The 279469-nt window shown below is 39.7% G+C and overlaps 2 protein-coding genes across 4 annotated transcripts in view; one reads left to right on the plus strand and one right to left on the minus strand.

Moving 5' to 3' along the window:
• Positions 1–71320, minus strand: part of STK11IP (serine/threonine kinase 11 interacting protein) — a 338389-nt gene extending 267069 nt beyond the window's left edge. Inside the window, exons 1-6 of one of the 3 annotated variants that reach the window (XM_053698220.1) lie at positions 71258–71320; positions 17543–17607; positions 15840–16039; positions 14194–14268; positions 13955–14050; positions 2702–2809 (exon numbers count right to left, since the gene is read on the minus strand). In XM_053698220.1, the coding sequence (XP_053554195.1) occupies positions 2702–2809; positions 13955–14050; positions 14194–14268; positions 15840–16039; positions 17543–17603 (540 nt within the window). In that variant the 5' untranslated portion in view covers positions 17604–17607; positions 71258–71320. Of the gene's footprint in view, positions 1–2701; positions 2810–13954; positions 14051–14193; positions 14269–15839; positions 16040–17542; positions 17608–64775; positions 64874–71237 lie in introns of those variants that run through there. The other 2 variants (XM_053698219.1, XM_053698221.1) reach the window with 2 other exon arrangements.
• An 18142-nt stretch (positions 71321–89462) lies between these two features.
• SLC4A3 (solute carrier family 4 member 3) lies at positions 89463–243379 on the plus strand. Its single transcript, XM_053689813.1, has 18 exons — positions 89463–89661; positions 90589–90716; positions 123542–123722; positions 125496–125631; positions 127711–127837; positions 128590–128683; positions 144386–144570; positions 148732–148960; positions 169145–169372; positions 177642–177790; positions 177898–178092; positions 185976–186161; positions 186325–186414; positions 189570–189736; positions 197094–197344; positions 198532–198701; positions 232482–232655; positions 243302–243379. Exons 1-18 carry the CDS (start codon positions 89463–89465, stop codon positions 243377–243379), a joined length of 2967 nt encoding a protein of 988 aa, XP_053545788.1.
• The last annotated feature ends 36090 nt before the right edge of the window (positions 243380–279469 follow it).

The raw sequence follows: 279469 nt of genomic DNA on the forward strand, positions 1-279469 counted from the left end.
GTCAGATTTCTGATCTATCCTTTTGCACAAACGTCTGGCAGAGTTGCCAGATGTTCAAGCTTTTGTTCAGGCTCTGGTCAGAATCAGGCCTGTGTTTAAACCTGTTGCTCCTCCTTGGAGTCTTAACTTAGTTCTTAGAGTTTTGCAGCAGGCTCCGTTTGAGCCAATGCATGTTGTTGATACAAAGTTGTTATCTTGGAAGGTTTTGTTTCGCCTTGCTATTTCTTCTGCTCGCAGAGTTTCTGAACTTTCAGCTCTGCAGTGTGATTCCCTGTACCTTATCTTTTATGCAGATAAGGCGGTCCTTCGTACTAAATTGGGTTTTCTCCCTAAAGTGGTGTCAGATAGAAACATTAATCAGGAAATTGTAGTACCTTCTTTTTGTCCTAATCCTTCTCAAAAGGAACGTCTTTAGCATAACTTCGATGTTATGCATGCTCTAAAGTTTTACCTTCAAGCTACTAAAGATTTTAGGCAATCTTCTGCCCTTTTTGTTGTTTTCTCTGGAAAGTGTAAAGGTCAGAAGGCAACTTCTACTACTCTTTCCTTCTGGTTAAGAAGTATGATTCATTTGGCTTATGAGACTGCTGGAGAGCAGGTTCCTGGGAGAATTACGTCCCATTCCACTAGGGCTCTCTCCTCTTGGGCTTTCAAAAATTAAGCTTCTGTGGAACAGATTTGCAAGGCGGCAACATGGTCCTCTTTGCACACTTTTTCCAAATTCTACAAATTTGATACTTTTGCCTCGGCCGAGACTTCTTTTGAGAGAAAGGTTTTCCAAGCGGTTGTGACTTCTGTTTAGGTCCTCCTGCCTTTTTCTCCCTCCCTGTTCATTCTGTGTCCTCTAGCTTGGGTATTGATTCCCACTAGTAATTAGAATGACGTTGTGGACTCTCCATGTCTTAGGAATGAAAAAAAATTTTATGCTTACACAATACATTTCTTTCAATACGGACATGGAGACCCCGCCCTCTTTTTAATTATAATTCGGCAGTTTTTTTTAGTAAACCTCAGGCACCTTTTCACCCTTGTGTTTCTTCTTCATTTTCCTTTGGCTGAATGACTGGGGATTATGGGTAAGGGAAGTTACACTTAACAGCTTTGCTGGGGTGCTCTTTGCCTCTTCCTGCTGGCCAGGAGTTGACTATCCCACTAGTAATTGGAATGACGTTGTGGACTCTCCATGTGTGGAAATACATTTTTTTTTAATCAGGTAAGCATAAATTTTGTTTTTAGACAACTTTCCAATTTACTTCTATTATCTAATTTGCGCAGTTCTCATGGTATCCTTTATTGAAAAGCATACCAAGGTAGGTTCAGGTGCTGGGAGATAGCTGCTTATTGGTGACTACACATGTATATGCCTCTTTTTATTGGCTTACCAATGTGTTCATCTAGCTCCCAATAGTGCATTGCTGCTCCATCAATAAAGGATACAAAGAAATTAAGCAAAATTCATAATAGGCGTAAATTGAAAAGTTGTTTAAAAATGTATGCTCTATCTAATTCAGAGAAGAAAAAATGTGCTTGTCATGTCGCTTTAAGTATATATTGTTTTTTTTCTTCATTGTCACCAGCGACACAAAAAAGACAAACTCTCCTTATTACACAATGCTCAGGAACTATAAAATAACTAATAACAAAGCACAATATTGTTACAGCTGACAACTAGACACTAAAGCTAAACACTAAAGCTTTTGTTTCATATAGGTAGAATTTAAAACATTTGTGTGTAAGGGCATCAATTTCTCTCTGTCTGCCTGGGCGCAGTATTCTATAAGACATGGTTGGATGCAGCTGTGAATTAACATTGTTATATTTGTGCACATATTAAATATGTATTTGTATTCCTGCCTATGGGGTTTCTAAATAAGGTGTTCACAAGAAGAAAAAAAACACAACATTTCCTATAAGTCCGGTGGGGTAATGCTGATTTCTGTTTTAGACAGAATTATCTTGAATTCATATCACTAATGCAAAATGTTGATACTGTTCTCTTCTACAAGCATAAAATATTCCCAGCCGATGGGTAAAAGTCACAAAGACAAAAGGCACATTATTTAAATCTTGGAAAGCTTTCTAGGAATAAAAATTTTAAATGTATGCCTTCTTAGGACACACACAACCTTTTGTTAAAAATATAGCAGAATATTGAAATCAAGATAAAAAAAATAATATATAAGTACTACATAAAAGAAAAAAAACAAAAACACACCACTTTAGCGTCCCTTTAAAATGGTTTACAGCTACATTTTCTCTAGCTGCTATTTAAAAGGAAAGACGACAGTTAAAATAAAGCATAGAACGTATTCTATAAAAAAAAAAAAAAAAAAAAAAAACAATAGTTCAAATATCAGTGTTTGTTTTTATTTTTATGTTTTGCTCATATCTTGTATGTTATAGTACAATCTGGTTCCTCATTTGTATTTATTTAAAACACACACAAACACCTGATATTCAAATGGAAAAAAAAAATATATCTGGCAGTTCCGTGACCTTTCTAAAATCCCATAACACCTGCATGACTATTAACATCCCTACATAAGCCATCAGTGACTACCTCTTCTATATATAGTTACCAAAACATGAGAATATTAAACACATTAACTAATCCTGACAACACCAAAACATTGCAACTGATCAGGGATAATAACAGAAAGATGAATATACACAGGCTTATATCCCTGACTCATAAGCTTACCAGGGACTTGTCCAAATTGCTAATCATGTTGTAACTGAAGTTAAGAGTGTGTAACTCCAACCATGGGAGGGCAGAGCTCAGATCTCCTCCGCACAGAGAAATCACTTCCTGCAGAAATAGATCAGGAATTTAAAATTACAAATACGTAATGATTGAATTTACACATGCGTAATGATTGAATTTCGCATTACACATAATGATTGAATTTCGCATTGCACATAGGTAATGATTGAATTTCGCATAACACATACGCGATTAAATTTTGCATTACACATATGTACTAAGTATTGATTTGTAAACGTACATCAGTGGCATTAAGGTACATAACATTAGTATGCATGGGTTTTATATGCAGAGATGTATTACATGTTGTGCAAAATAGTTCAAAAGTTCATTAACATCTGATATCAAACACGCCTTAACACAGTCTGTTTTATTGTTGTAATAAAAAGACACTCAGTGGATTATATTCATTTTGCAAGTAAACTTTTTTTACACAATCTATTTCTTTTTAGGTTTAGTTTGATTTAGCATACATTTTTACTAAAGGAACTGTTTCATATCTCTTTAAATGATTAAAGGGACAGTTCTAGGCCAAAATAAACTTTCATGATTCAGATAGAGCATGTCATTTTAAACAAATTTCCAATTGACTTTTATCACCAATTTTGCTTTGTTCTCTTGGTATTCTTAGTTGAAAGCTTAACCTAGGAGGTTCATATGCTAATTTCTTAGACCTTGAAGGCCACCTCTTTTCAGAATGCATTTTAACAGTTTTTCACCACTAGAGGGTGTTAGTTCACGTGTTTCATATAGATAACACTGTGCTCGTGCACGTGAAGTTATCTGGGAGCAGGCACTGATTGGCTAAACTGCAAGTCTCTCAAAAGAACTGAAATAAAGGGGCAGTTTGCAGAGGCTTAGATACCAGATAATCACAGAGGTTAAAAGTATATTAATATAACTGTGTTGGTTATGCAAAACTGGGGAATGGGTAATAAAGGGATTATCTATCTTTTAAAACAATAAAAATTCTGGTGTAGACTGTCCCTTTAAGTCAATGAAATGTATAAGTGAGATTTACTTGTATATGCAGTACAGACAGTTGTAATTACCCTGTGCCAGAACGTTTTCTTACACAAACACCTCAAAGCTATAAATGTATTGCAAAATATTCATGTGCAAAGCTTAGTTACACATTTGTTTTTAACCTGTGTCATATTATCAGTACTTTCAGTAGAAATGCATGGAGAATATCAGAATATTGTAATCTACAAGTCAATACTTGGTTAAAGGTATATACATAAGGTTAAAGGGATACTAAAGTCAAAAACAAAATTTATGCTTACCTGATAAATTATGTTCTTTCCTGGCACGGATCCATTCCAATTACTAGTGGGAATTCAACTCTTGGCCACCAGGAGGAGGCAAAGAACACCCCAGCAGAGCTGTTAAGTACCACTCCCACTTCCCATAAACCCCAAGTCATTCAGCCGAATGAATAAGGAAAGAGAAGATGATACAAGGGTATAGAGGTGCCGGAGGTTTGAAAATAGACAAAAAGCCGTCTTAAAAGTAAATTAAGGGCGGGTCGTGGACTCTCCATGCCAAGAAAGAAAATAATTTATCAGGTAAGCATAAATTTTGTTTTCTTTCCAATGGCATTCTAATTACTAGTGGGAACCAATACCCAAGCTAGAGGACACAGAATGGAAGAGAGAACAAGACAGGCAGACCTAAACAGAAGGCACCACCGCTTGAAGAACTTTCCTTCCAAAATAAGCCTCAGCTTAGGCAAAAGTAATGAATTTGGAAAATGTGGAAAAAGTATGCAACGTGGACCAGGTAGCAGCCTTGCAAATTTGTTCCACTGAAGCCTCATTTTTGAAGGCCCAGGAAGAAGAGACAGCCCTAGTGGAATGAGCGGCAATTCTCTCAGGAGGCTGTTGTCCAGCTGTCTCATAGGCCAACCGAAAAACACTTCTCACCCAGAAAGAAAGAGTAGAAGCAGTGGCCTTCTGGCCCTTACGCTTGCCAGAGAAAACAATGAACAGAGCAATAGATTGCCGAAAATCCCTAGTTACTTGCAGAAAGAATTTCAGAGCATGCACAACATCCAGTTTATGCAACAGACGTTCCTTCTGAGAAGGATTAGGACAGAACGAAGAAACACCAATTTCCTGAATGATATTGCGGTCCGACACTACCTTAGGAAGAAATCCTAACTTAGTACGAAGGACTGCCTTATCCGTATGAAAAATAAGGTAAGGGGAATCACACTGCAGAGCTGAAAGCTTAGAAACTCTGAGAGCAGAAGAAATAGCGAGGAGAAACAAAACCTTCCAAGATAATAATTTGATATCAACAGAGTGCATAGACTCAAATGGAAACCTGCTGCAGAACTGTCAGGATTTTTACCTGTTTTGTTTGCCATGTGCTGCTGGCAGCCGTTTTACTCACCTCTATTGCAGACTATGGTGCATTGTGGGGGATGCTGCTCATTTCCTGCACTTCCTTTTTTGGCCAGACTGGTGTGCATCATCCATGTGAGACAGGATGCAGTCTCAGAATTGTGATGTCATCACTTATTATTTAAAGGGCCTCTGCTCAGTATGCTTTGCCTTTGCGTTGTCTCAGACCTGTTTGTGAGAGCTCCTGTATATTACCTGGCTATCTGACGTCCCTCCTGGTTCCTGATCCCTGGCTTGTACCCGACTCTGCTGTTTTCCTTTTTCCTGATTCCGGCTTGTCTGACTACTTGCTTTGACTCCTGACTCGGCTCGTCTGACTATTCGCTTTGGCTCCTGACTCGGCTCGTCTGACTATTCGCTTTGGCTCCTGACTCGGCTCGTCTGACTATTCGCTTTGGCTCCTGACTCGGCTCGTCTGACTATTCGCTTTGGCTCCTGACTCGGCTCGTCTGACTATTCGCTTTGGCTCCTGACTCGGCTCGTCTGACTATTCGCTTTGGCTCCTGACTCGGCTCGTCTGACTATTCGCTTTGGCTCCTGACTCGGCTCGTCTGACTATTCGCTTTGGCTCCTGACTCGGCTCGTCTGACTACCAGCTCTGGTTTTTGATTCCTGGCTTGTTATTTGACTTATGGACTTTTTATTATTTTTTGCTTTTAATAAAAGGTGTGATTATTTTTGCACTTCTCGTCTCAGTCTGATTCCTGGCACCCTGACAAGAACCAAGATTAAGACTCCATGGTGGAGCAACATGTTTGAACACAGGCCTGATTCTGACCAGGGCCTGAACAAAGGATTGAGCATCTGGAAAATCTGCCAGACGTTTATGCAAAAGAATCAACAAGGCAGATATCTGACCCTTCAGGGAACCGACTGACAAGCCTTTTTCCAGGCCCTCCTGAAGAAAGGACAGGATGCAGGGAACCCTTCCCCAATTCCAAGAAAAGCCCCTAGATTTGCACCAATAAAAAGGTATTTACACCACACCTTATGGTAAATCTTGCGAGTTACCGGCTTACGAGCCTGAAGCATGGTATCAATAACATTTTCTGAAAACCCACGTCTAGCCAAGACAAGGTGTTCTATCTCCAAGCAGTCAGCTTCAGAGAATCTAGGTTTGGATGTAGGAATGGACCCTGAAGTAGAAGGTCCTTCCTCAGAGGTATTTTCCAAGGGGGAAAGGACGACATCTTTACAAGGTTCGTAAACCAAAGTCTGTGGGGCCAAGCTGGAGCAATGAGAATCACAGAAGCCTGCTCCTGCTTGATCCGGGCTATCACCCGAGGAAGGAGGGCAATCGGAGGAAACAGATAAATTAGACTGAAGTCCCAAGGAACCGCCAAAGTGTCGGCCAGAACTGCTTGCAGGTCCCTTGCTCTTGATCCGTATTGTGGAAGCTTGGCATTTACAAGAGATGCCATCAGATAAAATTCCGGGAAACCCCCCACCTGCGAGGTATCATTGAGAATACTTCCGGATGGAGGGCCCACTCCCCTGGATGAAAAGTCTGCCTGCTCAGATAATCCGCTTCCCAGTTGTCCTCCCCTGGGATGTGGATGGCAGATAAGTGCAAATTGTGAGCCTCCGCCCACTGAAGAATGCAAGCCACTTCCTTCATGGCTAAGGAACTTCAAGTACCTCCCCGGTGGTTAATATACGCCACCAAAGTTATGTTGTCCAATTGAAATCTGATCAACCGGACCAAACTCAATTGAGGCCAAGCCATCAGAGTGTTGTAGATGGCTCTCAACTCTAGGAAGTTTATAGGGATGACAGACTCCTCCAGAGACCATAGTCCCTGAGCCTTTAAAAATCCTCAAACTGCTCCCCAGCCTGTAAGGCTGGCATCCGTGGTCACAATCTCCCAAGATGGTCACAGGAACCATGTGCCCTGGGACAGATGTTCCTGAGAGATCCACCAGGATAGAGTCTCTCGTCTGGGTGTCGAGAACTATCCTCTGAGAAAGGTCAGAGTGGTCTCCGTTCCATTGTCTGAGCGTGCATAACTGTAGAGGTCTCAGATGGAAACAAGCAAAAGGAATAATGTCCATGGAAGCCACCATTAGATCAATTACTTCCATACACAGAGCCACTGATGGACGAACAGAGGACTGAAGTGAAAGACAAGTAGACAGAAATTTGGATCTTCTGACCTCCATCGAGAAAATCTTCATGGAGATCAAGTTTATGACCTCCAAAATCCCAAGCCGCTACAGATGCGGAAGTGGCTGCCGAGTCCGGGGGAGAACAGAGCATACCAAATGTTTAGGCTGCAGGGGTGCAAGCTGCCAGTTAGGCGGCCGGTGTGACCGCAAATGCCAACAGAAAAAAAAAAAAAAAAAAATACCTCACATGTTGAGTTGAGTGACAATGCACACTGTTTGTACACAGAGGTAGATCAGGCATTGAGTTTTGTAGATAATATCATGTTAGAGGGACTTAGGGACATGGAAGGTGAATATGGCCCTGAAAATTGTGATATTCCTGTTCCTGTAAAACAATCTTCAAAATTTTATCCAGTCCAGTTTAGGGGTCCAGCGTTGAATCTTTATCAGAAGAGGGTAGAGAGGGAAATTTTGGCCTTAGAGGACACTATGAAACAACAAAAGAAGATGGTTAGAACCAATTTAACTAGGAAAGAAAAAGCTGCCTTGGCCTTATTGGAGAATAATACAAATTTGGTTATCCGGAATTCGGATAAAGGTGGCAATGTAGTCATTCTTAACAAGAGTGACTATTTGCAAGAAAGTAGCAGACAATTGAATGACCACTCCACCTATAGAAAATTGGATTCTAATCCTACATTTGTATTTAAAACCAAGTTGGTTAGATTGTTAGAACAGATTGTTTCTGTTGGACTCCTCACCAGGGAACAGCTGGAGGCTTTGATCCCTGAGAATCCACGGATTCCGATTTTCCATTACTTACCCAAAACGCACAAAAGTCTGACCCAACCCCCGGGGCGACCTATTGTCTCGGGGATTGGGTCATTGCTTGAACCCACCTCAGAGTGGATTGATTCTATTTTGCAGCCCCTGGTGAGGGGTCTCAAGAGTTACTTGAGAGATTCGACACATCTTTTACAGATGCTTAAGAATCTTAAGTGGGAAAAGGAGTATAAGTGGGTAGTGGTGGACGCCACTGCACTTTACTCAAGCATACCCCACCATACAGGGATACGAGCAATCAGGTACTTTTTTGACAAGCACACCAGATTTACGGAGGATGTAAGACTTATACTATGTGAAGTAATTGAGTTTCTATTGAAACATAATTTTTTTATGTTCAATGGAGAATTCCACATACAGGTTTGCGGAACTGCCATGGGGGCTAAATTTGCCCCCTCATTCGCGAACCTGTATGTGGGATTATGGGAGGATCTTTACTTATACACTGAGAGTAATCCATTTAAAGAAAACATAGTTTTCTACATGCGTTTCATTGACAATTTGATTTTCATAGTCAAGGAACCTTTTGTGTATGAGGATTTCCTAGGTTACCTGTGTTTAAATGAGTTTAACTTAAAATTTGTGGGAGATTTGTACGAGAATGTGGTGAATTTTTTGGATCTTACTCTATATGGTGACTTTGAAACAGGTTTAGTGATCAGTGATACTTATCGTAAGTTAACAGCTGGGAATACCATTCTACATGCTGAATCATGTCATCCACCACACTTGGTACGGTCAATTCCCAGGGGTCAACTTATGAGACTTCGAAGAAACACAAACTCAGATAGTCATTTTGATGCACAAGCTAAAACCCTCATTGAGCGCCTTAAAGCAAGGGGTTATGCCGAAAACCTCTTGAATGAGGTTCTCAATGAGGTGAGACAAAAATCACAGCAAGAACTAATGAGAGGGACGAGGAAACAAAACATCATAAAACCTGATACTGTAGTATTCTCAACCGAGTACTCTAAAGAATACTATCAGGTTTGTTCCATACTAAAGAGAAATCTTCATTTGTTAGAAAATGATGATGTTTTAAGACCCATAATTGGTTCATTAAAATTTGTACCGAGAAGAGCGCCTACATTAGCATCTAAATTGTCCCCAAGTTTAATCCGTTCCAATAACCCAGATAGGAGCAATTGGATCAGGAGAAGAGGAACTTATAAATGTGGCCATGGTTCATGCATAACTTGTGGTTTTGTACATGTGGGTGATGGTTTCAGGAGCAGCAAGACAGGAGAAGAATTCAAACACAAATTCTACGCTAACTGTAGAACAACTTTTGTGGTCTATCTCCTAGAGTGCAAACTTTGCAACCTGCAATACACAGGTCAAACAAGTAGGGAACTTAGGTCAAGAATTAGAGAACATGTTAGGGACACTAAAGAATATGTTAAAGAATCAGCGATAGCCAGACATTTCAATTTGGTACATATGACTAACATTTTTGATATGAAGGTTCAGGTTATAGACCGTGTTATGTTTCCACCCAGAGGGGGTGATAGGGGTAGTTTGTTGCTTAAGCAAGAATTGTATTGGATATACAAATTAAGAACTATAACCCCCCTGGGTCTAAACAGAGAATGGGACATGAGTTATTTTGTTGAGAAATGAAATGTGAATTTGGTTAGTTGAATTTATTTCTTTATTCCCACATTATGATGCCAAACACTATGTCTATCCCCTTTATGGGTTATTATAATTGTCTATCCCCTATATGGGCATTTAGGTTTATCTATTTGACATGTTATTTCACTTATCCCCTAGAAGGGGTTTTCTTGTATTTATCCCCTTTATGGGCATTTTCTAGTTTTTTGGTTTTAGCTTTAAACTTTGTTTCTGTCTTGGTTGGTTAGTATGGGTACCTCTTATTGGAATTTTTTGTCCTTTAAGTGGTATTCATATTGACAATGTTATTCAATTTTTGCTATTCATCCTTTTGTCCCAATATAGGTATTATAAATAGCTTCAATATGAAGCATATCTCTAATTCAGTCTAAGTAAATATAGATGAAGTACTTTTCTTTTTTTCATTTCCACACCCATAGTGTTTGCAATTAGGTATGTTGTCATTGTTTTATCATTGTTTTTGTTTTTAATGCACAATTTCTTTCAGGTGTTCTGTGCCTTTAAATAGGCTATGAACACTAATGCAAACTCACCCTATGATTAAGTGCTCAATGGAGCACGAAACTAGTCAGGGAGTTTGTGTGCCCTGTACTGCCTAAGCATTTTTAATGGTTCAATAAAGGTTATTTGTTTTTACCTTGTTTTGCCAGCCCTCACATTTGTTCACTCTTTTGATCAAGTTTATGACCGTCTCCCAAAAAACATACCCTGGTATTTGGTACCAGGGAAGTCTTCTCCAGATTTACCATCCACCCGTGGGAACAAAGAGTGGACAACAGAGAATCCACATGAAATCTTGCTAAATTAAAAGATGGTGTCTGAACTAAGATATTGTCCTGGTACGGAAAATGGGTCGAAAAGTTCCCTCTTTCTTGGGAACCACAAATAGGTTAAAATAAAATCCTTGACCCTGTTCCGCCAGAAGAACTGGATCACTCCTAGAGAAGCGAGATCCTTTACACAGGTTAAGAAAGAGTCTCTCTAACTTGTTTATGATAATCTTGATAGGAGAAATCTGCCTCTGGGAGGACAAGATTTGAATCCTATTCTGTATCCCTGGAAGACTACTTCCACTGCCCAAGTATCTGGGATATCACAAATCCAAGCCTGTTGAAAGAAGAAAATCCTGCCCCCTACGTGAACCGAGACTGGATTGGGGCGGACCCTTCATACTGATTTAGACTCAGCGGAAGGCTTCTTAGATTGCTTTCCCTTGTTCCAAGGCTGGTTAGCTCTCCATGAGGTCTTGGCTTGCTAAGGTTTAGAGGATGAGGAGGATTTCTGTCCTTTGAAGTTGTGAAAGAAACGAAAATTAGAATTTGGGTGACCCTTGGGTCTATCCTTCTTGCCCTGTTGCAAGAAGGTTCCCTTTCAGCCAGTAACCATGGAGAAGATTTCTGCCAGACCAGGAGCAAATAAAGTCTTGCCCTTAAAAGGCAAAGACAGGAGTTAAGACTTAGAAGTCACACCAGCAGACCAAGCCTTTAGCCACAGGGCTCTGCGAGAAAGTACGGCAAAGCTAGGTATCTTTGCCCCAAACAAACTACTTGCATGCTGGCATCACAAATAAATGTATTAGCCAGCTTCAAAGCCTTGATCCTATCCTGAATCTCCTCTAAAGTAGTCTCCTCCAAAATCAACTCAGACAAGGAGTCAAATCAATAAGAGGCCGCACGCACAAACGTTGCAAAACTAGCAACCGGTTGCCATTGTAAACCCTGGTGAAGGAACATTGGGTCCTTAAAGGAGGAACTATCCTCAAGAGGAATAGTGGTTCTCTTGGCTAAAGTGGATATGGCGCCCAATACTTTAGGAACAGTGCGCAAAAGATCCAGCACAGAGTCAGCAACAGGAAACATCTTCTGAAAAAAAACCAGAGACAGGGAAAAAGGAACCCCCGGCTTATACCATTCCTGCACTAGAATGTCAGACATTCAATCTGGAATTGGAAATACTTCCACAGATGTAGGTTATTAACACTTTTAATTTGCATACAAAGAGAGAAGCTCTCTACCAGGAACAAACAACAGCTCATTAGCTAGTTCTATGGGGATTTACCACCTGGAAGCAGCCTCTTTTAGACCAGTGTGCTTTTCACAAAGGAAAACTTTCCTTAAGTATATCAGTCTGATCCCGCCAAGTAAGGTTAGTCCAGCCCCGAAATACCAGGCAATTCTCCTCTGAACAAGGAACATGACAACCCCAGACGATCGTTTTGGCCTCCTATGGGCCTTGTCAGTGAGGTGCAGCCACATTCCTCTAAGCACACTGGGCAAGGAGTCCACGTCTGGTTTCCCCCATCACCCATAGGGAGACTTCCCCAGGGTCATATTAATTTGCATACAAAGAGAGAAGCGCTCTACCAGGCTACCAGGAACGAACAACAGCTCATTAGCTAGTTCTATGGCGATTTACCACCCGGAAGCAGCCTCTTTTAGACAAGTGTGCTTTTCACAAAGGAAAACTTTCCTTAAGTATATCTGTCTGATCCCGCCAAGTAAGGTCAGTCCAGCTCCTTTTAGGAGTCTCAGCGACTGTAGTTTCGGAGTCCTCCAGGGTAGCTAGAACCTCTTTCAAAAGTAAACAGAGGTGTTCAAGCTGAAATCTAAAATTAACCTCCTCTGAGTCCGCTGTACTGGCAACTGCAGATTCAGAATCCGAGATCTCAGCCTTAGAAGCCATTGAGGAATCCTCTGATAACAGAGACAGACTGACTAACGCAGCATTGGCGGAGTCAGAACTCTTAGGTATAAATATGTGTTTGGATTTCCTCTCTCTCTCTCTCTTACCTGCAATAGGTAAGGCACTCAAAGCTGCAGAGACTGCAGAATTCAGTTGTGCAGCAAAATCACCCGGCAAGTTTACGCCCCCAAGAGCTGATTAAAAGGAACCACAGGGCACTGCTTGTGAAACTGCTAAAGCTTGGGACGTTCAAGGGAAAATCTGAGGCATGGTCCAGACAACATTATCCTGAGAGACAGATGGCTCTGAGATTGTGTCTTTATCTCTAGACAATAAAGTCTTGTTTAAACATGTGGAGCAAAACTGCATAGGAGGAATAATCTAAGCCTCCAAGCAATATAAACATTTATCAAATAAGCATATAGCATTTTTTTTATTAAAATATACTCTGTTTTAAATTGGTTCCCCTTTTAAAAACAGTCACAGGAGAAAATCTTAAAATCAATCTTAAAAAAAAAGGCACTGCTATACCTCAGCCCTGTGTACTGCTGCCCTTAAAGTATCACAAAGAATGAATGGGGGTTAATGGGAAGTGGTACTTAACAGCTCTGCTGGGGTGTTCTTTGCCTCCTCCTGGTGGTCAGGAGTTGAATTCCCACAAGTAATTAGAATGGATTTGTGGACTCTCCATGCCATTGCAAAGAAATAAAAATTTTATGATCCAGATAGAGCATACAATTTAAAAAAATTACATCCATTATCAAAATAAACACACTCATTTTATATGTACAATTTTAGGCACAAGCTCCTGCTGAGCCTGTGCAAGTGTTTGCTATATATATATATATATATATATATATATATATATATATATATGTGTATGTATGTGTATATATACATATATATATATATATACACATACACACACACACATATATATATACACATACACACACATATATATACAGTATACATATACACACACACACACATATATATATATATATATATATATATATATATATATATATATATATATATATATATATACACATACACATACACACACATATATATACAGTATACATATACACACACACACACACATTTTGTGATTGGCTGATGGCTCTTACACGATACAGGGAACATACACGCCCATGGAATGCCTATGTTTAGCCAGGAGTTTATATGTGTTTTTTGTACATCTAGTGTACATAAATTACGATTTACGCTGTGCATCACATTTTCATATAACTGCATGTAATAGACTCTGCTATAAACAAGAATATGCACAGATACTGATCTAAAAATGCTGGACTACCCATCGAAAGAGGTTTGAGAAAGCAGGAAGATTACTTGATATTTAAATATAAAAAATGCTGCTAATAACCTAAAAAATGTACATAATAATATATGTACAAGCCTCAAGAGATGCAGAATATTTGTAATGTGTCCTGCTAACAAAGCTCATGAATGACTCCCATCACCCATAATATAGCTGTTACCCTTCCGCTCACCTCTAAGCTGGTTATGCATTTGGAGCAAGTTAAAATTTCTAGCTGTGAATAAACTGACCGCAATCCACGGAGGCAGTGTGGAGGGAGAGAGCGCAACTGCAAGGAAGAAAACAAAGAGAAAAAAAAAAACAAAGAAGGGATTGACAAGTGAGCACATATATTAATTGCAAAGAGCACAAAGAAAATTCATGTACTTTTCTCTAAAAGATCAATAAATCAAGTATCAAAATTAATCTTACCTCAAGACGTCGTAATGACTTAAATGGGAAAATATTTACATCAAACTGGCGAGGACATTCAGGTGGGTGAATTAGCTGGAGAGAGACAAAAAAAAAATATCTTAAAGGGGCAGTAAACCTAGCAAATATTGTTATATAATTCTGCACATAGTGCAGAATTAATTAACATTAGCTTAGCGCCAGCTTTGTAAAGCAAAGGGTTAGATAGATATTTTACAACCAAAACAGAATGTCGCTCCTGGCTCTACTGAGAGGGTCTGTTTTCTTCTCCTAAGCGCATCGCGGGCACGCTGTCTAGTCACAGAGGCGCTTGATCACGCTATTAAACTCAATGTAGCTCACTCCCGCTCAAGTCTGGTAACATTGAGTTTAATATCCCAATCGGGCCGGATGTGATTAGACTGTGTGCGGCGATGCGCTTAGGAGAAGAAAACAGACCGCTCAGTAGAGCCAGGAGCAGCGTTCTGTATTCGTTGTAAAATATCTATCTAACCCTTTGCTTTACAAAGCTGGCGCTAAGCTAATGTTATACAATTCTATAACATTATTTTCAAGGTTTACTGCCCCTTTAACTAAAAAATATAAGAAGCATGAAGGGCAACCTTGTGTAATTAAACCCCATAATATGTAATTTACCCTTGTACGTCGCTGGTCGTTAAGTATTTGTCTACTTATAATAGCGTGGGTCTCGCGGCCAGCGGCAAGACTGTGCTATTATGACCTCCCTCCATCCTGTAGGTTATCATAAAATCAAGCCCCATTAAAAGACCAGTGACGTACAGGGTAAGTGGCTGGTCATTAAGGGGTTAAAACTTCTGTACCTTGCCTATAAAAAAATAATATTCAGCGATAAACTACTATAACCAAAGGTCCTTTCTACAAGAACAGTCTGACAATATCTATGTTAAAGGGACACAAAACTAATTTTTGTTTTCTTTTGTGATTCATTTATTGATGCATCACAAATATTTAAAGCTGTTAACAAACCTTTATCTAAAGATTCCAAGAACTAAATCTTAAAATATTTACAAAGATGGTATTTAACGCCTGCCAGGAGTTAAAAAAAAAAAAAAAAAAAAGTATAAACTATCAACGGAACAGTGCTGCAGATGTAATGGACCAATAGGACTTGACCCATATATAGTGCCCAAAAATTCTACTAATTTGGTCCAAAGTCTCAAAAGAAATGACCAAACTAATGGGATGTCCTATCCCCTTAGATCCTTGTCTGCGGCTGTTTAATAAAATACAGAAAAAATCACCACAGCTCAGAAAAAGCTATTTAATATAGTAAGTAATAGTTTAAAAATTCTTACAGCAAGAAACTGGAAAAATACCTCTATTCCACCATTGGCACAGTGGATGCAGGAAAGTAATCATTTGTTACAATTAGAAGAGTATTATTTTATGAAGTCTAGATGTACCAATACGTATATACAGAAGTGGGAAGAGTGTGTTGTGAAGAAACAAAGAAAAAAAAAAAAAAAAAGTGTATGCGTTATTTTGAAATTGTAACATATGCTTTAATTTGTCTATTGAAACGTCATATTGGATATTGGTTTCTATTAAAAAAAAAAAAATAATAATAATATTAAGGAGAAGAGAACTATCCATGTCGCATAACTTTAGTTTAATTATAAATGTACCTTAAGTGTAGGTGTTTTTTGCAACATATCGAGAAGGAACTGTGCTCGTAGAATTGAAACATTATCTGCAGGGTAAGCTGGCAGCGCCTGGAACCCAATTCCTGGCCCACGAGGAAACAGTTGTTCAAACAGGCGTGTGACAACCTGCAGGCATGGGGTGAATAGTGACAGGACACGGGTACCGTCCAGCACTGCATCTCCTGAAAAATAAAACAGCAATCAGCATAGACAGTAGGAGATAGCTATATACATGCAATTCTATAATAAATAAAAGGTGATGTTGGCAACCAGATGTAGACCTGTGTGCAAGACTGATATGTAATTTGTCAGCACCAAACTGTCCTCTCTTGGGGTGGTGACAGAATAGCTGTAATGCTTGTTCCCCGGTTGTGAGCTTATTCCTTGTGTTATGTAACTCATAATACTAACTTTTTTTTTATTTATTTTTTTTAAACACAACACAGGAGCTTTGTCAGTTTCATGTTAGAAAAATGTTTTTTTATTTCTTATGTTAGGAAGCAGTGCCTACAAGAATGCTTTATTAAAGTGACATCAAACACTAAATAAATGCTAGATAGAACGATGCATTCAAATAAAAGATTAGTCTGAGAATAACATATATATGTATTTTTTTTAAAGTTTAATTAGGTGATTAAATATTGACAAAATAAGTGTAAAGTTTTAGGGTCTATAAAACAATGGAAGCTGCCATGTTGTCACTTAGGTTACCTTCTCTGTTGTGGCCAATTAGGGACAGTTATAAATAGGTCACTAGAGTGTGCCGCCAATGACTGTGTGGAATATACAGGTAGCCCTCAGTTTACGCCGGGGTTAGGTTCCAGAAGGAATGGTTGTAAATCGAAACCGTTGTAAATTGAAACCCAGTTTATAATGTAAGTCAATGGTAAGTGAGGGAGTTAGGTTCCAGGCCCCTCTCAAAATTGTCATAAGTAACACCTAATACATTATTTTTAAAGCTTTGAAATGAATACTTTAGACACATAATATATAATTAAACTAAGTTAAATGAACAAAAACATTTGCTAAAACAGCATTATAAACTTAATAAAAAAAAAATCACACAACACAGACTTTACTTGCATTTTTTTGCAAACAGTTCTTTCTATGCATTCCAATCTGGACGGATTTATAGACAGGAAGATCTTGTTCCTTTGAAAGCTGCTCGATAGCTCAGGTCTAGCTAGCTACACTGATTAATTTCAGCCTGCTTGTGTGCTTGGCTTGCATATCTTTGCTGCAAAACAAGCAGATAGCTCCACCTACTGGCTATTTTAATTAATGCACTGCTTCTCAATGCTTTGCAACAACAGTCACATGACTGAAAAAAAGGTTGTTATTCTGAAACGGTGCAAATTGAACCGTTGTAAACCGAGGGCCACCTGTAATAGTATTCTGCACTTCCATTTTTAACAGGAACTGAAAAGCTCAGAATTTCAAAATGGAATTACAAGAAAAGGGGACAAAATATATAATGAAAGTATATTGCAGTGCTTTTTTATCATTTATCATTTTATATTATAATTTCAGTCTTTAATGTCCCTTAAATATATATCACAAACACAGTTATTGGGTGAGAAAGATGAGCAGGTCTTTAAACTTCTTCCTGTTACACAATTGCATGAAATCTATACATCCAAATATTTATTTTCAGAGCATGCATAAAAGTTAAGTTGGGTACATACCATGGTCCCGTAAAAGCTGAGATAATGCCTGAACCAGTGAGTCTGGAGCTTCAGTCGGCATTTACCTACAACCAGTTAACAAACAACAGTTATGAAACAGCAAACAGATGATTTGTTTAAATTCCATCAATATTAAAGTTAAACATTGACAGACTTAGCCTTTTGCTCTTAGAAACAAGACCTGAGACCAAGACGCTTTAATCTAATCTTTACCATAACACCGTTTTATGACAATACATGTCTAGAATCAAATAGCTTTCAATTCAAAGTTGAAAAAGAAGCAGGGCAATGTTGTTTCCTAAATAGTCAAAAACAGACCACTTCACAAATTGTCAAGCATTTTAATTTCAGGTTCAATAAGTAGGACAGACAATAACTAGCTTGGCAGAGCAGAGAGAATAGAATTGCAGTAATAAAACAAGAAGAAAAGCAGGGGAAGAGAAGCTCAACTGATCAGATGTCCAGAAGAAGATACTGGACATACAGCAAGAGGCACAAACAAAGAATACAATGGTCTGGTGCAGAGAGGTAGATTTGGGTACTGAAGCCCCAGAGAATTATGCGTAGACTGGAGGGCAATGCTGCTTCTCACAAGTTAAAAACAGCAGCCTACTTCACATATTACCGTTAAACATTTTAATTTCGGGTTTAATAAATTTGTTCAAAATACCAGACCCATATCTAGCTCTTAATACTTTAGATATATCTACTCCACTGTACCATTGTATGGTTGTTAAAACATGTAGCTGGCTCCTAAGTTTGATTTAAATTTCTTGACCCCATGTGATGTTTGGGGTCTCTTTCCTGTCCAATTGCTATATACTATGGACAATGGAGAATATTTATCATTGTTATTATCCTATATTTGAGTCTAAAAATGCGCACACAAATAAATGCCCCTATTTATAAATTAAAAATGCACCTAAAATATGTGCATTAAAGTTCTCCAGAACTACTGTGGAGAACAGCTGTAGAAATCTATTCTCTACCAGTTGTAGAAGCAATGTTAGAAAAAATAAAAAAGGCTCAACAGGCACAATATATATATATATATATATATATATATATATATATATATATATATATAAATAAATAAATAAAACAATGTGCAATAATAATGTATATTGGAGCACAAAAAATATATATATATATATCTATTGGGGCACAAAAATAAAATATAAAAAATCCTGTAAAATAATGAGAACAGATCTATTTTCTTCCATGGCAGTTTTTTTAAAAGGGATGTTAACGCTACTAGTGGGGCAGTATAAATATTGCTATTGGTTCATATACCACTTACATGAAGAATAGTTGCTTATTTACATTGATAAATAAGGCGCAGATACTATTCTGACTGGAGAAATTTATCTTGATATCTCCTTAGCTCGCCCATGGAGAAGCGCAAAAATAAAAAACAATTTTTGATAAATTTGAGCGCCAGATGCACTTCTCTAAAGACGAACTGAGGAGAACCCATAGGAGCATTAACTTGAGAATTCTGCTTGTGCTTGATAAACCTTGCTCTATAAAAAAAATATTGTATATATACACCAACTTGACAAATTGGTTCAAAAACAAACAACAAAAAAACAGACAAAACAAAGTTAAAAGGCAAACATTTTTGGGCAGCCACATATGTGTAATTCATTTATATACACAGAAAGATATCATGCACAGAACAATGTTTTAACTCCTTGGTTACCTAGAAAACATAAACATGAGTAATCATGGTTTTAACTGCTACAGTGACCAACACTAGTCACTTAATAGGGGTCAAATAATTTCTGAACAACATTCTTAAATCAGTTTTTACACACTTTGAATGCCCATAACGTCACAGCGGCAGCTGTAACCCTTACTTGGCTGGAATGTAATTGGGTATGCAAGAGTTTAAAAGGAAACAACATGTTCACAATGACTTCTTATACAGGTTGAACAGAAATAAATAGATTAAAAATCTACCTTCATTACAGAGCATACTCAACAAGGCTCAGGAGCAGCAATGTGAGCTAGCTGGCGATTTGTGACTACACACTCAAATCGCCAACTATATATATCTTGTCATTGGCTCACCAGATGTGTTCAGCTAGCTCCCAGTGGTGCACTGATGCTTCTGAGCCTACTCTACCAACAAAGGATAACAGGAGAGCAAAGCAAATTTGATACTAGAGCATGCAAATCTACACAACTTTCCTACTTCTATCCGAATTATGGAAATTTAATTTTGACTTTAGTATCCCTTTAAACATGAGCCTTTGTGTACACAGACAGATAACATAAGGTCTGCTCTTCTTGCAGATGCAGACCATTTTAATGGGAATAAACATAATTTATGTAAGAATTTACCTGATAAATTCATTTCTTTCATATTGGCAAGAGTCCATGAGCTAGTGACGTATGGGATATACAATCCTACCAGGAGGGGCAAAGTTTACCAAACCTCAAAATGCCTATAAAAAAGTAAATTTATGCTTACCTGATAAATGAATTTCTTCTATGGTACGATGAGTCCACGGATTCATCTTTTACTTGTGGGATATTATCCTCCTGCTAACAGGAAGTGGCAAAGAGCACCACAGCAGAGCTGTCTATATAGCTCCTCCCTTAGCTCCACCCCCCAGTCATTCGACCGAAGGTACAGGAAGAAAAAGGAGAAACTAAAAAGTGCAGAGGTGACTGAAGTTTAAAATAAAAAAATATAATCGGTCTTAAAATGACAGGGCGGGCCGTGGACTCGTCGTACCATAAAAGAAATTAATTTATCAGGTAAGCATAAATTTACTTTTCTTCTATAAGGTACCTCGAGTCCACAGATTCATCCTTTACTTGTGGGATACAATACCAAAGCTACAGGACACGGATGAACAGGAGGGACAAGACAGATGGTTAAACAGAAGGCACCACTGCTTGAAGAACTTTTCTCCCAAAAATAGCCTCCGAAGAAGCAAAGGTATAAAATTTGTAAAATTTGGAAAAGGTATGAAGCGAAGACCAAGTCGCAGCCTTACAAATCTGTTCAACAGAAGCATAATTTTTAAAAGCCCATGCGGAAGCCACCACTCTAGTAGAGTGAGCTGTAATCCTTTCAGGAGGCTGCTGTCCAGCAGTCTCGTATGCCAAACGGATGATGCTTTTCAGCCAAAAAGAAAGAGAGGTAGCCGTAGCTTTATGACCTCTACATTTTCCAGAATAGACAACAAACAAAGAAGATGTTTGACGGAAATCCTTGGTTGCTTGCAAGTAAAACTTCAAAGCACGAACCACGTCCAAGTTGTGCAACAGACGCTCCTTCTTAGAGGAAGGATTAGGACACAGAGAAGGAACAACAATTTCCTGATTGATATTCCTATTAGTAACAACCTTAGGAAGGAATCCAGGTTTGGTACGCAAAACCACCTTATCAGCATGGAAAACAAGATAAGGCGAGTCGCATTGCAATGCAGATAGTTCAGAAACTGAAGAGATAGCCACTAAAAACAGAACTTTCCAAGATAGAAGCTTAATATCTATGGAATGAATATGTTCAAACGGAACCCCTTGACCCCTTGAAGAACTTTAAGAACTAAATTCAAACTCCATGGCGGAGCAACAGGTTTAAACACAGGCTTGATTCTAACTAAAGCCTGACAGAACGACTGAACGTCTGGAACATCTGCCAGACGCTTGTGCAGTAGAATTGATAAAGCAGAAATCTGTCCCTTTAAGGAACTAGCTGATAGCCCCTTCTCCAATCCTTCTTGGAGAAAGGACAAAATCCTAGGAATCCTGATCTTACTCCATGAGTAGCCTTTGGATTCGCACCAATAAAGATATCTACGCCATATCTTATGATAAATTTTCCTAGTGACAGGCTTTCGAGCCTGACTCAAGGTATCTATGACCGACTCAGAGAAACGCTGCTTGGATAAAATCAAGCGTTCAATCTCCAAGCAGTCAGCCACAGAGAAACTAGATTTGGATGCTGGAATGGACCTTGAATCAGAAGGTCCTGCCTCAATGGCAGAGTCCATGGTGGAAGAGATGACATGTCCACCAGGTCTGCATACCAAGTCCTGCGTGGCCACGCAGGTGCCATCAAAATCACTGAAGCTCTCTCCTGTTTGATTCTGGCAATCAAACGAGGAAGGACAGGAAATGGTGGAAACACATAAGCCAGGTTGAACGACCAGGGTACTGCTAGAGCATCTATCAGTACTGCCTGAGGATCCCTTGACCTGGACCCGTAACAAGGAAGTTTGGCGTTCTGATGAGACACCATCAGATCCAATTCTGGTGTGCCCCATTGCTGAATCAATTGTGCAAACACCTCCGGATGGAGTTCCCACTCCCCCGGATGAAAAGTCTTCCCAGTTTTCCACTCCTGGGATATAGATTGCTGATAGATGGCAAGAGTGAGTCTCTGCCCATCGAATTATTTTGGTAACCTTTATCATCGCTAGAGAACTCTTTGTTCCCCCCTGATGTTTGATATATGCTACAGCCGTGATATTGTCCGACTGGAATCTTATGAATCTGGCCGAAGCCAGCTGAGGCCACGCCTAAAGCGTGTTGAATATCGCTCTCAGTTCTAGAATATTTATCGGGAGGAGAGCCTCCTCCTGAGTCCACAAACCCTGTGCTTTAAGGGAATTCCAAACTGCACCCCAGCCCAATAGGCTGGCGTCCGTCGTCACTATGACCCACGCTGGCCTGCGGAAACATATTCCCTGGGACAGATTATCCTGAGACAACCACCAAAGAAGAGAGTCTCTGGTCTCTTGATCCAGATTTATCTGAGGAGATAAATCTGCATAATCCCCATTCCACTGTTTGAGCATGCATAGTTGCAGTGGTCTGAGATGCAAGCGAGCAAACGGAACTATGTCCATTGCCACTACCATTAGTCCGATTACCTCCATACACTGAGCCACTGACGGCCGAGGAATGGAATGAAGAGCTCTGCAGGTGGTTAAAATCTTTGATTTCCTGACCTCCGTCAGAAAAATTTTCATGTCCGCCGAATCTATCAGAGTTCCCAGGAATGGAACTCTTGTGAGAGGGATAAGTGAACTATTTTTTAAATTCACCTTACACCCGTGAGATCTTAGGAAAGCCAACACGATGTCCGTGTGAGACTTGGCTAGTTGGTAAGTCGACGCCTGAATTAAGATATCGTCCAGATAAGGCGCCACTGCTATGCCCCGCGGCCTTAGAACCGCCAGAAGGGACCCTAGCACCTTTGTGAAAATTCTGGGAGCTGTGGCCAACCCGAAGGGAAGAGCCACAAACTGGTAATGCTTGTCCAGAAAGGCGAACCTGAGGAACTGGTGATGATCTTTGTGGATAGGAATGTGTAGATACGCATCCTTTAAGTCCACAGTGGTCATATATTGACCCTCCTGGATCATTGGTAAAATAGTCCGAATGGTCTCCATCTTGAAAGATGGTAATCTGAGGATCTTGAGATCTAAAATTGGTCTGAAGGTTCCCTCTTGTTTGGGAACCACAAACAGATTGGAGAAAAACCCTTGCCCCTGTTCTTCTTTCGGAACTGGGCGGATCACTCCCATGGTATATAGGTCCTCTACACAGCGTAAAAACGCCTCCCTTTTTGTCTGGTTTGCAGACAATTGAGAAAGATGGAATCTCCCCTTGAAGGAGAATCTTTGAAATCTAGAAGATACCCCTGGGTTACGATTTCTAAAGCCCAGGAATCCTGAACGTCTCTTGCCCAAGCCTGAGCAAAGAGAGAAAGGCTGCCCCCTACTAGATCCGGTCCCGGATCGGGGGCTACCCCTTCATGCTGTCTTGGTGGCAGCAGCAGACTTCTTGGCCTGTTTACCTTTGTTCCAAGTCTGGTTAGGTCTCCAGACTGACTTGGATTGTGCAAAATTCCCCTCTGGTTTTGCAGCAGGGGAAAAGGTAGAGGGGTCACCTTTGAAGTTTCGAAAGGAACGAAAATGATTTTGTTTGGTCCTCATCTTATTTGTCTTATCCTGAGGAAGGGCATGGCCTTTCCCTCCAGTGATGTCTGAAATGATCTCTTTCAGTTCAGGCCCGAATAGGGTCTTACCTTTGAAAGGGATGGCTAAAAGCTTAGATTTTGATGACACATCAGCAGACCAGGACTTAAGCCATAACGCTCTACGCGCTAAAATGGCAAAACCTGAATTCTTTGTCGCCAAATTAACCAGTTGAAAAGCGGCATCTGCAATGAAAGAATTAGCTAGCTTGAGAGCCTATCCAGAATATCATCTAATGGGGTCTCAACCTGAAGAGCCTCCTCCAGAGCCTCAAACCAAAAAGCAGCTGCAGTAGTTACAGGAACAATGCACGCTATAGGTTGGAGAAGAAAACCCTGATTAACAAATATTTTCTTAAGGAGACCCTCTAATTTTTTTTCCATAGGATCTCTGAAAGCACAACTGTCCTCAATAGGTATAGTTGTACGCTTAGCCAGGGTAGAAAAAGCTCCCTCCACCTTAGGGACCATCTGCCACAAGTCCCGCATGGTGTCTGATATGGGAAACATTTTCTTAAAAGTAGGAGGGGGAGCAAACGGAATACCTGGTATATCCCACTCCTTAGTAACAATGTCCGAAATCCTCTTAGGGACCATAAAAACATCAGTGTAGACAGGAACCTCTAGAAATCTGTCCATTTTACACAATTTCTCTGGAACTACAATAGGGTCACAATCATCCAGAGTCACTAAAACCTCCCTGAGCAACAAGCGGAGGTGTTCTAGTTTAAATTTAAAAGCCGTCATATCTGAGTCTGTCTAAGGGAACATCTTTCCTGAATCAGAAATCTCTCCCTCAGACAGCAAATCCCTCACCCCCAACTCAGAACATTGTGAGGGTACATCAGATATGGCTAATAAAACGTCAGAGGGCTCAGCATTTGTTCTCACACCAGACCTACTGCGCTTCCCCTGCAACCCAGGCAGCTTAGATAAAACCTTTGTGAGGGTAGCATTCATAACTGCGGCCATATCTTGCAGGGTGAAAGAATTAGACGAACTAGAAGTACTTGGCATCGCTTGTGCGGGCGTTAATGGTTGACACTTAGAGAATTAGATGGCATAACCTGATTCCCTTCTGACTGAGAATCATCCTGCGACATACTTTTAGTAGCTAAAATATGTTCTTTGCAATTTATTGACCTTTCAGTGCATGAGGGACACATTCTAAGTTGGGGTTCCACAATGGCTTCTAAACATATTGAACAATGACTTTCCTCAATGTCAGACATGTTGAACAGGCTAGTAATGACTACAAACAAGCTTGAAAAACACTTTATTTAGTGAAAAAACAACAATCTTAAAAAACGGTACTGCACCTTTAAGAGGAAAAAAAGCATACACGTTCTGCAAAACTGCTTTAAAATACACCCAATTTTCCAAATTTTTGATAGCAGACTCAATTTAAGTAGTTAACTTTGCCCCACAAGAAAATAAAACATTTAACCCTTTAATGTGCAAACCGGATTGAAATAAGGCCTAAATCCGGAAAAAAAAACCAGCACCTCTCCATAGCCCTGCTGTGGCGCCTACCTGCCCTCAGGGATTGTAAATATGGGGTTAAAGCTTCGATATGGCCCAAAACATCCACAAGGGCCCTCAGGAGTTGGAGCTTGCTGAGTGAAAACAACGGCGCATCTGAGGCGCGAAAATAGGCCCCGCCCATCTCACTCGAAGCCTCAAAGAACCGCACCAGAGCGGTTTTAAACTAGCCATGCGGGTTCTGAGACCCAAAAAATAAGCCAAGTGTACCATCAATAAAATTGCCCAAAAAACGTTATTGCCCACAAAACGTTAAAGCACTCCCAGTTACAAAACGTTTGCACCACAAACATTCAAAAACTCAGTGTCAACCATTTTTTTAATTAGCCCCTTATTGCAAGCTTAGTAATGCCCTTCTATAGCTCTTAGGATTACTGCTTACCCTTACCCTCATGGGGATGACTGAACATACCTCACTGCTATATAGCATGAAAACGTTCCTCACACTGAAGTTTCTTGTACCCCTCAGCCTCTGTGGGAACTGTACTGGATATTAGTGACAAATGCTAAAATCATCACCGGTACCATTTAAACCAAAAAACTCTTGCTTGAAGAAATTAAAAACTAATATTTTATCACCTCTTTCCCTTTACCCTTCCTAGTACTTAGAGTAGGCAAAGAGAATGATTGGGGGTGGAGCTAAGGGAGGAGCTATATAGACAGCTCTGCTGTGGTGCTCTTTGCCACTTCCTGTTAGCAGGAGGATAATATCCCACAAGGATGAATCCGTGGACTAGTCGTACCTTATAGAAGAAATACACCCCTCACCACACCCACAATTCAGTTTAATGAATAGCCAAGAAGTGGTGTGATAAAGAAAGGAGTAAAAAGCATCAACAAAGGAATTTGGAAATAATTGTGCTTTATACAAAAAAAAAATCATAACCACCATAAAAAGGGTGGGCCTCATGGACTGCCAATATGAAAGAAATTAATTTATCAGGTAAATTCTTACATAAATTATGTTTTCTTTCATGTAATTGGCAAGAGTCCATGAGCTAGTGATGTATGGGATATCAATACCCAAGATGTGGAACTCCATTCAAGAGTCACTAGAGGGAGGGATAAAAATAAACAACAGCCATTTCTCGCTGAAAAAATAATCCACAACCCAAAATATAAGTTATTCTGATAATGAAAAGAAAAACTTAAAACATCAGCAGAAGAATCAAACTGAAACAGCTGCCTGAAGAACTTTTCTACCAAAAACTGCTTCTGAAGAATCAAATACATCAAAATGGTAGAATTTAGTAAATGTATGCAAAGAAGACCAAGTTGCTGCTTTGCAAATCTGATCAACTGAAGCTTCATTCTTAAAAGCCCACAAAGTGGAGACTGATCTAGTAGAATGAGCTGTAATTCTCTGAGGCGGGGCCTGACCCGACTCCAAATAAGCTTGATGAATCAAAAGCTTTAACCAAGAAGCCAGGAAATAGCAGAGGCCTTCTGACCTTTCCTAGGACCAGAAAATATAACAAATAGACTAGAAGTCTTCCTGAATTTTTTAGTAGCTTCAACATAATATTTCAAAGCTCTTACCACATACAAAGAATTCTTAGGATTAGGACACAAGGAAGGGACAACAATTTCTCTACTAATGTTGTTAGAATTGACAACTTTAGGCAAAAATTTAAATGAAGTCCGCAAAACCGCCTTATCCTGATGAAAAATCAGAAAAGGAGATTCACAAGAAAGAGCAAATAGCTCAGAAACTCTTCTAGCAGAAGAGATGGCCAAAAGGAACAACACTTTCCAAGAAAGTAGTATAATGTCCAAAGAATGCATAGGCTCACACGGAGGGGCCTGTAACGCCTTCAAAACCAAATTAAGACTCCAAGGAGGAGAAATTGATTTTATGACTGGCTTAATACGAACTAAAGCCTGTACAAAACAGAAATAAAACAGAAAGGGCAGAGAGTTGTCCCTTCAAGGAACTTGCAGACAAACCCTTATCCAGACCATCCTGAATAAACTGAAGAATTCTAGGAATTCTAAAAGACTGCCAAGAGAATTTATGAGAAGAACACCAGGAAATGTAGGTCTTCCAAACTTGATAATAAATCTTTCTAGAGACAGATTTACGAGCTTGTAACATAGTATTAATCACCGAGTCAGAGAAACCTCTATGACTTAGTACTAAGCGTTCAATTTCCATACCATCAAATTTAATGATTTGATATCCTGATGGAAAAACGGACCTTGAGACATAGAAGGTCCAGCCTTAACGGAAGTGGCCGAGGTTGGCAACCGGACATCCGAACAAGATCCGCATACCAAAACCTGTGTGGCCATGCTGGAGCCACCAGCAACACAAACAATTGTTCTGTGATGATTTTGGATATCACACTTGGAAGAAGAACTAGAGGCGGGAAAATGTAAGCAGGATGATAACAACAAGGAAGTGTCAGCGCATCCACCGCCTGAACATCCCTGGACAGGTATCTGGGAAGTTTCTTGTTTAGATGAGAGGCCATGTGATCTATCTCTGGAAGACCCCACATCTGAACAATCTGAGAAAACACATCTGGATGGAGAGACCACTCCCCTGGATGTATCCGAGTATCCAAGATACTTCTCTCATTGCTTGGGGACTGCGAGTCCCACCCTGATGATTGACATATGCCACAGTTGTGATATTGTCTGTCTGAAAGCAAATGAACGGTTCTCTCTTCAACAGAGGCCAAAACTGAAGAGCTCTGAGAATTGCACAGAGTTCTAAAATATTGATTGGTAATCTCGCCTCTTGAGATTTCCAAACCCCTTGTGCTGTCAGAGATCCCCAAACAGCTCCCCAACCTGAAAGACTTGCGTTTGTAGTGATCACAGTCCAGGTTGGCCGAACAAAGGAAGCCCCTTGAACTAAACGCTGGTGATTTAACCACCACGTCAGAGTGTCGAACATTGGGATTTAAGGATATTAACTGTAATATCTTTGTATAATCCCTGCACCATTGATTCAGCATACAAAGCTGGAGAGGTCTCATGTGAAAACAAGCAAAAGGAATCACGTCCGATGTTGCAGTCATGAGGCCTAAAACTTCCATGCACATAGCCACTGAAGGGAATGACTGAGACTGAAGATGCCGACAGGCTGCAACCAATTTCAAATGTCTCTTGTCTGTTAGAGACATGGACACTGAATCTATCTGGAAACCTAAAAAGGTGACCTTTATCTGAGGAATCAAGAAACTTTTTGGTAAATTGATCCTCCAACCATGTTTTTGAAGAAACAACACTAGTTGATTTGTGTGAGATTCTGCAGAACATAAAGACTGAGCTAGTACCAAGATATCGTCCAAATAAGGAAACACCACAATACCCTGCTCTCTGATTACAGAGAGTAGGGCACCTAAATCTTTGAAAAGATTCTTGGAGCTGTTGCTAGGCCAAATGGAAGAGCAACAAATTGGTAATGCTTGTCTAGAAAAGAGAATCTCAGGAACTGATAATGTTCTGGATGAATCGGAATATGAAGGTATGCATCCTGCAAGTCTATTGTAGACATATAATGTCCTTGCTGAACAAAAAAACAGAATAGTCCTTATAGTCACCATCTTGAAAGTTGGTACTCTTACATAACGATTCAAAATTTTCAGATCCAGAACTGGTCTGAATGAATTTTCCTTCTTTGGGACAATGAATAGATTTGAATAAAACCCCAGACCTTGTTCCTGAAAAGGAACCGGCATGATTACCCCTGAAGACTCCAGGTCTGAAACACACTTCAGGAAAGCCTGAGCTTTTACTGTATTTGCTGGGATACGTGAGAGAAAAAAAATCTTCTCACAGGAGGTCTTACTCTGAATCCTATTCGATACCCTTGAGAGACAATGCTCTGAATCCATTGATTTTGGACAGAATTTATACAAAAATCCTTGAAAAACCTTAATATGTCCCTTACCAGCTGAGCTGGAATGAGGGCCGCACCTTCATGCGGACTTAGGGGCTGACTTTGGTTTTTTAAAAGGCTTGGATTTATTCCAATTTGAGGAAGGCTTCCATTTGGAAACAGATTCCTTGGAGGAAGGATTTGATCTTTGTTCCTTATTTTGACGAAAGGAACGAAAACGGTTAGAAGCCTTAGATTTACCCTTAGGCTTTTTATCCTGAGGCAGAAAAACCCCCTTTCCTCCAGTAACAGTTGAAATAGAATCCAACTGAGAACCAAATAAATTATTACCTTGTAAAGAAAGAGATAATAATCTAGACTTAGATGTCATATCAGCATTCCAAGATTTAAGCCACAAAGCTCTTCTAGCTAAAATAGTTAAAGACATGGATCTAACATCAGTTTTGATAATATCAAAAATGGCATCACAAATAAAATTATTAGCATGTTGCAGTAAACTAACAATGCTAGATGTGTCAGAATCCAATTCTTGTTGCGCTAAATTCTCCAACCAAAAAGTTGATGCAGCCGCAACATCAGCCTAAGAAATTGCAGGCCTGAGAAGATGACCTGAATATAAATAGGCTTTCCTTAGATAGGATTCAAGTTTTCTATCTAAAGGATCTTTAAAAGAAGTACTGTCTTCCATAGGAATAGTGGTACGTTTAGCAAGAGTAGAAATAGCCCCATCAACTTTGGGGATCTTTTCCCAAAACTCTATAGAAATTGCTGGTAAACGATACAATTTTTTAAACCTTGAAGAAGGAATAAAAGGAGTACCTGTGGCTTATTCCATTCCTTAGAAATCATATCAGAAATAGCATCAGGAATAGGAAAAACCTCTGGAGTAACCACAGGAGGTTTAAAAAACAGCATTTAAACGCGTACTAGTCTTAATGTTAAGAGGACTAGCTTCCTCTATATCCAAAGTAATTAACACTTCTTTTGACAAAGAACGCATATACTCTATTTTAAACAAATAAGTAGATTTGTCAGTGTCAATATCTGAGGAGGGATCTTCTGAATCAGATAGATCCTCATCAGAGGAGGATAAATCATTATGTTGTCGGTCATTTGAAATTTCATCAACTTTATGAGAAGTTTTAAAAGACCTTTTACGTTTATTAGAAGGCGGAAATGCAGACAAATTCTTCTGAATAGAATCAGTAACAAATTCTTTAAAATGCATAGGTATATCATGTACATTAGAAGTTGAAGGAACTGCAACTGGAAATGTACTATTACTGATGGATACATTCTCTGCATGTAAAAGTTTATCATGACAACTATTACAAATGACATTCGGAGATATAATTTCCACAATCTTACAACAAATGCACTTAGCTTTGGTAGAACCGATGTCAGGCAGCAACGTTCCAAGAGATACTTCTGAGGCAGGATCAGATTGAGACATCTTGCAAAATGTAAAAGAAAAAACAACATATAAAGCAAAATTATCAATTTCCTTATATAACAGTTTCAGGAATGGGAAAAAATGCAAACAGCATAGCCCTCTGACATAGAGAAAGGCAAAAGGCAAACAGCAATGGGGTATAAAACTAATGAAAAATTTGGCACCAAGTATGACGCACAACTTAAGAAAAAAACTTTCGGCGCCAACAATATCCGGAAATGACACACTTGAGTCACTAACGACGCAACCGTGTGTAAGACTTCCGCGTCAACTACGACGCCGGAAGTGACTAACTTGCGTCAATGGACGTACTTTTTGCTCCAAAAAAATCTTGCGCCTAGAATGACGCAATAAAGTCTAGCATTCGGCGCACCCGCGGGCCTAATGCTGCCCGCAATTTGAAAGAGTAAAAAGTAGTCAATTTGAAAAAAGACTAAACCCCAGGTAAGAAAAAAATATTTCTTAATATGTTTTAAATTCCCAAATATGAAACTGACAGTCTGCACAAGGAAATACATGAACCTGACTCATGGCAAATATAAGTACAATACATATATTTAGAACTTTATATAAATGCATAAAGTGCCAGACCATGGCTGGGGTGTCTTAAGTAATAAAATACATACTTACCAGGGCCTATGAATACCCAAAAACTTCCCTCGCCCATCGGGCAAGTAAATCACAAAACTTACCAGCCCACAAGAAAATTTAGTCGCCCGTGTATATCTGCATGTAGTATATATATATATATATTTTTTATTTAAAAAGGCAATATAAATAGTGTTATTGTAATCTCACATACATTGCAGACAGAGGTCCCAATTTGAATGCTTTGTGAGCTGCTTACTACTTGGGACTTGAGTATTAATAAAAAGGCTTTAACGTTAGAAAATATTTTTCTATCACCAGCTAGAAAAAAAACAGGGATACTATCTTTGTAATACTGTATGTACCGTCTTGACTTATTTTCCACTAAGGGTAAAAAAAAAAAAAAAGATATAATTGAGCTGTTTTTTTTTTACTTCAGCAAATGTGGGGTTATGATTGACTAAGTATATTTAATGCTGCCACCCTTCAACCAATATCACTTTGACATAACGAGCATGTTAAAAACACATTTTTCCCCCCCTTTCTGCCCGGCTGCCTTTCAACTACTAGTGCGACTGTCAGTGCTGTGCTAGCAGATTTGACTGGGTGCATGGAGATGGTATGTTCTCTATAAATTGTTAAAGTCAGTTTTTGAAGAATCAGTAGTGTCCAGAAAAATTGTGCAGTGCTCTATATTGTTATAGTAGGCAGCTTGCTCGTGTACATTGTGCTGAAGAACTGCAGAGAACCCTGGAGTACGTCAGCATAATGTACGTGAGCAAGCTGCCTACCATAACTATATAGTCACTTTGACCCATACTTCATTCATACACACACAGAGAAGAAACACTCACGCTCTAGCAGGATGTCTTCCCGCGCAGACAACCTTAGGGGTGGGAAGTAGCAACTGACAAGGAAGAGATCAAGAGCCATGGAGATAAGGGGAGGTCTTTGAATGCATTTAACAGAAATAACCTCCCCTTTCTACCATCCTTTCTTGTGTGTGTGCATATTTGAAAGGCAATTTGACATTTTTTTATTATTGATTCTTATATCCCACTTAAAATGTCAGGTCGCCGCTCAGGCTGGTAACTTAAAAATTTTACTTGCCCGCAAGAAATTTAGGTTGCCATTGGTGACCGGATCGGTCTATTCATATGCCCTGCTTACCAAAAAAGACACCCATCCACATATAGCAGATAGCCAAACCAGTACTGAAACAGTTATCAGTAGAGGTAATGGTATATGAGAGTATATCGTCGATCTGAAAAGGGAGGTAGGAGATGAATCTCTACGACCGATAACAGAGAACCTATGAAATAGACCCCCGTTAGGGAAAACATTGCATTCAATAGGTGATACTCCCTTCACATCCCTTTGACATTCATTGTACTCTGAGAGGAATCGGGCTTCAAAATGCTGAGAAGCGCATGTCAACGTAGAAATCTTAGCACAAACTTGCTTCACCATCTCCATAGGAGGCAAAGTTTGTAAAACTGAATTGCGGGTGTGGTGAGGGGTGTATTTATAGGCATTTTGAGGTTTGGGAAACTTTGCCCCTCCTGGTAGGATTGTATATCCCATATGTCACTAGCTCATGGACGCTTGCCAATTACATGAAAGAAATGGGTAGTGGTTTCAGTAAGCAAAACCAACTATTTAAAATAAAAAAACAAAAAATTTTAAGCAAAAAACAAATTATGCTTACCTGATAATTTCATTTCCATCGTTACGAGGAGAGTCCATGGCTTCATTCATTACTTGTGGGAAATACAGAACCTGGCCACCAGGAGGAAGCAAAGACACCCCAGCCAAATGCTTAAATACCTCCTCCACTCCCCTCATCCCCCAGTCATTCTGCCGAGGGAACAAGGAACGGTAGTAGAAATATCAGGGTATAAATGAAAAAGAAAAACAAAAGAAAATGTAGCTCCGCCCAACGGAGAACCAGGTAGGAGCCTCGTAATGATGGAAATGAAATTATCAGGTGAGCATAATTTATGTTTTCCATGTAATACAAAGAGAGTCCACGGCTTCATTCATTACTTGTGGGAAACAAATACCCAAGCTCTAGAGGACACTGAATGAAAACGGGAGGGTAAAAAGGAGCCTGCAAAACCTCTCTCCCAAAAGCTGCTTTAGCCGAAGCAAACACGTCAAATCTGTAAAACTTTGAAAAAGTATGTAAGGAGGACCAGGTAGCCGCCTTACAAATCTGCTCCATTGAAGCCTCATTCTTGAAGGCCCAAGAAGAAGCCACAGCTCAAGTTGAGTGAGCCGTAATCCTCTGAGGAGGCTTATGTCCCGCTGTCTCATAAGCAAAGTGAATCATGCTCCTCAGCCAAAAGGATAGGGAAGTGGAAGAAGACTTCTGCCCTTTGCGCTTCCCTGAATAGACAACAAACAAAGCTGAAGTTTGTCTGAAATCCTTTGTAGCTTGAAGATAGAATTTCAAAGCTTGAACCACATCCAAGTTATTAAATAACCGTTCCTTAGAGGAAGAAGGGTTAGGACACAAGAAAGGAAGTTTTCTAAAAGATAGAAGAGAGGAGCGCGGACTCAAATGCAGAGTATAGACAGTTTAATATATAATACACACAACAAATGTCATTTGTCGTGTGTATTATATATCAAACTGTCTATACTCTGCATTTGAGTCCGCGCTCCTCTCTTCTATCTTTTAGAAAACTTGCTTGCAATCAAGGTCTGTGGAATCACCTGTCTTAGAGGAGCTGCTTGAGCCTTTTGCACTATCTGACTTTATACCAGATTGGATCAAGTATAAGGAAGCTCCCTTGTACTTTTATTACTGGACTTGGTGTTATTTACATTTGTCATTTTATACTCTTATATTCAATATTTTTAGGTGTTTATATTATTTATAGTAGTTTAATTTTTGTCACTTATCAGGTTATTTGCACTACTTTGGTGTGTGTTACACACCACATTTTGTGTTATACACAAGGAAGGAACCACACTTTCCTGATTAATGTTGCGATCAGACAAAACCTTAGGGAGAAAACCCAGTCCAGTACGAAGCACAGCCTTATCTGCATGGAAAACCAGGTAAGGAGGCCAACATTGCAAGGCCGCTATTTCAGAGACTCTGCGAGCCGAAGCAATAGCCAGTAGAAAAAGAACTTTCCAAGACAGAGTCTTAATGTCAAGAGAATGCATAGGCTCAAACGGAGCCCCCTGCAAAACCTTAAGAACCAGATTCAAAATCCAAGGAGGAGCAGAATGTCTAAGCACAGGCCTGGTCCTGGACAGAGCCTGAACAAAAAAGACTGAATATCAGGAAAATCAGCAAGCTTCTTGTGTAACACCACCGATAGAGCCGAAATATGTTCCCTTAAGGGACAGACGGCAAGTCCCTTCTCCAAACCATCCTGGAGGAAGGAAAGAATTCTGGATACCCTGACCTTATGCCAGAAATATTGACGAGTTTCACACCAAAGTAGGTCCTCTACACCTTATGATAGATGCGACGGGTGACCGGCTTTCTGGCTTGAATGAGAGTATCAATCACCCTCTCAGAAAATCCTCTTCTGGCTAAGACTAAGCGTTTAATCCCTATGACAAAAGGCAAAGAATGACTGGGGGATGAGGGGAGTGGGGGAGGTGTTTAAGCCTTTGGCTGGGGTGTCTTTGCCTCCTCCTGGTAGCCAGGTTCTGTATTTCCCACAAATAATGAAGCCGTGGACTCTCCTTGTATTAGATGGAAACAAGATTTACAGTACCATGTCCTAAAGGCCTAAAGATACATATTTATGAAAAATTACATCACTAGTCATTTAAACCCAATGTAGAAAAACATACATACATAGGAACTTAAACATATATATTTGCATAAAATTGTGTAGCAAGTTAAAGTGAAGGTAAAATTTAAACAAATTAGTGCCTGGTTTTTAAAAATCCTATTAAAAACAAGGGGCACTTTAATTCCTCAAAATTGACATTTCAAGCGTTTTCTTCAAAAAACGTATCTTTTAATCCTGAGAGCTGCAGCGCTTCCTCCACCTGTCGCAAGCCCTGTCCGGCTTCATCCAATCACGGTGTTCCCTCAGGCCATGATCCCCCCGCCGTGATTAGAGGAAGCCGGATTTGTCATTTCTGACATAAGCAGAGGCTTCGGACGGCCGGGGAATAGATGGAGCAGCTTTCAGAATTAAAAAGGTAAGTTTTTGAAGAAAACGCTTGAAATGTCAATTTTGATGAATTAAAGTGCCCCTTGTTTTTAATAGGATTATTAAAAATTGGTCACTAATTTGTCAAAATTGACCTTCACTTTAACATTTGAAAAATGATAGTGAATTTTAAAGAAAGCATGCACATATGCTAATTAGAAGTACAAAAACTACCCCACTATAACATTGCCAAAAAATTACAGGTGCACGTGTATATGTAGTACCCGAGATGCATGGATCTGGCATGGGACCGCTATAAGAAGATAAGAAAGGAGGACTTGGGGTGCTAACAAGAAGGGGGCAGGAAGAACAAGAGAGACTTTTGGCCTCTGCACTCACCACACCATATCATAAGTGCCCTCTCCAATATAGTGCTGGTCAGTGGATCAGGCTCCACTTTGAAAGTGTTGCAGCACACCAGGCATTTGCTCTCCCCTGAACAGACGAGGGAATGGGGATCACTGAGACTACTTTTTTTTTTTTTTTTAAGCTCAGTGGGGATCAGCTTGTCAGTGCTGCAGGTCTAATTTTTAGGCTGCTGCAGAGAAGAAGTAATGCATAGCTGTAGCGGAAGTGAATTAGAGCAGAGCAAAGGTAAGAGTGTGCCTGCGCCTTAAATTCTAGACACCAATCAAGCCCTGTACTAAAATATGGATACAGCATAAGCATAAATATTTATTTTAAATGCACAACCATATCACACCGTACTAGGACAATAGGTGCAAGCTAAAAGAGTAACTTTTACAATAAGACAAACAAATAATAAAGGAATAGAGTGTGTTCTTTCAGAATAGCAAACTTATCAAAAAATAAATTTTGCTGATCTGATGTTTGCTATTCTGACAGAACAGCAGCCAACACGAGTCTAGCGCATGTGTCCTTTGTTGTGATGCACGCTCAATGAATTTTTTAGTTTCAGCTGCTTTTAAATAAAATATTTATTGATATATATTTGCGCGCACACGGAAGCGCAAACTTAAATTCGTAATTTTATTTCCGATCATAACATATAAAATTATGCATTGATTTTGAGAAATTAGCTTAGAAAACCCCCCAAAACAATGAAAAATTCACTAGAGTAAAACTATACATGGTATTTGGAAGATTTGTGCATTATTCAGCATTATTGGTTAGTGTTCTGTGTTAGACTCGTGTTGGCGCTGTTGCAGTGTTCTGTCAGGATAGCAAACATCAGATCAGCAAACTGAGGAGAGCATGTACTGTGCATATTTTTTACCAAAAAGCTGACGGAACGTCACTTCCATTTGCTGTTCTGATAAGTTTGCTATTCTGACAGAACAAGGGCCCTTACAATGAGTTATCACCTTCTCACGTTTACCAGCTCTACAAAAAGTTATCTACAGATGGGCCCATGAGATTACATGCTAAAGCGAGAACAAATACTTGTGGGAGGGCAGCTAAGAGAAAAGATGATGGGTGTGAAAGCAGAGAAATAAGTAAATCTAGTTTCAAACTTTCCCTAAACACACCTGTTTAGGGATGTATACAAACTCTGAAAGCTGGGAGAAGAAATTTCATAGATCTGGTGAAGATCTAGGAACAGACTGCATGCATGAATGTGAGGAGTTAATGAGGGAAGCAGGTCCTGGTCAGAGAGAAGAGGATCCTAAAGTGATTGTAAGTTTTAATACTATGTAAAATATTTACCATTTAGTGATGTTAAATATCATGCTGTTCCTCAGCCGCATCTCATATTGGTTTTCTGTCTTAGATGACAAATCCAGCTTCATCCCATGGTTGCATGCCCGACATGGCGACAAGCTCGTGGGGCACGCAACCATTGAATGAAGCCGTAATATGCGATGCGGGCGGAAGAGCACAATATTTACCATCGCTAAATGGTAAATATTTTAAAAAGGAAACGTCTTTAAATATTTTAGTGAATTAAAGTGCCCCTGGTTTATAAATAATGTTATATTCTGTGAATTAAAGTTTACAATCACTTTAAGGATAAATTATACAAGGAGTGAGAGAGATACAACAGACAAGAAATATTGTGTTAATAATAGGATTCTGGCAGATACATTCATGATGACAGTAAGTAGCTTTGGCAGACGAGTGAGGGCAGACTTACCCTAATCAAGACATAATTTGATAAGGAAGTGGAAGAAAGTTAAAGTGGCATGTGTAGGGCACTACGTAACTTTGGCAAAGTAAGAGGAACAAAGGAAAGTTCTGAATGACATGTGAACTCAAGTGTCAGATAAAAGTGATGACAGTGTTGTCACCATTAAAGGACCAGTAAATACAGTAAATTTGCGTAATCAACTAACGCTTGATAACAACACAATGCAATAGCACTTATTCTAAACATTAAAGGTGCAGTAGATTTTGTTCTCACAAATTTTAAAGATATGTCTATTTCCAATCCTGTATGATGCGACAACCATCAGCCAATCATAAATGCATATATGTACATTCTGTGAATTTTTGCACATGCTAAATAGGAGCTGGTGACTCAAAAAGTGTAAATATAACAAGGCTGTGCAAATTTTGTTAATGGAAGTAAAATGGAAAGTTGTTTAAACTTGCATGCTCTATCTGAATCATTTAATTTTGACTTAGGTGTCCCTTTAATAAAAATGTCAGGGGTGGTGACAGTTGGTGAAACAGGGAAGCTCAGCAGATATCCAAAATAAGATCCTGTACATTCCGGCCCTGATATTTACAACCTCTCCGCTCAGGTGAGATATTCTAAAATGATCCTTCAGCAATTCGCCAAGAGGCATTCCCTGCATTTCTGTATGTGAAGGAGAGACAAGCCAAGTGCAATATAGCACTGCATGACATGACAGTTCTGCTTCATTTAGACTTTGTGCTTTCTATTTTATTACATTTAAACTTTGAACTTTCTATTTTGTATTTTATTTTGTATATATATCTAATCTAATCAATCTAATAGAGCACATTTGGGATGTGGTGGAACTGGAGATTCACATCATGGATGTTCAGCTGACAAATTTGCAACTGCGTGATGCTATCATGTCAACATGGACCAAAATCTCTGAGGAATGTTTCCAACACCTTGTTGAATCTATGCCACAAAGTATTAAAGCAGTTCTGAAGGCAAAAGGGGGTCCAACCCAGTACTAGCAAGGTGTACCTAATAAAGTGGCTGGTGAGTGTATGTATATATATATATATATATATATATATATATATATATATATATATATATATATATATATATATATATATATATATATATATATATATACATACATACATACATATACACATATACACATATACAACATACAACAAAGGGTTTTTTTGGTTAAGCACACCACAAAAAGACTAATTGCAACCTAGCACACACATTGTGGAAGTGCTACCAAGGTGACCAGCACTAGAGTCCACATAGTTATAGCATATTTAAATATATACTTCAATTTGCTAAATATACTTGCACTGTTCAAATAAGATTGGGGATAGACATCTCACACAATAATATCGACATATATTTAAATTGCAAAGAATATTATCAGAAAAATATGCTTTTAAATAAAAATGGGATCTTAGTCACACAATATGATCATATTCTGCTAAGCCAGTCTACCACTTACAATGTGTCCCAAATCAGACTGGTCCTATGCTAATCAGTATATATATATATATATATATGTGTGTGTGTGTGTCTGTACCGTTTATAAATTAGATTGCATTTTGCATGTCTTTTATTTAAAAAATGTCAGCTTCAGTGTCCCAGAGAGCGCCATTACTTTCTAAGGGCCAGATAATCAAACACTCTCTAATTTGGAGAGAGAATATAGTGCTGACTTCACAGGGGTAGAACTCACTGAATTTTTTAAGAAAAACAGAATTTATGCTTACCTGATAAATTACTTTCTCCAACGGTGTGTCCGGTCCACGGCGTCATCCTTACTTGTGGGAATATCTCTTCCCCAACAGGAAATGGCAAAGAGTCCCAGCAAAGCTGGCCATATAGTCCCTCCTAGGCTCCGCCCACCCCAGTCATTCGACCGACGGACAGGAGGAAAAATATAGGAGAAACCATATGGTACCGTGGTGACTGTAGTTAGAGAAAATAATTCATCAGACCTGATTAAAAAACCAGGGCGGGCCGTGGACCGGACACACCGTTGGAGAAAGTAATTTATCAGGTAAGCATAAATTCTGTTTTCTCCAACATTGGTGGGTCCGGTCCACGGCGTCATCCTTACTTGTGGAAACCAAGACCAAAGCTTTAGGACACGGATGAAGGGAGGGAGCAAATCAGGTTACCTAAACGGAAGGCACCACGGCTTGCAAAACCTTTTTCCCAAAAATAGCCTCCGAAGAAGCAAAAGTATCAAATTTGTAAAATTTGGCAAAAGTGTGCAGTGAAGACCAAGTCGCTGCCTTACATATCTGATCAACAGAAGCCTCGTTCTTGAAGGCCCATGTGGAAGCCACAGCCCTAGTGGAGTGAGCTGTGATTCTTTCAGGAGGCTGCCGTCCGGCAGTCTCATAAGCCAATCGGATGATGCTTTTAAGCCAAAAGGAAAGAGAGGTAGAAGTTGCTTTTTGACCTCTCCTTTTACCAGAATAGACGACAAACAGAGAAGATGTTTGTCTGAACTCTTTTGTAGCTTCTAAGTAGAATTTTAGAGCACGGACTACATCTAAATTGTGTAGCAAACGTTCCTTCTTTGAAACTGGTTTCGGACACAAAGAAGGTACAACTATCTCCTGGTTAATATTCTTGTTGGAAACAACCTTAGGAAGAAAACCAGGCTTAGTACGCAAAACAACCTTATCTGAATGGAACACCAGATAGGGCGGAGTACACTGCAGAGCAGATAACTCTGAAACTCTTCTAGCAGAAGAGATAGCAACCAAAAACAAAACTTTCCAAGATAATAACTTAATATCTATGGAATGTAGAGGTTCAAACGGAACCCCTTGAAGAACTGAAAGAACTAGATTTAGACTCCAGGGAGGAGTCAAAGGTCTGTAAACAGGCTTGATCCTAACCAGAGCCTGAACAAATGCTTGAACATCTGGCACAGCTGCCAGTCGTTTGTGTAGTAAGACAGATAAAACAGAAATCTGTCCCTTGAGAGAACTCGCAGATAATCCTTTATCCAAACCTTCTTGCAGAAAGGAAAGAATCTTAGGAATTTTTATCTTATTCCATGGGAATCCCTTGGATTCACACCAACAGATATATCTTTTCCATATTTTATGGTAAATCTTTCTAGTTACCGGTTTTCTGGCCTGAACCAGAGTATCTATCACAGAATCTGAAAACCCACGCTTTGATAGAATCAAGCGTTCAATCTCCAAGCCGTCAGCTGGAGGGAGACCAGATTTGGATGTTCGAATGGACCCTGAACAAGAAGGTCCTGTCTCAAAGGTAGCTTCCATGGTGGAACCGATGACATATTCACCAGGTCTGCATACCAAGTCCTGCATGGCCACGCAGGAGCTATCAAGATCACTGAGGCCCTCTCCTGTTTGATCCTGGCTACCAGCCTGGGAATGAGAGGAAACGGTGGAAACACATAAGCTAGGTTGAAGGTCCAAGGCGCTACTAGTGCATCCACTAGAGTCGCCTTGGGATCCCTGGATCTGGACCCGTAGCAAGGAACCTTGAAGTTCTGACGAGACGCCATCAGATCCATGTCTGGAGTGCCCCATAATTGAGTCAACTGGGCAAAGATCTCCGGGTGGAGTTCCCACTCCCCCGGATGGAATGTCTGACGACTCAGATAATCCGCTTCCCAGTTTTCCACACCTGGGATGTGGATCGCAGATAGATGGCAGGAGTGATCCTCCGCCCATTGAATTATTTTGGTCACTTCTTTCATCGCTAGGGAACTCCTTGTTCCCCCCTGATGATTGATATACGCAACAGTCGTCATGTTGTCTGATTGGAATCTTATGAATCTGGCCTTTGCAAGCTGAGGCCAAGCCCTGAGAGCATTGAATATCGCTCTTAGTTCCAGAATGTTTATCGGGAGAAGAGACTCTTCCCGAGACCAAAGTCCCTGAGCTTTCAGGGATTCCCAGACCGCGCCCCAGCCCACTAGACTGGCGTCGGTCGTGACAATGACCCACTCTGGTCTGCGGAAGCTCATTCCCTGGGATAGATGGTCCAGGGTCAGCCACCAACGGAGTGAATCTCTGGTCTTCTGATCTACTTGAATCACTGGAGACAAGTCTGTATAGTCCCCATTCCACTGTTTGAGCATGCACAGTTGTAATGGTCTTAGATGAATTCGTGCAAAAGGAACTATGTCCATTGCTGCAACCATCAACCCTACTACTTCCATGCACTGAGCTATGGAAGGACGTGGAACAGAGTGAAGAACTTGACAAGTGCTTAGAAGTTTTGACTTTCTGACATCTGTCAGAAAAATCCTCATTTCTAAGGAATCTATTATTGTTCCCAAGAAGGGAACTCTTGTTGACGGAGACAGAGAACTTTTTTCTATGTTCACCTTCCATCCATGAGATCTGAGAAAGTCCAGAACGATGTCTGTATGAGCCTTTGCTCTTGAAAGGGACGACGCTTGTATTAGAATGTCGTCCAAGTATGGTACTACTGCAATGCCCCTTGGTCTTAGAACCGCTAGAAGGGACCTGAGTACCTTTGTGAAAATCCTTGGAGCAGTGGCTAACCCGAATGGGAGGGCCACAAACTGGTAATGTTTGTCCAGAAAGGCGAACCTTAGGAACTGATGATGTTCTTTGTGGATAGGAATATGTAGGTACGCATCCTTTAGATCTACGGTAGTCATAAATTGACCTTCCTGGATAGTGGGTAGAATCGTACGAATGGTTTCCATTTTGAACGATGGTACCCTGAGAAATTTGTTTAGGATTTTTAAATCTAGAATTGGTCTGAAGGTTCCCTCTTTTTTGGGAACTACGAACAGATTTGAGTAAAATCCCATTCCTTGTTCCGTCATTGGAACAGGGTGTATCACTCCCATCATTAACAGGTCTTCTACACAATGTAAGAACGCCTGTCTCTTTATTTGGTTTAAGGATAAGTGAGACATGTGGAACCTTCCCCTTGGGGGTAGTTCCCTGAATTCCATAAGATAACCCTGAGAAACAGAATTTATGTTTACCTGATAAATTACTTTCTCCAACGGTGTGTCCGGTCCACGGCGTCATCCTTACTTGTGGGATATTCTCTTCCCCAACAGGAAATGGCAAAGAGCCCAGCAAAGCTGGTCACATGATCCCTCCTAGGCTCCGCCTTCCCCAGTCATTCGACCGACGTAAAGGAGGAATATTTGCATAGGAGAAATCATATGATACCGTGGTGACTGTAGTTAGAGAAATTAAATCATCAGACCTGATTAAAAAACCAGGGCGGGCCGTGGACCGGACACACCGTTGGAGAAAGTAATTTATCAGGTAAACATAAATTCTGTTTTCTCCAACATAGGTGTGTCCGGTCCACGGCGTCATCCTTACTTGTGGGAACCAATACCAAAGCTTTAGGACACGGATGATGGGAGGGAGCAAATCAGGTCACCTAGATGGAAGGCACCACGGTTTGCAAAACCTTTCTCCCAAAAATAGCCTCAGAAGAAGCAAAAGTATCAAATTTGTAAAATTTGGTAAAAGTGTGCAGTGAAGACCAAGTCGCTGCCTTACATATCTGATCAACAGAAGCCTCGTTCTTGAAGGCCCATGTGGAAGCCACAGCCCTAGTGGAATGAGCTGTGATTCTTTCAGGAGGCTGCCGTCCGGCAGTCTCATAAGCCAATCTGATGATGCTTTTAAGCCAAAAAGAGAGAGAGGTAGAAGTTGCTTTTTGACCTCTCCTTTTACCAGAATAAACAACAAACAGGGAAGATGTTTGTCTGAAATCCTTTGTAGCCTCTAAATAGAATTTTAGAGCACGAACTACATCCAAATTGTGCAACAAACGTTCCTTCTTTGAAACTGGATTCGGACACAAAGAAGGCACAACTATCTCCTGGTTAATATTTTTGTTAGAAACAACTTTCGGAAGAAAACAAGGTTTAGTACGCAAAACCACCTTATCTGCATGGAACACCAGATAAGGAGGAGAACACTGCAGAGCAGATAACTCTGAAACTCTTCTAGCAGAAGAGATTGCAACCAAAAACAAAACATTCCAAGATAATAACTTAATATCTACGGAATGTAAGGGTTCAAACGGAACCCCTTGAAGAACTGAAAGAACTAAATTGAGACTCCAAGGAGGAGTCAAAGGTTTGTAAACAGGCTTGATTCTAACCAGAGCCTGAACAAAAGCCTGAACATCTGGCACAGCCGCCAGCTTCTTGTGAAGTAAAACAGATAAAGCAGAAATCTGTCCCTTCAAAGAACTTGCAGATAATCCTTTCTCCAAACCCTCTTGTAGAAAGGATAGAATCTTAGGAATTTTTACCCTGTTCCATGGGAATCCTTTCGATTCGCACCAACAGATATATTTCTTCCATACTTTATGGTAAATTTTTCTAGTTACAGGCTTTCTAGCCTGAATAAGAGTATCAATGACAGAATCTGAGAACCCACGCTTTGATAAAATCAAGCGTTCAATCTCCAAGCAGTCAGTTGGAGTGAGGCCAGATTCGGATGTTCGAACGGACCTTGAACAAGAAGGTCCCGTCTCAAAGGTAGCTTCCATGGTGGAGCCGATGACATATTCACCAGGTCTGCATACCAAGTTCTGCGTGGCCACGCAGGAGCTATCAAGATCACCGAAGCCCTCTCCTGATTGATCCTGGCTACCAGCCTGGGAATGAGAGGAAACGGTGGGAACACATAAGCTAGGTTGAAGGTCCAGGGCGCTACTAGTGCATCTACTAGAGTCGCCTTGGGATCCCTGGATCTGGACCCGTAGCAAGGAACCTTGAAGTTCTGACGAGACGCCATCAGATCCATGTCTGGAATGCCCCATAAGTGAGTTATTTGGGCAAAGATTTCCGGATGGAGTTCCCACTCCCCCGGATGAAATGTCTGACGACTCAGAAAATCCGCTTCCCAATTTTCCACTCCTGGGATGTGGATTGCAGACAAGTGGCAGGAGTGAATCTCCGCCCATTGAATTACTTTGGTCACTTCTTCCATCGCCAGGGAACTCCTTGTTCCCCCCTGATGGTTGATATATGCAACAGTCGTCATGTTGTCTGATTGAAACCTTATGAATTTGGCCATTGCTAGTTGAGGCCAAGCCTTGAGAGCATTGAATATCGCTCTCAGTTCCAGAATGTTTATCGGGAGAAGAGATTCTTCCCGAGACCATAGACCCTGAGCTTTCAGGTGTTTCCAGACCGCGCCCCAGCCCACCAGACTGGCGTCGGTCGTTACAATGACCCACTCTGGTCTTCTGAAGCTCATCCCTTGGGACAGGTTGTCCAGGGTCAGCCACCAACGGAGTGAATCTCTGGTCCTCTGATCTACTTGGATCGTCGGGGACAAATCTGTATAATCCCCATTCCACTGTCTGAGCATGCACAGTTGTAATGGTCTTAGATGAATTCGCGCAAAAGGAACTATGTCCATTGCCGCAACCATCAAACCTATTACTTCCATGCACTGCGCTATGGAAGGAAGAAGAACAGAATGAAGTACTTGACAAGAGCTTAGAAGTTTTGATTTTCTGGCTTCTGTCAGAAAAATCTTCATTTCTAAGGAGTCTATTATTGTTCCCAAGAAGGGAACTCTTGTTGACGGGAATAGAGAACTTTTTTCTACGTTCACTTTCCACCCGTGAGATCTGAGAAAGGCTAGGACAATGTCCGTATGAGCCTTTGCTTGTGGCAGAGACGACGCTTGAATCAGTATGTCGTCCAAGTAAGGTACTACTGCAATGCCCCTTGGCCTTAGCACCGCTAGAAGGGACCCTAGTACCTTTGTGAAAATTCTTGGAGCTGTGGCTAATCCGAATGGAAGTGCCACAAACTGGTAATGCTTGTCCAGAAAGGCGAATCTTAGGAACCGATGATGTTCCTTGTGGATAGGAATATGTAGATACGCATCCTTTAAATCCACCGTGGTCATGAATTGACCTTCCTGGATGGTAGGAAGAATTGTCCGAATGGTTTCCATTTTGAACGATGGAACCTTGAGAAATTTGTTTAGGATCTGGAGATCCAAAATTGGCCTGAATGTTCCCTCTTTTTTGGGAACTATGAACAGATTGGAGTAAAACCCCATCCCTTGTTCTCCTAATGGAACAGGATGAATCACTCCCATCTTTAACAGGTCTTCTACACAATGTAAGAATGCCTGTCTTTTTATTTGGTCTGAAGACAATTGAGACCTGTGGAACCTTCCCCTTGGGGGTAGTTCCTTGAATTCCAGGAGATAACCTTGAGAAACTATTTCTAGCGCCCAAGGATCCTGAACATCTCTTGCCCAAGCCTGAGCGAAGAGAGAGAGTCTGCCCCCCACCAGATCCGGTCCCGGATCGGGGGCCAGCATCTCATGCTGTCTTGGTAGCGGTAGCGGGCTTCTTGGCCTGCTTACCTTTGTTCCAGCCTTGCATCGGTCTCCAGGCTGGCTTGGTTTGAGAAGAATTACCCTCTTGCTTAGAGGATGTAGAATTTGAGGCTGGTCCGTTTCTGCGAAAGGGACGAAAATTTGTTTTATTTTTAGCCTTAAAAGACCTATCCTGAGGAAGGGCGTGGCCCTTTCCCCCAGTGATGTCTGAAATAATCTCTTTCAAGTCAGGGCCAAACAGCGTTTTCCCCTTGAAAGGGATGTTAAGCAATCTGTTCTTGGAGGACACATCCGATGACCAAGACTTCAGCCAAAGCGCTCTGCGCGCCACAATAGCAAAACCTGAATTTTTCGCCGCTAATCTAGCTAATTGCAAAGTGGCGTCTAAGGTAAAAGAGTTAGCCAACTTAAGTGCTTGAACTCTGTCCATAACCTCCTCATAAGAAGATGCTTTATTGAGCGACTTTTCTAGTTCCTCGAACCAGAAACACGCTGCTGTAGTGACAGGAACAATGCATGAAATTGGTTGTAGAAGGTAACCTTGCTGAACAAACAACTTTTTAAGCAAACCCTCTAATTTTTTATCCATAGGATCTTTGAAAGCACAACTATCTTCTATAGGGATAGTGGTGCGTTTGTTTAGAGTAGAAACCGCCCCCTCGACCTTGGGGACTGTCTGCCATAAGTCCTTCCTGGGGTCGACCATAGGAAATAATTTCTTAAATATAGGGGGAGGGACAAAAGGTATGCCGGGCCTTTCCCATTCTTTATTTACAATGTCCGCCACCCGCTTGGGTATAGGAAAAGCTTCGGGGGGCACCGGGACCTCTAGGAACCTGTCCATCTACATAATTTCTCTGGAATGACCAAATTGTCACAATCATCCAGAGTAGATAACACCTCCTTAAGCAGAGCGCGGAGATGTTCCAATTTAAATTTGAATGTAATAACGTCAGGTTCAGCTTGTTGAGAACTTTTTCCTGAATCTGAAATTTCTCCCTCAGACAAAACCTCCCTAGCCCCCTCAGACTGGTGTAAGGGCATGTCAGAACCATTATCATCAGCGTCCTCATGCTCTTCAGTATCTAAAACAGAGCAGTCGCGCTTTCGCTGATAAGTGGGCATTTTGGCTAAAATGTTTTTAATAGAATTATCCATTACAGCCGTTAATTGTTGCATAGTAAGGAGGATTGGCGCACTAGATGCACTAGGGACCTCCTGAGTGGGCAAGACTGGTGTAGACATAGAAGGAGATGATGCAGTACCATGCTTACTCCCCTCACTTAAGGAATCATTTTGGGCAACATTATCAGTGGCATCATTGTCCCTACTTTGTTTGTCACATTCATCACATATATTTAAATGGAGAGGAACCTTGGCTTCCGAACATACAGAACATCGTCTATCTGATAGTTCAGACATGTTAATAGGCATAAACTTGATAACAAAGCACAAAAAACGTTTTAAAATAAAACCGTTACTGTCTCTTTAAATTTTAAACTGAACACACTTTTTTACTGAATATACGCAAAAGTATGAAGGAATTGTTCAAAATTCACCAAAATTTCACCACAGTGTCATAAAGCCTTAAAAGTATTGCACACCAAATTTGAAAGCTTTAACTCTTAAAATAACGGAACCGGAGCCGTTTTTACATTTAACCCCTATACAGTCCCTGGTATCTGCTTTGCTGAGACCCAACCAAGCCCAGAGGGGAATACGATACCAAATGACGCCTTCAATAAGCTTTTTCAGTGGATCTGAGCTCCTCACACATGCATCTGCATGCCTTGCTTCTCAAAAACAACTGCGCATTAGTGGCGCGAAAATGAGGCTCTGCCTATGACTAGAAAAGGCCCCCAGTGAAAAAGGTGTCCAATACAGTGCCTGCCGTTTTTTTAACAGAATTCCCAAGATTAAAATAACTCTCCAAAGTTATAAACCATTAAATATGCTTATAAAGTAATCGTTTTGGCCCAGAAAAATGTCTACCAGTCTTTAAAGCCCTTGTGAGGCCCTTTATTCTTATATTGAAAATTAAGAAAATGGCTTACCGGATCCCATAGGGAAAATGACAGCTTCCAGCATTACCAAGTCTTGTTAGAAATGTGTCATACCTCAAGCAGCCAAAGTCTGCTCACTGTTTCCCCCAACTGAAGTTAATTCCTCTCAACAGTCCTGTGTGGAAACAGCCATCGATTTTAGTAACGGTTGCTAAAATCATTTTCCTCTTACAAACAGAAATCTTCATCTCCTTTCTGTTTCAGAGTAAATAGTACATACCAGCACTATTTTAAAATAACAAACTCTTGATTGAAGAATAAAAACTACATTTAAACACCAAAAAACTCTGAGCCATCTCCGTGGAGATGTTGCCTGTGCAACGGCAAAGAGAATGACTGGGGAAGGCGGAGCCTAGGAGGGATCATGTGACCAGCTTTGCTGGGCTCTTTGCCATTTCCTGTTGGGGAAGAGAATATCCCACAAGTAAGGATGACGCCGTGGACCGGACACACCTATGTTGGAGAAAACTATTTCTAGTGCCCAGGGATCCTGAACATCTCTTGCCCAAGCCTGAGCAAAGAGAGAGAGTCTGCCCCCCACTAGATCCGGTCCCGGATCGGGGGCTACTCCTTCATGCTGTTTTGTTAGCAGCAGCAGGCTTCTTGGCCTGCTTACCCTTGTTCCAGCCTTGCATAGGTTTCCAGGCTGGTTTGGGCTGTGAGGCATTACCCTCTTGCTTAGAGGATGCAGAATTAGAGGCCGGTCCGTTCCTGAAATTGCGAAAGGAACGAAAATTAGACTTATTCTTGGCCTTGAAAGGCCTATCTTGTGGAAGGGCGTGGCCCTTTCCCCCAGTGATGTCTGAGATAATCTCTTTCAATTCTGGCCCAAAGAGAGTTTTACCTTTGAAAGGGATGTTAAGCAATTTTGTCTTGGATGATACATCCGCTGACCAAGACTTTAGCCAAAGCGCTCTGCGCGCCACAATTGCAAACCCTGAATTTTTTGCCGCTAATCTAGCTAATTGCAAAGCGGCATCTAAAATAAAAGAGAGTTAGCCAACTTAAGTGCGTGAACTCTGTCCATAACCTCCTCATATGGAGTCTCTCTACTGAGCGACTTTTCTAGTTCCTCGAACCAGAACCACGCTGCTGTAGTGACAGGAACAATGCACGAAATGGGTTGTAGAAGGTAACCTTGCTGTACAAAAATCTTTTTAAGCAAACCTTCCAATTTTTTATCCATAGGATCTTTGAAAGCACAACTATCCTCGATAGGAATAGTAGTTCGCTTGTTTAGAGTAGAAACTGCCCCCTCGACCTTAGGAACTGTCTGCCATAAGTCCTTTCTGGGGTCGACCATAGGAAATAATTTCTTAAATATAGGGGGGGGGGACAAAAGGTATGCCGGGCTTCTCCCACTCCTTATTCACTATGTCCGCCACCCGCTTGGGTATAGGAAAAGCGTTGGGGTGCACCGGAACCTCTAGAAACTTGTCCATCTTGCATAATTTCTCTGGAATGACCAAGTTGTCACAATCATCCAGAGTAGATAACACCTCCTTAAGTAGTGCGCGGAGATGTTCTAATTTAAATTTAAATGTCACAACATCAGGTTCAGCTTGTTGAGAAATTTTTCCTGAATCTGAAATTTCCCCATCTGACAAAACCTCCCTCATGGCCACTTCAGATTGGTGTGAGGGTATGACAGAACAATTATCATCAGCGCCCTCCTGCTCTTCAGTGTTTAAGACAGAGCAATCGCGCTTTCTCTGATATGCAGGCATTTTGGATAAAATATTTGCTATGGAGTTATCCATTACAGCCGTCAATTGTTGCATGGTAATAAGCATTGGCGCGCTAGATGTACTAGGGGCCTCCTGCGTGGGCAAAACTGGTGTAGACACAGTAGGAGATGATGTAGTATCAGGTCTACTCCCCTCATCTGAGGAATCATCTTGGGCAATTTCATTATCTGTGGCAGTACTGTCCTTACTTTGTTTGGACGCTATGGCACAATTATCACACAATTTTGAATGGGGAGACACATTGGCTTTCATACATATAGAACATAGCTTATCCGAAGGCACAGACATGTTAAACAGGCTTAAACTTGTCAATAAAGCACAAAAACCGTTTTAAAACAAAACCGTTACTGTCTCTTTAAATTTTAAACAGAGCACACTTTATTACTGAATATGTGAAAAAGTATGAAGGAATTGTTCAAAATTTACCAAAAATACTGTTAAAGCATTAACAGTATTGCATACCAATTTTCAGAGCTTTAACCCTTAAAATAACGGAACCGGAGCCGTTTACAAATTTAACCCCTATACAGTCCCAGCTACAGCCTTTGCTGTGACCTAACCAAGCCCAGAGGGGAATACGATACCAAATGACGCCTTCTAGAAACTTTTCCAACTACTTTCAGGTCCTCACACATGCATCTGCATGTCTTGCTCTCAAAACAACTGCGCAGTAATGGCGTGAAAATGAGGCTCAGTCTACAACTGGGAAGGCCCTCCCCGAGTGGAAAAGGTGTCTAACATAGTGCCTGACGTTAAAAAACGTTCCCCAAGTTTATAAGTGTGAATTATCAGCATAAATATGTATAAAATGTCCAAATAAAGCAATCGATTTAGCCCATAAAAGTGTCTACCAGTTTTATAGCCCATATTAAGCCCTTTATTCTGTTTGAAACTAATAAAATGGCTTACCGGTCCCCATGAGGGGAAATGACAGCCTTCCAGCATTACACAGTCTTGTTAGAAATATGGCTAGTCATACCTTAAGCAGAAAAGTCTGCTAACTGTTTCCCCCAACTGAAGTTACTTCATCTCAACAGTCCTATGTGGAAACAGCAATCGATTTTAGTTACTGTCTGCTAAAATCATCTTCCTCTCACAAACAGAAATCTTCATCCTTTTCTGTTTCAGAGTAAATAGTACATACCAGCACTATTTTAAAAAAACAAACTCTTGATAGTAGAATAAAAAAAAAACTACATTTAAACACCACATACTCTTAACCATCTCCGTGGAGATGTTGCCTGTGCAACGGCAAAGAGAATGACTGGGGTGGGCGGAGCCTAGGAGGGACTATATGGCCAGCTTTGCTGGGACTCTTTGCCATTTCCTGTTGGGGAAGAGATATTCCCACAAGTAAGGATGACGCCGTGGACCGGACACACCAATGTTGGAGAAAGTGGAGATGCCATCCATAGAAAGCAATGAAGCTCTCTGGGATACAACATTTCAAATGGGAGAGAGAAGGTAACTGGAGAATCCTTGCGGCTTATATAAAGGCTGCGTTTGCATCAATTCCAAATTAAACTGAAACGTTTTCACTATAATTTAACTTGCCTTTGTCTATATTTAATATATATTACATTTATGTTAGTTAAAATAAGTGTATTGTGAATTTTTAGCAAATATCACCCGCATACAGCTAACAAAACAAATCAGTGACACCAGCTTGTTTAAAATGCTTAGAAAATTTCACAAGACTTGTGAGAGAGCTTCAGATATACCCTGGGAACTCACCTGTTCAGTCAAGGGAACTGGCCTGTCCCCCCCCCACACACACACACTTTCTTAAACTGTCAGTTTACAATGGAGAAAATACAAAGCATACCCCACCGAAACTGTCCCAATTTTCATAGAACAGTCCCGATTTTAGGTTAGATTAGATACATCCGCTGACCAAGACTTTAGCCAAAGCGCTCTGCGCGCCACAATTGCAAACCCTGAATTTTTTCGCTGCTAATCTAGCTAATTGCAAAGCGGCATCTAAAATAAAAGAATTAGCCAACTTGAGTGCGTGAACTCTGTCCATAACCTCCTCATACGGAGTCTCTCTACCGAGCGACTTCTCTAGTTCCTCGAACCAGAACCACGCTGCTGTAGTGACAGGAACAATGCACGAAATGGGTTGCAGGAGGTAACCTTGCTGTACAAAAATCTTTTTAAGCAAACCCTCCAATTTTTTTATCCATAGGATCTTTGAAAGCACAATTATCCTCGATAGGAATAGTAGTGCGCTTGTTTAGAGTAGAAACTGCCCCCTCGACCTTAGGGACTGTCTGCCATAAGTCCTTTCTGGGGTCGACCATAGGAAATAATTTCTTAAATATGGGAGGGGGGACAAAAGGTATGCCGGGCTTCTCCCACTCCTTATTCACTATATCCGCCACCCGCTTGGGTATAGGAAAAGCGTCGGGGTGCACCTGAACCTCTAGGAACTTGTCCATCTTGCATAATTTTTCTGGAATGACCAGGTTGTCACTATCATCCAGAGTAGATAACACCTCCTTAAGCAGTGCGCGGAGATGCTCTAATTTAAATGTCACAACATCAGGTTCTGCCTGTTGAGAAATATATATATTAGGGTTGGGCGATATGGGCAAAAAAAAATCGTGATTTTTTTGGAAAAAAAAACGAGATTGCGATTTAATTGCTATTTTCTAATAAATGACTATAACATCTTCATTTTGCATTAAAAAGTTTATTTAACACTACAGAATCTTAATGTACATGTTTCTCAATGCCCAATACACTCTTGGAGCATAAAAATACAAAACAAAAAATAGTTAAAATAAAATTTGCTGCCTGTGATGTGATTAAATAGTATCCACTAGCCAGTTATTAGGTCTTATGACACACAACATTGTCAAGTTTTCTTGGACAGTCATTCTAACTGGGGACAGTGGTATGATTAACATATGAGGCAGTGTAAGCCACATACACACACAAATAAATAATATATATACACACACACATATATATAATATACAATCACATACACAGTTACACATACGCGTGTGTGTGTGTGTGTATATATATATATATATATATATATATATATATATATATATATAGATAGATAGATAGATAGATAGATAGATAGATATTTATTTATTTATTTTTTTGTGCAGGAATCCAAAACAGGCATATAGCAGTAGGGGTGGGGGGCTGCTCCTTTCAGAAATGCTGTGCCTTACTGATATCAAATACATTGTAGATGCAGTTAAGTTAACCCAGCAGCAGAGGGGAATGCAGTTTTAGCCTTTTTGGCAGCCGTAAGGTTAACTGCATCTGCTATGTATTTGAGCCATTTCTCAGAGAGCAGGAGATTGTGTGGGAGGTTCCATAATGATTATATACCCTAAGTTTCAGACTGCAGACTTTCCTAGGGGAAAATATAAGTAAGTGGATTTCCCTCCTCTTCAGTCTTCTGCATGGTTCCATAATGATTACATACCCTAAGTTTCAGACTGCAGAGGTCCCTAGGGGGAAATATAAGTACCTCTTCACATCTCCTGCATGGGCTCTGCTTTTAGATTTCAATAGCTTGATCGGATGTTGAGATCACAAACAGAAAGTGAAACAGACATTTTACAAATGTGTCCTAAAAACAACCACTAGATGGAGCTGGTTTGTAAGAAATCACATGCAAATAATGCAGTACAGCCACTTCTGAGGGTTTTTTTTTAGCAAAAAATCGCGACCTCTTGCGGTTTTTAAATCGCGGCAATTAATTGCGGTTTAAAACCGAACCCACGAAAAATCGTGCAGCCCTAATATATACATACATACACATACATATATTTTTACCCCTGCATTGAAAACTCCTCTATTGAATATAATATATATTTTACTGGGAAAAATCCTGATTTCCATGCAGGGGTTAACATTCATGAATACAAGACTAGAAGGGACTGATTTACAGCTTGTCTCTGCCATTTAATGAAAATAGTATCAGTAAAGCTATGACTAAAACCAAAACTCCTCTGAAAATACAGGGCAACAGTCACTATTTTTTTTTTTAATACAAATTATTAGAACACATCTAAATATTTGCTTTGCAGTTGGTGCTCTATATCAAACTCCTGAGCCTTACAGCATCAAATGTTTTATGTAGGAAGGGTTAACTGTTGAACAAAATAACGGCTGCCTGTCTGAGGGACACAGAGGTCACAGAAAATAAATTTTAAACAAAACAGAACTCTCAATGCTCTTGCTGAAATCAGCGTTAAAGACCATACCCCAATCCACCCCCCCTCCTCCTCCCGCTACACTTCACTGACATGCTGGGGAGATAAAAGCACACGGCAAGGGAGATAGTGGGCAGAAACAACTTTCAGAAGTGGGGCTATAACTCACACCTCTCCCACTTGCAGGACATTAATCCATTCTGCTTTTCCCTGCATCGATGCAGCATCGTTAAAGGGATACTAACCCCTCATTTTTTCTTTCATGATTCAGATAGAGCATGCAATTTTAAGCAACTTTCTAATTTACTCCTATTATCAATTTTTCTTTGTTCTCATGTTATCTTGATTTGAAAAAGCAATAATAAAAGGTTAGGTGCCAGCCCATTTTTTAGTTCATCTCCTTGGTAGAGTTGCCGATTGGTTTGCTACATTTAGCCACAAATCAGCAAGTGCTACCCATGTGCTGAACAAAAAATGGTCTGGCTCTAAAGCTTACAGTACTGCTTTTTCAAATCAAGATAGCATGAGAACAAAGAAATTTATAATAGGAGTAAATTAGAAAGGTGCTTAAAATCTCATGCTCTATCTGAATCATGAAATAAAAAAAATTGGGTTTAGTATCCCTTTAAAGGAATGGAAGGGCAACGACAATAACTAACTGACATACTAATTAGTGCACTGCTCACCACCACCTCCTCCTGCACACAATAAGACAACAGCAATCCATGGAAGGGACTCAATGAGTTTTAAACAGCACAGGCAGTGATAAAAAGCTTGCAGTACACTTTCTCACCTCAGATCACAGACAGAGCTAGTGTGAAAGCAACTCCTCCCCCGTTCTGGCGGTTCAAAGTCACAAAAATAGCGCATCAATCAATTTCAGCAGCAGCCAATAATTGCACTGCACAAAAAATGTTTTAAGTACGTGTCAGTTGTCGCTAGGTATACACTGCTCAAGAGAATGGCCAATCGGAAAATAAAAAAATGGCTGAATAAATTGGAGTTGAGGAAAATTCTCTGCACAACGGACCTGCCTATTCTTTCTGCGGGCATGCTGCAGTTTCTGAGATAAGATCGCAGATCGCACTGTGTTCTGCCATGGGGCGATGGATAAATGGGATAAATATAAGATCTCATTTATAGGAAGAAAAGTGGTAATTAAATTGTCTATTATCCCAAAACTCTTGTACCTTTTCAGGTCTCTTCCCATATCACTTCCCCTACAAGACTTAAATAAATTACAGAAAGATACACTCCATTTTGTATGGCACAACAAAAAGAGCTAGAATAAGCAAACACAACTAGGCATAGAAATGGAGGCGGTTTAGGACTACCAAATTTAACATCATATTATAAAGCTGGGATGGCCCAGACGACTCTTTGGTATGACAAAACAAGCAATATTCAATGGGTTCACCTTGAAGCTAGAATTATAAACCTCAAGAATATATTTCAACTTCTGTGGACACCCAAATGAGAGAGACCCCCCCCCCCAAGAAAAAGAATATATAGCTATTTCTCACACAATTTTGTTTTGGGAAAAGACCACGACTAAATATTCATTACTCGATCCCAGGTCCATAATCAAACCATTAATAGCCCACCAATCCTCTATAGATAAAGTAGTTGAGGAGAAATGGATTAATAAGTGTCTCTACAGAATTGACGATACTCTTATAAATGGAAAATGTATGACCATACAACAGTATAACGATTTAGATCCTACAGAGTTACACACCTGGTATCACTACCTACAACTTAGATCCAGAGTAACGGAAGTACTAGGATCTAAACTTGCTGTAATTACCAACACAACGCCTTTAGAATCACTCCTTACAAAGACTAGGAGAAAAGGACTAATAGGGTTACTATACCCAACATTTAATCTAGTACAGGTTGACAAGAAAACATTACAAATGTGTAAGAGGGAAACAGAATTAGGGGAAATCTGGACTCTACAAGAATGGATTGAAAACTTAAAACGGGACCCCAAATTCACCTGTAATACCAACATCCAAGAGAATTACATAAAAACTGCTTTTCGTTGGTACCAGCACCCATCTAGGATACACACATCTGGAATAGCCACACAATATTTGCTAAAGAAATTGTGGTGAAGAAGGCACATACATACACACTTTGTGGCATTGCAATAAGATACACCATATCTGGGAAGAAACAATTAAATTTATAAGGAAAATCCTGGAAATGGAAATCACTATAGATCCAGAACATGCACTACTACACTTCCCAATAGAAGGAACCCCCCCCCCCCCAATATAACAAGCTCATAGACTCAATATGCGCGGCAACGAGAATCTGCATTGCCAAATATTGGAAAACGGAGCCCCCTAGTTTTAAAATTATTGAGCGAAAAATTGACCATATTTATAAAATAAGTAGTGCTGCAGCTGATACTCTCGACTAAATATCAATTCCTGAGGATATGGGAACCGTGGGTTATGTACACAGGAACTAGACAGAAAGAACTCTCCAGTACACAAGTGTTTAGTGAGACATAAACAAGAATAAAATACTCATAGTACATATTATATGGCATGCTGTTGTCTAGGACAGTGTTTTTCAACCAGTGTGCCGTGGCACACTAGTGTGCCGTGAGAGATCCTCAGGTGTGCCACGGCAGACTGACAACAGTGAGGGGGTGTCCCTCTTTCAAATTTTGAAATATTGGGAGGTATGTGACAGGCTCATCAGGCATCATTTACAACCATGACATTGACATTCATTCACAGACAATCATTATGATTGTTTGTGAATGAATGTCAATATGTCATGTATAGTTTGTAGGAGGCATGGCAGCACAGTACAGTGTGTGTGTGTATATATATATATATATATATATATATATATATATATATATATATATATATATATATACACAGGGGCGAAACTACAGGGGGTGCAGAGGTCGCAGGTGTGACTGGGCCCCTGACGGTGGGGGCCCAACTTAAAAATTTTTTATTTTTTTTTTTATAATTTATTTTTTATTTTTATAAAAAACGTTAACCTACCACTGCCTGCACTGATATCATGTGAGTGTGACATGACTACAGGGGTTAGTGTTTATGTTTTACCCATTGGTGTTTATGTGTGTGTGTATGGTGTGTGTGTATGTATGTGGAACCAGCAAATTGCAGACCTTGTTACTACAGCATGGGGGGGCAGGGGGTAAACAGTGTCACTATACAGTACCACTATATACAGTATGGGGGTGGACCATGTCACTGACTACTGTGGTCACTTTATAAAGTACTGGGCGGGTAGGGTCAGTCCAGCCATCTCACTGGCAGATTACAGACTGTTTCACTAACTTACTATATACAGTACTGGGGGGTTAAATAGTGTCACTATATATATATATATATATATATATATATATATATATATATATATATATATATATATATATATATATATATAGTAAATAGGGGGTCAGACCATTTCGCAGACTGTGGGCACAGGGTACCTCCTTTTGCAGACATGTAATCTGATTCACATTTTTTTCTGTGTTAAATGTAAAATAAAAAATTATATATGTATTAAATTCACCTTTTTTGGAGGGGGGAGGGGTGGTGGGGGGCCCTTCTTAGATTCTTGCACCTGGGCCCTGTGGTTTCTAGTTACGCCTCTGTATATATATATATCCTGTATTAGGCTACAATGTGTGATTTTGTAAAATTTTGGGATGGTGGTGTGCCGCAGGATTTTTTTAATGTAAAAAAGTGTGCCATGGCAAGAAAAAGGTTGCAAATCACTGGTCTAGGACAGTGTTTTTCAACCAGTGTGCCGTGAGAGATCCTCAGGTGTGCCACGGCAGACTGACAACAGTGTGACATATTTTTTAAACTTTGCTTGTTTTTTACTTCTAGTGCAGGGGTAGTTTGTAGGAGGCATGGCATAACAGCACAATACATACAGTATGTGTGTGTTTGTGTGTATGTGTATATATATATATATGCTGTATTAGGCTACAATGTGTGATTTTTTTTTAATTTTGGGATGGTGGTGTGCCACAGGATTTTTTAATGTAAAAAAGTGTGCCACGGCAAAAAAAAAGTTAAAAATCACTGGTCTAGGATACTACACTAATGTTAGCATTGTCCAGTTGATAACTGTTCAGTAACCTCAACTACCAACAGATGCACAGTCTGCTTTGTTATCTACTGAATGTTATCTTATGTTTTTTGTTTTCTTTTTTTTCCCCTTTCTTTTCCTTTGTTACATCTTGATGTAAAAATGTAACAAAATTCAATAAAATGTTTTCATTAAAAGAAAAAAAACATAATTTATGCTTACCTGATAAATTCCTTTCTCCTGTAGTGTGATCAGTCCACGGGTCATCATTACTTCTGGGATATTACTCCTCCCCAACAGGAAGTGCAAGAGGATTCACCCAGCAGAGCTGCCATATAGCTCCTCCCCTCTACGTCACCTCCAGTCATTCGACCAAGGACCAACGAGAAAGGAGAAGCCAAAGGGTGTAGTGGTGACTGGAGTATAATTTAAAAAATATTTACCTGCCGTAAAAAACAGGGCGGGCCGTGGACTGATCACACTACAGGAGAAAGGAATTTATCAGGTAAGCATAAATTATGTTTTCTCCTGTTAAGTGTGATCAGTCCACGGGTCATCATTACTTCTGGGATACCAATACCAAAGCAAAAGTACACGGATGACGGGAGGGACAGGCAGGATCTTTATACAGAAGGAACCACTGCCTGAAGAACCTTTCTCCCAAAAATAGCCTACGAAGAAGCAAAAGTGTCAAATTTGTAAAAAGTATGAAGCGAAGACCAAGTTGCAGCCTTGCAAATCTGTTCAACAGAGGCCTCATTCTTAAAGGCCCAAGTGGAAGCCACAGCTCTAGTGGAAAGAGCTGTAATTCTTTCAGGAGGCTGCTGTCCAGCAGTCTCATAAGCTAAACGTATTATGCTACAAAGCCAAAAAGAGAGAGAGGTAGCAGAAGCTTTTTGACCTCTCCTCTGACCAGAGTAAACGACAAACAGGGAAGACGATTGTCGAAAATCTTTAGTTGCCTGTAAATAAAATTTTAGGGCACAAACTACATCCAGATTGTGCAGAAGTCGTTCCTTTCTTGAAGAAGGATTTGGACACAAGGATGGAACAACAATCTCTTGATTGATATTCCTGTTAGTGACTACCTTAGGTAAGAACCCAGGTTTAGTACGCAGAACTACCTTATCCGAGTGAAAAATCAAATAAGGAGAATCACAATGTAAGGCTGATAACTCAGAGACTCTTCGAGCCGAGGAAATAGCCATTAAAAATAGAACTTTCCAAGATAACAACTTTATATCAATGGAATGAAGGGGTTCAAACGGAACGCCCTGTAAAACATTAAGAACAAGGTTTAAACTCCATGGCGGAGCAACAGTTTTAAACACAGGCTTAATCCTGGCCAAAGCCTGACAAAAAGCCTGAACGTCTGGAACTTCTGACAGACGTTTGTGCAACAGAATGGACAGAGCTGAGATCTGTCCCTTTAAGGAACTAGCGGATAAACCCTTTTCTAAACCTTCTTGTAGAAAAGACAATATCCTAGGAATCCTAACCTTACTCCAGGAGTAACCTTTGGATTCGCACCAATATAGGTATTTACGCCATATTTTATGGTAAATCTTTCTGGTAACAGGCTTCCTAGCCTGTATTAAGGTATCAATAACTGACTCAGAAAAACCACGTTTTGATAAAATCAAGCGTTCAATTTCCAAGCAGTCAGCTTCAGAGAAGTTAGATTTTGATGTTTGAAAGGACCCTGTATCAGAAGATCCTGTTTCAGAGGTAGAGACCAAGGTGGACAGGATGACATGTCCACCAGATCTGCATACCAAGTCCTGCGTGGCCATGCAGGCGCTATTAGAATCACTGATGCTCTCTCCTGTTTGATTCTGGCAATCAATCGAGGAAGCATCGGGAAGGGTGGAAACACATAAGCCATCCTGAAGGTCCAAGGTGCTGTCAAGGCATCTATCAGGACCGCTCCCGGATCCCTGGATCTGGACCCGTAACGAGGAAGCTTGGCGTTCTGTCGAGACGCCATGAGATCTATCTCTGGTTTGCCCCAATGTCGAAGTATTTGGGCAAAGACCTCCGGATGAAGTTCCCACTCCCCCGGATGAAAAGTCTGACGACTTAAAAAATTCGCCTCCCAGTTCTCCACTCCCGGGATGTGGATTGCTGACAGGTGGCAAGAGTGAGACTCTGCCCAGCGAATTATCTTTGATACTTCCATCATTGCTAGGGAGCTTCTTGTCCCTCCCTGATGGTTGATGTAGGCTACAGTCGTGATGTTGTCCGACTGAAACCTGATGAACCCCCGAGTTGTCAACTGGGGCCAAGCCAGAAGGGCATTGAGAACTGCTCTCAATTCCAGAATGTTTATTGGTAGGAGACTCTCCTCCTGATTCCATTGTCCCTGAGTCTTCAGAGAATTCCAGACAGCGCCCCAACCTAGTAGGCTGGCATCTGTTGTTACAATTGTCCAGTCTGGCCTGCTGAATGGCATCCCCCTGGACAGATGTGGCCGAGAAAGCCACCATAGAAGAGAATTTCTGGTCTCTTGATCCAGATTCAGAGAAGGGGACAAGTCTGAGTAATCCCCATTCCACTGACTTAGCATGCACAATTGCAGCGGTCTGAGGTGTAGGCGTGCAAAGGGTACTATGTCCATTGCCGCTACCATTAAGCCGATTACCTCCATGCATTGAGCCACTGACGGGTGTTGAATGGAATGAAGGACACGGCATGCACTTTGAAGTTTTGTTAACCTGTCTTCTGTCAGGTAAATTTTCATTTCTACAGAATCTATAAGAGTCCCCAGGAAGGGAACTCTTGTGAGTGGAAAGAGAGAACTCTTCTTTTCGTTCACCTTCCATCCATGCGACCTTAGAAATGCCAGTACTAACTCTGTATGAGACTTGGCAGTTTGAAAGCTTGAAGCTTGTATCAGAATGTCGTCTAGGTACGGAGCTACCGAAATTCCTCGCGGTCTTAGTACCGCCAGAAGAGCACCCAGAACCTTTGTGAAGATTCTTGGAGCCGTAGCCAATCCGAATGGAAGAGCTACAAACTGGTAATGCCTGTCTAGAAAGGCAAACCTTAGATACCGGTAATGATCTTTGTGGATCGGTATGTGAAGGTAAGCATCTTTTAAATCCACTGTGGTCATGTACTGACCCTTTTGGATCATGGGTAAAATTGTCCGAATAGTCTCCATTTTGAACGATGGAACTCTTAGGAATTTGTTTAGGATCTTTAAATCCAGAATTGGCCTGAAAGTTCCCTCTTTTTTGGGAACCACAAACAGATTTGAGTAAAACCCTTGTCCCTGTTCCGACCGTGGAACTGGATGGATTACTCCCATTAATAAAAGCTCTTGTACGCAGCGCAGAAACGCCTCTTTCTTTATTTGGTTTGTTGACAACCTTGACAGATGAAATCTCTCTCTTGGGGGAGAGTATTTGAAGTCCAGAAGGTATCCCTGAGATATTATCTCTAGCGCCCAGGGATCCTGGACATCTCTTGCCCAAGCCTGGGCGAAGAGAGAAAGTCTGCCCCCCACTAGATCCGTTCCCGGATCGGGGGCCCTCAATTCATGCTGTTTTAGGGGCAGCAGCAGGTTTCCTGGCCTGCTTGCCCTTGTTCCAGGACTGGTTAGGTCTCCAGCCTTGTCTGTAGCGAGCAACAGATCCTTCTTGTTTTGGAGCAGAGGAAGTTGATGCTGCTCCTGCTTTGAAATTCCGAAAGGAACGAAAATTAGACTGTCTAGCCTTAGGTTTGGCTCTGTCTTGAGGCAGGGCATGGCCTTTACCTCCTGTAATGTCAGCGATAATTTCTTTCAATCCGGGCCCGAATAAGGTCTGCCCTTTGAAAGGTATATTAAGTAATTTAGACTTAGAAGTAACGTCAGCTGACCAGGATTTTAGCCACAGTGCTCTGCGCGCCTGAATGGCGAATCCGGAATTCTTAGCCGTAAGCTTAGTTAAATGTACTACGGCATCTGAAATAAATGAGTTAGCTAACTTAAGAGCTTTAAGCTTGTGTGTAATCTCATCTAATGGAGCTGATTCAAGTGTCTCTTCCAGAGACTCAAACCAAAATGCTGCTGCAGCCGTGACAGGCGCAATGCATGCAAGGGGTTGCAATATAAAACCTTGTTGAACAAACATTTTCTTAAGGTAACCCTCTAACTTTTTATCCATTGGATCTGAAAAGGCACAGCTATCCTCCACCGGGATAGTGGTACGCTTAGCTAAAGTAGAAACTGCTCCCTCCACCTTAGGGACTGTTTGCCATAAGTCCCGTGTGGTGGTGTCTATTGGAAACATCTTTCTAAATATCGGAGGGGGTGAGAACGGCACACCGGGTCTATCCCACTCCTTAGTAACAATTTCAGTAAGTCTCTTAGGTATAGGAAAAACGTCAGTTCTCGACGGTACCGCAAAATATTTATCCAACCTACACATTTTCTCTGGTATTGCAACTGTGTTACAATCATTCAGAGCCGCTAACACCTCCCCTAGTAATACACGGAGGTTTTCCAGCTTAAATTTAAAATTTGAAATATCTGAATCCAATCTGTTTGGATCAGAACCGTCAGCCGCAGAATGAAGCTCTCCGTCCTCATGTTCTGCAAGTTGTGACGCAGTATCTGACATGGCCCTAACATTATCAGCGCACTCTGTTCTCACCCCAGAGTGATCACGCTTACCTCTTAGTTCTGGTAATTTAGCCAAAACTTCAGTCATAACAGTAGCCATATCCTGTAATGTGATTTGTAATGGCCGCCCAGATGTACTCGGCGCCACAATATCACGCACCTCCCGAGCGGGAGATGCAGGTACTGACACGTGAGGCGAGTTAGTCGGCATAACTCTCCCCTCGTTGTTTGGTGAAATGTGTTCAATTTGTACAGATTGACTTTTATTTAAAGTAGCATCAATGCAGTTAGTACATAAATTTCTATTGGGCTCCACTTTGGCATTAGCACATATAGCACAGATGTCTTCCTCTGAATCAGACATGTTTAACACACTAGCAAATAAACTAGCAACTTGGAAATACTTTTCAAGTAATTTACTATAATATGAAAACGTACTGTGCCTATAAGAAGCACAGAAAGAGTTATGACAGTTGAAAGTTAATAAACTGAAAGGTTATAGCATCAAATCTTTGTAAAAAACACAATTTTAGCAAAGGCTTGTTCCCATTAGCAAAGGATAACTAACCCTGATAGCAGAAAAAAAGTTACATAAATAAACGTTTTTTATCACAGTCAACTACAATCTCACAGCTCTGCTGTGAGTGATTACCTCCCTCAAAACAAGTTTTGAAGACCCCTGAGTTCTGTAGAGATGAACCGGATCATGCAGGAAATACAATGAGCTTCTGACTGAATTTTTTGATGCGTAGCAAAAGCGCCAAAAAAGGCCCCTCCCCCTCACACACAACAGTGAGAGAGATCAGTAAACTGTCATAAATTAAATAAAACAACTGCCAAGTGGAAAAAAATAGTGCCCAAAATATTTTATTCACCCAGTACCTCAGAAAATGAAACGATTTTACATGCCAGCAAAAAACGTTTAACATAAATTAAGTGTTATTAAAAAGCCTGTTGCTAGTCCCTGCAAATTAGGCTAAAGTCTTATGCACACAGTATAATTCCAGTGAAGTGCCATTCCCCAGAATACTGAAGTGTAAAATATACATACATGACAGCCTGATACCAGTTGCTGCTACTGCATTTAAGGCTGAGTTTACATTATATCGGTATGGCAGAATTTTCTCATCAATTCCATTGTCAGAAAATAATAAGCTGCTACATACCTCTTTGCAGATTAATCTGCCGCTGTCCCCTGATCTGAAGTTTACCTCTGCTCAGATGGCCGAGAAACAGCAATATGATCTTAACTACTCCGGCTAAAATCATAGTAAAAATTCAGGTAGATTCTTCTTCAAATTCTACCAGAGAAGGAATAACACACTCCGGTGCTATTATAAAATAACAAACTTTTGATTGAAGGTATAAAACTAAGTATAATCACCATAGTCCTCTCACACATCCTATCTATTCGTTGGGTGCAAGAGAATGACTGGAGGTGACGTAGAGGGGAGGAGCTATATGGCAGCTCTGCTGGGTGAATCCTCTTGCACTTCCTGTTGGGGAGGAGTAATATCCCAGAAGTAATGATGACCCGTGGACTGATCACACTTAACAGGAGAAAATCAAGTATTTTCATAATTATAGTTAACTAGTTTTCCTATTTCTCTATTTCATATATCCCCAAATGTTATAGAACAGGTTTCAGGAAAACAAAAAAGTAAGAAGCTTTCAAAGTATTGATTTAGTCAAAAGTCATTTGTGTACAAAAAAACAAAGTTTAAAAAAAAAAAAAGTTTAAAAAAAAAATGATCTCAGTAAATCCCCCAACATTCTAAATATCTACAATGTATACACACACACATACATCAAAAGAAATGTGTATTTAAATCTAGTAGTGTGCCCTGATGGACTGAGTAGAATTAACAGGGAGAAATGGACTTCAGACTTGCCTGTAAGCAGGTGATTAATCACTTGCCTCTATGGAGATGGGGATTTGTAGAATCAAGAAAAGGATCTGAAGGATGTTTAATAAACATTAGTTAAAAACATTTCAACAGGTTCTGGCGCAAGAGAGAATAAAGAAATGGGGTGGTGATTTGAGTAGGTAACTGCATCAAGCAAAGCGAAATTAATCATCAGTCATCAGAAAGAGCAGCACGTAAACCTGATTTGTTTTCTTTGCCTGAAAAATGTGAGCTAAAAGTCGTTTAAATTAAAACTAATGAAGCTTTATCAATTGTGTAATTCTGTTGGGCTCATTATCCGATACTTGCTACTAATGATCCCTGACCATGATCATTAATATCTATAATGTAATGAGCCTTAGCAAGAAGTACAAATGTATAATAAAAAACCACTGCAGAATGATAAACATATAATCATATCAACTGTACTAGTATATACTGTGGTGTGTGTGTGTCATATATATATATATATATATATATATATACATACACACACACACACACATACATACACATATACAGTACATACATACACATATATAGATACATACCTCCTATGTGTATCTGCACTCACAGTTCAAAAGTGTCTTCCTCCAGGGTGCAAATTAAGTCAAATTATTGTAGAAGATCCAAGCAGGGACTGCACTCACTGGATTTAGAAAATAAATTCATATTTATTAAATGGTCCATTTAATAAATATTTATTTTCTAAATCCTGTATATATACACATATACATACATACACACACACACACACACACCATGGAAGATCCGCACTCAATGGACTTTTCAAAATAGTTTATTCAAGTAGCGACGTTTCAACTCGGGGAAGACACTCCCCTTTATCACTATTTGAATAAGCTATTTTGAAAACTCCAGTGAGTGCGGACCTTCCATGGTGTATTTAACGTTTATGCTCCTGTTACCCTGGCAAGCTGTAGTAAAGGGAAGAGTGCTTTTTCTCATGTATTTGTGTGTGTGATTAGTTTAGCATTGGAACAAATAAAGGGGACTTTCAGTCATGAAGTATAAAATACTTCATGCTGAAAGTTCCTTTATATGTTTAAAGCTCCTCAGGTATGGCAGAACACTATTTTGGTGTGAGGTGACGTTTCCACCTTTTAGCAAATAGCCATGCGGTAGGGCTGGGAGATATACCGCGATTAACCGCCGCGATTTAAAAACCGTGAGAGTCCGCCTTTTAATAAAAAAAAAAAAAATCGGCATTCCCAGAGTCTGTGCAGGGCCATTGAGGGCAGCGCATCTGGAATATATGATCGCAGCTATAATAATTTAGGTCTATAATATAGCCTGAATGTATTGTGTTTTGTTAGTTTCTTTATTACAAATACTTTATTTATAAGCGGTCATAGTTTTTGTTACTTATTATTATTGCTAACGATATATTCCTTATTTAGAAGCGGGTTCTCGCTAGGGTAGGCGTGACCGGGCTCCAGCTAACGCCCCTTTTCCTGCGCTCGCACGCACTTTGTTATCTGCTGCTCTCCGTCCCCACGTGGCGGGGCTCTGGGATAGCCGGACATCAAGAATTGTTGAAACCGGGGGTTGCGGAATCGTCTGGGGTGCAAATAACGCTGGATCTCCTGAGGAGCCATAAAGGAAGATCACTGTTGGGTTTCCTCGTGTGTTAGGGGCACACATTTGTATTATGGCTATCGGTCCGGCCGGTACTTATTAAACCTTTGTAGTGTAGAATAGATGGCTAAAAAAGGGGATCCATACCTTGGCTATGCCCAGACGACCGTTTGTGGCCGGTTAACGAGTATGATAGGCTGTGGCCCCCAGGATCGGCATAGTAGGGCTGCAGTCCCCATAAAGTGTGAGACTGACCGATGCCCTCATGGATTATTGTGACCCTCCCGGACCTTGTATTTCTGGCACGGTGTGTCTGTTTCACTAACGTGTTACAGGTATTAACCGGCTGGAGGTCCAGTGTGACACAGCTAGACATGGCAGGAAGAGGTTTGGCTACTGCTGGGTGAGGCACCGATCACACTTCATTCCAGGTGTGACCCGCAGTGTCTACATGTCCTTTGTTTTTTTGCCTAGTTTTGAGCAATACCAATATTAAACCTTCCATAAGTCAACCTTTAATTAATTCACTCTCTGATAGTCTCTCTAAAAATGATCAGAAACGTCTAACCAATAAATAAATATGGTTCTTTTAAATACTGTTTGAAATGTGGATAGATATATATATATATATATATATATATATATATATATACACACACACACACACATATATATACATACACACATGTGGTTTGTATTTTTATGCTCCCAGAGTGTATTGGACATTGAGAAACATGAACATTAAGATTTTGTAGTTCTAAATAAGGGTGTTATAGTCATTTATAAGAAAATCGCAAATAAATTGTAATTGCACGGCTATTTGCTAAGAGGTAGAAACGTCACCTAACACCAAAAGTCCCCTTTATTTGTTCCACAAGTAAATTCTAGCGTTTCCCAAACACTAGGATTTACCATCACTTTAACTACTAATATTAATAAATAAATAAAATCAGTGATTTAAATTGCCAGTAACAAATATGATAGTGATTTAACCCATTGACTGCAAAAATTGCACAAAGATCAATTATTTTACCTCAGTGCTGTCAGTAACACGAAGAAGTCGGATTTAAAGGGCCATTATAAAAAATAAAATACTTTTATCCGTTAGAGAATGTCATTTTAAAACTATCTACACTAGACTGCTGTGTGTTTAACCCATGCAAAGGGGTTAAGCGCACAGTAGAAATATCGCTATAGGATCTATAGTCTAGGGTCCAACGTCTTAAAATGACATGCTGTAATAGAATATAGTGGCCCTTTAAAATGGACATAAAAGTGCAAAAAGAAAATGCTCCTATTTTAGACCATATAATTATTGCACTATTGCTTGTATATTGCTAGTGTTTAACCACTGTACATGTGGTTTACCCTGTGGTTCTACCCCAAGCATTTGACGTGTGGGGAAAATGATTGAAAAGCGATGACAGTGTATAGTCTGACACCACGAGAGACGAGGCAGCAGCAGTAAGACACTACTATACTGCCTGCACCCCGCTGCTCATTCTGTCCAGCAATAAAGGACCATTTCTAGCAGGTCACACAACCAGCATTACTGTACTGTGGCTGTGTGGCATGCTGGGAAAAGTCACTGCCAGGAGCTGTGTATAATGGATGTAATCAGCAGCCATGCATGAAAGTAGGATGCAGCCAGCAGGGAGTTTGTTTGCGCAATTCCTGGTGCCAGATACAGATTTTTTCCCTTTCACTTTTTAGATAGAGCTTACAATAATAAAAAAAAAAAGTTTCCTTTGTATTTCAATTATCAAATTAATGTTATTCTCATGGTATTCTTTGATGAAGAACATACCTAGGTAGGCAGTGTGTCTAGAGCACTATATGAAAGCAGTTTTGCAATAATGTATTTGTGCATTAGATGGCAGTGGTGTTTGCACAATGTATATATACATAAAAGCACTCTTGGAGAACTGCTGCCATATAGTGCTTCAGACATGTGTATGGTCCTGAGCCTACCTACCTGCTTCATAACACAGAATAACAAGAGAATGAAGTGAATTTGATACTAGAAGTAAAATGGGTGTACAATTAAAAAAAACAAAAAAACAAAACACTTTCCTATCTGAATCATGAAAGAATAATGTGGGGTTTGATGTCCCCTAAGTAATTGTTGCAATCTGCCTGATAAATACTTTCATTATGAATTGGTTAGTAAACATGCATTGAACCAAACTGCAATTTAAATCTAAACATCTTTTAAAGGGACATGAAACCCCAAATCATGATTCAGATAGAGCATGCAATTTTAAACAACTTAGCAATGTACTTCTATTATAAATGTTCTTCATTCTTTAGATATCTTTTGTTGAAAAGCAGGGAGGTAAGTTTAGGAGCCTGCACATTTCGGCAGCGCTGTATGGCAGCAGTTTTGAACAAATGTTATACAATTGCAAGACACTAGATGGTAGCATTTTCCTACCATGAAGTGCTCTAGACGTGCACGATACCTATCTAGATATCTCTTAAACAGAATAACATGAGAGGGATGGAAATTTCATAAGACGTAAACTGGAAATTTTATAAAAATTGTATGGTCTGTCTGAATCATGAAAAAAAACATTTTGTTTCACATCCCTTTAAGTTTTTTTCATGCAAAATATATTTTAGCATATCTAATGTGTTGTTTGTATATATGTATTATATATTTTGTTATTGCAATATCTCTTAAAAAAATAATGTATAACCAAAAAATGTAGGGACTGCTGTTGGACTTTTAGGGCTCAATTTATCAAACACGGGCAGACAGGGCCATGTTATTTTTAGAGCATGTAATTTTTTCCCCGTATACTGGCCCTTTAAACTGAAAAATAATGCAGCATAACAAGTTCAGGTCTGGAAATGTCCACTAGTCCAAATAAAGAAAGAAAAAGTGCACAATATTATTCCCAATACTGTATGTACTATTCGGTGGACTGGAGGCTTTGGGCCTTATTCTATAAAGCTCTCTGGTCTGGTGAGATTCTAAAAGAAGCTTTATAAATACTGCAAGGCCCTTCAGAATACTCTAAAGGCAATTTTTACCTTGAGAACTTTGCATCTCATTAAAGAGAGTCCTCTGTTTATGTGAAGGGGAAAGACTTACATTACAATATAGGGCTCAACAAAATAAGATGATGATTCTCTCAATGCTGGTGAGCTTGAGAACTGGGTCCTTTATACCTCAGACTCTTTTTCACCACTGTATATATATATACATACACATATACACACAAAATTATTTTCCCAGGCCTTCAGCACTTGACGCCCTTAGGATGTTCCATGATGTCCTAACAGTGCTGGGCTTTACGCCCTTAGGAAGGCATGGAACGTCCTAACATTGAGGCGTCCTGCTTCAAGATCCGGAAGACCCGACTGGGGCAAGTACCTAAAAATGCAGGGAGCCCCCCACATGATTTTCTTTTCCCCTGTTTATGTTCGGAACTTGGTTCCACACTTGCATAGATGCCACAGTCCTGAAGGGTTTAATGAACAGTGTACTGTATTTTTTCTCCCTTTTATTGTTTTCCCAATTATCCATTTTAACTGCTGGAGTTTTTTAAATTGTAACTGCTGGAGTTTATTAAATTATTTACAATTAGCTACTTTGTTTTCTCATTGAAAATAGCTACTTTCCCTTGTTGTATCCACACACCTATCCTGAAAACTTGAATACTTGAGTAATGTCTATAGAAAACCTATGTACACAAGAAGGTTTAGAAGTAATCATGCTCCCAATGGGAAATGGGACACTGAGATCATAAAATGTTAATTTTTCAATTGTTCTAAGTATTGGTCTCACTATGATAAATAAGATAGGGGATTTTGTGTAAATGTAGAGAGATAAGCCAATTAAATCTGCATGGCCTGCAAGCTCTGTCCATTTTATTGGGTTGTGGTTTCTCAATTAGCTATTTCAAATCCAAAAATGTATCTAATGGAGATATTTACAAAAGATTTTCCACTGCAGCTAGTATAACAAGTCATTGGAAGAAGTTTTACAATACAGAGACCCTACATGGTCTAAATAAATGCAGCTTCCTCTCCTATGTGTTTATTCTATTATTACCTTTAAATGGGACATTCTAGAGCAAAAATAAAATGCTCTTAACAAAATAGCACATTTTTGTACCTGAATGTGCCTTTAAAGTGAAAGTCAACCAAATCGTTTTTGAAACGCTAGGGTTGACTGTTGAAACAAATAAAGGGCACTTTCATTCATGAAGTATAAGATACTTCATGCAGAAAGTGCCTTTATTTGTTTCAACCGCTCACCGTTCTTAGCTGCTACAGCAGCCCACGGCAAAAAAACATTTTGCTAAGAGGTGACGTTTTCACCTCTTAGCAAATAGCTGTGCGGTAAATTCGGCTCCCATGGGCGCCAGACCGGATTTACCGCACAGCTATTGGCTAAGAGGTGAAAACGTCACCTCTTAGCAAAAAAAAAAAATTTGTCCGTGGGCTGCTGTAGCAGCTAACAACGGCGAACAGTTGAAACAAATAAAGGCACTTTCTGCATGAATGAAAGAGCCCTTTATTTGTTTCAACAGTCAACCCTAGCGTTTCAAAAACGCTATGATTGACTTTCACTTTAAATGGACATTCCAGTCAAAATTTAAATGAACATAGATTAATTATATCTTTGAATAGAAATATATTTGCAATATACATGCGTTGGCTAAAATGCCTCTATTAAAAATTATCACTTTTAGTATTAACATTTTTCTCTGCATGTGCATGTGAAGCATAGCTACTAATTCTCAATGCACCAGCATTTTAATTACTGCAGTTGCTGAAAGCATGGTGCATACTTAAATACACTTTTGAAACAACTATAACATTTATTAGAAGCATGTTTGCTAATTAATGTATATTGCAAAAATGCTTCTATTCAAAACTGAAATGCACCCATGTGAATTCCCATTTGGGCTGGAATGTCCCTTTAACTCTCCTTTCACCACCTGACCTCTATTACTGTATTAGGTCACATGAGCTCTCATTCTATTTCCATCCTCTGCCATCCCCTCACAGATTATCTCTCTATTGCATGATATGTAAATATCTTTGTTTGCATTACAAAGTCCATGTATACAGCTCTTTACGTATCTGACAACACAATTACACGAGATCAAATTCAGTTCCAGTTTTCATTGAAGCTTATTTTACCTCAAAACACAAATGACTCTTATTATCGCTGTATTATCTGCATTGTATTCCCTACTCTGCGCCCGGTTGCTCTGTACGGAGCCACAAGATCTACTAATATTTCTCAGGTCTTTGTCATCACTTTCCTATAAGTGTCTTGCCCGCCCTCCATCTCTCTAAAAGCAAGCCCCGTGTCCTTCAGTATTCTTTATTCAGACTTGGATACACCCGCTAGCACCCCCCCAATCCCGCTAGCAACCCCCACTACCGTACAAACTCACGATCTCCATGCAAGTCTTACTTCCTGGTTATCACCAACATGAAACATCCAAGTCCGCGCAACTCCGCCCCTACTCAAATCACCATAGAGATGGCGAAGGGAAGAACGGCAGCCTCACGTGACCTCTATTTATCAAAGAGATGACAGAAATTATGTTATAGTCTGTGTGTGGTTGACTGTTATCTTATCTTATCTGGTCTGCAGTTCACGTGATTACCATTCAAAGATATGGTGATTATTTTATGACAAGTGAAACTGAAACTAAGTTATGATATATTCCTTATTGTGTACATTGATATTTAACGTGGCTAGAAAATATTTAAGGTGTCACAACGTGTATTTTGGCTTTTAATACCAAAATGTGCAGGATGTTAAAGGGATATGAAACCCCAAAATGTACTTTTGTGATTCAGACAGAGCAAACCAGTTTTAAAAAGCTTCAAATTTACTTCTATAATCAAATTTGCTTTGTTGCAATGATATTTTGTGTTGAAGAGATACCTAGGTAGGCATCTGGAGCACTACATGGCAGGAAATAGTGCTCCATCTAGTGCTCTTGCAAATGGATAACATTCTTGCAAAACTGCTGCCATATAGTGCTCCAGAAATGGGCCAGCTCCTAAGCTTACATCCCTGCTTTTCAACAAAAGATACCAAGAATAACAAAGAAAATTTGATAATAGAAGTAAATTAGAACTTTTTTTAAAAAAATTGCATACTCTATCTGAATCATGAAATAATCATTTTGGGTTTTATATCCCTTTAAATTACAGTATAGAATGTTTTGGGGTACTAGGTTACATTTAGAGTGGATTTTACATAAATGCTTTATCACCTGAAACTGATGCTTTTTTTTGTAAATGGCCGACTAGAAAATATATGAACATCTCAATGTGAAAAAAGAAGATATTTTACCTTAAAAAAATTCCTCAAGTGATTCAACTTTTGGGTATTATCTCCCTTTAATGGATATGTTTGAGTTGTTGAGCCTTTTACTGCTAAGCCATTTACACCCCTATGCTGAAGTGTGTTGCGGAAATTGGGTAATTCTAGCATTACCCAGGTAGTCCTAGGATTACACAAGCAGCTCTGGGTAAAGCCCGAAGTAACGTAAATCTACTCAGAGTGCTGTGGGGAAAGCCCGAAGTAACATCATAAATCTACTCATAGTGCATCAACTCACTTCATCAAACATATTCACATCTTCTATATATTTGATTTATAAAAAAAATAAAATTGCTGCTTTTTAGTACATCTCAGTAACAAATACATTTATGAAACATATATACGATGCACTGTAATTCCCACATCTTCACTATCTATTTTTGCCTCCGTCTAGAGTGGTTCCAGGTGGGTGAAGCCCCCCTTGTAAACCTCATTCCTCAATTTAGTTAACGTTTTCAAGGTCTCACCCCCGTCATCAGACCATAAGAAAAATAAAGAAGTGTAAAATTGACTTACCACCCTCCACCATATATAGACACGATCGACACTATATATATATACAGGGAGTGCAGAATTATTAGGCAAATGAGTATTTTGACCACATCATCCTCTTTATGCATGTTGTCTTACTCCAAGCTGTATAGGCTCGAAAGCCTACTACCAATTAAGCATATTAGGTGATGTGCATCTCTGTAATGAGAAGGGGTGTGGTCTAATGACATCAACACCCTATATCAGGTGTGCATAATTATTAGGCAACTTCCTTTCCTTTGGCAAAATGGGTCAAAAGAAGGACTTGACAGGCTCAGAAAAGTCAAAAATAGTGAGATATCTTGCAGAGGGATGCAGCACTCTTAAAATTGCAAAGCTTCTGAAGCGTGATCATCGAACAATCAAGCGTTTCATTCAAAATAGTCAACAGGGTCGCAAGAAGCGTGTGGAAAAACCAAGGCGCAAAATAACTGCCCATGAACTGAGAAAAGTCAAGCGTGCAGCGGCCAAGATGCCACTTGCCACCAGTTTGGCCATATTTCAGAGTTGCAACATCACTGGAGTGCCCAAAAGCACAAGGTGTGCAATACTCAGAAACATGGCCAAGGTAAGAAAGGCTGAAAGACGACCACCACTGAACAAGACACACAAGCTGAAACGTCAAGACTGGGCCAAGAAATATCTCAAGACTGATTTTTCTAAGGTTTTATGGACTGATGAAATGAGAGTGAGTCTTGATGGGCCCGTGGCTGGATTGGTAAAGGACAGAGAGCTCCAGTCCGACTCAGACGCCAGCAAGGTGGAGGTGGAGTACTGGTTTGGGCTGGTATCATCAAAGATGAGCTTGTGGGGCCTTTTCGGGTTGAGGATGGAGTCAAGCTCAACTCCCAGTCCTACTGCCAGTTTCTGGAAGACACCTTCTTCAAGCAGTGGTACAGGAAGAAGTCTGCATCCTTCAAGAAAAACATGATTTTCATGCAGGACAATGCGCCATCACACACGTCCAAGTACTCCACAGCATGGCTGGCAAGAAAGAGTGTAAAAGAAGAAAATCTAATGACATGGCCTCCTTGTTCACCTGATCTGAACCCCATTGAGAACCTGTGGTCCATCATCAAATGTGAGTTTTACAAGGAGGGAAAACAGTACACCTCTCTGAACAGTGTCTGGGAGGCTGTGGTTGCTGCTGCACGCAATGTTGATGGTGAACAGATCAAAACACTGACAGAATCCATGGATGGCAGGCTTTTGAGTGTCCTTGCAAAGAAAGGTGGCTATATTGGTCACTGATTTGTTTTTGTTTTGTTTTTGAATGTCAGAAATGTATATTTGTGAATGTTGAGATGTTATATTGGTTTCACTGGTAAAAATAAATAATTGAAATGGGTATATATTTGTTTTTTGTTAAGTTGCCTAATAATTATGCACAGTAATAGTCACCTGCACACACAGATATCCCCCTAAAATAGCTATAACTAAAAACAAACTAAAAACAATTTCCAAAACTATTCAGCTTTGATATTAATGAGTTTTTTGGGTTCATTGAGAACATGGTTGTTGTTCAATAATAAAATTAATCCTCAAAAATACAACTTGCCTAATAATTCTGCACTCCCTGTATATATATATATATATATATATATATATATATATAAATATTGTATATATATCATGACGTGCAAGAAACCTGCAACAAAAAGTGTGGACAAAATATATTATATATAATTGTGTGTTTTTTTCTAATCATAAACAATAGTTTGTGTGTGTTTTTCTCTAATTATAAACAGTAGTTTCTATTTTCCCCCTAAACTCTATAGTAAAAATAAGGGGTTACCCTCCTTTAAATAAGGGGCTTTTGGCATAGTTATATAACTTTGAGATGCACATAGGGTTCCCATGAGCCTCTATGCAAATAAATGTAATTTATTCAAGCAAGACAATTCAGATTATTATAGCCTATGGTGAATAAATAATCTTGATTTTATTAAAGACAGGAGGCAAATATTTTGCATCAAATCTTTACTGAATCCAAACAGCAGCAAAGAAAACATACAGAGAAAAAAATAATAATAATAGCATAGTAACAAGACTGCACCAATCAGCACACAGCAGCCTAATTAACTGTAATGAACAAGTCCAGCATTTCCTCTTTTCTTTGATCATAAGACAGCGGAACCAATCATGAAGAAAACAAACTCTAAAATATCCATCCTAGACCAAAATGGAACAGCGATTCCCAGGAACGGAGAAACAACAGATGACCTGGTCCGTAGATAAGGGAGAACATAAAATCCACAGAATCACTGAAAAGAGAAAAAAACGCAAAGTAACAACAATCCCAGTAATGGAAAATCAACAGCAATAACATAATTTAGATAAAATTTCCACAAAACAAAATCATTAACATCATTTAGATAAAATTTCCACAAAACAAATTAATTAATATATATTGGGAGGGAAAAGAGGGGTGGGAAAATATTTGCCTCCTGTCTTTAATAAAATCAAGATTATTTATTTACCATAGGCTATAATAATCTGAATTTTATGGCAAGACAGGAGGCTTCATATTTTGCATTTTTAAAGCACTTACATAAAAAAATTCAAAACAAAATGAACAATTTCAAAAAACTTTCAGAGTCGAAGCTCTGATGTCCCTCTTGAAAACCCTGGGGAAGGAGAGTTCTTTAAACCCCATTTTACCTCTGGGGAGGAGGTTCTATCACCCCTATGTGAAATGCCCGGGGAAGGGGCTAACAGCCTTCAAGCTGGAGTTATGCCTCTATGTGAGACTGGGAGATATAGGGTCTTCCCAAACCAATTGCAAGGATACAAGAGACTCTGATATTGAGCTACAGAGTTTAGAACAAGTATCATAGGAATTAAGGGGTACCTATGAAAAGGGCTTAAGGATGATTTAATACGTTGGCCATGGCTGATACAAACTTTCAAAGGCAAAAAACTACTTAGAAGAAGGAAGAGGATAGAAAAGTGTTTTTTGTTTGTTTTGTTTTTTGTTTTTATTTTTTTTTGAGAAATACACAAGGAAAAGACATTTTCAAAGGAAGAATAAAACAAGGAAAGTAAAGTAAATAAAACCACAATGAGAAACCAGTGTCGCGCTGAGCAGTGGCTCGCATGACCGACCGGAGCTAGTCACTGGTCAGGCACGCGTCCGCATGGACTCTCAGCACAGCACCGAAGGAGATAGACAAAATACATTAAAGAGATAGTATAGCCAAAACCAATCCAATATTCACCTTCGACTAGACTATCCCTCCAAGGGAAAGAATAGGTAAAAGGATTAGAGGAGTACTAATAAAGAAGCTGGTTAGTACAGAACAGATTAAACAATACTCCTAAGTGAGATGCCCAGGAGAGGGGCGTGAGGCCTTCCCAAGCCGCTTGAGGGCGAAAATGATATCGATAATGGGCTGAAAGAGACTGAAATATGGGAGACAGTTCTGGAGTGTGTTGAGAGGGTTTATGATCCACCTCAAAAGAGGGGGAAAGGATTTACTTATGGGGCAACAGCAAAGGTCAAAAAATGTAAGCAAAAAAGACCTCTTTGGAAGAAGGAAAAGTTTAACAGGCTAAAATTTGAATTTCGAATGGCCTAAACGCAGGCTAAATAAGGTTATATTTAATAGAGCCATAATACAGGCTTTAAATAGTTACAGAATATAACCTTAATAGATTAATTAATAAAGCCTTATTTTTATTATTATTATCGGATATTTAAATAGCGTCAACAGATACGGCCGCACAAATTAATACAGGCTTAATATAGCTAGATTTAAAATAGCCTAAAACAGGCTTAAAATATAGTTATATAGAAAAGCCTAAGAAGGGATAATATATATATTTGAAAAACCTAAAACAGACTATTATATCATATAGCTTAAAGGGACATTAAACACTACATAAATGCTAAAATGAATGCATTTATGCTAAATAAAATGATGCCTTCATAGAAAATATTAGTCTGCATTAGTCTGATAATAACATGTAGATGTATTTTTAAAAGTTTAAACATTGACAAAATAAGTGTAATGTTTTAGTGCCTATAAAACAATGGAAGCTGTCATGTTGTAACTTAGGTTACCTTCTCTGCTGTGCCCAATCAGGGACAGTTTTAAATAGGTCACTAGAGTGTGCAGTCAATGGAATATAACAGTGTAATGCACTTCCAATTCTAACAGGGACTGAAAACTCAGAATTTCAGAATGGAATTACAGGAAAGGGGGACAAAATAAACAATGAAAGTATATAGCAGACTTTATTTTTTTTTTATAAATGATTTATCATTTTATATTATTATCTCAAAGTGTTCAATGTCCCTTTAAAGGGACACTGAACTTAAAAAACAAAACAAATAGATAAAAATGTTTAAAATTAAGACACTTATTAATGTCACATACTTTGTAATAACTTACTGTTTGCAATTGATTCACAAAGTAATCCTGATTTCCAAACCCACTATGTGGGTACCTGATCACCTAGCCCTATCTTGCATGAGAACCCAGGTACCAATATGCAGACATTATCCACTAGGCGCCTGCGCAAGGTTTTGACACGCCGGAGAATACGTCACCTTGTGTTTCTCTGTATTGAAATTGCAGAGCGGGTGACGGAGCTGCGCTAATGTGAGTGCTGTTCGCATATAGAATCTCCCTAGCATTAATGAGCAACTTATTATTGTGTGGGCATAAGAAAGAAATAATTTTTTTATAGCTTGGATCAGATTGCACATGCGCGAGATGCTGGCTAAACATTTTAATTTGATTCATAAAAGCTGAATATTATTGGTTGAATCTACGGACGATTGTACAGCCCATAGCCTACGTCATTAGAAGATTTTAAAACAAAAATTTTATATATATTAGAAGGATCGTTTGAAACTGCAAGTAGGTGCAAATTATTTCTTTGAACATTATAACCCAATTTATATAATTGTTATATATGCCAAGAATAAAACTACAGTAATCCTTTAATACAGGCCAAAATACTAAAAAAACTAAATAACCTTAGTTAGACAGTACTAGTTCATGTGTGTAATATAGATAGCCTTGTGCTCACTCCCGTGGAGTTATTTAGGAGTCTGCACTGATTGGCTAAACTGCATGTCAGTCAAAAGCACTGAGATAAGGGGGCAGTCTGCAGTGGTCCAGATACAAGGTAATCACAGAGGTAAAACATATATTAACAACTGTGTTGGATATGCAAAACTGGGGAATGGGTAGTAAAGGGATTATCTATCTTTTTAAACAATAAAAATTCTGGTGGAATGTCCCTTTAATAAGGGTTCATTTATATAATATAGCCTAATATACTTATATTCAAAGTATCCTAATACAAGCTTATTATACAATGAAGCCTCAATTAGGCAGATCTACTATATTCAGAAAAACCTTATATACCGGCTTATATCAAATATAGCCATAATACCGGCTAAAATTACTATATAAATATAGCTAGGCTTACCATAATTTTTAGAGGTGAAACTGGGACCACCTGGTGCGGTGCAAGTGGGGGTGTGGTCAGGAGCGTGGTCAAGGAGGCGTGGCAATTACCGGTCCTTTTAAAGTAGTAGCTTTTATGTGTGTAATGTTTCGTGGATACTCTACCTTTCCTCAGTCGCACAAGTGAATCACACAGTTTGAATAGACCATAACACCACCCCCTAGTGAAAAAGGCACCATTACATTGTCATAGCAAATAAATCATTAATCTAAATCTCAGATTCTAAATAATGCCAAACATCAAGCATAATTATCACTTTCATAATTATCAATTTCACAATTTAATATCTGCAGTGTAATATGTGTTTTGTGTGTCTAATTAAGGAACAGAGCCAAATACTGATAAGGCATAAATACAATATTGAATGAAAGTAAAAACGAAACACGTACCTGCTAAAGCTGTTTAAGAGGCTACTCTATACCATAATGCAGGAAGATTATAGCCAAAATGCTATCCTGCATGAAGTAAAGCAAGATCCAGGCCAAAAATCCTTCCTGTCTGTACTTCCTAGTCATACCCATATGATTCCCCTAAAGGTGTATTACCGGCAATGTCACCAGGGGTCGGGGGGGGGGTGTTAAATTCTTAGAAAAATAAACCAAGTAGTACTACAAAATTAAAAAAACTCTATGCTGCTCACTCAGCCTGTATTACTTAATGTAAACTTTGAAGATCACGAACGTTAAGCTAAGCAGGGCTGTATGTAACAAAGTACCAACATCCAACTGTGCTGGAGAGCCACAGTCCAGTCATTTTGAATAATGTGTCCGGGTTTCAGGTGGTCTGAAATACGGACGCATGATTTGAAACCAAACCAGGACAATCCCAGTAAAAGTGGGACTTCTGGTAAGCCTAAATATAGCCTAAAATATATAGCCTGAAAACAGGCCAAAGAACTTATAATATAGGCTCATATAGGCTAAAAACCTAAAATAAAGCCCTAATATAGGTTTAAATACATAGTCTAATACAGGATAATCTCCTTATATTCAATAAACCTGAAGCAGCTGAATGTGTATATATATATATATATATTATGGAAAATTTGAATGGAATTTATAACTGCGCTCTGATAGAGATGTATTAAGAGCAATTTAGACTGAATAGCCTGTGCAATACAAGCTTCCAAAATGAAGCCGTATATATGTGCATAAAAAACAATGACAAGTGGCATTAACTTCTGGAAGTATATTACTATTTAAGTGAAACAAGCTCCTATATACTCCAAACCAAGCCATAAGAGACAAAATACACACGTATATATACATACATATGTATACATAAAAACATGTACATGTATACACATAGACGTGTATATATATATATATATATATATATATATATATATATATATACACACACACGCATATATTCACCTACACATGCATACATAAAAACATGTATAGGAACACACATATCAAAGAAGGAATACTGGATGCTCCGGTAAAACGTAACAAAATTTTATTAATTCATCATAAAAAACGATAACATGGAGAGACTGATAGACACGAGTGCAGGCGCAGCACCAGGGCTTACGGCTATAGAGCCTTAATCATAGCATACAGGTGCTGAGCCTGACAGGTGCATTTAACACCTTAGGTTGATTCTGATTGGTTAAAAGGAAATTTAAAAGAAAAACAACCCACCCGCTTGGAAGTGTCATGATAGATACATGTTAGAAAGCTAATACTAAAACAGAGAAGTACATTGTAATTAGAAAGGAGAATCATGTTATACGGAGGTACAAATTTAACTAAATGATGTTAAATGCTGGGAAAAAAAATGATAAAACTATACATTAGTTACATAGAAAACCAGAGATAATAAAATGAAAGAAAAACAAATGAATGACAAAAATAGATATGAAGTGCCAATACTTATACTTACGAATGCAATTCATGTCAAAACTTTGTGTATACAATATTGCAAGCAATTAGTAATTCAATATCATGATGCCAAGACAAGACACAAATCAAACTGTATATATAAAGTGCCAGCACTGTAGTGTGTACAATGAAACAAACGTATGTAAACAGTATTCATGTTAATTGCAATGACTGTAGGACAGAAAGGGACAAAAGAGTGTAATGATAATAATTTTAATTATTAGAAAAACCTATTTTAATATTTTTGTAAATTATTAACTTTATTCACAAAATAGATCAGGGGATATTGGGGAACTGACATTCCGTATAGACTATATAGAGAGTCTACATCTAACTGATTAGTGTGTATCTGTGTATGATGGTAAATGCCCAGCAGACTGAAAGGGCCTCAAAAAAAGAGAAAAAGAGTAAATAAATTCGGTCCAGGGGAGATAACAAAGGACTGGTGTTTATTCCCAGTAATTTATTAGATCATACCTGGAATTGAGTCCTTTGGGTATTCTGGTGTCAAGTTTAAACATCCAGAATGCCTCTCTCTTAGCTAGTAATTGACTGAGATTGCCACCTCTGCTGGGCAAAACTACTTTTTCAATGATACACCATCTGAATGAACTGAGGTCATTGCCATGTTTACCATTGAAATGAAGTACCAACGGTGTGGTTGCCTTGCCTATATTGAAGGATGACAAGTGTTCTCTAAGTCTTGAATTCATACTTAATAAATGTTCATTGGACATTATAGTTCTAACTGTTGAATACTTACAAAAAGCCATAGATGATCAGAAGGCTGAAATCAAAAGGATCGAGGATGTCCTAAAAGTTGATCTCTTGACAACAGATATAGAGACAAAGATAGCCGAGATTGATAAAGAAGTCAATGAAATGAAAAAAGAACTACAGATAAAGAAGCGTGAGAAATTTTACAGAGATGAGCAGGATTACCTACACGGAACAGTTTACCGGTGGACGAGGGACAATACCGGAAGGGACCGCTACCTCACTTCCGGTTGGGCCAGACGCGGTAATCGCTATCAGAGACGGGAAGCAAGTACCATGGACTCACAGACGGGCAGCTCTCCGGGGGAGTCCGATGCAGGAAGCGACGTGGCGGTAAAAGACACAACCGCAAAAGGCTTGCAAGGGAAAGTGCTGCAGAAGGAGCGGCAGCACCAGCAGCGTTCAACGAGGAGGAAGAACAAGACCTAGTGGTAAATATATCCGGAACCCCATTGACTGCCATTGAAGGAAAAGTTCTTAATAAGGGACTCTCCTTTTACCCAAGCAGCAATTGTGATTTTTTTAATCTGCAGCAGGACTTGAATAGACTGTTCAGGAATATTAAGCTGAAATCTTTTTTTGCCAATAATGAATTTTGTGGAAATGCTAAGATATATACAGATTTAAGTGTTCGTAAATTTGGTTTTAAAAAATAAGAGCAGCTTTGTCCCTAACAGCTATAACCACTGTATTGATACATACATTGATTTAGTCAATAATGATATCAATAGGCTTAAAGATGGTATGTCTGGTGGGAAAGGTACTGTTTGCAAGAATTATAACAGGAGTACCAATGTTAATAATCTTGGTAAAGCTGAAAGGGATGCCCTGAAAGTATTGAAAAATAATAAAAATGTTATTTATAAACAGGCAGACAAGGGCGGTGCCTTGGTGGTACTGGATAAAGGATATTATGTAAATGAAATTAAAATGCAATTGAGTGACACAAGTGTGTATAAATTACTAAATTTCAATCCAACATTGATAATACAAAAAGAAATAGCATTCTGTTTAGATAAAGCTTTGCAAAATGGTATAATTGATTATGAGACTAGGAAATTCCTTTTTATTGAAAATGGGATAATACCTGTTTTCTATACCTTACCCAAGGTGCATAAGCAAATTGAAAGACCACCAGGGAGGCCAATTGTGGCTAGCACAGAATCTATCTTTTCAAACATTTCTATCTATTTAGACAAAATTTTAAGGGGTTATGTTGAACAGTCAACCTCATACATAAAAGATACTGGTGATTTTCTTGATAAAATTAAGACCATAGAAACACCAGAAAGATGCATTCTCTACAGCCTTGATGTGATCAGTTTATACACTTCAATTGAGCACGAAAGTGGGATTGGTGCAATTAAAAATCTATTAATTACAAGTGGTGTATACACTGACTCACAACAAGATTTTTTATTGAATTTATTGACCATAATCCTATATTGTAACTATTTTTTGTTTGAGGACAATTATTATATGCAGGTGAAGGGTACAGCGATGGGATCCAATGTCGCCCCTACCTATGCAAACTTATTTATGTCTGCATTTGAAGAAAAATTTGTTTATCAAAATGAGATGTTTCATCTGTATGGCGCCACTTGGTGGCGCTATATAGATGACATCTTTGGTATTTGGTGGGGCGACATTGGATCCCTTCTTAAGTTTGTGGATGATCTAAATAGTGCCACTAGACATATTAAGTTTACCCTCACTTGGGATGAACAATCCTTACATTTTCTTGACACTTTGGTCTATAAAGAAGGTGGAATGTTAAAATCAGATATATATAAGAAAAGTACAGATAAAAATAGTCTGTTGCACTTTACAAGTGCTCATCCTCCAGCTTTGATTAGATCTCTACCTAGGAGCCAAATGACAAGAGTCAAGAGGATAGTGTCTGACAAAGAACTTGTTACTAAAAGGCTTAAAGAAATGGGTCAGAAATTCAGTGCTAGGGGTTATCCAACTGACCTTTTGCATGAGGAAGTGAAAAGGGCTAGTGAGGATACGTGTACCAATATTATTAAGGAACAAGACAAGAAGGATAGAATTATTTTTGTTTCTGAATATAATAATCAAAGTTCAAAGATAAAAAGGATTATTAATAAATATTGGTTCATGTTGAGAGAATGCCATCCAGGTGTACAATCATTTTCTAATAGTCCAATGTCTGCTTACAGGAAAAGCTCTAGTATTAAAGATAGACTGGTGAGGGCTGATATATGCAGTAAAAAATTGAAGAAGAGCTATATCACCGAAAAAAATCTGGGTTGTTACCCTTGTTTAGGCTGTGCGAATTGTAACAACATGTTAAAAGGTTCTACCTTTGTACATCCACACACAGGCAAAGTATATAAAATTAATCCTTTTCTTACATGCAATTCTTGCTATGTGATTTATCTTATCAAATGCCCATGTGGGTGGATCTACATTGGCGAGACTACCCAGAGGGTAAGGGATAGGATTATCCAACATAAATCAAATATAAGATGTAAAGATCTAAATGCCCCAGTCTCTAGTCATTTTCTATCAAAAGGTCACTCAATTGCTCAATTAAAGTTTCAAATAATAGATCATGTTCCTATCCCTCGTAGAGGTGGTAATAGAGAATTAATCTTAAAGAAAAGAGAATCTATGTGGATCTACAGGTTAGACTGTATGCTCCCAAAGGGCATGAATCGTGAAATGGATCTTAACATTTTTCTCTAGACTTTTTTGTAGATTTTTCTCTAAATTGCTTTTTGAATTTTTCTAGATTCTACTTTTCCAAATATGATTATTGAGAAGAAGAAATCCCTTCCTCCGGATTTGTAACTACTCTATAAGAGGTTTTTTTGTAAAAATTGTTTTTCTGTAAAAAATTGTGTAAAAAAGTGTTCTTGTATACTATATTGCATGTATGTAGCACTGTTAGACTTGTTTTAAAGTATATTTATGTTATTCTTTATACTGACCACTAGGTGGCATTTACACTTAAGAGTTAAAATTCTCTGACACTGAATGTTATAATGAGTAACACCTGTGGTAGAGGGTACTCTTATGCTCATGTGTAATGAGAAAGTCTCTAGTATAATAGTAGCAGTATAGTGCTTTTGGTTCTAACTACACTTTATCCCATACTACACAACCTTGATTCGTTCTATCACACACAGCACTAGTATCTACTAGAGCACATTGCCCTTATTTTTAACTTTGGTTTTATTTTTTAGTTGGATCATTCATAATGACCAGAATATAGAAACACATGGTGATAACCTGTTTATTAAGTGTGATCCAATTTAAGTGAATTGTCTGTCTTTGCATAAATGTTTAATAAAGTGTTAATTTTAACCTACTCTATCTAATTACAATAGTGCCTAATTCAGCACTTGGCTTCAATGTCACAAACCCTTTGAATTTTCCCTAACCTACTGAACCCTTATAACTAATTGTTATTAGATAGTGTTATTCTGAGTGTAGCTGTATGTTTAATTTTAATGTGTTTTGTGCAACTTTTTTGTCTCGCGAACATTTAATCAAAACCAGTAGCCCCCAACAAAGTTAACTCAGTAGTAAGCAATAGTAATAAAATACATGATTTTGAGGATATATAGATAAATAGATAGATAGACCGGCAATTTGCAATAATAAAAGTCTGCATTAGGATTCCATACATTCTGCACACACCTATGTATAGGATGGCTGTTATGGGCCCCCACAGCACTTGGGCCCTGGTGCCACTGCGCCTGTTGCAGCAATGGTAGTTCTGCCCCTGACCAGAGCTCTGACGTCTCTCTACCCCAACTTCTGTTAAATTCAATTGCGCTCAAGGGAAAAGATTTACTTTTAACTTGTAATACACACGCTACTTCTGACGCTCGCAATGAACCGTAATAAAGTATAAACAACACAATAAACAATGGCACTATATTAGGCAGTCCCCACTATATTGCAGTAGTTATAATGTATCTTTGCTCAAAAATATTGAGATTTGTATCAATATATTGCAGAGGGGTGGTGCTTTGCACTGAGTAATTTGCTGAAAGAAGTTGTGGAACAAGAGAGTTCCACTGGAAGTGTGCAAACCCAGCACTCTGTGCCCAGACTATTGGCGAGATGATACAGTTTGAATTAAAATGTAACTTTTATTAAATTTTCTTAAAATGGTAAACATAAACACATTCAACATTAAAAATCGCTATGTGAGATCTATTCCAATGTGTACAAAAAGTGGTGACTATATTTTAGGATATAATACTACCCAAATATATATAGTCAGAATAATCACCACTAGTAGGTAAACAGGTATATAAACTAATACCCAGGGATTGCAAATTATCGGAGCTCACTGGGTCTGTTTGAATCAATTACAGACTATTGTAATTTAGTTCTGCTTCAAGGTTTAGAAAGAGTGGGCAACCACTACACACTGGTGATTGTAGAGAAGTTCTATTACTATTCAACACAGTGGCTCAACTTGGTACTTGGAGCTCCTTAAAGTGTATATTGTGTTCGTGTTATGCTTATACACGTGTTTATGTAACTTTCATTAAATTGACCACTGATAAATAATGCATTCAACGTGGATCTCTCCGTGGAGGATAAATATTATATGTTCCAGTGTGATTGAACCACTCACTGAATTTTGACTGAGTGGAGCATCGTTACATATGTATATATATCATTCAATTTCTAATATACATTCCATAGTTCATATTGCTTGTAGTAGCAAGTATAGATTTTGTAATAGTAATATAGTTGCCGCCTTGTGGCTGGAGTATCTTATGCTAGTGGAAATGTTAATATAATCCTGAGTATATTTCCTTCATTAAAATTCAATAACACAATATAATAGAGTGCACCTAGGTTATATACTGTCAGATGGTAAAGTTATATTGGGGATATGGTTACTGTGAATTGAGAATTCAGGACAGCTATATATATTTCTCTGTAATGCACAGTGGCTCAGCTCATATCTTACAATAATGGCCTGAATATATAATCAGGGACTTGACACAATTCGGTTCAATGGTAAATTGTTATACAAGCATTCAGTTTGTATCCAAATAAACCAGTACTCTCATTCCCCTCTATACATGTAAGGGAGTTTGTGTGCTCTCTGTGTATCTGACTCAGGTATTGTATCGTTCAAGTACAAGCTTTTCTTGTTAGCAATACTTGCTAACAAGCTGGATTATGTACTTTGTATATTATGATAAATCGTTAATAATTATCACTTGTTGCTCTTTGGAGCTAAAATATTCGTTATAACCACCTATGTTAGATATATCCTTAGTGGAAATACCCGTCGTCTCTTATACCCTTGCCATCTCGGTTTATAATTTTAAATGTTGCAATGTTGCTAAAGTATAAGCGGCTAGTGCTCCTCGGAACTTGATATCTCTGCTATTAGCACTAAGTTAGGTAATAGTCGGTTGCATTGCTCTTCTCTAAATAATACTTTTACTTGGTGAAATTACTTAGTCAGTTTGCTGCAGATCCAATCCCCTATGAGAGCGAGATCATCGCTATTTGCCATATATAATTACTGTCAATGTATCTAAATAGTTAGGGTAAAGTTATTTGAATAAATCTCAACATAGCATGTTAAAAAAAGAGCATCCTCTGGTGTTGCGCTTTCTAAACCTTGAAGCAGAACTAAATTACAATAGTTGATTCAAACAGACCCAGTGAACTCCGATAATTTGCAATCCCTGGGTATTAGTTAATGTACCTGTTTACCTACTAGTGGTGATTATTCTGACTATATATATTTGGGCAGTATTATATCCTAACTTTTAACGTTGTATGTGTTTACGTTTACCATTTTAAGAAAAATGAATACAAGTTACATTTTAATTCAAACTGGATCTTCTCGCCAATAGTCTGGGCACAGAGTGCTGGGTTTGCACACTTCCAGTGGAACTCTCTTGTTCCACAACTTCTTTCAGCGAGCCGTAATAAACCCCTTATCGCTCGCACACAATAATTTGCTCATTATCTAGCTAATAGGAAGCACAATGGTAAAATGTCAACATTTTAAATCGTCACTTGCCTTAAATCGTCACTTGCCTGACTGTTTGTATTTAGCCCCTGCAGCACATTCATATTGTCAACATTTTTATGTATGCTATGTGAAACTGATTCAAAGGGATCCGGCTCAAAGATAATGGGGCCCATTTATCAAGCTCCAAACGGAGCTTGTGGGCCCTTGTTTCTGGCGAGTCTTCAGACTCGCCAGAAACAGCAGTTATGAAGCAGCGGTCTAAAGAATGGTGCTCCATAACCCTGTCCGCCTGCTCTGATGAGGCGGACAGGAATCGCCGGAATTCAACCCGATCGAGTACGATCGTGTTGATTGACACCTCCCTGCTGGCGGCTCATTGGCCGCGAGTTTGCAGGGGGCGACGTTGCACTAGCAGCTCTTGTGAGCTGCTGGTGCAATGCTGAATACGGAGAGCATATCGCTCTCCGCATTCAGTGAGGTTTCGCGGACCTGATCCGCACTGTCGGATCAGGTCCACAAGACCTTTGATAAATAGGCCCCAATGTCTTGAACTTTTCAGAGAAATTTTGCACACAGCTTTACATTTTTAATGAGTAATTACTATTTGTGTTGTTATTTTTGTTTCAAACACTAATATGTTCATGGAAGTACAAGGCCCCTTATTTTTTAACAGCTAATCTATAAAACATTTTTAGGAACAAATCCCTTTGTAGAATGTATATCATTTATGCATTCTACTTCATCAGTAGCGGGCAAACTGTATTGCTGGCTATTAAATCTTCTTTCCTCCAGACTTAAATTGTGGCTAGCTCTCAAGAGCCTTTTGTTCTAGGGAAAACACACCCAGTTTGGCTAACCTCTCCTCATAGTTTAAATTCTCCATTCCCCTTATTAGTTTTGTGGCCCTTCGCTGAACTTTTTCTAACTCTACAATGTCTTTTTTTTTTTGATTGGTCACCAGGACTGCACTACATACTCAAGGTGACATCTTACCAGGGATTTATATAGACAGAATGATCCTTTCCTCCCTTGCATCAGTGCCTCTTTTAAAACATTCTAGTATCTTATTAGCCTTAGAAGCCACTGCCCTGAATTGTGCAGCCATTATTAGCTTATTATCTATAAGTACACCCTCAAATCCCTTTCTGCCTCTGTTTTGCTAAATCTAGTCCCATTTAAATAATAGGTTGCTTGTAAATTTTTACTTCCAAAATGTGGAATCTTACATTTTCTAGTATTAAATCTCATTTTCCATTTAACAGCCCATTCTTGTAATTGTTATAAATCCCTTTGCAAAGCAATTTCATACTGCACTGACCTAATGACCTTACACAACTTTGTATCATCTGCAAAAATAGAGACGTTACTATTCAATCCTTTCTACAAGTCATTAATAAAAATATTAAAAAGAACAGGGCCCAGTATTTTAATTACCTTTGTCCAATCTGAGTATAATCTGTTTACTGCTACTTGTTGCTTCCGGTCTTTTATCCAGTTATTTTTCCATGAGCTAACATTTTTAGCTATTCACAGTCCGTTCATTTTGTACAATAATCTCTCATCTGGCACTATATCAAAAGCTTTTGCAAAATCCAAGTATATCACATTAACTGATTCTTGTCAAATCTGAAATACTCTATAGTGCATTTCAATTTTAACTGTAAAAAACATGCATGGATTGCTTTCTATTTCAGATGTACTCATGCTACTAACAATTTTTGTAGACTCCTCATCCATTCATTCCAACATCCCAACTGCGCTCTGACATTGAATGAAGTGCAGAAACTGCTGGAGGCTTTAGAGGAAAATCAATCTGTTGTTGATCAATAAATACACGAAGGGAGACATTGATCTGTTGTAGTTGAGCCACAGTTATCCCAGTTTGATGTCAAAAATATCCTCTGCACAAAGCTGTTCTTACATTTATTAAAAACATAGAAATTGACCACTAATGGTTAGGGACCCAAAAAATGTATTCATCCTCGTATCTATTTTAAGGTATTTGGTGATGTCAATTATGAGTGTGATATTGAGTATGTAAGAACTATTGCATGTGTTAACCTACATTTAAAAAATAGTTTGAGACAGTGACTGCCATCAGTTTGTTCTGATGTGAAGCGTCATGGAAATATGTCACCATGTCCCCAGGATATGTAAAACTCAATAGGAGAGTGGTAGCCAGTGAGCTTCAGAGTGAGTAAAGGCAACAGGAGAAGTGACTGGTAAATATAGAATGAGCATGTCAGTAATTAGGCTGATAAAATAGATGGACAAAAATAAGTTTCATATAGGTTATAACAAATATGGGAAGATGCAGATATTAGAGTAGTTAGTAACTTTTACAAGGGTGTCTATTCAGAGTTTTCGGGTCACTCTAATCATTCCCACTTCTGCGGGGAAAAATAGAGAAGGGATTGGCTAACTCCATAATCAACTTTACAATATGCATTACAAATTTCTATGTCCTCGTTATCATATCCTCATGACACAGTATAGCTGACCCCTACTAGTCATTTTCTTTTTACTCAAATCTATTATCTAGACTGTGTTGTTGCCAAACTATTCAGAGTTTATTCTTGTCAGCTAAACCTCAGAGGACAGAGTTTAGAGTAGAAAAATGAGAACCATTCAAGAAGGAGATGAGAACGAAGGAGATGTAGTGGCAGCAGAACTCTTAAGAAAGGAAACACTAAAGAATAATATGAGAGACTCCGTTGGATATGAAGACTTTGAAGAATTTGTCTTAGATTTTGAGGATTATGATCTATGGGAATCCATCAAAGATCATCTCACCCATCCTGTTGCTGAAAACAGTTGTAAGTACTGTCATTCTATAGTAAGCCCGAAAGTCATATTTTGGTTAATAGATGGACTAGTTAACCAATAATGTTTAGACTGTATACATATCCTTTTACTTTAATTTTGCTCTGTCTCTTAATAAATGCAATGTATATTTTAAAAAGCACTATGTAAGTCAAACTGAGCTATATTTTACATCTAATGTGTTTCACCCATTTTTCATAAACCTGTTTTTTATTAGTTTTTACATAATCTTCCTAGAAAGTCAATAAACAAATATCTGAATTTTATCCATTTGAATCCTTAAAGTAGGAATACAAGTTGAGTTTAAATATTTAGTGGGAGTTTTTTAATGACAGATTTCTTGGTCTCCATTTAAAAATGTTGTATTATTCTGAGTAATATTAGTCAAATGTATTTCATCTTGACAAAAGGAAGATCTAATTTAAATTAATATGAAGTTAATGAAACACCTATATGGTTTAATTCTCAACAAGTAATAAGCTACTATCAGACTGAATGAAAACATATTTAGAACTTACTGGATAAAAAATATATTAAACTATATCCAACTTTATATTAGATGTTTATTTTGAAGTTTTTAAACTTTTACCCAACACTTTTTTTTCTTAATTGACTGATCTTTTTGATCCACTTTAGAGAGACACTCTAACATAATTTAAAGAAATTGTAAGTTTAAACACAGTCCTATATCAAAGTAAAATATGGAAGGGGAGTAATCTTCAAAACAGCATATAGGATAAAGTGCTGTAAACTACATTCTGGATGTTATTTAATACTTTCAGATTCTTTTTATAAAGATATGGAAATATTATTTTTTTATTTTAATTGTTAGCTTTAATCACAGAGTGTTAAATGTCTTTGTTATTATTATGTTATTTGTAGATAGCTAACAGAGTGATAAATATCCTTGTCCTTTGCAGGTCACAGCAAAGACGAGCAGCCGGCATTACGCAGGCAGTTGGCAACAAAGTCTTGTGGTGGCAAAATGGAGGCCATTGCCTTTGCCTTTAATTATACCAGGAAGAGGCAAGACAGAGGAACACATGAGGTGAGAGTTTAAATAAATGATAGTCCGATAACAGATCTTTCTGTCTACTCTGTGTTGCAGTAACTGTCAGAATTATGGTGAAGGCACCCAAAGGCACAATTTTCTGTTCTTTCCTCCACCCAGTACTGAATACAGTAAGAGAGTATTTATGGTTTATGCACATATAATATGATAGGCTTAGACACTAAGTTTCGTCTGGTATTTAGCCCCTTAATGACCACAGCACTTTTCCATTTTCTGTCCGTTTGGGACCAAGGCTATGTTTACATTTTTGCGGTGTTTGTGTTTAGCTGTAATTTTCCTCTTACTCATTTACTATACCCACACATATTATATACCGATTTTCTCACCATTAAATGGACTTTCTAAAGATACCATTATTTTCACCATATCTTATAATTTACTATAATGTTTTTTAATAAAATATGAGGAAAAAATGGAAGAACACATTTTCTAACTTTGACCCCCAAAATCTGTTACACATCTACAACCACCAAGAAACACACATGCTAAATAGTTTCATAGTTTTTTGTCCTGAGTTTAGAAATAACTAATGTTTACATGTTCTTTGCTTTTTTTGCAAGTTATAGGGCAATAAATACAAGTAGCACTTTGCTATTTCCAAACCACTTTTTTTCAAAATTAGCGCTAGTTACATTGGGACACTGATATCTTCCAGGAATCCCTTGACATGTATATATTTTTTTTAGAAGACATCCCAAAGTATTGAGCTAGGCCCATTTTGGTATATTTCATGCCACCATTTCACCGCCAAATGCGATCAAATAAAAAAAAAAGTTCACTTTTTTACAATTTTTTTCACAAACTTTTTGGTTTCTCACAGAAATTATTTGCAAACAACTTGTGCAATTATGGCATAAATGGTTGTAAATGCTTCTCTGGGATCCCCTTTGTTCAGACATATATGGCTTTGGCGTTGCTTTTTGGTAATTAGAAGGCCGCTAAATGCCACTGCGTACCACATATGTATTATGCCCAGCAGTGAAGGGGTTAATTATGGAGCATATAGCTTTTTGGGGTAATTTTAGCTTTAGTGTAGTGTAGTAGACAACCAAAAGTATTGATCTAGGCCCAATTTGGTATATTTCATGCCACCATTTCACCGCCAAATGCGATCAAATAAAAAAGAAGTTAAATTTTTCACAATTTTAGGTTTCTCACTGAAATTATTTTCAAACAGCTTGTGCAATTATGGCACAAATGGTTGTAAATGCTTCTCTGGGATCCCCTTTGTTCAGAAATAGCAGACATATATGGCTTTGGCGTTCCTTTTTGGTAATTGGAAGGCAACCCAAAGTATTGATCTAGGCCCATTTTGGTATATTTCATGCCACGATTTCACCTCCAAATGCGATCATCTAAAAAAAAAAGTCAACTTTTTCACAAACTATTTCACAAACTTGCTTTTTTGGTAATTAGAAGGCCGCTAAATGCTGCTGCGCATCACACGTGTATTATGGATAGCAGTGAAGGGGTTAATTAGGGAGCTTGTAGGGAGCTTGCAGGGTTAATTTTAACTTTAGTGTAGAGATCAGCCTCCCACCTGACACATCACACCCCTGATCCCTCCCAAACAGCTCTCTTCCCTCCCCCACCCCACAATTGTCCCCGCCATCTTAAGTACTGGCAGAAAGTCTGCCAGTACTAAAATAAAAGGTATATATATTATTTTATTTTTTTACATATGCTGCTGTGTAGGATCCCCCCTTAGTCCCCAACCCCCCTGATCCCCCCAAAAAAGCTCTCTAACCCTCCCCCTCTACCTTATTGGGAGCCATCTTGGGTACTGGCAGCTGATTGTCAGTACCCAGTTTACAAAAAAAAGCCAGAAGCCATCAATGGCCGCCCACCCGTCTCCCAAATCGGCTCCCACCCACCAACAATTGCGGCCATCGATGTCCGCTGCAGAGAGGGCCACAGAGTGGCTCTCTCTGCATCCGATGGCCAAGGATGGTTATTACAGGATGCCTCGATATCGAGGCATCACTTCAATAACCAGAAAGCGGCTCGAAGCCACCAGGATCGCTTCCACCACTTTCCAAGTCCGACGACGTGCAGGGTACGTCTTCGGTCGTTAACTGTATTTTTTTGGAGGACGTACCCTGCACGTCGTCGGTCGTTAAGGGGTTAACAAACAACTTTCCAATTTACTTATATCACCAATTTTATTTTGTTCTCTTGGTATTCTTAGTTGAAAGCTAAACCTAGGAGGTTCATATGCTAATTTCTTAGACCTTGAAGGCCGCCTCTTATCTCAGGGCATTTTGACAGTTTTTTACCACTAGAGCATGTTAGTTCATGTGTGTCACATAGATAGCACTGTGCTCATTCACGTGGAGTTACCTAGGAGTCATCACTGATTGGCTAAAATGCAAGTCTGTCAAAAGAACTGAAAAAAGGGGTCAGTTTGCAGAGACTTAGATACAAGGTAATCACTGAGGTAAAAAGTTTATTAATGTCACTGTTCGGTGTTCTCTTATGACAGGGGTACCTCTTGACACTTAGCAGTATTTTACACTTTCACCTGCAGCTGAATGGGTTACCTGGTGAGATATCTCGGGGGAACAGAAATCAGACAAGCAGCAAGTAAAGTCTAATTACTGTTCTGTTTATTTTAAGGCATAAGATGCTTTTATAGAAAATGATTACAGTATATGGGGTTAAACAGTGACGTATCAAAGTCAGACCATTTTACACAGGGTAGCTTAGAACAAAGAACCATAGTAAAAATATAGGAGTAAGAAGGAGTATACCGATGAACAAAGAGTTTTAGATAAACGTGCATCCGGGCGCACTGCCAAAGACATAACAAGGCCACCGTACAAATTATTGAGATAAAGTTGTTGCACATGAAAACTAACATACTAACATCAGCATATTTTTCTCACAGCATAATAAACCACATTATAATGAACTAATCTTAAAATGGTGTTTAAACAAAATGGATTACTAGAGACAAAATAGTGTCAAGTAATATGGTTATATATATTCTTACAGTACCTGTGTTGGTTATAAAAAAAACTAGGGAATGGATAATAATTATTGTTTTTTTATCATTTGTATATACTGGCTTTGATTCATATGTACCAGATTAATCAAGTGCGAAACCTATTTGCTTCAAATTCAGTATGTTTAATTCTCAGTGCTCTTTTTTATTTTTGAATGGGTTAGTGCTGGCTATATTTTACTACTCTATCTCTGTATTTTTTGTTTCTGGGTGTCTATCTACTCCATTGTTCATGAGGATATATATATTCAGGGGATGAAAAATATCACTATAGTTTAATAGTCAGGGGTTAAAAGTAACTAGCCAGGAGGATAAAAAGTTACTAGTCCACTCAATATATGAAAAGCCAAATTTTTTACTCAGGCAATCACTGCAATTTCTTACTTGTCCGTAACTAGTAGAAATGTCGAGCCTTTTATATATATAAATACACAGCAAATGTTTAACTCTTTTGTTTTTTGTTTTTTTATTGATGCTTAATATGAATACATTTGAAAATACCAAACGATTACATAATGACATATCACAAACATCATCTACGCTTTTTCACATAAATGAAAAAAAAAAAAAAATCGAGAAAGGCAAAAACATAATACAATGGTTATCAATAGACTCCACTTGGTCATTTAGAACAGTGAAAATAAAGTCGGTTCTTAACTCCTAAAAAGGAGAACCATATAAAGTGACACTTGCTATGTAACAACATTTAAGACCATTGTAAAGCACAAATAGACGAGTTGTATTCAATACAGAATATGCGAATAGTAGCACTAAACTTACATGCATTACCCACCAAACAGAGAGAGAGAAGAGAAAAAAAAGGGAGGAGGGAAGGGGGGGGGGGAAATGGGTTTTAACTCCTTTGCCAGTCGCCTGGGAAAAAAGCTCTAATTATCTTTTGGCTAAACCAATCTGGTTTCTTAAAAGAGGAACAATTATGATAGTTGCTCTTAAAAGATATACCCTAGATACTGGTGTGAACTTTTAAAGGCAAAAAAGCACTAAAACTGTGGTTTTACCTCAGATAAAAACTACCTGTAACTAAAAAGATAGTTATTAGAACATGGGGATATATAATTAGTTTTCAGTGCGACTGGAGTAGCTCTGGATTAGAGAAACTCAGTCTAAATCTTGCCTAGTAATACAATATCTACGTGAAACTATGTTATAACTGTCAGTTACTAGAAGTGTAATATTTTCATTGAATTGTATAAAAGACAAATATCTGATTGAATAAATAATATAAAGATTTTATTTAGAGTAATTCTATATAGAAATAGGCATACATTCAATAAGACAATTAAAAAGATGAGCGGATATATAAAGGATATTATTATCCTGTTTGAACCGGATCCGGTGTTAAAAAATAGATTAAAAAAAAACAAAAACTGTAATGAATATATTTATTCTAAAATAATTGGTTTGGAATGATACCGCGTTCCTAGAAATATATATGTTGTATATTATAACTTAATGTATTTTACATATAGATCGTGGAGACTAGAGCGCATAGAGACTATTATTTGATATGAGAAATCAATTCATGCATATATATATATATACTTAGTCCATTAGTTTAAACAATTAAAAATAGAATAGCAATGTATGCAAAAGCACAATTGCCCGGGGCTTTTTGCTTAAAATTAAACGGTACCTTTAAAATTGGAGAATAGATCAAGTCTGTGTACTATACCGGTATAGTTTTTCTGTGAGCCGTGCCTGTTGAGGCAAACTTGTTGATCTTTGAAACCCACCAGGGGGTCTTCTGAGATAGTATTCAAAGTGAAAGTGAAGCAACAATTTGTTACTTTAGTTGTAATCCTTTGTGTTGGAATGTAAAGGTTACGATGTTGTGTATCCTTTGTTGGAGGTCCCACCAGGGGGTCTCGCACGGTCCTTCAGGTGTATTTTATTGTTCAAAATACAATTTGGTCCTTTTTCTTGCTAATTTTCTAGCTAGATGTTGTCCGACTTTGTTCTCTTTTCACCTTTGTTGAGCGGTTAGTCAGAAAAGTTTTAGCAAGTGTCAAACGGTGGAGTATCTTGAACTCATAGTTTTTTGGATCCCTTTTTTGTATATGTCAGTTAGAGGAAAGAAGGGGTTATCGGAGGATTCACACTCTAACAGAGTTCTGACTTGTTTTCAGCTGTCTCCTTGTTAGCGGTCCTCTTTTGTTGTTTTACCTTTGGTGTTTATTCCGGGTGTAGTACATTGAAAAAGGCTGCAGGTGACAGCCGAAACACGTCCAAACGTATTGCTCCAGAGACTCAGGATCCTATTTACAGCTGCTTTTTTCTGAACAAGAATACATCCAGCAGCCCTGCACTAAGGATAAGATCATAGAACTACACCCGGAATAAACACCAAAGGTAAAACAACAAAAGAGGACCGCTAACAAGGAGACAGCTGAAAACAAGTCAGAACTCTGTTAGAGTGTGAATCCTCCGATAACCCCTTCTTTCCTCTAACTGACATATACAAAAAAGGGATCCAAAAAACTATGAGTTCAAGATACTCCACCGTTTGGCACTTGCTAAAACTTTTCTGACTAACCGCTCAACAAAGGTGAAAAGAGAACAAAGTCGGACAACATCTAGCTAGAAAATTAGCAAGAAAAAGGACCAAATTGTATTTTGAACAATAAAATACACCTGAAGGACCGTGCGACACCCCCTGGTGGGACCTCCAACAAAGGATACACAACATCGTAACCTTCACATTCCAACACAAAAGATTACAACTAAAGTAACAAATTGTTGCTTCACTTTCACTTTGAATACTATCTCAGAAGACCCCCTGGTGGGTTTCAAAGATCAACAAGTTTGCCTCAACAGGCACGGCTCACAGAAAAACTATACCGGTATAGTACACAGACTTGATCTATTCTCCAATTTTAAAGGTACCGTTTAATTTTAAGCAAAAAGCCCCGGGTAATTGTGCTTTTGCATACATTGCTATTCTATTTTTAATTGTTTAAACTAATGGACTAAGTATATATATATATATGCATGAATTGATTTCTCATATCAAATAATAGTCTCTATGCGCTCTAGTCTCCACGATCTATATGTAAAATACATTAAGTTATAATATACAACATATATATTTCTAGGAACGCGGTATCATTCCAAACCAATTATTTTAGAATAAATATATTCATTACAGTTTTTTTTTTTTTTTTATCCATTTTTTAACACCGGATCCGGTTCAAACAGGATAATAATATCCTTTATATATCCGCTCATCTTTTTAATTGTCTTATTGAATGTATGCCTATTTCTATATAGAATTACTCTAAATAAAATCTTTATATTATTTATTCAATCAGATATTTGTCTTTTATACAATTCAATGAAAATATTACACTTCTAGTAACTGACAGTTATAACATAGTTTCACGTAGATATTGTATTACTAGGCAAGATTTAGACACTGGCCTAGATTTGGAGTTTTGTCGGTAACGACCCGCGTAGCTAACACCGGCTTTTTTCTGGCCGCACCATAAAAATAACTCTGGTATTGAGAGTCCACATAAAGGCTGCGTTAGGCTCCAAAAAAGGAGCGTAGAGCATATTTAACGCAGCTTCAACTCTCGATACCAGAGTTGCTTACGCAAGCGGCCAGCCTCAAAAACGTGCTCGTGCACGATTCCCCCATAGGAAACAATGGAGCTGTTTGAGCTGAAAAAAAACCTAACACCTGCAAAAAAGCCGCGTTCAGCTCCTAACGCAGCCCCATTGTTTGCTATGCGGAAACACTTCCTACGTCTGCACCTAACACTCTAACATGTACCCCGAGTCTAAACACCCCTAACCTTACACTTATTAACCCCTATTCTGCTGCCCCCGCTATCGCTGACCCCTGCATATTATTATTAACCCCTAATCTGCCGCTCCGTAAACCGCCGCTACTTACATTATCCCTATGTACACCTAATCTGCTGCCCTAACATCGCCGACCCCTATATTATATTTATTAACCCCTAATCTGCCCCCCACAACGTCGCCTCCACCTGCCTACACTTATTAACACCTAATCTGCCGACCGGACCGCACCGCTATTATTATAAAGTTATTAACCCCTAATCCACCTCACTAACCCTATAATAAATAGTATTAACCCCTAATATGCCCTCCCTAACATCGCCGACACCTAACTTCAAACATTAACCCCTAATCTGCCGACTGGAGCTCACCGCTATTCTAATAAATGTATTAACCCATAAAGCTAAGTCTAACCCTAACACTAACACCCCCCTAAGTTAAATATAATTTAAATCTAATGAAATAAATTAACTCTTATTAAATAAATTATTCCTATTTAAAGCTAAATACTTACCTGTAAAATAAATCCTAATATAGCTACAATATAAATTATAATTATATTATTGCTATTTTAGGATTAATATTTATTTTACAGGTAACTTTGTATTTATTTTAACCAGGTACAATAGCTATTAAATAGTTAAGAACTATTTAATAGCTAAAATAGTTAAAATAATTACAAAATTACCTGTAAAATAAATCCTAACCTAAGTTACAATTAAACCTAACACTACACTATCAATAAATTAATTAAATAAACTACCTACAATTACCTACAATTAACCTAACACTACACTATCAATAAATTAATTAAATACAATTCCTACAAATAAATACAATTAAATAAACTAGCTAAAGTACAAAAAATAAAAAAGAACTAAGTTACAAAAAATAAAAAAATATTTACAAACATAAGAAAAATATTACAACAATTTTAAACTAATTACACCTACTCTAAGCCCCCTAATAAAATAACAAAGCCCCCCAAAATAAAAAAATGCCCTACCCTATTCTAAATTACTAAAGTTCAAAGCTCTTTTACCTTACCAGCCCTGAACAGGGCCCTTTGCGGGGCATGCCCCAAGAAGTTCAGCTCTTTTGCCTGTAAAAAAAACCATACAATACCCAAGCCCCCCAACATTACAACCCACCACCCACATACCCCTAATCTAACCCAAACCCCCCTTAAATAAACCTAACACTAAGCCCCTGAAGATCTTCCTACCTTGTCTTCACCTCACCGGGTTCACCGATCTGTCCAGAAGAGCTCCTCCGATGTCCTGATCCAAGCCCAAGCGGGGGGCTGAAGAGGTCCATGATCCGGCTGAAGTCTTCATCCAAGCGGGGCAGAAGAGGTCTTCCATCCGATTGAAGTCTTCATCCAAGCGGGATCTTCTATGGTCATCCATCCGGAGCGGAGCAGCAGGATCCTGAAGACCTCCGACACGGAACATCCATCCTGGCCGACGACTGAACGACGAATGACGGTTCCTTTAAATGACGTCATCCAAGATGGCGTCCCTCGAATTCCGATTGGCTGATAGGATTCTATCAGCCAATCGGAATTAAGGTAGGAATATTCTGATTGGCTGATGGAATCAGCCAATCAGAATCAAGTTCAATCAGATTGGCTGAATCCTATCAGCCAATCGGAATTCGAGGGACGCCATCTTGGATGACGTCATTTAAAGGAACCGTCATTCGTCATTCAGTCGTCGGCCAGGATGGATGTTCCGCGTCAGAGGTCTTCAGGATCCTGCCGCTCCGCTCCGGATGGATGACCATAGAAGATCCCGCTTGGATGAAGACTTCAATCGGATGGAAGACCTCTTCTGCCCCGCTTGGATGAAGACTTCAGCCGGATCATGGACCTCTTCAGCCCCCCGCTTGGGCTTGGATCAGGACATCGGAGGAGCTCTTCTGGACAGATCGGTGAACCCGGTGAGGTGAAGACAAGGTAGGAAGATCTTCAGGGGCTTAGTGTTAGGTTTATTTAAGGGGGGTTTGGGTTAGATTAGGGGTATGTGGGTGGTGGGTTGTAATGTTGGGGGGCTTGGGTATTGTATGGTTTTTTTTACAGGCAAAAGAGCTGAACTTCTTGGGGCATGCCCCGCAAAGGGCCCTGTTCAGGGCTGGTAAGGTAAAAGAGCTTTGAACTTTAGTAATTTAGAATAGGGTAGGGCATTTTTTTATTTTGGGGGGCTTTGTTATTTTATTAGGGGGCTTAGAGTAGGTGTAATTAGTTTAAAATTGTTGTAATATTTTTCTTATGTTTGTAAATATTTTTTTATTTTTTGTAACTTAGTTCTTTTTTATTTTTTGTACTTTAGCTAGTTTATTTAATTGTATTTATTTGTAGGAATTGTATTTAATTAATTTATTGATAGTGTAGTGTTAGGTTAATTGTAGGTAATTGTAGGTAGTTTATTTAATTAATTTATTGATAGTGTAGTGTTAGGTTTAATTGTAACTTAGGTTAGGATTTATTTTACAGGTAATTTTGTAATTATTTTAACTATTTTAGCTATTAAATAGTTCTTAACTATTTAATAGCTATTGTACCTGGTTAAAATAAATACAAAGTTACCTGTAAAATAAATATTAATCCTAAAATAGCTATAATATAATTATAATTTATATTGTAGCTATATTAGGATTTATTTTACAGGTAAGTATTTAGCTTTAAATAGGAATAATTTATTTAATAAGAGTTAATTTATTTCGTTAGATTTAAATTATATTTAACTTAGGGGGGTGTTAGTGTTAGGGTTAGACTTAGCTTTATGGGTTAATACATTTATTAGAATAGCGGTGAGCTCCAGTCGGCAGATTAGGGGTTAATGTTTGAAGTTAGGTGTCGGCGATGTTAGGGAGGGCAGATTAGGGGTTAATACTATTTATTATAGGGTTAGTGAGGCGGATTAGGGGTTAATAACTTTATAATAATAGCGGTGCGGTCCGCTCGGCAGATTAGGGGTTAATAAGTGTAGGCAGGTGGAGGCGACGTTGAGGGGGGCAGATTAGGGGTTAATAAATATAATATAGGGGTCGGCTGTGTTAGGGGCAGCAGATTAGGGGTACATAAGTATAACGTAGGTGGCGGCGCTTTGCGGTCGGCAGATTAGGGGTTAATTATTGTAGGTAGCTGGCTGCGACGTTGTGGGGGACAGGTTAGGGGTTAATAAATATAATATAGGGGTCGGCGGTGTTAGGGGCAGCAGATTAGGGGTACATAAGTATAACGTAGGTGGCGGTCGGCAGATTAGGGGTTAAAAAAATTTAATCGAGTGTCGGCGATGTGGGGGGACATCGGTTTAGGGGTACATAGGTAGTTTATGGGTGTTAGTGTACTTTAGAGTACAGTAGTTAAGAGCTTTATAAACCGGCGTTAGCCCAGAAAGCTCTTAACTACTGACTTTTTTCCTGCGGCTGGAGTTTTGTCGTTAGAGTTCTAACGCTCACTTCAGACACGACTCTAAATACCGGAGTTAGAAAAATCCCATTGAAAAGATAGGATACGCAATTTACGTAAGGGGATCTGCGGTATGGAAAAGTCGCGGCTGAAAAGTGAGCGTTAGACCCTATTTTGAGTGACTCCAAATACCGGAGGTAGCCTAAAACCAGGGTTAGGAGCCTCTAACGCTGGTTTTCACGGCTAACGCCAAACTCCAAATCTAGGCCACTGTTTCTCTAATCCAGAGCTACTCCAGTCGCACTGAAAACTAATTATATATCCCCATGTTCTTAAAAGAGGAAACCACCTGGATTTGAACTTCTAGAGGAAGAGATAAAATCAGTTTCTCCCATTCTAGAAAGAGACGTTTTATCTCTTTTTCATTATAGATCTTCAGGCCAAATTGTTCCAGAGTCATTTGATTTTGCAGCATATTCAAAAATTCTGAAAATTTGAGCCCAGATCTACTTTTCCATTTTTTAAGAATTAAATTCTGCGTTATCATAATACAGGTATACCCGGCTCATACAGCGGGTTAGGGACCGGAGCCCCGCTGTAAAGTGAAAACCGTCTTAAAGTGAAACAAGGCAGTTTTAGCTTTCTTTTCACTTGCCAGTGTGTTTAAAAACTTAAAAACATGTTTTAATTAACTTATATTAGGTGTGCAATAGTGCTAAGTTTAGTTTAACACTCGCACAGCACAGTATTCAATAAATTCTGTACCTGTAAAATAGTGACAATTACTGTAGTACAATTTGCCAGAGTATAGCACTGAGACACAGATTACACTGTAATGCAGTAAACAGAGTGAACTAAGCATAACAAAATGGTGCCAGTCACTTTTCTCGCAATCTCACAAAGATTACAGCAATGTTTTAAAATCCTTGGAGGTTGAACTTCAGCTCCACAAAGCGCTGTATTAGCGAAGCGCTGTAAAGTGAGGTATACCTGCAACTGTATTTACAAGTCTATAGGCTGGGTTTAGAGGTGAATATTTAGAGAGAAAGAAGACGTGTAGTGGCTGTAGCTCTTGTGAACTGCTGGTGCAACGCCGCCCCCTGCAGATTTGCAGCCAATCATCTGCTAGCAGGGGGTGTCAATCAACCCAATCGTATTTGATCGGTTTGATATCCCGCAATGTCTGTCCACCTCCTCAAAGCAGACAGACAGGTTATGGAGCAGCGGTCTTTAGACCGCTGCTTCATAACTGGTGTTTCTGGTGAGCCCACGGGGCTTCAAGCTCCATACGGAGCTTGATAGATAGGCCGCCTTTGGGAGATATTATATGTGGATAATTCAGGGAGCAGTCTGATCCATTTTGCAAGCAAAGCTTCAATATGAGTTTTACCCTGAATATCATTCAGAGTATTATATATATTGGAAATGCATCGATTGGCTTATCTAATTCTCCAAGAGACAAGTCGGCACCAGTTCCCAATCTTAATATTTCAATCCAGTGGCGAGTCTGTAAATAAGCAAAGAACGAAGACCGATGAATACCGAAATCTAAAAAGAGTTCAGAAAACGATCTCGCCCTTAAAACCCCCCGACTCACAGAAGTTTCCAACTGTGGTATACCTTTAAGGTATATCCCCTCCCATTATTTGCACCATCCTATTTAAGGAACTCATTTGGACTCAAGCCTTGCCTGAAAATTGAAGCTTATGCAGATTGTTGCTAAGTATTTTTTGTTTTCTTTCTATGTAATTCAGGTCAAGCTGTGTTTATGCTTAAAATAGTTTATTGCTATAAACTGAAGATCTCTTTGTTGATTTAGCTTAGTCTCCGCCTAAACTAACTTGTGTTCTTGCTGAATCATTTTGTGCTACATTCTTCTTGAGCCATTTTGGCTACTCTCTTGATCACTCCACCGACCTCAACCCAGGACGGATCTACTTTCCCCGGCGTTCCGGATGTCAGTCACACTCACACCGGACTTCCATGCACACGGAGCTGACTGTTTACGAGGTGAACTCTGAGTAAAGGTATCGTTCCAATTTATTCTTAAGCTGGAATTAGCTTCTATATTAGCATAAAGTACCTCCGGTTTTATTTCAGCATATGATCTTGTGTTTGTACCGGAAGATTGAACCGCAATTCCTTTGCTTAAACCCGCAATAGTTTATTAACCTCTGCATATTCTAAAAAGCTAATTCAACTTGCCTGCTATTTATCTAAGACATCTCTTACTGAAACGTTCATAAGAAAGTCTACCTACACTTGTAAATTTGTCAACACTTGTATAAATGAATATGTATGAAGGAGTGACTGGATTATGTACATATTTTAGAGTGATCGTTTGTGTGAGTGTGTGAAGAACTACTTCAGTCATTTATTGGATATCTTCATCTAATCTACTAACTGAGCATCATTTGCCAGAATTAAATATAAGGACTCTGAATCTACCTAAACTACTTAAACCTGGACTGAAAGAAATAATCTTTATGATCTTATTTCACTTTATGAAAATTCTGATATCTACTTATAACTATTTTGGATATAAACTTATACAATCTTATTGAGGTTATTTATAGAAATTAACCCTCACATAAGTGAATTCTTCTTTAAGCAAACCTTCTCCTTGTATACTCCCCAGGTAATATAGTCATTGTTACTTGGTGGGTACTAATTAAGAGAAACACTACCTTTCAAGGTAGCTTATGCTGCAAGGTAAACTAAGTTTGGTATAAATTAAAGAATTACCATTCCTCAAACATCATAGAACACCACATAATTTTCAGGCCCAAAAAAAAAAAAAATATGAATCCTGAGGAAATAAAAAACGAGTTTACCAACATATATCAAAAACTAGATTATCTAGCCCGAGGCCTCACTGAGGTACAGACTGAAAGTATTGCCTTAAAGAATATCATTAAAGACTGCATGTCATCAAAAGAATCTGAAATACCTGAACCCCACATACAACACCCCACTCCATTTTCAGGTAAAAGAAGTGAGTTCAGAGATTTTAAGAATGCATGTAACCTATTGTTTTCGTTGAAACCACGTACATATCATTCAGACAGGATAAAAGTTTGTACAGTAATATCCTATTTACAAGTTGAACCTCGCTCTTGGACTAACAGATTCTATGAAACTAATAATCCTATTCTAGATTCACTACAGGACTTTTTTTGTAGCCATGACAAATTTATATGAGGATGCAAACACACAGCTGTATGCAGAAACACGCTTGCTACAGTTGAAACAGGGCAAGCGCACCGTGGAAGAGTACACAACTGATTTCCAGATGTGGGCCACTGACTCACAGTGGAATGAGATTAGTCTCAAAAACCAGTTCCGACTGGGACTCTCAGCAATTTTAAAAGATGAACTTTCCAGAGTAGAGATCTCAGATACTTTAAGCTCTCTCATAAAGCTCAGTACAACTTTGGATCGCAGACTAAGGGAAAGGAGAGCTGAGAAAGCAACATTTGACCCACCTACATGACGTCCATTTGCATCCAGCTCAGAAAAATCAGCCATCCACTCTACCCCTATGGAAATAGGAACCATCAAAGGACCGCTCACACAAGAAGAGAAGACTAGGAGAAGACTAGGAAATCTTTGTTTATACTGTGCCCACAAAGAACATTCCGTATCAGTTTGTCCATTGCTAGCCAAGCAAAAAAGGGGTAAGCCATATAAAATAAACCACCTACATAGTATAGTGAACTTATCACATATGGTAATTCCTCTTTCTTTACAGTGGGACCAGAGAAATATCCAAACTAAAGGACTGATTGACTCAGGAGCATCTGAGAACTACATTGATTCAAACTATGTTGAAATCAATAAAATACCGATAGTGTGTAAGCATAATCCTGTGTATGTTAAATTAATTGATGGAAGACTGTTACAGAAAGGACCCATTACACACCAAACCATACCTCTACTAATAACCACAGACTCAGGTCATTTAGAGTATATCACATTTGATGTTCTACCTAACTCCATACATTCAATAATTTTGGGATATACTTGGTTAGTCAAACATAATCCTACAATAAATTGGGTACAACATACAGTCATACTTAACTCTTCTTACTGTCAAAAAACATGCTATCCACATTGCACTATATCCTCAACTACAACTAGCATACCAGGGCCTTATCTGGATCTGGCTGAGGTATTTGATTTAAAAGAAGCTGAATGCTTACCCCCACACAGGACGTTTGATTGTCCAATAGACACCATACCGGGATCACAGATCCCTCATGGAAAAATATATCCATTATCTCAAACCGAGTTAACCTAAGATCATACTTAGATGACAATTTGAGGAAGGGATTCATCTTCCATTCTACCTCACCAGCAGCTGCTGGCATGTTCCTAGTAAAAAATAAAGATGGGACACTACGCCCAATCATAGATTACAGAGCTTTAAATTCCATCACAATAAAAAACCTATACCCACTGCCACTAATCCCAGAACTACTAGAACGCCTTACTGAAGCCACAATTTACACTAAATTGGATTTAAAGGGTCTTATAATCTTATTAGAATAAAAAAGGAGATGAATGGAAGACAGCTTTCCGAACACGTTATGGACTCTACCAGTATAATGTTATGCCATTTGGTCTTACAAATGCCCCAGCAACATTTCAATTTTTCATTAACGAAATATTCCACAATTTGATTGATGTTTGCATCATAATTTATCTAGACGATATCCTCATATATTCTAAAAATCAAACCAAACACGAACAACACGTACGATGGGTATTAAGTAGACTTAAAGAACATAAACTGTTCGCGAAACTAGATGAAAAATTTAGTTTTCATGTAAATCGCATAAAGTTCCTTGGTTATATAATAACACCTAATAGGATAGAAATGGATCCAGAGAAAATCACAGCCATCCTTAATTGGCCAATACCCACCACTGTAAAAGCCGTACAACGGTTTATAGGATTTGCAAATTTTTATCACAAATTTATAAAGAATTTCTCATCAATCGTTAAACCCTTAACTAATTTAACAAGTAAAACACATAAATTCAAATGGTCTGAAGAAGCCCCAAAAAGCTTTCTCCTGTTTAAAACAATGTTTTACAACAGCTATTGTGTTATGTATGCCAAATTATAACTCAAAATACATTCTAGAAGTTGATGCCTCAAACACTGGTTTGGGAGCAGTACTATCTCAAATAGACAACAAAAAAACATCTGAAACCCATCCTATAGAATTTTATTCAAGGGCATTGACTGCTGCAGAAATCAACTATAGTGTCGGTGACAAAGAGTTATTGGCTATAAAATGTTCATTAGAACACTGGAGGCATCTCCTAGAAGGCTCTAAAGACACCTTTACAATATACACAGACCACAAGAATTTAGAATATCTCAAGAAAAACAAAACTCTGACAGCCCGCCAAGTAAGATGGTCTTTATTCTTAGACCGTTTTAATTTTATCATAACTTACAAACCTGGACATCAGAACACCAAAGCTGATGCCCTATCACGCCAATTTGACTCAACTCCTGAACAGGAGACTATAGAATTAACTATTCCACCAGAGAAAATTCTAGGAAACCTCACCGCATTAGAGGATGACGTATTAAAAGCTCTAAAAACAGAGTCTTATCCCCCAAAATGCTGTAGTAAGGACCCTTCTACAGGATTACTATATTATGAGAACAAATTATACATACCTGAAACAATAAGGAAAGCCATTCTAGCTCATACCCATGACAGTACCGTGTCAGGACATTTGGGCATACAAAAAAACCTTAGACTTAACCAAAAGACATTTCTGGTGGCCAAAACTAGACCAATATATGCATCACTACATTTCCACCTGTGATACTTGTGCCCATAACAAAGTAGAACACAAAAAACCTGTAGGTCTACTCATGCCTCTACTGATCCCTGATAAGCCCTGGTCCACTATATCCATGGACTTCATAGTGGATTTACCTATATCACAAAATTTCAACACCATTTTAGTCATAATAGACCATCTAACTAGGATGGCACATATCATACCCCTCAAAGGACTACCGACTGCTAAAGTTACCGCTAAAGTATTTATAAATTCTGTTTTTCGCTTACATGGTTTACCTAATAACATCATCACAGATAGAGGTACTCAATTTACCTCCTCCTTTTGGAGATCAATATGTAAAATATTACGTATTAACTCTAGATACTCCACAGCTTTTCACCCTCAAACGAACGGTTTAACAGAAAGGTTAAACCAGACTTTAGAGCAGTATTTAAGGTGTTACATCACCTATTTACAGGATGATTGAGAGACTTATCTTCCTATGGCAGAGTTTTCATATAATAACTCGAAATCAACATCCATAAAAATTTCACTTTTTTTTCGCATCTTATGGCTTCCATCCAAACACCATATCATTGTCTAAGATCTCCCCAAGTGCATCAGATTACTCGTTAAGTTTACAAAAAAGAATAGAAATGCTTAAACTCCATCTAACAGAAGCCAAAGAACACCAGAAACAATATTATGACTCAAAACATAGACCAAGCCCCGACTTTAAAGTAGGAGAAAAGGTGTTACTTTCCACTAAACACCTTAAGTTACATTTACCAAGTAAGAAATTAGCGAACCAATTCGTAGGTCCATTTACCATCAATAAAATCATAAATCCGAACGCAGTTGGGTTGAATTTACCCAAGGATTACAAGATACACGCAACATTCCACGTATCATTACTTAAACCATACCAGTCTGAGGACCGAAGACTTAATCAGAATGCACCACCTCCCATACTTATTGACAATCAGGAACAATTTGAAGTCCAGGACATACTAGACTCCAGGATAACTCGTAGCAAACTGGAATAAAGTGAGGTGGAAAGGTTATGGACCAGAGGAGGATTCTTGGCAACTTCATTCTGATGTACATGCTCCTCGCCTTCTGAGAAAATGTCACCTCCGGAATCCTCTTAAACCTAGCTTGGAATCCCCAGGGGTGATTCCTTGAAGAGGGGGATATGTGGTATACCTTTAAGGTATATCCCCTCCCATTATTTGCACCATCCTATTTAAGGAACTCATTTGGACTCAAGCCTTGCCTGAAAATTGAAGCTTATGCAGATTGTTGCTAAGTATTTTTTGTTTTCTTTCTATGTAATTCAGGTCAAGCTGTGTTTATGCTTATAATAGTTTATTGCTATAAACTGAAGATCTCTTTGTTGATTTAGCTTAGTCTCCGCCTAAACTAACTTGTGTTCTTGCTGAATCATTTTGTGCTACATTCTTCTTGAGCCATTTCGGCTACTCTCTGGATAACTCCACCGACCTCAACCCAGGACGGATCTACTTTCCCCGGCGTTCCGGATGTCAGTCACACTCACACCGGACTTCCATGCACACGGAGCTGACTGTTTACGAGGTGAACTCTGAGTAAAGGTATCGTTCCAATTTATTCTTAAACTGGAATTAGCTTCTATATCAGCATAAAGTACCTCCGGTTTTATTTCATCATATGATCTTGTATTTGTACCGGAAGATTGAACCGCAATTCCTTTGCTTAAACCTGCAATAATTTATTAACCTCTGCATATTCTAAAAAGCTAATTCAACTTGCCTGCTTTTTATCTAAGACATCTCTTACTGAAACGTTCATAAGAAAGTCTACCTAAACTTGTAAATTTGTCAACACTTGTATAAATGAATATGTATGAAGGAGTGACTGGATTATGTACATATTTTAGAGTGATCGTTTGTGTGAGTGTGTGAAGAACTACTTCAGTCATTTATTGGATATCTTCATCTAATCTACTAACTGAGCATCATTTGCCAGAATTAAATATAAGGACTCTGAATCTACCTAAACTACTTAAACCTGGACTGAAAGAAATAATCTTTATGATCTTATTTCACTTTATGAAAATTCTGATATCTACTTATAACTATTTTGGATATAAACTTGTACAATCTTATTGAGGTTATTTATATAAATTAACCTTCACATAAGTGAATTCTTCTTTAAGCAAACATTCTCCTTGTATACTCCCCAGGTAATATAGTTATTGTTACTTGGTGGGTACTAATTAAGAGAAACACTACCTTTCAAGGTAGCTTATGCTGCAAGGTAAACTAAGTTTGGTATAAATTAAAGAATTACCATTCCTTAAACATCATAGAACACCACACCAACTGATACAAGGCCTTTTAGTGTCCACACAGCGTGAGGGCCCGGGGAAAGTCCTGGGGCAAATTCTAGATTCCTGACTAGTTTGCCTTGCTTAGGGAGCATATTTTGTGCCAGGCAATAATTATAAACTTGTAGGTATGCATATGAATATCATTCAGAGTACTATATTGGAAATGCATCGATTGACTTATCTAATTCTCTAAGAGACAAATCAGCACCAGTTCCCAATCTTAATATTTCAATCCAGTGGCGAGTCTGTAAATAAGCAAAGAACGAAGACCGATGAATACCGAAATTTAAAAAGAGTGCAGAAAACGATCTCGCCCTTAAAAACCCCCGACTCACAGAAGTTTCCAACTGATACAAGTCCTTTTAGTGTCCACACAGCGTGAGGGCCCGGGAAAAGTCCTGGGGCAAATTCTAGATTCCTGACTAGTTTGTCTCGCTTAGGGAGCATATTTTTTGCCAGGCAAGAATTATAAACTTGTAGGTATGCATTAAATCGATAGTTGCCGGTAGTTTAGAAAAAGGTATATGGACTAATGCTTTTAATGAAAATGGAGCAATTAACGTTGACTCTAGCCGGAAAAGGGATACATAATCCCCCTCTGAAATCCAGTCTAGGGCGAATTTCCCCAGAGAGGCATAGTTGTAAAAAGTAATATCAGGAAGTGCCAAACCGCTTTTCATCTTGGGCAGAGAAAGTTTATATAGCGAAATTCTTGTTTTTTTCCATTGCCAAATAAACTTAGAGCACATTCTATGAAAGAAAATAATATCTTTTTAAAGAAGGAGTAGTGGGAGGTTCTGTAAAAGGTATAAAAATTTGGGAAACAAAATTGCCTTGATTAGCATAATGTGTGCAGACATCGAAATGGATAAATTACTCCATATGTTCAACTTCTTCGCACTATCGTTGAAACATTTGGGAAAATTCAAGTGATACAAATTAAAGGGATTATTACTAAGATTAATACCTAAGTATTTAATTTGTTCCACAAACTTAAATGAACCTCACCAGTTGGTTTATTGATCCAAAGCAACTCTGACTTCCCCAGATTAATTTTATATCCGGAGAATGAGCTATACAGCTCGATTAGTTGTAGTAGCCGAGTAATAGACTGACCTGTATTACTCAGAAAGATCAAAATATCATCTGCAAAGAGTGACAGCACCAATTACTGGGCTCCCAATCTGATTCCTCTCAATTCCTCCCTCAAGAGAATTGCAAAAGGTTCTAGAGAAAGGTTAAATAATAAGGGTGATAGCGGGCACCCTTGTCGCATGCCGCTTTTTAAGATGATCTTGTCTGAGATGTCACCATTAACAATAATGTAAGACAGGGGTGTCCAAACTTTGCTCTCCAGAGGTTTTGGAACTACATTTCCCATGATGCTCAGCTAGATAAAATGCTGGCTGAGCATCATCGGAAATGTAGTTCCAAAACCTCTGGAGAGCAAAGTTTGGACACCCCTGATGTAAGAGGTTGGAGCCTTGTAAATAAGGTGTAAAAAATGTTACCAACAAAACCAAAGCCTTCAAGAGCTGAAAATAAGTTGTCCCAAAAGATAGAATCAAATGCCTTCTCTGCGTCAACTGTAATAAGAGCCATATCCAATCTTAGGTGTGATTTTTTTAAATACAGGTTTATTATGAAAATAATCAAGAACTAGCATTGTTTTCCGAAGATTTTTGACAGGATTCCTTCCTGTCATGAAACCAGTTTGATCTAAATGAATGATAGGATTAAGATTTTTTTTAAGTCTATTAGAAATAATGGATGCCAAAATTTTATAATCCTGATTCAGTAGGGATATAGGCCTATAGGACGCAGGGCATTTAGGGTCTTTCTCTTTTTTAAGAATTAAAGCAATATTGGAGACATTAAAATACCTGGAATCCATCTTATTTTCTATATAGTATCTGTTGAATAGAGAGCGCAGAATTGGTGTGACCTGGTGTTTCAACAATTTGTAAAACTCTGCAGTAAGGGCATCAGGACCTGAGGCCTTGTATGGTTTAAGGTTTTTAATAGCTTCCGTTATTTCTGCTATTGAAATTGATTCATTCAGTTGTTGCAGCTCTATATTAGAGATTTGTGGTAGCTTCAAACGTTGCCAGAATTTGGATTTATTTGAGGCATTAACTGGGCCTGGTGAATAAATACCCTGGAAGAATTCTGCCAGGGCATGCTTGATTTCCTCAATGTTTGTCACTCGTGTCTTCTTATATTTAATAGCTGCTATTAAATTCTGCTGGCTTCTGTTACGCAAAAACTTAGCTAGGTTTTTTGTAGACTTTCCATATTGGCCACTAAAAAGTGCCTTTTGTTTTTCATCGGCAATTATCATATTATGTTTCAATAGATGAAAGAAAGGGTGCCTCATAGTGTATTACAGATAATACAGATATCAGAAAACAAGAGAGTGAATGCTCACTAGATGTTGTTGCACTGTGCTGTGACTGGTGCTTGAACGCAGGCTAGCCCTTATTACAGTAAACTTTCAGCTAATCCTTTAGCTGAAGGCTGAAAGAGATTTCTCACATCCAGTATTCAAATGCAGGTATTACCAGCAATCCAGGGCTACTAGGCTCTATATTGGTCTGGATTGAATATATATGCACTAGAGATGATTCGTATATATAAAGACAACTTCCCAATATATTAAAAAAACAAACTTTTAATGTCTTTTTGTCTTTCATACTCATACTTTTGGAATCCCACAACATCTCAAGTACTGTTATAATTTTACCAATATTCTATTTAGTATTACCCTCTTTTTTATGATATAAATTTTTATTAGAATAATTGTTTCTTATGTTGATATTATTTGGTTTGAGGTACTAACACCTAATTGTATTGTATGTATCACCAATTTAGAATCATTTATACATATTCAGTTTTACTTTTATTATCATTTTGAGATCACTATATATCCTCAGGTGCGCCCCCAATAGAAATTGTTCTTAGGTTTCCATTTGTTTATATTATGTTTCAAGTAGACATCTCTCTCTGATCTAGCACTAGTGTATTTATTCCAGATAAATTGGGATAGTTTCCTAGTATAGTCTCTAAATCTATTCTTAACTTGATTGGAGAGCTGTTATTCCCGCATCTTGCTTTTTATTTCCATGCATGTAGATATGCTTTTATTTCCCCTCTGAGTACAGATTTTGCTGTTTCCCAGAAGATTTCTGGCTTATCAATATAGTAAAAATGTTAATTATGATATTCTTCCAATTTGGATTTCAGCCAATTTTTAAAGCGGATATTATGTAGTAGATAGTATGGAAAAAAGAACTGCAATCTATTGTGCTTTTGGGAGTTTTTAATATTCATTTCCAAAGATTTGATAGCATGGTCTGAGAGAATTATCTCATTTATATCTGCCTTGCAATCTAGACCCAACATATTGTTAGAAATTTAAAAAAATTCAATCCGGGAGAAGGTTTTATGCAATGAGGATTCACATGTAAATCCTTATGGTCAGGATTCAGATATCCTTTAGGGGAAGTTTTGCATATATATTGTGTAAAACTTTAGCTTCTTTAATCTTCCTGGGGGAAAATTTAGGGTTAGCTCTATCTAATATCTGGGTAAAATTCATATTGAAGTCTCCCACGAGAATCAGATGCTTCCCTGTACAATTAAATAGTTTTAAACTTAAATTTTCCCAGAACTCTTTATCTGGCGTATTGGGGACATAAACATTACATAAAACAAGATGTAGATCATAAACTTGAACTTTCACTATTGGTATCATCTCTTAAGATAAAATTTAAAATGTTAATTGTTGGGGGCGGAGCCAACAGCTGAAGCAACAAGACGTGACATATCAGAGCTCCTGGTATTTGATCATAAAATTCCCTATTGAGGACACTTAAAAAAAAAATTTTTTTGCTCATATATTTAACTCACAACATGTACCAGAACATGGGGGACAATGATACCTAACAGTTTATTCCGTGACTGCACAAAGGCCTTTTAGTCCACTGAGACCACGGCCTGGAGTAATCCGCCATATTTGAAGACACCTACGCATCATCATAATTACTAGAGACATAACTCTTATCCTATTGCCACCCTCAAGCTACCTAATGGAGCAGCAAATTGTTTATGCACAGAGATGCCTGATCGGTGTGAGCCTGACCCGCCGTGTTGGACTGGTGACCCGCCTCGGGATACAGAGGAGATGTGCAAGATAGATATAGAGGGTCCCGGTCCTGAAATAGCGAAACAACCTGATCACCTATGTGAGCGGAACAGTGCCGGACAGATCCTCTTCATTCACTCTGGGCCAGTACACCACAATGCAGCTCAACTTGCAGTTCACCGGATTCAGCTAAACAGACCAAATCGGATGCACAGTTTAAGAGCGACAGCTCATAATCCCCTCGAAACTGTGAAGATTGATTCTCTTAGAGGCCCTCCTGTAGCTATTAAATACCCAGGAAATGCTACCTTACTATCAGCAGCGATGGGCAAATTTTTCAAAGAAGGAACTGCAGCGCATATATGGGACCCTGGAGGCTGTCACTTTACTATGACAGCTGTGGAAGGAACAGTGATCGGGTCACAATGATACCCTGACCCCACTTCAAAGCAGGGGCTCCTTGATCCTCCTCGCTCCACTGGCTATTTAGCAAAGAGCAACAGCAGTGATTTAGATATAGCCAATGCTGACGCACTTAAAGTTCCACAATCTTTGACAGCCCTAACGGAGACCGATCACCCTATCAACCGGAGATCTAGAGAGGATCTTGTTATAGCCTACGGAACCTTCCTGTACTTGCATTAGACTTGTGGCAGTCTGAGCAACGCTCTTACTATATATAGAGCACCCAGAAAGATCTTGCAGTTTCACTAGACTTTTTTTTCCTTAGGTTCTTCCAGAGACTGATGCATTTCTAATATATATGGCCCTATTGCTGGTACTAACTTGTGTTGTGGGGTATACAATTACATATATTCCTCCTACATCTGGGCTCCCTAATAATTTGTAAAGACGCAACTATTCTATTTATGCACTCCTGTTTTATTTGTTTCTATATATTTCTATTGTCACTTAATGATCATAATTTATGTGATTTATAACTACAGCCCATTCACTCTGCAAACGTGAGCATATAGTTCTAGGTAAGGGATAATTATTATAAACATCTGGTATTATTTTCATTTTAGCCTGAATATAACATTTAGACTATATCACATTCCCAGCTTGTTTGAGACTTTTGAAAGTCTGTGGAGGGTAGACCTCTCAGTTTCATTATGTTTTAAGTATTGGGTTGTGAAATGTTTGTTTTACAGTTGTCAGATTTTACTGTTTACTATTTCCTTAAGTGTTTTATAATGTTATATATCTTCTCATACACCTACTTAATCTGAGGAGGGATGGGTTGCTATTTAGTTCTTATGAAAGAGTATGTTATTCTCATGATAGCTTGAACCTATGACATGTTCAATTGACTAGGTTCAAATTAAGAAATAGTTATTACGCCCTAACTAAACTAGTGCCTAGTGACATTCCCCTGACTAAATATTACTGGTGAACATATCGTATTCATTTTAATGCAGCGCTCTTGGTGTTTAAGTACTCATCCACTCATTCATTTTAATACTCTCCAGAGCAGCTCCTTCTCCATACAAAGTACCCTACATGTTTACTGTTGGCTGTGTGTGTAATGTTATATTATATTATATCTGCGTCATTAAAGTTACAGAGTTGCCCATAATCTCATGACAATTACCACTTCATTCAATGTAAACATAGTTCCTCACCCCTACTTATAACGTAACTAAAAAACCTCAGAGGCCTAAACACGTCCATTAGTGTAACACTTTATCTAGCTCCGCCCCTTTATCCTCATCCTCCCCCTCACCTTATTTCGAGCGGCTCTTGCCCGCTGCACCCCCCACCCACTTTCTTGCTCACTAGCTAAGCTCACTATCTATACGCATTAAACTTTTTATGAGAAAACCGTATATTAACTATTGTTCCTTTGAAATCACAAGATGGGTTCCTTCTAATCTGCTAATATGTAAGCCTTTTCCATTATACCTGACAATTATACCAGAGCTGCTGGTGCAACACCGCCCCCTGCTGACTCACGGCCAATCGGCCGCCAGCAGGGGGGTGTCAATCAACCCGATCGTACTTGATCGGGTTGATTTCCGACGATGTCTGTCCACCTGCTCAGAGCAGGCGGACAGGGTTATGGAGCAGCGGTCTTTAGACCGCTGCTTCATAACTTGTGTTTCTGGTGAGTCTGAAGACTCGCCAGAAACATGGCCCTTCAAGCTCCGTACGGAGCTTGATAAATATGGGCCTAAGTCAGGTCTGTGCTTCCCTAGTTGGTTTATAATTGACTTTCTCTTAATTGGCGATAGAATCCCCTGCACATTCCATGATAGGATTTTTAAATTATCCATCTATTAATGGAGGGTTGGGGCATACTGGGGGTGGGGCATGGGGAAAAAAAAGAAAGAAAGGGGGGGAGGGGATAAAACAATAAATGGAATTAAACTAACCTCTCTCCTCCCTCCTTCCGTTTGCTTGTAGAAGCAAAAAATCAGCTATAATCTTAATGGGATTGTTACGGTTACCCTTAGTCTCGCTGAGAGATGGACCGCTTAGTAGCCTGGATCCCTATTGCTAAAGAGGGGAGAAACTGCTTTCCATAGTATTCTATATGAGTCTTGCAAATATAGAATAATCTCCCTTAGCTGCAGTACAGCTAGGATACCCTTCTGCCCACAAAAACGAGTCAACGCTGCGATTGAGGGTCAAACAAGAACTCAGGACTGGGATGCCCAGCCTGCTTTTTATTAAGGATACATGCACACAGGGCAGTCCCAGGGGGAGAGGGGGGGAAGCACAAAATCCCCCATCACACATTTAGATAGAGAGCACTGTCCTTTGACAGGCCACAATAGGATTACAGTACTTAAGATAACAAGTTTACAAGTTCATCTTATCAATTAGCAGTCTGGCTCCAGAGGTGATTAGACAATAGTTTCTAAAAGCTGAAAAAAAAAAAGTTAACTCTTTATGAAATGATACTTGTTACGGTTTTCTTGGAGCCCTTCTTAGGCGCTGGCTTGCTGGTTCAGGCATTGCTGCTGGGAAATAAGCTCTTCACAACAAAATAACTAATGCTTCTGTAACAGTGCTCCCTTTCTGTGGAACACTCTGGCAGACACGGTCTGACCCCTTTTCGGGGCAGACTAAGGCTGTCCAGACCGCTGGTTATGCGGGGCTGAGGTCGGTTTGTCTGGACAACCCGTCGGCGTTGCCATTCTGTTTCCCAGGTCTGTAAGTAATGGTGAAATTGAAGGGTTGCAACGATAAGCTCCAACGTAATAGCCTGCCGTTATCTCCAGAGACCCGGTTCAGCCACACCAACGGGTTATGGTCGGTGACCAGAGTGAACTCCTGACCATATAAATAGGGAGTCAATTTCTTTAATGCCCACACCAAAGCCAAACACTCCTTTTCGACCGCTGCATAGCTGACTTCGCGGGGCAGGAGCTTCCGGCTGATGTAGGCAACTGGATGCTCCCCTCCATCTTCGCCTACTTGGCTGAGGACGGCTCCCAGCCCGAACATGGAAGCATCTGTATGGACGATAAAACGTTTGTTAAGGGCTGGGGCCGCCAAGACAGGAGCGTTAATTAGAGCATTTTTGAGAGCCTGGAAAGCCGTTTCACAGTGGGGAGACCACAGGACCTGTCGAGGTAAGTTCTTCTTGGTCAAGTCAGTCAGGGGTTTGGCAAGTGTGCTGTAGTCTGGTACGAACCGTCTATAGTACCCTGCCGTGCCCAGGAAGGCTAGGACCTGAGTCTTAGTGATGGGGGTGGGCCAATTGGCGACAGCTTCTATTTTGGCCGGCTCTGGTCGCTGCTTTCCACACCCCACCCGGTGACCTAGGTACTGTACCTCGGCCATCCCAAAGTGGCATTTTTCTGGCTTCAGAGTCAGGCCAGCAGCCCGGATCTGATCCAGAACCATTCCCACATGAGCTAAGTGGTCCTCCCAGGACTCACTGTGGATCGCTATGTCGTCCAGGTAGGCGCAAGCAAAACTCTGGAAGCCATCCAGGAGCCTATCCACCAAGCGCTGGAATGTAGCTGGGGCATTCTTCATCCCAAACGGCATTACCCTAAACTGATATAAGCCGAATGGAGTGACGAATGCCGACTTGGGGATAGCCTCCGGGGCCAGGGGAATCTGCCAGTAACCTTTGCAGAGGTCAATAGTGGTCAGGTAATTTCCCCTGGCTATACGATCGAGTAGCTCGTCTACCCTGGGCATAGGGTAAGCGTCCGTCACGGTCTTTTCATTGAGCCTCCGATAGTCTACGCAGAACCGGGTGGTCCCATCTTTCTTGGGCACCAAGACAACTGGGGAGGCCCAGGGACTATCGGAGGGCTCAATTACCCTGAGCTGGAGCATCTCATCGATCTCCTTCTTCATTCCTGTCCTAACTGCTTCAGGGATTCGGTACGGAGCCTGGCGCAAGGGAGCTTGTCCCGGAGTATCTACCTGGTGGGTGGTTAAAGTAGTGTACCCTGGCTTTGGGGAGAAGGTGAGGTGTTTGGACTGGAGGAGTTGGTTGAGCTGCTCCCTTTCAGTGGGGCTAAGTCGGTCCCCTATCTGAACCTGCGCCACTATACCTGTGGGGAGGCTCTTTTCTAATAGGTCGGGAATGGGTAAACTGTCGGGGTCTTCCTGAGGGGAACAACATACGGCCGTCACGTTCTCTGGTCGCTCAAAATATTCCTTGAGCATGTTTACATGGAATGTCTTTCTAAGATTGTTGTCGTGGCAGCTAGCTATCACATAAGTGGTGTCTCCCCTTTTCTCTACGATCTGGTAGGGACCCTGCCAGGACGCCTGCAATTTGTCTGTCTTCACCGGCTTAAGTACTAACACCTTTTGTCCTATGGTGAAGATTCTCTTTCGGGCCCCCCGATCGTACCATACTTTCTGTCTTCTCTGGGCCAACTGGAGATTAGCCCGCACGGATTTGGCTAATTGCTCCATTCGGTCCCTGAGTTCCAGCACGTATGGCACAATTGGGACACCGTCAGCCTCCATCTCTCCCTCCCAGTGCTCCCGGATCAGGTTTAGGGGTCCCCGTACCTTTCTTCCGTAGAGCAACTCGAAGGGAGAGAACCCTGTCGTTTCCTGGGGCACCTCCCGATAAGCAAATAGGAGGTGCGGCAGGAAGCGTTCCCAGTCTCGGTATTCCTGAGTGAACGTCTTGAGCATTTGCTTGAGGGTCCCATTGAACCTCTCACACAGCCCGTTCGTCTGGGGGTGGTATGGGGAGCTCAGGAGGGACTTAATTTTGCAAACCTGCCAGAGTTGTTGGGTCAATTCAGCCGTAAATTGGGTGCCTCGGTCGGATAGGATTTCTTTTGGAAATCCTACCCGGGAGAACACCTGTACTAGTGCATTCGCTACCGTATCCGCTTGTATGTTGGATAGGGCGACAGCCTCTGGGTACCTGGTAGCGTAGTCCACTACGGTAAGAATGTATCGCTTACCGGAGGGACTAGGGGTAGCCAGTGGTCCCACTAGGTCAATAGCAACCCGGCTGAAGGGTTCCTCTACAATGGGCATATTTACTAGCTGGGCTTTAGGGTGATCGCCTCGCCTTCCTACCCGTTGACACACATCGCAGGTGTTACAGTAAGTTCTAACGTCAGTGTGCACCCCTGGCCAAAAGAACGTGTGAGTAATGCAGTGTAGGGTACGGGTAACGGCTAGGTGGCCTGCTAAGGGGATGTCGTGGCCTATTTTGAGGATTTCTTGACGGTATTTGTGGGGCACTACCAGCTGTCGCCTACGCTGTCCCCTTTTCTCTGTCCAGCGGTATAGTTTCCCTTTTTCCCATAAGAATGTTTCGTTATCTGCCCCGCCCCCTCCGGTCTCTGCTCGTTCCCGGTACTTTTGTAAGGTCGGGTCAGTCTTAGACTCTGCCTCGAAAGCATCTGGGGTGTCCCAGGGTATGGGGCCTAACCTGTCAGGCAAGGTCGGGGTAGGTCTTACCTGTGTCTCCCGCACTGGTGAGAGCTCTCGCTCCGTCCGGGCTTGGGCCCGTGTAGTCACTGGGTCCGCCTCGTTGTTGCATACTGGAGCATAGGCAGAAGTCATGGGGCCCAAATCGTTGCCCAGTAGTACATCGGCAGGTAAATTATCCATTAGGCCCACGTTCACAGCCCCCTTTCCCGCTCCCCAATCAAGATGCACTTTAGCTGTTGGAATTTTGTACACATCCCCCCCGCCACTCTAACGGCCACAGTCTGTCCGGATCGCTTGTGCTCTGGCACCAAATGACTCTGTACCAGCGTGATAGTAGCCCCTGTGTCTCGCAATCCCTCGGTAGATCGCCCCTCGAGCCATACCCTCTGCCGATGGTGCTGGCGGTTATCTGAGGCAGCATATACAGGGTCTGCCTCGTGAAGCGGCCCCACATATCCCTCCATAGGGGCCTCTTGGTTAACACAGAGGGCCCGGGCCGGACGATAGGACCCAGAGGGGTAATTGTAATTCCTGGGTGTCTGGTGCGTATTAAGGGGGCAGCTAGCCATGAAATGCCCTGGTTGCTTGCATCGGTGGCAAGTCGGTCTGGGACGCTCAGAGATGTTATTGGGTGGTCCTGAGTGTCGGACGGGCCCTGTGGGCACCGGGGCTCGGAATTCAGCACGAGGGGGTGCACGGTAAACCTCTCTGGGTTCGACCCGTGCTGGAGCTCGGTAGTTCATGGGTTCGTGAAGACGGGAGTCATAATGTTCATCGGCCAATTTGGCTGCTTCTTCTAAGGTAGAAGGCCGCCTGTCTCGCAGCCATTCCTTCCCTTGCTGTTCCATGCCATTATAAAAATGTTCTAAGAGAAACAATTGTAAAATTTCCTCCCCAGTCACCGCTTTACTTCCGCTCAGCCAGTGATTTGCCGCTCTCCGCATTCGGTGCGCCCATTCCATATGGGTATCGTTAGGCTTCTTTTCCGTGCCCCGAAACTGTCGGCGATACGTGTCCGGAGTTACAGCGTACCGTCGCAACAGTGTCTCCTTAACTAGCTCATACTGTGTCACTTCCTCAGCACCCAGAGTACGAAAGGCTTCCAGGGCTCGCCCGGATAGTTTCCCAGACAATATCGTGGGCCACTCTCTGTTGGGAATCTGGTGCAGGGCACATTGCCTTTCGAAGTCCGCCAAATATTCATCAATCCCTGTCTCGCTCTCTAGGAAGGGTCGAAATGCCGCATAGGGTATCTTGGGCCTCCCAGCATTTTCGACAGGGATGATTACCTGCGGGGCTTCAGCATTGCGGTGTGCGTTTGCTAGGTTGAGTTCGTGGGCTCGAGTCTCTCGTATATCCTCGTCCGCCTCCGCCATCAACTGCTGTACCAATTCCATGGAGGGGTTCGGCCCGTATAATGAGAGCCTTTCCCGAACAATCCTGGTTTTTTCGTCACTAATCATGGTCGGTGTTTCCGCCATTGTGAAGCTCTGATCCAGTTCGGTCAATTCTGCAATCAGCTCTCTCCTCGGCCGGTTGCTGGCGTACCCCCCTCTGCTTTCAAGTAAATCTTTTAGGGTTGTACGCTTCAATTTTTCGTAAGCGCTCTCCATCCGTTCTGTACCTCTCCTAGGAAATCCAGGAAAATCCCGCCGCTGCCGCCAAATGTTACGGTTACCCTTAGTCTCGCTGAGAGATGGACCGCTTAGTAACCTGGATCCCTATTGCTAAAGAGGGGAGAAACTGCTTTCCATAGTATTCTATATGAGTCTTGCAAATATAGAATAATCTCCCTTAGCTGCAGTACAGCTAGGATACCCTTCTGCCCACAAAAACGAGTCAACGCTGCGATTGAGGGTCAAACAAGAACTCAGGACTGGGATGCCCAGCCTGCTTTTTATTAAGGATACATGCACACAGGGCAGTCCCAGGGGGAGAGGGGGGGAAGCACAAAATCCCCCATCACACATTTAGATAGAGAGCACTGTCCTTTGACAGGCCACAATAGGATTACAGTACTTAAGATAACAAGTTTACAAGTTCATCTTATCAATTAGCAGTCTGGCTCCAGAGGTGATTAGACAATAGTTTCTAAAAGCTGAAAAAAAAAAAGTTAACTCTTTATGAAATGATACTTGTTACGGTTTTCTTGGAGCCCTTCTTAGGCGCTGGCTTGCTGGTTCAGGCATTGCTGCTGGGAAATAAGCTCTTCACAACAAAATAACTAATGCTTCTGTAACAGGGATATATAAAGAAAAAAAGAGAAAATAAAAATAAAATCGCAAACACTCAATACAGTCCATTGATCTGTAACGTTGTAGAAATATTCCAAAAGATGAAAACAACATTTTATTCTACATGATTATTTTGACAAAAATTTTGAGCATCTGTAACATTGTTCAAGATGATGGAGTTACCATTCTTATCCAAGACAATTTTAGCTATGTGCAACAACCTAGCATTAAAATTAGCCTTGATTAGCTTAGAGCAGAAGGGTGACATAGCCCTTCTCTTACTTAGTGTATCAACTGAAAAGTCTTGGAACACTAGAACCTTGAATTGATCAATCATAATATGATTGGACTTACGGTAGTGTCTCAGTATTTTGGATTTGTCTTGGAAGTTTAAAAATTTGATTAGGACTGTTCTTGCCCTAAATGTGCCATCTATATTCCTGCGGGGTGTACCAACCCTGTGAACTCTTTCTATGGCCAATGGTGTATTCTAGCTGCTCTGTTTTCACTGATTAGAGTGGTAGCAGGGGCAGAATTACCATTGGTTCAGCAGATGCAGTGGCACCAGGGCCAAAGTGCTGGAGGGGGCCCATAACAGCCAGTCTGTACAATAGGAGTGTGCAGAATGTGTACAATCCTAAGGCAGGGGAGCCTTTTATTAGCGCAGTTTGCAGGTCTATCTATCTATCCTCAAACTCATTATAGAGAACAGCATGCATATTAATACTCTTGCTTATTACTGAGTTACATATGAGGGCCCAAAAAAACTTTGCACCAGGGCTCTCTGTTGGCTACTAAATGGTAGTATGGTGTTTTCCACTCTCATGGGTGGCCAATAAAAAGTGGATGTGTCAGGAGGGATCCCTAAAAATATGTTAAATAAAACTGTAAAAAAACAAAATGCGATGGAAGGGAGAAACGAAGGAACAACCTCTCAACTGACCATTCTAAGTGATTTCCTCAATATTACATTATATTATTTACAATGAAATGAGAAGTTTACTGACTATAGTGAATGTAATGAATTTATATCACAATATTTTCAGGATTAAAATTTAAAGTGAATGTCAATTTTGATGCTAAAGTGCCCGGTTTTTAAAAATTTGATTAAAAACAGGGGCACTTTAATTCATCAAAATTTACATTTCACTCCTGTTGGAAAAAAAACCTTACTTTTTAATCTTCACAGCAGCTCCAGTTTCCTCCGCACGTCGCAAAGCCTCTTCCTGGGTCTAAAATGAGGAATCCAGCTTCCTCCAATCACGGCGTTGAATCAGACACTGATTCCCCCGGGGGGGGGGGGGGGAGCCGTGATTGGAGGATGACCTACTCATCATTTCTGACGTCAGAAATGGCTTGCAACGACCGGAGGAAGCTGGAGCTGCTGTGAAGATTAAAAGGTAATTTTTTTTTCTTAACAGAAGTGAAATGTAAATTTTTATGAATTAAAGTGCCCCTGTTTTTAATCGAATTTTTAAAAACCCGGGCACTTTAGCATCAAAATTGACATTCACTTTTAAAAAAAACCCCATCAAAATGTGAGCAGAAGACCATTACAAACTGTCTCCCAACATCTTTTCTTCTTGCTGTACTGCTGCAGTACACCTATTGGTTATGTTCTAATTAAGATTCCATTTATAAGCCTCATTTGTGAAATTCACAACTGAATCCACAGATTTCACATGCCAACAGGGAGAACCAATCACGTGAGTCACAGTACCCTGTGCGTCTGGAGGAGCAGCCGTCCTTCATAATCTGAAAGTGCTAAAAGGTGTTTAAAATTGCACGCTCTTTATGAATCATGAAAGTTTAATTTTAACTATACTATCCCTTTACAATTTCTGATATTGATCTAAAATAGTGACAATTCTAGGGTGACATCAATGCTTCTAGGTGCTCTGAAATTGCAAGATAGTAATTTTTTTAGGTGATCCCTCAGCACCAATATAGTCTGTACCCTTGATATTTAAGTTTTTGTTCAACTTTTTGCACCCAAAATTTTTGTTGGTCTCGAACCACCTCTTATCTACATTTTGATTGATAATAAGTAACTATAACATGATATAAGGTAGTCAGATGGATACTGATGTTTGCTGTGACTAATATACTAATGTCTATTTTGTTTAGGTTTTTGTAGAACTGAATGAGTTAATATGTGAAGGCGTGCAAGAGTTGCAATGGCGAGAGACAGCTCGTTGGATAAAGTTTGAAGAAGATGTAGAACAAGATACATCTCGGTGGGGCAAGCCTCATGTGGCCTCACTTTCTTTTCGCAGCCTCCTCGAGCTTCGGAAAACTATTACTCATGGTTTGTAACCAAAGTACTCAAATACCAAATGTCACAAATATAGCTACTGATTAGCAGCTTTGATAGGTAAGAACATTTATTGTTTAAAGTCTTCATGGCTCTAAGCTTTCTAAAATGTAACACCCCTAACGTAATTTCAAAGAACTGCTTAGTATAGTTTAAAAAATAAAAAGATGCTTAATTTTTTTATTTTTTTTTAAAAGGGACCTCACATTTTATTTTGGGGGCAATCATGGCACATTTTGAAAATCAACCAGAGATCTGATCTGTGGTTCATTTTCAGAGCACTAATTGCTACTGGGAGCTTGCGGTAGCAATAATGAACCACTTGTAATGGCCGGTTATTTATAGCCTGTTAACAGGCATGTGATAAATTAGCGTTCCACTTGTAATCTATCCTCATGTCTTTAGAAGTTTTCTGGAATACATGCAAATATTTTACAACAATAAACATTTACATAAACGGTTTGACAGTATGTTTCTGAACTGTTGAAGTTGTAATTATTTTTTTCCATGTTGCTAGTGGTTCTTGTTTGAAGTGAAGCTCAATAAAGTTCTAACATAATCTTACTGTCAGGGAAACAGGAATCAGACAGAGACGTGAATTGCTAAATTAATCACACCTTTATTAAAAAATAACAAAAACTAATAAAGAGTCTAAAAGCCAAATGACAAGCCAGGAGTCATAGCCAGAGCTGTGAGTCAGAGGAGCCGGGTCAGGAGCCAAAGTGAGTAGTCAGACGAGCCAGGGGTCAGGAGCACAAAGATCAGCAGTCAGGAACAAACCAGGGATCAGGAACCAGAAGGGACGTCAAACAAGCCAGGTTATACACATAATCAGGAACACAGGAACTCACAGAGAAGTTAGAGACAACGCAAGGGCAAAGGCAGACTGAACTGAGGCACTTTAAATAGTAAGTGATGACATCATAATTCTGGGACTGCAACCTGTCTCTCACTGATGATGTTCTCCAGTTTGGCCATAAGAGGGTGCCTGGGTGTATTGAGCAGCGTTACAGACTCTCCAGCAGGCAAAGAGAGAGACAGGTGAGTCAAAATGGCAGCCAATATAAAAAGCAGCAAATAACAAAAAAAAAATCAGGGTGAAAAACCCTGACACCCTTACAATGATGTAATTTGGCAATCTTACCTGTATATATAAATCTAGGCCATTAAGTTGTGATCCGACATCGGTTAGAGGACCATTAAATACAGTAGAATTTCATAATTGGCAAATGCATAATAAAAATACAATGCAATAGCACTTACTTTAAATTTCGAATGAGTAGTAGATGTTTTTCTGGCAAATTTCAAAGTTAACTCAATTTCCCTAACAAAACGCATATATGTATATACAGTGCACAGTTGCACAAGCCCAGTTGCAGTTGATGCCTTAGAAAGTGTACATATAAAAAAGTCTTTGCATATTTTGAATGGAAGTAAATTGGAAAGATTTTTACATTTACATTATCTGATTCAGGAAAGTAAAATTTTTAATTTAGTACTCCTTTAATTAATATATACATTGTATCCTCATATTTGTATTAGTTAATTTAGAAGTGTCCATGGTGTGAGTCTGTCAAAAAAGATAAGCTGGGTACCATTATCTTTTTTTTTTATCTTTTATTCTGGACATTTCATTATGATATGTATCATGGTGAAAAATGCACGCTCATGTTTACCCAGTCCTACATTTTTTCTTGCAAATTTAAAGTTATAATTAAAAAAAGGAATATACGTTATTTATATTGATATCCATTTTCTTTATTCCAGGTGCTGTCCTTTTGGATCTGGAAAAGACAACAATGCCGGGTATTGCCCAGACAATTGTAGAAACAATGGCAAATTCTGCTCAGATCAGAGCCATTGACCGAGCAAATGTACTGAGAGCTCTTCTACTGAAGCACAGGTATATCAGGAAGCTCTGTAGACATATAATTAGCCTGACAAAATAAGGATCGCTACAAATACAAAATTGAGAAACACGTTGAGGTCCCCTATGTTACCAATCTCATATAATCCAGAGTTCGTGGGTGGTTTTGAGGTGAGAGTGGAGAAAAATATGAGTTGGGAGCTTGGCCACACTGTCCTGTTCCTATGAGTAGATTACTAATCAACAGCAAACTGAAAGCTAAAAATTACCTGGAAAATACAGTATATTAGGTGGTGTCTTCACTAATTGACTTAAATATTGTCAATTACAGCATTACTTACAAACCTCCCTCACTCCCTTTGAGCAATTGTGCCTTCTGGAGACCCCTATGCAAAATACGCTATCAATAGCATGGAAAGTATTAATAGATGCAAGGGGCAAGGACTCACACCATTCACTCACTGTTGGCATGGGGAATTTGGCAGCTGGGAACTTACCAGATAGTACCTTACCCCATCATGCTTAAAAAGTTTATTTCCCAAAACTTCCGGCTTATTTTGGAGGGATTGTAGCGAGAGGGGAAGTATGACTCATGTGTTGTGGAGCTGCCCTAAAATATGTCATTTTTGGACTTCCATTTAAAAGTTTATTAATATCTTACTGGGCCCGGGTCCTTGTCTTAAAGGGTCAGTCTATTCAATTTTTTTTATTGTTTAAAAAGATAATCTCTTTATTACCCATTCCCCAGTTTTTCAAAAACAACCCTGTACACCTCTGTGATTACCTTGTATCAAACTTGCATTTTAGCCAATTAGTGCTACTTCATAAATAACTCCATGTGAGTGAGCACAATATTTTCTATATGGCACATATAAACTAGCACTGTTTGGCTGTGAAAAGCTAATAAAATGAACTGAGATAAGAGGCAGCCAGCAGAGGCTTAGAAACAGGCAGACATTTAGATGTTTAGAAGTTATAAAGTATATTAATATAACAATATTGGTTGAAATTGTTAAAAACTGTAAAATGCCTGATGAAACGGCTGTGTATTTGAGCCGAGAAACGTTTTGCATTGGAAGGGGAGCAAGTTAGATGCCGCCATATACCTACTGCTTTTATTTTGATCTGTTTTTTAATTAAAATAACTTTTAACATTAGCAGTGTGGTATAGCCATTTATATACAGCACCATGCTGATACTGGACCAATTCCAGTCTGTTCCTGATGTCAGCAGTGGGTGAGCTGATACACCCTCTCCTGACATCAAGAACAGACTGAGATTAGGGTGCTTTTGTCAAATGTGAGGACCCTCCTGTATACAGAGCCCTTCCTGTTGGATGTAACTGACTGATATGCACATGAGGTGCCCCTTTATTTGTTTAATATTTGAGAATGGGTAGTAAAGCATGATCTATATTTTTAAAAAATAAAAAATCAAGTAGGCTGTCCCTTTAATTTAGACCCAAATAATAGCTTTGCTCAACCTATTACCGAAATGTAAACTTTGCCTTAAGCTTATACAATACATCTTGAACTCAGCTAAATCTCTAATAGCATGGAGTTTCCATTTTGGTGTGTTATTAGAAGAAGATCACAACAACGGGTTCCTATGGAAAGGTCTTATAATATCTTCTTATACTGTATTTTAACAGTACTGAATCTGTAGTGTGAACTTGCTGCCTTGCAAATTGTATCTGCATAGGAGAACTTCAAATGAGATTGCACCTTCGTGGCCGGGTTTTTTAGGGGTTATGCCTTTATGCATTATTGAGCTCCCGGTTATAAAAGGCACATTCCAGTTTACAAGTTCAATAACATAGGCGCAAACACATTGAAACGCACTGTTCTTGCCATAAAAACATGTAATCACCATTTTGTTTTAAGAACACGCCAAAATGGAAACTGTCCTTTAACAAATAATAGAAATATATATTGTCAAAAACAATACTCGTCAAAGTTTAAAAGTGAACATATAGCAATAGAAAAATGGTGCACAGTTTGCCTATCTTGACAACATACAATATGCATTCAGATGGTTGATCAGCTGTGCTGATGAAAATGAATTACAATGAAATACAATAAGAATTACAATAATAATTATGTGTTTTTTTTCTAGTCACCCCAATGATGGAAGAGATGCACACTACCCCCGTAGTTCTGCTAATGTTGGGAACCACGTCATGAACAGTAGTCCACCTGGAGACACTATTAGCCATACTGCTCAAGAATCTGATAACAAGACGGTGAGTTCTGAGCTATTGTACAATAGGGTTTCTCTACTGCAATAGTCAAGGACAACAGACCAGATTTGCTTGTGTGCAGTTGAGATTGTTGCAGCATTTAAGCTACTAATATAGAAGATAATTAATTAAAATCTGGCCTGTTAGGGTTCACTGAGGACCAGAACTGAAAAAAGGGGATACTATTTTAAGACTGCACTGTGGTATATACAGATTGTTTAAAAGAAGGGTAGAAGAAATTAAAAACACAGTGTAAAGGTCCCTACCCCTATTGTGAGGTTGATTTGTTCTCATGCTTTTAGTTTACTTTTTTTTCTTATCCAATACTGCAGTACTTAAAGTTTCAGTATAGGGGGATATTTTAACAGGAAACACAATGATTTCAAATAATGAAATAAAGATAAATAAGTTATTTGTAAACAGTTTAATGCAGCAGGTAAAAAGATTATTGGGAACATAGGAAAGGGGCAAAAATGTTAAGGTTTTGCAACGTATGTACATTACTGGAGTTCATTTTGTTTCTGAAGAATATTGATATGATAAATTAAATAGTTTTGTGGCGAATTACCAAATGTGTAAATTAGCTTTTAAGTGAGTCAATTTAAATGTGTACTTTCCAGTCTTGCAACATTAGGTACGGAATATTTCAGAAGCTGCACAATTTGTTTCCTTGGTTATAGTTTGTTTTGTAATGTTTGCTTTAGATGTTTACATAACTCTGATAGTTATAAAAAAGAAATTCCTTTCTTTTTTAGAAAACAATGAATTACCCAGAGGGGCATCGGCTGAGACATAGGAAACTTATGGAAAAGATTCCTGAAAATGCAGAGGCAGCTGTTGTACTTGTTGGTTGGTAATTAAACATGTTCATCCTGCCAGTGTCTGCATTTCTGTATCTTGGCAATATGATTTAACAGCTGTCAAATAATTACCACAACAATAGAGAACACAAATCCTGGGGGCAGTAAACACCTTGAGATTTTGATATAAAATGTTTAACAGCTTTTAATGCATTTTCATTATTTATTTTATTCTCTTTTCATGTTATTTTGCTCTGAAAATTGTGCAATTTCTAATTTTCAGAACTTGAAATTCACCCTGGTGACTTCACAAGGCTAACACGGCTACATATATGTTCCAAATTGTCTTCATTAGATAGCAACTGCAAAAACAATACACTTTATACTAAGTTTATGACAGCGGCTAGCCTTTTTGGCTGTAGACTAAAGCCTAGATTGGCTCCTCCAAACGAGGCAAATGGTGGGTGGTGGGTTCTGAGAAATAATTGCAGTAAAAGGATGTTAATTTGTTTAAGAAATGTGAAGACTTTGCTGATATGTTATTCTACAGTAACAGAAATGACTTGTAATTACTAGGTGTTTACTCTCCTTGTAATAACCTGCCTCTGGGACCCCCACAGCTGTGGGCAGTCAACATGCCAGATGCCATGGTTGTCAGTAACCAATCAACATAAAGGAGGCAGGGTCCAGTCATGTACAACTAGTGTTCCCCTCTTTTGTAAAGTTGCTGTCATAACATGGATCACATCATTCTGATGTGGCTGAAATGACACAGAAAACAGTTTCATAACAATTCACATCACACCACCATTACCATTAGATCCTGTCTAGATTTATTTTATAAGATATGACGAGTCCACGGATTTCATCCTTAATTGTGGGATTTAACCTCCTGCGAGCAGGAAGTGGCAAAGAGCACCACAGCAGAGCTGTATATATAGCTCCTCCCTTGCCCTTCCCCTCCCCCTCCTGTCATTCTCTTTGCCTGTGTTAGTCATAGGAAGAGGTAAAGTGAGGTGTTAGTTTTAGATTCTTCAATCAAGACGTTTTTTATTTTAAAATGGTGCCAGTGAGTACTATTTTCCTCAGGGAGAAATCGTCAGTCTATAACTTCCCAAGAGGAGTGGAGACATCTTATTTTTCTGCCCTGATGTTGATGATCTTAGCAAATGTTATCTAAGATCCACGCTGGTTCCCAAAGAACGGTTGAAGGTAGTGTAAAGAAACATCTTCAGTGTGGAGAACCGTGTCATGCTACAAGCAGCATTGAGGTATGTTCAGTCATTTGTTTCTGGGGAGACTTGATACATCAGAACAGGCTGACATTATTCCCTATCTGGGGAGGGTAAATCAGTATGCACTACATGTATGGTAATGGTGTACCTGGAATTCCCTTTATATTAACTGCTAAATGTCTCTAATATCACTTATGATAATTGTGTAGTATGGGCTGAACGCTGGGAGATGCGGTTGGTGGCTAAAAACGTATAGTGTTTTGTCAGGCAGTGAGGCTTGATATTGGTGCGACATACTTGTGTAAGAGGGGCACATGGCTTCATGTTTTATTAATAACGACATGTTTGGGGTTTGCAACGGCTAGTGTTACGCCCACGGGGCGGGGCCTATTTTCACCCGGATTGCATAGACAGCAAAGTCCTGGGCTCCGGTGGGGCCTAAGTTGTTTTGCCATTCGAAGGGTCTTCAAAGCTTCTCAGTAGCAGCAGTGTATTCCGGGGGCAGGTAGGCGCCACAGCAGAGCTGTGGCGAGGTGCAGGGGCCTGAATAAATAAAATGTTTTTGTCATAACTGTTAAATTGATTTATATTGTTTTCTTCTAAGACGAGTCCACGGATTCATCCTTTACTTGTGGGATATTATCCTTCCCTACAGGAAGTGGCAAAGAGCACCACAGCAGAGCTGTCTATATAGCTCCTCCCTTAGCTCCACCCCCCAGTCATTCTCTTTGCCTACTCTAAGTACTAGGAAGGATAAAGTGAAAGAGGTGATAAAATATTAGTTTTTAATTTCTTCAAGCAAGAGTTTGTTATTTTAAATGGTACCGGTGTGTACTATTTACTCTCAGGCAGCAGATGGATGAAGACTGCTGCCTGGAGGATGATGATCTTAGCATTTGTAACTAAGGTCCATTGCTGTTCCCACGGAGTACAGGAAACTTCAGTGTGAGGAACGGTTTCATGCTATGCAGCAATGAGGTATGTTCAGTCATATTTTTCTGGAGAGACTGTGTATTTCAGAAAGGCTGACATTATACCCAGGAGGGTAAGGGTAAGCAGCAATCCTAGAGCTAAAAGAAGGGCATTACTTAGCTTGCATATGGGGCCAATTACTAATATGGTTGACACTAAATGGCAAATGTTTGTGAGCAAACGTTTTTTGATTTGGGAGTGCTTTAACGTTTTTGTGGGCAATAAACGTTTTGGGCAACTTTATTAGGGCACACATGGCTTGATTTTCAGGTCTTAGAACCCACATGGCTAGTTATAACCGCTCTGGTGCGGTTCTTTAAGACTGAGGAAACATCGAGTGAGATGGGCGGGGCCTATTTTCGCGCATCAGATGCGCAGTTAGTTTTGTCAGTAAGCAGCAAGCTCTAACTCCTGAGGGCCCTGGTGTATGTTTTTGGCCAAATCAAAGCTTTTACCCCACTTTTTCTGTGACAAGGTGCTTTTTTCCGGATCTGAGCCTATTTTCGATCCGGTTTGGAGATTAAGGGGTTAATTGTTAAAAAATTATGTGGTGCAATCTTAACTACCTATAGTGTGTCTACATACAAAATTTTGTAAAATTTGGTGCATGTTTAGGCTGTTTTGCAGAATGTGTATGCTTTTTTTCTCTTAAAGGCGCAGTACTGTTTTTTTAAGATTGTTATTTTTTTCACTAAATAAAGTGTTTTCATGCTTGTTTGTAGTCATTACTAGCCTGTTCAACATGTCTGACATTGAGGAAAGTCAATGTTCAATATGTTTAGAAGCCATTGTGGAACCTCCACAGAACATTTTTTAGCTACTAAAAGTATGTCGCAGGATGATTCTCAGTCAGAAGAGAATCAGGTTATGCCATCTAATTCTCCCCAAGTGTCACAACTGTTAACGCTCGCACAAGCGACGCCAAGTACTTCTAGTGCGTCTAATTCTTTTACCCTGCAAGATATGGCCGCAGTTATGAATACTACCCTCACAGAGGTTTTATCTAAGCTGCCTGGGTTGCAGGGGAAGCGCAGCAGGTCTGGTGTGAGAACAAACGCTGAGCCCTCTGACGCTTTATTAGTCATATGCGATGTACCCTCACAATGTTCTGAAGTGAGGGATTTGCTGGCTGAGGGAGAGATTTCTGACTTAGGAAATATGTTCCCTCAGACAGATTCAGATATAACGGCTTTTAAATTTAAACTAGAACACCTCCGCTTATTGCTCAGGGAGGTTTTAGCGACTCTGGATGATTGTGACCCTATTGTAGTTCCAGAGAAATTGTGTAAAATGGACAGATTCCTAGAGGTTCCTGTCTACACTGATGTTTTTCTGGTCCCTAAGAGGATTTCGGAAATTGTTACTAAGGAGTGGGATAGACCAGGTATTCCGTTCTCTCCCCCTCCTAATTTTAAGAAAATGTTTCCCATATCAGACGCCGTGCGGGACTCGTGGCAGACGGTCCCTAAGGTGGAGGGAGCTATTTCTACCCTGGCTAAGCGTACAACTATACCTATTGAGGACAGTTGTGCTTTCAAAGATCCTATGGATAAAAAATTAGAGGGTCTCCTGAAGAAAATATTTGTTCATCAAGGTTTTCTTCTCCAACCTATAGCGTGCATCGTTCCTGTAACTACTGCAGTGTCCTTTTGGTTCAAGGCTCTGGAAGAGGCTCTTCAGGTTGAGACTCCATTAGAGGATATTCTGGATAGAATTAGGGCTCTCAAGCTAGCTAATTCTTTCATTACAGATGCCGCTTTTCAATTTGCTAAATTAGCGGCGAAGAATTCAGGTTTTGCCATTTTAGCGCGTAGAGCGTTATGGCTTAAGTCCTGGTCTGCTGATGTGTCATCAAAAGCTAAGCTTTTAGCCATCCCTTTCAAGGGTAAGACCCTATTCGGGCCTGAACTGAAAGAGATAATTTCAGACATCACTGGAGGGAAAGGCCATGCCCTTCCTCAGGATAAAACGAATAAGATGAGGACCAAACAAAATAATTTTTGTTCCTTTCGAAACTTCAAAGGTGGTCCCTCTTCCTCTTTCCCTGCCGCAAAGCAAGAGGGGAATCTTGCTCAATCCAAGTCAGTCTGGAGACCTAACCAGACTTGGAACAAGGGTAAACAGGCCAAGAAGCCCGCTGCTGCCTCCAAGACAGCATGAAGGGGTAACCCCTGATCCGGGACCAGATCTAGTAGGGGGCAGACTTTCTCTCTTCGCTCAGGCTTGGGCAAGAGACGTTCAGGTTTCCTGGGCTTTAGAAATAGTAACCCAGGGGTATCTTCTAGATTTCAAAGATTCTCCCCCAAGGGGGAGATTCCATCTTTCTCAATTGTCTGTAAACCAGACAAAAAGAGAGGCGTTCTTACGCTGTGTAGAAGACCTATATTCCATGGGAGTGATCTGCCCAGTTCCAGAAACAGAACAGGGGCAAGTGTTCTACTCCAATATGTTTGTGGTTCCCAAAAAAGAGGGAACTTTCAGACCAATTTTGGATCTCAAGATCTTAAACAAATTCCTCAGAGTCCCATCCTTCAAGATGGAGACCATTCGGACTATTTTGCCAATGATCCAGGAGGGTCAATATATGACCACCGTGGACTTAAAGGATGCATATCTACACATTCCTATCCACAAAGATCATTACCAGTTCCTCAGGTTCGCCTTTCTGGACAAGCATTACCAGTTTGTGGCTCTTCCCTTCGGGTTGGCCACGGCTCCCAGAATTTTCACAAAGGTGCTAGGGTCCCTTCTGGCGGTTCTAAGGCGGGGCATAGCTGTGGCACCTTATCTGGACGATATCTTAATCCAGGCGTCAACTTCCAACTAGCCAAGTCGCACACAGACATCGTGTTGGCTTTTCTAAGATCTCACGGGTGGAAGGTGAACGTAAAAAAGAGTTCATTTATGCCTCTCACAAGAGTTCCATTCTTGGGAACTCTGATAGATTCGGTGGACATGAAAATTTTTCTGATGGAGGTCAGGGAATCAAAGCTTTTATCCATCTGCCGAGCTCTTCATTCCATTCCTTGGCCGTCAGTGGCTCAGTGTATGGAGGTAATCGGTTTAATGGTAGCGGCAATGGGCATAGTTCCGTTTGCTCGCTTGCATCTCAGACCACTGCAACTTTGCATGCTCAAACAGTGGAATGGGGATTATGCAGATTTATCTCCTCAGATAAATCTGGACCAAGAGACCAGAAACTCTCTTCTTTGGTGGTTGTCACAAGATCATCTGTCCAAGGGAATGTGTTTCCGCAGGCCAGCATGGGTCATAGTGACGACGGACGCCAGCCTATTGGGCTGGGGTGCAGTCTGGAATTCCCTGAAAGCACAGGGTTTGTGGACTCAGTAGGAGACTCTCCTCCCAATCAATATTCTATAACTGAGATCGATATTCAACGTGCTTCAGGCGTGGCCTCAGCTGGCGTCAGCCAGATTCATAAGATTTCAGTCGGACAATATCACGACTGTAGCATATATCAATCATCAGGGGGGAACAAAGAGTTCTCTAGCGATGATAGAGGTTACCAAAATAGTTAGATGGACAGAGACTCACTCTTGTCATCTATCAGCAATCTATATCCCAGGAGTGGAGAACTGGGAAGCGGATTTTCGAAGTCGTCAGACTTTTCATCCAGGGGAGTGGGAACTCAATCCGGAGGTGTTTGCACAATTGATTCAGCAATGGGGCACACCAGAATTGGATCTGATGGCATCTCGTCAGAATGCCAAACTTCCTTGTTACTGGCCCAGGTCAAGGGATCCTCAGGCAGTACTGATAGATGCTCTGGCAGTACCCTGGTCATTCAACCTGGCTTATGTGTTTCCACCATTTCCTCTCCTTCCTCGTTTGATTGCCAGAATCAAACAGGAGAGAGCTTTGGTGATTTTGATAGCACCTGTGTGGGGCATTCCAGAGTTGGATCTGATGGCGTCCTGTCAGAACACCAAACTTCCTCTTTACGGATCCAGGTCCAGGGACCCCAAGGCGGCATTGATAGATGCTCTAGTAGCGCCTTGGTCCTTCAATCTGGCTTATGTCTTTCCACCGTTTCCCCTTCTCCCTCGGCTGGTAGCCAGAATCAAACAGGAGAAGGCCTTGGTAATTCTGATAGCGCCTGCGTGGCCACGCAGGACTTGGTATGCAGACCTAGTGGACATGTCATCTGTCCCACCATGGACACTGCCAATGAGGCAGGATCTTCTAATACAGGGTCCGTTCCAGCATCCAAATCTAGTTTCTCTGTGACTGACTGCTTGGAGATTGAACACTTGATCTTATCCAAGCGGGGGTTCTCTGAGTCGGTCATAGATACCTTGATTCAGGCTCAAAAGCCTGTCACCAGGAAAATTTATCATAAGATATGGCGTAAATATCTTTATTGGTGCGAATCCAATGGCTACTCATGGAGTAAGATCAGGATTCCTAGGATTTTGTCCTTTCTGCAAGAAGGATTGGTGAAGGGGCTATCAGCGAGTTCCTTAAAGGGACAGATATCTGCTTTATCAATTCTACTGCACAAAAGTCTGGCAGATGTTCCAGACGTTCAGTCGTTCTGTCAGGCTTTAGTTAGAATCAAGACTGTGTTTAAACCTGTTGCTCCGCCATGGAGTTTGAATTTGGTTCTTAAAGTTCTTCAACGGGTTCCGTTTGAACCTATGCATTCCATAGATATTAAGCTTCTATCTTGGAAAGTTCTGTTTTTAGTGGCTATCTTTTTGGCTCGAAGAGTTTCTGAACTATCTGCATTGCAATGCGACTCTCCTTATCTTGTTTTCCATGCTGCCAAGGTGGTTCTGCGTACCAAACTTGGATTCCTTCCTAAGGTTGTTACTAATAAGAATATTAATCAGGAAATTGTTGTTCCTTCTCTGTGTCCTAATCCTTCCTCTAAGAAGGAGCGTCTATTGCACAACTTGGACGTGGTTCGTGCTTTAAAGTTTTACTTGCAAGCGACCAAAGATTTTCGTCAAACATCTTCTTTGTTTGTTGTCTATTCTGGAAAACGTAGAGGTCAAAAAGCTATGGCTACCTCTCTTGCCTTTTGGCTAAAAAGCATCATCCGTTTGGCATACGAGACTGCTGGACAGCAGCCTCCTGAAAGAATTACAGCTCACTCTACTAGAGCGGTGGCTTCCACATGGGCTTTTAAAAATGATGCTTCTGTTGAACAGATTTGTAAGGCTGCGACTTGGTCTTCGCTTCATACCTTTTCCAAATTTTACAAATTTGATACCTTTGCTTCTTCGGAGGCTGTTTTTGGGAGAAAAGTTCTTCAAGCAGTGGTGCCTACTGTTTAACCATCTGTCTTGTCCCTCCCGTTCATCCGTGTCCTGTAGCTTTGGTATTGTATCCCACAAGTAAAGGATGAATCCGTGGACTCATCTTACCTTTATAGAAGAAAACTAAATTTATGCTTACCTGATAAATTGATTTCTTCTATGGTAAGACGAGTCCACGGCCCGCCCTGTCATTTTAAGACAGATTATATTTTTTTGATTTAAACTCAGTCACCTCTGCACCTTGTAGTTTCTACTTTTTCTTCCTGTACCTTCGGTCGAATGACTGGGGGGTGGAGCTAAGGGAGCAGCTATATAGACAGCTCTGCTGTGGTGCTCTTTGCCACTTCCTGTAGGGAAGGATAATATCCCACAAGTAAAGGATGAATCCGTGGACTCATCTTACCATAGAAGAAATCAATTTATCAGGTAAGCATAAATTTAGTTTTTTACACACCTAAGCAAGCCGGTGCAATACTATTAGAATATTTTGGGCACATTAAAACAAGTTTTATTGCCACAAATGCTGTTTTAAAGATTACAGAAAAATTGCTGCGCTTTCATTATTTAAAGGCGCAGTACACTTTTTTGCTGTTAACATTTTTGTCTATATAATTGAATTCAGAGCTCAATATTTTAAGTAAAGAACAACTATTATTGCTATTGCTAGTCTGTTTAACATGTCTGAACTTGAGGAGACTACTTGTTCTATGTGTTTAGATGCCATTGTGGAACCCCCTCTTACTTTTTGTCCCTAATGTACTGAAAGGGCCTTACAATGTAAGAAGCAGATTTTATGTCTCAGTCTGAGGAGAATCAAGGTATGCCGCTAAATTCTCCCAAAGCGTCACAACCTTTAACGCCCACTCAAGCAACGCCGGTTTCTTCAACCGCGTCTAATTCATTTACTCTGCAGGATATGGCTGCAGTTATGTTAACTACCCTTACTGAAGTATTATCTAAGTTGCCAGTGTTACAGGGCAAACCCAGCAGGACAGAAGTCAATGTGAATACTGAGTCTTCTGATGCTTTGTTAGCTATTTCCGATGTACCCTCACAGGGATCTAATTTGGGGGTCAGGGAACTTCTGTCTGAGGGGGAACTTTCCGATTCGGGAAGTGTGTTACCTCAGACGGACTCAGACGTCATGTCCTTTAGATTTAAGCTTGAACACCTCCGCCTGTTACTTCGGGAGGTTTTAGCAACTCTGGATGACTGTGACTCTATTGTGGTACCACCAGAGAAATTGTGTAAGATGGACAAGTACTTAAAGGTGCCTGCTTACACTGATGTTTTTCTGGTTCCTAAGAGGATTTCGGAGATTATTAAGAGGGAATGGGACAGACCGGGTATACCGTTCTCACCTTCTCCTAATTTTAAGAAAATGTATCCCATATCTGACACTGTTCGGGACTCTTGGCAAACAGTCCCTAAGGTGGAGGGAGCTATTTCTACCCTGGCTAAGCGTACAACTATACCTATTGAGGACAGTTGTGCTTTCAAAGACCCTATGGATAAGAAATTGGAGGGTCTTTTAAAGAAACTGTTTATTCATCAGGGTTTCCTGTTACAACCAACGGCCTGCATTGTACCAGTTACCACGGCAGCGGCCTTCTGCTTTGATGCATTAGAAGAGTCTCTGAAGACTGAGACTCCTTTAGAGGATATTTTTTATAGAATTAAGGCTCTTAAGCTGGCTAATTCTTTTATTACGGATGCCGCCTTTCAGATTGCTAAATTGGCGGCTAAGAATGCCGGATTTGCCATTTTAGCGCGTAGAGCGTTATGGTTAAAATCTTGGTCTGCTGATGTGTCATCTAAGTCAATGATTTTGGCTATTTCTTTCAAAGGAAAAACCCTATTCGAGCTTGACTTGAAATAAATCATTTCTGACATTACAGGAGGTAAGGGTCATCTCCTACCTCAGGATAGAACTGCTAAACTGAGGGGTAAACAAAATAATTTTCATTCCTTTTGGAACTTTAAAGGAGTCCCCTCTTCTTCCTCTTCTTCCACCAAACAGGAAGGGAATTTTGCTCAGGCCAAGTCCGTCTGGAGACCCAACCAGGCTTGGAACAAGGGTAAACAACCCAAAAAGCCCGCTGCTGCTACCAAGACAGCATGAAAGGGCGGCCCCCGATCCGGGACCGGATCTAGTAGGGGGCAGACTTTCTCTCTTTGCCCAGGCTTGGGTAAGAGATGTTCAGGATCCTTGGACACTGGAAATTGTGTCCCAAGGGTATCAACTGGAATTCAAAAGTTCTCTCCCAAGGGGGAGGTTTCTTCTTTCAAGATTGTCTGTAGACCAGATAAAAAAAGAGGCATTCTTACGTTGTGTAAAAGACCTCTCTACTATGGGAGTAATTCATCCGGTTCCAATACTGGAACGGGGGCAGGGGTTTTACTCAAATCTTTTTGTGGTCCCCAAAAAAGAGGGCACGTTTCGACCTATTTCAGATATAAAAAGTATAAACAAGTTTCTCAGAGTCCCATCCTTCAAGATGGAGACTATTTGAACAATTCTGCCATTGATCCAGGAGGGTCAATATATGACTACCTTGGACTTGAAGAATGCATACCTTCATATTCCTATCTACAAGGATCATCATCAGTTCCTAAGGTTTGCCTTTGTGGATGAACACTTTCAGTTTGTGGCTCTTCCCTTCGGGTTGGCCACAGCACCCAGGATCTTCACAAAGGTTCTAGGGTCACTTCTGGCGGTTCTCAGGCCGCGGGGCATTGCAGTGGCACCTTATCTGGACGATATTCTGATCCAGGCGTCATCTTACCATCTGACAAAGTCTCATACAGACATGGTTCTGTCCTTTCTGAGGACTCATGGGTGGAAGGTGAATCTAGAAAAGAGTTCATTAATTCCACAGACAAGGGTTCCCTTCTTGGGAACTCTCATAGACTCCATATCTATGAAAATTTTCTTGACGGAGGTCAGAAAGTAAAAGATTCTAAATACATGCCAAGCTCTTCAGTCCAATCCTCGGCCATCAGTGGCTCAGTGCATGGAGGTAATTGGATTGATGGTGGCGGCAATGGACATCATTCCGTTTGCTCGTTTTCATCTCAGACCACTACAGCTGAGCATGCTCAGGTAGTGGAATGGAGATTATACAAATTTGTCTCCTCAGATAAATCTGGATCAGGAGACAAGAGACTCTCTTCTTTGGTGGTTGTCGCAGGATCATCTGTCCCAAGGGACGTGCTTCTGCAGACCCTCATGGGTGATAGTGACAACGGACGCCAGCCTACTAGGTTGGGGTGCAGTCTGGAATTCCCTGAAGGCTCAGGGTGTGTGGACTCAGGCGGAGTCACTTCTTCCAATCAATATTCTGGAATTGAGAGCAATATTCAATGCACTTCAGGCGTGGCCTCAGTTGGCTTCGGCCAAATTCATTCGCTTTCAGTCAGACAACATCATGACTGTGGCGTACATCAATCATCAGGGAGGAACAAGGAGTTCCTTAGCGATGACAGAAGTATCCAAGATAATTCGGTGGGCGGAGGCCCACTCTTGTTATCTGTCAGCAATCTACATCCCAGGAGTGGACAACTGGGAAGCGGACTTTTTAAGCAGACAGACGTTTCATCCGGGGGAGTGGGAACTCCATCCGGAGGTTTTTGCCACTCTGATCCTCGGATGGGGCAGACCAGAGTTGGATCTGATGGCATCTCGTCAGAATGCCAAGCTTCCAAGATACGGATCCAGGTCAAGGGATCCTCAGGCCGAACTGATAGATGCCTTGGCAGTGCCTTGGTCGTTCAACCTAGCTTATGTGTTTCCACCGTTTGCTCTCCGTCCCCGGGTGATTACTCGGATCAAACAGGAGAGGGCTTCAGTAATTCTAATCGCACCTGTGTGGCCTCACAGGACTTGGTATGCCGATCTAGTGGACATGTCTTCTCTGCTGCCGTGGAAGCTTCCATTGAGGCAGGACCTTCTCATTCAGGGACCCTTCCAACACCCTAATCTAGTTTCTCTGCAACTGACTGCTTGGAGATTGAATGCTTGATTTTATCTAAGCAGGGGTTCTCTGATTCGGTCATTGATACTTTGATTCAGGCACGCAAGCCTGTTGCTAGAAAGAGCTACCATAAGATATAGCGTAAATATCTTTATTGGTGCGAATCCAAGGGCTACTCATGGAGTAGAGTTAATGATTCCTAGGATTTTATCTTTTCTCCAAGAGGGATTGGAGAAGGGGTTATCAGCAAGTTCCTTAAAGGGACAAATTTCTGCTTTGTCGATTTTACTACACAAACGTTTGGCAGACGTTCAGTCTTTTTGTCAGGCTCTGACCAGAATCAAGCCTGTGTTTAGACCAATTTCTCCACCCTGGAGTTTGAATTTAGTTCTTAATGTTCTTCAAGGGGCTCCGTTTGAACCCCTGCATTCCATAGATATTAAGTTGTTGGAAAGTTTTATTTTTGGTTGCTATTTCTTCTGCTCGTAGAGTTTCTGAGCTTTCAGCGTTACAATGTGACTCGCCTTATTTTATCTTCCATTCTGATAAGGTGGTTTTACGTACCAAACCTGGTTTCCTTCCTAAGGTTGTTTCTAATAAGAATATTAATCAGGAAATTGTTGTTCCTTCATTATGTCCTAATCCTTCTTCTAAGAAGGAGCGTCTGTTGCATAACTTGGTGGTCCGTGCCCTGAAGTTTTACTTGCAGGCGACTAAAGAATTCCGTCAATCATCTTCATTATTTGTTGTTTTTTCTGGAAAATGTAGGGGCCAGATAGCTACGGCTACCTCTCTTTCTTCTTGGCCGAAGAGTATCATCCGTCTGGCGTATGAGTCTGCTGGACAACAGCCTCCTGAAAGAATTACGTCTCATTCCACTAGGGCTGTGGCTTCCTCATGGGCATTTAAAAACGATGCTTTTGTTGAACAGATTTGCAAGGCTGCAACTTGGTCGTCTCTTCACACTTTTTCCAAATTTTACAAATTTGATACCTTTGCTTCTTCTGAAGCTGTTTTTGGGAGAAAGGTTCTTCAAGCAGTGGTGCCTTCCATTTAGGTTCCCGTCTTATTCCCTCTCTTTCATCCGTGTCCTGTAGCTTTGGTATTGTATCCCACAAGTAAGGATGAAATCCGTGGACTCGTCATATCTTGTAAAAGAAAAGGAAATTTATGCTTACATGATAAATGTATTTCTTTTATGATATGATGAGTCCACGGCCCACCCTGTCATTTCTAAGACAGGTATTTATTTTTGTTAAACTTCAGTCACCTCTGCACCTTTGGCTTTTCCTTTCTCTTCCTAACTTCGGTCAAATGACTGGAGGGGGAGGGGAAGGGAGGAGCTATATATACAGCTCTGCTGTGGTGCTCTTTGCCACTTCCTGCTAGCAGGAGATTAAATCCCACAAGTAAGGATGAAATCAGTGGACTCGTCATATTGTAAAAGAAATACATTTATCAGGTAAGCATAAATTTCCTTATTTACTAAAATGTAAATACCTTTTATCAGGGATTTTTTGTGGGGGTGCTCACCGTTACTGAGTACCACCACCTCTGACATCTCATAACAGATAATGGGCTAGATTACAAGGGGTGCGCTAACAAGTAGAGTGCGTATTACAATCTGAAAGTAAACTTTAGTGCAATTGAATATAACACGCAAGTCATTTTTTGGGGGAAGTCATTTTAATTTGGCGCCAAAGGATCAAGCCCAGGACCACAACAAGGTCTCCCCCTTCCTGGGACTCTAAACCAGCACCCACACAATGCATACTTCCAAACAAAACAACTGGGAACCTCCCAGGATGACACAGGCTTTTGTAACCTCCCCTATGAAAATACAAAACACAGGAATGGACCGCACTCACAGACTGGATTGGGTACACATCCTAAGCTACAGCAAACTCCACAGTCCTGAACACTGACAGACAGCTGCAAAGTTCCCAGAAACCCAGGCAGTTAACTCCAGAGCAGTCTGGGTGACAGGCCCGCAGGGAAGCATTGCAAACATTATCAACACAACACACAGAAAACCTGGCACTCACAAGCAGATTCACAGTAATGCTTAAAAGCAAAACTGGCGGAAGTCAGTTACATTTGGCGCCAAAGGATCAAGCCCAGGACCACAACAAGGTCTCCCCCTTCCTGGGACCCTAAACTAGCACCCACACAATGCATACTTCCAAAAAAAAAAACATCTGGGAACCTCCCAGGGTGACACAGGCTTTTGTAACCTTCCCTATCTAAATACACAACACAGGAATGTACCGCACTCACAGACTGGACTGGGTACACATCCTAAGCCACAGCAAACTCCACAGCCCTGAACACTAACAGACAGCTGCAAAGTTCCCAGCAACCCAGGCAGTTAACCCCAGAGCAGCGTGGGTGACAGGCCCACAGGGAAGCATTACAAACATTATCAACACAACACACAGAAAACCTGGCACTCTCCAGCAGATTCACAGTAATATTTAAAAGCAAAACGGGGGAAGTCAGTTACATTTGGCGCCAAAGGCTCAAGCCCAGGACCACGACATGGGTGCTGGTTTAGGGTCCCAGGAAGGGGGAGACCTTGTTGTGGTCCTGGGCTTGATCCTTTGGCGCCAAATGTAACTGACTTCCCCCAGTTTTGCTTTTAAATATTACTGTGAATCTGCTGGCGAGTGCCAGGTTTTCTGTGTGTTGTGTTGATAATGTTTGTAATGCTTCCCTGCGGGCCTGTCACTCAGGCTGCTCTGGGTTTAACTGCCTGGGTTGCTGGGAACTTTGCAGCTGTCTTTCAGTGTTCAGGGCTGTGGAGTTTGCTGTGACTTAGGATGTGTACCCAGTCCAGTCTGTGAGTGCGGTCCATTCCTGTGTTTTGTATATATGTATATATATATGTGTGTACGTATGTCTTTATATGTGTATATATGTATCTACAGACATATATACACATATAAACACATAAATACATATGTATACATATATAGACATTGTGCATTGGAGTCCTTTGCAGTCAAGTAGCTGAAGAAATGTAAAAATCATATTTATGCAATATTCATATTTAATTATCTGTTTATGTATTTACTGTAAATATTTCACATTGAAATGTTCTTCATATAGGGGAATATGTTATAAGTGTTTTTAAATAGATATTCCTATATTTATTTGTAAATATCTATACCTATATTATATATATATAATATAGTGTATATATAGTGTATATATATATATATATATATATATTTTATTTTTAACAAAAAAATCATATATATATATATATATATATATAAATAAAAATATATATTTAAGAATAAATAGAACATATTCTGCTATGTGAAAGACATTGGAATGTGAAATATTAATATTTCATGTCAGATTAGCACGCTTGAGAAAACACAATCGTGATTGTGCGTGAGTAAGGGTGTTAGTTTTTTTTCCATTTTTAACGCTCCGTTGAAGGCTATGGGGGAAGAGTTTTAATATTTGAAGTTCGTCTTTTTGCGAGTGTTGGGTTAGCGCTCATGCTAAAACTTTTTACTTTCAACTTGTAGTACCCAACGCGTGCAAAAAGATTACTGCTAGTGAATTTAATGCTCGTGCAGGATCACTATTTGCCTCACCACTTGTAATCTAGACCAATATTTGTAATCATCATGTATATACTCTAGTTTTTATATGATTGGGCTGCAAAATCTATATTAACAAATAAATATATATGTATATAGATATGTATATTTAAAAATATGCTTCAATCGCTGAGCGCAAAGCTTCCTAGCAATGCAAACACAAGCTCTCGTGAGCATTGTGCTTTACTTGTAATACCAGCGCACATTAGCATGCACTGGTATTACTCACTGGTGCGCTAATATCTCTTGCATGCAAGCAATATTTTGCGCTCCACTTTTAATCTAGCCCTATATTTTAGTTCCCATGTCCTTTTGTTAAGGATATTTTTAAAATAATAACTTTTTATGGTACTGATAAATTCCTTAGAGAGTGTTAACATTTTGAGAAATAATTGCCAACTGTGGTCTCAGAGTCTGAGTGATATATGCAGCGCTTGTGATGATTTCTCCTTTTGTGTAGAGACTGTTTTGTATCACCTCTTGTATCATATCAAGTAGGTTTATAGCACCTATCTAGTTCAGTATACAGCTTGGAATAGAAATGTTAGAATCTATACATCAGCTCTGTCAGAAACAAAATATTTAATGTATCAGTCGTAATATGAAAATTACAATGACTACTTCTGTACACTGTGAATCTAACCCAGTAATGTCTGTGAATTTTTTTATCATAGGTTGTGTAGAGTTCCTGGCCCATCCAGCCATGGCGTTTGTGCGTCTGAATGAGGCAGTTTTGCTGGAGTCTGTCCTTGAGGTCCCAGTTCCTGTCCGTTTCCTCTTTGTGTTGCTTGGTCCAGCTCAATCGCATATGGATTACCATGAAATTGGACGTTCCATCTCAACTCTCATGTCTGATAGAGTAAGAATGTACATGTGCCCATTCAGTTTGGCACTGAAAAAATATACTCAGATTTTTAATTGTTACCTTTTCTAATGTGCTTAAAGCCCCATAGATAAAATAAATAATTAAATAAATGCATAAATATATATATTGACTAACCATTGTAGTCTTGATCCTGTAGAACTTTATCGTCAGGTTTCTCTTCAGATTGGCTCCTCCTCAGCGAACTCTTTGTAAGTGTGAGCTGAGTTATGAGTGGGTTAATGTGAAACTTCAACCCACCACTTATTGCTATTGAATATAATCAATCAAATTTCAGCAGCAGCTGGCAACCATTTAAACTTTGTGTTCTATATTTTACTGAAGCTAAAAGAACAATAAAGAAAAAAATGCAAATTAAGCAGTGATTGACAAATAGATGTATAAAATTAAGAGCTAGATTATGAGTGGAGCGGTAATTACCTCTTCTGCTTGCACACTAACTCCTCTCGACTTCTGCTCACATGCTAACCCCGTGGGTAGATTTTTCAAGTGTGTCGGGCAGACATGATCCACTGTAGCGGATCATGTCCGCCCAACATTGCTAAATGCCGTCAGCATACGCTGTTGCCATTTAACATTGCACAAGCATTTCTGGTGAAATACTTGTGCAATGCCACCTCCTGCACATTTGTGGGCCAATCGGCCGATAGCAGGGGATGTCAATCATCCCGATCGTATCCGATCAGGATGATTGCTGTCCACCACCTCAGAGGTGGCAGATGACTTAAGGAGCAGCGGTCTTACGGCTGCTACTTCTTAACTTTTGTTTCCGGTGAGCCTTAAGGCTTGCGCAGAAACAGCTGCATCCACAGCTTAATAAATCTACCCCCAAGTGTGCAAAGAGCAGAAGTTATATATTGTGACTGCGTTAATGTACCCTCCCATAGACTTCAATGGAGAGAGAAAAGTGGAAAAAACCTAACACCCATACTTGAGCACTAACCTGAATCGCCATAAGTTCCCTACTAATAATCCCCGAAACCACCACATAGCCCACCACAAAGTCCCCCCTAAACTATTAACCCCTAACCCGCCGCATAGCCCACCGCAAAATCCCCACTACTCTGTTAACCCCTAACCCACCACATAGCCGTTTGCAAAGTCCTCTCTACTCTATTAACTCCTAAACCGCAATACCCACATTGCAAAATGCCCCACTACTCTATTGACCCCTAAACTACCACAACCCCACTGCAAAATACCCACTAACAACTAAACCCCCTAACCTAACACCCCCTAAGTTACGCCCCCTCAACAACAAAAAACTAACCTTAGCTAAAAAAAAGAAAATGTAAAAATATCTTTAAAAAAATAACTTCAAATAAAAAAAAACAACCTAACTTTACCTGAAAAATTATATAATCTAACATTACGGGGAAAAATTACTATTACAGGAAATAGAAACAATTTACCAAAAATAAAAAAAAACAGTTATGCCTATTCTAAAACCCCACTTAAAAAAAACACCCCAAAATAAAAATACATATACTAACACTAAACCTAAATAACCCTTAAAAGGGCCTTTTTTGGGGCATTGCCCTAAAGTGACTTAGTTCTTTTAAAATAAAAAATAAATAAAAAAACACCAATCTATCAAATGCCCTTTTCAATTTTTTGGAGGGGGGAGTGGGGGTTATTTGTAGATTGGTATTGTTTTTTTTATTATTTTTATTGAAAAAGAGCTGTCACTTTATGGCAATGCCCTACAAAAAGCCATTTTAAAGGCTATTGGTGTAGTTTAGAGTTAGTATAGGCAGTGGCGGTTCTAGACAAATTTTACTGGGGGGCCAAGGTGGGGCCAGTGTTTTATCAGGGGGGGCACATTAAAAAACGGAAACAAATCATATAGATACATGTGTGTGTGTGTGTGTGTGTGTATAAATGTATATATTTATAATGTGTGTGTGTATGTGTTATATATATATATATATATATATATATATATATATACACACATCCATACATACACACATACAAACACACACATATATATATATATATATATATATACACACACAAATACGTACACACACATATACACACATACATACATGCACACACATATACACACATACATACATGCACACACATATACACACATACATACATACACACACATATACACACATACATACATGCACACACATATACACACATACATACATACACACACATATACACACATACATACATGCACACACATATACACACATACATACATGCACACACATATACACACATACATACATGCACACACATATACACACATACATACATGCACACACATATACGCACATACATACATACACACACATATACACACATACATACATACACACACATATACACACATACATACATAATATATATATATAGATATAGATATAGATACACACACAAATCCATACACATTAACACACACACACATATATATACATACACACACACATATATATATATATATAGATAGATAGATAGATAGATAGATAGATAGATAGATATAGATACACACACAAATCCATACACATTAACACACACACACACACATATATATATATATATATATATATATACATACACACACTGAGTAGAAAAACATAAAATAAAAAAAGAAGACTATGCACTTAACTAGTGCTACATAGTTCAGATAGCACATTCAATGAAAATGGTGTCAATTAATTATTTACATATATTAGAAAAATAAGGAAAACACTCCAGCAGTCATTATAAAGTTGTGGGGGTGAGAGGGCAGACTTACATCTCTTCTGTTCTGGCAGTGTACAGGCTAGAGAGAACATCTGCAAAACCAACCAGTGACACTTCTGGAACTCTTGTCTGCAGACTGCAGCTGTTAGACCCCACGCACCCACAACAACCCGGGAACTGTAGCACATATCTGAAAGGGGAGGGGGCGCAAGTTTTACATTGTTACTTTCACTTTGTTAACCCCACGCTTTGACTAGACAGCGTTTCAGGGACAGGGAAGCAGATAAATAGCCTTGATCTTGTCCTGTACTTTTCAGTCAGCTCAGTGGCCAGCTCAGGGGGGCCACAGGGAGGGCCAGGGACATTTTTACAGGGGCACTGGTCCCTGTGGGCCCCTGTGTAGAACCGCCCCTGAGTATAGGTGATTTATTTTGGGATTTTTTTTTAAAGGGACAGTCTACACCAGAATTTTTATTGTTTTAAAAGATAGATAATCCCTTTATTACCCATTTCCCAGTTTTGCATAACCAACAGTTATACAAATATACTTTTAACCTCTGTGATTATCTTGTATCTAAGCCTCTGCAAACTGCCCCTTTTTTCAGTTCTTTTGACAGACTTGCAGTCTAGCCAATCAGTGCTAGCTCCCAGATTACTTCACGTGCACGAGCACAGTGTTATCTATATGAAATATGTGAACTAACACCCTCTAGTGGTGAAAAACTGTTAAAATGCAATATGAAAGAGGTGGGCTTCAAGGTCTAAGAAATTAGCATATGAACCTCCTAGGGTAAAGGGACACTCAGGCTTTATTACATTTTCATGATTCAGATAGAGCATGTCATTTTAAACAACTTTCCAATTTACTTCCATTAAAATGTGCACAGTCTTTTATATTTACACTTTTTTTGAGTCACCAGCTCCTACTGAGCATGTGCAAGAACTCAGACTATACGTATATGCATTTGTAATTGGCTGATTGCTATCACATGGTACAGGGGGAGTGGAAATATACATAACTTTAAAATGTGTTAGAAAAGAATCTACTACTCGATTTGAAATTCAGAGTAAATGCTATTGTATTGTCTTGTTATCTTGCATTTGTTGATTATGCAAATCTGCTGTGTTTATTGCTCCTTTAAGCTTTCAACTAAGAATACCAAGAGAACAAAGCAAAATTGGTGATAAAAGTAAATTGTACATGTTAAAATTACATGTTCTATCTGAATCATGAAAGTTTATTTTGGCCTAGACTGTCCCTTTAAGTGGGGTTTCAGAATAGGCATAACTGTTTTTTTTTAATTTCTTTTAGTTTTAGATAAATATAGACTAGCAAACCAAACCAAAGACACAGGCAGAGAAGACTGTGACTTAATGACAAGGACAAATAATAATTTTAAATAATTGTATGGATCCTCTTATGCTCCTCAGGTATTCCATGAAGCTGCCTATTTGGCTACAGAACGACAAGATCTCCTTAATTCCATCAATGAGTTTCTGGACAGCAGCATGGTACTTCCTCCATGTGAGGTACAAGGCAAGGATTTGTTACGTTCCATTGCATCCTTCCAGAAGGACATGTTGAGGAAGAGAAGGGAGCGTGAGCAGCGACGTTCGGCCAGAGAGAAAACGAAACCCAAAATTGTAGGGGAAACTGCAGGTATGAAAAGATAAATAAACAAAGATAATTTGTTTTCACACTGAGACTAACAGGTCTCTTAAAAGAACATAAAAGTAATAGTATGCTGGTGCTATACTGTTATACCACACTATTTACCTTTCTTTGTTAAAGACTTTTTTATTTTACCCTTTTATTAACACCGACATACTCACCATATGCACTCACCTGACACCAACCTTTAATTGTATTCAGGTGTTAATTGTAAGCTATACACTATGCACTAGCTTGCCTGTCACTCAAGTTTATGCACAACAGTGTGCTTACCAATCAGCAGCTAGGTTTGCTCTCAGACCAGCACCTAGTTTAGAGTTTCCAAACCTAATGATTTAACAACAACATAAAATAGAGGTAATTGTTTGTTTTTATTTTGTCACAGTGCCTTTAAACAGAAACTAAACCCATTTTTTTTTTACTTTTCATAATTCAGATAGAGCATGCTATTTTAAGCAACATTCTAATTTACTCCTATTATCAACATTTCTTCGTTCTTTTGGTATCTTTATTTGATAAGCAGAAATGTAAGCTTTGGAGCCGGTCCATTTTGGTTCAGCACCTGGGTTGCTCTTGCTGATTGGTGGTGAAATGTAGCCACCAATCAGCATGCACTATCCAGGTTTCTGAACCAAAAATGGGCCGGCCATTTAGCTTAGATTCCTGCTTTTTCAAATAAAGATAGCAAGAGAACGATAATAGGAGTAAATTAGAAAGTTGTTTGAAATCAAATGCTCTATCTGAATCATGAAAGGAAAAAAAATTGGGTTTAGTATCCCTTTAAGTATAAGATTAAAAGTCTCTTAAAGGAGCATAACACTAAATAGTATGCTGTTGCTATACTATTTTGTAGCACTATTCTAAAAGCTTTATTTAGTTACTTTTCCATTAACGGACCACCACTCTGTTGGTGAATACAGAATGCCAGCAGATGGAGCTATAGAGTTCTGGTCTGTTAATGTACCCATGGGTAAAGAAATTCACCCATCTACACTATTGTTTTGCCTTCATCTGGGGGGTTGAAGGGGGGCTCCCTACCGATCCTGTGGGATTCACCCCAAGTGAACCTTGGGGAATGAGGTTTACAAGGGGGGGCATACTGTATATGTGTGTGTGTGTATATATATATATATATATATATATATATATATTAAAATCAAAAGGACTTTTTTTCTATGTGAAGAACATAGGAATTTAAAGCATTTCTATTCAAAACACATTAAAACATAAAAAAAATGATATTGCATGTTTCAAGGTCTTTGACAGTGAAGGGCTCAAAAGTGTGTATATATATATATATATATATATATATATATATCTATATATATATATACATACAGTATATATATATATATATATATATATATATATATAGTATATGCATATAGAATAAGTGTATACAAATACATATTTACAAATATAAACACATACATGCACATGTATACACACACACACACTCATATATCTATATATATATATATATATATATATATATATATATATATATATATATATATATATACATACAGTCATGGCCAAAAATATTGGCACCCCTGCATTTCTGTCAGATAATGCACCACTTCAACCAAAAAATGTTTAGGCATTCTCATGGAAACTCTCTCCTCCATGCCTCTAGTTGTCATCCACAGAGAGTTTTCATAAGTGTGGCCAGGGGTCAGTTCATACGCCTCAAAAGAAATTGTACCAATAAGGTTAATTATGAAAGACAGGCGGATGACCTGACAGTGAGGCTAAGGGAGAGAGGTTATAATATGGCCACCATACTCACGGAAAGGAGAGCAGTGAAAACATATCCCCAAATTTGCTAGATAGTTAGGAAACATTTTCCATTACTCCTAGCTGACGACGAGCTCCAAACCACAGTGGAGAAAGGGATTAGATTTACTTACAAGAGAGGTAGAACAGTAGGGAATAGAGTAGCCCCAACGAGATTAAAAACTAGTGTGGTGGCTAAATCCTCCTGGCTACAATTTAATGGAATGTACCGTTGCAACTACACAGTTTGTGTAGCTTGTGCTAAAGCCAACTTGGGTGACAGTTTCAGCTCCTCAGTCACAGGGGAAAACTTTAATATCAAATTATGTATGAATTACCGCTCTACCTACATTGTATATTTAATTTCTTGTACCCAATGTGAGCTCCAATATGTGGGTCTTAGTACCAGAGAAGCAAGGGTTAGGATTAAGGAGCATCTGGCAGACACCAGGGCGGGTACTCACACTACACCACTTATTTAACATTTTTCACAATTTCATGAGAAGGATGTGAGGAGCTTTAGGTGGAACATAATAGAGAGGGTCTTACCGGTTAATAAAGGAGGAAACAGGGCTAGGAAACTAGCAGAAAGGGAGGCTTACTGAATATTTAGGTTAAAGACAAGGATACCAGGGGGCCTCAACTCCGAATTTGGCCTCATTAATTTCTGGTGAACAAGAATGGAGGTCATGTGGGATCGAGATAAATCATAACTCAGATAGTCCATGACTCACTTCTATAATAGTATTTATATTTAGATGGGTCTTAAGATCTAGACATTATAGGAACCTACATTCTCTTTTTATCATTAGCATTATCATAGGTTAGTGTTTGTTTCATATTATCTGTGGAAGTTTTATTATTGGTACATTTTAACAGAGTACCAATCTTAGGACAGCTTATCCAACACTTTACATAATCTCAGGGGTGCATTTAGCTTTTATAGGAATAGGATTTGACAGTCAATATCAGCTAACTATTTCCCCTATCTTTCTGCTACTACCCTTAATATTTGTATCTATGTGATTCTTATAGTAATCTCTTTATTAAAAGGAGTAGTAGCAATTAGGAATAGGAAACATATTAATTCTCCCTGCTGTATTAGTATTTCCAAGACAAGGCTAGAGATTACCCTGAAAGAAAGGGATCTTTCATTCTTTGAACTCTCGATTGCTCTGGCGGTACTCACAGCGTATATGTTGATTTGATTGTGCCTTTAGAGGTGACAAGGGTCTAGAGACAGTGTTATTGCTTTCTGGCTCTGTGGACTGTCTTTTATTGGGGGTCACATCTGTGATTTTATACTTTCGATTGGTGCCTTTACTTAAACACCATTTCCCTGTGAAGTCCGGTGTTGAACTAAATACGCCCGTGAATATTTTTAGTGGGGAGTGTGGCAACAGGGAATTGGTGCTTGAGCTACACCATGACAGCTGTAACATGATCGCTAGACAGATCTCTTTGATTCAGCTGCTGACGATTCAGAGGAGGTGTCAGGGTTTTTTCCCTGTTTTGTTTGCCTGCTGCTGGCAGCCATTTTACTCACCTCTCTTGCTGACTCTGGTGCATACTGTGTGATGCTGCTCATTTCCTGCACTTCCTTTTATGGCCAGACTGGTGCACATCATCCGTGTGAGACAGGATGCAGTCTCAGAATTGTGATGTCATCACTTATTATATAAAGGGCCTCTGTTCAGTATGCTTTGCCTTTGCGTTGTCTCAGACCTGTTTGTAAAAACTCCTTTGTATTACCTGGCTGTCTGACATCCCTCCTGGTTCCTGATCCCTTGCTTGTTCCTGACTCTGCTGTTCTCCTTGTTCCTGATTCCGGCTCGTCTGACTACTCGCTTTGGCTCCTGACTAGGCTCGTCTGACTATTAGCTTTGGCTCCTGACACGGCTAGTCTGACTACCAGCTCTAGTTTTGATTCCTGGCTTGTTATTTGACTTGTGGACTTTTTATTATTTTTTGCTATTAATAAAGGTGTGATTATTTTTGCACTTCTCATCTCAGTCTGATTCCTGGCACCCTGACATTACGCAAGGGCCATGAATCCTGATGGTGCTAATAATCCACCTTTACCTGCCATAATTTCCAGGATGGATGAACAGGATCACCGCTTGGATCAATTTGCACTAGCCCTGCAAACCCTGCTGACTCACACTGCATATTTGGACCAAAGTAACCCGCAAGTTATGGCTGCTCCTGTTTCCGCTGCTGCACCTAGTCCTACCAGGAGCATGTCCGGTTCTGCACCTCTTCCTCAGCGTTATGGAGGCGATCCTAATCAGTGCAGAGGGTTTTTGAACCAGGTGGGCATTTACTTTGAGATGTTACCTCAGGCGTTTCCCACTGACAGAGCTAAGGTGGGATTTATCATCTCGTTACTCTCTGACACAGCTCTTGCCTGGGCTAATCCCTTGTGGGAGACTAATAAACCTGTGATTTCAAATTACCCTGAATTTGTGGCCTCCTTTCGAAGGGTATTTGTTCCGGCTCGCTCCTCCTCTGCTGCTAAACGACTCATGTCCATTTAGCAAGGTACAAGATCTGTTGCTCAGTATGCCATTGAGTTCCGAACGCTTGCTGCAGAGGTAGGTTGGAACAATGAAGCCCTTGTTGCCGCCTTCTTTCATGGGCTCTCTGATGCGATTAAAGACGAAGTTGCTGCAAGAGATTTACCAGAAGATCTTGAGGCATTGGTGTCTTTTTTTATCCTAATTGACATCAGACTAAGTGAGAGGCCCTCTTTCAAGGAGTGCTTGCGGAAGCCTCCTGTTCCATTGTCTCCTACGTGTTCGATTGCACCCATGCCTCCCTCTCCTCCCATGCCTCCCTCTCCTCCCATGCCTCCTGGTCCCGAGTCACTTTTGAAGTCTTGTCCTACACGGCCGGGAAACGCTCACACCTAAGGTCCTGTCGGGGGCAGACCTTGGGTGATTTATCCTCGTCCCCGGAACCGCTTAAGGAGAAACCTTTGGTCACGGTTGTCCTTTCCTGGGTGGACTCCTCCTATAACACACTTGTCACAATTAAATAAATATGTACTGTTGCTCTTTTGTATAATGTCTCAGATACTTAATATTGGTAGATGAGAACAGAAACAGTAAGCTTATTGATAAGAGTTAAAGATCATATCATCAGATACTGGCATGCATATTCTGAATAATATGACTGAGATACGGTAAGGAATGAACAGTGTTAGGTCTTTTACTATTCAGAGCAACAGTTTTGTTTTCTTTCCAGAGATTTACTTTACTTTGTTCAAACAGGGTTTATTTACTTGTAAGATTTGATCTACTTTCCTCCCATTCACCTTCACACACTCACACACCAATAAAATATTATATACAAGAGTCCTTTAAAGTGTGGTCAATCACTTCTCTTCAGAGAGAAACTTAACAATTGGTGATTCAGATGCGATATGACTTATAACCAGGTAAGCTCAGTATTGCAGTAAATTGTATGCACAGTTCATAGAAATCATAAGAGATAATGGTGCAATTTACCTTGGTCTGACTTACATTATATTTAGGCAGTTCAGAGGAGAGCGTCTTACCTGTGTCAGACTCGAGGGGAAAGTGAAGCCGGGAGGAGGGTGAGCGTGACTTACTTCCGGTTTTCGCTGATCCGATCCGTACAGCAGCTGATCCGGCGGAGATACACAGACCTGCTTGGAGAATAGCTGAAATTTAAATATAGAAATTGAACAGCTTCAAGTAAGATGAAATATCCGTAAGCTGATGTGTTTTAGAAGATCTGGAAATAATCTTCAAGAGGTTAGTTTCGTAGAGAGACCTGTAGAAGATAACTAGGTATAGCTAGAACTCAAAACAGAGAAGTGTGTTTGGCAAACACTTCAATTAACAGACAGTTTGGTAGGGATCTGGTGAGCTTTAAATAGGGGTAGAAAGTTGATGGGAGGTTCACTCTTAAAGGTATATTACACCTCCATAGTCACCCAGGCTCTTTTTGACGCTGGTGCTGCGGGCTATTTCATTGACAGTGCTTTTGTATCAAAGCACTCCATTCCTGTTTTGCCTCGGTCCGTTCCGTTTGCTATTGAGGCCATTGATGGCAGGCTCCTTCAGCCCGCATTCGTTACTCACGAAACTGCTCCGTTATCCATGGCTGTTGGGGCTCTCCATTTTGAAACCATCCAGTTCCAGGTGATAAACTCTCCGCATTTTCCGGTTGTTCTGGGTTATCCCTGGCTCCAAAAGCACAATCCCAGTCTCGACTGGCACAGGTTCGAAATTTTGTCGTGGCCTCCGCAATGTATTTCCTCTTGTCTTCGGAAAACAGTTCGAGTCTTGTGCACTTCTTAGGTATCTCAATTTCCAGAGGAGTACCGAGAGTTCCTAGACGTTTTTGACAAGGTGCGTTCTGGTATGTTGCCTCCTCACCGGTCTTACAATTGTGCCATAGACCTGCAACCGGAGCCTCCTCGGAGCCGGGTTTACCCTCTATCTGTTGCGGAGAATTGTGCTATGGAGGAGTATGTTACCGATGCTCTGTCACGGGGGATCATCCGCAAATCCTGCTCTACTGCTGGGGCTGGCTTCTTCTTTGTGAAGAAAAAGGGTGGCGAGTTAAGACCATGCATCGATTATAGGGGTCTTAATCATCTTACCATTAAGAATGCTTAACCTATTCCACTCATTACGGAACTCTTTGACCACCTCAAGGGAGCTGCGGTCTTTACTAAACTTGATTTGAGAGGAGCGTACAATCTCGTTAGGATAAAGGAGGGCCACGAATGGAAAACAGCATTTAACACCAGGAGCGGGCATTATGAGTATCTTGTAATACCCTTTGGCCTGCTTTTGCCCTGCTGTTTTCCAGGAATTTATTAATGATGTCCTATGAGATATGTTGCAACAGTGTGTTGTGGTGTACTTGGATGACATCCTCATACACTCAGCCTCACTTGAAGTAACATGGGTTCTTCAGAGACTACGTGAGAATGGCCTGTTTTGTAAACTCGAGAAATGTGAATTCCATTAGACTCAAGTAACTTTCCTAGGTTATGTTATCTCTGTTGCAGGGTTCTCCATGGATCCTGACAAGTTATCTGCAGTTCTGCAGTGGCCTCGCCCAGTTGGTCTTCGGTCTATTCAACATTTTTTGGGGTTCGACAATTTATTAAAAACTTTTCTTCCTTGGTCAAACCTATCACAGACGTGACCCGTAAAAAGAATGATCCACTAGATTGGTCACCTACTGCCATTAAGGCCTTTGATAGTCTTAAAGGACCAGTCAACACAGTAGATTTGGATAATCAACAATTGCAAGATAACAAGACAATGCCGCACTTAGTCTGAACTTCAAATTAGTAGTAGATTTCTTTCTGACAATTTTAAAACTTATGTCTTTTTCCACTCCCCCTGTACCATGTGACAGCCATCAGCCAATCACAAATGCATACACGTACCATGTATCAGCCAATCACAAATGCATACACATGTATTCTTGCACATTCTCAGTAGTTGGTGACTCAAAAAGTTTAAATATAAAAAGACTGTGCACATTTAGTTAATGGAAGTAAATTGGAAAGCTGTTTAAAATGACATGCTCTATCTGAATAATGAAAGTTTAATTTTGATTGAGTGTCCCTTTAAGACTGCCTTTGCTGCCGCTCCAGTTCTGGCTCATCCTAACCCTGTCCTGCCTTTCATTCTTGAGGTCGATGCGTCTGAGACTGGAGTAGGTGCCCTCTTGTCTCAACGTCCTACACCTGACGGTTCCTTGCATCCGTGTGGTTTCTTCTCTAAGAAATTGTCTCCAGCGGAGTGCAATTATGAAATTGGTGACAGGGAATTACTGGCCATAATTTTGGGAGTCAAGGAATGGAGGCATCTTCTCGAGGGTACTAGTGTGCCAGTGCTCATTCTTATTGACCACAAGAATTTAACTTATCTATCTGAAGCAAAATGTTTGTCGCCCCGACAGGCCAGATGGGCGCTATTTTTGTCTCGGTTTAATTATGTGGTCTCCTACCTGCCTGGTAGTAAGAATGTTAGGGCTGATGCCCTCTCTCGACAATTTTCGCCTCTGTCCAAGGAGGAGTCTGTACATACTCCAGTTATACCTCCTGACCATATTTTGGCTACCATACGTACTAATTTGACTTCTCCCTTGGGGGAGGAGATCCTGTCTGCACAATCCAATGAGAAACCTAGTGGTAAGTGTTTGGTTCCTGAGAATCTTCAAACTAAACTTTTGCACACTTACCACTATCCTAAAGTCGCAGGTCACCCAGGCAAGAACCAAATGATTTGGTCTGTCACTCGACAATTCTGGTGGCCAGGTGTCAGGGTGCCAGGAATCAGACTGAGACGAGAAGTGCAAAAATAATCACACCTTTATTAATAGCAAAAAATAATAAAAAGTCCACAAGTCAAATAACAAGCCAGGAATCAAAACCAGAGCTGGTAGTCAGACGAGCCGAGTCAGGAGCCAAAGCGAAAAGTCAGATGAGCCGGAATCAGGGACAAGGAAAACAGCAGAGTCAGGAACAAGTCAAGGATCAGGAACCAGGAAGGACATCAGGCAGCCAGGTAATACACAGGAACTCTCACAAACAGGTCTGAGACAACGCAAAGGCAAAGCATACTGAACAGAGGCCCTTTAAATAATAAGTGATGATATCACAATTCTGAGACTGCATCCTGTCTCACATGGATGATGCACATAAAAGGAAGTGCAGGAATTGAGCAGCATCCCCCACAATGCACCATAGTCAGGAAGAGAGGTGAGTAAAATGGCTGCCAGCAGCACATGGCAAACACTACAGGGAAAAAACCCTGACAGTACCCTCCCCTCAATGACCCCTCCCCGCCTGGAGGACAAAAGGCTTATTGGGGAAACGGGCATGGAAGGCACGGAGGAGGGCGGGAGCATGAACATCAGAGGAGTGAACCCAAGAACGCTCCTCCGGACCATAGCCCCTCCAGTGAACCAAATACTGTACACGTCCCCTGGACATACGAGAGTCAATAATGCTGCTGACCTCATATTCCTCATGGTTGTCAACAAAGATAGGACAGGGACGAGGCAACACAATGGTAACTGATTACAAACCAATGGTTTCAAGAGGGAGACATGAAAAACATTGGAGATGCGCATAGCAGGAGGAAGGTCAAGAGCGTAGGCCACAGGATTAACCCGTCGGAGTATTCGAAAAGGACCAACATAACGGGGAGCCAATTTATTGGAAGGCACACGAAGAAAACTCTCTCACCAACCTGGTAGGAAGGTGCGGGCAGACGCCTACGATCAGCCTGGAACTTTTGGTGCTGCATAGAACAATGAAGGCAATCCTGAATCTGCACCCACGTGGAACGGAGTTGCCGGAGATGCTCCTCCAAATCCGGAATTCCCTGAGACATGAATGAATCGGGCAACAAGGATAGTTGAAACTCCATAATTCGCCATATCTTGGAGGAAGCATTAATAGCACTATTACGAGCAAACTATGCCCAAGGTAACAGTTCAGACCAATTATTGTGGTGATCTGAGACATAGCAACGGAGGAACTGTTCCAGAGCTTGATTAGACCGTTCCGCAGCCCCATTGGATTGAGGGTGATATGCCGAGGAGAAGGAAAGCTGGATCCCCATTTGAGCACAAAAAGAACGCCAAAATCTGGAGACGAACTGGCTACCCCGGTCCGACACTATCTCCTTGGGTAACCCATGTAAATGGAAGACCTCCCGGGCAAAAATTGAAGCAAGCTCCTGAGCGGTAGGCAGCCTCATCAAGGGAGTGCAATGTGACATTTTAGAAAAACGGTCAACCACCATAAGGATAACAGTATTGCCATTGGAAACAGGGAGCTCGACAATGAAGTCCATGGAAAAATGTGTCCAAGGACGCTCACCATTAGCAATAAGTTGAAGAAGACCCACAGGAAGACGTCGAGGAGTCTTATTCTGTGCACAAACTGAGCAGGAGGCAACATACGCAGCAACATCAGAACGAAGACCTGGCCACCAGAATTGTCGAGTGACAGACCAAATAATTTGGTTCTTGCCTGGGTGACCTGCGGCTTTAGGATAGTGGTAAGTGTGCAAAAGTTTAGTTCGAAGATTCTCAGGAACAAAACACTTACCACTAGGTTTCTCAGGAGGTGCATTGGTTTGTGCACCCAGGATCTCCTCCCCCAAGGGATAAGTCAAATTGGTATGTATGGTAGCAAAAATATGGTCAGGAGGTATAACAGGAGTAGGTACACTACTCTCCGCTGGAGACAATTTCTTAGAGAAGAAACCACACCGATGCAAGGAATCATGAGGCGTAGGACGTTGAGACAAGAGGGCACCTACTCCAGTCTCAGACGCATCGACCTCAAGAACGAAAGGCAGGACAGGGTTAGGATGAGCCACAACTGGAGCGGCAGCAAAGGCAGTCTTAAGACTATCAAAGGCCTTAATGGCAGTAGGTGACCAATGGAGTGGATCATTCTTTTTACGGGTCATGTCTGTTATAGGTTTGACCAAGGAAGAAAAGTTTTTAATAAACTTTCTATAGTAATTGGCGAAGCCAAAAAAACGTTTAATAGACCGAAGACCAATTGGGCGAGGCCACTGCAGAACTGCAGATAACTTGTCAGGATCCATGGAGAACCCTGCAACGGAGATAACATAACCTAGGAAGGTAACTTGAGTCTGATGGAACTCACATTTCTCGAGTTTACAAAACAGGCCTTTCTCACGTAGTCTCTGAAGAACCCATGTAACATCAGAACGATGAGCCTCAAGTGTGGGTGAGTGTATGAGGATGTCGTCTAAGTACACCACAACACACTGTTGCAACATATCTCGTAGGACATCATTAATAAATTCCTGAAAAACAGCAGGAACATTACATAGGCCAAAGGGCATTACAAGATACTCATAATGCCCACTCCTGGTGTTAAATGCTGTTTTCCATTTGTGGCCCTCCTTGATCCTAATGAGATTGTACGCTCCTCTCAAATCAAGTTTAGTAAAGACCGTAGCTCCCTTGAGGTGGTCAAAGAGTTCAGTAATAAGCGGAATAGGGTAAGCATTCTTAATGGTAAGACGATTAAGACCCCTATAATCGATACTTGTTCTTAACTCGCCACCCTCTTTCTTCACAAAGAAGAAGCCAGCCCCTGCAGGAGAGCAGGATTTGCGGATGATCCCCCGCGACAGAGCATCGGCAACATACTCCTCCATAGCACAATTCTCCATAACAGACAGAGGGTACACCCGGCCCCGAGGAGGAATGGCTCCGGGTTGCAGGTCTATGGCACAATCGTAAGACCGGTGAGGAGGCAACGTACCGGTACGCACCTTGTCAAACACGTCTAGGAAATCTCGGTACTCCTCTGGCAATTGAGAAACCAAAGGAGTGCACAAGACTTTAACTGGTTTCCGAAGACAAGTGGAAATACATTGCGGGGACCCCAACAACATTTTGAACCTGCGCCAGTTGAGACTGGGATTGTGCTTTTGGAGCCAGGGATAACCCAGAACAACTAGAAAATGCAGAGAGTTTATCACCTGGAACTGGAGGGTTTCAAAATGGAAAGCCCCAACAGCCATGGACAACGGAGCAGTTTTGTGAGTAACGAATGCAGGCTGAAGGAGCCTGCCATCAATGGCCTCAATAGCAAGCAGAACAGACCGAGGCAAAACAGGAATGGAGTGCTTTGATACAAAAGCACTGTCAATGAAATAGCCTGCAGCACCGGAGTCAACAAGACCCTGAGTGACTATGGAGGAGTCCACCAAGGAAAGGACAACCGTGACCAAAGGTTTCTCCTTAAGCGGTTCTGGGGACGAGGATAAACCACCCAAGGTCTGCCCCTGACAGGACCTTAGGTGTGAGTGTTTCCCGGCCGTGTAGGACAAGACTTCAAAAGGTGGCCCTGTAACCCGCAATAGAGGCAGAGCCCCTCCCTCCTCCTAAAGGCCCTCTCCTTAGCAGAGAGATGCGTGAATCCCAGCTTCATCGGCTCAGCAGTACCTGGTGACCCGGGTCCAAGAGGCATGGGAGGAGAGGAAGGCATGGGTGGGAACGAACACGTAGGCGACAATGGAACAGGAGGCTTCCGCAAGCGCTCCTTGAAAGAGGGCCTCTCTCTGAGTCTGATGTCAATTTGGATAAAAAAAGACACCAATGCCTTGAGATCCTCTGGTAAATCTCTGGCAGCAACTTCATCTTTAATTGCATCAGAGAGCCCATGAAAGAAGGCGGCAACAAGGGCTTCATTGTTCCAACCTACCTCTGCGGCAAGCGTACGGAACTCAATGGCATACTGAGCAACAGATCTTGTACCTTGCTGAATGGACATGAGTAGTTTAGCAGCAGAGGAGGAGCGAGCTGGAACATCAAATACCCTTCGAAAGGAGGCCACAAATTCAGGGTAATTTGAAATCACAGGTTTATTAGTCTCCCACAAGGGATTAGCCCAGGCAAGAGCTGTGTCAGAGAGTAACGAGATGAGAAATCCCACCTTAGCTCTGTCAGAGGGAAACGCCTGAGCTAACATCTCAAATAAAGGCCCACCTGGTTCAAAAATCCTCTGCACTGATTAGGATTGCCTTCATATCGCTGAGGTAGAGGTGCAGAACCGGACATGCTCCTGGTAGGCATAGGTGCAGCAGCGGAAACAGGAGCAGCCATAACTTGCGGGACACTTTGGTCCAAATGTGCAGTGCGAATCAGCAGGGTTTGCAGGGCTAGTGCAAATTGATCCAAGCGGTGATCCTTGTACATCCATCCTGGAAATGATGGCAGGTAAAGGTGGATTATTAGCACCATCAGGATTCATGGCCTTTGCGTAATGTCAGGGTGCCAGGAATCAGACTGAGACGAGAAGTGCAAAAATAATCACACCTGTAATAATAGCAAAAAATAATAAAAAGTCCACAAGTCAAATAACAAGCCAGGAATCAAAACCAGAGCTGGTAGTCAGACGAGCCGAGTCAGGAGCCAAAGCGAAAAGTCAGACGAGCCGGAATCAGGGACAAGGAAAACAGCAGGGTCAGGAACAAGCCAGGGATCAGGAACCAGGAAGGACGTCAGGCAGCCAGGTAATACACAGGAACTCTCACAAACAGGTCTGAGACAACACAAAGGCAAAGCATACTGAACACAGGCCCTTTAAATAATAAGTGATGACATCACAATTCTGAGACTGCATCCTGACTCACATGGATGATGCACACCAGTCTGGTCATAAAAGGAAGTGCAGGAATTGAGCAGCATCCCCCACAATACACCATAGTCAGGAAGAGAGGTGAGTAAAATGGCTGCCAGCAGCACATGGCAAACACAACAGGGAAAAAACTCTGACAGTACCCTCCCCTCAACAACCACTCCCCTGCCGGAGGACATAAGGCTTATTGGGGAAATGGGCATGGAAGGCACGAAGGAGGGCGGAGCATGAACATCAGAGGAGTGAACCCAAGAACGCTCCTTCGGACCGTAGCCCCTCCAGTGAACCAAATACTGTACACGTCCCCTGGACATACGAGAGTCAATAATGCTGCTGACCTCATACTCCTCATGGTTGTCAACAAAGATAGGACGGGGACGAGGCAACACAGTGGTAAACCGATTACAAACCAATGGTTTCAAGAGGGAGACATGAAAAACATTGGAGATGCGCATTGCAGGAGGAAGGTCAAGAGTGTAGGCCACAGGATTGAACCATCGGAGTATTCGAAAAGGAACAACATAACGGCGGAGCCAGTTTATTGTAAGGCACACGAAGATTCAAGTTGTGGGAGGACAGCCAAACTCTCTCACCAACCTGGTAGGAAGGTGCGGGCAGACGCCTACGATCAGCCTGGAACTTTTGGTGCTGCATAGAAAGATAAAGGCAATCCTAAATCTGCACCCATGTGGAACAGAGTTGCCGGAGATGCTCCTCCAAAGCCGGAATACCCTGAGACTTGAATGAATCGGGCAACAAGGATGATGTACACCAGTCTGGCCATAAAAGGAAGTGCAGGAAATGAGCAGCATCACACAGTATGCATCAGAGTCAGCAAGAGAGGTGAGTAAAATGGCTGCCAGCAGCACATAGCAAACAAAACAGGGAAAAAACCCTGACACCATCATTCTACTGTTTTCAGAAAAAGAAATGAGGCTTTTAATGAAAAGAATACAGTCCCTACAGTCAAACATGGTGGAGGTTCACTGATGTTTTGGGGTTGCTTTGCTGCTTCAGGGACTGGATGTATTGACTGTGTGCATGGCATTATGAAATGTAAAGACTACCAAAGAATTATGTTGTGCAATGTAGGGCCCAGTGTCAGAAAGTTGGCTCTCTGTCAGAAGTTATGGGTCTTACAGCAGGACAATGACCCAAAGCACATGTGAAAAACACCCAGAAATGGTTTAAGACAAAGCGCTGGAGAGTTCTGAAATGGCCAGCAATGAGTCCAGGAGGGGTAGTTATCAACGCGTCTACTTTACCTGCCTTCACCGGTTCAATACGCCCGCCTAAGCTCGCCTACCATCGCCGCCGCGGACCTGAATACGTTCGCCTAAGTTATCAATAAAGCTGTCAAAAAGCCGCGCACCAAGTACGGGGTGATGAGCAGCGGATTGTGATAGTTATCACTCATCCGATCTCGCTGCTCTTCGGCTTTTTTACAGCTTTATTGCTAGCCTGTCACTAAGCACCCACACTACCCCCTATACCGGCGCCCCTGGAGCCCCCCGCAACTAAATAAAGTTATTAACCCCTAAACCGCCGCTCCCGGACACCGCCGCCACCTACATTATACTTAGTTACCCCTATCCTGCCCCCCCTATACCGTCGCCCTCTATAATAAAGTTATTAACCCCTATCCGGCTGATCCCGCACCTCGCCGCAACTAAATAAATAGTTTAACCCCTAAACCGCCGCTCCCGGACCCCGCCGCAACCTATATTAAACTTATTAACCCCTAATCTGCCCCCCCTACACCGTCGCCACCTATAATACATTTATTAACCCCTATCCTGCCACCCACTACACCGCCGCCACTGTAATAAATTTATTAACCCCTAAACCTAAGTCTAACACTAACCCTAGCACCCCCCTAACTTAAATATTAATTAAATAAATCTAAATAATATTTCTCTTATTAACTAAGTTAATCCTATTTAAAACTAAATACTTACCTTTAAAATAAACCCTAATATAGCTACAATATAAATAATAATTATATTGTAGCTATCTTAGGATTTATTTTTATTTTACAGGTAACTTTCAATTTATTTTAACTAGGTACAATAGCTATTAAATAGTTATTAACTATTTAATAGCTACCTAGCTAAAATAAAGAGAAATTTACCTGTAAAATAAAAACTAACCTAAGTTACAATTACACCTAACACTACACTATACTTAAATAAATTAATCCTATTTAAAACTAAATACTTACCTGTAAAAGGAACCCTAAGATAGCTACAATGTAATTAATAATTACATTGTAGCTATTTTAGGATTTATATTTATTTTACAGGTAACTTTGTATTTATTTTAGCTAGTTAGAATAGTTATTAAATAGTTATTAACTATTTCATAACTACCTAGCTAAAAGAAATACAAAATTACCTGTAAAATAAATCCTAACCTAAGTTACAATTAAACCTAACACTACACTATCATTAAATTAATTAAATAAATTAACTACAAATAACTACAATTAAATACAATTAAATAAACTAACTAAACTACAAAAAAATAAAAAAAGCTAAGTTACAAAAAATTAAAAAAATAAGTTACAAACATTTAAAAAATATTACAACCATTTTAAGCTAATTACACCTAATCTAAGCCCCCTAATAAAATAACAAAGCCCCCCAAAATAAAAAAATGCCCTACCCTATTCTACATTAAAAAAGTTCAAAGCTCTTTTACCTTACCAGCCCTTAAAAGGGCCTTTTGCGGGGCATGCCCCAAAGAAAACTGCTCTTTTGCCTGTAAAAGAAAAATACAACCCCCCAACATTAAAACCCACCACCCACATACCCCTAATCTAACCCAAACCCCCCTTAAATAAACCTAACACTACCCCCCTGAAGATCATCCTACCTTGAGTTGTCTTCAGCCAGCCGACCCACCGATGGAACCGAAGAGGAGATCCGGAGCGGCAGAAGTGATCCTCCAAGGGGCGCTGAAGAAGTCTTCCATCCGATGAAGTCATCATCCAGGCGGCGCTGAAGAAGTCTTCCATCTGGGCGATGTCATCTTCCAAGCAGCGCTGAAGAAGTCTTCCATCCGGGCGATGTCATCTTCCAAGCGGGGTCTTCAATCTTCTTTCTTCAGGATCCATCTTCATCCCGCCGACGCGGAACATCCTTCTTCCCTGACGGACTAACGACGAATGAAGGCTCCTTTAAGGGACGTCATCCAAGATGGCGTCCCTTCAATTCCGATTGGCTGATAGGATTCTATCAGCCAATCGGAATTAAGGTAGGAAAAATCTGATTGGCTGATTGGATCAGCCAATCGGATTGAGCTCGCATTCTATTGGCTGATCGGAACAGCCAATAGAATGCGAGCTCAATCTGATTGGCTGATTGGATCAGCCAATCGGATTGAACTTCAATCTGATTGGCTGATTCAATCAGTCAATCAAATTTTTCTTAACTTAATTCCGATTGGCTGATAGAATCCTATCAGCCAATCGGAATTGAAGGGACGCCATCTTGGATGACGTCCCTTAAAGGAGCCTTCATTCGTCGTTAGTCCGTCGGGGAAGAAGGATGTTCCGCGTCGGCGGGATGAAGATGGATCCTGAAGAAAGAAGATTGAAGACCCCGCTTGGAAGATGACATCGCCCGGATGGAAGACTTCTTCAGCGCCGCCTGGATGATGACTTCATCGGATGGAAGACTTCTTCAGTGCCCCTTGGAGGATCACTTCTGCTGCTCCGGATCTCCTCTTCAGTTCCATCGGTGGGTCGGCTGGCTGAAGACAACTAAAGGTAGGATGATCTTCAGGGGGTAGTGTTAGGTTTTTTTAAGGGGGGTTTGGGTTAGATTAGGGGTATGTGGGTGGTGGGTTTTAATGTTGGGGGGGTTGTATTTTTCTTTTACAGGCAAAAGAGCAGTTTTCTTTGGGGCATGCCCCGCAAAAGGCCCTTTTAAGGGCTGGTAAGGTAAAAGAGCTTTGAACTTTTTTAATTTAGAATAGGATAGGGCATTTTTTTTATTTTGGGGGGCTTTGTTATTTTATTAGGGGGCTTAGATTAGGTGTAATTATCTTAAAATTGTTGCAATATTTTTTAAATGTTTGTAACTTATTTTTTGTAACTTAGTTCTTTTTTATTTTTTGTAACTTAGCTTTATTTATTTTTTGTACTTTAGTTAGTTTATGTAATTGTATTTAATTGTAGTTATTTGTAGTTAATTTATTTAATTAATTTAATGATAGTGTAGTGTTAGGTTTAATTGTAACTTAGGTTAGGATTTATTTTACAGGTAATTTTGTATTTCTTTTAGCTAGGTAGTTATTAAATAGTTAATAACTATTTAATAACTATTCTAACTAGCTAAAATAAATACAAAGTTACCTGTAAAATAAATATAAATCCTAAAATAGCTACAATGTAATTATTAATTACATTGCAGCTATCTTAGGGTTTATTTTATAGGTAAGTATTTAGTTTGAAATAGAAATAATTTATTAAAGTATAGTGTAGTGTTAGGTGTAATTGTAACTTAGATTAGGAATTATTTTACAGGTAAATTTCTCTTTATTTTAGTTAGGTAGCTATTAAATAGTTAATAACTATTTAATAGCTATTGTACCTAGTTAAAATAAATTGAAATTTGCCTGTAAAATAAATATAAATCCTAAGATAGCTACAATATAATTATTATTTATATTGTAGCTATATTAGGGTTTATTTTAAAGTTAAGTATTTAGTTTTAAATAGGATTAATTTAGTTATTAATAGAAATATTATTTAGATTTATTTAATTAATATTTAAGTTGGGGGGTGTTAGGGTTAGGGTTAGACTTAGGTTTAGGGGTTAATAATTTTATTACAGTGGCGGCGGTGTAGGGGGGCAGGATAGGGGTTAATAAATGTATTATAGGAGTAGGGGGGGGGCAGATTAGGAGTTCATAAATTTAATATAGGTTGCGCCGGGGTCCGGGAGCAGCGGTTTAGGGTTAAACTATTTATTTAGTTGCGGCGAGGTCCGGGATCGGCAGGATAGGGGTTAATAACTTTATTATAGAGGGCGGCGGTATAGGGGGGGCAGGATAGGGGTTAATAACTTTATTATAGAGGGCGGCGGTATAGTGGGGGCAGGATAGGGGTTAATAACTTTATTATAGAGGGTGGCGGTATAGGGGGGGCAGGATAGGGGTTAATAGGTATCATGTAGGTGGCGGCGGGGTCTGGGAGCGGCGGTTTAGGGGTTAATACATATATTATAGTTGCAGCGGTTTAGGGGTTAACATATTTAGTATAGCTTGCGGTGGGCTCCGGGAGCGGCGGTTTAGGGGGTAATAAATTTATTTAGTTGCGGCGGTGTAGGGGGAGCAGATTAGGGGTGTTTAGACTCGGGGTACATGTTAGGGTGTTAGGTGCAGACATTTCCCATAGGAATCAATGGGATGTTGGGCAGCAGCGAACATGAACTTTCGCTATGATCAGACTCCCATTGATTCCTATGAGATCCGCCGCCTCCAGGGCGGCGGATTGAAAACCAGGTACGCTGGGCCGGAAAAGTGCCGAGCGTACCTGCTAGTTTTTTGATAACTAGCAAAAGTAGTCAGATTGTGCCGCACTTGTGTGCGGAACATCTGGAGTGACGTAAGAATCGATCTGTGTCGGACTGAGTCCGGCGGATCGAAGCTTACGTCACAAAATTCTACTTTTGCCGGTCTCTAGCCTTTGATAACTAAGGCGAATCAGCCTCGCCACAAATACGCTGCGGAATTCCAGCGTATTTGAGGTTGACGGCTTGATAACTACCCCCCTGTATATCAATCCCATAGAGCACATGTGGAGAGATCTCAAAACAGCAGTTGGGAAAAGGAACCCTTTCCAGTCTGAATGACCTGGAGCAGTTGGCGATAGATGAGAGGTCCAAAATTCCAGTAGAGAGGTGTAAGAAACTCATTGATGGTTACAGGAAGCAATTGATTTCAGTTATTTTTTTCCAAGGGGTGTGCTACCAAATATTAAATTGAGGGTACCAATCATTTTGTTCAGTCCATTTCTGGAGTTTTGCATGGAATGTGTCAGATTTGGCTTTTTTCTCTCCACTTTTTGTGTCATACCTATACAAACAAAAGAAATAAGCATCAGAATGCCTAAACATTTGTTATTGCAATCATTTTCTGGGCGAAGTGTTGCATTATCTGTCAGAAATGCAGGGGTGTGTGTGTGGATATATAAATATATATATATATATATATATATATATATATATATATATATATATATAAACATATACTGTATATATATATATATATATATATATATATATAATATATATATATATATATATATATATATATATATACATAAACATATTTAGATATATATATATATATATATTTATATGTATATATACAACAACATTTTAAATTAGGGGGAGGTAAAAAGTGAGTTTAAAATCCTCCACTACGCATAAAATAGAGAAAATAACTCATTGTGAAGCTCATTAACAAATCTAGACAAGCCAGAAGGCTTGTTTTTCCCACAGAAAACCTCTGGAATACATTATTTACAATGCAGCAAAGGATTCTGGGTAAGATATGCAAATTAGGTTCACAATGTATATATATATATATATATATATATATATTCATTGCTCAAAATTTCTCCTCGTCCACTAGCCATTGGTGAGTTGAAATTGTACTGTAGCAAGTGGTGAATGTTATATTAACATATATACACTGCCAAATAGACAGGATATGCATATATTTTTAAGAATTGTATTAAAATAACATCATTTGTTATGGTTTAAAATAACAAATATTAAAAATGTCTAAACAATAAAGTGTCACAATGGCTAAACATATTCAAAGAGGGGTTGGGTAGTGGGTGTGGTCTGGGCAGGTGATTGGTGGGATCAGTGACGAGTAACGTTTTGGCTTGGCTAGTAGTTTAGATCTTGAAATTGTGAGCCCCCTATATATACAGTACATTGTAACCCTTTATAATGAAATAACTTGCCGTATACCATATCCATTTTAATCCTTTTAAAACCCTTCTCTGGTTAATGCACTTTACCATGGACTTGTTATATCAAAGTGGTGCGCTAATGGTAGCATGAACCACTCATACTGGTTATCATTAGCTTGCCACTTGTAATCTAGCCCTTAATGTTTGTCACTTTAACTACTAACTTTTCTCTTTTTTTTTTGCTTTGTTAATGCCCATTATTCTTCCATGGCAGAGCCATGTCTATTGAAGCTCGATGATGATGATGATGATGGAGATAGTGAATTGGATCCTCTTGAACGATCTGGGGTTCTTTTTGGTGGTTTGGTTAGGGACATTCGACGACGGTATGTAAAATACTGGAGTGACATCAAGGATGGTCTGAACAGCCAGTGTCTTGCTGCTGCGCTTTTCATATACTTTGCAGCTCTGTCTCCAGCCATCACCTTTGGAGGTCTACTAGGTAAGCTGAGTGAAATAACCTGAGCATTTATAAACTTTGATTAGATTTTATGTTGAAATATAATTATGCACACATGTTCTCTAAACCAGGGCGTTGTTTGTATAAATAAATACATTTTAAAGCACAAACACCCATTTAGGGCTAGATTACAAGTGGAGCGCTAATTAGCGCTTTTGCTAGAGTGGTAACTGCGCCAGCAGTAAACATTTTTGCGCTTGTTGGGTTGCTCTGGTATTACGAGTTCAAAGCTAACCCGACGAGCAAAAAAAGCCGAACGAACTTACACTATCACACATGTGATAACCCCCATAGAAGTCAATGAAAAAAAAGTTGAAAAAACACCCTACTCGCGCGCTAACCAGAATTGCCATAAGACCCCTACTCTAATAACCACTAAACCTCCACATAACCCACCGCAAAGTCCATACTACACTATTAATCCCTAAACCATCTTCCCCCCAACGCAAAATAACGCTAAAAGGCAGGGTTAGTCTATTTTGGGTTTGGGGTGTTAGGTTAGGAAGTTTAAATGTTAGTGGGTTATTTTGCAATGGGGGGCTGACGGTTTAGGGATTAATAGTGTAAGGGGGACTTTGATATGTGTGGGGCTGGCGGTTTAGGGTTAAAAGTGTAGAAGCTTACTTTGCGGTGGGGGTGGCGGTTTAGTGGTTAACAGTGTAGAAGCTTACTTTGTAGTGGGGAATTTGGAGGTTTAGGGGTTAATAGTTTAAAGAAGTAGTTTGCGATGTAGGGGGTGGCGGTTTAGGGGTTCAAAGTGTAGTTTAGTGCAACTGTTTCCACCGGACAAACTCTTTACGTGACTTGAAAGTTTGAGCGGTAAATGCGATTGCGTTTGCATAGTCGCATTTACTTTTAACTTGTAATATGCACGCATATTATCGCTCAACGCTACCCATAGAAAATATGGAGACCGGTAATGCAGTAATTTTAACAGTAATATGCATTTGAACATAAGAAAACCCCAATCTCGCGATCGCGTTTATGCTCCTCGTTCTAACGATAGTGCTCCACTTGTAATCTGGCCTTTAATCTGCTGTGATTACCAGATCTATTCTAGAAGTTCTTTCTAAAATCAATACTAACATTCATACTATCATACTACTAAAAAATTGGACATCCAAAAAATGTGCTGTTTTATGACCTTGACAGATCTTCAAGCTTCCATATTCTGCTGCCATTTCCCCAACTTGTCACGCTATAGTAATTTATGATGACCTGCAAAAATATAATGTAAAAGGAAGTTTTAGTTACAGGAACAAATCCCCAAATTAAGAATTCCAAAATCCAAATTTATTCTGAAATCCAAACTTTTTTAATAATCTCACCTAGATTACGAGTTTTGCGCTAAACAGGGTGCGAAACTAACGCCAAAAAAATTGCGTTATTGCAATCTCCATAGCGCTGCCATTACGAGTTACTGAAAACTTCCTTGCGCTGTGCGTTATAGTGCGTTAAGCTCCATACCGCACAAAAGCCAAGGGCTGAGTTTAAGTGCTCATGCGCGCTTTACGCTATAGACATCAATGGGGAGAGAGTGTTAGAAAAAAACTAACACCTGCGATCGTGGAATGGAGATCGCCGTAACGCAACCCCATTGATGTCTATGGGGAAAAGAAAGTTAAGTTAAGACGCCATCGACAGGAAATAAATATATTAACCCAATTCCGCTGCTCCCTGACACTAATAAAAGTTATTAACCCCTAAACCGCCGGCCCCCCACATCGCCAACACTATAATAAAGTACTAACCCTTAAACCTACAGCCCCACATCGTAACTACTAAACTAAACCTATTAACCCCTAAACCGCCAACCCCCCACATCGCAAAACACTAAATTAAACTATTAACTCATAAACCTAACACCCTGCTAACTTTAAATTAAAATTACAATATAACTATCTTAAAATAAATAAAAACTTACCTGTGAAATAAAAAAGTTTAAACTATAAATTAACCTAACATAACTATTCTAATAAAATTTAAAAAACTACCAATTAAAAAATCAAAATTACAAATTTAAAAAACCTAACACTTCAAAAAAAAATTAAAAATCTAAAATTACCAAAAATAATAAACACTAAATTACGAAAAATAAAAAAACTCTAAGATTACAAAAATAATAAACAAAATTATCAAAAATAAAAACAATTACACCTAAGCTAATAACCCAATAAAAATAAAAAAATTCCCCCTAAAATAAAAACACCCCCTAACCTACAATATACTACCAATAGCCCTTAAAAGGGCCTTTTGTAGGGCATTGTCCTAACTTAAACAGCTTTTTTAACTGGAAAAAAATACAAAGTTGCCCCAACAGTAAAACCCAACACCCAACCAAACCCCCAAAATAAAAAACCTAACTCTGAAAAAAAAATTAAGCTACCCATTGCCCCTAAAGGGACATTTGTATGGGCATTCAGCTCTTTTTCACTGCCCTTAAAAGGGCTTTCAGCTCTTTTACACTTTGCCCAAAGCCCTAATCTGAAAAAAAAAAAAAGATAGATTTTTTTATTTATTTTAAGGGGTTGGTTGGGTGGACCTTGAATTTTTTTTTACAGGTAAAAGAGCTGTTTAACTTAGGGCAATGCCCTACAAAAGGCCCTTTTAAGGGCTATTAGTAGTTTATTGTAGGTTAGGGATGTTTTTATTTTGGGGGGCTTATTTTTATAGGGCTATTAGATTAGGTGTAATTGTTTTTATTTTTGATCATTACGTTTATTATTTTTGTAATATTAGTGTTTTTTATTTTTCACAATTTTAGTGTTGTAACCAGATTTTTTTAATTATTTTCGTAGGATTATTTAAAAAAAAAAAAATTAATTTAGGTTTTCCATTTTTTTCATAGTGTTAGGTTTTTTAATTGGTATTTTTTTTATTTTATTAGAATAGTAATATTAGGTTAATTTATAGTTTAATGTCAGGTTTATTTTTATTTCACAGGAAAGTTTTTATTTATTTAAATATAGTTATATTGTAATTTTAATTAAAAGTTAGGGTGTGTTAGATTTAGGGGTTAATAGTTTAATTTAGTGTGCGATGTGGAAGGGTGGTGGTTTAGGGGTTAATAGGTTTAGTTTAGTAGTTACGATGTGGGGTGCTGGTGTTTTAGGGGTTAATAGGTTTATTTAGTGTGAGTGATGTGGGGGGCTGGAGGTTTAGGGGTTAATAGGTTTATTTAGTGTCAGCGATGCCGGGGAGCAGTGGATTAGGCGTTAATATATTTAAATAGTGTTGTTGATTTGGGAGGGTGGCAGTTTTTTATGGGTTAATAACTTTATTTAATAGTCGCGATGTGGGTGGGTGGCAGATTAGGGGTTAATAGGTTTAATTTAGTGTTTGCGATGCAGGAGGGTGGCGGTATAGGGGTTAATAGGTACTTTATTGGTGTTAGTGTACTTTGTAACAGTTTAGTTATGAGTTTTGTGAAACATTTTTGTGGCGGTATGGCTTGTATCGGTATAGACTGTAACGCAAGCATTTTAGCCGTACTGCACAACCTGTAATACAGGCGCTATGAGTTACAGAGGCCTACTTATCAAGCCGTCAACCCGCAAATACGCTGGAATTCTGCAGCGTAATTGTGGAGAGCTTAATTCCCCTTAGTTATCAAAGCCTACAGACCGGCAAAGTTGAAATCTGGACGTAACATACGATCCACCGGTCTCAGTCCGACACAGATCGATGCTTACGTCATTACAGATGTTCCGAATGCAAATTCGGCACTATCTGACTACTTTTGCTAGTTAACAAATACCTACCCGGTAGTACGCTCGCCACTATTCCTGTGTACCTGCTTTTCAATCCGCCGCCCTGGAGGCGGTGGATGCCATAGGAATCAATGGGAGTCTGAAAGCAGCGAAAGCTTATGTTTGCTGCTGCCCGATATCCCATTGATTCCTATGGGAGAATAAAAGTTATGTTTACACCTAACACCCTAGTCTAAACACCCCTAATCTGCCGGCCCCTACACCACCGCCACCTACATTATACTTATTAACCCCTAATCTGCCGCCCGCCACCGCTGCCACCTACATTATACTTATTAACCCCTAATCTACTGTCCTGACACCTACATAAAGTTATTAACCCCTATTCCGCCACTCCCAGAGCCCACCGGCACCTACATAAAGTTATTGGCACCTAGCCCACTGCAACTAAATAAATGTATTAACCCCTAAACCCCTGGCCTCCCACATCACTAGCACTTACTAAACCTATTAACCCCTAAATCGCCAGCCCCCACATCGCCATAAACTAAATTAATCTATTAAGCCCTAAACCTAACAACCCGCTAACTTTATATTAAAAATTAACTCATCCATATCTTATAATAAATTTAAACTTACCTTTAGATTTAAATTAAACTATATTAAACTAATAATTAATCTACCCTAACTGTTATACTAAAATTAAATTAAACTATATTAAACTAATAATTAACCTACCCTATTATACTAAAATTACATTAAACTATATTAAACTATTAATTAACCTACCCTATCTATTATACTAAAATTACATTAAACTAATAATTAATCTACCCTAACTGTTATACTAAAATTACATTAAACTACAAATTAAATTAACTATATTATATATTTAAACACCTAACCCTACTCAAATGATTTAAATCTACAATAAAAAATTACAAAGTTACAAAAACTAACAGCTAAGTTACAAAAAATAGCAAACACTAAGTTACAAAAAAAATAAACACTAAGTTACACAAAATAAAAAAGAAATTATAGCTTAAAAGGGCCTTTTTGCGAGGCATTGCCCCAAAGAAATCAGCTCTTTTACCTGTAAATAAAAAATACAAATACCCCCCAACAGTAAAACCCACCACCCACACAACCATACCCCCAAATAAAAACCTAACTAAAAAAAACCTAAGCTCCCCATTGCCCTTAAAAGGGCATTTGGATGGGCATTGCCCTTAAAAGGGCATTTAGCTCTATTGCTGCCCAAACCCTAATCTAAAACTAAAACCCACCCAATAAACCCTTAAAAAACTAACACTAACCCCTGAAGATCCACTTACAGTTTTGAAGATCCGACATCCATCCTCAAAGAAGCCGGGAGAAGTCTTCATCCAATCGGCCGAAGTCTTCATCCAAGCCCGCAGAAGTCTTCACCCAGACGGCATCTTCTATCTTCATCCATCCGGCGTGGAGCGGCTCCATCTTCAAGACATCCGACACGGAGCATCCTCTTCGTTCAACGTCTTCTTGAACAATGAATGTTCCTTTAAATGATGTCATCCAAGATGGCGTCCCTTAGATTCCGATTGGCTGATAGAATTCTATCAGCCAATCGGAATTAAGGTTGAAAAAAATCCTATTGGCTGTTGCAATCAGCCAGTAGGATTGAGCTTTCATCCTATTGGCTGATCCAATCAGCCAATAGAATGCAAGCTGAATCCTATTGGCTGATTGCAACAGCCAATATGATTTTTTCAACCTTAATTCCGATTGGCTGATAGAATTATAAAGGGACGGAATCTAAGGGATGCCATCTTGGATGACGTCATTTAAAGGAACATTCATTGTACAAGAAGACGTTGAACGAAGAGGATGCTCAACGTCGGATGTCTTGAAGATGGAGCCGCTCCGCGTTGGATGGATGAAGATAGAAGATGCCGTCTGGGTGAAGACTTCTGCGGGCTTGGATGAAGTCTTCGGCCGCTTGGATGAAGACTTCTGCCGGCTTCGATGAGGACTTTTCCCGGCTTCTTTGAGGATGGATGTCGGATCTTTAAAATTGTAAGTGGATCTTCAGGGGTTAGTGTTAGTTTTTTTTTAAAGGGTTTATTGGGTGGGTTTTAGTTTTAGATTAGGGTTTGGGCAGTAATAGAGCTAAATGCCCTTTTAAGGGATATGCCCATCCAAATGCCCTTTTCAGGGCAATGGGGAGCTTAGGTTTTTTAGTTAGGTTTTTATTTGGGGGGTTGGCTGTGTGGTTGGTGGGTTTTACTGTTGGGGGGGTATTTGTAATTTTTATTTACAGGTTAAAGAGCTTTTTCTCTGGGGCAATGCCCTGCAAAAGGCCCTTTTAAGGGCTATTTTTAGTTTATTGTAGGTTAGGGTTTTTTTATTTGGGGGGGGGGTTATTTTCATAGATCTCTTAGATTAGGTGTAATTAGTTTAAATATTTGATAATTTCTTTTTTTTGTGTGCAATTTAGTGTTTATTTTTTTGTAACTTAGTGTTTGTTATTTTTTGTAAGTTTGTTAGTTTTTTTAACTTTGTAATTTTTTATTGTAGATTTAAATTATTTGAGTATTTAAATTATTTGAGTAGGATAAGGTTTTTAAATATATAATATAGTTAATTTAATTTGTAGTTTAATGTAATGTTAGTATAACAGTTAGGGTAGATTAATTATTAGTTTAATTTAGTTTAATGTAATTTTAGTATAACAGTTAGGGTAGGTTAATTATTAGTTTATATAGTTTAATGTAATTTTAGTATAATATTTAGGGTAGGTTAATTATTAGTTTAATATAGTTTAATGTAATTTTAGTATAATATTTAGGGTAGGTTAATTAATAGTTTAATATAGTTTAATGTAATTTTAGTATAATAGTTAAGGTAGATTAATTAGTAGTTTAATATAGTTTAATTTAAATCTAAAGGTAAGTTTAAATTTATTATATGATAGGGATGAGTTCATATTTAATATAAAGTTAGCGGATTATTAGGTTTAGGGGTTAATAGTTTAATTTAGTTTATGCCGATGTGGGAGGCCAGAGGTTTAGGGGTTAATACCTTTAGTTAGTTGCGGTGGGCTCCAGGAGCGGCGGGATAGGGGTTAAACATTTTAGTATAGTGGCGGTGTTTAGTGACAGTATACAAATAAAGCTGTGAAAAAGCCAAAGAGCAGCGAGAACGATGACTGTTAGTTAACAACAGTCCGCTGCTCATCGCCCCATACTTGGTGCGCGGCTTTTTGACAGCTTTTTATGCAAATATGGAGATCGTATTCAGGTCCGCGGCCGCGATGTTAGGCTATGTCAGGCGAGTGTATTGGTGCCGTTGAATGCAAGTAAGTTGACGGCTTGATAAGTAGGCCTCACAGGCTAAAATGCTTGTGGTATAGCTATACCGCCGGGACTTGTTCCTGGCCATTCCAGCATAATGGCCAATTTTTTAGCGTTAATAGCTGTACCGCAAAACTCGTAATCTAGTCGTATATGTTTTCAAAAATAAAATTATCAAGAATTGATATTTCCCTGCCTATATTCACAATCTTCTCTGCCTTTGTGTTTTTTTTTTTAAAATTCAAATGATGGTACTATGTATACAAAAGTATTAAAAATGATATAAAACTACCTTTAGGTTTCATGTATTAGCTGTATAATGACATGTAGATATTACCTACGTCACATAAGATTTTGTTGCTTACACTTAATTCCATCTCTTCTCCAAACTGTCCCATTTTAAAGATGCAAATAGTCAGAAATCCAAAACTTTTCCAGTCCCAAGCAGTTTTGATAAAGTGTTTTATACCTGTACTAACCTCTATTAAATACTAGAGGCCATCACAGAAAGTGCACTTAAAGTGACATTCTGGTCAAAATTTAAATGCACACAGATGAATTACATCTTTGAATAGAAACATATTAGCAATATACATATATTGGCAAAAAGCTTCAAGTAAAAGTTATCACTGTTTTAGTGTGAACATTTCTCTCTACATGTGCATGTGAAGCATAGCTAGATATTCTGAGTGCACAAGCATTTTAAACACTGCAGCTGTTCAGAGCACCAGCGGGGCTTTTATCATGTCAGCAATTAACAAATTGAGCCATTTCCAGATGGTACAAGTACCTTAGGCTCTTTGAGCAAGTGCTGTGTTTAAAATGCTGGTGCACGGTTCATACTTAAATACACTCATGAAACAGCTATAACTTTTATTAGAAGGATTTTTGCTAATACATGTATGTTACAAAAATGCATCTTTTTCAAAACTGAAAGCAATTTTCCAATTTTCGCTGGAATGTTTCTTTAATTTACCCTATAAGTAACTCAATTTCCCTAAAAAGATAATGCCCTGTGCTGCAAAAAAATATTTTTTTTACATTTTTATTGTCATGCTCTAGCTAATTAAATCTTGCTATTTTTGCATTATAATGTATGCGTAATTATAATGAGTTTGTGTTACTTTAATTATGTTGTTAGGCAATTACTGTATATATGCTAAAAGAAAACATTCAGTATGATTTACCTGTCTGTGTGTATTTCTGCAGGAGAGAAGACCCAAGGGCTGATGGGAGTATCAGAGCTTATTGTATCTACCTCAATTTTAGGTGTCATCTTCTCCTTTCTTGCTGCTCAGCCATTGTTAATAGTTGGATTTTCAGGTCCCCTGTTGGTTTTTGAAGAGGCTTTCTTTAAGGTTTGAAGCCCATTATTTTAAATGTTTAATTCTTTTCACTTTCCAAATGTTCTACTTTGATTTTTCCTGGTAAACTCTGTTTTACAGCCTAAGTCTCATTGTCTCAGTTTTGCCAGGTTCAAGATATTGAGTATCTGACAGGCCGAGTGTGGATTGGTTTCTGGCTGATCCTTTTTGTTCTGGTGATGGTGGCTGCAGAGGGGAGCTTCCTTGTCCGTTACATCTCCCCTTTCACCCAGGAGATCTTTGCCTTTCTCATTTCTCTGATTTTCATACATGAGACTTTTTACAAACTCTATAAGGTGAGACCCTGCATGTTTGCACCTTGTGCCTGAGACTTCTATACTAATATGTCCATTCATTACCTAGTAATTGTCACCCTCATCGATTTCTTCTGAAAAAAAACAATGTAGTATATAACGGCCCAGATTCCAACAATACATTTATCCTGAGATGGTAATTAGAATAACTTTCCGTAGTCTTGCAATAAATTAATATACTGGTCAGGTGTGACATCTTTTTTGTTGCAATTGTTTTTTAATGGCCAACTCCCACACCACTTGCCTTATTTGGAAGAACCAATATGGACTTGTTACTGAAGTAGATAAGGCAAGCCACTGTCATTTTATTACATGTATTGTCCTACACTGTCTTATCACCTCTGCTAAGGTCAATTAGTGACAAATATGTAGCATAGTTAGACTTGTGAAGTCTGCAGTATGCACTTCCTATTCTCAGAATTGGAAAATTTCCAATTATCCTGGTTAAATTGCAGGGAAGAGGATAACTTACATAAAGTTTGCAATTATTTTTACTTAACATAATTTTCTGTTACAAGCTAAAAGTGTTCATGACCCTTTAAGGATGTAATTGAAGCCCTGCTGACATGTTAAGAAGAAAATTCATATCATATCAATTTCCTACTTGTAATGCTGCTAAAATCCTCTATCGGCATTACAATACCACAGTCCTACAACACTTAATATTAATTAAATGTACTAGTATAAAACACTGTGGGGTTAAAGAGACAGTTAACACATTGTAATTAAAAGACATTTATGTTGTGTTGCTATAGAATGACATAAAAGCCAAGTCTAAATGTTTTTATAATAAATTAACATCCTTTTTACTGCACTTGTTTTTCAGTAGCTAAACCATTTGGCTTATTTAGAGGAGCTAATCCGGTCTTTAGTTTGCAGACAACAAGGCTAGAAGCAGTTATAATATTTATAAAGCCTTGAGAAATCAACAGGACACCCACCTTTAGTATGTACAGTATCAACTCTTCCCTATATATCCACTCTCTATAGCAAAGTCCTCATAAAACCCCAACAAAAAGACTCCCTTATGGGAACCATTAAAGGGCCATGATACCCAAATGTTGAAACACTTGAAAGTGATGCAGCATAGCTGTAAAAAGCTGACTAGAAAATATCACCTGAACATCTCTATGTAAAAAAGAAATATATTTTACCTCAAAAGTTCCTCAGTAGCCACATCCCATTGTAAAGGACTTCTAAGCAGCAAATCATTATGTCTGTCCCGGGACAGGCAAAGGAGCGAGCTTATTTCCCTATTCAGTTTAAGGAAGTTTACTATGAAATTTCATGAGAGTTAAGTCAAATCTCATGAGATCACAGTAAAAGAGTAATTTTTTTTACCTGCAGCTGGGCAGCACCAGAATTATAACTTTTTACACAGAACTTTTGATTGTGAGGTAAAATATCTTCCTTTTTTACATAGAGATGCTCAGGTGATATTTTCCTGTCAGCTTTTTACAGTTATCAGACATCCCAACTCTCCCGGAAGGTCCGAGAGTCTCCCGCATTGAAAAAGCTGCTCCCTGACACCTGCAAATGAAACACAATCTCCCGGAAATAGCGGTGCCAGAGAAAATCAAATTTGTGCCTGCACTTTTCATTTCTACCTCTAGGTGTCACTGTTCTGTTATAGCTCAATGTAAATAGTTACTGCGTTCCTCTCTAGACTTTTTCGCCTCTACCTGATCTCTACTCTACTCTAGTGCGATGCAAAACATAGCAGCAGACCTGATATATGTACAGACTCCCATACCTCTATATTGTGCAGACTCCCATACTCTATAGTGTGATAACATTTTCAACTATTTCATAATCAGAGCACTGAGGAGTTCTGAATTGGGGTTGGGGGGGCTGGGGGGTACAATAGTGAGGTGGTACAATGAGGTACTACACAGAGGTGGTACAGTGAGTTACTTTAGTGAGGTGGTACAGTAAGGTACTATAGTGAGGTGGTACAGTGAGGTTCTATAGTGAGGTGGTACAGTGAGGTTCTATACAGAGGTGGTACACTGAGGTACTATATAGAGGTTGGCATGCAGTGAGGTAGTATAGTGAGGGGTGCAGGGGGGCACCTTCCTGAAATGAGTTTTTGCAGGTTGGGATGTGTCAAGGTTTTTTTCCTGCTTTGTTTGCCATGTGCTGCTGGCACCCATTTTGCTTACCTTTTCTTGCTGAATCTGGTGCAGAGTGTGTGATGCTGCTCATTTCCTGCACGCCCTCTTATGGCCAGACTGTTGTACATCATCCGTGTGAGACAGGTTGCAGTCTCAGAATTGTGATGTCATCACTTATTATTTAAAGGGGCTCTGTTCAGTATGCTTTGCCCTTGCATTGTCTCAGACCTGTTTGTGAGTTCCTGTGTATTACTTGGCTGTCTGACGTCCCTCCTGGTTCCTGACTCGGCTCGTCTGATTACTTGCTTTGGCTCCTGACTCGGCTCGTATGACTACCAAGTCTGGGTTTGACTCCTGGCTTGTTATTTGACTTGTGAACTTTTTATTATTTTTTGTTATTAATAAAGGTGTGATTATTTTTGCACTTCTCATCTCAGTCTGATTCCTGGCACCCTGATATTGCGCAAGGGCCATGAATCCTGATGGTGCTAATAATCCACCTTTACCTACCATAATTTCCAGGATGGATGAACAGGATCACCGCTTGGATCAATTTGCACTAGCCCTGCAAACCCTGCTGATTCGCACTGCACATTTGGACCACAGTGTCCCACAAGTTTTGGCTGCTTCTGTTTCCGCTGCTGCACCTACTCCTACCAGGAGCCTGTTCGATTCTGCACCTCTACCTCAGCGATATAAAAGCGATCGTATTCAGTGCAGCAGGTTTTTGAACCAGGTTGGCATTTACTTTGAGATGTTAGCTCAGGCGTTTCCCTCTTGCCTGGGCTAATCCCTTGTGGAAGACTAATAAACCTGTGATTTCAAATTACCCTGAATTTGTAGCCTCCTTTTGAAGGGTATTTGATGTTCCGGCTCGCTCCTCCTCTGCTGCAAAATGACTCATGACCATTCAGCAAGGCATGAGATCTGTTGCTCAGTATGCCATTAAGTTCCGTACGCTTGCCACAGAGGTAGGTTGGAACAATGAAGCTCTTTTTGCCGCCTTCTTTCATGGGCTTTCTGATGCGATTAAAGACGAAGTTGCTGCCAGAGATTTCCCAGAGGATCTTGAGGCATTGGTGTCTTTTTTGATACTAATTGACATCAGACTCAGAGAGAGGCCCTCTTTCAAGGAGCACTTGTGGAAGTCTCCTGTTCCGTTGTCTCCTACTTGTTCGTTCCCACCCATGTCTCTCTCTCCTCCCATGCCTCCTAGTCCCGAGTCACCAGGCACTACTGAGCCGATGCAGTTGGGATTCACGCATCTCTCCACGGCAGAGAGGGCCTTTTGGAGGAGGGAGGGGCTCTGCCTCTATTGTGGATTACAGGGCCACCTTTTAAAGTTTTGTCCTACACGGCCAGGAAATGCTCGCACCTAAGGTCCTGTCGGGGGCAGACCTTGGGTGGTTTATCCTCGTCCCCGGAACCGCTAAAGGAGAAACCTTTGGTCACGGTTGTTCTTTCCTGGGTGGACTCCTCCATAGTCACCCAGGCTCTTGTTGACTCCGGTGCTGCGGGCTATTTCATTGACAGTGCTTTTGTATCAAAGCACTCCATTCCTGTATTGCCTCGGTCCATTCCGCTTGCTATTGAGGCCATTGATGGCAGGCCCCTTCAGCCCGCACTCATTACTCATGAAACACTCCGTTATCCATGGCTGTTGGGGCTCTCCATTTTGAAACCCTCCAGTACCAGGTGATTAACTCTCCGCATTTTCCAGTTGTTCTGAGTTATCCCTGGCTCCAAAAGCACAATCCCAGTCTCGACTGGCGCAGGTCCGAAATTTTGTCATGGTCTTCGCAATATATTTCCACTTGTCTTTGGAAACCAGTCAAAGTCTTGTGCACTTCTTCGGTATCTCAATTGCCAGAGGAGTACCGAGAGTTCCTAGACATTTTTGATAAGGTTCGTGCTGGTACGTTGCCTCCTCACCGGTCTTACGGTTGTGTCATAGACCTGCAACCCGGAGCCATTCCTCCTCGGGGCCGGGTTTACCCTCTGTCTGTTGCGGAGAATTGTGCTATGGAGCAGTATGTTGACGGTGCTCTGTCGCAGGGAATCATCCGTAAATCCTGCTCTCCTGCAGGGGCTGGCTTCTTCTTTGTGAAGAAAAAGGGTGGCGAGTTAAGACCATGCATCGATTATAGGGGTCTTAATTGTCTTACCATTAAGAATGCTTACCCTATTCCGCTAATTACGGAACTCTTTGACCAGCTCAAGGGAGCTACAGTCTTTCCTAGACTTGATTTGAGAGGAGCGTATAATCTTGTTAGGATTAAGGAGGGCCACGAATGGAAAACAGCATTTATCACCAGGAGCGGGCATTATGAATATCTTGTAATGCCCTTTGGCCTATGTAATGCTCCTGCTATTTTTCAGGAATTTATTAATGATGTCCTACGAGATATGTTGCAGCAATGTGTTGTGGTGTACTTAGACGACATCCTCATACACTCACACACTTGAGGCTCATCGTTCTGATGTCACACGGGTACTTCAGAGACTACGTGAGAATGGCCTGTTTTGTAAAATCAAGAAATGTGAATTCCATCAGACTCAAGTAACCTTCCTAGGTTATGTGATCTCTGTTGCAGGGTTCTCCATGGATCCTGACAAGTTGTCTGCAGTTCTGCAGTGGCCTTGCCCAGTTGGTCTTCGTTCTATTCAACGTTTTTTTGGCTTTGCCAATTACTATAGAAAGTTTATTAAAAACTTTTCTTTCTTGGTCAAACCTATCACAGACATGACCCATAAAGAGAATGATCCACTCCATTGGTCACCTACTGCCATTAAGGCCTTTGATAGTCTTAAGACTACCTGTGCTGCTGCTCCAGTACTGGCTCATCCTAACCCTGTCCTGCCTTTCGTTCTTGAGGTCGATGCGTCTGAGACTGGAGTAGGTGCCCTCTTGTCTCAACATCCTCCGCCAGATGGTTCTTTGCATCAGTGCAGTTTCTTCTCTAAGAAATTGTCTCCAGGAGAGGTCAATTATGAAATTGGCGACAGGGAATTACTGGCCATAATTTTGGCACTCAAGGAATGGATGCACCTTCTTGAGGGTACTAGCGTAGCAGTGCTCATTCTTACTTAGAATTGAACTTATCTATCTGAAGCAAAACGTTTGTCGCCCGACAGGCCAGATGGGTGCTATTTTTGTCTCAGTTTAATTATGTGGTCTCCTACCTGCCTGGTAGTAAGAATGTTAGGGCTGATGCCCTCTCTCGACAATTTTCGCCTCTGTCCAAGGAGGAGTCTGTACATACTCCAGTTATACCTCCTGATCATATTTTGGCTACCATATGTACTAATTTGACTTCTCCCTTGGGTAGGAGATCCTGGCTGCACAATCCAATGCACCTCCTGAGAAACCTAGTGGTAAGTGCTTTGTTCCTGAGAATGTTCAAACTAAACTTTTGCACACTTACCACTATTCTAAAGTCACAGGTCACCCGAGCAAGAACCGAATGATTTTGTCTGTCACTCGACAATTCTGGTGGCCAGGTCTTCGTTCTGATGTTGCTGCGTATGTTGCCTCCTGCTCAGTTTGTGCACAGAATAAGACTCCTCGACGTCTTCCTGTGGGTCTTCTTCAACACTATTGCTAATGGTGAGCGTCTTTGGACACACCTTTCCATGGACTTCATTGTCGAGCTCCCTGTTTCCAATGGCAATACTGTTATCCTTATAGTGGTTGACTGTTTTTCTAAAATGTCACAATGCATTCCCTTGAAGAAGCTGCCTACCGCTCAGGAGCTTGCTTCAATTTTTGCCCAGGGAGGTCTTCCTTTTACATGGGTTATCCAAGGAGATAGTCTCGGACCGGGGTAGCCAGTTTGTCTCCAGATTTTGGCATTCCTTTTGTGCTCAAATGGGGATCCAGCTTTCCTTCTCCTTGGCATATCATCCTCAATCCATTGGGGCTGCGGAACGGTCTAATCAAGCTCTGGAACAGTTCCTCCGTTGCTATGTCTCAGATCACCACAATAATTGGTCTGAACTGTTACCTTGGGCAGAGTTCGCTCGTAATAGTGCTATTAATGCCTCCTCCCAGTTATCTCCGTTCATTGTGAATTATGGGTTTCAACCATCCTTGTTGCCCAATTCATTCATGTCTCAGGGTATTCCAGCTTTGGAGGAATACCCTGAATACCCTTTGGATTCATTCATGTCTCAGGGTATTCCAGCTTTGAATCGTAGGCATATGCCCGCACCTTCCTACCAGGTTGGTGAGAGGGTTTGGCTGTCCTCTCGAAACTTGAACCTTTATGTGCCTTCCAATAAACTGGCTCCTCGTTATGTTGGTTCTTTTCAAATACTCCGACGGGTCAATCCTGTGGCTTACGTTCTTGACCTTCCTCCTGCAATGCACATCTCCAATGTTTTTCATGTCTCCCTCTTGAAACCATTGGTTTGTAATCGGTTTACCACTGTGTTGCCTCGTCCCCATCCTTTCTCTGTTGACAACCATGAAGAATATGAGGTCAGCAGCATTATTGACTCTCGTATGTCCAGGGGCCGCGTACAGTATTTGGTTCACTGGAGGGGCTACGGTCCTGAGGAGTGTTCATCGGTTCCCTCCTCTGATGTTCATGCTCCCGCCCTCCTCCGTGCCTTCCATGCCCGTTTCCCCAATAAGCCTTTTGTCCTCCCGCGGAGGAGGGGTCACGTCAGGGTTTTTCCCTGCTTTGTTTGCCATGTGCTGCTTGCAGCCATTTTGCTTACATTTTCTTGCTGAATCAGATGCAGACTGTGTGATGCTGCTCATTTACTGCATGCCGTCTTATGGCCAGACTGTTGTACATCATCCGTGTAAGACAGGTTGCAGTCTCATAATTGTGATGTCATCACTTTTTATTTAAAGGGCCTCTGTTCAGTATGCTTTGCCCTTGCGTTGTCTCAGACCTGTTTGTGAGTTCCTGTGTATTACCTGGCTGTCTGATGTCCCTACTGGTTCCTGACTCGGCTCGTCTGACTACTCGCTTTGGCTCCTGACTCGGCTCGTCTGACTACCGGCTCTGGCTTTGACTCCTGACTTGTTATTTGACTTGTGGACTTTTTATTATTTTTTGTTATTAATAAAGGTGTAATTATTTTTCAACTTCTTATCTCAGTCTGATTCCTGGCACCCTGACAGTATGTCTGAGTTATACTGCATCAGTGATTTAGCATATGAGTTTTATGTCCCTTTAACAAACCCAAACCCAATGGACTCCCCCTATTTTTATTGATGTATTGATGTTCTTGTTTCTTATTTTTAGTCATTTTGGCAAATGTTGCAGTAATCATCTTTGTTGACATTTGCTGGTCTGTGGAAATTCTTCTAATTTTATTTTGTTTGTTTATTTTTGAGTGTCTGGTTAGTTAATGAATCAAACTAGTTGACTGTTCAGTTATTTATTTTTAAAATAAAGTATCTTTATGGAAAAAGTTAAGATGTATTTTTCCATATAGACAGGTAGATGAGGAGGATGAGGGCCAGAAGTAGGTGATAATGCCATTAAGATTCATGAACTCCCTGTTGTCCTCTGTATAAATGCACAGTTTGTTGCCTTAGGGATATATAGACAAGCAACTTCATGTGTTGTAACTGTGATGTGACATGAGGCCTTAAATATCTCCAGACAGATAGATGTATATGTCACAGTTTACATTATACAAGTATTTTCTTTATGTAATCTGAAACTCTGTGAAACTGTTTGCCCTGCACGTCTCTAGCCACCACTAGATATATCTGCTTGTTTATCTTTATAGGTGTTCACTGATCATCCCCTGCTCAGGACATACCCGTCCGGTGGGTCAGCAGGAAGTCGCACTGCAGCATTAGGCCCCCGAATGCAGCCAAACACAGCATTGTTATCTCTCATTCTTATGTCAGGAACATTCCTTATTGCCTTCTTTCTGCGCAAATTCAAAAACAGCCGTTTCCTTGGAGGGAAGGTGAGAGGTTCTAAGCAAGTTTGTACCACACTTTTTTAGATTAGTTTTGTTCAGCTCTGGATTTTGTTCTACCTTTTCCAATGTCACCCGCCATTTAGCTGTTTGTTTTTCATTCACTCTTTATGTTATTTCTTTTTCTCTTTGGCTGTTTCTTTCTTTGCAGGCACGGAGGGTTATTGGTGATTTTGGAATTCCTATATCTATCTTAGTAATGGTTCTAATTGATTATACGATCACCGACACATACACACAGGTATATTTTTGTAAATTACATTCCACATATACATAGATATTCATATAGTGTGAGATTTGTTTTAGGTCCCTTATATATGGCTATACACCTTTAAGTAACAACTAGCATCTATATATATAGTTACTGAATATTAGAGAGACATGGAAGTCAAAATTACACTTTCATGGTTCAGAAAGAATAATTTTAGGATACTTTTTAATTGACTTATGTTATCAGATTTACTTTGTTGAAAACACACCTAGAGTAGATACCTAGGGGCCGATTTAATAAGCTGCAAATGCAACTGTTTCCACGCGAGCCTTCAGGGTCACCAGAAGCAAAAGTTAAGAAGCAGCGGTCGTAAGACCGCTACTCCTTAACTCATCCGCCACCTCTGAGATGGTGGACAGCAATGATTGACACCCCCTGCTAGCAATGATTGACATCCCGATTGGCCGCAAATATGCAGGGGGCGGCATTGCACAAGCATTTCACTAGAAATGCTTGTGCAATGTTAAATGTCAGGCGGACATTATATTTTTATTAATGTTAGGTTGTAACTGTTGCAAGAGTTCCTAACTATCCTGCATTCTGTGGAAGTGGGATGGTCTGGGAGCTGTACCCTGCTACTTTCCCAATCAATTATAACCTATTTTTACAAGGTACAAACAAGCACAATTAATCCCCACCTAGAAATACTTCTGCTCCACCCCACGATCACCCCTGAGTCTTTCCCTGAGTTACCAAACAAACCCATGGGACACCCTGACTCTACCATACAACCCTCTGACTCTGTCCCATATCTTCCAGTCACAGTTTTTGACCCCAGAATATACTGCATTATAGTGATGAGCATGAGCCACCCCAAGGGCTGCACTGGCTCTTTGAGGGTCAGCACATGGCATCCATACTTCTCCAGGAAAGGATGTAACTTTACCCTATGAACAAAAATATTTTTAATGTTACCCAATATTGGGTAGAGTGGAGCGGTAGTTTGTGCTCGCATTCGAGCACTAAAATCTCTTAATTGTTTTTTTGTGTTCGACAATTCACACTCGGATTACGAGTTGAAAGTAAAAAGTTTGCACTGTCGCACTCATAAAGTTGCGTTAACAAATAACTTTGAGAAGCCACAAACGCAAAATCTCATTCCCCCATAGACTTCAACGGCTCTGTAAAAGTTAAAAAAAAGTAACACCCACAAACACAATTGCGGTTATTTAAAATATATATTTATACATGATTATATATAGGTATAGATATATACAGGTATATAAATATAGGAATATCTATTTAAAAATAGATAGCACATATTCCCATATGTGTGTACATGTGTATTTATGTGTTTATATGTGTATATATATCTGTAAATACATATATATATACACACATATAAATACATATGTACACACATATAAACACACATATATTTATATATATATATATACAGTATATATATATATATATATATATATATATATATATATATATATATACACACACATACTAGGGATGGGCAAATGTTTCGCTACATTAAACAAAAAAATTAAACAAATTTTAACGTTTGTTCGTTTCGAATTTGAAATGTCTGTTCAACATTCTAACATTTGTTTAATGTAATAGTATTTCTAATGCTTTCTTTAAATGTAATATTCAATTAAAATTTTCTAATAATTCTATTTGAATTATGCAATATTCGAATTCGAAAAATTCTAATTTATATATTTGTAATAGTATTTCTAATGCTTTCTTTAAATGTAATATTCAAATTTGTATCTATTATGTATCAATTTACTAAATTCCCTACTAAATGAACTATTGAACTTCTGAATAGTATTTGTTAAATCAAATGTTACATTCGAAATTTCGAATGTAGACATTTGATCTAACTATAAAACATTGGAATTTGAAAGTGACATTTGAAAACTGTAAATAGCTTTCGATTATAGAATTTTTAAGAATATTCGTTCTTATCAATATTCAATTAAGTAAATCGAATTTCTACAATAACATTCGATCTAACATTCAAATTCGGATGTAAACACATTCGCCCATAACTAATACATTAAAGGGACATAATACTCATATGCTAAATCACTTGAAACTGATGCAGTATAACTGTAAAAAGCTGACAGGAAAATATCACCTGAGCATCTCTATGTAAAAAAGGAAGATATTTTACCTCACAATCTCCTCAGCTCAGCAGAGTAAGTCCTGTGTAAAAAGTTATACTTCACCTGCTCCCAGCTGCAGGTAAAAATAAAAAAAAATGAAGAAATGAACAGCAGCCAATCAGCATTAGCAGTGCTGAGGTCATGAACTCTTACTGTGATCTCATGAGATTTGACTTAACTCTCATGAGATTTCATAGTAAGCTTCCTTTACCTGATTGGTGAAATAATATGAGAGTTCATGATGCTCATCCTTTCAGCTGTCCCAGGACAGACACACTAAAATGCTGCTTAGAAATCCTTTACAATGGGAGGTGGCTACTGAGGAACTTTTGAGGTAAAATATCTTTCTTTTTTACATAGAGATGTTCAGGAGATATTTTCTAGTAAGCTTTTTACAGCTATGCTGCATCACTTTCAAGTGTTTAAACATTTGGGTATTATGGCCCTTTAAAACCCTTTGCATTTCTCATATCTTTGAGCCCTTATAACTTTTTATTGCAATTTTTACAATTATTTTTATTAGATAGAATTATTATGAGTGTAACTGTTACTTTTAAATGTATTTTTTACGTGTTTCATGACACTTTATTGACTCGCATAACAGTTAACCAGAATTCTGAAGTCGCAGTACCCATTCTAGCGTAAATCATTTTACTTTCAACTTGCGCCACAAAGTCCCGATATTGCTCACACGCAAAAGAAAGTGCTTGACTCGTAAAATAGCGCATAATATATTCTCTTCTATTCACCATTTTCCTGCTTAATCCACTGCCCCCACGTATATAAAATGAATATAAACACTTTTGCTGTGGGCTCAATATAAGGATTAAGAGTACAGAATGACCCGTTTTAGATCTCTGGATCCTCTATTCCACCCACTGTATGGCATTAGGTTCCATCCTTCATAGTTCTGGAAATAGTAAAATATTTATGTTCCATACATGTGACCACTTTAGATGATCATATCATAGATTTACAATGTTTTATATCCTTTTCATTTAGAAACTGAATGTGCCATCGGGTCTGTCTGTGACCTCCCCTGGAAAGCGAGGTTGGTTTGTTCATCCGATGGGCTCTTCTCAGCCGTTCCCCCTCTGGATGATGTTTGCTTCTGCTATTCCAGCACTCCTGGTCTTCATTCTTATGTTCATGGAGACTCAGATAACCACGTGAGTGAGACTTTATATCTAGACTGATACTGATTACAGCTACTTATATGAATGTTAAAGGGACATGAAACCCAATTTTTTTTCTTTCATGATTTAGAAAGAGCATGCAATTTTCAACAACTTTATAATTTACTTCTATTATCTAATTTGCTTCATTCTCTTATATGCTGAAAAGCTCAGTAGCTGCTGATTGGTGGCAGCACATAGATGCCACACCCATGTGCATTGCAATTTCTTCAACAAAGGATAGCTAAAAAACTAAGCAAATTAGATAATAGAAGTAAATTGGAATGTTGTTTAAAATTGTATTTGCTACCTGAATCATGAAAGAAATGTTTTGGGTTTAGTATCCCTTTAAGTCTGATACATTAACCATGACTTGCATCAGTAACTGCTGTCCTGGCCAAATACCCCAGTAGACCCAACATTCTCCTCCTGCGGTGACTTCTATATTTAGTCCCAGATTTATTTTTAATATTTACTGGTATCTCTACTTTTTAATTTTTTTCTCTCTACTTTTTCACTGTTCTGTTTGTGTTAAAAGATAGCTGTACTATTAGTTTTTATGTTCAGATTTCCTTTGTGAGCTTGCTGGCCTGTTTAATCTTCAATACAGTAAGCTCTTTTGCTAAGGGGTTTCAGTAATACAGGCAAGCAATGGCATTACTGTAGGTTTATAGGTTTAGATGTTTCTACTTAGTTAAAGGGACCTGAAACCCACATTTTTTCTTTGATGATTTATAAAGAGCATGCAATTTCAAACAACTTTCTAATTTACTTCTATTATCTAATTTGCTTTATTTTCTTGATATCCTTTGCTGAAAAGCATATATAGATAGCATCAGTAGCTGCTGATTGCTGGCTGCACATAGATGCCTCGTGTGATTGGCTCACCCATGTGCATTGCTATTTCTTCAACAAAAGATATCTAAAGAATGAACAAATTAGATAATAGAAGTAAATTGGAATGTTGTTTAAAATTGTATTCTCTATCTGAATCATGAAAGAAAAAATGTGGGTTTAATGTCCCTTTAATCCCCAAAATATATGAAGCAATATAAGTGACATAAAATAAATTCTACAAATACAATGCTAGAGAAACAAATGAGTATATGGAGCTAAAACACATAAATATATAATGAAATATATCACAAATAAAAAGTGCAAATGAAAGAATTATATTATCTGTAAATCAAGTGGAATTTATCATGGGCATGCAACAGTTCAAGAAAAGTTAAGTAATTAGACAGAATTCCAAAACACAGTTTTAGGTGTTTCACTCAAAAGTCTAAACTTCAATTTGGCCAATTGTCTTCTTAGGTGTCTTACAGGCATTTTCAAGTCCTCAGCTACCATCTTCAGTAAACCAGTAATACATTTAAAAAAAAACAAATTGAGTCAATATCTTTCTTTATTTAGATTTGGAAAATTTACAAATTGCTGGAGTTGCAGCTCATTCTTAAAAATGTAAGCAAGAACTGATCATGACATTTTCAAATAAAAATTAAACTTAGATGAAAACTTTAAAAGAGAATAATATAGGAATACAATAAAATGGATTCCCACGAAAGACACATATAAACAGAGACTAATATAGTGATTCAAAAAGAGAAAACTTCCATAAATATGAGGTTAATTAAGAAAGTTTAAATGTTGCCCCCATGTAAGTTGCAAAGGATAATTAGTGAGTGTGTAATTGGATAGTTAGTGTGCTATAGCGTATTATTTAACATTACTGGTCTGTTGACCAGTAACAATTCAGATCAGATCATATTTTTTTTTTCTTTCGTGATTCAGTTAGAGCATGGCATTTTAAGCAATTTTCTTATTTACTCCTATTATCAATTTTTCTTTATTCTCTTGCTATCTTTATTTTAAAAAGAAGGCATCTAAGCTAAGGAGCCAGGCAATTTTTGGTTCAGACCCTGGACAGCACTTGCTTACTGGTGAGTGAATTTATCCACCAATCAGCAAGAACAACTCAGGTTGTTCACCAAAAATGGGCCGGCATCTAAACTTACAAGAGAATTAAGAAAATTTGATAATAGGAGTAAATTAGAAAGTTGCTTAAAATTGCATGCTTTATCTAAATCACAAAAGAAAAAAATTTGGTTCAGTGTCCCTTTAAGGTGTACACTCAGGACCTAGAATATTACATAGTTTCTACCTTGGAAGTGGGATAAGCATATATTCCCAGGGAAAGTTATTGATTATTTTTTTGCACTATGTTTCAATGGGGTAGATTTATCAAATGTTGGGCGGACATGATTTGCTGTAGCGGATCATGTCCGCCCGACATCGCTAAATGCCGTCAGCATAAGCTGTCGGCATTTAACATTGCACAAGCTGTTGAAATGCTTGTACAATGCCGCCCCCTGCACATCGGGGGTAGATTGATTGATAAATATACCCCTATGTATGAATTTTGGGTTCCCTTGGGTGGTGTATTCAGAAGAATAAATTAAGTTGATTAGCCTCATCTGAGACTGTTTGGTTTTATTATAAAGACTGGGGAAATCCTGAGTTAGAGATAGAGACAAGAATTTGGCAAAAACTGTATTGCTGCAACTTGGAAAACTGGTCAATTTAAAAGCAATGTTGCTATTGTTATTTTGTTGGTAAGCAGTCAAGCTGCACCATAATAGTCAGCTACAATTTGTTTTAGTAGAAGCTCAGAGAAGCAAGGATTTTTGTTTATGTTTTGTTTATTTGTTAAATGAAAAACTACTATTTTGCTCCCAGAAATAAACAGACTACAGACAAGTGTGGTCTGTTATATATACAGTATAGATCTATATATATAATTTTCACTCACCCACTTGAACTGGGGCTAGTAATAAAAGATAGCACATCTGTACGGAGGCACTGAGAACTGCAGGCGTTGTAGATGTTTCACATTGGCTAAACATATGTAAATAGGTGGTGGGGTAGTGGGTGCGGTAAGGGATCAGAAGTGACTAGTTACATTTTTGCATGGCTAGTAGCTTAGGACTTGAAATTCTGAGCCCTGTTTATATATACAGGTATATATATATATATATATATATATATATATATATATATATATACACACACACACACACACACACAAACATATGTATCAAAGCCCCATGCATTCAGCATCCAATTTGCCTGGGTGCTCAAATAAAATGCATAAAAATGCATATCCAGTGTAAATAATCCTTCAATACTTTATTATGTCAAAAAATCCTATAGCTTCATTATGAATGAAATGAAGCTATAGGTCTTCATAAAGGCTTACATATTAATCCGAAAAATATTTACCCTGAATAAAGTCTGAAGTGTTTATTGGACATAATAAAGAATTGAATGATTATTTACACTGGAAATACATGTGATTTTGTTACTGGTTATGTATTTTTATATATAAATAGGGCGGCCTTGCTGAAGTGTGCTAATCTGAAGTTAATTGAGTGTGGTCCCACGGAAGTGCACTATCTGGGTTTGTGACAGGACCCCCTTCTCAAGGGACCCCTCTGGGGACCCTATGAGGCTTATGAGGAAACCAACGGTGAAAGGCTGAAATTAGTTTGGTAGCATGTAGATCCACAGCAAGCACCCAAGAGCTCCAATCCACCAGATAAAGAAGACGTCTACCTCGTTATTTTGAGTCCAGAATGTGATGAACTTCATATTCAGGCTGACCATCAATAACCACAGCAGCTTGGTGCGTTACCTTCTTAGTAAGACTATTAGTGACTGCAGATTTCAGCAGAGAGAAATGAAACACAGGGTGGACTTGTAGGGAAAAAACAGATGATAGCAAACTAGTTTGACCCAACACAGAATACAAAAAGGTCCCACATAATTTCGACCCAGTTTCACAGAGGTTCGTTTAAGATGAAGATGTTTTGTAGATTACCAAACTGAATCGCCAGGATGATAGATAGGGGGCTACCCAACTGTCACATACCTGCTACTCCAGGGGAGTCCATGATTTATTTTTGTGGGTGCAATAGTTAAAATTGAATCACTTTCTATATGCATTAGACCTAATAAAATTATTAAAAATACCCCTTTACCGCCACCCACACTAATTCTGCTATGTAAGCTGCCACCACCGGGACACTTTTAGGATGGGGAGTCCTCTATTGCCCCAACCTAATAGATAAAAAAAAAAAAGAGAAAAACTATATAAATGCAATACCAATAACAGTCTCTTCAGTAACATGAATGTTATATCAGGTAAATGCAGAACTTATTAATTAAACACTTATTAGTAAAAAAAAAGGTCACTGTGCTTACATAAAAAAATGTTACAAAAACAGAATTACACAAGACAAACAGTATACAATAAAAGGTGGAAAAAACCCCAGAAAAACCTATTTACTCACCACTAGCAAGATAAAATGTATTTCCTGCTTCAAGAGAGCATTGGTGAAGAAATGGACATTCAGCACAACACAGGTTGGCTCCCCACTGTATAACAAAGTTCTTTAGTTCTCCAAAATATTTTGAGCCAGATTAAAAGTGAATCGGTATTTAGCGCTCCTGCTTGAACGCTAATGCTGCTGAAAGTAAACTTGTAATGCGGATAGTTTGGCACACGTATTACAAGTTGAAAGTAAAAAATTTGCATGCAAACTCAGCGAAGGGTAACAGGTTAGTCCAATAGTCTTGAGAGGATGTTGTATAGTTCCGAAGATAAGATCTTGGTTTATTCTTTCTGTTTGTCCATTGTTTTTGTGGAGGAAAGTCTAGGGATAGGGAAATTGTGACTTTTAAGTTTTGCCAGACTGCTTTCCAGAATTTTGAAATAAGTTGGGTTCCTCTGTCAGAGCAGTAGGTAAACCAGAGAGATGTATAAAGTGTGCTATTTTGGAGAATCTGTCCATGATATTACAGAATAATTCTTTGATCTGGGCAGGTCAAAAATAGAGTCCATACTCAAGTGAGTCCAGGGTTGATTTAGAAATGGCAGTGGTAGTAAGTGACCACAAGGAAGCTGCAGAGGAACTTTACTGCACAAAGATGACAAGCTATAACATAATCTTGAGTGTTGTAGGAAAGAGATGGCAACCAAACTAATTATTTTAAAAGTTTTTGGATCTTTTCATAACCATGATGGCCAGAGAGTTTGTTATCATAATCCCAAGATAACAGTTCTTTTCTTAGTTTAACGGGAGCAAATAACTTGTTCGAGAGAGGTGTCTTTGAAGGATAAAGGTTTGCTTGTGCAGTGACTAGTGGTTGAACAAGTCCAGTAGAAAGGGATGCTACAATCTTATGTGGGGTCATGATGTGTTCATGATTAGCGTTTCTAGATTCATCTGAGGTTAACTGTTGGGAGAGAGCATTGGATTTTTGATTCTTAGAACCGGGAATATAGGACATAATGAGGTTGAATCTAGTAAAAAAACAAAGACCACCATGCCTGTCTGGCATTAATTTTCTGGCTGACTGAAGCTATAGGAAATTTTTGTGGTCAGTCAGGATATGAAATGGCACTCCACTCTGTCAAAACCCTCTTAATGGCCAATAGCTCTTTATTCAGAACATTTAATTCTATTTGGAAAATTTCTTTGAGAAAAATGCCACAGGGTGCATCTTGCATGGGGAAGGATTTCTTTGGGATAATATTGCACCTGCAACAATTTCAGAGGCGTCCACTTCAAGTATATATTGCTGTGTGGGATCCAGATATTAAAGTGCAGGTGCTGAATTAAAAAATATAATTTAGTTTGTTAAAAGCAAAGGCAGCTTCTGATGACCATTTCTTGCAAGAGTTTGGTCAATAAGTTAAGTTTAAGCAAAGTTTATTGATAAAACATCTGTAGCAATTGACAAAGCCCAAAAGTCTTTGGATGCCATTAACTGTAGTAGGCTGTTGATTGTTGAATCGCTGACAGTATATCTGGATTCAGAGAAAAGCAAGCAGAAGAAATGATGTAACCGAGGAAAAAAAATGTTGATTGGTGAAATAAGCACTTTTTTATCTTTGCATAGAGGTGGTTCTGGGGTAACATAAAAGTTTTCTGGTAGCGGCAGTTTAGGAGCAGAAACCATTTGATTAAGGCAAAAGGGTTGTGCCATAGTGGAAATTGGAACTTAAGAAGTTTGTGAAGCTTGGCAGAAGGTTCTTAACATTTGGTAGGTGGGCTGCATCTGCTCCTAATAATTGTCTTTCATAGGCTACAACTTTCAACAATTCATCAGGATACATGTGGGCCCATGTATTATATCAGGCCTTGCAGGATAATATCCGTCCAGGAAAGGACCATTAGGTTGGGAAGTGACTTAGTGAAACACACCGTCCCAGCACAAAGGATTTGACCAATAAAATAGTTCAAGGCATAGCTAGACAGGCAGGTTTGGCAACAGTCAGGCAGGTAAGTACAGAGAGTTCCTATGAAAGGAAAACATACAGAGGCGCCTCTAAGTGCAATATCATCAGGGTAAATGGAAAAAGATAAGGTCAAATGTACACTCACATTTGTTGAAGCACACAATAGTGCAAATGAGGCAGACCGAGACTTCTGAGCTGCTCGGCTGACTCCACATCCAGAGCTCCTAACAGGTGATGGACAAGGGTTCACATTCACACACTTCTCACAGCCTTTTGTTAGAAGCCCAATAGCTGGCCGCTGCTCCTGGTAACTCACAGTGTCTCACCGGTCAGGATGAAAGGATGGCAAAGGTGATATCAAAACCTCCAAAGCTCAGAGCGGTAGTGGGTGCATAAAAAGTTTAATATTTTAAAACAATATAAAAACAGTGACGCGTTTCTCGGTGATAAACGCGTTAGAATAGTACAGAATTGTACAGTCCAGGCTGTAGGTCAAACCAAATGGGCAGTAATAAAGCCAAAACTGTTTCCAGAAGAATAGTCAAGTTCAAGTTGAGGTTTAACAATTGCCCCCCAAAACATTTACTCCCCCCCTGCAGGTGAGGTATCTCCACTGAACTACCGGTATGTAGGATCAGAATTTTGCGTTGCTTCCCTTACATTCATACTCCTTTGTATACATGCTAATATAATCATGTTTAGGGCTAGCAGTAAGATTTTAATCTTGGCCTTGATCAATTGACATTCTGTACTTGCTCTTTCTGAGTTGTTACAAGAGGATGAGTAATGTTTTCTATAGTTCTTTTAGGTGTGTGAATACATTTGCATAGGTTATCTGCGCCATTATGATCCATTCTTCTTTCTGATTTGTTTTTAATAATAGGAGGGAGTTGTAAAATTTTTGTTTACTTTTAAAATAGGCTCTTAGCAAATATGTGAACTTACTCATTTTATAAAGAAACTTAAAATATACATCTGTAAGAGAATGCCTTTAATCCATTTATTTGTATAATGTGACGCTCTTTCTTTCTGTCCTTTGTCCCATTTCAGCTTGATAGTCAGCAGAAAGGAGAGACGCCTGCAGAAGGGCAGTGGATTCCATTTGGACCTGTTGCTAATTGGCTCCTTGGGAGGTTTGTGTGCCCTTTTTGGGCTACCATGGTTGACTGCAACAACTGTACGCTCAGTGACCCATGTCAATGCTCTAACGTTGATGTGCAAGACAGCACCTGGTGAGAGGCCGCGAATCTCTGAAGTCAAAGAACAGAGAGTGACTGGAGTCCTGATTGCTATACTAGTGGGTAAGACTATTGAAAACATACAAGTTTAATGTTATCATACCTTTTGTACTTCCAGTAACATCAAATTCATAGTTTTACTTATTTTACTAAAATTAATAAACCACTGTATATGTAGGAAATAATAACATATCTGAAAGCAGGTTTAAACAAAAACTTTTCACTGAACTATTTTCACTCACCTTACCCTTCCCAACTCTACCGCTCTACTGTATTTAAAAAACAAATAATATAGTGTTATATGTTGGGGAGAAAGTGTGTGTGCTTGTGTATGTGCTACGTATTAGGAGTGTATTAATGTGTTCCCAATTATCCATTTTGTGTATTAAATTGTTTACAAATTGCTGCTTTGCCTATATTTTGTAGTCTGAAGTAACTGTTTTTGCCTGTTGAAGCCACCATCTATACTGAACAATTCACCATCTATACTGAACAAATATATGTATAGAAAAGCTATATAAACAACAAGAACCACCAGAAGAAATCTACCTTTCAGTGGGGGTGGGAGAGATAGGTACAACATTGTCTAATTTAAATTGATCCCTCTAAGTAATGGGCTTTGTTTATACAGACAAAAACTAGATAAGAAGGATTTGGGGTAGATTTAATAAGCAGCGGATGCTGCTTTTTACCCCCGTAGTTTCCGGCTCGCCGTAAACTGAAGTTAACAAGCAGTGGTTGTAAGACCGCTGCTCCTTAACTTGTCTGCTACCTTTTAGGTGGCGAACTGCAATCATCCCAATCAGATACGATCGGGATGATTGACACCCGGCATTGAACAAGCATTTCACAAGAAATGCTTGTGCAATGTTAAATGCTGACATCATATGCTGTTGGCATTTAGAGATGACAGGCGGACAAGATTCGCTACAGCGAATCATGTCCGCCAGGCATTTAATAAATTGACCCCTTTGTATGTATGCAGTCTGAAAAGATAATGAGGACTCTGTTCTCTGCACGCTCAGTCAATTTTAATGGATTGTGGTTTTGAAGAGCAAAAACTGCTATTTCAGATACAAAAATAAATAGTATATAGCTTTATCCAGTGATACAACCCAACAAAATTGCAGTTTTTCTTCTGCATATATTTTCAAGTTTAATATCTATAACAATAGCTTACATGTTGCATGAAATCCCACTGCCTATTTGTTAAACTTTTGCATTTCATATTATGTGTTATTATTTTTCAGGACTTTCCATAGTAATGGGTGAGATGTTGCGTCAGATCCCTTTAGCTGTGCTCTTTGGGATATTTTTGTACATGGGTGTTACATCCCTCACTGGGATCCAGCTGTTTGAGCGCCTTCTTCTAATTCTTATGCACCCCAAACACCATCCTGACCACACCTATGTAGTTAAGGTGCGTAGACCTGTGGGGATATTTAATACTAAATAAGACCAAATATAATGAAAATGTATTTTATATTCTTATAACTTAAAGTAGGATTTAAAAAAAGGTAATTCCCATAAGGGCCTAGATTACAAGTGAAGCGCTATTGAGACAGGAAGTAGAGTGTTACTTAGAGGGCAACAATAAATGTTTTGAAAAAAGTTTAATAAAACATGTCAAACATATTAAAATAAAGTAATAGGTGCCAATTTATCAAGCTCCGTATGGAGCTTGATGCCCCTTGTTGCCGGAAACATTAGTTATGAAACAGCAGTCTTAAAACGCTGTTCCATAACTGGTCCGCCTGCTCTGAGACCGTGGACAGGAATTGACAGAATCTGCAGGGGGTGGCATTGCACAAGCAGTTTACAAGAATCGATGTGCAGCGGACATGATACGCTACATCGTATTATGTCCGCTTGCACTATGATAAATCTACCCTTACACTCTTATATCTTTATCGATATACTGTATATATATATATGTGTGTGTGTGCGTGTATACATTTTTATGTGTGTATTTATATAAGTGTAAATATAAACATACACATACAAATATACTGTATACACATATATATTTATACAACTTTTCAGACCTTCTCAGTGAAACCTTGACAAATACAAAAACAGTGAATACGTTGTTTTTTTTAATACAAATGCTTTAAATTCCTTTCGGCTAGATTACGAGTTTTGCGGTAAGAGCTGCTCGGTGCTAATTTGCAAGTTATTGCCACCCCTCACCTCCCTATAGCGCTGCTATTACAGGTTTTCATAAGCAGGCAAGAAGTGAGCGTAGAGCAAAATTGAGCTCCATACCATACTCCAATACCAGCGCCGCGGTGAGCTGGTTTTATGTGCTTGTGCACGATTTCCCCATAGACATCAATGGGGAGAGCCGGCTGAAAAAAAAGCCTAACACCTGCAATAAAGTAGCGTAAAGCTCCGTAACGCAGCCCCATTGATTCCTATGGGGAAAGAATAAGTTATGTTTACACCTAACACCCTAACATAAACCCCCGAGTCTAAACACCCCTAATCTGCCGCCCCCGACATCGCCGACACCTACAGTACACTTATTAACCCGTAATCTGCCGCCCCCAACGTCGCCGCCACTATACTAAAGTTATAAACCCCTAAACCTAACACCTCCTACTTTAATATAATTAAAATAAATCTAATAAAAAAATCCTATCATTACCTAAATAATTCTTATTTAAAACTAAATACTTACCTATAAAATAAACCCTAAGATAGCTACTAATAGTTACATTGTAGCTAGCTTAGGGTTTTTTTTTTATTTCACAGCTAAGTTTGTATTTATTTTAACTAGGTAGACTAGTTAGTAAATAGTTATTAACTATTTACTAGCTACCTAGCTAAAATAAATCCAAATTTACCTGTAAAATAAAACCTAACCTGTTTTACACTAACACCCAAGATTACACCTAAAACACCTAAAAATATAGATAAAGGGGAATCAGTTGATGTGATATACTTAGATTTTGCAAAGGCATTTGATACAGTGCCACATGAGAGATTAATGCACAAAATTAAGGGACTGGGAATAGTTGAAAATGTTAGCTCATGGATAAATAACTGGATAAAAGATAGGGAGCAATGAGTAGTAGTAAATGGATCATACTCAGATTGGACAAAGGTAATCAGATTCCCCCAGGGATCAGTACTGGGCCCTGTTCTTTTTAATATTTTTATAAATGACTTGGAGCAAGGATTAAATAGCGACATCTCTATTTTTGCAGATGGTACTAAGTTAAGTAAGGTCATTAGGTCAGAGCAGGATCTGCAAAAATTAGAAGTATGGGCAAGTAAATGGAAAATGAGATTTAATACGTTAAAATGCAAGGTTCTACATTTTGGAAGTAAAAATAAGCAGGCAACGTATTTTTTAAATGGGACAAGACTTAGCCAAACAGAGGAGGAAAGGGATTTGGGAGTAGTAATAGATAACAAGCTAAAGATGGGTGCACAATGCAGGGCAGCGGCTTTAAAGGCTAATAAGATACTAGCATGTATTAAAAGAGGCATTGATTCAAGGGAGGAAACATAATTATGTCACTATATAAAGCCCTGGTAAGACCTCACCTTGAGTATGGAGTGCAGTTCTGGGGACCGATCGCAAAAAAAGATATTGCAGAACTAGAAAAAGTTCAGAGAAGGGCCACAAAGCTAATAAGGGGATTGGAGAAATTAACCTATGAGGAGAGGCTAGCCAAACTGGGTCTGTTTTCTTTAGAAAAAAAGGCGCTTGAGAGGTGACATGATTACTTTATATAAATATATTCAAGGCCCATATTCAGAGATGGCAGAAGCTCTGTTTATTCCAAGAAAATTGTTTCTGACAAGAGGTCACAATTTAAGGTTGGAGGAAAGGAGATTTAATCTCCTGCAATGGAAACGTTTTTTCACTGTAAGAGCAATAAAATTGTGGAACTCATTACCAAAGGAGTTAGTGAATGCCAATACCATAGATACATTTAAAAATAGTCTGGATAAATTTCTGTATATAAACAAAATTCATGGATATGATTGCTAGTATTAAATGAGTCACCCTTTAGTGGGGTTATTTAAGCTTAACTGGAGCTTTTTGCAAGTATTTTAGATTTGTATAGGTTGAACTCGATGGACTTCAGTCTTTTTTCAACCTTATCTGCTATGTTACTATGTTACTATGCTACACTAAAATTAAATAAATTACATTAATTAAATACAATTAAATAAATTACAAAAAAAAACAAACACTAAATTACACAGAATAAAAAAAGAAATGATCAAATATTTAAACTAATTACACCTAATCTAATAGCCCTATCAAAATTAAAAAGCCCCCCAAAATAAAAAAAACCCTAGCCTACAATAAACTACCAATAGCCCTTAAAAGGGCCTTTTGCGGGGCATTGCCCCAAAGAAATCAGCTCTTTTACCTGTAAAAAAAAATACAAACAACTCCCCAACAGTAAAAGCCACCACCCACACAACCAACCCCCCAAATAAAATCCTAACTAAAAAACCTAAGCTCCCCATTGCCCTGAAAAGGGCATTTGTATGGGCATTGCCCTTAAAAGGGCATTTAGCTCTTTTTCGGTGCCCAAACCCTAAGCTAAAAATAAAACCCACCCAATAAACCCTTAAAAAAACCTAACACTAACCCCCGAAGATCCACTTACAGTTTTTGAAGACCCAACATCCATCCTCAACGAAGCCGGCAGAAGTCCTCAACGAAGCGGCAGAAGTCCTCATCAAAGTCATCAGAAGTCTTCATCCAAGTCAGCAGAAGTCTTCATCCAAGCGGACCGAAGTCTTCATCCAAGCCGGCAGAAGTCTTCATCCAGACGACATCTTCTATCTTCATCCATCAGACGCAGAGCGGCTCCATCTTCAAGACATCCGGCGCAGAGCATCCTCTTCTTTCCACGGCGACTGAAGAATAAAGGTTCCTTTAAGTGACGTCATCCAAGATGGCGTCCCTTGAATTCCGAATGGCTGATAGAATTCTATCAGCCAATCGGAATTAAAGGTGATAAAATCCTATTGGCTGATGCAATCAGCCAATAGGATTGAGCTTCAATCCTATTGGCTGATTCAATAAGCCAATAGGATTGAGCTTGCATTCTATTGGCTTATTCTAGTGGTGGTGATGTCGAGAGCGGCGGATTAGGGGTTAATAATTTTATTTTAGTGTTTATGATGCGGGAGGGCCTCGGTTTAGGGGTTAATAGGTAGTTTATGGGTGTTAGTGTACTTTTTTACACTTTGGTTATGAGTTTTATGTTACGGCGTTGTAGCATAAAACCCATAACTACTGACTTTCAGTTTACAGTATGGATCTTGTAGTTTTAGGCTGTACCGCTCACTTTTTGGCTGGACAGACAAACTCGTAATACTGGCGCAAAGGAAGTCCCATTGAAAAATGACTTTTTGAAAGCTGCGGTAGTTACGTTGCATTCCATAACGCTGCTTTTTCACCCATACCGCAAAACTCGTAATCTAGCCGTTTGTTCTTCACAAGAAATTGGTATTTTGTTTCATAAGGTGGTGAGACTCTACAAGCCATCACATGTGGGATTAAACTCCAGTCCACTAGGAGGCAACATAGTAATACGCAACATACCAATAGTTTTTAATTTCTTCCACATTCCTGCATATCTCAGTCTTATTTTTTGCCTCTGCAGGAGAAGGTTAAGATTTGAGATGCTCAAGATTTATTTTTGATAGAGGTTTTTAAACAGCTTGGAGACCCATTACCCCCTTAGAGAGCCAGGAATATAACAGAAGGATGTAGAGGAGTACCACAGGCAGTGAGTGTAAAATCTCCTGTGGCAGTTGTTCACTAGTCTGCCACAGGTGTTGCTGGGATCTGATCCCCCTCCTGTTGGCTTCGTCAAGGTATTTCCTATTAAAGATATTTGGTTAGTTTAATATACCCTGGATGGGCCATTCTACTGGACACAGGACTTCAGCAGCTGAGTTAGCACGGTAGAGGGGGTGTTTTCTTTCAGGTAAGTGCAACATACACTTACATAGCCCCCAGTCTATTAGCAGTCTATATCCATATGTATATCATAGCCAGGGGATATATCACAGTTTATGACTAAAGGGACATTTTATGTGGGACTTTATGTTAATCTTAAAGGGATATTAAACCCAAATGTTTTCTTTCATGATTCAGATAGAGCATGCAATTTTAAGCAACTTTCTAATTTACTCTTATTTTTCTTCATTATCTTGTTATCTTTATATGAAAAAGTAGGAATCTAAGCTTAGAAGCCTGTCCATTTTTAGTTCAGTACCCTGGGTAGCACTTGTTGATTGCTGGCTACATTTAGCCATTAATCAGCAAGCGCTACCCAGGTCTGAACCAAAAATGGTCCGGCTCTTAAGCTTACATTCCTGCTTTACAACCAAGAGAATGAAGAAAAATTGATAATAGGAGTAAATTATAAATGTGCTTAAAATTGCATGCTCTATCTGAATCACGAAAGAAAACAATTGGGTTTAGTATCCCTTTACTTTAACAGTAAAGAGCTGACATTTTATTGTTAAGAAATTTTTTTCTTCTGAGTGGAAGGCACAGTAAGTTCTGGCAAGACTTTTTTTTTATTACAAGCAAACAGGATCAGCACACCTCATAGCAATGGCAGCATAAACTGTAGAGACATAGGTGCCACACCGTCCAGGCTTCCCTCAATAAGCCTGCAAAGAGTACATCAAACGAAGTAGTGAAAGTGGCACATATTAATTCAGGATTCTCTCAGATGTCTGCAGCATAGGAGGGACAAAGTACTACAGCATATAAGGAGCTTTTATACAACTTTTATACAGCATTTTTTCATACAGATTTGGCCTAAATTGATCATTTTTGGAGCAGCTGTGTCTATCTCTTAATGTACGTATTTTTGATATGTAATCAAAGGTAATCAGTGGAGGCCTGCAGGGATCAATACTGGGCCTTGTTCTTTTTAATATTTTTATTAAAGGGATACTGAACCCACATTGTTTCTTTCATGATTCAGAGAAAGCATGCAATTTTTTTTTTCAAATATCATTTTTATTAGGGAGAACAGAACCCATAGATACAACATGCTTCCAAAGTACAGGTTACATACATTAAGTAACATTGTTTTGGTTGTGTTGATAAAAAGTGAAATATAACTCTAATGTACATTATATTGACACTGACTGCGTTTAAACATTCCTGCTACAATAAAACGGTCTCCGTGCGTGTCTCCTGCTATCAGACATTTTATTTATCTTAAACCAAAAACTTCCCTAAATTTTAATAACTCCAACTAACTAAAACTTTTTAACTTGCGCTACTACTAACCAAGATAACCCTGATGGGCACTGGGTTAGCTTCAGTGTTGGGGCCTGGCAGAGGAGAGAAAAAAAAAAGGGGGGAGGGGGAGGAGGTGAGAGGCGGGGAGAGAAGAGGGCCAGAGAGACGTTAAGAGAGGAAACGAGTACGTGTGAGAGGGAAGTTATAAAGCATGGTGCTGAGTCTCTAACATTCTTTAGTTAAACAAATGGTCCCAATCTCCTCTTAGAGTGTCCTCCATGAAAATCACAGAGTCCCTGAATGGCCTGAGAATTAACCTCTGTATTTCCAACTCAAAGGTAAGGATAAGTCTGTGCCATTTGTGCAGGAACAGGCCCAGTCTATTCTGAACATCAATTCTAACATCCATTTGTTCGATGAAAATTTGGGATTGTAACAAATTTTTAAAGCCCTTGAAGGAAGGGCCTACGGTCGCTATCCAGTGTTTTAATATGTATTTTAATATGTATTTTCTAGCCAACAGAATAATTAAGCTCAGTACTGAATCAAGGTGCTTATGTTGCTCATCCCATAGCAGGAATATTATAGTTTCGGGTTGTATTTCAAGCTGTATCTGTAGTTTTTGTTTCAACCAGAATTGTATTTTACCCCAATATTGTCTAATTGGGGGGCATCCCCATATGTAATGCAAGAGACTAGGATTATCTAATGCGCATTTGGCGCATCTATTCGGGCAAGTAGGCACCCATTTTGTCAATACTCTCGGTGTGAGATATGCCCTGTGTAAGAAGCGTACTTGGGATTCCCTATATATAGCTGACAGGGTCGCTTTCCTAGTTTTTTCCATACCATTCCTTATCTCCACCCATGTGACCTCTTCCAGACCCTCTCTGACCCAGCCCGCCTGTATGGACGACTGAAGGCTTATAAGGTGATGTTGCAAGAGTGTTTGATAAATTTCCGAGAGCGAGAATCTGCCCATTGCGTATAGTGCCTGTGTGAGACGGAAGGGGGAACCCTCCCAGAAATCTGCATTGTCTCTGACCAATGCCCCAACGTAGTGACGTACCTGGAGAAAGGCATAAAAGTGGGTTCTTGGTAGACTATAGTCCCTTTGCAGGGCACCAAATGTTTTGACCACTTTAGTTAGTGGGTCTATTAGGTGTTTAAGAGACGTCATCCCCTTTTCCTCCAAAACTCTAAAGGGTAGGGTCTCAGAGCCTGCCGGAAAGTCTGGGTTTTTCCTAATAGGTAAGTAGTACGAGGCATGGCATTTACCCAGGTACTTGTGGGCTAACTGCCAGGCCTTCAAAGGATCTTTGAACAGCACGCTAAGGCCCAAGGACCTTAAGGACCCCGAATCTGCCACATGTGGGAGATAAGCCAGAGACACGTCTCCCAGCACTGCTTGCTCCAGGTCCGGATGACAGAAATGGTGGCTGCCAACTTGCCAATCCACCACTAAGCGAATCAGCGCGGCCCAATTATACAGCCTAAAGTCTGGGAGTGCCAAGCCTCCGTTAAGGAAGGTCATGTTAAGTTTATCTCTCGAAATCCGAGATTTTTTCCCCTGCCAGATGAAGGCTCTTGCTGCAGAGTTTAAGAGTTTAATATCAGATTTGTTCAGAAGCAAAGGGAGCATTAGCAGTGGGTACCGTACTCGGGGAAGTACCACCATTTTAGGTATGGCAACCCTTCCCGACAACGACAATGGCAGAGACCTCCAGCCATTCATTTGAGCTTGTAATTTAGCACAAATAGGAGTTAAGTTGTTGGCATATAACTTATTGGGGTTAGCCGAGATTTTAATACCGAGATATGTAATATCATGTCTAGCCTCCGTGAAGGGGTATCTCTCATCAGAGCCCGTTACCCTATTTAGCCAAAGAATCTCCGATTTTTGTACATTTACTTTATAGTCTGAGAATAGGCCAAAGTCAGTAAGGATATTCATGATGCTAGGTAGGTGCGTCCGAGGATCCTGTACAAAGAGAAGCATATCATCCGCGTACAGAGCCAGATGTTGTGGGGCTCCTGCTACATCAATGCCAGGAAAATCCTGCCGTAGTTTAATAGCCAGAGGCTCCAATGCTATATTAAAGAGCAGGGGCGACAGAGGGCACCCCTGTCTTGTACCTCTGTGTAGTTGGAAGTCGGGCGAGAAAACACTGTTCATTAGCACATTCGCAGTGGGTGAGTGGTAAAGATTTTTAATAAGGGTGAGGAAGGGGCCGGAAAAGTTGGCCTGAATCATGGTGTTGAAAAGATGACCCCACTCCGCTCGGTCGAAGGCCTTCTCCGCGTCAAGTGACAGAAGGAAGGCCTCCGGTCTATCCTTCACCCTGCAATCCCGAGAACCAGCCCAGAAGTGCTGGACTATCTGCAAGACCCTACGGACATTAACAACCGACGAACGTGCATGCATGAAGCCTGTCTGGTCCTCATGAATGATGCTAGGCAAAATAAATTTTAGTCTCTCTGCAAACAGTTTGGTGAGGATCTTGTAGTCCGAGTTTAACAGGGAGATCGGCCTATAAGATTCGGGCAGCAAGCAGTCTTTACCTGTTTTTTGGATCAACGTGATGGAGGCCGATAAGAATTCTGGGGCAGGTGTCTTTCCCTCTCTAAAGTAGCCGGCAAACAGGTCCACGAGGGAGGGGGCCACCTGTGGCTTAAGCAGGCGGTAGAATTCGATCGGCAACCCGTCGGGGCCGGGTGCCTTACCCAGTGACATGGCCATAATAGTTCTCTCAACCTCCTCCTTCTCTATGGGAGCGTTTAGTTTGCTCAATTGTTCCTCAGAGATTTTTGGAAGTGTAATAGTCTCCCAAAATTGGTCTCTCACCTTGCTTCCCGGGGGGAGTTCACTTGTGTATAAGGAAGAGTAGTAGGAAGCAAAAGCCTCCGCTATTAATTTAGAGTCTCAAAGAACTTTGCCCCTCGCCTTTATTGCCGCAATGTGTTTGGAGGAGGTATTTAATTTCACCAGGGTAGCTAAAAGCTTCCCAGATTTATCCCCGTATCGATAGTATTTACCTCGGGTCCGTAGGAGCGCCTGGGAGGCCTGGTGCGCAAGGTGCGCATCATACTCCGTTTTGATACTAACATACTTACGATAAGTGCAGTTAGAGGGGGTAGTGCAATACTCGCGATAAGCATCCGCTAAACTATTTCTCAGTCCCTCAACCTTTTCCATGCATTGTTTTTTTCTGCAAGCTAAATACGCGATGATGTTACCTGAGAGAACTGCTTTGGCCGTCGTCCAGAAAAGTTCCGGCCTATTTAAATGTTGGATGTTGTTTGCCCTATAATCATCCCAGCAGTGCACTAAATAAGTTTGAAATTCCTGGGACGTTACTAAATATTTTGGGAATCGTATGGTACGCCTGTTACACACTCTAGGAGCTGCGTCAAGAAAGAGTGCTATGGGGGCATGGTCAGAAACAATAACCTCACCAATTTTTGTATCAATAACTTGAGTGACTAAAGAATTTGAAATCAGGAAGAGGTCAATGCGTGAAATAGAGGGCATAGCTCGGGATATGCAGGTATAGTCCGGGTTAAGTTGTCGCCAAATATCTAAGACATCCAGGGTACCGTCCAGTCCCGCAAAGACCTCTCTCTCAAATTTATCTGACACCTTGGGCAGGCTCCTTGCTGTACATCTGTTGGGGTATTTAAGCCTATCACAATGAGGATTATGGGCTAAGTTAAAATCCCCTCCTAATATGATGTGAGTACCTAAAAAAGGTGTGAGTGTAGTCAGTATGGAGTCCCAAAACTTCCTGTCTTTTTGGTTCGGGGCATAAATATTACATAATGTGTAAATGTTATCTGAGATGCGGATCTGTACCAAAATGTATCTACCTTCGGGGTCTTTAAGTACTTCTAAAACCTTGTATTCCAATTGTTTACCAAAAAGTATAGCCACCCCTCTACTAGCTGTTTTATATGAAACATATTCCACTTTCCCCACCCAATCAGTCCGTAGTGAGAGGTGCATCTCCTGTAAGAACACAGGTGAGTTAAATCGACTTCCTCTTGATAGGGGAATGTTGGGGGGGGGGGTATTGTATTTTTTTTTTACTGGTAAAAGAGCTGATTACTTTGGGGCAATGTAGGAGGGAATTTTATTATTTTGGGGGGCTTTTTTATTTTATTAGGGGGATTAAATTAGGTGCAATTAGCTTAAAATTCTTGTAATTCTTTTTTTATTTTCTGTAATTTAGTGTTTGTTTTTTGCACTTTAGTTAATTTGAGATAATTTTATTTAATTGTAGGTAATTGTATTTAATTAATTAAATTTTTTTAATTGTAGTATAATGTTAGGTGTAATTGTAACTTAGGTTAGGATTTATTTTACAGGTAAATTTGTCTTTATTTTAGCTAGGTAGTTATTAAATACTTAATAACTATTTAATAACTATTGTACCTAGTTAAAATAAATACAAACTTGCCTGTAAAATAAAAATAAACCCTAAAATAGCTACAATGTAACTATTAGTTATATTGTAGCTAGCTTAGGGTTTATTTTACAGGTAAGTATTTAGTTTTAAATAGCAATAATTTAGTTAATAATAGTAATTTTATTTAGATTAATTTAAATACTATTTAAGTTAGGGGGGTGTTAGGGTTAGTGTTAGACTTAGGTTTAGGGGTTAATAACTTTAATATAGTGGCGGCAGTGTAGGGGGGGCAGGATAGTGGTTAATAAGTTTAATGTAGGTGGCGGCGGTGTAGGGGGGGCAGGATAGGGGTTAATAAGTTTAATATAGCGGGCGGTGGGCTCCGGGAGCGGCGGTTTAGGGGTTAAACATTTTATTTAGTTGCGGCGGGGTCCAGGAGCGGCGGTTTAGGGGTTAATACGTATACTGTAGGTGGCGGCGGTGTCAGGACAGCGGTTTAGGGGTTAATAAGTATAAAGTAGGTGTCAGGCTCAACTTATTTTTTATCTAAAAGAATTAGAATGGTTGAGCTTAGTTATAAATGTGGAACACAACTGCTGGAATTCAGGTTAACAAAATATATATATGTAACTGAAGAGGTGTATGGTTACAACATTATAATTCCAGGCAGCTGGTTGTACCATATAACCATTCAGCAGAATTTATTATATGTATAAGTTGGTTAAAGGTTCCTATTGCCACTGCATGTGTACGGAGTGCACTGGAAGTACTGTGGCAGGAGATTTAACCTAACAATGCAAATGTATATATCTGCAGCAGGTGTATAACATTTAAGTATAAGAAGTGTGTAAATGCAAGGTTCTACATTTTGGAAGTAAAAATAAGCAGGCTACGTATTTTTTAAATGGGACAAGACTTAGCCAAACACAGGAGGAAAGGGATTTGGGAGTAGTAATAGATAACAAGCTAAAGATGGGTGCACAATGCAGGGCAGCGGCTTCAAAGGCTAATAAGATACTAGCATGTATTAAAAGAGGCATTGATTCAAGGGAGGAAAGCATAATTCTGTCATTATATAAAGCCCTGGTAAGACCTCACCTTGAGTTTGGAGTGCAGTTCTGGGGACCAATTGCTAAAAAAGATATTGCAGAACTAGAAAAAGTTCAGAGAAGGGCCACAAAGCTAATAAGGGGATTGGAGAAATTAACCTATGAGGAGAGGCTAGCCAAACTGGGTCTGTTTTCTTTAGAAAAAAGGCGCTTGAGAGGTGACATGATTACTTTATATAAATATATTCAAGGCCCATATACAGAGATGGCAGAAGCTCTGTTTATTCCAAGAAAATTGTTTCTGACAAGAGGTCATAATTTAAGGTTGGAGGAAAGGAGATTTAATCTCCTGCAACGGAAACGTTTTTTCACTGTGAGAGCAATAAAATTGTGGAACTCATCACCAAAGGAGTTAGTGAATGCCAATACCATAGATACATTTAAAAATAGTCTGGATAAGTTTCTGTATACAAACAAAATTCATGGATATGATTGCTAGTATTAAATGGGTCACATTTTAATGGGGTTATTTAAGCTTAACTGCAGCTTTTTGTAAGTATTTTAGATTTCTATAGGTTGAACTCGATGGACTTCAGTCTTTTTTTCAACCGTATCTACTATGTTACTATGTTACTATGTTACTATGTAAACATTGATATCCTATAGTAAGCTAGATGATATGCTTAACCATTAGATAAGTATACAAGTCAGGCTAAAGCTACTTGCAGACTGCAGCATGATTTGTGAGAAATAGATTGAGATAAGCAATTGGTGAAATAGCAGAGTTTAGTGAATACCCAGATGATTAGGAGGCTAACAGTATAGAAAGAGACTTTATGCTGGCAGTCCGTGTGATAATAAGGTTTGATAAGAGTAAGAGCTCATCGGTATGTAGAGAGACTTTAGTTGCGGCCGTTCAGGAGGAGTAGGCTGTAGCGCTGTATTCCGAGAACAGCGTGCGTGGAGCGATGCAGGCGTGTGACGTCACCGCTCACCTGGTTCAGGGAAGGTGGAGGGTTTGCAGCACAGCTCTGGTTCTTACACAGAGAGGTAAAGTATATTAAATGATCCTACAGCCGTGCAGTGGTTATAGCTGAATAAATGAAGCTGGAGGTTAAAGTTTTGTGAACAGCGTTCACAGGAGTCATTATAAAGTGAGTTAGGTTTGAGCAGTATTGCAACTGATCAAGAGAGAGGCTGTTCTGTGGTTGGAAAGACCAATACTAAGCAATGATTGAAGGGCAGGTGAAGCTTATAAAGGTAAAGTGTGCTGCTTACTGGGTCCTAAAGAGACATAGTTGCAGATAAATGGAGAGGGAGGATGGTACCCTGACAGGACCCCCCCTTCAAAGAGCAACTCCCGATGCTCACAGCCCGGGTCTGTCCGGGTTACGCTGATGAAAACGAGAAACCAGCCGGGGAGCCGAGATGTTACAAGCCGGTTCCCAGGAGTCTTCCTCAGAGGAGTAACATTTCCAATAGATAAGGTATTCCAGATGACTGAGTCTGAGACGGGAGTCCAGGACGGAAGAGACCTCATATTCCAAGTCAGGATCAATGTCAACTGTTGGGTGAGGGATCGAGGTAATGGAAGCACAGAGTTGTCTATAGGGTTTCAGTAAGGATACGTGGAAGGTGGGATGAACTTTAAGTGAATCTGGTAGTTTAAGACGTATAGCGTTGACATTGATGACCTTGTCAACCGGGTAAGGACCGATGAAAAGAGGCGAAAGCTTCTTAGAAGGGGTGTTCAATTTCATATTCCGGGTGGAAAGCCAAACCAAGTCACCAGGAGCATAGTGAGGGGGTGGTATGCGACGACGATCATAGTAATGCTTGTACAGGTCCTTGGCCTGATCGATGGCAGCTTCGATAATCCGAAAGTTTGAGGATATATCTGATGAAAGCTGGGAAATGGAGGGTGAGACCGTGTCCGCAGAAGGTAGTAATTGGAAACGAGGGTGAAAACCATAGTTTGCAAAGAATGGTGTTTGATTGATTGTAGAATGAATTGTATTATTGTAGCAGAACTCAGCGTAGGATAAGAAGTCTGACCAATGATGTTGTTGGGAACAGCAGAAGGATCTGAGGAATTGTTCCAACCACTGGTTACACCTTTCTGTTTGGCCGTTCCCCTGGGGGTGGTAGGCTGTGGTTAGTTTCCTTTGTACAGAAAACATTCTACAAAATTCTTGCCATAACTTGCAAGAAAATTGCGTGCCACGGTCACTGAGGATTGAAGTGGGAAGACCATGATGTTTGAATACATAGTTAAGGAGGAGATGAAAAGTCTCCAACGCAGTGGGTAGCTTAGTGAAGGGAATGAAATGGCACATCTTGGTGAATAAATCCACTACGACGAGAAAAGTGGTGTTCCTAGATGAGATCGGTAGGTCTACGATGAAATCTAAAGCGATTTCTGACCAGGGTCTCTTAGGGGTAGGAAGTGGTAATAGAAGTCCGTAAGCTGGTTGTTTAGCTCTCTTGGAAGTAGTGCATATAGAGCAAGACAATACATGTTCCTTAATGTCCTTGTACATATTGGGCCACCAGTAATTTCTTGTCGCTAGTTCATATGTTTTGTTAATGCCAGGATGACCTGCTAGAGAAGATTCATGTACGCTTTGGAGGAGAGATGGTCTAAGAGTAGAGGGTATGTATAATTTTGCTGAGTGATAGTAACATCCATTAGAATGGAGTTGTAGGTGATGTAATGGTTTACTTTGATCCTTGTTTTGTTCTCTGCGAACTGTCAGAAGTGAATCAAAAGTAAATAGGAGGAATTTATCCTGTGGGATAACAGACTGTGCAGTAGAGAGAACTGGAGAATGAGTTGTAATCCTGGAAAGGGCATCAGCTTTCTGTTTTTTTCCTGATGGACGATAAGTGATAAGGAAGTTGAACCTAGAGAAAAAAAGATTCCATCTTACCTGTCTGGCTGACAGGGTTCGGGTACTTTTCAAATATTGCAAGTTCCTGTGGTCTGTGTAGATAAGTGTGGGAATTGTGACTCCTTCCAACAAGTGACGCCAATGTTCCAACGAGAGTTTGATTGCCAGGAGTTCCTTGTCACCGATTGCATAGTTCTGTTCGGCAGTATTCAAAGTACGTGAATAGTATGCTACAGGATGTAGGGGTTTTGTCATGTCTTGTCATTGGGAAAGGATCGCCCCTATTGCATAGTTGGAGGCGTCAACCTCCAACACGAACTGGAGCTTCGTATCGGGGAAACGAAGAAAAGGTGCTGTTGTAAAACACTTTTTGAAGAAGTCAAAAGCAGTCTGAGCATCTGGTGTCCATATGAAAGGTTTGTTAGCTTTTGTAAGAGTAGTTAAAGGAAATGCAGGTTTCGAAAAGTTTTTAATGAACTTGCGATAGAAATTTGCGAAGCCCATGAAGCATTGTACCTGTCTTCTAGTTTTGGGGGTAGGCCAGTTTAGAATAGATTCAATCTTTTTGTTGTCCATGCTAATACCAGAGGGACTAATATCATACCCCAGGAAAGATATAGACTGTGTGTTGAATAGGCACTTTTCTGCCTTTACATAGAGATGGTTTCCCCTGAGTGTGTTGGAGTATATCAGAATATCATCCAAGTAAATGATGATGTATACATCCAGAATGTCCCTAAATATGTCATTGATCAGGTGCTGAAAGGTTGCAGGGGCGTTACACAGCCCAAACGGCATAACAACATATTCGAAAAGGCCGTAGCATGTCCTAAAAGCCGTCAACCATTCGTCACCTGACCTGATTCTTATGAGATTATATGCTCCCCTGAGATCTAACTTAGTGAAATATTTTGCGCCCTCAAGCCGTTCTATAAGCTCTGGAATGAGGGGCAAGGGATAACGGTTTTTAACTGTTATTTTATTCAGTTGCCTATAGTCAACTATAGGTCTCAGGGAGCCGTCTTTGTTTTTCACAAAGAATATACCAGCACTGGTGGGTGATGTGGAAGGACGAATAAAACCTTTGGTTAGGTTTTCGTCTAAATATGATTTTAGGTGTTTGAGCTCAGGGTCAGATAAAGGGAATATGTAAAAGCGAAAAGTACAGAATTTTTCAAAGACTTTCCTGCGCTGCCTAGGTGTTGACTAGCCCTAACTCCTGAAATATCAACCCCTGTTTGATATTGGATTAGTTTATGCAAAAGAGAGTTTAAGAGTTTGGGGCGCAAATAAATGCTGCAACTAAAGAAATGAGTTGGAATAAGTTACCATATGTTTACAATTGATTAAATTTGTATTCGGTCAATTCAATATAATGATGGACATATAATTGGTAAATATTATCCTTTATTTTAATACAAGTTTATCTATAACAAGTTGATCTATAAAAAGTACAAATGTTCTTCTAAAAACAGTTCATCGGAATTTTGTATAAATCTTGTTAAAATATATTATTAAAAAAATAATAAAGATACATAAAGATCATATAATGGTGTAGTGAGATTTCAAGTGATTGTGTGAGGAATATAAGAAGGGCTTCTTTTGTCTACATATGTAGCGATCTTACTCAGAGAGGTGCATAAGTTTTCGAAAAAAATATATTTTCCTATAGATGTAGTCAATAATGATCTGTTTGGTTATATACGCAAAAACACCTAGTTCATCAAAACCTAGTGTAGTGTAGACAAACTTTCAGTTCACAATAGTTACACGTCAATAGGAATAGTTGGTTACTAATTGTTAATATGTACTAAATATGTACTAATTCGGCTCCTCTCGGTATACATACATGTAATCTATGTAAAAAACATGTGTGGAGAACGGTCAGTTTAAAAGCAGTTTAAAAACAAGGTTCTTTGGTTGTGATAGTTAAATTCTTATGTAAACCTGATATTTATGCTAACATGATATTTGTGCAGCAGAATGCAGTCGGCCGACTGAAATGGATAGCTCGTTCAAACTGAAAGAACCGTTTGTAGTCTTTTTACGGTATGATGAGTTTGCTATTTGTTAACAATAGTCTGATGTACGTTGCCCGGGTAGTTAATTGTTATGTTGCCAGAGCTCTACGGATTAGGAGCACATAGTGAAAAGTAAGGAACAATAGTTTTACTTACTTGAATGCTCCTAACCGATTCTGGAGCCTGGATGCAGATGCAAATGAAAAGTGTTACTTTGTATATCCTTCCGCTCAGTAGATGATGCTGAGGGTAGCTTCTTTTGATGTCCTCAGATGTATTAAATCCGTCTTTGCTTACAGCTTAGGTGTGGCGGCTCAATTGTAGTCCTCCAGTCTGCTCACCAATAGCGGCTACTTTGTTGCAGAACTGTGAGTGCTGTTTTTTTAAATCGCGGTCTCTTACTTAACAAAGTTCAGAGTAGTTTATACCAGCGATAGTCTTGTAGGTATCCTTGGGGACACAGTAGAAAGTGTTTTTAAATGGCAGTCGTGTGCTACGCGTTTCGGCCGTTAACTTTCATGTAATTGAATAATAATTGAATAATAATTTCATTGCTATTTCAAATACTGATGCAATTTGTCTCATATGTAATCAATTGATTAATTTGCTACAATGTTTTTGTGAATCAAACATCTACAGAAAGTGTTGGTTTTGAACAAGTGTTTAAATTAGTGTTTAAATTAAATTAAATCTATGCTTGGAACATATTCGTTTAGTGTTATAATGTGGCGACTACAGCTTGTCAGCTCAAAAGATCTTTTTATATCTTTTTTTACTCATTTTGTTGTTAAATTTTTCATTTTCTATCGTTTGTTGAAGAACATTTCAAAAATTATTAATTTACACAAATATATAAAAAAGTTTGTAGGAACTCTTAAAAGACTCTGTTTTAAAAATATCTAAGAGCACTCATAAATAAAAATAAAAATAAAAATATTATTTTGAAAAAATCTATTTTAGATTCATGGGCTAATATTCTGTAATTCTATATGTAGAAGAATACCACTAGACGTATTTATTAAAATAAAGTGATGGAATTAATTGTTATATAGTTTTGTTGCATATTTCTCTCTATTCTTTTAGGAAGCTATTCAAATTGAAGTCTATGTTCAAACCTTTGGGTTGAAGTGTCTGCAGTTGGAAAATCCATTTCGCTTCTGCTTGCATTAATCTATTCGATTGGTTCCCTCCCCTATAATCATTTCCTATTTTTTCTATAACTGTGAAGGTGAAAAATTTTAAGTTACTATTATTGCATAATCTGAAATGCTTAGGGACTGGAAGCTCAAGATTTCTTTTTTCTTCTGAATTTTCTATAGATAATATGTGCTCTCTTAGGCCTAGATTTAGAGTTCGGCGGTAGCCGTGAAAACCAGCGTTAGAGGCTCCTAACGCTGGTTTTAGGCTACCGCCGGTATTTGGAGTCACTCAAAAAAGGGTCTAACGCTCACTTTTCAGCCGCGACTTTTCCATACCGCAGATCCCCTTACGTCAATTGCGTATCCTATCTTTTCAATGGGATCTTTCTAACGCCGGTATTTAGAGTCGTGGCTGAAGTGAGCGTTAGAACTCTAACGACAAAACTCCAGCCGCCGGAAAATAGCAGGAGTTAAGAGCTTTCTGGGCTAACGCCGGTTCATAAAGCTCTTAACTACTGTACCCTAAAGTACACTAACACCCATAAACTACCTATGTACCCCTAAACCGAGGTCCCCCCACATCGCCGCCACTCGATTATCGGAACAGCCAATAGAATGCAAGCTCAATCTGATTGGCTGATTGGATCAGCCAATCGGATTGAACTTGATTCTGATTGGCTGATTCCATCAGCCAATCAGAATATTCCTACCTTAATTCCGATTGGCTGATAGAATCCTATCAGCCAATCGGAATTCGAGGGACGCCATCTTGGATGACGTCCCTTAAAGGAACCGTCATTCGTCGGGAGACGCCGGAAGAAGAGGATGGATCCGCGTCGGCTGATTCAAGATGGACCCGCTCCGCACCGGATGGAAGAAGATAGAAGATGCCGCTTGGAGAAGATGTTTGCCGGTCCGGATGTCCTCTTCTTGCCGGATAGGAGGAAGACTTTGGAGCCTCTTCTGGACCTCTTCAGCACCGGATGCCAGGACGGATCGGTGATACCTGGATGGTGAAGACAAGGTAGGAAGATCTTCAGGGGCTTAGTGTTAGGTTTATTTAAGGGGGGTTTGGGTTAGATTAGGGGTATGTGGGTGGTGGGTTGTAATGTTGGGGGGGGGTATTGTATGTTTTTTTTTACAGGCAAAAGAGCTGAACTTCTTGGGGCATGCCCCGCAAAGGGCCCTGTTCAGGGCTGGTAAGGTAAAAGAGCTTTTACATTTATTAATTTAGAATAGGGTAGGGAATTTTTTATTTTGGGGGTCTTTGTTATTTTATTAGGGGGCTTAGAGTAGGTGTAATTAGTTTAAAATTGTAATATTTTTCTTATGTTTGTAAATATTTTTTTATTTTTTGTAACTTAGTTCTTTTTTATTTTTTGTACTTTAGTTAGTTTATGTAATTGTAGTTATTTGTAGAAATTGTATTTAATTTATTTATTGATAGTGTAGTGTTAGGTTTTATTGTAGGTAATTGTAGGTATTTTATTTAATTAATTTATTGATAGGGTAGTGTTAGGTTTAATTATAACTTAGGTTAGGACTTATTTTACAGGTAATTTTGTTATTATTTTAACTAGGTAACTATTAAATAGTTCTTAACTATTTAATAGCTATTGTACCTGGTTAAAATAATTACAAAGTTGCCTGTAAAATAAATATTAATCCTAAAATAGCTACAATGTAATTATAATTTATATTGTAGCTATATTAGGGTTTATTTTACAGGTAAGTATTTAGCTTTAAATAGGAATAATTTATTTAATAAGAGTTAATTAATTTCGTTAGATGTAAATTATATTTAACTTAGGGGGGTGTTAGTGTTAGGGTTAGACTTAGCTTTAGGGGTTAATCCATTTATTATAGTAGCGATGAGCTCCGGTCGTCAGATTAGGGGTTAATAATTGAAGTTAGGTGTCAGCGGTGTTAGGGAGGGCAGATTAGTGGTTAATACTATTTATGATAGGGTTAGTGAGGCGGGTTAGGGGTTAATAACTTTATTATAGTAACGCTCAGGTCCGCTCGGCAGATTAGGGGTTAATAAGTGTAGGCAGGTGTCGGCGACGTTGAGGGGGGCAGATTAGGGGTTAATAAATATAATATAGGGGTCGGCGGTGTTAGGGGCAGCAGATTAGGGGTACATAGGGATAACGTAGGTTGCGGCGGTGTACGGAGCGGAAGATTAGGGGTTAAAAATAATATGCAGGGGTCAGCGATAGCGGGGGTGGCAGATTAGGGGTTAATAAGTGTAAGGTTAGGGGTGTTTAGACTCGGGGTACATGTTAGAGTGTTAGGTGCAGACGTAGGAAGTGTTTCCCCATAGGAAACAATGGGGCTGCGTTAGGAGCTGAACGCTGCTTTTTTTACAGCTCAAACAGCCCCATTGTTTCCTATGGGAGAATCGTGCATGAGCACGTTTTTGAGGCTGGCCGCGTCCGTAAGCAACTCTGGTATCGAGAGTTGCATTTGCGGTAAAAATGCTCTACGCTCCTTTTTTGGAGCCTAACGCAGCATTTTTTTGAACTCTCGATACCAGAGTTAATTTTATGCTGCGGCCAGAAAAAAGCCCGCGGAGCGTTAACAGCCCATCTACCGCCAAACTCCAAATCTAGGCCTTAGTCTTTCCCTTACTGTTCTCTCAGTTTCTCCAGTGTATTGGATATTACATTTCTTACATTCTATCAGGTAGATTACGTTTTTGTCCATACACCTTATGGTGTTTTTAATTTTGTATTCTTTTTTAGTGATATTAGAAGTGAATGTATGGGTTCTCTTTTAATGTCTGCATGCTTTACATATATGGCAGGGGTAGAACCCTTTTAAATCAGATCCTAAAACTCCTTTTTCTATTTCTTTTCTTTTAGTGTTTTTCATTGAAGGGGCCAGTCTATTTTTTAGGGTGTTTGCTTTTCTGTATACAAATTTTGGTTTTGGAGGAAGGTGTCGGCCAATATCTGGATCATAGCTTAGGATATACCAATGTTTGCGAATAATTTTTTCTATTATGTGTTTATCTTCAGCATATTGGGTGATAAATGGGATGTTTATTTTATCACCGGTGATGTTGCATTTATTTTTCTTATTAGTGTTATTTAGAATATCTGTTCTATTAATCTTTCTTACTTCTTCTAGATTTCTCTCTATATTTTGTGTATCGTATCCCCTGTCTATAAATTTTTGTTTAAAAACTGAGCTTTGTTGTTCAAAAGTATCGGGGTCACTGAGAGAACAGTAAGGGAAAGACTAAGAGAGCACATATTATCTATAGAAAATTCAGAAGAAAAAAGAAATCTGGAGCTTCCAGTCCCTAAGCATTTCAGATTATGCAATAATAGTAACTTAAAATTTTTCACCTTCACAGTTATAGAAAAAATAGGAAATGATTATAGGGGAGGGAACCAATCGAATAGATTAATGCAAGCAGAAGCGAAATGGATTTTCCAACTGGAGACACTTCAACCCAAAGGTTTGAACATAGACTTCAATTTGAATAGCTTCCTAAAAGAATAGAGAGAAATATGAAACGAAACTATATAACAATTAATTCCATCACTTTATTTTAATAAATACCTCTAGTGGTATTCTTCTACATATAGAATTACAGAATATTAGCCCATGAATCTAAAATAGATTTTTTCAAAATAATATTTTTATTTATGAGTGCTCTTAGATATTTTTAAAACAGAGTCTTTTAAGAGTTCCTACAAACTTTTTTATATATTTGTGTAAATTAATAATTTTTGAAATGTTCTTCAACAAACGATAGAAAATGAAAAATTTAACAACAAAATGAGTAAAAAAAGATATAAAAAGATCTTTTGAGCTGACAAGCTGTAGTCGCCACATTATAACACTAAACGAATATGTTCCAAGCATAGATTTAATTTAATTTAAACACTAATTTAAACCAACACTTTCTGTAGATGTTTGATTCACAAAAACATTGTAGCAAATTAATCAATTGATTACATATGAGACAAATTGCATCAGTATTTGAAATAGCAATGAAATTATTATTCAATCATTATTCAATTACATGACCGTTGTAAAAAACTGAAATAGGGTATAAAAAGCCCGCCAAGAAGTAATGCAGTAGTCTAGCTTGAAAAAGGCCAAAGTTAACGGCCGAAACGCGTAGCACACGACTGCCATTTAAAAACACTTTCTACTGTGTCCCCAAGGATACCTACAAGACTATCGCTGGTATAAACTACTCTGAACTTTGTTAAGTAAGAGACCGCGATTTCAAAAACCAGCACTCACAGTTCTGCAACAAAGTAGCCGCTATTGGTAAGCAGACTGGAGGACTACAATTGAGCCGCCACACCTAAGCTGTAAGCAAAGACGGATTTAATACATCTGAGGACATCAAAAGAAGCTACCCTCAGCATCATCTACTGAGCGGAAGGATATACAAAGTAACACTTTTCATTTGCATCTGCATCCAGGCTCCAGAATCTGTAAGGAGCATTCAAGTAAGTAAAACTATCGTTCCTTACTTTTCACTATGTGCTCCTAATCCGTAGAGCTCTGGCAACTTAACAACTACCCGGGCAACGTACATCAGACTATTGTTAACAAATAGCAAACTCATCATACCGTAAAAAGACTACAAACGGTTCTTTCAGTTTGAACGAGCTATCCATTTCAGTCGGCCGACTGCATTCTGCTGCACAAATATCATGTTAGCATAAATATCAGGTTTACATAAGAATTTAACTATCACAACCAAAGAACCTTGTTTTTAAACTGCTTTTAAACTGACCGTTCTCCACACATGTTTTTTACATAGATTACATGTATGTATACCGAGAGGAGCCGAATTAGTACATATTTAGTACATATTAACAATTAGTAACCAACTATTCCTATTGACGTGTAACTATTGTGAACTGAAAGTTTGTCTACACTACACTAGGTTTTGATGAACTAGGTGTTTTTGCGTATATAACCAAACAGATCATTATTGACTACATCTATAGGAAAATATATTTTTTCGAAAACGTATGCACCTCTCTGAGTAAGATCGCTACATATGTAGACAAAAGAAGCCCTTCTTATATTCCTCACACAATCACTTGAAATCTCACTACACCATTATATGATCTTTATGTATCTTTATTATTTTTTTAATAATATATTTTAACAAGATTTTTACAAAATTCCGATGAACTGTTTTTAGAAGAACATTTGTACTTTTTATAGATCAACTTGTTATAGATAAACTTGTATTAAAATAAAGGATAATATTTACCAATTATATGTCCATCATTATATTGAATTGACCGAATACAAATTTAATCAATTGTAAACATATAGTAACTTATTCCAACTCATTTCTTTAGTTGCAGCATTTATTTGCGCCCCAAACTCTTAAACTCGCTTTTGCATAAAGGGAATATGTGCCCACTTGGAATCTCAGAACCTGGTATAATCTCAATCGGGCAATCATATTTCCTGTGTGGGGGCAGGTTTTCGGCTTCTGTTTTACTAAACACATCAGCATAATCTCTGTATACTTCAGGAATATTTCATTCCAAGGGTGCTTCAGTGGTTTGCAAAACAGTGGCTGGAAAACAGGTAGTAACACAGAATTTAGAATTAAAAGTGAGAGAATGATTGATCCAGTCTATCTGTGGATTATGTGTAGAAAGCCAACTAATACCTAAAACTATAGGTGAAATGGGTGAAGAAATGACATCGAAAGTAATATATTCTCTGTGGTGTTCTGAGGTTACTACAAGTAGAGGTATGGTTTGAAATTCTACTGGACCAGTAGTGATAGGGTTGCCATCTATGCCTCGTAAAGAAACAGGAGACCTTTTGTGCACCAAGGGTATTTTATTTGTATGTGTGAAATTTTTATCTATATACGAGGCTGTAGCACCTGAATCAATAATCGCGGAGGCGTTGACCCGCTGAAGATCCCACTGCAAAAGAAGGGATACATTTAGATAGGGTGTTGCAGGTAACAAAGTGCTACAGTACTGAGTATTTTTGACAGTCTTACCCTTATTTTGTTGTTGAAGGGATGGACATTCCTTAACAGTGTGGTTGTCAGAGGCACAATAGAGACAGAGATTGTTCAATCTTCTCCTAGCCTTTTCCTCTTGGGAGAGCGGACCTTTTAACAATCCTATGTCCATAGGTTCTGGTGTATGTTTGATAGAAGGAGAAGTTGTAATTTTCTTAGGGTATGGATCATGATATGACCTCTCATGCTGTCTTTCCCTGAGACGTCTATCAATTGTTATACTAAGAGCCATCAATTCCTCTAGTGAAGCTGGTAACTCTGATCTAGAAAGTTCATCTTTTATTCCGTCTGATAGACCAAGCTTAAACTGATTTCTGAGAGAAATGTCATTCCACATAGTATCTTTGGCCCATTTCTTGAAGTCTGTAATATAGTCTTCGACTACTCTCTTCCTTTGTTTAAGAGCTCTCATGGCATTCTCTGCAGTCATCTGCTTGTATGGATCCTCATACAAGAGACCCATAGCAGTAAAAAAAAATTCTAGGGAGTTCAATATCACATCATTGTTTTCGACGTAGGCATTAGCCCAGGTGCGGGGTTCACCCCTAAGGTATGATATTACAGTGAGTACCCTGGCCCTATCATTGGGGTAGGTGTGAGGTTTCAATGAAAACATAAGTAAACAGGCATTTTTGAATTCTCTGTAAAGAGACCTGTCGCCATTAAATTTCTCAGGGGGACTAACCTGAGGTTCAGTTATAGGAATTCTTTTATCTACAACATCCCTAATATAAGCTTTTAAGGCATCATTCTGAGTTTTAAGTGTGTTGAAACCTTCTGTTAGAATCTCAACCCTTTGTGTTAAGGTCTGTATGTGAGCATTAATCCCAGCTGGATCCATCTTGATTTATGGCTTAGTATTCTGTCAGGCTCAACTTATTTTTTATCCAAAAGAATTAGAATGCTTGAGCTTAGTTATAAATGTGGAACACAACTGCTGGAATTCAGGTTAACAAAATATATATATGTAGCTGAAGAGGTGTATGGTTACAACATTATAATCCCAGGCAGCTGGTTGTACCATATAACCATTCAGCAGAATTTATTATATGTATAAGTTGGTTAAAGATTCCTATTGCCACTGCATGTGTACGGAGTGCACTGGAAGTAATGTGGCAGGAGATTTAACCTAACAATGCAAATGTATATATCTGCAGCAGGTGTATAACATTTAAGTATAAGAAGTGTGTAAACATTGATATCCTATAGTAAACTAGATGATATGCTTAACCATTAGATAAGTATACAAGTCAGGCTAAAGCTACTTGCAGACTGCAGCATGATTTGTGAGAAATGGATTGAGATAAGCAATTGGTGAAATAGCAGAGTTTAGTGAATACCCAGATGATTAGGAGGCTAACAGTATAGAAAGAGACTTTATGCTGGCAGTCCGTGTGACAATAAGGTTTGATAAGAGTAAGAGCTCACCGGTATGTAGAGAGACTTTAGTTGCGGCCGTTCAGGAGGAGTAGGCTGTAGCGCTGTATTCCGAGGACAGCGTGCGTGGAGCAATGCAGGCGTGTGACGTCACCGCTCACCTGGTTCAGGGAAGGTGGAGGGTTTGCAGCACAGCTCCGGTTCTTACACAGAGAGGTAAAGTATATTCAATGATCCTACAGCCGTGCAGTGGTTATAGCTGAATAAATGAAGCTGGAGGTTAAAGTTTTGTGAACAGCGTTCACAGGAGTCATTATAAAGTGAGTTAGGTTTGAGCAATATTGCAACTGATCAAGAGAGAGGCTGTTCTGTGGTTGGAAAGACCAATACTAAGCAATGATTGAAGGGCAGGTGAAGCTTATAAAGGTAAAGTGTGCTGCTTACTGGGTCCTAAAGAGACATAGTTGCAGATAAATGGAGAGGGAGGATGGTACCCTGACAGTAGGTGGCGGCAGTGTAGGGGGGCAGATTAGGGGTGTTTAGACTCGGGGTACATGTTAGGGTGTTAGGTGCAGACACTTCCCATAGGAATCAATGGGATATCGGGCAGCAGCGAACATGAGCTTTCGCTGCTGTCAGACTCCCATTGATTCCTATGGGATACGCCGCCTCCAGGGCAGCGGATTGAAAGCCAGGTACGCTGGGCCGGAATAGTGGCGAGCGTACCTGGTTGTTCTTTGATAACTAGTAAAAGTAGTCAGATTGTGCCGAACTTGCGTTTGGAACATCTGGAGTGACGTAAGCATCGATCTGTGTCGGACTGAGTCCGGCGGATCGTATGTTACGTCACTAAATTCTACTTTTGCTGGTCTGTAGGGCTTGATAACTATGGCGAATCAGCCTCGCCACAAATACGCTGCGGAATTCCAGCATATTTGCGGTTGACGACTTGATAAATAGAGACCCTAGTATATACTAGTGGCATAAAATCTTTAGTTGATTACAACTAAGTAACTAAAATATACATTTCTTTTTTAACTACAATCTTGTATTATGTAACATGTTTCTTGTGTGTACAATGAGAAACACTTTTATGGGGATTTTGGCACATTTGAAGCCCACTGAACTGCCTTATTAGATGCCTTCTTATTTATTTGTGTTTTTATTTAGACCAGCAGTTAGTGTAGCACGTGTCTGGCGCAATAACTGTTTGGTGCAAATCCTTATCTGAAATGGTATATGAGGAAATTCAGAATCGCCTTAAAATGATTAAGGATGATAATTCATATTTTTGTGATGCAATTGTGCAAATAATTGTTTATAAATACTAAAAATTCAGCTTTGGCTGTCCTTGCTAGAAGGTCTTTGTGGTTAAAGTTCTGGTCTGCGGATATGGTTTCTAAAGGCAGACTTTTGTCTCTTTCATTTCAAGGGAAGATTCTTTTTGGTCCAAGTTTGGATGCTATTATTGCCATGGTGACTGGTGGAATGGGTGCCTTCTTACCACAACACAAATGTTCTAAAATCAAATCTAGAGCTGCGTGTCATTTTTATTCCTTTCAACAATTTCAAAACCAGAAATCTTCATGTTCTTCTTCCCAGAAGCCATACTCTTCCAAATCTTCTTGGAAACCTGGCAATGCTTGGATCAAGTCCAAACAGGCCAAGAAATCCACCACCAACATGAAGGTGCTGACCACAATCCAGATATCGATCTGGTAGGGGGCAGATTGAACATTTTTCAGAAGGCCTGGTTCAGGATCCCTGGGTACTAAATATAGTTTCTCAGGGTTGCAGAATAGGTTTTTGTTCCAAGTCCCCTTGAGGAAGTTTCCTTCTGTGTCATGTCACTATGGATTCAAAAAAGGCAGGAGCCTTTTTTTCAGCGTCTTCTAGACCTGGAGAGTATAGGCGTGTTTACAGTTTTCTGCTCTTCTCTTTGGATTAACTGCAGCCCCCATAATCTTCACAAAAGTTTCTGGGGGCACTGTTATCAGTGATAATAATTCAGAGAATTCCATTAGCTTCCTGCTTGGACAACATTTTTATCCAAGCTCCTTCTTTAAAGTTGGCAGAATGTCATGCATTTATGGCTTGAAAATCAGTGTTCCTCCATTGCTCACAAAAAAGTTACCTTTCTGGGAGTTTTCATAGATTCAGTTTATATGCATTACTTCATCACAGAACCTCACAGAATAAAGAACAAACAATCTCTTGTCTCATGAGTTGGTATTCAAAGGGGCCTTTTTTCTTTATTTCTTCAGCCGTCTTGGACCATCATTACCACAGACACCAGTTTGTCAGGCTTGAGGGCTGTCTGTGAGTTTTAGAAAGTACAAGAAGTTTGGTTTCCTATGGAATTCTGATGATTTTCAGGGATCTTCATAGTTGGTCCCTTCTCAAGAGAGAGTTGTACCTAAGATTTAAATCAGACAACATCACAGCTGTGGTATACATAAATCATCAAGGGGGAACTCAAAGTTCCATGGTGATGAAGGAAATATTTATTTCAGAGCTGGACAGAATGGACTCACTGTGTAATTTCAGCCATTTTCATTCCAAGAGTCAATAATTGGGAAGTGGATTTTCTCAGTTGTCAGACTTTTCATTCAGGAGAATGGTGTTTCAGTCAGGAAGTGTTCAATTAGATCACAACTGGTGGGGTCTGCCAGATATAGATCTGATGGCCTCCCTAGATACTGTTCCAAATCTCGGTATCCTCGGGCAGAACTATTCAATGCCCTAGTGGTTCCAAGAGTCAATAATTGGGAAGTGGATTTTCTTAGTTGTCAGACTTTTCATTCAGGAGAATAGTGTCTCAGTCAGGAAGTGTTCAATTAGATCACAACTGGTGGGATCTGCCAGATATAGATCTGATGGCCTCCCCAGATACTGTTCTAGATCTCGGTATCCTTGGGCAGAACTAATCAATTCCCTAGTAGTTCCATGGTTGTCATTTTCACTCTGTTTGTTCTGCTCCATTTGTTCTGCTTTGTCATATTGATTGCTCCAGAATGGCCTCCCAGAACTTGCTATGCAGATCTGGTTCAGATGTGCAGCTTCCCTCCTTGAACATTGCCTGTCACAGGGTCCTTTCTTTTATGCATATCTAAAAGCTCTAAATTTGACAGCTTGCTAATTGAAAGGCTAATTCTGCAACAAAGTGGTTTCTCTGATTCTGTTTTCATACATTATTTATTAGTTATTATACTATTATTCAAGCAAGGTGTGGAAAGTGTTAGTTTCCTGGTGTGATAATCATAGTTTTCATTGGGATTCTTTCAGAATTCCAAGGATTCTCCAATTTCTTCAGAATGGGTTAGATAAGGGTTTATTGGCCAGGTACTTGAAAAGTCAAATTTTAGCACTTTTAGTTTTGTACCATATGAAGCTTGCCAAGTTGCTTGATATTCAGGCCGATGTCCAGACTGTAATTCAGATCAGACCAGTGATTAAAATGGTGTCTCCTCTGTAGAATCTCAATCTATTATTAAGAGTTTTGCAGGCTTCTCATTTTGAGCCTGTGCATGAACTAGATACTGAATTTCTGTTGGGGAAGGTTTTGTTCCTTTTGGCTATTTCCTCTGCCAGAAGTGTTTCAGAACTTTTGGCACTTTCTTGTGAGATTCCTTATCTTATTTTTTATCAAGATAAGGCAGTTTTCAAATTTCACTACAGTTTTTTTTACCTAAAGTTATTTTCCTTTCAAAACATTGTGGTTCTGTCTTTGTGTCTGGCTCCAAAAAATGTTTTTCTTAATTTTTCAGGTCAGCGTAAAGGTCAGAAGGCTACTGAAGTTGACTTGGCCCACACAGTAAATTCATAAAGCTTATTTGGAGGCGGGGAAGCCTTCGCAACCTCATATTACAGCTCATTCTACTAGGTCTGTATTTACTTATTGGGCATTCAAAAATGGAGCTTCTGTAGAACAAATTTGCAAGGCTGCAAATTGGTTCTTCCTTCACACTTTTGCAAAGTTTTATCACTTTGATGTCTTTGCTTCTTCTGCGGCGGGTTTTGGCAGGAAATTTCTTCAGGCTAAAGTGTCTGGTTGATGATGTATAATGATTGCTTGATCAGCGCAGGAGCTCATTTATTTTTGTAGCTAATTGGTCACAAAAAAAGAATATTTGTTGCAATAGGGAAGTAGTTTACAATATCTAGCACTAAAAAAGTAAGGTGACACAATAATACACTTTACTAAAATTTGGCTAGAATAAGGCAGTAACACTTATCTAAAACAAAGCAAGATATATGTCATGGTGGATGGATCAGAAGAATATGAAGTTGAACTAATTCTCCAGGGCATACAATGGGGTTAAACTTGCCAGGATAAAACACTAAAATGCCTTAGAATCCACCATATAAAATAATTTGGTGGATTCTAAGGCATTTTTTTAGAATTACTTCAACTTCATATTCTTCTGATCCATCCACCATGACAGGCCATGCTGCACATCAAGTGATATATTGTTTTCACATATACGATTTGCACTCTTAGAGACGAAGTGAGGATTTTTATTGGAGAAGTGAACTACCATACTTCAGGAGCAGCACTGCAGCATGGACCCTCCGGAACCCCTGGTTTATTCTAGTACGACAGCTTGGAGACCTGAGGGAGCATTGCTCTATCATTATACAGCGGCTAATTACCTCATATCGATTGAAGTAACTGCAAGTAAGTGTTTGACTATTGGGGTTCCTACCCCATATTGTTTTATCGTTTGAATATTCTACCACTGCTTTGAGGCGCAGAAACACATATATATGTGTGTGTGTGTACAGATGTATTTATGTATTCATATGTGTAAATTTGTATTTACAGACATATATACACATATAAACACATAAATACATATGTTTACATATATAGACATATATAGAAGAGCATTGGAGCCCTTTACAGTCAAGGAGATAAAGACATGTAAAAGCATTTTTATGTAATCATATTTATTAAAGCGTTATGCTTTGTATTTACTGTAAATATTTCACATTCCAATGTTCTGCAGATAGCAGAATATGTTCTAAGTATATTTAAATATATATTTTTATATATATATATATATATACATACATATACACTCACCAGCCACTTTATTAGGTAATTCCTTGGTAACACAATTTGCTAATCAGCCAATCACATGGCAGCAACTCAATGCATTTAGGCATCTAGACGTGGTGAAGATGAGTTGCTGAAGTTCAAACCAAACATCAGAATGGGGAAAGGAATAAAGTGACGTGGCATGGTTGTTGGTGCCAGACAAGCTGGTCTGAGTTTTTTAAAAACTGCTGATCTACTGAGATTTTTAGTCACAACTATCTCTAGGGTTTACAGAGAATGGTCCCGAAAAAGAGAAAATATCCAGTGCTGCCTTGTTGATGTCAGAGGTCAGAGGAGAATGTGCAGACTGGTTCGAGATGATAGAAAGGCAACAGTAACTCAAATAACCACTCATTACAACCAAGGTATGCAGAATACCATTTCTGAATGCACAACACATCGAGCCTTAAATCAGATGGGCTACAGCAGCAGAAGACCACACCGGGTGCCACTCCTGTCAGCTAAGAACAGGAAACCAAGGCTACAATTTGCACAGGCTCAGCAATAAAATTAGACAATAGAGGATTGGAAAAACGTTGCCTGGTCTGATGTCTCAATTTCAGCTGCGACATTTAGATGATAGGGTCAGAATTTGGTTTAAACAACATGAAATCATTGACCCATCCTGCCTTGTATCAACGGTTTTAGGCTGGTGGTGGTGTAATAGTATGTGGACATTTTCTTGGCATACTTTGGGCCCCTTTGTACCAATTGAGCAGCGTTTAAATGCCACGGCCTACCTGAGTATTGTTGCATACCTGACCATGTCCATGCCTTTATGACTACAGAGTACCCATCTTCTGATGGCTACTTCCAGCAGGATAATGCATAATGTCAGAAAGTTAAAATCATCTCAGACTGGTTTCTTTAACATGACAATGAGTTCACTGTACTCAAATACAATACAATAGAGCACCTTTGGGATGTGGTGGAATGGGAGATTCACATCATGGATGTGCAGCAGACAAGTCTGCAGCAACTGCATGATGCTATCATGTCAATATGGATCAAAATGTCAGAGAAATGTTTCCAACACCTTGTTAAATCTATGCCATGAAGAATTAAGGCAGTTCTGAAGGCAAAAGGGGGCCGAACCCGGTACTAGCAAGGTGTACCTAATAAAGTGGCTGGTGAGTGTATATTGTACCAAAATACCATCCAATATATATAGAAATATGTATTTATGAATAAATTGAACGTATTATGCTATGTGAAGAACATTAGAATGTGAAATATTCATATTCATGTTAGCGCACTTATGAATATGAAATCATTTCTACTTTTTTGTTCCATTGACTTCTATGGGGGAATAGGTTAACACGATTGTAATTCTTCGAAGTTCGGCTTTTTGTGTGCATCGGTTTAGTGTGTGAGCAAAAATGTTTTACCTTCAACTTGTAATACAAGCGCTACCCGACGCTGGCAAAAAGCTTCTAGTGGAGGAAACATGCGAACGGATGTGTTAAATACTGCTCCACTTGTAATAATAATAAGTAAATAAATGAATGAATGAATGAATGAATTAATTAAAACTTGTAACAAGTGCTACAGCTATGTTTGCTTGCAGTAGCTTTTCAAGAATAGTCAGTCAGGCAGTATGTGACAGAACACACAAAACTGCACAAAAAGGGCTAGATTACAAGAGACGTTAACTTATGCACATATTACAAGTTGAAAGTAAACGTGTGCACATGATCACAAAAAAAATTGTACTCAGCGGATTAGAGCAAGTGAAGACTTAGGGCTCTATTTATCAACCTCTCCGCAAACTAAAAGGTGGTGGATTAAATTCATCCCATTCCAATCTGGATGATTGGCAGCCCCTGCTAGTGGCTGATTTCTGGTGAAATGCTTGTGCAATGATAAATGCAGACAACGTATGCTGTCCACATTTAGCAATGGCCAGCGGACATGATACAATATATCAAGCCCTAAGAGTAAAGGTAAAAAAAATGTTCACCAAACACAACATAAGTACATTAATGTTTTATAAGAGTTAAAAGAGATATGTTATATTGCAAGGTATTTCACTGACAGTGGCTGTAACGTTCAGTATATATATATATATATATATATATATATATATATATATGTGTTTATATGTGTGTATATATATACATATACATGTGTATTTATGTGTTTATATGGGTATATATGTACACACATATATACACACGTATAGACATACATACACACATATATACTGTGTATATATATATATATATATATATATATATATATATAGTAAGGGTAAAGTCCAGCACCAGTTTCTCCCTTAGTTGCTGGGTGCAAGCTGCCTCTGTCCCACCAAGACAGATAAATATAGAAGCGTAGAATAAGTTGCAGCACTCCAAATTTCTTTTTATGTTATTTTATTGCAAGCAGTAAGACATAGGCGACGTTCTTGGCTTGAGAAAGGGCGAAAGCTCGAAACGTCGCCTATGTCTACGCTTCTATATATATATATATATATAAATATAAATATTTTACATTCCAATGTTCTTCACTTAGAAGAAAATATTCTTTGCATTTCTAAATATATATATATATATATATATGTATGTATATATCTATAACTGTATATATTCATATAAATATATAGGTATAGCTATATATTTTACAAAAATAATATATATATTTATATACGGTATATATATAAAAATATTTAACAATAAAAATATATTTTTCTTTTACGTGAAGAACATTTGAATGTAAAGTAATCATAACTTCCTTCAGGTTTAGCACTGTTGGTCTAATGATCTAATGTGGTGTTTAGTTAGCGTGCGGGCAATAAGTGTTATTTTTTTTTTAACAATGCGCCCCATTGATGTCTACGAGGAAGAGAAGTTTAGGTGGTCGCTATATCCGAAGTCCTGAAGTTAGCACGCATTGGGTTTCACGCGTGCGCAAACTTTTCACTTTCAACTTGTAATGCGCTAACCGCCCGCATTAAAAGTCTACTTCTAGCAAAGTTTGCATGCGAACGGAGGGGGAAATTTAGCGCTCCACTTGTAATCTGGCCCTAAAGGTTTTAATATTTTCATAAAGGAATTATGGTAGTTTTTAAACCTTACTATACTCAAAGACTTATGTGCCTGGATTATAAACAAAACAAATTTTGCTAAGGGGTTGATCACAATCCTTTAAAAAACTTTTCAAATTATCTATCTACAAAAATTTCTTTTAAAGACGTTAAAGTTAATTTTCTGTTGAAAAGCATTCAATAAGTTTTGTGATCAACCGCAAAATGCTTTTGAAGCCTTTATTTTGTACGCAGATCTTTTGAAATGCAGTACTTTGTTTCTGATATTTATGCATGTATTTTATTGGGATATATATCTGTCATGGTTTTATATTCTCAGGTGTGTTAATATGTAAATAAGTCAATTAGTAATTAATTAGTTGTTTCTTGACTTTTCAACCCATTTGTGCTTTGTGATGTCACCACTAACATGTGCTTAGGAAACTATATACTCTGTAGTTTCTGAATGAGTGGGATGGACTTGCAGGTGTATTGTGAAGCTTTTATCACTTGATCAGCCATGAAGTGCCCCACTGAGAGACTGCACCTTGGCATTCACCTACATAATAAGTCTGCATATGCATTATGAGGTTTTGGATGCCTTTGAATGCAGAAGACGGCGGCCGCTTGTGGCGTTTGGCTCTTTTCGGAGGATTTATTCTTCTGACCGCGCTGCACACTAAGATCTGGATTTGCACCGATCTTAGTGTGTCTCACTTTTACATGCATAAATCCGGCTCTAAAAAGAACCGAACACCGCGAGCAGCCGCCTTCTTCTGTATTCAAAGGCATCCAAAACCTCATAATGCATATGCCTAATAATAAGAATGTGTATGAACAAAAATATAATTTTAACACTAAAGTGGGATGATTTGATTAAGAATATTCTGTTTACATGTATGGGTTCTTGTTGTCAGGTGTGCACTTGGAGAATGCATCTCTTCACGTGTGTGCAGTTGTCTTGCATTGTGTTACTCTGGGTAGTAAAGTCAACACCTGCATCACTGGCCTTCCCTTTTCTCCTCATTCTCACTGTCCCACTGAGGCGCTTTGTCCTTCCAAGGTTCTTCCATGAACGAGAGCTGAAGGCTGTGAGTATTTTCATTACTATTTGCTTTCTATGTATAAAATACTACATGTCCTCCCTGCCTCTCCATAGCACATTAGTTTTTATAGGGCTAGATATATAGGAAGGCAATGACAGGTAAGGTTTTAGTGTTGTTTATGTGCTATCAGTATTGCTCCTACATTCCTATATGTGTGTGTTTAAATATATATATATATACTGGATATAGAACAAAGCACTCACTGGTCTTGTAAAGTGTCCAAACTTAATTTATTTCTTAGTGACGTTTCGGTGTGTTCACCCAATCATCAGACCAATGAAGGTCTGATGAAGAGGTGAACACCCCGAAACATCAATAAGAAATAAATTAAGTTTGGACACTTTACAAGACCAGTGAGTGCTTTGTTCTATATCCAGTATTTACATTCATCTTAGCACCCTGGCATTTGACTACTGGTTTGTGAGAGTGCACTTACCCTACTACATATATATATAAATATATATATATACTTTGTGAATAACAAGTCTGATGTACAGTCCTTAAAACCTTTATCAGTATAATGTAGAAAGTATTAGGGCTGATGTAGTATATCATGCAGTATTTAGAATAAGAGTTTTTTTTACTTAGAAAGCTTGCAACTTGTTAGATCGTATAATATATGTGTTGGAGTAAATATCCAAGCATTCTACTTTGTCAAAGTCTCTTATGAAGTTTTAGTGATGACCTTTTATCTTTGCTGAAATTGCATTAAGTAGTTAGCCATTGCTGTGTACAGCACAATATACTTAAGGTAAAAGAAACGCTCACTCACCAAATCCGGTTTGTAGTATGTTTATCCGTATGGAGTCCCAATTCCAATCCCGGTCCTTCACTGCTGGATCTAAGCTGGGCACTTAGTGTCAAATGTAAACACGCCTCAGAAAGCAGTCCTGCTATTGCAGGGGGATGACTGTCGCTCCACTCGATATATATCAAACTGAGATGGTGAGCGGGTAAAAAGCTGGCTGGTAACGGATAAGCCCAATCCGCTTGAAATTAGAATAAAGGATATAAATTCTCACCGCTTTGGTGAAAATAACCAGCAGTCCAATGTGCCAAGAGCAAACATATAAAATGTAACTTTTATTAGTAAATGCAAGTAAAAATTATTTTTGAGAAAACAAGCATAGAGCAATATCACAGCCAGTGAAGCAGCCTGCAACTGTTCACCTACTCCAACATGTTTCGTGCCGTTACGGCACTTCGTCAGGGATAGGGTTAACTTCAACAAGCTTAGTTTAAAATACATACGTAATACAATCACAAGAGTCTAGCGTTTTCTGGCCTATCATCTCATGTGATTTAAAAAAACGTCATCAATTTTGATTAACTGTTTATATAGTGATTCTGGATTGCGAATACGCATATTACACTTTAAAAATATATAGTTAAAACTAACACTATTAGGTGATACAGTAGATGTAAGATTAAATGAATGATGTTAATACTTGTGTGTCAGTGAAGCTCCGATTTTGTTCTTAATCGGCCTTATGAAATCATTACTATATTTGTAAACTTGTTGCAAATTATTTTTATATAATGTTACAAGCATTTGTAAAGGGGAATAAATGTCAGAAACTTATAATTATAAGTTTACAGAAATATACTACTATTATATTCAGTTAGCAACTATTACTTTGTTGTATTTGAAGTCACTAAAGTTTCTATATTAGCAATGACAAAAACTAGAAAGAAACACAACAATAATAATAGAACAATAGCATAGATGAATAGAAGACTTGTTGTATAGAGACATAGGCAATTATTTTGCTGGATATGAATAACCGTGAAGCTTATAATATAAGTGAAAATATTAACAAATGTGAACTTTGATAATGAGAAAACTGGACGTTACTACTGATTCTGTAGCTAAGTGTATAAAACATTAATGGGATTACGGTTTACAGATATCAGTCCTGTGAAATGTGAATTATATTTTGCGTTATATTTAGTTATAATTAGTTAGATCACCACACTAGTTTTGTTTAACCACATTTTGAGTAACACTTCACAAAAGCTATCCACCGGGTGCAGTAAATACAAACGAAAATATAAATGTAAATATTTATAAAGGCTATGAGGCCTTTATAAATGCGAGCTCAAACCTATTGGCTGATTGCATCAGCCAATAGGATTTTTTCTACCTTAATTCCGATTGGCTGATAGAATTCTATCAGCCAATCGGAATCTAAGGGACGCCATCTTGGATGACATCACTTAAAGGTACCTTCATTCTGTGTTAGTCGTCGGATGTCTTGAAGATGGACCCGCTCCACGCCGGATGGATGAAGATAGAAGATGCCGTCTGGATGAAGACTTCTGCCCATCTGGAGGACCCCTTCGCCCGGCTTGGATGAAGACGTCTCCCGGTAAGTCGATCTTCAAGGGTTTTTTTTAAGGGTGTATCGGGTGGGTTTTATTTTTAGGTTAGGGACTTTGGGCGGCTAAAGAGCTAACTACCCTTTTAAGGGCAATGCCCATCCAAATGCCCTTTTCAGGGCAATGGGGAGCTTAGGTTTTTTTAGATAGGTTTTTATTTGGGGGGGTTGGTTGTGTGGGTGGTGGGTTTTACTGTTGGGGGGGTTGTTTGTATTTTTTTTTACAGGTTAAAGAGATGATTACTTTTAAGGGCTATTGGTAGTTTAGTTTAGGCTAGAGTTTTTTTATTTATTTTGGGGGGCTAACTTAGGTTAGGTTTTATTTTACAGGTACATTTGTATTTATTTTAGCTAGGTAGTTATTAAATAGTTAATAACTATTTAGTAACTATTCTACCTAGTTAAAATAAATACAAACTTGCCTGTAAAATAAAATTAAACCCTAAGCTAGATACAATGTAACTATTAGTTATATTGTAGCAAGCTTAGGGTTTATTTTACAGGTAAGTATTTAGTTTTAAATATGAATAATTTAGTTAATGATAGGAACTTTATTTAGATTTATTTAAATTATATTTAAGTTAGTGGGTGTTAGGTTTAGGGTTAGACTTAGGTTTAGGGGTTAATAACTGTAGTATAGTGGCAACAACGTTGGGGCTGCAGATTAGGGGTTAATAAGTGTGGGTAGGTGGTGGCGACATTGGGGGCGGCAGATTAGGGGTTAATAAATATAATGTAGGTGTCGGCAATGTTGGGGGCAGCAGATTAGGGGTTCATAAGTATAATGTAGGTGGCGGCGGTGTCCGGAGCGGCAGATTAGGGGTTAATAAGTATAATATAGGTGGCGGCAATGTCGGGGGCAGCAGATTAGGGGTTAATAAGTGTAAGATTAGGGGTGTTTAGACTCGGGGTTCATGTTAGGGTGTTAGGTGTAGACATAACTTTTATTGCCCCATAGGAATCAATGGGGCTGCGTTAGGGAGTTTTACGCTGCTTTTTGGCAGGTGTTAGACTTTTTTTCAGCCGGCTCTCCCCGTTGATTCCTATGGGGAAATCGTGCACAAGCACGTTACACCAGCTCACCGCTGACTTAAGCAGCGCTGGTATTAGAGTGCGGTAATGAGCAAAATTTTGCTCAACGATCACTTCTTGTCTTTTAACGCCGGGTTTGTAAAAACCTGTAATACCAGCGCTGCAGGTAAGTGAGCGGTGAGGGAAAACTACTCGTTAGCACCGCATAGCCTCTAACGCAAAATTCGTAATCTAGCCGAATGTAATGATTTCATAAGGCTGATTAAGAACAAAAACGGAGCTTCACTGACACACAAGTATCAACATCATTCATTTCATCTTACATCTACTGTATCACCTAATAGTGTTAGTTTTAACTATATATTTTTAAAGTGTAATATGCGTAATCACAATCCAGAATCACTGTATAAACAGTTAATCAAAATTGATGACGTTTTTTGAAATCACATGAGATGATAGGCCAGAAAACGCTAGACTCTTGTGAATGGATTACGTATGTATTTTAAACTAAGCTTGTTGAAGTTAAACCTATCCCTGACGAAGTGCCGTAACGGCACAAAACATGTTGGAGTAGCTATACAGTTACAGGCTGCTTCACCTATATATATATATTTATATGTGAATATCAGAACAAAGATGTATTGCTATGTTTGTTGTGAATGATGGGCAGGTTATGATTTGCACATACCTATTTGTGTACCTTGAAACCACTCAGCCTTTGGGAAGAATATGCAGCTTGACCTGGCCACTAACTTTTCTCTCATATACCAATACATTTGCCTAAAATATATACTTTTATATATATATATATATATATATATATATATATATATATATATATATATATATATATATATGAGAGTAAATAAACAGCGCTGTATACAGCGACCTGAGGAAGGGGCGTGGCCCTGAAACTAGTAGTGGTAACGTATACACAGAGTCTGGCCAGGCAAGTGTTTGCAGTTTCTCTCGCTCTTCATTTATCAGAGTACTATATGATTTTTAGTTTTTTAAAAGGTTTTTATACTTGTGATTTAATACTGCATATTTGTATGTTGTAAATTTGTATATTGTATGAAAGTGGGGACAATAGTGCTCCATTTCATCTCAAAAACTTTAATTTGCCCTCCATTGTGCAAATAGTTTTTTTAACCTATGTGTTAGGACTATATACAACAGCAACATTTAATACTATTGCTTTGTGAATAGGTATATGCTATATCTTTTTAAATGTTCTAAGACATGGTCTGTCAGTAAAATAAAGTGTTCTTTTCTACACATTGTGTATTTCTAGTTTATATTTGTTGTATACAGTGCTGTTTATATACTCTCATACAACCTTTCTTGTTCCTAAAAACAGCTGCAGTTCAGCCCTTAATCAAGTGATTAGATACCTAGGGCGCGATCCGATATACGGCATAGTTTTCGGCGCAAGCGAGGGAACCCGCGCTGCCTGTAGTTTTACCTCGCACATCGGGGTATCCAATATACCCCGCCGGCAGTTGCTAAAGTGCTGTAAGTCAGACAAACTAGCGATGTCCAGAAATAAGCGTAAGTACAAATTTCTGGAGTTGCCAGTGACTTACGGCACTTTAGAAACTGCCTGCGCCTACAAAAACTTACTAAAGTATAAAATCTCCCGTAACTGTCTAACCTGCCTCCCAAAAATAGCCCGACACGTATACCCCTATATCCGCAATCCCCCCTCTCACTCCTAATAATAAATGTATTAACCCCTAGACCGACAACCCCCCACAACACAATAAAGCCTAATTATTAACCCCTAAACCACCGCTCCCGGACCCCGCCGCCACTAAATAAAGTGTTTAACCCCTAAACCGCTGCTCCCGGACCCCGCCGCCACCTAAATGAAATGTATTACCCTCTAATCTGACCCCCCTACACCACCGCCACCTACATTAAATGTATTACCCCCTAATCTGACCCCCCTACACCGCCGCCACCTACATTAAATGTATCACCCCCTAATCTGACCCCCCTACACCGCCGCCACCTACATTAAATATATTAACCCCTAATCTGATCCCCCTACACTGCCGCCACCTACATTAAATATATTACCCCCTAAACCTAAGTCTAACCCTAACACCCCCTAACTAAATTATTATTTAAATAAATCTAAATAATATTAATATTATTAACTAAATAATTCCTATTTAAAACTAAATACTTACCTATAAAATAAACCCTAAAATAGCTACAATATCATTAATAATTACATTTTAGCTATTTTAGGATTTATATTTATTTTACAGGTAACTTTGTATTTATTTTAACTAGGTACAATAGCTATTAAATAGTTAATAACTATTTAATAGTTACCTAGTTAAAATAATTACACAATTACCTGTAAAATAAATCCTAACCTAAGTTACAAATACACTATCAATAAATTAATTAAATTAATTAACAACAATTAGCTAATATAAAATACAATTAAATAAACTAAACTATATTACAAAAAAGCAAAACACTAAATTACAAAAAAATTAAAAAATATTACAAGATGTTTAATCTAATTACACCTAATCTAAGCCCCCTAATAAAATAAAAAGCCCCCCAAAATAATAAAATTTCCCTACCCTAAACTAAATTACAAATAGCCCTTAAAAGGGCCTCTTGTAGGGCATTGCCCCAAATTAACCAGCTCTTTTACCAGCCCTTAAAAGGGCTTTTTGTGGGGCATTACCCCAAAGTAATCAGCTCTTTTACCTGTAAAAAAAAGAAATACAATACCCCCCCAACATTACAACCCACCACCCACACACCCCTACTCTAAAACCCACCCAATCCCCCCTTAAATAAACCTAACACTACCCCATTGAAGATCACCCTACCTTGAGCCGAGTTCACCCAGCCGGGCCGAAGTCTTCATCCGATCCGGGCAAAAGTGGTCCTCCAGCCGGGCAGAAGTCTTCATCCGATCGGGGCAGAAGAGGTCCTCCATCCAGCAGAAGTCTTCATCCAAGCGGCATCTTCTATCTTCATCCTTGCAGCGATGAGCGGCTCCATCTTGAAGACCTCCGGCGCGGAACATCCTCCTCGGCCAACGACTACCCGGCGAATAACTGGTCCTTTAAATGACCTCATCCAAGATGGCGTCCCTCAAATTCCGATTGGCTGATAGGATTCTATCAGCCAATCGGAATTAAGGTAGGAAAAATCAGATTGATTGATTTAATCAGCCAATCGGATTGAACTTCAATCCGATTGGCTGATTGGATCAGCCAATAGAATGCGACGTTGAATTCCGATTGGCTGATATGATTCTATCAGCCAATCGGAATTAAGGTAGGAAAAATCAGATTGGTTGATTTAATCAGCCAATTGGATTGAACTTCAATCCGATTGGCTGATTGGATCAGCCAATAGAATGCAACGTCAATTTTATTGGCTGATCCAATCAGCCAATCGGATTGAAGTTCAATCCGATTGGCTGATTAAATCAACCAATTGGATTTTTCCTACCTTAATTCTGATAGGATTCTATCAGCCAATCGGAATTCGAGGGACGCCATCTTGGATGACGTCATTTAAAGGACCAGTCATTCTTCGGGTAGTCGTCGGCCGAGGAGGATGTTCCGCGCCGGAGGTCTTCAAGATGGAGCCGCTCATCTCCGCAAGGATGAAGATAGAAGATGCCGCTTGGATGAAGACTTCTGCTGGATGGAGGACCTCTTCTGCCCCGATCGGATGAAGACTTCTGCCCGGCTAGAGGACCACTTGTGCCCGGATCGGATGAAGACTTCGGCCCGGCTGGGTGAACACGGCTCAAGGTAGGGTGATCTTCAATGGGGAAGTGTTAGGTTTATTTAAGGGGGGATCGGGTGAGTTTTAGAGTAGGGGTGTGTGGGTGGTGGATTGTAATATTGAGGGGGGGTATTGTATTAATTTACAGGTAAAAGAGCTGATTACTTTGGGGCAATGCCCCGCAAAAGGCCCTTTTAAGGGCAATTTGTAATTTAGTTTAGGGTAGGGAAATTTTATTATTTTGGGGGGCTTTTTTTATTAGGGGGATAAGATTAGGTGTAATTAGATTAAACTTCTTGTAATATTTTTTTATTTTTTGTAATTTAGTGTTTGTTTTTTTTGTAATATAGTTTAGTTTATTTAATTGTATTTTATATTAGCTAATTGTAGTTAATTAATTAATTTAATTAATTTATTGGTAGTGTAAAATAAATATAAATCCTAAAATAGCTACAATGTAATTATTAATTATATTGTAGCTATTTTATGGTTTATTTTATAGGTAAGTATTTAGTTTTAAATAGGAATTATTTAGTTAATAATATTAATATTATTTAGATTTATTTAATTAATAATTAAGTTAGGGGGGTGTTAGGGTTAGACTTAGGGGGTAATATATTTAATGTAGGTGGCGGCGGTGTAGGGGGGTCAGATTAGGGGTTAATACATTTAATGTAGGTGGCGGCAGTGTAGGGGGGTCAGATTAGGGGTTAATACATTTAATGTAGGTGGCGGCGGTGTAGGGGGGTCAGATTAGGGGTTAATATATTTAATGTAGGTGGCGGCGGTGTAGGGGGGTCAGATTAGGGGTAAATTTATATTTAATGTATGTGGCGGCGGGGTCCGGAAGCAGCGGTTTAGGGGTTAAACACTTTATTTAGGTGCGGCGGGGTCCGGGAGTGGCGGTTTAGGGGTTAAACACTTTATTAGGTATTGCGGTGGGGGATTGTGGTTGACAGGTAGATAGAAATTGCGCATGCGTTAGGTGTTATTTTTTTTTTTTTTTTGTAGGCATTTTAGGGAGTTACGGTGCTCCAATACTCAGCCAAGGGCTGCTACGGGTGCATTTTGTGGCGAGGTGAAAATGGAGTAAGTTTTCTCCATTTTCGCCACGTAAGTCCTTACGCTGTATATTGGATACCAAATTGCGCGTGTTTTCTATGTCAGTCTATGGGCAAAAAAACTACGGCCGAAGGGTGAAATATACGAGCGTAACTTCTATGTTACGCCGTATATAGGATACCAAACTAGCGCAAAATCTGGCGTCGCCGGCTTTTGCGGGCGACGCTGCATATCGGATGGGGCCCCTAGTATATACTAGTGGCATAAAATCTTTAGTTGATTGCAACTAAGCAACTAAAATATACATTTCTCAGTGTGTGGCGCTCTCTTTTTTTAACTACATACATATATATATATATATATATATATATATATATATATATATATATATACATACTTGCTTAAAGGAACAGTCATGATTTAAATAGCAAATGTAATTTTAAACAACTTTCCAATTTACTTTTATCACCATTTTTGCTTTGTTCTCTTGGTATTCTTAGTTGAAAGATAAACCTAGGAGGTTCAGATGCTAATTTCTTACAGCTAGATTACGAGTTTTGTCAGTAAAGACTTGCTTTGCTAATGAGCCGTTTTTTTCTCCAGCGCTCACTTTAAACAACGCTGGTATTACAAGTTTTCTGAATGGCTGCGTTAGCCTCAGAAAAGTGAGCGTTGAGTAAATTTAGCTCCACATCTCACTGTAATACCAGCGTTGCTTACGGTAGTGTTAAGCTGGCTAAAACGTGCTTGTGCACGATTTCCCCATAGGAAACAATGGGGCTGAGACGGCTTAAAAAAAACCTAACACCTGCAAAAAAGCAGCGTCCAGCTTCTAACGCAGCCCCATTGTTTCCTATGGGAAAATAAGAAATATGTCTACACCTAACACCCTAACATGAACCCCGAGTCTAAACACCCCTAACCTTACACTTATTAACCCCTAATCTGCCGCCCCCGACATCGCCGACACCTGCATTTTATTATTAACCCCTAATCTGCTCCGGACACTGCCGCCACCTACGTTATACCTATTAACCCCTAATCTGCTGCCCCTAACATTGCCGACACCTACATTATATTTATTAACCCCTAATCTGCCGCCCCCAATGTCGCCGCAACCTACCTACAATTATTAACCCCTAATCTGCCGCCCCAACGTCGCCGCCACTATAACTAAATGTATTAACCCCTAAACCTAATTCTAACCCTAACACCCCCTAATCTGTCTGGTCGGCAGATTAGGGGTTAAATAATTTTATTTTATTATGTGCGGGGGCCTCGGTTTTATGTTCCGGCATTAGCCCATAAAACTCTTAACTGCTGACTTTTAAATGCGGTAGAAGTCTTGACAGGAGAGGCTGTACCGCTCACTTCTTCCAAGACTTGCAATACCGGCGTTAGGCAAATCCCATTAAAAAGATAGGATACGCAATTGACGTAAAGGGATTTGCGGTAGCCAAAAGTCGCGGAAGAAAAGTGAACGGTACACCTGTACCTGCCAGACTTGTAATACCAGCGGGCGTTAAAAAGCAGCGTTTTAAGGCTAACGCAGAACTCGTAATCTATGCATTAGACTTTGAAGACTGCCTCTAATCTTAATGCATTTTGACCACTAGAGGGCATTTGTTCATGTGTTTCACATAGATAACATTGAGCTCATGCACGTAAAGTTAACCTGGAGTGAGTACTGATTGGCTAAAATGCAAGTCCGTCAAAATAACTGAAATAAGGGGGCAGTTTGCAGAGGCTTAGATACAGGTTAATTACAGAGGTAAATAGTGTATTTCTATAACAGTGTTGGTTATGCAAAGCTGGGGAATGGGTAATAAACTCTTTCTTTTTAAATAACAAAAATTCTGGTGTTGACTGTCCCTTTAAGTATGCATATTCATAGTTCACTGCAGGGCTCCTCAGTAATCACAGCATCCTCTCCCTTGATAGTTTTGTCCATATAAATGTTTAAATATGTGTTGTAAAAATACAAAAACTTTAAAATGTAAATTCATTATTTATTTTGTGTGCTTTTTTCTGAAAACAGTGTATTTGCATTCTCCCAAGAGAGGCTGAATTGCATCCTGCAGGTTTCAGAATCTGAATAATTTTTCCACTGTTCAAGGACTAGTAAGAAATAGTAAAAGACAAGCAAGAAATAAGGATGTTTCCTGTATTTAATATTGAGTGGGCTAATAACTGTTTCCCCACACTTGTTTATAGGGATCGGCCACTGTTAATAATTTGTTGTACAACAAAGGATATTATTATATGTTATCGTCCTGTTTATTTATTTTTTTACGTATATTTCTCAGTCTAGTTCTGTATGTTCTATTAACCATTCATGTCACTTGAGCATATGGGTTGTAACTAATATTTCATACTTTTATAACTCAGTTGGATTCTGAAGATGTTGAGCCAAATTTTGATGAAGATGGTCAGGATGAATACAATGAGCTGCACATGCCCGTCTAAGACTTAAAACCGCCTCTATGCTTCATCCCTTTCTTCAACCCAGCTCTGTCCAGCACTTTTCTTTATCGTATAATTGTTTCTTTGCTGAACATCTACTTGAGTTGACCTTGATGTGTCATGAACTTCTTTGTTAATCACTGAGCCTACCCTCCATTTCATTCATCAATAAGAAACACAGACTTGGAGTCCGATCCTGGTTTTGAATCTAACAAAGCACTGATATGTGGACTATGTACAGGACATGCACCACTCAGCCCAGAATTAAGAACGGCTTCATCTTTAGTTACACTAGACTTGTTGATTAATTGAGTTCATTGTAAAAATAATACTGTACATATTTATTTAACAAGATGTTTTTTTTAAACAAAGTAGCTACTGTTTGTGATGAGACTTATGTGAAAACCATCACACAGATCCAGATCTTTTCATTAACAACAAAGATCTTGTTTAATAATTTACTGGCAGAATATAATCACTTCCCCTTCTCTAAGGAAGTGACTCTCAATAGGTGTCAGAAAAATGCAGCTGAGTTCTAACTTTCTCATGATATATCCTTAAAGGGACGGGAAACCCCAACATTTTCTTTTTTAAACAACTTTCCAATTTACTTTTATTATCAAATTTGCTTTATTCTCTTGTTATCCTTTGCTGAAGGACTACTGGCAGCAAGATGAACACATCTAGTCAGCCAATCACAAGAGACAAATGTGTGCAGGTACCAATCAACAGTTAGCTCCCACTTGAGTAGGATATGTGTGTATGCCTTTTCAACAAGGGATAACGAGAACAAAGCACATTTAAAAAAAAAAAGAAAAGTGAATTTAAAAGTGTCTTAAAATGACATGCTCCTTCTGAATCATGCAAGTTTAATTTTGACTTTCCTATCCCTTTAAAGGTTTTAAGAAAGTGTTATAATATATAATGGCCTAGATTACGAGTTGAGCACAAATAATAGTTCTATTGCTTTCTCATTCTTTCATTCATATAACAAGTTGAAAGTAAAATATTGGTACTCGAGTGAAAGCTTCAAAGGCGCACTAATCCGAAAGTGTGTCAAGAAATAGTTTTGCTCTTCACACAGTATAAAATTATATTTATATACAGTATATATATATATAGATATATTCATATACACACATATATGTTTGAAATAATACGTGTGTTAACAATGATTTAAAGACATATGGTATATGACAAGGTTTTTGTCTGGGAAGGGCTTGAGGGTGTGTATGTACAGTATGTATACAAATGGAAAGTATTCTGTGTCACAGCTTTATATTGGAAATACATTTTCAATGTTTATTGCTTTTGCTCTGAATTTTCTAACACTAGAGTGTCCTTTATTGTATTAAAAAACAAAACCCTGGTCATTGATAGTTTTGTGAATATATTGATAATGTAATTCACAGTTTGAGAATGCTAACTGAGCTGTTCTTTACGCACAGGACATGAAAAAAAAAACCATCAGCGGGATGTGAGATGGATGAGTAGTTAGGAATACGTAATGCCAAGAGTTAGAAAGTATAAATTGTATACATAGTTACAAAATACATCTAAGCATGCATCTGTTGTAAAAAGGACTAATTTGTAATTTAAGAAATAATACATGACATTTATTTGAAAAAATAATCCCTAATGCAGTTATTGAGCTGTAACATCCATCCATACAGTATGTAACAGAAAACAAACAAACAAACAAATATATTTTACGTATAATAAATTGTTTTGTAGTATGTTATTTACCCCCCCCCCACACCAATTAGGTAAATTAATGTGAAAGTAAGCACATTGAGTATTTAATATATAGAGCTTGATTACAAGTAGAGAGCAAAAATATTATCACTATTGAAAGTTTTTGCTCAAGCTAAAGCCTCAGGCAGGCTAACAGCTGGAGAGGTTGGATAGTGTGACCACATGACAATATATATATTCTGAGTGAAGAACAATGCTAAACTATATCTATTAAAAAAAATGGTGTTAACATTGTTTTAAAGGGAAAGGCTCAAAGATGTATATAAACGTGTATATTCACATATATCCATTTGAGCCCTCTCCATTCCAAAACCTTGTCATATACTATATCCCTTTAAAACACTTTTAATAAAGTATTTAAATAATAAACATATATTGTAAATGTAATATATATATATATATATATATATATATATATATATATATATATATGGCTTGAAATTTCTAGTGGCCCATTAGTCCTGGACTACTTAGAAATTGCAGCGGACGACTTAGAATTTAAGTGTAATCATTTATTTTAATATGAGTTGTTATACTCTTACTGTATATCTAACAATTTACTCCAGGGGTCAATTTATTAAGTACCGGACGTACATGATTCACTGTAGCATACACTGTCGGCATTTAACATTGCACATGCATTTCTTGTGAAATGCTTGTGCAATGCCGCCCCCTGAACATTTACGCACAATTGGCCACTAGCAGGGGGTGTCAATCATCCCGATCGTATCTAAAAGGTGACGGGAAAGTTAAGGAGCAGCGGTCTTAACTTACGTTTCTGGCGAGCCGGAAACTACGGGCGTAGAAAGCATCATCCGCTGCTTGTTTAATCTACCCCCAGGTCTCAAGTTGTGCAACACATAACTCACAACTTGTAATAACAGCAATGTTAGCGCAGCCACGCTATCTTCTGAAAGTATAGGGTGCGCTAAACAGATTTCAGTTCCGGTAATTCATTCATTTCACTTTTAATACCAGATTGTGCACTAATCTGAGCGCAGGCCCAAAATATTGATAGCCCACCCTACACTATCAATAGTGTTCCACTTATAATCTGGGACAAAATTGTAACAGCTTTGCAATATTTATTAATTCCCCCCCTCTTTTCCTGTAATTTAAATCTGAAAATTGTGGGCTTTCCAGTTCTTAAAACTCAAAGTGCACATATTGGGCTTCTAGCCCTGCCTCATATCTGTCCCTAACTGCTTTCAGCAGAGATGTAAAGATAAAAACTGGAAAACAACTGCTTTGCTAACAAAATGACCATGGCTGGTTGTGTCTTCTCCAAAAGAATGTCTGAATTGCCTCCTCCAAATAAAGCAAGTGGTTGGTAGAGTTTGGATATTGAAAAACACTTGCAGCACACATGGTGTTAATGTATTACAATGTTTACACTTACCTGGTGTGTTAATTTATTGCAGAAAAATATTGCAATTACAAAGCATTTACTGTTCCTAAGGATATAAATGTAGCAGGGTTAGCCTTGTGAAGTGTTCAATGTACACTCCCAGTTCTTAGAATTAGATAACCCACAAAATTGCATTATTAATTAATTTTATATTGCATGCTCAAAGGTTTGTTTTTTATGTTCCTTGGGGGGAATTTTTAAAGCAACTTTTTGCATATTTGAATTTTGTTATTTCAACAGCCATGACCTCTTCTCTTGAACACAATGGGCTCCATTTATGGAGCAGCAAATGCTGCTTCGGAGCCCCATTGTTTTAGGCTCGCCTGAAACAGAAGTTAAGAAGCAGCGGTCATAAGACCGGTTCTCAACCTGTCCGTCACCGGGATGATTGACAGCCCCTGCCAGCGGCCAATTGGCTGCCAGTGAGCAGGGGGCATGCAACGATAAATGCCAACAGCGTATATTGTCGGCATTTAGCGATGTCGAGCGGACATGATTAACTATAACGAATCATGTCGGCTTAACACTTAATAAATCTATGCCTAATTCTGGTCTTGTTAGAACAACATGTACTGTTTATGTGCACAGCTTTTTTATGTTAAAGTGTTTGTGCATGTTTAATTACAGATTGTTTCTTGGTCTAATACAATGTTAAAAGTAGAACTCACATAACACTTTAAATCTATACATTTGTACATAGTTAAATAAAAACATCAGATTGCTAATTTATTATTGTAAAATAGTGTTTGGATATTAATTATAAAATTATGTAAAAATATTTGAAAATGTTAATTGTGTGTGTGTCTGGAATTGATAGAAGTGGTTTCAAAAACTACATTTAAACACATTAGACCAGTGTTTCCCAAACGCGGTCCTCACGTACCCCCAACAGGCCAGGTTTTCCTTATAGCTGAACTAGTGCACAGGTGAAGTAATCAGCTGATCAGTAACCATGGTTACTAACCTGCTCTCACCAATCAGCTGATTATTTCCCTGTGCACTGGTTCAGCTATAAGGAAAACCTGGCCTGTTTGGGGTACGTGAGGACCTTGTTTGGGAAACACTGTATTAGATGGTCATCAATATTGAATTGTTTATTCTAAAAGGTTTACTTTCACATTAACCAGATCTATAGTTTTTTCCCAGCAAAAAGCCTAAGATGAGCCTGGTATTTTTGTATAATATTCCATTTGCTTCTCTAATATGAGTGCAAGAAAACATAATTTTCCTGTTATTTTATGTTTGTAATTCCGGCAGTTTTTGAGTTGTAATGCCATAAGTATGGAATCCAAAAATGTGTAAGTTAAATACTCTAATCCATTTCAGACTGTGGCACACTTAACCATGCAAACGTCTGCAGGTGCAAAGCTGTGTTCTTAATGCTGGACTCTGACGTAATAATTATAAACGTTATAAAACTCACACCTTTCAAATTTGACAGTGCACACTCCCTTTGCAAAATCTATAGCGTTTCTTCTTTTAATAGCAGGAACCCAAATGCTGGCTCAATGACGTAGTGTTCTGTGACTGCACACTGCTTAGTTCATAGCAATCCTTTCAACATTTGGTTAGTTGCTGATGGTGTGTGCAATATAAATTATGTGCAAAGAGTGAAATGCCAATTATTGAAGCACTAATTTATATCCCAGCTCCTAAAACTGACCCAGAATGGAGCAAATAATATCAAGATAATGACAGCCTATTCAAATACATGTGAGAGATGAGAAACAATTCCCGGCAACCTAAACTGATTACATATTAGACTGCTGAAAGTTTTAATACAAATATAATTGTATAAATACACTGTAATGTGAACAAAAATATGTTTTTACTATCAAAATTTAGAGGCACGCATCTGTGTCTCTCGTTGCACACCAGTCTTATGTACACACTCTTGGTGGCAGCCATATGATCTTTGTGCAACTTTATAACCTATGTCCTTCTATGTAAACTGTCCCCCAGGCGTGTGACTTATACCAAGTCTTTAGCATTGCATAGTTGCCAACATTTAAAAAAAAATTCCAGGGACACTTTGCAGCAGAGCAAGCAAGCGGGTTACTGGAGTATTGACGACCTACTGTTCAACTGCTCCGCCCACTAAGTTCTGCAATCAAAACACACCCATTTGAAAGTAATAGTATAATTTAGACTTATCCATAGTTTATTATACAGATTACAGCACCAAGCTCTTACACCTACCTAGTCTCTGGAACACATTCTGGGCATATGGTTAGTTTTACAACACAGCATCAAAATTAGAAAGACAAATAATATGTGAACCCATTCAATAATAATAATATTCCATTAGGAATGAATTATATTTAAATAATACACTATATCTATTTATCATCTATCTGTATATATGTATGTGTGTGTGTGTATACATATATATATATATATATATATATATATATATATATATATTTGCAAACAACAAATGTTGTGCAAAAGAGATTTTCAGGGACATTTCCAGGGACAAAAAAAAAAATCCAGGGACATACAACAAAATCCAGGGACTGTCCCTGGAAATCAGGGACTGTTGGCAACTATGGCATTGTGACCTGCATGCATCTTTGTGACAATCTGGTAAATGTGCCCAGCCGTGTAACCCATAACCAGCTGTGTAACCAGAGCCCAGTTTTGTGTCACATGGGGACGCTATAAAGGTGGTCAAAAATGTTATCTCCCACTGTTTGCTGTAGTATTACTTATTTATTCACCTCCTCTCCTTTTTTAGCATCTTATTGTAATATTTTCCTATTGTTTTTAATATTTATTGTTTTAAGTGTACACAGTAATCTAGTTTTACTTTCCATCTCACACCTGCCTATCACCAACCTACTGAGGTTGTCGTTCCTGCTGAGATGAAGGACTAAGCAGTACAGTGTAGAAAAGTCAGAGAGCTCAAAGAGCACTGGATATGTTTAAAAGGGACTATTTGGAAACCGAACCCCCTTGTGACTTCTAACGAGTTTAGTGACCTCTGTGCAAACTTGTGCCCTGGATGCAGCATATAAACAGCACTGCATTATTGACTTGAGTCCCATGAGCAGCTTTATGACCTGTTATCTAGGTTACAGCCATGTGACTTTTCTGCATCCTTTTGACGTATATATAAGCTTTGTTACCTGTTGCAGCATAATGATTTATATACAGCTTTGTAGCTTGTGTTTCACATTGTGATCAATGTCCCCCATCTGCTACATTGCAGCCTGTGTGTGACTTGTTTCCAGTCTGTCCCTGAGTTATGTCTAGCTTGCCTGTTTGCACCATGTGACATGTGCCCAGTCTACTAATGTGCAGCCTTTTTATTTGAGCACGACCTTGTGAGCGCACAGGCCTTTGGGGCCTGCCTGGGACATGTCTTGAGGACCTATGTTCTTTCTTGTTCTCTGTGCCTATTAATGTCACCTCTGCCCTGCCTTGTGACGTGTGCCCAGCCTTCCATCTGATTTTTCATGCACCTTATAGTGCTTGCAAAGTTAATTGCTGCTGAAGACATCAGAACCACGTGTGGATGCCTGAGAGAAGACTGAGCTACTTTCCCACTCTATATCACTAAGTACAGAGCTCTGGGGAGATTCGTCAGTGGTTGCTTTCTCTGTGTTCAGGATGGTCTCTAGTTGATTACAACGGTCCTTAACCTAGAAATAAAATGATGTCTGTTAATGCTTTTTATTAATAATATTCATTAAGCTATGACAGTTTCCTTGATGGATATGTGTTAAACAGTATTTCATCATATTAAGTGATATAAAGGTCCAAACATAACATGTTTTTATATATTTATTTAGAATATATTAAAGGACCAGTAAATACACTAGATTTCCATAATCAACAAATGCATGCTAAAAAGACAATGCAATAGCACTTAGGTACCAATTTTTTAAGTGCCAGGCGGACACGATTAGCTGTAGCGAATCATGTCCGCCCGCATCGCTAAATGCCGACAGCATATGTTGTCGGCATGTAAAGGGACAGTCTAATGAGAATTAAACTTTCTTGTTTCAGACAGGGCATGCAATTTTAAACAACTTTCCAATTGACTTTAATCATTAAATTTGCTTTGTTCCCTTGGTGGTATTTTTGAAAAGCTAAACCTAGTTAGGCTCAAACTGATTTCTAAACTGTTGAAATCCGCCTCTTAGCTCAGAGCATTTTGAAAGTTTTTCATAGTTAGACAGTGTTAGTTCACTTGTGTCATATAGATAACATTGTGCTCACTCCCGTGGAGTTTTTTTAGGAGTCTGCGCTGATTGGCTAAACTGCATTTCTGTCAAAAGCACTGAGATAAGGGACAGTCTGCAGAGGCTTAGATACAAGGTAATCACAGAGGTAAAAACATATATTAACTTGTAGCGCTGCGGAATCTGTTGGCGCTCTACAAATAACTGATAATAATAATAATAATAATAATAATAATAATATTAACTTAATTGTGTTGGTTATGAAAAACTGGGGAATGGGGAATAAATGGATTATCTATCTTTTTAAACAATACAAATTCTGGTGTAGACTGTCACTTTAACATTGCACAAGCATTTCTGGTGAAATGCTTGTGCAATGCCGCCCCCTGAACATTCACGGCCAATTGGCCGCTAGCAGGGGGTGTCAATCATCCCAATCGGATCGAATCGGGATGATTGCAGTCTGCAACCTTTTCAAGTTAAGGAGCAGCATCTTACGACCGCTGCTTCTTAAGTTAAAGAGACATAAAACCCAAACATTTTCTTTCATGATTCAGATAGACAGAGAATACAATTTTAAACAACTTTCTAATTTACTTCTATTATCTAATCTGTTTTATTCTCTTGGTATGCATTGTTGAATGAGCAGCAATGCACTACTGGTTTCTAACTGAACACATGTGTGAGCCAATGACAATCAATTTAGATATGCAGCCACCAATCAACAGCTAGACCCTAGGTTATCTGCTGCACATGAACTTGCCTAGATAAATATTTCAGCAAAGGATAACAAGAGAAAGAATAACATTAAATAATAGAAGTAAATTGGAAAGTTGCTTGAAATTGCATTCTCTATCTGAATCAAGAAAGAAAATTTTTGGGTTTCATGTCCCTTCCGACAAGCCGGAAACTACGGGGGTAGATTGCAGCATCCGCTGCTAAGTAAATCTACCCCTTAGTCTGAACTTCAAATGAGTTGGAAAAATTTGTCTGAAAATGGCAATTATGTCTATTTCCACTCCTCCTGTATCACATGGCAGCCAATCACAAATGAATTTATGTATATTCTGTGAATTATTGCACATGCTCAGTAGGAGCTGGTGACTCAAAAAGTGTAAATATAAAAAGACTGTGCACATTTTGTTAATGGAAGTAAATTGGAAAGTTGTTTAAAATAGCATGCTCTATCTGAATTATGAAAGTTTAATTTTGACTTGAGTGTCCCTTAAACTTTAAAAGATAAGGGATCTATTAAAGACACAGTGAATCAAAATATTTTCTTTTGCGATTCAGATAGAGCATATAATCTTAAAAGGATATGAAAATTTTTTTCTTTCTTGATTCAGCTAGAGCATACAATGTCAAACAACTTTCTAATTCACTTTTATCATAAAAAGTGCTTCAGTCTCTTGGTATCCTTTGTTGAAATAGTAACAATGCATACTGGGAGCTAGCTGAACATATTGAATAAGTAAATGACAAGAGCCAATATGCACAGCCAATGTCATCAATCACCAGCTAGCTCTCAGTAGCGCATTGCTGCTCTTGAACCTAGCAATATTGTACTCACTCAGAATAGCACAGCACTACTATCAGGTGCACGCCAATACAAGGGTGCTGTTACCCCCTTATTAGTCAAATATCCACAGAAGGCAGCACCTTATAGCAGATAAAATCTTTATTCCATCACACCTGGGTTACAAAGAGTGACGTTTCTGGCAAACAACCCTTAATCATACATAGCTACAGACAAATGGTGTCACTCAGGTGTTCAATTAACACCTCATTACAACACCACCTAGTGGTTGTCTTGTATTACAAAAATGTCAATCAAAAAAATTATTATACTTGAATTATACACAGTGCAGATAAGATATTAAAAACAATATACAAATATTATAGCAAATATACACAGATATTAGCTACCAATTTCTTAGACAACTTTATAAGCAAACACATTTATAGAGAAATGGTTACAGGAACAAGGTAAAGTCTAACTCTTTATTTAGACCCTGGGGCTGCATTGCATTCAATTTGTGTATCCAAAATGCCTCTTTCTTTTTAAGTAGCAACTCTCTATCACCTCCCCGCCTAGGATGTGGTACTGCATCTATTATCTGAATACGAACTTGACTAATATTATGTCCACACTGCAAGAAATTACTAGATACAGGGGCCTCTTGATTCTTGCACCTAATATTGCTTTTATGCTGAATGATTCTATTGCTGACCCTATGGGTGGTCTCCCCGATATAAATACTTCCACATGGGCATTTAATAAGATAAATCGCAAATTTAGTATTGCACTTATAGTAACCCCTTGTGTAAAATTTTTTGCCAGTAAGAGGATAAATAAAAATTGGGCCCTTTATCATCGAATTGCAGTTACCACATCCTAGGCACGGATAACAACCCTGTTTTTTTCTTTCAGGTAGCTTTGTCTCAACATTTATGCACTACCAAGGTCAGTGTGAACCAACTCGTCTCTAAGATTTCTTCTTATTCTAAAGGCAGGTATAAGGGGTAATTCAAATTCAGCCACACATGGATGGCAAATCTGCAGAATGGACCATTGCTTTCTTACAGTCTTCATTATTTCACCTCTGTGATTGTTATGATCCATAACCATTATCAAACGCCTGTTTTCCTTTTTTGGTGGTGAATCTACTGGAAGTGTACTCTAGCAAGCTCCCCCTGTACCAATCCTGTCGGATAATCTCTATCCTCAAATTTTTTAGCCATATCATTATACCTTCTGTTGCGTCTGTCTTTATCTGATACGATGCGTTGCACCCTTTTTTTAAATAATAGTTGTTCTTACCTCATGGGGCCCCCTGCCCCTTTGGGCCCCTGACAGGAGTCACCCCTGTCACCTCCTGATGGTGGCCCTGATTGTGTAAATACAGTGTAATTTGAACAAAAAGTATTTATTTTTTTTGCACACGCAGCACCTAGCACACTCAGCACCCGGCACACACAGTACCCAGCACACACAGTACCTAGCATACACACCACCAAGCATAAACAATGCCCAGCATACGCAGTACCAAACAGACACAGTCCCCAGCTCAAACAGTAACTATCACACTATTACAAAGCACATACAGTACCTAGCACACCTAGGAACCCACGCTGTATTAGAGTATACTACCTAACACACATTGTACCTAGCACACGCAGTACCTAGCACACGCAGTACCTAGCACACGCAAGTACCTAGCACATACGGAACCTAGCGCACACAGCACCTAGCACATGTAGCACCTAGCACATGTAGCACCTAGCACATGCAGCACCTAGCACACGCAGCACCTAGCACACGCAGTACCTAGCTCACACGGTACCTAGCACACATAGTACCTAGCACACGCAGCACCTAGCACACGCAGCACCTAACACACGCAGCACCTACAGTACCCAACCCACACGGAACCCACCACACCCACACAGAATTATTTTTGTTTGCACATTTACAAATATTATTCTTTAAAAAGTGATCTCTCAATTTTCTTTTTTTTATCATGCATGTCACACACTGTTGATTTAGGGGATGCCAGGTGCATAAATGTTTCCTCCTGTGAGTGTTTCTGTGGGTGGCTGTGTTTATGTCTTTGTGCTTTGGTTTGTGTCTCTATGAGTGTGTATGTATTTTTTTTTCTGTGGGTCTCTCTGTGAGGGCGGGTGTGTATGTCTTTGTGCATTTTCTGTGGATGTCTGTGAGGGTGTGTGTATGTTTGTCTTTGTGTATTTTCTCTGGATGCCTCTGTGTGGGTGTGTATGTGTGTTTTCTGTGGATGTCTCTGTGAGGGTGTGTGTTTTCTGTGGGTGTCTCTGTGAGGGTGTGTGTATGTCTTTGTGTGTTTTCTGTGGATGTCTCAGTGAGGGTGTGTGTATGTATGTCTTTCTGTGTTTTATGTGGTTGTCTTTCTGTGTGTGTATGTCTTTGTGTGTTTTCTGTGGATGTCTCTGTGTGTGTGTGTGTATGTCTTTGTATGTTTTCTGAGGCTGTCTCTGTCAGTGTTTCCTTGGGTGTATGTGCAAGTTTGAGTTTGTGTGTGTATGTGTGCCCATTGTCTGTTCCTTTTTAGGACATTTTAACCTTACTACTGATTATTCACATCTTTCTACAGACTTTGAGACTAATGAGACCTTTCCGGAAGTCACCAATCTACCATTTAACCTTTAAATTATTGTTTAGACAGTTCAGGGCCCTTCCTTTCAATCACTGCATGCTGTTGGCATCATTTAGTTGGCAAGCCAATCCCAGCTGATTGATGGCGGTGCAGCCGAGCTCCTGCCTAGTGAGAGTAGACAACCCGCTTAGGGAGACACTGGCGATAAAGCAGAGGCATGTACAAGCCCTGCAGGGAGAGCTGAGAGCGTTATGCTGGGATATTTAGAGCGCACATAATATAGCCCTATACTGCACTGTAAACTGCTGCTCGGTGCGATGTGTCAGTCCCACACATTACATATAGGTATAGGCTTTTATTATCCCTATGAATCACGTATAGCGCTCAGCTCACAGCTGTCCCTGCAGGGCTTGTACTTGTTAGGGAGTGAGGGACAAATGCTTGCTCAATAGCCTAGCCGTATTACGGACGTATTCTTATGTATTTACCTTACTTCCAACTTTATTATCATTTTTAGCAGCTTTAGAGGCAAAATTGATAATACATGTCAATGACAAAGTTTATTATCTTTATATCCTTTATTGAAATACCCCATCTTGTTTTGAGTGTATAATGTCCCTTTAAGCCCCTTCTATAGAGGGGGCTAGATTAACGTTTAACTGACTTGTTTCCCTAACATAGCATAATATCTAGTCTCAGAATATAACACGCATTTACAAGCTATTGGCAATCAACAGTTATCATAGAGAGTAAGCGGAGTATGAACTCTTTGAAGCCAGACCCCTAACACTGTTTCACTCACGCTTCCTCAGAGGGTTGAACATACAGGGAGTGCAGAATTATTAGGCAAATAAGTATTTTGACCACATCATCCTCTTTATGCATGTTGTCTTACTCCAAGCTGTATAGGCTTGAAAGCCTACTACCAATTAAGCATATTAGGTGATGTGCATCTCTGTAATAAGAAGGGGTGTGGTCTAATGACATCAACACCCTATATCAGGTGTGCATAATTATTAGGCAACTTCCTTTCCTTTGGCAAAATGGGTCAAAAGAAGTACTTGACAGGCTCAGAAAAGTCAAAAATAGTGAGATATCTTGCAGAGGGATGCAGCACTCTTAAAATTGCAAAGCTTCTGAAGCGTGATCATCGAACAATCAAGCGTTTCATTCAAAATAGTCAACAGGGTCGCAAGAAGCGTGTGGAAAAACCAAGGCACAAAATAACTGCCCATGAACTGAGAAAAGTCAAGCGTGCAGCTGCCAAGATGCCACTTGCCACCAGTTTGGCCATATTTCAGAGCTGCAACATCACTGGAGTGTCCAAAAGCACAAGGTGTGCAATACTCAGAGACATGGCCAAGGTAAGAAAGGCTGAAAGACGACCACCACTGAACAAGACACACAAGCTGAAATGTCAAGACTGGGCCAAGAAATATCTCAAGACTGATTTTTCTAAGGTTTTATGGACTGATGAAATGAGAGTGAGTCTTGATGGGCCAGATGGATGGGCCCGTGGCTGGATTGGTAAAGGGCAGAGAGCTCCAGTCCGACTCAGACGCCAGCAAGGTGGAGGTGGAGTACTGGTTTGGGCTGATATCATCAAAGATGAGCTTGTGGGGCCTTTTCGGGTTGAGGATGGAGTCAAGCTCAACTCCCAGTCCTACTGCCAGTTTCTGGAAGACACCTTCTTCAAGCAGTGGTACAGGAAGAAGTCTGCATCCTTCAAGAAAAACATGATTTTCATGCAGGACAATGCTCCATCACACGCGTCCAAGTACTCCACAGCGTGGCTGGCAAGAAAGGGTATAAAAGAAGAAAATCTAATGACATGGCCTCCTTGTTCACCTGATCTGAACCCCATTGAGAACCTGTGGTCCATCATCAAATGTGAGATTTACAAGGAGGGAAAACAGTACACCTCTCTGAACAGTGTCTGGGAGGCTGTGGTTGCTGCTGCACGCAATGTTGATGGTGAACAGATCAAAACACTGACAGAATCCATGGATGGCAGGCTTTTGAGTGTCCTTGCAAAGAAAGGTGGCTATATTGGTCACTGATTTGTTTTTGTTTTGTTTTTGAATGTCAGAAATGTATATTTGTGAATGTTGAGATGTTATATTGGTTTCACTGGTAAAAATAAATAATTGAAATGGGTATATATTTGTTTTTGTTAAGTTGCCTAATAATTATGCACAGTAATAGTCACCTGCACACACAGATATCCCCCTAAAATAGATATAACTAAAAACAAACTAAAAACTACTTCCAAAACTATTCAGCTTTGATATTAATGAGTTTTTTGGGTTCATTGAGAACATGGTTGTTGTTCAATAATAAAATTAATCCTCAAAAATACAACTTGCCTAATAATTCTGCACTCCCTGTATAGATACGTGATTCTCAGAGGTATTATTCGCACATTAATGCTATATATTGATATCTAGAGAGTTTAAGTGTTTTTAAACGTGTATGATTGAATAGTTAACCCAATAAAGATAAAGTATGAATGGTTAAAAATCGTTCCTGTATTATTCAGTGAGAATTTTTCCTAAATAATTGCAGGGGTAAAGCATTTTTTTTGTTACAGACTTTGTAACTCATTTATCTATGGGTCTCCGTAGTGCTATATTGCTCCCCTAACAGGTGCTTGTTGATTACAAAAATATTTGGCACCTATAGGTACTTAACATTAGTACTACTTTACCTACTATCTTGTTACTATAGCATTTCATAAAAAAGCTGAATGCCCTTTTAAGGGCAGGAAAAAGAGCTAAATACCCTTTTAAGGGCAATGCCCATACAAATGCCCTTTTTAGGGCAATGGGTAGATTAGGTTTTACTTTATTTTTATTTTGTGGGTTTAGGGGGTGGGGGTTTGTATACTGTTAGGGGGTGTTTGTTTTGTAGCAAAAGAGCTGTTAACTTTAGGGCAATGACCTACAAAAGGCCATTTTAAGGGCCCACAAAAGGCCCTTTTAAGGGCCCTTGGTAGTTTATTCTAGATTAGGCTTTTTTTATTTTGGGGTGGGTTTTTTCTTTAAAGGGTATTAGAATAGGAATAATTTTTAATTTTTTGGATCATTTCGTTTGTTATTTTTTGTAATGGTAGTTTTTTATTTTTAGTAATTTTAGTGTTTGTTATTTTTTGTAATCTTAGGTTTTTTTATTTTTTATAATGTTAGTTTTTAGTGTAAGGCAGCTTAGGTTTTATTTCCCAGGTAAAGTTGTATTTATTTTAACTAGGTAGTTAGTAAATAGTTAATAAATATTTACTAACTAGCCTACCTAGTTAACCCCTTAACGACCAACGACATACGGGGTACGTCCTGCAAAAAAATGCAGTTAATGACCAAGGACGTACCCCGTACGTCGTTGGTCTTTGAAAACGGTGGAAGCGATCCTGATCGCTTCCAGCCGCTTTCATATTATTGCAGTGATGCCTCGATATTGAGGCATCATGCAATAACTGTTTTTAGCCATCCGATGAAGAGAGCCACTCTGTGGCCCTCTCTGCATCGGCTATCCATTGCCGTTATCGTTGGTGGGTGGAAGCTCATCCAGGGAGGAAATATGCTGTAGATCTGAGGGTGGGAGAGAGGACTGGGGAGGGTGGTATTTTAAAATTAAGTGATCTGGGAGAGGGTGGGGGGTTGGATGTTGAGGGGGGCAGCTACACTACAGAAATAAAGAAAAATATTTAATAAAATAATAAAAAAATAAATAAAATACATTGTTATTGCAAACTGGGTACTGGCAGACAGCGGCCAGTACCCAATATGGCGCACAATAAGGCAGTGGGGGGGTTAAAGAGCTGTTTGGGGGGGATCAGGGAGGTTGGGGGCTAAGGGGGGGTACTACACAGCAGAAGAATTAATTTTTTTAAAAACAAAAACCTAACCCCCCCCAAAAAAACCTTTTATTTTAGTACTGGCATTTACAATCATTTGTGCCATAATTGCACAAGCTGTTTGTAAATAATTTCAGTGAGAAACCTAAAATTGTGAATAATTTTAAGTTTTTTTTTTAATTTGATCGCATTTGGCGGTGAAATGGTGGCATGAAATATACCAAAATGGGCCTAGATCAATTCTTGGGGTTGTCTACTACACTAAACTAAAGCTAAAATTAACCCTATAAGCTCCCTACATGCTCCCTAATTAACCCCTTCACTGCTGGGCATAATACACGTGTGGTGCACAGTGGCATTTAGCGGCCTTCTAATTACCAAAAAGCAACTTCAAAGTCATATATGTCTGCTATTTCTGAATAATGGGGATCCCAGAGAAGCATTTAAAACCATTTGTCCCATAATTGCACAAGCTGTTTGTAAATAATTTCAGTGAGAAACCTAAAGTTTGTGAAAACATTTGTGAAAAAGTGAACAATTTTTTTTAATTGATCGCATTTTGCGGTGAAATGATGGCATGAAATATACCAAAATGGGCTAGATCAATACTTTGGGATGTCTTATAAAAAAAAATACTAATATGTCAAAGGATATTCAGGGATTCCTGACAGATATCAGTGTCCCAATGTAACTAGCGCTAATTTTGAAAAAAAGTGGTTTGGAAATAGCAAAGTGCTGCTTGTATTTATTATAACTTGCAAAAAAAGCAAAGAACATGTAAACATTGGGTATTTCTAAACTCAGGACAAAATTTAGAAACTATTTAGCATGGGTGTTTTTTGGTGATTGTAGATGTGCAACAGATTTTGGGGGTCAAAGTTTGAAAAAAAAATGTTTTTTTCATTTTTTTCTCATATTTTATAAAAAAAATTATAGTTAATTATAAGATATGATGAAAATAATGGTACCTTTAGAAAGTCCATTTAATGGCAAGAAAAACGGTATATAATATATGTGGGTACAGTAAATGAGTAAGAGAAAAATTACAGCTAAACACAAACACCACAGAAATGTAAAAATAGCCTTGGTCCCAAACGGTCAGAAAATGGAAAAGTGCTCTGGTCACTAAGGGGTTAAAATAAATACAAACTTACCTGTGAAATAAAAATAAAACCTAATCTAGCTACAATATAACTATTAGTTATATTGTAGCTAGCTTAGGTTTTATTTCACAGATAAATATGTATTTAGTTTTAAGTAGGAATTATTTAGTTAATAATTGTAAGTTTAATGTAGCTCTATTTTAATTATGTTAAAGTTAGGGGTTTTTAGGGTTATGTTTAGGGGTTAATATATAGTTTAATTTAGGTTGTTGAGATGTGGGGGGCTGGCGGTTTAGGGGTTAATAGGTTTATTTAGTGGTAGGGATGTGGGGGGCCAGAGGTTTAGGGGTTAATATCTTTATTTAGTGGCAGCGATGTCGGGGAGCAGCGGAATAGGGGTTAATAGATTTATTATAGTGTGGGCGATGTTGGGGTGCAGGGGAATAGGGGTTAATAATTCTAGTATAGTGGTGGCGATGTTGGGGCGGCAGATTAGGGGTTAATAGATTTATTTAGGTGGCGGCGATATCGGGAGTGGAAGATTATGGGTTAATAACATTATGTAGGTGTTGGTGATGCCGGGGGCGGCAGATTATGGGTGTTTAGACATGAGGTTAATGTTAGGGTGTTTAAACATAACTTTATTTTTTCCCATAGACATCAATAGGGCTGTGTTACGGAGCTTTTCATCCGGGTTGAATAACGCAACTTTTGTTGCATTCGTTAATTTCCCTATAGCGCGCATAACTCGTAATCTAGCTGATTCTAATTACCCGAAAAAAAGGGTGGAGCCATGCATGTTTGCTGTTTGCAAACATAAGAAAACCCAGTGAAGCTTTTACAACCATTTGTGTTATGTCTGCACGCACATCGTAAGTAAATTTCAGTGAGAAGCCCAAAGTTTGTGAAAAAGTTAACTTTTTTTTTATATGATTGCTTTTCGCTGCAAAGCAGTGGCATGAAATATACCAAAATGTACCTTGATCAATACCTTGCGTTGTCTACTAATAAAAATATATGGTTTTGATAGGCAAATAAAAAAAACAAGGCTCTATTTATGTTTAAATGGAGTGATACCAAAAATGCTAACAATTCTCTGGTCTTTTGGCAAGTTTTTCTTCTGAAATTCCCGGTCCTTAAAGGGACATGAAACAAAATTTTTCTCTCATGATTTAGGTAGAACATACAATTTTAAACAACTTTCCAGTTTACTTCTATTATCAAATTTGCTTTATTCTCTTGGTATCATTTGTTGATGGAGCAGCAATGCACTACTGTTTTGTAACTGAACACATGGGTGAGCCAATGATAATCAATATATATATGCAGCCACCAATCAGCAGCAAGAACCTAGGTTCTTTGCTGCTCCTGAGCTTTCCTGGATTAACCTTTCAGGAAGGATAACAAGAGAATGAAGCAAATTAAATAATAAAAGTATATTGGAAAGTTGTTTAAAATTGTATGCTCTGTCTAAATCATAAATTTCTAATTATGACTTTACTGTCCCTTTAAGGGGTTAAATATGAAACAAAAAAGCCTCAAACTGCATACTGTCTGCCAAAACCTATGATGGTGGTGCCCAGTAGGGGAGGGGGAAACAGAGCTGTTTGGCAGGGATCAAGGTGTGGGAGGTAATAGGTGGGAGGGTAATCACTACATTACAGCAAATGCTACCCTTAAAGGGGCAGTCTACACCAGAATTGTTATTGTTTAAAAAGAGAGATAATCCCTTTATTACCCATTCCCCAGATTTGCATAACCAGTTATATTAATACACTTTTACCTTTGTAATTACCTTGTATCTAATCCTCTGCAGACTGCCCCCTTATTTCAGTTCTTTTCACAAACTTGCATTTTAGCCAATAAGTGCTCACTCCTAGGTAACTCCACATGTATGAGCACAATGTTATCTATATGGTACAAATGAACTAACGCCCTCTAGGTGTGAAAAACTGTCAAAATGCATTCAGATAAGAGTCAGCCTTCAAGGGCTAAGAAATTAGCATATGACCTACCTAAGTTTAGCTTTCAACTAAGAATACCAAGAGAACAAAGCAAAACTGATGATAAAAGTAAATTGGAAAGTTGTTTAAAATTGCATGCCCTATCTGAATCATGGAAGTTTGTTTTTGACTTGACTTTCCCTTTAAATAACTGATTAACCCCTTCACTGCCAGGAATTTTAGAAGTGCGATGCGCAACTGGAATTAGCAGACTCTTAATTATAAAAAAACAATGGAAAAGCTATGCATGTCTGTTATGTCTAAACAAAGGGGATCCCAGAGTAGCTTTACAACCATTTGTCTTATCACTGCAGTACTTGTGTGTAAATAATTTCAGTCAGAAACCCAAAGTTTGCAAAAAATAGTTAACAATCTTTTATATAATCATAATTGGCGTTCAAATAGTATCATTAAATATACCAAAATGGGTTTTGAACAGTACCTTGGGTTTTCTAATTTAGAAATTAATATAGTCTTGGAGGTTAATTGTGAGAGTTTGGGTAGTTCTGCTAGACTAAATGAGATGCTATTGCATCATTTTAGATATAGCTGCAGAAAAAGATCTGCAAATAATCATAAATAATTAAATTATATATATATATGTTTAATCTTAGCTGAATCAGAGGATGCCAAAGAAAAAAAGTATGTTGTTTGTCTACAGTTAGAAAGCTACAGTTTTTTGTGTGTAATGTGAAAATTATTCTTATATATATATATATTATTATTATTATTATCAGGTATTTGTAGAGCGCCAACAGATTCCGCGGTGCATGTATATACATGTATGTGTATAATATATATATATATATATATATATATATAATTTCTCAATTCTGTGAATAAATAGCTAGTTTAATCTGTCATCCTCTGAAAGCTCTCTTTATTATATATAATATAAAACAATGAAGGCTCCAATTAGACTTTCATGATTCATACAAAGGGGCCGATTTATCATGACCAGAATGGGGCCAAATACCCCTGTTTCCGCGCGAGCCTTAAGGCGGATGCTCCTTAACTCGTCCGCTTGCTCTGAGGCTGCGGACATCAATCCGCAGGCTAGATCATGAACGATTGGGTTGATTGACACCCCCTGCTAGCAGCTGATTGGCCACGAATCTGCAGGGGGCGGCATTGCACAAGCAGTTCACCAGAACTGCTTGTGCAATGATAAAAGCCAAAAGCGTATGCTGTAGGCATTTATCGATGTCCGCCACACAAATGATAAATCGTTCCCAAAGCATGTCATTTGAATCAATTTTCTTATTTACTTCTATTATCTAATTTGCTTCTTTATCTTGGTATTGTTTGTAAAAAAAAAATCTAGGTAGGCTCAGGAACAGCAATACACTACTGAGAGCTGGCTACTGATTAGGGCTGCACATATTTTCCTCTTGTCATTGGCTTACCCAATGTGTTCAGCTAGCTCCCAGTAGTGCATTGCTGCTCCTCCAACAAAGGACACTCAGAGAATGAAGCAAATTTAATAACAGTAGTAACATGAAAAGCTGGTTAAAAGTGTATGGTTTATGTGAATCATGAGATAAAATTTTAACTTGCATATTCCTTTATCTTAATATTTAGTCTAAGCAAAACCAAAATAATTTTGAAACAGTAAACTAGACATGTGCAAATTCATAAAGAAAATATGGATATTTGTTTCGTTTTCACAAAACAAATATCGGAACGCACAAACTAATTTAAAGAAATAGAATATATACTAACGAACTGTGTTAGTATATATTAATTTCCTTTAAATTGTTTTTTAAAATATAAAATACTTATCTATAGCGGGCTGGGGAGCTGCGCTAACCACAACCCTTCTTCACAGAGCCCAGAGCCTGCGCTAAAGGAGAAGGTCCGTACTAAACCTCCTATTAATGCGGCCCTGGGCTTTGTGAAGAAGGGTCGGAAATAGCGCGATTTCACCAGTGCGCTATAGGTAAGTCTAAAACTACAAGTGACACATTTACATTAGTTTTAAAATGAATGTATATGTAACCAAATATTCTGTATTAATTTAGTTTTAAACAAAACGAATACCGAAAAGTGCAACAAATGAATATTGTGAATATTTGTTACGAATGATTTGTCTGAAACAAATTATTCGCTGCTGCATAAGTCTACTGTAAACATTTATAAGGGGACTAAGCCAAACTTACTGTATCAATTTGACGAATGAGGTAAGGGCGAACCTCTAATTCTAGCAGTAAATCAGAATTAAGTATTCCTTGGTGGAATCTCTCTAATTTCAGCTGCTTCTTAAGGCTTTCCAGCTTTCCTTGAGTTTCTGGATTCATCTGGATCTGTTCCTCGGATTTCTCCTGCTTTTGCTTTAGGATAACTTGTTTGACCTCGTTAACATCCTGTTGAAGGCTCAAAACCTTTTGGTTTGTTTCCTTCATCTGTAATTCAAGGGCCTCGGCTCTACCAACCCTCCACAGCAGAAACATCATCTGCTCTCTGGTGTCTTTAAGCTGGGAGGTGATTTCAGAGTCACCTTTGGCTAAAGTTTTATTGCCTTCCCAATATGGTCTCCCTGTAAGAGCACTAGTTCTCAAGTGATTGCCTTGGTGACCAGTGGGTAAGATGTTCTTCAGCCGAGCTTCATGAATGAGGATCCACTGACGTGCCAAGTTTAAAGTCACAATACTTTCTTTGAAGATATCTGGGATACAGTGCAGCAGTAATGGGGAAATAGATTCTCCACTGCTGTGCTGTGTCTGTCCCAGGCTCCCTACAGTTAGTAGAAGGGCCCATCTGCGTCGGTGATGGAACAGTTTGCGAGCAGTATTTGCAATGTTATCTGAATACAGGGGGACTTGCAATCCAGGAGCTGATACATTGTCCGCCTCATCATTTACATATAGATTATCACACAGAGGAAAAACAACATGGCCATCAAATGATTCCTTCATTGTTCTTAGATATTTTACATAAGATAAAAGCCAGGATAAGTAGTCTCGCAATTGAAGCCATTGCTTATCAGAGGTGTTCCCAGACTGTAGAAATTGCTCTATTTGCTGCCAGCTGCCCAACTCCGCCTTATGTCCCTCTGATAAGGCAGTCAGAACTCTTTGCAAAGTCTGAAGATCAAAGTTTGCATGGCACTTCTGAACCTGCTCCTCAAAGGCTCTCAGTTCTTCCAGTAGAGATGTATAGAACTTGTCCATCCTGCAGCCTACACAAATCTTACTGTGTGCTCTCTTATTTTTCTTATCTACCCAGCTGTCTTTTACTGTTGCACTGGGCTTCCTTCTAGTCCTTGCTCTGTATTGCATTTGGTGTTTCTAAGTGAATATCCTCACATCTAATTATTTAATTTTCTCTTCAATCATATGGCATCATTACCTGCTGTTTGTATTTCTTGAAAATGCTTCCTTTTGTGCTGAATCTTGCTATGGAATTCAATCCTCTCAATTCCACTTAAGCAGCCTCTTGTATCTAGCAGGCTTGGGGGCTCCTGAGTCCTGACAAATCTTCTGAAGCCTGAACATAGTTTGAAACACAGAGTTACTGGTTGTTCTGTCAGCTACTTATTTAGGATTGAGAGGAAATGCTTGTGGTTGCTTGGTAACAGGTGACAGGTTCAGACCTGTTAGTCCTGTGGAACTGTATTTACATAAAATACTTACTGTCATTTGTAACCAGCAATTATTTTCAGGGCACTAGAGGGAGTCAGAGGATTGACTAAGATCTGTGATACTGCAAACATCAATATTTAAATAAAGTAAACAACAACAAAAACTAGCGCTGTTCATGAACTCATTCAGTATATTTTGTTTGTGATTACTTGTTTCATATTGTAAACAGTATTGCCTTTATATTGAGGTGTTTTAATTCATATTTAATACTAGTATAAATAAGAATTCAGTGCAGGCACAGGGAATAATGACTGTATATCCATGTTTAAAAGCACACTACGATATATCCTAGGTTCAAGATAGCGTTGCTGGTATGAAAGAATAAAACCAACACAAAGTTTCCCTTTTTTAAAAAAAATAGTACAGCACCACTTTGGTAAGATATATCTCACAATCCGATTAGTGCAACAAACAAAGAGGGCGGTATATATGAAAGAATGCAGAGCACATTATATAATTAAAGGTTAGCTGATACACTGAATACAGTAGCACAACAATATATTTTGTTCTGGATGTTTCAGATCTGTAACAAAGTTCCCAGAAGCAAAGTAAAGCAACAGCTGTGGCTGAGCAGCGGAAATCAGTCTGTGCATTGTAAACATTTATGTGTTGCAGGGGACATTATAACGGTGCTGACTGTTTATGAGTTGCAGGGGCAGTGCGCAAGCTGGTTGCATACGAGTTGTAGGCTGCAGTGCAAGAGAACTATGCATGATGTGCAGGGAGGGAGCAGTGTGTATATTCTGGTTGTATATGTAATGCATGAGACAGTGTATACGTACTCACTCAGTATGTATGAGTTGCAGGGGATTGTGTACACATGCTGGCTGTGTATGAGTTGCAGGGGATTGTGTACACATGCTGACTGTGTATGACTTGCAGGGGATTGTGTACACATGCTGACTGTGTATGAGTTGCAGGGGATTGTGTACACATGCTGGCTGTGTATGAGTTGCAGGGGATTGTGTACACATGCTGGCTGTGTATGAGTTGCAGGGGATTGTGTACACATGCTGGCTGTGTATGAGTTGCAGGGGATTGTGTACACATGCTGGCTGTGTATGAGTTGCAGGGGATTGTGTACACATGCTGGCTGTGTATGAGTTGCAGGGGATTGTGTACACATGCTGGCTGTGTATGAGTTGCAGGGGATTGTGTACACATGCTGGCTGTGTATGAGTTGCAGGGGATTGTGTACACATGCTGGCTGTGTATGAGTTGCAGGGGATTGTGTACACATGCTGGCTTTGTATGAGTTGCAGGGGATTGTGTACACATGCTGACTGTGTATGAGTTGCAGGGGATTGTGTACACATGCTGGCTGTGTATGAGTTGCAGCCAGGGATTGTGTACACTTGCTGACTGTGTATGAGTTGCAGGGGATTGTGTACACTTGCTGACTGTGTATGAGTTGCAGGGGATTGTGTACACATGCTGACTGTGTATGAGTTGCAGGGGATTGTGTACACATGCTGACTGTGTATGAGTTGCAGGGGATTGTGTACACATGCTGACTGTGTATGAGTTGCAGGGGATTGTGTACACATGCTGACTGTGTATGAGTTGCAGGGGATTGTGTACACATGCTGGCTGTGTATAAGTTGCAGGGGATTGTGTACACATGCTGGCTGTGTATGAGTTGCAGGGGATTGTGTACACATGCTGGCTGTGTATGAGTTGCAGGGGATTGTGTTACACATGCTGACTGTGTATGAGTTGCACGGGATTGTGTACACATGCTGACTGTGTATGAGTTGCAGCCAGGGATTGTGTACACATGCTGGCTGTGTATGAGTTGCAGGGGATTGTGTACACATGCTGACTGTGTATGAGTTGCAGGGGATTGTGTACACATGCTGGCTGTGTATGAGTTGCAGGGGATTGTGTACACATGCTGACTGTGTATGAGTTGCAGGGGATTGTGTACACATGCTGGCTGTGTATGAGTTGCAGGGGATTGTGTACACATGCTGGCTGTGTATGAGTTGCAGGGGATTGTGTACACATGCTGGCTGTGTATGAGTTGCAGGGGATTGTGTTACACATGCTGACTGTGTATGAGTTGCACGGGATTGTGTACACATGCTGACTGTGTATGAGTTGCAGCCAGGGATTGTGTACACATGCTGGCTGTGTATGAGTTGCAGGGGATTGTGTACACATGCTGACTGTGTATGAGTTGCAGGGGATTGTGTACACATGCTGGCTGTGTATGAGTTGCAGGGGATTGTGTACACATGCTGGCTGTGTATGAGTTGCAGGGGATTGTGTACACATGCTGGCTGTGTATGAGTTGCAGGGGATTGTGTACGCATGCTGGCTGTGTATGAGTTGCAGGGGATTGTGTACACATGCTGACTGTGTATGAGTTGCAGGGGATTGTGTACACATGCTGACTGTGTATGAGTTGCAGCCAGGGATTGTGTACACATGCTGACTGTATATGAGTTGCAGGGGATTGTGTACACATGCTGACTGTATATGAGTTGCAGGGGATTGTGTACACATGCTGGCTGTGTATGAGTTGCAGGGGATTGTGTACACATGCTGACTGTGTATGAGTTGCAGGGGATTGTGTACACATGCTGACTGTGTATGAGTTGCAGGGGATTGTGTACACATGCTGACTGTATATGAGTTGCAGGCGATTGTGTACACATGCTGGCTGTGTATGATTTGTAGGGGATTGTGTACACATGCTGACTGTGTATGAGTTGCAGGGGATTGTGTACACATGCTGACTGTGTATGACTTGCAGGGGATTGTGTACACATGCTGACTGTGTATGAGTTGCAGGGGATTGTGTACACATGCTGACTGTGTATGAGTTGCAGGGGATTGTGTACACATGCTGACTGTGTATGAGTTGCAGGGGATTGTGTACACATGCTGACTGTGTATGAGTTGCAGGGGATTGTGTACACATGCTGACTGTGTATGAGTTGCAGGGGATTGTGTACACATGCTGGCTGTGTATGAGTTGCAGGGGATTGTGTACACATGCTGGCTGTGTATGAGTTGCAGGGGATTGTGTACACATGCTGGCTGTGTATGAGTTGCAGGGGATTGTGTACACATGCTGGCTGTGTATGAGTTGCAGGGGATTGTGTACGCATGCTGGCTGTGTATGTGTTGCAGGGGATTGTGTACACATGCTGACTGTGTATGAGTTGCAGGGGATTGTGTACACATGCTGACTGTGTATGAGTTGCAGCCAGGGATTGTGTACACATGCTGATTGTATATGAGTTGCAGGGGATTGTGTACACATGCTGACTGTATATGAGTTGCAGGGGATTGTGTACACATGCTGGCTGTGTATGAGTTGCAGGGGATTGTGTACACATGCTGACTGTGTATGAGTTGCAGGGGATTGTGTACACATGCTGACTGTGTATGAGTTGCAGGGGATTGTGTACACATGCTGACTGTATATGAGTTGCAGGCGATTGTGTACACATGCTGGCTGTGTATGATTTGTAGGGGATTGTGTACACATGCTGACTGTGTATGAGTTGCAGGGGATTGTGTACACATGCTGACTGTGTATGAGTTGCAGGGGATTGTGTACACATGCTGACTGTGTATGAGTTGCAGGGGATTGTGTACACATGCTGACTGTGTATGAGTTGCAGGGGATTGTGTACACATGCTGACTGTGTATGAGTTGAAGGGGATTGTGTACACATGCTGACTGTGTATGAGTTGCAGGGGATTGTGTACACATGCTGGCTGTGTATGAGTTGCAGCCAGGGATTGTGTACACATGCTGACTGTGTATGAGTTGCAGGGGATTGTGTACACATGCTGACTGTGTATGAGTTGCAGGGGATTGTGTACACATGCTGGCTGTGCATGAGTTGCAGCCAGGGATTGTGTACACATGCTGGCTGTGTATGAGTTGCAGGGGATTGTGTACACATGCTGGCTGCGTATGAGTTGCAGGGGATTGTGTACATATGCGGGCTGTGTATGAGTTGTAGGGGATTGTGTACACATGCTGACTGTGTATGAGTTGCAGGGGATTGTGTACACATGCTGACTGTGTATGAGTTGCAGGGGATTGTGTACACATGCTGACTGTGTATGAGTTGCAGCTAGGGATTGTGTACACATGCTGGCTGTGTATGAGTTGCAGCCAGGGATTGTGTACACATGCAGGGCCGGTGCAAGGATTTTTGTCTACACAGGCGAAGGTGCATTTTGACGCCCCCACAATCCCCCACCACCAGCATTGCCCAAACTTTAATTTACTTTAACCCCTGCAGATAAAAAAAAGTACACCTCACTGGCATCATGGCATGGGCCCCAGCCAGCCCCAGGGCAAAGTCTGCCAGTTCTAACGATTTTATTTTAATTAAAAAGGTACATATTATATATATTGCACAAAGTCAAAATTGTCTGACTCCAGATAGGGGACGCTAAACGGTCAAATGCGGTATGAACATATAACAATATAACTAAGTGAAAATATGACAACAATGTATCTATATCAACATACCTGTGTATGTATACCAACAACTTGTGGTTTAAAACTACCTATATTAACTCTATACAAACAATTAAAAAATAAATGCATATACAAAGATATAAAGTGAACAAAAAAGTCTCTTGATATAGTTTGAGGATGTGTCAAAAGGTCCACCTGATGATACTCAGATGAAGCCAATATTTGATAGAAGGCTGCTCTCTCCACACAAAAAGATGTCAGGATATCTAGAAGGATATGAAGAACAAGAGAGACGCATGTGTGTACCAGTAACACTAATGACAGGAACCAGATATAGCCCTAATCAGGGTACTCACATTTGTGAGGAGCACTCAGACAGTGCTATTGGATACAGGTTGGATATTTTGCAGCAACGCAGCTCACTGTTCAGTCTAGGATAACAAGAAGATAGGGTCTCAAGAAATCTAGATTTTTTTTCTCTCCATGACCATTTGTCTCTGTAGGACTTCCTTATTTTCTTTATGTGCGGAGGTGGGGTCTATATTAACCAAATCCCTATACAGAACTTATGATTATGTATATATCTGCACATAGCTTGTGTTGAGATCTAGCACACACGTGTTGCTGCTCATGGTCATGGAGAGAAAAAAATCTTGATTTCTTGAGACCCTATCTTCTGGTTATCCTAGACTGAACAGTGAGCTGGGTTGCTGCAAAATATCCAGCCTGTATCCAATAGCACTGTTTGAGTGCTCCTCACAAATGTGAGTACCCTGATTAGGGCTATATCTGGTTCCTGTCATTAGTGTTACTGGTACACACATGCACCTCTCTTGTTCTTCATATCCTTCTAGATATCCTGACATCTTTTTGTGTGGAGAGAGCAGCCTTCTATCAAATATTGGCTTCATCTGAGTATCATCAGGTGGACCTTTTGACACATCCTCAAACTATATCAAGAGACTTTTTTGTTCACTTGTGTGTTATTGGTACACACATGCGCCTCTCTTGTTCTTCATATCCTTCTACATATTATATATAGTTAATTTAAATAAAATGAAACATGACTAACTGACTGTCTGTACTCTGACTGGACTGAGTGCCAGTGACTAACTGTTTCATTAAATTGTGTGATGCTGGTGTGGGGTTAAATTAAAGAGACAGTAAAGTCAAAACTAAACTTTCATGATTCAGAAAGGGCATGCAATTTTAAACAACTTTCCAATTTACTTTTATTATCAAATTTGCTTTGTTCCCTTGGTGGTATTTTTGAAAAGCTAAACCTAGCTAGGCTCAAACTAGGGCCCGATCCGATATGCAGCGTCGCCCGCAAAAGCTGGCAACGCCAAATATTGCGCTGGTTTGGTATCACATATACGGCGTAACCTAGAAGTTACGCTCGTATATTTCTGCCTTCGGCCGTAGTTTTTTGGCCCATAGACAGGTATACCAAACCAGCGCAGTTTGGTATCCAATATACAGCGTAAGGACTTAGTGGCGAAAATGGAGAAATCTTACTCCATTTTCACCTCGCCACAAATTGCAGGCGTAGTAAGCCTAACGCTGAGTATTGGAGCCCCGTAGCTCCCTAAACTGCCTGCAAAATAAAACCTAACACCTAACGCATGCGCAATGTCTATCTACCTGTCAACCGCAATTCCCCGCCGCAATCCCTAATAAAGTGTTTAACCCATAAACCGCCGCTCCCGGACCCCGCCACCACCTACATTAAATGTCTAACCCCCTAATGTGATCCCCCTACACCGCCGCCACCTACATTAAAATTATTAACCCCTAATATAATCCTGCTACACCGCCGCCATCTATATTAAAATTATTACCCCCTAATGTGAGCCCCCTACCCCGCCGCCACCTATTTTAACTACATTACCCCCTAATCTAATCCCCCTACACCGCCACCTATTTTAACTATATTACCCCCTAATGTGAGCCCCCTACCCCGCCGCCACCTACATTAACTATATTACCCCCTAATATGATAACCCTACACTGCCGCCACCTATTTTAACTACATTACCCCCTAATCTAATCCCCCTACCCCGCCGCCACCTATATTAAAAGGATTAACCCCTAATCTAATCCCCCTATACGGCCGCCACCTATAATAAATGTATTACCCCCTAAAATACTAAAATGTCCCTACCCTAAACTAAATTACAAATAGCCCTGAAAAGGGCCTTTTGCGGGGCATTGCCCCAAAGTAACCAGCTCTATTACCAGCCCTTAAAAGGGCCTTTTGCGGGGCATTGCCCCAAAGTAATCAGCTCTTTTACCTGTGGAAAAAAGAACAACCCCCCCCCATTACAACCCACCACCCACACACCCCTACTCTAAAACCCACCCTATCCCCCCTTAAAAAAAAAACTAAGTCTAACCCCCAAGTGGTCCTTACCTGTCCTGAAGACCGGCGGAGAAGGTCCTGTTCCAGGCGGAGAAGTTTTCTTTCAGGCGGCGACCTCTTCTTCTTCCAGGAACCAGCAGGCGTGGAGCGGAGGAGTTGAAGACCGATGACCGCGGAGCTGAAGACCGTCTTAAGACTGCTGTTTCTTAACTCCTGTTTCCGGTGAGCCTGAAGTCTCGTGCGGAAACGGGTATTCAGGGTCATTCGGCCCGTGATAATTTTGGCCCTAGAGATTGGTTTGGAGAGGAAGTAAAGTTAGAAAACAGAAGAAGATAAAGAGGCCGAATGATCAAATGTCTGTCGGACCTGATCCGACAGTGTGGATCTGGTCCGACAGACATCGCTGAATGCGGAGAGCAATACGCTCACAAGAGCTGCTGGTGCAACGCCGCCCCCCTGCAGACTCGTGGCTGCCAGCAGGGAGGTGTCAATCAACCCGATCGTACTTGATCGGGTTAAATTGTGGTGGTTCCTGTCCGCTTGCTCAGAGCAGGCGGACAGGGTTATGGAGCAGTGGTCTTTAGAAAAATGGGCTTCAAAGACTTATTTCACAAGAGAAAAGGTAACATCAAAACAGGAAAACATTTTTGAGTCATAGTTAACTAGTGAGCTTAGAAGATAGTTGTTTATGAGAAAGAGAGGAATTGGAAGGCCAGTTTTGAAAAAAAAAGAGATAATTACATCCCAAAAGGACGTGTTTTTTTTTTTATCCTGATTGCCTTTAATAACCTGCAAATAAGGTGGTGGCTACCTACAGGAGTACTATTTAGTCATTTGTGACCTGCCACCATGGCAGAGCGAGCTAAATTAATATATCTGTAGGCTAGACTGGAGTCAAAGAAATATGAGAGATAATTAACTATCTTGTTAAGAGTGGCAGAAAAAGGAATCCAAGTTTGGCTGCCAGGTGTAAGGGTAACATTTTCTCATACCTGTGGTCCCGTAATCTTGGAAGAGAGAAGCTGTTGATGACAGGCAGAGGGAGCCCAGGGTTCCCCGACATGGTCCTTGTTCTATGAAGTGGTCCTTGTTCTATGAGTGGGTAACAGTTGACAAACCTCTTCCCTGCTAGAGAACCCACCAAAAATTCCTTGCAGTCTATATGTAAGGATTGGTCCAATGGAGACCATTTGCCTCTGGTAATGATGGAACCGCATAGTGTGCCCCATTCAATAAATGGGAAAAAAATTCCCGTTTCAGGCCTCTATATTAAAATGCCACTAGGAAAGTTTTGCTTTGGATTCTGGTGATAGTAAAATAGGGTGAGAATAGGAACATTTTTTTTTTAGATGGGAAATGTTTAATCACAAAAAATGTAAGAATGGCTGTACATCAAATGGCTAATTAAAAAATATCCGTTTATGGGGCGGAGCCTGGCCACGCTAGCCGCACACAGATCGAGCTCTGAAACCTCAACGCTCTCATACAAGGATTTATGTAACCCATAGCTGCCAAAAACCACGTTAGAATCTCTCAGGACACGGGGAAACAACTTAGGCACTTCATTTCTGCAGCAGGTGCCTTCTTGAGTCATGCTGCTTGGGTCCTGCCCTGTCTCTGGACGATCCCACTGCTACACAGTTGGGCCTACTCTGTTGCAAAGCGCACCACGTACCTCGTAATAGCCATGCTCACGGCGAAGGTGCTGAAGAACTATAGACATGGGCATTTGGTATTGCTTCCCCCTGAACAAACCGCTAAAACGGAGCAGGAGCTACCGCTTAACTCAGTGCAGAGGATCACAGAGGGATTAGCAGTGCGGGCGGTGGCCCACATTTACGCACACTAACAACCGCAAGGACCCTCTGTGAGCATAAGGGGTAATCTGAATCGCCCCCTCCGATCAACCTGCAGTCAAATCTACAGGACATTCTGTGTGGAGGGGTGGGGTTGAGTGCGGAGTTGCCGGCGGAGGAGTGGGCAAGTGAAGGGAACTTCAGCAGGCTCTGGCCTTTCTGTGCGGCCGTTGCTTGACTCTGCCCTTTACTCACATGGCTCCCTGCTCTTGAGGCACAATGGCTGTGGCATTAGTGGCTGTGGCAGGAGGCCCTAGTTGAGCAGTGGACACTTCAGGCCGTTTAGCACACCAAATAAAATAAGAGGCTCAGATACATCTTAGGCCTGATTAGCTCAACAAGCATACGCCATCACTGCATCAAGCTCTACACTGAGGGTTCCAGAGTCAAACAAGTTTTATATCATAGTGCAACACTTTCCAATTTTACCATATTAAGACCCCAGAGTAGAGGCTGAGGGCTAAGCACAAAAAAAGGGATAAAGAAGTGGTATCTGTCTGCATACACCTAATGTCAGTTGGGGATGTCTAACAGAAGAATTACAAAATAAAAAAAAGGCTCCCAATCCACTAATATGGATAACTACCTGATCCCACCAGACCTGCCATCTTGCTCCAATAGAGACCCACCCAAGGCCTGCAGGCAAGTGGCTGCTAATCAAATACAAAATGTGGAATTTATGCAACATGGTTATGTCATCAAAGAGGACATTAAGCACTTATCCTCGAAGAATGACATTAAAGAGGCTATGCTAGATGTTAAACATATGTTTAGTGAACTCAGGAAGGATATTGTTGCGGTGGAGCACAGAGTCTCCCAGGTGGAGGAAATGCAGGAAACCTTGCGCTCTGATCTTCAACACCAGACAAGTTGTATACAATCTCAAGACACCACAGTGCAAAGCTTCACTTACAGAATTGAGGATCTCAAAAACAGAAGTCGGTGGAACAACTTGCGCCTCCGAGGGGTGCCAGAATCGATCAATCTGCCCAGCATAGGCCAATATATCCAAGAGCTATTTAAGTTTGTTAAGAACTCCCTGAATGCAGTGAAAGTCCAGGTGGAGCGTGCACATAGGACACTGAGGCCTAAGCCACCAGCAAGGGCCCCACACAGGGACATAATAGTTAAGCTCTTATCCTACAAAGATAAGGAGGATATACTAAGGCACTCCAGGAGCAAGCACTCTCTCATGTATGAAGGAACAGAGATACAAGTTTTCATGGACCTGTGTCCAGCTACACTCCAGAAGCGAAGAGACCTGTGCTACATAACATTAAAACTCAAAGACCAACAGATCCAATACACTTGCATCATAGCCTCCAAGAATGGAACGGCCATCTTCAGGACAGCTGCAGATCTCCAGGCCTTTAACCAAGCTTTGGGCCTACAGATAAGGCCGCTGGGCATGGACGCAAACCCTGTACCAGCTAGATCTGATAGGACCAAGGTGAAGAGGGGATTCGGCCCATCTAACACACAAGCCTGTTCTTGAGAAAATCGGCAGAACCTCACCATGCTGCCTGAAATGCCCAGAAAGCTTGCTGGGTACCCCATCTGAGGCCCCTGCCTCGTCTGCACCTCTCGTCATGTGACAGATAAGTTAATGTTTTTTCCTTTTTTTTTGTAGTTATCACAATAAGCACCTTTTATTAATGACTGTTTCTAGGTATGGTTTGATGATCCCTGTAACAAATTGTCTCCTTTGAACATTTGAATAGACTTCTGTTGGACTTTTAGTTTAAGGCTGTAGCTCACCTATTGGGGGTTCCACACCCAGGAAATTAGCCAAAGAGAGACTGACCCTAAACAGGTGGGAAAGGGAGGGTCCCTGAGTAATTGCTGTATTGTGGGGGAGTCTCGCTTCAATTATTATGTATTTGAGTATCTGCACTTTCTACTGTATACAGCTCCCTTCGTCACCACAGTGGGTCACGGCCCTCTCACAGGGACACTCTGGTAACATGTAAGTAGCACAATCTAAAGGGGACACACTTTTTCTGATAGCCCCGTAGTCAGTCCAGCCAGGGAACCATTGAGTTTATGCAGTATCAGATTACACCGTGCACTATTCTTTCCTATGTACCTATAGGATAGACCACGCAAACACCATACAAAGATTGTTGCAAAGCCCATAATCTTAGCAGGAGTATCTTTCCCCGGGATGGTGCCTGCGAGACGGGACATATAGGAGGATTGGGAAATAGGGGGTCACCAGCACAGGCCTGGTCTATTTATAGTTTAGATGTTAACACACTGGTTACACTGCAGAAACGTTCCTGCTCTCCCCTGTGTCGATATGTTTTTTGTGTGTTTTTTTTATATCATAGGGTGCCATGTGCAATCTGTTTTATATTGAAATGTTGTTAATGTTTTTGCTCATGATCGCATTCATCCTTCAAGAACGGTGGGACCCACATGCAGATACACACTAGAGAAACTAGAATAGCACACCTTGCCAAAGCTACACCCCCACTTGAGGGATAGTCCTCCCGATTAAGGTCACCCAGAGAGCGACAGAACAGGTTTAGCATTACACCTTAATTTGCACTATTCTAGACCACTCCATATTGGTGTGGGGCGAGCCATGCAAATATCATACAATGATAGCTTTAAAACCTGCATCCCTAGATAGACTAACTTTTCTTGGGCTGGTACCTGTACATTAGGATACAGAGGGGAGCGTAGTCCTGAGGGGTCAGTGGTGTAGGCCCAGCTTATATGAGGCCTAGATGTGTAAATGCGGCCCATGCTAACAACAAGAGACGAAGTGGGGGTCAACACCTATCTGAATGAAGGGTAGCACCTAGCTTCACTGTTTAATTCTTGTTCACATTTTTGGTTCTAATGTTGGTATTACATGTTTTTTAGGGTTACATTTACCTACACTTGTTATTATCCAAGTTTATATCAGTGACGTGCAGTTATAGGAGGCAGGGGAGGCAGTGCCTACCCTGTCCAATCAGGGAAAAAATGATTTAAATATTTATTTAAAATAAAAAGTTTTTTTTATTATTATTATTATTATTATTATTGGCACTCCCACCCGCCAAACCAAGGGGTACCCCCCACCCCCAGATGGCGATTTTAAAAAATGTACAGTATTATTATTTTTGTGCGCTTGCGCAGCAGCCAAAATCAGCATTTCCATTTGTTGCGCAATTAGGAGGCAGTGAGCTGGTCCGCTGCCCTCCAATAATTGCGCAACAATGGATTTAACTTACATACCTCTTTTTAAATGTAGCTGCGCCACCCACTGGTGACTAGCCGGGCCCTCAGTAGCTCCAATGGAGGCGGTTCTCTAAACCGCCTCCATGATGAGCTCTACATCACTCAGCCAATCAGCATTCAGCACTGCCTGCTGATTGACAGAGTGAGTGACTTGTTGGTCACGTGACGTGACGTCGTGCCGGGCTTGTCAGTTCAGGGCAGCGGGAAGAAGAAGAAGAGAGGGAGCTTCTGCTGCTGCCACTGCGTGCCCATCTCTAAAAGTGCTGCTGGCCTGACACTGACAGCGAGCTCAGCTTGTGTGCTCAGCCTCATTGAGTCAGTCAGTGACAGGCAGGCAGCAGCTGCGGTTCACATTGTGGCTGAGAAGCCTGAAGGAGCAAGGAGGAGGTCCTGGAGGACTTGAGGAGAGACGAGTAGTCACTAGTCAAGACTACTACTGTGTCTATGTGGCGCGTGTGCAGGCGGCTTGGAGAAGACTAGTGACCGGTCCCAGGGGCTGGGCCAGGCCAGGAGGAGCCGAGTGTAGGAGGAGGACAGGAGTGGAGCGGACACGGAGCTCAGCCACGTGGGTGGAGTGTGGAGGAGTCTGAGTCACTGTCATCATTTAGCTCAGGTAAGGACCACCAGGACACCAGGTTAGAACCTAGCTAGGCCAAGTGTGCTCTCTGTGCTGTGCAGCCCTGAACTCCTGAGAGTTTGCTGAGCTGGCCTGGCCTGTCTCTCCCCCCTCCCTGTGTCTCTCCCCCCTCCCTCCCTCCCTGTGTCTCTCCCCCCTCCCTGTGTCTCTCCCCCCTCCCCTGTGTCTCTCCCCCCTCCCCTGTGTCTCTCCCCCCCTCCCTCCCCTGTGTCTCTCCCCCCTCCCTCCCCTGTGTCTCTCCCCCCTCCTTCCCTCCCTCCCCTGTGTCTCTCCCCCCTCCCTCCCTCCCTGTGTCTCTCCCCCTCCCTCCCTGTGTCTCTCCCCCCTCCCTCCCTCTCTGTTTCTCTCCCCTGTCTCTATCCCCCCTCTCCCCTGTCTCTATCCCCCCTGTCTCTATCCCCCCTGTCTCTATCCCCCCTCTCCCCTGTCTCTATACCCCCTATCCCCTGTCTCTATCCACCCTCTCCCCTGTCTCTCTCTCTCCCCCCTCTGTCTCTCTCTCTCTCCCCCTCTGTCTCTCTCTCTCTCCCCTCTGTCTCTCTCTCCCCTCTGTCTCTCTCTCTCCCCTCTGTCTCTCCCCTCTGTCTCTCTCTCTCCCCCCTCTGTCTCTCTCTCTCTCCCCTCTGTCTCTCTCTCTCTCTCTCCCCTCTGTCTCCCTCTCTCTCCCCTCTGTCTCTCTCTCTCTCCCCTCTGTCTCTCTCTCTCTCCCCTCTGTCTCTCTCTCCCCTCTGTCTCTCTCTCTCCCCTCTGTCTCTCTCTCTCTCTCTCTCTGTCTCTCTCTGTCTCTCCCCCTCTGTCTCCTCTCACTCTCTCTCCCCCCTCTGTCTCTCTCTCCCCTCTGTCTGTCTCTCCCCTCTGTCTGTCTCTCTCCCTCCTCTCTCTCTCTCCCCTCTGTCTCTGTCTCTCTCTCCCCTCTGCCTGTCTCTCTCTCTCCTCTGTCTGTCTCTCTCTCTCCCCTCTCTGTCTCTCTCTCCCCTCTCTGTCTCTCTCTCTCCCCTCTGTCTCTCTCTCTCTCTCTCTCTCTCTCCCCTCTGTCTCCTCTCTCTCTCTCTCTCTCCCCTCTCTCTCTCTCTCTCTCTCTCTCTCTCTATCCCATCTCTCTCTCTCCCCTCTGTCTGTCTCTCTCTCCCCTCTGTCTGTCTCTCTCTCCCTCCCCTCTGTCTCTCTCTCTCTCTCTCTCTCTCTCTCCCCTCTGTCTCTCTCTCTCCCCTCTGTCTCTCTCTCTCTCTCTCTCTCTCTCTCTCTCTCTCTCTCTCCCTCCCTCCCTCCCCCCTCTTTCTCTCTCTCTCTCTCCCTCCCCTCTCTCTCTCTCTCCTCTCTCTTCCTCTCTCTCTCTCTCCCCTCTGTCTCTCTCTCCCCTCTCTCTCTCTCCCCCCCCTCAGTCTCTCCCTCCCCCTGTGTCTCTCCCCCCTCCCTCCCTCCCTCCCTGTGTCTCTCCCCCCTCCCTGTGTCTCTCCCCCCTCCCCTGTGTCTCTCC

This window comes from Bombina bombina, chromosome 1 (genome assembly GCF_027579735.1).
Source record: "Bombina bombina isolate aBomBom1 chromosome 1, aBomBom1.pri, whole genome shotgun sequence".
In the NCBI taxonomy this organism is placed as follows: Eukaryota; Metazoa; Chordata; class Amphibia; order Anura; family Bombinatoridae; genus Bombina; species Bombina bombina.

What these genes read in the sequence shown, in the direction of transcription:
- SLC4A3 (XM_053689813.1), top strand. Translation starts at nt 89,463, where the DNA reads ATGAGAACCATTCAAGAAGGAGATGAGAACGAAGGAGATGTAGTGGCA. An exon ending in GCTCTTCTACTGAAGCACAG is followed by an intron (nt 125,632 to 127,710) that starts GTATATCAGGAA and finishes TTTTTTTTCTAG; the next exon opens with TCACCCCAATGATGGAAGAG. An exon ending in TTGAAGAGGCTTTCTTTAAG is followed by an intron (nt 177,791 to 177,897) that starts GTTTGAAGCCCA and finishes TCATTGTCTCAG; the next exon opens with TTTTGCCAGGTTCAAGATAT.